Source organism: Gambusia affinis, linkage group LG11, assembly GCF_019740435.1.
Source record: "Gambusia affinis linkage group LG11, SWU_Gaff_1.0, whole genome shotgun sequence".
Taxonomy (NCBI): domain Eukaryota; kingdom Metazoa; phylum Chordata; class Actinopteri; order Cyprinodontiformes; family Poeciliidae; genus Gambusia; species Gambusia affinis.
In genome coordinates, this window is record NC_057878.1 from 4,002,548 (window position 1) to 4,242,809 (window position 240,262).

Here is a 240,262-nt window from a genome sequence, read left to right on the forward strand (position 1 = left end):
AAAGTGGCAGGAGACTGGCCCTCGAGGCCTGGAGTTGCCCACCCCTGGCCTAGGCCATCATTCTGGCATGAACAAGATGAAGCGGTGCAGGCAAAGGGCACATCCCAACCCCTTTCGAAATGTTATTTGAATCAAAAGTAGACCTCTTGTCACAACACATCAATATTCATCTGGATGGCTAGTATTCAAATGTTGCTCCCTCAGGGAATAACATAAAATAAATGACTGCACAAGTTGATTGAAATAGCCCCACTCCTTTTGTCTGGTTTGCTGAAAGCCCCTGTTGTTTGGATAAATACAGTTCAGTCAGCAATCAGGTGTCCAGGCTTGAAACAGAAGAAGCACTTTCTCTCTGCTTTTGGGAGGGATGAAGATGGAGGAGAGCAAGAAGTTGGTGCACTGTCAGCCTTTTGAGGGAAACGATGATGTGCAGAAGGATCACACTTACTAAAGGTCAACTTGTGTGTCACAGAGAACTCACTGGCCAGAATGGCACTGTGCTGTAAGGTGTAAATTTTTTTGTGCATTAAGGTAAACTGCAACCTTTTCATTTATATGGTTTTTAAACTCTTCAAGCACGATTAGTTCTGAGGGAAGCTGGATCTTTAATTTTACATGCTGCACACCATCGATCAAAATACAACCTTTTTTCCTGTGCAAAGTTAACACAAGTTTGGCTCCTGGTCTTACGAAGTGCACAAAAACGCTGCCTATAAGCCTCTGGCACAAACTCATATGCCCGCAAGACTGCAGCTTTAAGAGTCTTGTATGATAAGCCTTACTCCATGGAAAGCAAAGCACAGGGTTCATGAGCGTTACCTGTTACCTTACACTGCTCAAGTAAGGCCTACATCTCTTGTGGCCAGTTTAATGTCTGGCCATTAAATTGGCCAAGAGCTATTTCGGAGCTGTCAAAAGCACTGAAATAGCTTTCAACTTCAGATAAACAAAAATCAGGAACCTTTTGCCAGCTGAAGGCAAGCAAGACAAACCCTCACCCTGGCCTCCATTCTTGACCAAGCAAATGATTCTGCTTGGTCGTATTGTGGTAGTATAATAGGTTTTTCTTCCAACCAACTAACTTTAGGAGTCACATTATTGAATGGTGACCTCAACACCTCCTTTCTTATGGAAACCACAGTGTAATCTTCATCAGAATCCTCAACTTTCAAGAGAGAATCCTCCATTGATTCTGGAATGCTTAAGAGGCCACTGCTTATCAAACTTTCAATTATGGTGGGATAAAGCTCTTTCTTAACCTCACTCCCCCTCAAAAAATAAAAAAGAATGCTTGGACAGGCAAAATGAACAAAAGAAGGGAGGCCAGACAGACAAATCCACTCAAAGGACCGTCGGATCTGGTAAGTCTCCCTCTACCACACCAATAATCCACTTACCTTACAAAATAAATTAAACAAAGCTGTGGAAAATGGGGCAACTGAACCCACCACAAAACAAAATAAACAACAAAAGATAATAAAACAAACAAACAAACAAAATCCTCACAAGCTTTTTACTACAGCAAAAAGATCTCCCGGACGAGCCCCCAATTGCTACATCCCAAAGACAGTCTAGGAGTATGGGGGGATGAAACAAATTACCAGAAAATAAATAGGTAAAACCAGGAGGGTATAGTTAATGGTTTATTTTAAAATAATGCAGGAAGAATCTTGAGTGTGAAGGGAAATCCTAGGAGAGACCATGAACCTTGCAACTTATTAAACAAGGCCCCACTCAGCTGTAAACCTGGAACAAAAGAATAAGTGCACACACTTCAATAAACAAGCATCCATCAAACCAGTACAAATGTGGCAGCTGCATACTAATGTACGCTTGAATGATGCGCTTAACGACACTTATTGCTGATCGAGCCTTCTTGTGATAAGAAAATTCTCACACCCTTAATGTCTGTTAGCTTTACCTGTATACCCAGGCGGTCCGTACAAGCTGCCTGATTCTCCTCCCTGCCAGAGGCACTACATAGAGCTCAGTGGTAAGTGAAAAGCTAATTTCTTGTATGCTTCCAGAATCTATTTTTGACATGAATGTTTGACAGATGCTGCTATTTGTCCTTGGCCGGCTGTTTATCTGTTGTTCCTGGCTGGCGGTCTGCCTGTTACCTCGGTTATCCATTGTTGGCTGCCTACCCGTCGCCCTGGTTTTTGGCTTCATGCCCGCCTTCCTAGTCGGCGTAAAGCTGGCTCCTGTCCCTCGTCCAGTGTGGCTGATTTGGGTTGGTTTGTGACCAAGTGGGATGGCGGTCAGTGCCTCCAAATCCGAGGCAATGGTCTTGAGCCGGAAAAGGGTAGAGTGCCTTCTCCAGGTCAGGGGGTTGTCCTGCCCCAAGTATCAAGTTCAAGTATCTCGGGATCTTGTTCACAAATGGGGGAAGAAGGGAGCGGGAGCTCAACAGGCAGATTGGCGCAGTGTCTGCCGTCAAGCAGGCACTGTACCGGTCCATCGTGGTGAAGAGAGAGCTGAGCCAAAAGGCGAAGCTCTTGATTTACCGGTCGATCTACATTCCCACCCTCATCTAGGATCATGAGCTTTGGGTCATGACCGAAAGAACGAGATCGCAGATACAGGGGGCCGAAATGGGTTTTCTCCGTAGGGTGGCTGGGCTCTCCCTTAGAGATAGGGTGAGAAGCTCAGTCATCCGGGACGGACTCAGAGTAGAGCCGCTGCTCCTTCACGTCGAGAGGGGCCAGTTGAGGAGGCTCGGGCATCTGGTCAGGATGCCTCCTGGACGTCTCACTGGTGAGGTGTTCCAGGCACGTCCCACCGGGAGGAGGCCCCGGGGAAGACCCAGGACACGCTGGAGGGACTATGTCTCTCGACTGGCCTGGGAACGCCTTGGGATTCCTCCGGAGGAGCTGGAAGAAGTGGCTGGGGAGAGAGAGGTCTGGGCCTCCCTTCTGAAGCTGCTACCCCCGCGACCCGACCCCGGATAAGAGGAAGAAGATGGATGGATGGATGGATGGATGGATGGATGGATGGATGGACACCTGCGCCGCTGCAGTGGGGCATCTCCGGGAATCCCGGGCACATGACTTCAAAAACAACCAATCAGAAAAAATGCAAAACAGTAACTCAAAAGTTTAACAGAACTAAATCTAAGAAAGTGAATAACTTCAAAATATAACAAGCAATCCAAAGCAGCAACATAAGAAACATAAATTTAACTGAAAAAGGAAAACTGAGGCCACATAACAACATTAGAGTGTACTTTTGTTACATGCAGTCAGCACTGCATGTAACAAAGTAAAATAGGACAAAATAAACAACAATCAGAATGTCAAGAAAGAAACCACAGACACTCTGTTGACGTGACATTGCCAAGTGGACGTTGCTATGGATGAGGTAGGCAGGGAGGAGCTGTTGTTGTGAACTGTTTGCCAGAAAGAAATAAAGCGACATAAAGAGGAGTTACAATCACAGAGTTGTCTCGGCTCTGATCTTTCATGGTCTCTGATGATGGAGGTTCATGATGAAGAACTCTGCTTTCCTCAACTCCTCAACACCTCCTGTAGAAAACCAACAGTTCAATGGCTCAAAGTTGTGTTTCTGCAGTCTCTGCTCTCTTTCAGCTGTGTGTTTTCTGTGACTCTCAATCTACTTGTAATCATTTCAGTCTCCCATTTCAGGCAAGGAAAAGTGCAATAGGAATATATAGGAAAGCAGTCTAAACTGTGTATCATGTTTTAATTTATTCAAATTAAACATTGCATACACACTGTAGATTGATACGAGTTTTGCTTGGTCACTTTTACGTCTTTCAGTGCTTTTGTTTATTATTCTGTTTTCCTTCCCAGGCAGCTTCACAAAACCACCAACTTCCTGCTCCTGTCTCTGGCCGTATCAGATTTCATGGTGGGCCTTGTTGTTTTTCCAGGTGAAAGTAGCAGACTAACATCTTGCTGGTTTCTTGGTGATGTCATGTGTTTACTGTACATACATATTGTCAGTATGATTTCCTGTGTCTCAGTTATAAATGTCGTACTGATATCTGTTGACCGCTATGTGGCTATATGTTACCCTCTGCATTATCACAGGAGAATAACTCTGACAAGAATACGACTGTGGATCAGTCTCTGCTGGATTTATTCAGCTTTATACTGCGTTACGTTTGTGAAGGATGGTGTAAGTGCAAAAAAGGCTTCTTGTCATGGAGAGTGTTTGTTTTTCCTGGACTTTGGTCCCGCAGTTTTAGATGTTATTTTAATTTTTATGGTTCCAGTTACCATCATCATAGTTCTCTACACCAGAGTGTTTGTAGTTGCCGTGTTTCAGGCCCGAGCCATCCGCTCCTCTGTTGCTGCTGTGTCCCTGCAGCGTTCAGTAAAAGTACAGAGATCTGAGCTGAAAGCAGCCAGGACTCTTGGTATTTTAGTTGTTGTGTTTCTAATATGTTTCTGTCCATTTTATTGTGCTGCTCTAGGAGGTGATGTGTCGTTCAACACGTCTGCTGCTGTGCTGTGTCTTTTCTGTCTTAGTTCTTGTCTTAATCCTTTAATCTATGCCATATTTTATCCCTGGTTTAGAAAATCAATTAAACACATTGTGACACTGAAGATATTCCAGCCTGGCTCCAGTAAGGCTAATATACTGTAGATAAGATAAGTAAATACTTAACTATTGAAAACCAATCCAATAAAAAGTATTCACCCACTTATGTTTTGGACAGCTTGTTTTTTTTTATTGCCTTTACTAATAAATAATGATCAACAAAATAAATCAAAGCTACCAAGTTTGGGCACCACCTGATTATCAGGAAAATAATAACCAAATTGTTCAGTCTCAGTTATTGCTTATAAGTACCTTCCTCATGAGGCTCACATTTTTTAAATAATAGAGGAAGGTACGAGTCCAGCACTGACATTAACTGATGAATTATTCAATGATGTCACAGTTCAGTATGAATTGTAAATGGGTTTTTTCCTCTGGGGCACGTTAGTTTAAACTAATTCAGATTTCTTTACATTAAAACAGAAATATGCGACAAATAGAACATGAAATAATATTCTATAGTAAAATCACATTCCACTCTGAATGCTCAAATGATCTTACAATTGGTCTGACAGAGCATTCTACATCTGACTAAAACTGTGAGGAAGCTGGAATCGAGGTTGTTTACACTGACCCCCTACTGCTGGATGAACTCAATCGCTCTTTCTTTTTCTAAGATTAGAGGTGGGTTGGTCACAAACCCCTACAGCTCTGCCACTGTCACAGTCCTCCAGCCCCCTACCCTTCAGGAACACCAAACACGTTGGATACTCGAGAGAGCACAGCCAAAGAAATCACCTGGGCCGAAAGGATGGTACTGAAAGCTTGTGCTTATCAGCTGAAAGAGATTCTCAATGTTTCTCTGGTACAATGCATTGTCCGTCCCTGTCTTAAGTCAGCAACTATCATCTCAACAGGCAAAATCAATCAGAGATGGATAAATCATCCAACGATGCCATCAACATTGCCCTGCATATAGCACTGACTCTCCTAGAACAACATGGAGAATTATATACGAATGCTCTTTCTGGACTACTCCTCCACTTTAAACACAATAACTCGGTTGATTCTTGTTGACAAAATGTATTCTTCGAACATACCCCTATCCACCTGTGAATTGATCAGAAACTCCCTCACTGATCGTCTTTAAACCTCCTCTGCTCCTCCACACTAACAGCTCAGGACAGGTTCACCACAGGGACGTGTTACACATTATGCAGCATAACTACTCACTCCTTCAACTCCATCAGAAAATCTGCAGATGTTGCTACTGTCATTGGACTTGGTACAGGAGGAGGTGAGTCCTTCCACAGAGATGAAATGCAGAAACTGGCACAACCTGCAGTTAAACACAACCAAAACAACCAGACGGTGATAAACCTCTGGAAGAACAGACCTGAACCACCTCTTCTCTGCATGGATGGTCTGGAAAGGGTTCAGACCTTCAAGTTATTTGGTGTTAACATCTCAGAAAACTTAACCTCATCAGATAAAAATAATGTCAGAGGAGAACAAGACTCAATAACACTTCTAATAACTTTGACTAAAAAAAATTATTAAAAAACTACAGCTGTAGGTGTCTAGCTGTCACATTACTATTGAGATGGTTCTGTCACACCGACTTGTTAGTGTTGTGATTTAAGGACACCAGCAGCTGCTCTGCTCAATCTTCTTGTTGTGCTGAAAAATGGCCGTGCATTGACAATAATCTAATCTACTCTAGAATACTTAAGAACTGAGTAAATGGGGAACAGGTTGGCTCGGCTGATTGAATGTGTGTAGAATGGTTACATTCCTCAACCGGGTGGTCCTGGGTTTGATAACAGGGCTCAGGCCTCTCTGACGCACAAATGGACAAAAGCAACTGAAAAAGAAATGAAATGGTTCAATTTCTTCATTGGTGTTTCTCTTCACCTTATTTACTGTCAACTTACTGTTCAATAAAGACAGCTGGTGCTGTTGACTGAAAATCGTTTAAAATAAAATATTTTTTTAAAGGTTTTTCTCAATGATTGAGTATTTAATGATCAATGAATCATTGATGGTTCAATGATTCACTTAATCATCAACGATTAAACATTGAATCACTGAACATCTGATTCAATGTTTCAAAAGGAGACAGTTAAAAATAAAGTCAACAAGATGTGTAAATTCTGGTTTTTCTCTGTTTTATGAACTAAGAAGAATAAATACATAAAATAAACACAAAATAAATTCAAGCAGAAGAAACACTATTCCAAGTCAGCAGACAGAAAATAACACTTGATCAACAAAGTTTGTGAATAAGCAAAAAAAAAGCCTCACACAAACAAAACAAATTCAGTTAGTAATTTATTACTAGGTCATAGCAGCTGTATTAGGAGCAGCTGTACATTAATATTACTGGAGAGAAAGTAAAAAGTGCAGTGGAGTGAAACTACTCAAAAACTACATTTTATCCAAATACCATCTCTAATTATGTCTGAGCTGAACGGCTTGTTACTAATATCTACTGTCAAGTCTTGATACAAACTGTTGATGTGTTAAATATGGATGTTACTGTCATTTTAATGAACTCAGCTCATGTTAGGGCTGTGAGTGGATGAAGAAAAGTAACAAACACTGCAAGTTTGAAGCACGGGGTTAGTTTTTATTTCCACATAAGAGCACAAATGTTAAACATACAAACATGGTGCAATTTTTTTTTTAGCAACATTTATATAAAATCAACATTACAAACAATGAGAAGTGAACAAGTATTTCCCATGTTTTGAGCTGATGTAGCAGATGAAGTACATGTTAACCTACAGAAAATAACTTACACAAGGGTGAAAGACAATTGCTGTACTTGGAGTTGCAAAGTTTCCATGCATAAATCGGGTCTGTAGGTGCTTGGTTTCTGTCATTTGAGCTGAGCTTAAACTCATTCATGTAGAAAATTGCGCTTAATTTGTGAACAAAGAATTTAGAGGTTGTGTGAAAAAGTGAAAAAGGTTTTTATTTACCTCCTCAAAGTTTTATATTTATCTACAGTATATTAGCCTTACTGGAGCCAGGATGGAATATCTTCAGTGTCACAATGTGTTTAATCGCTTTTCTAAACCAGGGATAAAACATGGCATAGATTAAAGGGTTAAGACAAGAACTAATGCAGAAAAGACACAGCACAGCAGCAGACGTGTTGAACGACACATCACCTCCTAGAGCAGCACAGTAAAATGGACAGAAACATATTAGAAACACAACGACTAAAATACCAAGAGTCCTGGCTGCTTTCAGCTCAGATCTCTGTACTTTTACAGAACGCTGCAGGGACACAGCAGCAACAGAGGAGCGGATGGCTCGGGCCTGAAACACGGCAACTACAAACACTCTGGTGTAGAGAACTATGATGATGGTAACTGGAACTGTAAAAGTTAAAATAACATCTAAAACTGCGGGAACAAAGTCCAGGAAAAACAAACACTCTCCATGACAGGAAGCCTTTTTTGCACTTACACCGTCCTTCACAAACGAAACGCAGTATAAAGCTGAATAAATCTAGCAGAGACTGATCCACAGTCGTATTCTTGTCACAGTGATTCTCCTGTGATAATGCAGAGGGTAACATATAGCCACATAGCGGTCAACAGATATCAGTACGACATTTATAACTGAGACACAGGAAATCATACTGACAATATGTATGTACAGTAAACACATGACATCACCAAGAAACCAGCAAGATGTTAGTTTGACAGCTTCACCTGGACAGAGAATAAGGCCCACCATGAAATCTGATACGGCCAGAGACAGGAGCAGGAAGTTGGTGGTTTTGTGAAGCTGCCTGGGGAAAGAAAACAGAATAATTCAACAAGAAAAAACAACAGAAGTGGGGTTTTAAATGAACAAGTATAATTACTACAAGGCAACAGTTTGACAGTTTTGTATGACATGCAAAATGTTTCAAATGCAACCATCTGGCGGTGAAGGTTTTCAATGAAAGTGAGCTTTTCTTTGCCTGAAATGGGAGACTGAAATGATAACAAGCAGATTGAGTGTCGCAGTGAGAACACTGATGAAAAAGAGCAGAAACACAAGCGGGTTCCTTGACATTTTTGGCTTCCTACATGAAGTGTTGTAGAGCGTTGGAAAGCAGAGTTCTTCTACGTTATATATCTCCATCGTCAAAGACCCTGAAAGATTAATGACTCTGATCATAACTCTTTTCTGCATCCTTTTTTATCTCTGTGTGGCACACATACACAACAGGCCTCTGTGGTCCTTCGCCCTGCCCACTTCACACATCTCAACTCACACTTGGCAACCAACGTTGTTTGTCACTCGAGTCTCCTTTTGTTTTCCGCTCAGTCTTCAGTTTTACATTTCATTTTCAACTTGTTAAAAGCTGAAAATATTCAGGGAATTTTTTCCTGGTTTATACAAACTATATTTTTGTGCAAATTTACATTTAAAACTTACTTATGTTATGGTGTGAGGTTTTCTTACTGGGATTAATGATGGGGATTACAACACCAGAAATGCATATCGTATGGTCAAAAAAGGAAAAATTGAGGGAAGAGGGTGAATATGTTAATGTTGATTTTATAACTCAGGTCATCCAGAATCTCAGAAATCATTATAGGTAATCAAAAAACTACCAATTTATTTATCAGGGACTGAATGGTTAAGTTTAATCTTATCATCATACACTATAAAAAAATGTTCTTTATAATTAAAAACTGGCAGCTTTTTACAAGTTGAAACAGAAATGTAAAATTCAAGACTAACTGGAAAACAAAAGGAGACGCAAGTGAAAACAGATCATATTAACTGTTTTTATTCTCACCGCAAAACTTTGTTGTGATTGATTGGAGGAGCTCGTCTCCTTCTGAGTCTTCTCATGAAATATCAACTAAAAGGGCAAATGCTGGGGCAAAGACAGAACCAGAGATTACAGGTCATCTCTCTTCCAGCTGACTGTCACCCAGGGCCAGCAGTGGAGTCTTTTAAGTACCTGGGAATTGAATTGGACACACACTTGGATTTTAAGAGACACAAAACTGAACCTATAAAAAAAGCACAACATCTCTACCAGCTGAGAAAACTGAATGTTAAGGAGATTTTAACTCTGGGTTACAAATCATTAGAGCTATAAAACAAATCATTAACAATATATAATGCCATAGACATGAGTTCAATATGAATAACACATCTGATGGCATGTTCAGTATTCCATATATAGACTATCCACGGATCCACTATCTTGAGATGCTGGATAGTGGACAGAATCCCCTCGAAGACGTGTGGAAGTCTTTCTCCATGGCCTCTCTGAATTCCTCTCATGCCCAAGTTTTTTGCCACAGTAACCACCTGAGCCACAAGGTGCTTGGACTGCCGGTACCCATCAGCTGCTTCTGGGGTCCTACAAGCCAAGAAGATCCGATTGAACTCCTTCTTCAGTATCCCTCACCGAAGGTGTCCACCAATGGTCTTGAGGATTGCCGCCACAACAGGCACCAACAACCTTGCAGCCACAGCTTCGATATGCTGACTCGACAATGGAGGAGAGGAACATGGTCCACTCAGACTCAACGTCCTCCACCTCCCCAGGGACGTGTTTAAAGTTCAAGCTCTGTCTCACGGGAGAGGCGTCTTGGTGCCAACCGCACATATCGACACCCTTATCCCTGAACGTGGTGTTCACTACGGACAATCCATGATGAGCACAGAAGTCCAGCAACAGAACATCACTCGAGCTCAGATCGGGGGTTCGTTCCTCCCAAGCACAACTCTCAAGGTCTCACTCTCATTGCCCATGTGAGAGTTGAACTCCCTCAGCCGAACAAAGGAGTCTCCAGAAGTACTCCGCTCTCCAGTATCCCCTTTAAGGACTCCAGAATGTGTGGGCAATCTGAACTATTGCTTGGTGCATAAGCACAAACAACATTCAGACCCCGTCCCCCACTTGGAGATAGAGAAAGATTACCTTTTCATTCATCAGGTTGATCTCCGATATATAAGCAACAATCATGCACATTCCTGCCCAGCGTTTCTCACCATGGGCAGCTCCAGAGTGGACGGATGTCCAACCCCTCTCAAGAAGACTGGTTCCAGAACCAGAGACAGGAATGGAGGTTAGACCAATTATTTCTAGCAGGAATCTTTCAATCTCACATACTAGCTCTGGCTCCTGAAAGGTGACGTTCCACATCCCAAGAGTCAGCTTCTGTAACCGAGGATCAGATCGCCAAGGTCTCCGCCCTCAGCCACCACCCATCCCACATTGCACATGACCCTTTTGCCCCTCCCACAGGTGGTGGGCCCATAGGAAAAGGGACCCACGTCTCCTCTGTGGGCTGTGCCCGGCTGGCCTCCATGGGTTAAAGCCCGTCCACCAGGCGCTCGTCAACGTGCCCCACCTCCAGGCCTGGCTCCAGAGTGGGATCCCGGTGATCCACATCCAGGTGAGGGAAAACTGTTTCCAATGTTTTTGCTTGTCATAATGGGTCTTGAGACTGTGCTTTGTCTGGTTCCAACGGTTGCTGCCATGGGTGAAGCTTCATGCCCCTGCTAGAGGCATGAAGCCCCAGACAACATAGCTCCTAGGATCACCTACACACTCAAACCCCTCCACCATGATAAGGTGGAAGCCCTTGGAGAGGAGCACAAAAATGTTTCATTGAACAACAAGCTTTTTTCAATTGGTACAACCCGGGACAGCACTCTAGGTTGGATGGGTTACACCAGTTGGCTGCATTGTTCACTTTGGCATTTAAATTTTTAAAAGTGTGAGATATTGTTATTTTTTCACCAGTTGCTTGTACACACCAGTAACAGTGATAGTAAAGTATTGAGAACAAGCACCCTTTGAGCTTTCGAGTCTTCTTGGGAATTATGCAACAAGTTTTTCACACCTGGATTTTGGGATCCTCTGCCATTCTTCCTTCAGATCTTCTCCAGTTTCATGAGGTTAGTGGAGCAATTTTCATGTCTCTATGGAGATGCTCAATTAGGTTTAGGTCAGGACTTTGGCAGGGCCAGTCAAGAATGGTTTCCAAGTTGTTCCAAAACTACTCCTTTTTTATTTTAGCTGTGTGCTTCAATGCATTGTCTTGTTGGAAGTTGAACCTTCGACCAAATCTGAGGGGCTGAGCACCTGGAAGAGGTTATCTTTTGGGATGTCTCTGTAGTTGGCCACATTCATCTTTCCTTCAATTGCTATCAGTCATTCTGTACCTGCATCCCCACAGCATGATACTACCACCACTATATTTCACTGTTGGGGTTGCATTGCACAGATGATGCCTGTGTCTCAGCCTGGTCTCCTGGTCTTCTGCATACATACCGCTTAAAATGAATGCCAAAAAGTTCAAACTTCGTCTCATCAGAGGGTCTGAATTAACTATTACTATTTGTGTTCATTCATGACAAATAGTATGAACTTTTTGGATTTTAGCAAATGGCTAAAATGAAACAAAAGGTGAAAAATTGAAAGGGGTCTGAAAACTTTCCATACCCACCGGACTGAGGAAGTTTTCTGGGGGAAGCCTTGCAGTAAAACAGGTCAAACTGAATAACAAGAAGAGCCAGTGAAAAACAGCAAACATACTTTACGCACGTGACATTACCAAGTGGTCGTTGCTATGGATGAGGCAGGTAGGGAGGAGCTGTTGTTGTGAACTGTGACATAAAGAGGAGTTACAATCACAGAGTTGTCTCGGCTCTGATCTTTCATGGTCTCTGATGATGGAGGTTCATGATGAAGAACTCTGCTTTCCTCAACTCCTCAACACCTCCTGTAGAAAACCAACAGTTCAATGGCTCACCGCCATATTTCTACAGTGTCTGGTCTTCTTCAACTGTGTGGTTACTGTTGCTCTAAATCTGCTTGTTATCATTTCAGTCTCCCATTTCAGGCAAGGAAAACTTATGGTGAAACACTTTCACTACTTCTGCAGTGTTGATAATGTTATCAGCAGGAAATGTTGGCAGTAATTTTAACTCAAATTCTAGACTGCATCTAAATGCTTATTCTGTGACATTTCTGTCTTCTAGTTTATTATTCTGTTTTCTTTCCCAGGCAGCTTCACAAAACCACCAACTTCCTGCTCCTGTCTCTGGCCGTATCAGATTTCATGGTGGGCCTTGTGTTCTTTCCAGGTGCAAGCTCCAGATTAACGTCTTGCTGGTTTCTTGGTGAAATCATGTGTCTGCTTTATACGTACATTGTCAGTCTGATAGTCTGTGCCTCAATTGTAAATGTCGTACTGATATCTGTTGACCGCTATGTGGCTATATGTTACCCTCTGCATTATCACAGGAGAATCACTCTGACAAGAATACGACTGTGTATCAGTCTGGGCTGGATTTATTCAGCTTGCTACAGCGTTACGTTTGTGAAGGATGGTGTAAGTTCAAAAAACATTCCATGCAAAGGAACATGCATGATTCTTGACTATAACGCTTTTGCTATTGATCTTGCTTTAACTTTTACAGTTCCAGTTACCATCATCATATTTCTCTACACCAGAGTGTTTGTAGTTGCCGTGTTTCAGGCCCGAGCCATCCGCTCCTCTGTTGCTGCTGTGTCCCTGCAGCGTTCAGTAAAAGTACAGAGATCTGAGCTGAAAGCAGCCAGGACTCTTGGTATTTTAGTCGTTGTGTTTCTAATATGTTTCTGTCCATTTTACTGTGCTGCTCTAGGAGGTGATGTGTCGTTCAACACGTCTGCTGCTGTGCTGTGTGCTTACTGCATTAACTCTTCCCTTAACCCTTTAATCTATGCCATATTTTATCCCTGGTTTAGAAAATCAATTAAACACATTGTGACACTGAAGATATTCCATCCTGGCTCCAGTAAGGCTAATATACTGTAGATAAAAGGAAAGTAATAAAGTAATAAAGTGAGGTTTTTATAGCCTACAATGCGTTAATTAGTATAAACAGGACTTTTTCCTTGTCTTTGGATAATATTATCAAGGTTTCTTCCTTTTTTTAATATGTTGGAAATTATACATTCTTGATATTTTTAGTCAGTGATTCTTGAACCCTCAATTCATGTGATGCCAGAATTTCTAAATTATCCACAATAAACTGTAACATGACCCGGGTTTTAAATGCCCAGCTTGGATCACAGTGGCAAAGCATTTTATCGTGCTCACACACACTCACACGCACGCACACACACACACATACTCCCCTGAGTAAAGCTGAAATATTAGAACCATGAGAAAAATAAGCTGCCAGCTAATCACCACCATAGCAGTCCTGCTTTATAGAATATGCATTATTTTTAGCTACGTATGTGTAATGAAAGTCTCTTGTTGAAAAAGATTGGCCCTCTGTTTGGGTTTAATGATTGTGAAAATTAAAACAAACCTCTTCCTGTAACTGTGCTTGCTGTTTTATTTTATTTATACAAACCCACATCAAAATGGTCACACGGGTCAAACAGTTAAAAGACAATTAGACCATTGAAACAACTTTAAAAGAAAGAAAAAAATATATATTCAAGCATTTATCATAAACCTCACAAATATGACGTGAATCGATCAAAAGTATTTAGTTTGTGTGTGCTGACCAAACTAATTCACATGCAAAGTTGGTCAGTATTAACATCTTGATAAGAAAAAATAGGACCAAACATTAAAATGCATAAAACAGAACAACAATAACAGAATCATGGCTTTCTATGAACGCTAGAACCACCCAACTTACAAACTTACAAAACATCACATCGCCTTTGATTGAGGTTGCACCAACATTCGTTAATGCTAGAAATTTGCAATATTTAATCAAATTCATTTGAACAAGGGAAAAAAAGTATTTGTGTTCGACCTCCGTAGGATTAGAGCTCTGTTTGAAAATTACATGTCAAAAATGAGGTAAATATATGTCAGAATCTGAATTTTACTGCTATAGCAGTAAATGCAACATTTCAGAGAATATTTCTGACCTGCAAACCTGAGTGACAGTTCTGGCCAGCGATGTGGGCCAGCATTCTGACCCATTCCACATCGGAATGGGTCAGAACAGAAGCTTCTCACTACTATTGTGAGAAGCTTGTGGATGAAAACCTAAAACGTTTGACCAGAGTCACACAGGTTAGAAGACAATTAGTTTTGACACTCACCAAATGTACAAAGCCTTCTGAATGCAAAGAAAGTAAAAAAAATAAATTAATAAATCTTGATAACACTTTCTCACTAAGCTTTCTGGCATTTAGAAAATATAAATAATTTTGGTCATTCTAACTGATCTAAAACAGGAGATGTTGGGTCTGATTTAACTTCATTACAATGTAATGTGTGACGATCCCCTCCTGTCCAGTAGGTGTCTCTCCAGTCCACTATGCTGCTAACTGAACGCACCCGCCTGATGATCCTCTCAGGTTGACTGTGCAGGCTTCTCACAGCCATATAGTTTTTGTATAAATAAACTATTGTTTGTGGAGATTTGCTCATCTGTCTCCTATTATGTCATCGCCTTTGAGCTGGGCGTCACATTACGTAAGTTCTGCTAATATCGAAAAAAAAACTGAAGTTCACAATCGCAGTGTTTGCATTAAATGAGAAATGAAATAAAACTTTCTTGTGAATAAGCTTTTTCAGCCATTAGAAATCAATGAAGCCATGGATGTAAACTGTTACATGACATATATTCATATTTCAAACGTCAGAGCTAGCGCTCATCATCTAGCAGCCGTGGGAGGAGACGTTGTGGGAGACGTACAAGCAGCTTGTTGCTTGTACTGCTACGTTTGTGGAGTTTTGGGGAAATTATAGTCAGGGATTTTACAGAAGATATTGTAGGGATGTGGGTTTTTGTGTCTCTGTTGTCATGTCTACCCCATGATTGTCCCTAATTGTCTCCGGTTTTCTTGATTACTCCCTGTGAATTTAAACCCACCCGTGTCTCTTGTTCCTCATCAGATTCTGGTCTAATGTCCTGTCTTTACTGTCATTGTTGTGTAAAGTTGTTTCTTGTGGTGTTGTGTGATTGCTGTCTAGCTCCCTTCCAGCTGCTGCCAGTGTCTGAGCTCCTTGCCTTATTGCTCAGCTGTGCTGCCTGGACTTTGTACTCTTGCTCCTCATTAAAACCATCATTCTCACTATAACCTGGGTCTGACTGCGCCTGAATCCTCACAACCTCAGAACACATTTTGTGACAGATGTTTGGATTCAACACATGAAAATGACTCACAACGTTTTATGAGCTGTGATGCTATCCTAGCTCTGGTGGAGCCAGCTGCACATTATCTGAAACAAAAGCAAACTATCATCCTCCTACTACTTCCTGTTGTCTTCTTTGTGGTTTTTGCCAGTAGTAACATCCAGCTGGTGTCAGATTACTGGTGTGATGTGAAAAAGGTGTTCCCATTACAGTTTTAAGAAATACATTTTTTACCAATATGGCTGAAAAACCCCTTCATAGGACACAAACTTTAATGAAAAACATGAGTGTTCTCTAATTTAGCGTGTTTCCATTAAGTAAATTCATTTTCACAATGTAAATTCCTGGTGTATGTCTAAAATCTGGTTTAAGCTGCACCTGTTCCAAACTAAGAAAATTGCACGTTCTGTTAGTGGGCGAGTTATGGACGACCTACAAAGATTGCGAGTGCAAAAGTTTCATAACAAACTGTGACAAAATGGTGACAGATTTAACAGATATGTAAAGAAGTTTTTTTTTTTAAATAAAAGTTACATACTCCACCTTCAAGGAACTAATGTGGACATTGATATAATTTTTGCAGAGCTGATTTTGTTCAGAATTACATTTTGAGAAAGGACTTTGTTTATTTATTTATTTTTATTTTTTTATTGTGGCATTACAAATAAGTAACTCTGGCCAAAAGTCACCCAGTTCCCATCAAACATTTGGATGTAGAGAAAAAAAGAAGACTGCCAAAGATCCATATGGGCAGATTTATTTGAATGAGACAAAAAAACTGTTTCCGTGTGCCTCCTTGTTCTGATCCCAAATGAAAAGATATAATCACAGCAACCTTTAATGAAGAATTGACCTAAAGGTTTCTCATAAAAATTGAAAGAAGGTACAAAAAAACCCATGCCTTTGTTTTTCTCTTGTAATCTAACATTAATCGTTTAAAGTTTAATGAAACATTGCAGACACTGAAAGGCAGATGAACAAAAACCCATTGGACTTCATTACAGTACGTTGGACTCACGGGAGCCCGGCTCCAGGATCTGCAGACTGATGATGCGTTTGATGGCTTTCCTGAACCACGAGTAAAACAGCGCATAGATCACAGGGTTCAGACAGGAATTTAGATAAAACAGAAAAACCAGAAGTGTGCCATGAGACGTGCTGGACAGATTAGCTTCAATCAGAGAATAACAGCAATAGGGGCAGAAACATGCAAGGTATATAACAATAAGAATCCCGAGCGTCCTGGCTGCTCTCAGTTCGGATTTGGTCGCTGTTGAACTTTGTGGATGTTGGAGTGTGACGACTGCAACGCGAGAGCGCACGGCGCGGGCCTGAGACACGGCCACCACAAACACTCTCGTGTAGAGAACTATGATGACGGTCGAAGGAAACACAAAGTTCAAAACGACATCCAGAGTTCCAGCAACATAGTTAATGAGAAGTGCACATTCTCCAGTGCAGAAGTTACTTCTTCCCACTTGGATCATGTCGTCCTTCAAAAAGAACACGCCGTAGAGGGCATTCCACAGCCAGCACACACACACACAGCATTTGGCTTTTGCCGTGGAGAATCTGGTGGGGTAATGCAGAGGGTCGCAAATGGCAACGTAGCGGTCGACTGAAATGAGAACAATGTTCCCAGTGGAAGCACAGACTATGTGAACAACCAGGTAGCAGTACAAAACACAGACGACGTCACCAAGGAACCAGCAGGCTGTGCTTCTGTAGATTTCTAAAGGTATCAACAGGAGACCAACAAGAAAGTCTGACACAGCCAGAGAGAGGATGAGGATGTTAGTGGGTGTGTGAAGCTGCCTGGAAGGAGACACAGAAAACATCAATAATCCGTTTTACTATGTCATCAAATCTGTCAGAAATGATCACAGAGGTCCTGGAAATATAACCCCATATTTCAAAAACATTGAAATATTGGTTGATGCTAGGACGTTAATATCTGCCTGAAATGGGAGACTGAGATGATGATGAGCAGGTTGAGCGCTACGGTGATCAGTGAGACGAAAGACATTACAGAGTTCAGGAGAACAGCTTCAGACCAGTGAAGTGTGGGCTTCCTGCAGGAGCTGTTGAGGAGAAGTGGGAAACAGAGATCACTTCTGTCTTGGATCTCCATCCTCAGAGTGATCAAGTGTTCGCCACAGTCCCTGTTTTCCGCTGATATCTGTTCATTAAGTCCTCGTTGTGCATTAGTCTCAGGAGGGAATCTATCGTCACTCCTCCCTCTTTCTTTGCTCAGAGCATCTCAAACATGTTCACATGTTGTCGCGGTAAAAACACAAACGTCATTGTATTTTATTTGAATTTGTTTGAGACAGAACATTGACATACGTTTGTCTCTATGCTCCACAGATTTAAGCCAAGCTGTACCAAACTCACTATGATCCGTCCTAATCCATCTCCCTATGGGATTCCAGTCCAATATTTGGTCAGCGTGGCCTAATTTCTCCACAGCGCCCCCTAGAATTCTTAAAAGTAAAAATAAATCAGCCCCCAAACAGTCCTTTGACTCACATTCATAGAATTCAGTCATCCTGACTTCTTATGTATATAAGTTATCAAGATGTACAAAAAAGTCTCTTGGATTCAATGTCCAAACCCAACAGGAAGTCGGCCATTTTGGATGAAAGTCAACATTTTGTCCGCCCTAATGGAGGTGTGCAGGAATGGTGTTGTTATTTTGAGCAAAAGTAATTTGGCTATTTGAAGGCCTAAACATATTCTAAAAGTCACCAAATGTTGCACAAACATCAGCCGTTCATAAAACTTACATGTTGTACATCTTTCCTAGAAGTCGTACCACAAACTGCTCAAGAGCGCCCTCCACCCAGAAACTTTCAAAATACCCTTGCTTGGACCTTGTCTTATAGTAGAGGCATGAAATTTGTTACACTTGCACAATTCCTTCACTCATGATTTAACAAAAACAAGAAGTCAGCCAATTGAAGTTCGGATGTTGAATCAATTTTTGCCGTTCACAGGCAAAAATTGCAGCATTTGATCGAAATCCTCCTAGGGATTTCGATCAGTCAGTTTGAAACATGGTCAGTTAGTTCATAAGGCATGGGTGATCTAAAGTTATCAAAATGGTGAGGTTTTGCTGAAGGGAAGCTTTACTTATTTCGCCCCCTAGTGGTTGGATGCCAGAACGGTGTGAGACCAAACGACTGCAATAGGGTGGCGGTGCCAGAGCGACAGGGCCGAAGTGAGTCTGAGCTACGAGAGCAGCTCAAATCTGCCAATAGATTTAAATTTTTAGTCGTAGAGCTTTTTCTTCTAACTTGTAAAAGTTTTGTTCTTCTCATTTATTCTCAGCAAACCTTTTGAAAAACATTTGGCTCAGCGAAAGTTAGTCTCTCCATCCATCCATCCATTTTCTGGTCACCCTTCTTCCCTAATGGGGTCAGGAGGGTTGCTGGTTCCTCTCCAGCTGCGTTAAGGGCGAGAGGCGGGGTTCACCCTGGTCAGGTCGCCAGTCTGTTGCAGGGCAACACAGAGACATACAGGACAAACAACCATTCACACACACACTCACACCTAGGGAGAATTTAGAGACCAATTAACCTGACAGTCATGTTTTTGAACTGTGGGAGGAAGCCGGAGAACCCGGAGAGAACCCACCATGCACAGGGAGAACATGCAAACTCCATGCAGAAAGACCCCGGGCCGGGAATCGAACCCAGGACCTTCTTGCTGCAAGGCAACAGCTCTACCAACTGCACCACTGTGCAGCCCTAGTTAGTCTCTCCATACTTTTAAAATACACAGCCGTATTAAATCAGTTTGGCTGAACACTTTACTTTCTTTTTTAGTGATTTATGTCTAACTTGAAAATAAATTACGTTAATAAAAGTTTCTCCAAAATAAAATATTAATTACTATCAGTAGACATATTTCTTCGGCCTTCTGCTCTCAGCTTTAAAATAACGTCAAAGACTGAAAGTTGCCTGTAGCTTTTATTCCTCTGCATACAGTTTAAAAAGACATTTTTTGAATATTTTAAATAATCTTGAAGAACAAGAAAGATCAAAGATAGTATTTAGTACATTTGTTCCCAACTCCCCTAAACAACATCTAATTTTGTTTGTTGATTTATGACACAAAACAGTTCATTTAAATGTGCAAACTACTAATAGGAAATGTTTAATGATGAATCTCTGTTGTTGTTCTGATTTCAGTCAGTCAGCAGTGTATTCACAGTATGTTGGCCTCACGTGAGCCAGGCTGCAGGATCTGTAGAGTAACAATGACTTTAACAGCTTTTCTGAACCAGGGATAGAACAGAGCGTAGATCACTGGGTTCAGACAAGAGTTGGAATAAAAGAGGAAAAACAAAATTGATGCATATGAGGTACTGGTTAGATTAACATCAACTAAAGAGTAGCAGTAATATGGACAGTAACACATTAGATATACAACAACTAGAACCCCAAGAGTCCTGGCTGCTTTTAACTCTGATCTCTTTGTTCTTGATGTCGCTGAATGAAACGTGGCGACTGTAATGTGAGAGCGCATGGAACGAGCCTGAGACACAGCCACCACAAATACTCTCAAATACAGAACTATGATGATCATTACTGGAAGTATGAAATTGAAAATAAGATCAAATGTTCCTAGAATGTAGCTTATGATAAATTTACATTCTCCAATGCAGGAATTACTCCTGCCAGACTGAACCATCATATAATCATAGCTTTTTCTTCCTCCACTTTGCAGATGCATTTCATATGTATGATGTATCTCTTATTCGTCTTCTTCGTGAGAAAAAAAATCCATGACAAAAGTTAAGAAGACATTCATTATTTTCAGACAACTCCTGTTAAACTCACCATATTATCCTCTGTTGTTTTAAAATGCTAAAAATATGAAACTTAAGTTTAGAGAAATTTATGCCACAATTTGGCAGCTTGAAATTGGCCTCTGTCCCTTTAAGAAGCTCCATCACAACGTCTTTCCATTCTGCTGTTTACCATTTTCTTAACATTGTTAAAAAGTGTTTTTGGCTACAGTTCATTTTATGGACTTATTTACATTAATCTCACTTAATTCTTTTGGTTTAGTGATGAAAACTTACTTCTTTGTGTTCAATTGACTTAAAAGTTACAAATCTAACTAACTTAAATCAGCTCAAAGGAACTTTTTACTTTGACTACAATTCAATTTACTAACTCATTTCATTATGTGTTTAACATGACAAAATTAAGTCAGTCTTACTTAAAACATTTATTCTTGTCTAATAAATAATTCAAATCTTTTTGACTAATCTCTACAGAAAATCGACTCAAACGTTTAAATTGTTCCAAACAAAATATCTAAAATATCCAAAATGATATTATTGTGCACATCATACTTCGAATACAACTTGAACTTAAATCATTATAAACAGGCTTTTACATCTTATTTTAGCTTTTCACAGCTCCTGTGCGCTGAAAACAATATATAGTTTATTTAACTACATTTATTAAGTTGGTTTAAGTTCATAAACCAACTTAAGGATCTGGATGAAGCTTGCATCATGATATCAGAGGCCGGATAGAAACGCGATGTTGAACTTTATTGTTTAGCTTTTCAGTAAATAACAGCTGCTTCTCACCTCCTACCTGCCAACTATAACATACATATGTGGATGATTGTGAACGGCATTTATGTGGCTAAATGTTACTTTTCCCACCAAAAACCTACCTGTCTGCAGACGGGTCCTGTATCTGTCTGTCTGTCTGTCTGTCTATCTGTCTCTCTATCTGTCTGTCTGTCTGTCTGTCAGGTGCTGCTGCAGACAGACCGCCTGTCTATTGCTATTCTTCAGTGCTGAAGACCTGGAACCATTCTCACCACTCTAACAATTGCAAGCTCGTTAACATACACCCCACACACCCATGCACCAACACACAAATACTCCAAAGGTTCATACAAACACAGGTTAGTATTTCTGCAACTTGGTCTGTCTACTGTTAGTTTTCTACTTTATATAATTGTTAGGCACTACTGGCTTTTACTTGAAAGAAAGCTAACAAGAAGAGAGAAAGGGGCAAAGATGTGCAACAAACAGATCGAGGACATTCCTCGAAGTCAGGACAGATGTCTGTAGCCACTGTACACAGAGCTCCACTCTACCCACTGCGCCGCTGCATGATGCCCCATGTCTGCCTACATTGATACTGGATGCAGTCTTGACTTAAAGAAGTCGATTGTGCAAATAGGACTCTGTTTTGAGATGTTGATTCTGTAGAGCAGAGCTGCTTTGACACATAAAGTCAACCAGATTCTCTGTACGGTATGCCTTAAATGCCAAAAATAGAACATTCAAAACATACAGATAAATGTAACAGTATTTTCTTCTCATTTTTTTGCAAGAGCTGAGGCCCCAACATATTATAACATATTTCACTCTACAGAGTACAGAACCCCAGACCATACGTTCTTTGTGGCAAACATATTGAGACTTCGTGGCCTGTATTTGTGTGGGTCAGTTTCCTGCACCACATGCATGATGGTGTATTAAAGATGGGGTTGTGTTCGTGTGGCTCAGGTGCAGTGATGGTTTGGTGCGTACTCTCCGATAACATCATGCAGGCACCTCTGGTCATCACCATCACCCTATATGTCAATATGTCTCTCTCTGAAGTGGATAAACAAATTTCATTATTTCAAGGTTTGGATGCATTTGTGACTTTTATCTACACTTCAGGTAAAGACAGAGAACATTATCTGTGCACATCAACCCTACAAAGTCAGCAAAGGTAATTTCCTCTAACTACCAGACACTAGATATCAAAAACCCAATCAGATGTGTGATAGAGCTGTGCAAAGCTTTAGGGAACAGCTTAGAACATTTTCTCTCAATCTCTACAACAAACTTTAAAGCTGAAAGTATTTTATACATTAATCCAAATTGTTTTTGTTCCCACCTTGCCTTAACTAAGACACATACAGAAGACGGTTTAGTCATGATTTCCAGGCTAATAATGGGAAACATCAATTAGAGCTGCTGGGATTTCAGTCAGTCAGCAGTGTATTCACAGTATGTTGGCCTCACGTGAGCCAGGCTGCAGGATCTGTAGAGTAACAATGACTTTAACAGCTTTTCTGAACCAGGGATAGAACAGAGCGTAGATCACTGGGTTCAGACAAGAGTTGGAATAAAAGAGGAAAAACAAAATCGATGCATATGAGGTACTGGTTAGATTAACATCAACTAAAGAGTAGCAGTAATATGGACAGTAACACATTAGATATACAACAACTAGAACCCCCAGAGTCCTGGCTGCTTTTAACTCTGATCTCTTTGTTCTTGATGCCGCTGAATGAAACGTGACGACTGTAATGTGAGAGCGCATGGAACGAGCCTGAGACACAGCCACCACAAATACTCTCAAATACAGAACTATGATGGTTGTTATTGGAAGTACGAAATTAAAAATAAGATCAAATGTTCCTAGAATGGAGCTTATGACAAATTTACATTCTCCAATGCAGGAATTACTCCTGCCAGACTGAACCATCATATCATTTGTATAGAAAAAGCTACAGGAAGAAGCACAGAACCAACACAGACAAACACAATATTTGATTCTGGTCAATGAGATTCTGGTGGGGTAATGCAGAGGGTAACAGATAGCAATATAGCGGTCGACTGATATTAAAACAATGTTCCAAATTGAAGCACTGATGAGGTTACAAATCAAAAACCAAAACAAAACACACATGGCATCTCCAAGAAACCAGCAGAATGTAAATCTAAATATTTCTAATGGCATCAACAGGAGACCAACAAAAAAGTCTGAAACACCCAGAGAGAGGAGGAGGATGTTTGTAGGAGTGTGGAGCTGCCTGGAAGGAGACAAAATCACAATTGAACATCAATTATCATGTAAATCTGGCCTAACATTCTTAAAACTTAATCTGTAGGTTGATGTTTGCCTGAAGTGTGAGACTGAGATGATGATGAGGAGGTTGAACACTACAGTGATCAGTGAGATGAAGAGCAGCACAGAGTTCAGGAGAACGACTTCAGACCAGTGAAGTGTGGGCTTCCTGCAGGAGCTGTTGAGGAGAAGTGGGAAACAGAGATCACTTCTGTCTTGGATCTCCATCCTCAGAGTGATCAAGTGTTCGCCACAGTCCCTGTTTTCTGCTGATATCTGTTCATTAAGTCCTCGTTGTGCATTAGTCTCAGGAGGGAATCTATTGTCACGCCTCCCTCTTTCTTTGCTCAGAGCATCTCAAACATGTTCACATGTTGTTGCGACAAAAACACAAGCGTCATTGTATTTTATTTGAATTTGTTTGAGACAGAACATTGACATATGTTTGTCTCTATGCTCCACAGATTTAAGCCAAGCTGTACCAAACTCACTATGATCCGTCCTAATCCATCTCCCTACGGGATTCCAGTCCAATATTTGGTCAACGGGGCCTAATTTCTCCACAGCGCCCCCTAGAATTCTTAAAAGTAAAAATAAATCAGCCCCCAAACAGTCCTTTGACTCACATTCATAGAATTCAGTCATCTTGACTTCTTATGTATATAAGTTATCAAGATGTACAAAAAAGTCTCTTGGATTCAATGTCCAAACCCAACAGGAAGTCGGCCATTTTGGATGAAAGTCAACATTTTGTCCGCCCTAATGGAGGTGTGCAGGAATGGCGTTATTATTTTGAGCAAAAGTAATTTGGCTATTTGAAGGCCTAAACATATTCTAAAAGTCACCAAATGTTGCACAAACATCAGCCGTTCATAAAACTTACATGTTGTACATCTTTCCTAGAAGTTGTACCACAAACTGCTCAAGAGCGCCCTCCACCCAGAAACTTTCAAAATACCCTCGCTTTGACCTTGTCTTATAGTAGAGTAATGAGCTTTGTTACACTTGTGCAATTCCTTCACTCATGATTTAACAAAAACAAGAAGTCAGCCAATTGAAGTTCGGATGTTGAATCAATTTTTGCCGTTCACAGGCAAAAATTGCAGCATTTGATCGAAATCCTCCTAGGGATTTCCATCAGTCAGTTTGAAACATGGTCAGTTAGTTCATAAGGCATGGGTGATCTAAAGTTATCAAAATGGTGAGGTTTTGCTGAAGGGAAGCTTTACTTATTTCGCCCCCTAGTGGTTGGATGCCAGAACGGTGTGAGACCAAACGACTGCAATAGGGTGGCGGTGCCAGAGCGACAGGGCCGAAGTGAGTCTGAGCTACGAGAGCAGCTCAAAGCTGCCAATAGCTTTAAATTGTTACTCGTAGTACTTTTCTTCTTCTAACTTGTAAAAGTTTTGTTCTTCTCATTTATTCTCAGCAAACCTTTTGAAAAACATTTGGCTCAGCGAAAGTTAGTCTCTCCATCCATCCATCCATTTTCTGTTCACTCTTGTCCCTAATGGGGTCAGGAGGGTTGCTGGTTCCTCTCCAGCTGCGTTCTGGGCGAGAGGCGGGGTCACCCTGGACAGGTCGCCAGTCTGTCGCAGGGCAACACAGAGACATACAGGACAAACAACCATTCACACACACACTCACACACACACTCACACCTAGGGAGAATTTAGAGACCAATTAACCTGACAGTCATGTTTTTGAACTGTGGGAGGAAGCTGGAGAACCCGGAGAGAACCCACCATGCACAGGGAGAACATGCAAACTCCATGCAGAAAGACCCCGGGCCGGGAATCGAACCCAGGACCTTCTTGCTGCAAGGCATCAGCTCTACCAACTGCACCACTGTGCAGCCCTAGTTAGTCTCTCCATACTTTTAAAATACACAGCCGTATTAAATCAGTTTGGCTGAACACTTTACTTTCTTTTTAAGTGATTTATGTCTAACTTGAAAATAAATTACGTTAATAAAAGTTTCTCCAAAATAAATTTATTAGTAACTATCAGTAGACATATTTCTTCGGCCTTCTGCTCTCAACTTTAAAATAATGCCAAAGACTGAAAGTTGCCTGTAGCTTTTTTTCGTCTTAGAGACATTGTGAATTAATTTAATAAAAATACATAAAAATCTGATTAAAAGGCAGTTTGAAAAAAAAACACAAATACACTGAAGTTTTTTATCCATTTGCATTTTAAGAAACCTTGATATGTTTTAATATATCAGTTAAAAGCTGTAGCTTAAGGTGACTTTAAAAGTTAATATCAATCTCAAAGTCAGAACAAAGAATTACAGATTCAAAATAATAAATATACAATCACATGTATGATAATGCTGCTTACAGTTTAAAAAGACATTTTTTGAATATTTTAAATAATCTTGAAGAACAAGAAAGATCAAAGATAGTATTTAGTACATTTGTTCCCAACTCCCCTAAACAACATCTAATTTTGTTTGTTGATTTATGACACAAAACAGTTCATTTAAATGTGAAAACTACTAAATAGAAATGTTTAATGATGAATCTCTCTTGTTCTGATTTCAGTCAGTCAGCAGTGTATTCACAGTATGTTGGCCTCACGTGAGCCAGGCTGCAGGATCTGTAGAGTAACAATGATTTTAACAGCTTTTCTGAACCAGGGGTAGAACAGAGCGTAGATCACTGGGTTCAGACAAGAGTTGACATAACCGAGGAAAAACAAAGAAAATGAATAAGAGGTATTAGTTAAACTAATCCCAACTAAAGAGTAGCAGTAATATGGACAGTAACACATTAGATATACAACAACTAGAACCCCCAGAGTCCTGGCTGCTTTTAACTCTGATCTCTTTGTTCTTGATGTCGCTGAATGAAACGTGCCGACTGTAATGTGAGAGCGCATGGAACGAGCCTGAGACACAGCCACCACAAATACTCTCAAATACAGAACTATGATGATCATCACTGGAAGTATGAAATTAAAAATAAGATCAAATGTTCCTAGAATGTAGCTTATGATAAATTTACATTCTCCAATGCAGGAATTACTCCTGCCAGACTGAACCATCATATCATTTGAATAGACAAAGCTGCAGGAAGAAGCACAGAACCAACACAGACAAACACAATATTTGATTCTGGTCAATGAGATTCTGGTGGGATAATGCAGAGGGTAACAGATAGCAATACAGCGGTCGACTGATATTAAAACAATGTTCCAGATCGAAGCACTGATGAGGTTACAAATCAAAAAACAAAGCAAAACACACATGGCATCTCCAAGAAACCAGCAGAATGTAAATCTGTAGATTTCAAAAGGCATCAACAGGAGACCAACAAAAAAGTCTGAAACACCCAGAGAGAGGAGGAGGATGTTTGTAGGAGTGTGGAGCTGCCTGGAAGGAGACAAAATCACAATTGAACATCAATTATCATGTAAATCTGGCCTAACAGTCTTAAAACCTAATCTGTAGGTTGATGTTTGCCTGAAGTGTGAGACTGAGATGATGATGAGGAGGTTGAACACTACAGTGATCAGTGAGATGAAGAGCAGCACAGAGTTCAGGAGAACGACTTCAGACCAGTGAAGTGTGGGCTTCCTGCAGGAGCTGTTGAGGAGAAGTGGGAAACAGAGATCACTTCTGTCTTGGATCTCCATCCTCAGACGGCTGCAGCTCTGATCTGATCCTGTCCTGTAGCTCATGTTTTCCTGCCTTCCCTCCTCTCTGGTGTTTTATCTCTCTGGGGAGTTTCTACTTCTTCTGCCTTTTCTCTAATGATTTAATTTTTTTTCACATCCTCGAACTGTTTGTTTTGTTTCTGTTATTCTCACTTGGCTCTTTCTGTGACTACTGTCAGAAAAAAGAAAATCACAAATCTTTAACTAGTTCAATTAAACCATACAAAAAGCTGTTTTAGTCTGTAAGTCTCATTGAAGCCAGGTTTTATTTTCTTTTGCGCACAAGTTAACAATATGACTAAGAAAAAAACACTGTCTAGTTTATATAAGACAATCTTGTGAAACATAATTGAATATTGAAAGAAATTAAATATTTTAACCATTGTTTTGCTTTTGTCCTCCTAAATGTCCTGGGTGAGGAAACTGGAGGCACCTTGTACAGATTAATTAAAAAGCTGCCCTCACAATGTGTTGCTTTACAAAGCTACAGCTAGCTAACATCTGAGTTGAAAAATAATCAAGTCTTTGATAGTGTTTTTGGTTTTATTTGCAGCTCTTTTTTCATTAAGTTCTTTTTGAAGCTATAACAAAGCACTAAGTGAAATATGTAACAATTACAGATAATATACAGAAGGCAACTCATCTCAGCTAAGGCTCCCAATTTGGACTGGTCAGCTAATGATGTAGCTAATTGGAGATTAGCTGCCTGGAGCACGTAAAAGGAAGCTTTCCTGACAAAATGCTGTTCAATATTGAAAGAATATATAAAATGAACTTACAGACGAATTATAAACAGAGGACACAACGTTTGAGTAGGATATCCAGCGACACTGTGCCTACAGCCAGAGCAGTTCTCTACTGATAAAATTAAATATACCGAACAGTGTCCACTAGGACTCGGTCATACCGGCCAAGTCTCCCGTTTCGGCCTGGAAACCACAGTTTTTTACCCCGCGTCTCGCCGTGCTCTTTTATTAGTATTTTCCTGTAAATATTGCTATTAGGACTACCTCACCCCTCCCGCTCACGATACGTTCAGCCCAGCAACCCCACTCCCATTCCCCCGCTTTGACGTTACGTTAGTGTCACCCCCCCCCGACCTCCACTAGGTGTCAGTAAGACTCTGTTATGCAATTTATGATCCGTATAAATAAACCCAAACAGAACATTATGATGGAGTCAGCACAGTTAGCAAGTCTTTTCAGATAATCCAAATAGGCAGACCACAAAACCGAGCAGCCACCCGGTGGGGTTCAAGTGGAAAAAAGGGCCCATTGTATACCAATCCAACAACACACAATATGACCATAAGAATCACCTACACTTCTGCATGTAGCCAGAGTTAAATATCACAGGACTTACTGCCGGCAATGCACACCAAGCTCTGACACCGGTCATACAGTGACCTAACCGGCCGTTTTAAAAGACATGATACTCCATACTCCCAGAGTAACCCCATCCCCAGGATTTCCCAAGGTACACAATCGAATGCCTTTTCCAAGTTCACAAAGCACATGTAGGCTACTTGGGCAAAGTCCCATTTAGTCTGTAGGACCATACTGGGGGTGTAGAGCTGGTCCTGTGCTCCGCATTCACTCCGTTTCCATTTCATGTTATAAAACGGACAATGGTACACCCAGACACTATTGTTTTGGAATAGTGTGTTCCTGATATGCGGTGGGTTGCATCCTACTCAGGCGTCCTTGAGCCTGTTCCTCTTTAGCAGTGAGCTCATTGCTGTTCTTGTTGTGAAAATGAAAAAAGTTTGCAGTGAATAGCTTTGCCTCATATAGCGTCCGCCTTGTCCAAAGAGATGCTAACGCTCTCAGAAGATCCTGTGAGTTGGCAGGGCATGTTTTTATTGACCATTTGTGAACCATGAGCAGTCTGCTGTGTCTTTCATTTCCACATCTAGTTGTCAGAACTGGTCCAGCGATAAACTTCTTCAGTTTTAGTTTTCCATTTGTGTTCAAAAGACGAGTAAAGTAGATTTTCAGAATTTCAGATTTTTGCTTGGCCGGATCATTAGCTCCAACGTGTTTAGTTAGAGTTTCAACATTAGGCTGATCAGTAGTTAGAGAGTACTTTCTCTTTAACATCAGACACTGTGTCATTGGGGCAGCAGAGTACCGGTCTTCTGCTATCATTGCATTAGAAAGTCATCTTAAAAGACTTGTGGTTTCAAAACACTGTAGAAATGTTGTGCTCGCCAGCTATAAAGCACAACTCTGAGAAACATGGCTGATATGTCAGCACTCTCCTAGTTTTAACAAGATTTAATGAAACTCTCAAAGACACGGCTCAGTTCTCATTACAGATAGATAGATAGACAGACAGACAGACAGATAGATAGAATTCAGTCATTGAATTTCAATCTAGGACAGTGGCATCTCCCATAGAACAACTTGAAATAAGTAATAAAAAAGTAGATTCAGGTGATATTCTGAACCAGGAGTAAAAAACAGAATAATTCATGTCGCATTGTGTGAAATGTAAAAAATGAAAAAAAATAAAAAATCCAATATATGACTATTAACAGGAAGGCTCTTATCCTTCCTATCTCCCTCAATCCATGTAATTATGTTAAAACTTTTCTCTGTGTGTTAGATTGGAAGCAGCTGTTAAAGTTTTGTTCAGCTTTATTTAAGTTAAAAATTAGCAATGAAAGAAATCAGCAGTTGGAAACATTGTACTGGTAATATATTATATTGTGGTTTTATTTTCTTAATTATGTCTAATATGAAAAAATACAGCAAATCAAGATCATAAAAGGGCCTTTTGTGGAAAACGTACTAATGAAACTACCTATTAAACGTTAACGTTTTATTTTATTCAATTGTATATTTGTGGATAATATACCAATTTTAATTTTCTCTAACTACAAAGTTGTTATTTCAAAGATACATCAGTAGTATTGCTCTTTAGGGGTTATCTGATGTCACAATATATATATATTTTTTTTTTCTGCAAGAGTTGTCTACAGTACAAGGACGGACCGGGTCGGTCAGCATGCTTTTATTGTCTGTCGGCCATATTGGATTTAACAAAAATAATTTCTTGCATTTACAGCTACCTATTAAAAGTTAAACAGCCATCAACTACTGATGGCCAATAGTTGATAGTGTATTTTATGATGCATAAGTGTCCACCTCAGTGGTCTGTGTGCATTTAAAACACAAAAATCCACAAGAAGCAGAAGAAAATGGCTTTTAGATAACTGTCCACTGCAGTGACCACTATGCATGACAGAGCTAATGTGTAAAAGTTAAAGGAACATTTTTTGAATATTCAAAAGCGATAACGTCTGATCTTACAGCAGAGAAAAGTATTTTATGCTCAACTAATTTTCTTTGTACCCACCTCCCCTCAACCAGCAAATATTTTATTTATTAATTTACAAAAAATCAATTTCCTATCTGATTTCAGTCAGTCAGCAGTGTATTCACAGTATGTTGGCCTCACGTGAGCCAGGCTGCAGGATCTGTAGAGTAACAATGACTTTAACAGCTTTTCTGAACCAGGGATAGAACAGAGCGTAGATCACTGGATTCAGACAAGAGTTGACATAACCGAGGAAAAACAAAGAAAATGAATAAGAGGTATTAGTTAAACTAATCCCAACTAAAGAGTAGCAGTAATATGGACAGTAACACATTAGATATACAACAACTAGAACCCCCAGAGTCCTGGCTGCTTTTAACTCTGATCTCTTTGTTCTTGATGTCGCTGAATGAAACGTGGCGACTGTAATGTGAGAGCGCATGGAACGAGCCTGAGACACAGCCACCACAAATACTCTCAAATACAGAACTATGATGGTCATTACTGGAGCTGTGAAATTAATAATGAGGTCAAAGGTTCCTAGAATGTAGCTTATGATAAATTTACATTCTCCAATGCAGGAATTATACCTGCCAGGCTGAATCAGTTCATCTTTTGAATAGACAAAGCTGCAGGAAGAAGCACAGAACCAACACAGACAAACACAATATTTGATTCTGGTCAATGAGATTCTGTTGGGATAATGCAGAGGGTAACAGATAGCAATATAGCGGTCGACTGATATTAAAACAATGTTCCAGATCGAAACGGAAAGGATTGTATTAATCAAAAAACAAAACAAAACACACATGACATCTCCAAGAAACCAGCAGAATGTAAATCTGTAGATTTCTAAAGGCATCAACAGGAGACCAACAAAAAAGTCTGAAACACCCAGAGAGAGGAGGAGGATGTTTGTAGGAGTGTGGAGCTGCCTGGAAGGAGACAAAATCACAATTGAACATCAATTATCATGTAAATCTGGCCTAACATTCTTAAAACCTAATCTGTAGGTTGATGTTTGCCTGAAGTGTGAGACTGAGATGATGATGAGGAGGTTGAGCACTACAGTGATCAGTGAGATGAAGAGCAGCACAGAGTTCAGGAGAACGACTTCAGACCAGTGAAGTGTGGGCTTCCTGCAGGAGCTGTTGAGGAGAAGTGGGAAACAGAGATCACTTCTGTCTTGGATCTCCATCCTCAGACGGCTGCAGCTCTGATCTGATCCTGTCCTGTAGCTCATGTTTTCCTGCCTTCCCTCCTCTCTGGTGTTTTATCTCTCTGGGGAGTTTCTACTTTTTCTTCCTCCACTTTGCAGATGCATTTCATATGTATGATTTACCTCTTTTTCGTCTCCCCCATAAGAAAAAAAATTCCTGACGAAAGTTAAGAAGACATTCATTATTTTCAGACAACTCCTGTTAAACTCACCATCTTATCCTCTGTTGTTTTAAAATGCTAAAAATATGAAACTTAAGTTTAGAGAAATTTATGCCACAATTTGGCAGCTTGAAATTGGCCTCTGTCCCTTTAAGAAGCTCCATCACAACGTCTTTCCATTCTGCTGTTTACCATCGTTCTTAACATTGTTAAAAAGTGTTTTTGGCTATAGTTCATTTTATGGACTTATTTACATTAATCTCACTTAATTCTTTTGGTTTAATGATGAAAACTTACTTCTTTGTGTTCAATTGACTTAAAAGTTACAAATCTAACTAACTTAAATCAGCTTAAAGGAACTTTTTACTTTGACTACAATTCAATTTACTAACTCATTTCATTATGTGTTTAACGTGACAAAATTAAGTCAGTCTTACTTAAACCATTTATTTTTGTCTAATAAATAATTCTAATCTTTTTGACTAATCTCTACAGAAAATTGACTCAAACGTTTAAATTGTTCCAAACTCAAAATCTAAAATGTCCAAAATAATATTATTGTGCACATCATACTTTGAATACAACTTGAACTTAAATCATTTTAAACATAGGCTTTTACATCTTATTTTAGCTTTTCACAGCTCCTGTGCTCTGAAAACAATATATAGTTTATCCAACTACATTTATTAAGTTGGTTTAACTTCATAAATCAACTTAAGGATCTGGATGAAGCTTGCATCATGATATCAGAGGCCGGATAGAAATGCGATGTTGAACTTTATTGTTTAGCTTTTCAGTAAATAACAGCTGCTTCTCACCTCCTACCTGCCAACTATAACATACATATGTGGATGATTGTGAACGGCATTTATGTTGCTAAATGTTACTTTTCCCACCAAACACCTACCTGTCTGCAGGTGGGTCCTGTCTCTGTCTGTCTGTCTGTCTGTCTCTCTGTCTGTCAGGTGCTGCTGCAGACAGACCGCCTGTCTATTGCTATTCTTCAGTGCTGAAGACCTGTGACCATTCTCACCACTCTAACAATGGCAAGCTCGTTAACATACACCCCACACACCCATGCACCAACACACAAATACTCCAAAGGTTCATACAAACACAGGTTAGTATTTCTGCAACTTGGTCTGTCTACTGTTAGTTTTCTACTTTATATAATTGTTAGGCACTACTGGCTTTTACTTGAAAGAAAGCTAACAAGAAGAGAGAAAGGGGCAAAGATGTGCAACAAACAGATCGAGGACATTCCTCAAAGTCAGGACAGATGTCTGTAGCCACTGTACACAGAGCTCCACTCTACCCACTGCGCCGCTGCATGATGCCCCATGTCTGCCTACTTTGATACTGGATGCAGTCTTGACTTAAAGAAGTCGATTGTGCAAATAGGACTCTGTTTTGAGATGTTGATTCTGTAGCGCAGAGCTGCTTTGACACAAAAGTCAACCAGATTCTCTATACGGTATGCCTTAAATGCCAAAAATAGAACATTTGAAAAATACAGATAAATGTAACAGTATTTTCTTCTCTCTTTTTTTGCAAGAGCTGAGGCCCCAACATATTATAACATATTTCACTCTACAGAGTACAGAACCCCAGACCATACGATCTTTGTGGCAAACATATTGAGACTTCGTGGCCTGTATTTGTGTGGGTCAGTTTCCTGCACCACATGCATGATGGTGTATTAAAGATGTGGTTGTGTCTGTGTGGCTCAGGTGCAGTGATGGTTTGGTGCGTACTCTCCGATAACATCATGCAGGCACCTCTGGTCATCACCATCACCCTATATGTCAATATGTCTCTCTCTGAAGTGGATAAACAAATTTCATTATTTCAAGGTTTGGATGCATTTCTGACTTTTATCTACACTTCAGGTAAAGGCAGAGAACATTATCAGTACACATCAACCCTACAAAGTCAGCAAAGGTAATTCCCTCTAACTACCAGACACTAGATATCAAAAACCCAATCAGATGTGTGATAGAGCTGTGCAAAGCTTTAGGGAACAGCTTAGAAAATTTTCTCTCAATCTCTACAACAAACTTTAAAGCTGAAAGTATTTTATACATTAATCCAAATTGTTTTTGTTCCTACCTTGCCTTAACTAAGACACATACAGAAGACGGTTTAGTTTAGTCATGATTTCCAGGCTAATAATGGGAAACATCAATTAGAGCTGCTGGGATTTCAGTCAGTCAGCAGTGTATTCACAGTATGTTGGCCTCACGTGAGCCAGGCTGCAGGATCTGTAGAGTAACAATGACTTTAACAGCTTTTCTGAACCAGGGATAGAACAGAGCGTAGATCACTGGATTCAGACAAGAGTTGGAATAAAAGAGGAAAAACAAAATCGATGCATATGAGGTACTGCTTAGATTAACTTCAGCTAAAGAGTAGCAGTAATATGGACAGTAACACATTAGATATACAACAACTAGAACCCCCAGAGTCCTGGCTGCTTTTAACTCTGATCTCTTTGTTCTTGATGTCGCTGAATGAAACGTGGCGACTGTAATGTGAGAGCGCATGGAACGAGCCTGAGACACAGCCACCACAAATACTCTCAAATACAGAACTATGATGGTTGTTACTGGAAGTATGAAATTAAAAATAATATCAAATGTTCCTAGAATGTAGCTTATGACAAATTTACATTCTCCAATGCAGGAATTATACCTGCCAGGCTGAATCAGTTCATCTTTTGTATAGAAAAAGCTGCAGGAAGAAGCACAGAACCAACACAGACAAACACAATATTTGATTCTGGTCAATGAGATTCTGGTGGGATAATGCAGAGGGTAACAAATGGCTACGTATCGATCCACTGATATCAGCACAATGTTCCAGATTGAAGCAGTGATGAGGTTAGAAATCAAAAACCAAAACAAAACACACATGACATCTCCAAGAAACCAGCAGAATGTAAATCTGTAGATTTCAAAAGGCATCAACAGGAGACCAACAAAAAAGTCTGAAACACCCAGAGAGAGGAGGAGGATGTTTGTAGGAGTGTGGAGCTGCCTGGAAGGAGACAAAATCACAATTGAACATCAATTATCATGTAAATCTGGCCTAACATTCTTAAAACCTAATCTGTAGGTTGATGTTTGCCTGAAGTGTGAGACTGAGATGATGATGAGGAGGTTGAGCACTACAGTGATCAGTGAGATGAAGAGCAGCACAGAGTTCAGGAGAACGACTTCAGACCAGTGAAGTGTGGGCTTCCTGCAGGAGCTGTTGAGGAGAAGTGGGAAACAGAGATCACTTCTGTCTTGGATCTCCATCCTCAGACGGCTGCAGCTCTGATCTGATCCTGTCCTGTAGCTCATGTTTTCCTGCCTTCCCTCCTCTCTGGTGTTTTATCTCTCTGGGGAGTTTCTACTTCTTCTGCCTTTTCTCTAATGATTTAATTTTTTTTTAACATCCATGAACTGTTTGTTTTGTTTCTGTTATTCTCACTTGACTCTTTTTGTGACTACTGTCAGAAAAAATTTAATCACAAATCTTTCACTAGTTCAATTAAACCATACAAAAAAAGCTGTTTTAGTCTTTATGTCTCATTGAAGCCATGTTTTTTTACTTGTGCGCACAAGTTAACAATATGGCAAAGCACTAAGAAAGAAAACTATCTAGTTTCTATAAAACAATCCTGTGAAACATAATTGAATATTGAAAGAAGTTAAATATTTTAACCATTGTGTTACTTTTCTCCTCCTAAATATTCTGGGTGAGGAAACTGGAGGCATCTTGCATAGATTAATTAAAATGTATTGCTTCACAAAGCATTTTTCTGATTGTTGTTAAAAGGAGCAGTAATAAGAGAAAATCACTTAAAGTCAATCAGTGAATTTCAATCTAGGACAGTGGCATCTCCCATAGAACAACTTGAAACAAGTAATAAAAATGTAGATTCAGGTGATATTCTGAACCAGGAGTAAAACTCTGCATAATTCATGTTGCACTGTGGGAAATGTAAAAAAAAAAAAAAAAAAAAAAAAAAAAAAAAAAAATCCAATATATGACTATTAACAGGAAGGCTCTTATTCTTCTTATTTCCCTCAATCCATGTAATTATGTTAAAACTTTTCTCTCTGTGTGTTAGATTGGAAGCAGCTGTTAAAGTTTTGTTCAGCTTTATTTAAGTTAAACATTAGCAATGAAAGAAATCAGCAGGGCTGGAAACCTTGTAGTGGGAATATATTATATTATGGTTTTATTTTCTTAATTATGTCTAATATGAAAAAATTCGGCAAAAATCAGATTTTCTCCAACAATTACGGACTGATAAAATACAGCATTAACATCAGTGTAGGCCTGACACAGTTGGCACATTTCTATCGCCGGCTCACAAATTTGAAGCACTGTCAAATGAGTCTGATAAAAGAAGCAAAAAATAACTTTTTTAATGCCCTTGTGTGTTAAATGAAGTAGATAAGGTGATAATGGAACCACAGCAACAGTCACATCGACCTGAAAGCAGAGGCTGCCTCTTCCAAAGCTCCTTCCCCCTCAGACGGGGCTTTAACTGGGTCTTCCTCAATCAGCAGCGGCCTGAACTGAGCCAGACTTCAAACAGCCAGAGCAGGAGCGTCAAACTCATTTTCATTTTGGGCCACATCGAGATCATAAAAGGGCCATTTGTGGAAAACGTACTAATGAAACTACCTATTAAACGTTAAAATATTATAGCTTGAGTACTTCCTAAAAGGGGAAAATATTTAACATCTTTTCACATTGACGTCATTTGGCACTGTGCAAATAAATACTGATCTGACTTGACTGATAAAATCATTTTGAAACACATAACTGTTATCCGATAGTTTGAGTGATGTGGCCCTCTGAAGTGTCGACGGTCACAGAAATAACTATGGATGATCAGATGTGGCCTAAAGGGAAACTTCACATGTTAAATGGGTTTATGTCACAGATACAACATAACAAATACAAGGTTAACGTGTTAACCCTTTCATGCATGAATTATGCTCCTTTGTGTCAGGGTTTGTTTTCTTTGTTTTTTTTAAGGCACAAATAAAGGTAAGAAAAAAATTTGTAAAAAAGAAAAAAAAATTTTTTTTTCTATTCAATTGTATATTTGTGGATAATATACCAATAGTAATTTTCTCCAACTACAAAGTTATTTCAAAGATACATCAGTAGTATTGCTCTTTAGGGGTTATCTGATGTCACAATATATATATATATTTTTTTTCTGCAAGAGTCGTCTACAGTACAAGGACGGACCGGGTCGGTCAGCATGCTTTTTTTGTCTGTCGGCCATATTGGATTTAACAAAAATAATTTCTTGCATTTACAGCTACCTATTAAAAGTTAAACAGCCATCAACTACTGATGGCCAATAGTTGATAGTGTATTTTATGATGCATTAGTGTCCACCTCAGTGGTCTGTGTGCATTTAAAACACAAAAATCCACAAGAAGCAGAAGAAAATGGCTTTTAGATAACTGTCCACTGCAGTGACCACTATGCATGACAGGGCTAATGTGTAAAAGTTAAAGGAATTTATTTTGAACATTCAAAAGCGATAACTTCTGATCTTACAGCAGAGAAAAGTATTTTATGCTCAACTAATTTTCTTTGTCCCCTCCTCCCCTCAACCAGCAAACATTTTATTTATTAATTTACAAAAAAAAATCCCTGTGAATTTATGTTTTTCAGTCTACTAATTCAAAGAATCAAAACAATGAATCTCTGTTGTTGTTCTGATTTCAGTCAGTCAGCAGTGTATTCACAGTATGTTGGCCTCACGTGAGCCAGGCTGCAGGATCTGTAGAGTAACAATGACTTTAACAGCTTTTCTGAACCAGGGATAGAACAGAGCGTAGATCACTGGATTCAGACAAGAGTTGACATAACCGAGGAAAAACAAAGAAAATGAATAAGAGGTATTAGTTAAACTAATCCCAACTAAAGAGTAGCAGTAATATGGACAGTAACACATTAGATATACAACAACTAGAACCCCCAGAGTCCTGGCTGCTTTTAACTCTGATCTCTTTGTTCTTGATGCCGCTGAATGAAACGTGGCGACTGTAATGTGAGAGCGCATGGAACGAGCCTGAGACACAGCCACCACAAATACTCTCAAATACAGAACTATGATGGTTGTTACTGGAAGTATGAAATTAAAAATAAGATCAAATATTCCTAGAATGTAGCTTATGACAAATTTACATTCTCCAATGCAGGAATTATACCTGCCAGGCTGAATCAGTTCATCTTTTGAATTGAGAAAGCTGCAGGAAGAAGCACAGAACCAACACAGACAAACACAATATTTGACTCTGGTCAATGAGATTCTGCTGGGATAATGCAGAGGGAAACAAATGGCTACGTATCGATCCACTGATATCAGGACAATGTTCCAGATTGAAGCACTGATTATTGTACCAATCAAAAAACAAAGCAAAACACACATGACATCTCCAAGAAACCAGCAGAATGTAAATCTGTAGATTTCTAAAGGCATCAACAGGAGACCAACAAAAAAGTCTGAAACACCCAGAGAGAGGAGGAGGATGTTTGTAGGAGTGTGGAGCTGCCTGGAAGGAGACAAAATCACAATTGAACATCAATTATCATGTAAATCTGGCCTAACATTCTTAAAACCTAATCTGTAGGTTGATGTTTGCCTGAAGTGTGAGACTGAGATGATGATGAGGAGGTTGAGCACTACAGTGATCAGTGAGATGAAGAGCAGCACAGAGTTCAGGAGAACGACTTCAGACCAGTGAAGTGTGGGCTTCCTGCAGGAGCTGTTGAGGAGAAGTGGGAAACAGAGATCACTTCTGTCTTGGATCTCCATCCTCAGACGGCTGCAGCTCTGATCTGATCCTGTCCTGTAGCTCATGTTTTCCTGCCTTCCCTCCTCTCTGGTGTTTTATCTCTCTGGGGAGTTTCTGCTTTTTCTTCCTCCACTTTGCAGATGCATTTCATATGTATGATTTACCTCTTTTTCGTCTCCCCCATAAGAAAAAAAATTCCTGACGAAAGTTAAGAAGACATTCATTATTTTCAGACAACTCCTGTTAAACTCACCATCTTATCCTCTGTTGTTTTAAAATGCTAAAAATATGAAACTTAAGTTTAGAGAAATTTATGCCACAATTTGGCAGCTTGAAATTGGCCTCTGTCCCTTTAAGAAGCTCCATCACAACGTCTTTCCATTCTGCTGTTTACCATCGTTCTTAACATTGTTAAAAAGTGTTTTTGGCTACAGTTCATTTTATGGACTTATTTACATTAATCTCACTTAATTTTATTGGTTTAGTGATGACAAAGTTGTCATCACTAAACACATTTTTTGTGTTCAATTGACTTAAAAGTTACAAATCTAACTAACTTAAATCAGCTTAAAGGAACTTTTTACTTTGACTACAATTCAATTTACTAACTCATTTCATTATGTGTTTAATGTGACAAAATTAAGTCAGTCTTACTTAAATCATTTATTCTTGTCTAATAAATAATTCTAATTTTTTTGACTAATCTCTACAGAAAGTCGACTAAAACGTTTAAATTGTTCCAAACAAAATATCTAAAATATCCAAAATGATATTATTGTGCACATCATACTTTGAATACAACTTGAACTTAAATCATTTTAAACAGGCTTTTACATCTTATTTTAGCTTTTCACAGCTCCTGTGCTCTGAAAACAATATATAGTTTATCCAACTACATTTATTAAGTTGGTTTAACTTCATAAATCAACTTAAGGATCTGGATGAAGCTTGCATCATGATATCAGAGGCCGGATAGAAACGCGATGTTGAACTTTATTGTTTAGCCTTTCAGTAAATAACAGCTGCTTCTCACCTCCTGCCTGCCAACTATAACATACATATGTGGATGATTGTGAACAGCATTTATGTGGCTAAATGTTACTTTTCCCACCAAACACCTACCTGTCTGCAGGTGGGTCCTGTATCTGTCTGTCTGTCTGTCTCTCTGTCTGTCTGTCTGTCTGTCTGTCTGTCTGTCTGTCTGTCTGTCTGTCTGTCTGTCTGTCTGTCTGTCTGTCTGTCTGTCTGTCAGGTGCTGCTGCAGACAGACAGCCTGTCTTTTACTATTCTTCAGTGCTGAAGACCTGGAATCATTCTCACCACTCTAACAATTGCAAGCTCGTTAACATACACCCCACACACCCATGCACCAACACACAAATACTCCAAAGGTTCATACAAACACAGGTTAGTATTTCTGCAACTTGGTCTGTCTACTGTTAGTTTTCTACTTTATATAATTTTTTGGCACTACTGGCTTTTACTTGAAAGAAAGCTAACAAGAAGAGAGAAAGGGGCAAAGATGTGCAACAAACAGATCGAGGACATTCCTCAATGTCAGGACAGATGTCTGTAGCCACTGTACACAGAGCTCCACTCTACCCACTGCGCCGCTGCATGATGCCCCATGTCTGCCTACTTTGATACTGGATGCAGTCTTGACTTAAAGAAATCGATTGTGCAAATAGGACTCTGTTTTGAGATGTTGATTCTGTAGAGCAGAGCTGCTTTGACACATAAAGTCAACCAGATTCTCTATACGGTATGCCTTAAATGCCAAAAATAGAACATTTGAAAAATACAGATAAATGTAACAGTATTTTCTTCTCTCTTTTTTTGCAAGAGCTGAGGCCCCAACATATTATAACATATTTCACTCTACAGAGTTCAGAACCCCAGACCATACGTTCTTTGTGGCAAACATATTGAGACTTCGTGGCCTGTATTTGTGTGGGTCAGTTTCCTACACCACAAGCATGATGGTGTATTAAAGATGTGGTTGTGTCTGTGTGGCTCAGGTGCAGTGATGGTTTGGTGCGTACTCTCCGATAACATCATGCAGGCACCTCTGGTCATCACCATCACTCTATATGTCAATATGTCTCTCTCTGAAGTGGATAAACAAATTTCATTATTTCAAGGTTTGGATGCATTTCTGACTTTTATCTACACTTCAGGTAAAGGCAGAGAACATTATCAGTACACATCAACCCTACAAAGCCAGCAAAGGTAATTCCCTCTAACTACCAGACACTAGATATCAAAAACCCAATCAGATGTGTGATAGAGCTGTGCAAAGCTTTAGGGAACAGCTTAGAACATTTTCTCTCAATCTCTACAACAAACTTTAAAGCTGAAAGTATTTTATACATTAATCCAAATTGTTTTTGTTCCCACCTTGCCATAACTAAGACACATACAGAAGACGGTTTAGTTTAGTCATGATTTCCAGGCCAATAATGGGAAACATCAATTAGAGCTGCTGGGATTTCAGTCAGTCAGCAGTGTATTCACAGTATGTTGGCCTCATGTGAGCCAGGCTGCAGGATCTGTAGAGTAACAATGACTTTAACAGCTTTTCTGAACCAGGGATAGAACAGAGCGTAGATCACTGGGTTCAGACAAGAGTTGGAATAAAAGATGAAAAACGAAATCGATGCATATGAGGTACTGCTTAGATTAACATCAACTAAAGAGTAACAGTAATATGGACAGTAACACATTAGATATACAACAACTAGAACCCCCAGAGTCCTGGCTGCTTTTAACTCTGATCTCTTTGTTCTTGATGCCGCTGAATGAAACGTGGCGACTGTAATGTGAGAGCGCATGGAACGAGCCTGAGACACAGCCACCACAAATACTCTCAAATACAGAACTATGATGGTTGTTACTGGAAGTATGAAATTAAAAATAAGATCAAATATTCCTAGAATGTAGCTTGTGATAAATTTACATTCTCCAATGCAAAAATTACTCCTGCCGGACTGAACCCTCACATCATTTGAATAGACAAAGCTGCAGGAAGAAGCACAGAACCAACACAGACAAACACAATATTTGACTCTGGTCAATGAGATTCTGGTGGGATAATGCAGAGGGTAACAAATGGCTACGTATCGATCCACTGATATCAAAACAATGTTCCAGATTGAAGCACTGATGAGGTTACACATCAAATAAGAAAACAAAACACACATGGTATCTCCAAGAAACCAACAGAATGTAAATCTGTAGATTTCTAAAGGTATCAGCAGGAGACCAACAAAAAAGTCTGAAACACCCAGAGAGAGGAGGAGGATGTTTGTAGGAGTGTGGAGCTGCCTGGAAGGAGACAAAATCACAATTGAACATCAATTATCATGTAAATCTGGCCTAACATTCTTAAAACTTAATCTGTAGGTTGATGTTTGCCTGAAGTGTGAGACTGAGATGATGATGAGGAGGTTGAGCACTACAGTGATCAGTGAGATGAAGAGCAGCACAGAGTTCAGGAGAACGACTTCAGACCAGTGAAGTGTGGGCTTCCTGCAGGAGCTGTTGAGGAGAAGTGGGAAACAGAGATCACTTCTGTCTTGGATCTCCATCCTCAGACGGCTGCAGCTCTGATCTGATCCTGTCCTGTAGCTCATGTTTTCCTGCCTTCCCTCCTCTCTGGTGTTTTATCTCTCTGGGGAGTTTCTACTTCTTCTGCCTTTTCTCTAATGATAAAAAAAAAAGAACATCCATGAACTGTTTGTTTTGTTTCTGTTATTCTCACTTGGCTCTTTCTTTAACTACTTTCAGAAAAAAGAAAATCACCAATCGTTCACTAGTTCAATTAAACCATACAAAAAAGTTGTTTTAGTCTTTAAGTCTCATTGAAGCCATGTTTTTTTTTTCTCTTTTGCACACAAGTTAACAATATGGCAAAGCGCTAAGAAAAAAAACTATCTAGTTTAGGGTGACCATATTTTCATTTGGGAAAACCAGGACACCTTGGAGCGGGGAGGATCTCTGTTCCCATGCATGAAGGTGTCTGTAGCATGCACTCACTTAACATAGGCCTACGTAATCCTACAATATCATGGTATTTACAGTTGGTTTATTAAAAATGCTTTTCAGTAAAAGTCAACAGCAATAACTCCAATAAAAAATGATCATTTTATTCAAAATGTTTTTATTAAAAAATGTTTAACAATTCCTGTAATGAATGAATAGCACAATGAAAGAAATAATGTCTCATCTAAACATCCCTCACTTAACAATAAAAGTTAACAATAACTCTCATCTCCCAATTACACATGATACTCAGCCTCAGTAATGAACGAAATAATGTCTGTTCTGTAGGCTATTGAAAAAAATAAATTAACAAAAAATACCTCTTTTGTAGCAAAAATAACTCAAAATGTACCAAAAACGAACAAACATATCAGTAGACTATCTTTACTTTCCTGCTTAATCCTCGTCTTCCTCTTCATCTGGTTTTTCTTCCTTGTCCTTGTTTGCCCATTTATATTTTGCCGTAGAGCTGATCTCTCTCAGCAGTTTCTGATGGCTCAACACATACGTATGAAAGTCCTTGCAAGACATATTTTTGAAATTGTATTGCACAAATAGGATCCCTTTCAATGATTCAACTGAGAGCTGGTTCCTCTCCTTTTTCCACTGGCTCTGCATCAGTGAAAAAAACTCTCTCTACATTTGCATTGTGAGGAGGAAGTGCAAAGACAAACTGTGCAATCTTCAGCAGTTCTGAGTAGCATGCAATACTTTTGGCCTTCTCAAAGTATTTGGTCCACTTCTGGTGCACCTGCAGACCCATGAACTCATCATCACTGCAGCTTTCTATGAATTTCTTCAGATTGGCAACTTGGTCAAAGCATTTAACATCATCAATTGGCACCCCCTTCTCTCCAAGGTACTTGATGCAGGCCTCCACATCATTCCACTTTGGTGGCTCACTCATGTCCATCCACATGAATGGTGAGAACTCTTCCATAGGTGTCATCCACTTCTCCAGATACTCCAAACATGAACTGTACTTGCCGAACACATCAGCCATGAACTTGTCATGGCCCTCTTCAAGTCCTTCTCTGCGATTTTCGGCCAGCAGTCCCTTAATTTTGAGGGACATGAAATTGTTGTTATTCCGTTCAATAAGAATGTTGTGGATGCCGCTCAATATTTTCTTAACCTCCATGATGGAGTTGTTCTCCCTTTCCATTTCTTGAACGTGATTGTGGAAGACGGACATGAGTGAGTGCATGTGCCACAAGTATATCTCACTAAATGGGTTTTCAAAAAATACCCTGATCATCATGGGTGGCTTTTCCTGAGACAAAAAAAAGGCTTTTAAAGCAAGGAACATTTGTAGCATCCTCTCTATGCCTGGGAACAGAGAGAGCCACCTTGTCTTGCTGTGTGACAGCATCCTCTTGTATTCAATAACAAAATCGCAGTACTCTTTGAGGGACTCTGTACGAACAGTGTAAATGTGGAAGTACTGGTAGATTTCAAAAATTATATTCTCAATGTCCACATCAAGTCTGTCTGCCCCGTGATGGACACAGTTGTTAAGTATGTGTGCTGGGCAACCCATGCCAATCAATATTTTGTTTTGTAGCATTCTCTTCAAATTTGCAAATACATTATTCCCCCCTTCATCACGCCGGGTTCCACCAAAATTAGTGTTGCAATTGTCCCCGGTAAATGCGACGCATTTGGAAGCCAAGTTGTTTTTTGCCAATGTTTCCATTAGGTAATAGGCGATGGTGGTTGCAGTCTCATTTGGTGTATCTTGCACTTGAATCAACTTGCTCTGCACACCACCCTCCTTCCAATCAAAGTACTGAATAATTATGGGGAAGATTTTCACCGCACCGTGATTACTCCCATCAGTACTTACACCACAAAATGGGATGTCTTTGAGCGCTTCGTGCGCCAACAGAATGAGGTGCCAGAACACCATCAACAATAGCCTCGGTTTTAGTTCGGGCACAACTAAACTTTTTGGCAGTGTCTGAATCGGGGAGGGTCTTTTTCAACAATGAACTTGTGCAGTCCATAGATCGATAGCTGTTGTGATGTTTCTTTGTGTGGAATGACCATGCAGCCTCCGCTGCATTCACTGCATCCTCGTTCCCTGGTTTGACAAAGTACTCTGTGATCGAGCTAGCACTACTCTCACCTCGGACAGCTGTTTTGTGTTTCTCGGTGTCCAGGTGGCTTTTCAGATCCCTTGCACCTCCATTGGACACTGAGACATATGTGCCTGCTTTGCACACTGTGCACAAGGCCTCCCATTTGTCCCGACCCGGTCTTAAAGCGGGGAAACTCTTTTGTAAATCGTCGGTAAACATACATTTGCGCTTTGGCATGTTGTTGGCGTACTGACAGTCACACTATTTATCTTCTGTTAAGAAGATGGTGTTAAAAGGAAAAGTTTCTAAGTTAGCTTAAATTTGGAAAAAAGCTTGGCTCTCTCTTCCTTATGGTCCTGGGTTCTCTCAGCGAGCAGCGTGTGACAACAAGGAACAACGATGCGTGATGACGTCACAGAGTTTAATTCTCATAGCAAGCAACGTATGAATTAACAAGAAAACTGCAGAGTTACAGAGATATACATTCTTTACCTGAGACAAAAGAATTAAAAGAAAAAGGGACAAAGACGCGTCTTTGGAGAGAGCTGATGCAAAAAAGCAAAAACAAGGCAGCTATCTGAATTATTATTCCTACGCACTAACTTTTATACTGAAGGTGTGTCTTTACTTTTTAATGTATTCAATTAAGGCGTACCTATGTTTTGACCAACCAGAAGCTACCTTGGACACTCAGAAAAACTTAGACCTTCCCTTAATTTCCCGCCAAGATCAAAGGCCATTTTTGTCTCCGGTAAGACAAAGGAGCAAGAAGCTGCATCCTGGTATTATGGGCTCTAGGGCCACCTGAGCAAATAAAACCTTAAAATAAGACTTCACATATACCTGTGAATTTCGGAGTGTCTCCTTCACAAAGTTAAACTCAGTAATTTGGTTCAAGGAAAGGTTACCTTCACAAAACCCAGTTTTTGCTCATCTGCACTCAGCATCTCAAAAGATTTGAATCTTTGCCTTATCACATAAATCCTGAACAATTTTCTAATACTAAACAACACATTTTCATTCAAACAATTTTCATTTGATTCAGATATTGTCACAGATAGTACAATTTTCAAATACATTCATCATTTACTATTCTAAACTTAGATAATACACTTTGGTTAAAAACTTGCTATTAATACTTAGAAAAATGTCTATGATTAGGCCAAATGATTATTTTTAGTCCTTAATACAGTTAATCATACGCCAGGTGTAAAAGGTATATTGAACATTCTTATTTTGAACAAATTTCTTAATTTTGAACAGGTTTGTGTTAAGGATTTAAAACTAAACTATTCAATCGGTAAGTATTCAGAAACAAGAACCAAATGCAGATCAAAAGGGGATCTCTGTGAGGCTCCTGCTGGGTTATCAGAGGTCAGGAGGCCATAAAATTAGCATCTCCTGCAGGACAGAAGCCTGTTTGGTTCACAGAACATCAAAAGTTTTCCAGCCAACATCTGGGATGGTATAAAACTGAATACAACACAGAATGTTGAAAACATTAACATTTAATTTCTAAGAAATTTTTCTAAGTATTAGTAGCATGTTTTTAACCAAAGTGTATTATCTAAGTTTAGAACTATTAATCTAGTAAATGATGAATGTATTTGTACTATTGTACTATCTGTGATAATATCTGAATCAAATGGAAAATGTTTGAATGTTATGTTTTATAGGTTAAAAAGGAATTGTACCTCATTTTGTTCTATTGATTTTATGTGACAAGGCAAGGATTTAAATCTTTTGAGAATGACTGAGTGCACATGGGAAGAACTGTGTTTTCTGAAGGTAACCTTTCCTTGAACCAAATTACTGGATTTAGCTTTGTTCAGGAGATAACGGGAGACACTCCGAATTTCACAGGTATCTGTGAAGTCTTATTTCATGGTTTTATTTGCCCAGGTGGCCCGTAAGAGCCCATAAAACCAGGATGCAGCTGCTTGTTCCTTTGTCCTACCGGAGACCAAAATGGCCTTTAATCTTGGCGTGAAATCAGGGGAAGTTCTAAGTTTTTCTGAGTGTCAAAGGTAGCTTCTGGTTGGTCAAACAGAGGTACGCCTTAATTGAATACATTAACAAGGAAAGAAACGCCTTCACTATAAGAGATAGTACACGATAATAATAATTCAGATAGCTGCCCTATTTTGCCTTTTCGGTATCAGCTTTCTCCAAAGACATGTCTTTGCCTTTTCTTTCTCTATCTTTTGTCTGTCTCAGGTAATGAATCTGTCGTTAATTCATACGCTGCTTTGTATGGCATTAAACTCTGTAATTCTGTGACGTCATCACGCATTGTTGTTTCCTGTCGTCGCACGCCGCCCTCCGGGAGGACCCGGGATCCAGGAAGGAAGAAGAGAGAGTCAAACTTTTTCCAAATTAAGCTAACTTAAAATACTCTTCCTTAACAATAGATAGATAGATAGATAGATAGATAGATAGATAGATAGATAGATAGATAGATAGATAGATAGATAGATAGATAGATAGATAGATAGATAGATAGATAGATAGATAGATAGATAGATAGATAGATAGATAGATAGATAGATAGATAGATAGATAGATAGATAGATAGATAGATAGATAGATAGATAGATAGATAGATAGATAGATAGATAGATAGATAGATAGATAGATAGATAGATAGATAGATAGATAGATAGATAGATAGATAGAACATTCTTCTGATTGTTGTTAAAAAGAGCAGTAATAAAAGAAAATCACTTAAAGTCAATCAGTGAATTTCAATCTAGGACAGTGGCATCTCCCATAGAACAACTTGAAACAAGTAATAAAAATGTAGATTCAGGTGATATTCTGAACCAGGAGTAAAACTCTGCATAATTCATGTTGCACTGTGTGAAATGTAAAAAAAAAAAATCAAAAACTCCAATATATGACTATTAACAGGAAGGCTCTTATCCTTCTTATTTCCCTCAATCCATGTAATTATGTTAAAACTTTTCTCTGTGTGTTAGATTGGAAGCAGCTGTTAAAGTTTTATTCAGCTTTATTTAAGTTAAAAATTAGCAATGAAAGAAATCAGCAGGGCTGGAAACATTGTACTGGGAATATATTATATTATGGTTTTATTTTCTTAATTATGTCTAATATGAAAAAATACGGCAAATCAAGATCATAAAAGCGCCATTTGTGGAAAACGAACTAATGAAACTACCTATTAAATGTTAACGTTTTAGTTTATTTAGTTGTATATTTGTGGATAATATACCAATAGTAATTTTCTCCAACTACAAAGTTGTTATTTCAAAGATACATCAGTAGTATTGCTCTTTAGAGTTTATCTGATGTCACACTATTTGTTTGTTTTTTTTTCTGCAAGAGTCGTCTACAGTACAAGGACGGACCGGGTCGGTCAGCATGCTTTTTTTGTCTGTCGGCCATATTGGATTTAACAAAAATAATTTCTTGCATTTACAGCTACCTATTAAAAGTTAAACAGCCATCAACTACTGATGGCCAATAGTTGATAGTGTATTTTATGATGCATTAGTGTCCACCTCAGTGGTCTGTGTGCATTTAAAACACAAAAATCCACAAGAAGCAGAAGAAAATGGCTTTTAGATAACTGTCCACTGCAGTGACCACTATGCATGACAGGGCTAATGTGTAAAAGTTGAAGGAATTTATTTTGAACATTCAAAAGCAATAACGTCTGATCTTACAGCAGAGAAAAGTATTTTATGCTCAACTAATTTTCTTTGTCCCCAACTCCCCTCAACCAGCAAACATTTTATTTATTAATTTACAAAAAATGTATTTGCTATCTGGTGTTTGTCCGTCAGCAGTGTATTCACAGTATGTTGGCCTCATGTGAGCCAGGCTGCAGGATCTGTAGAGTAACAATGACTTTAACAGCTTTTCTGAACCAGGGATAGAACAGAGCGTAGATCACTGGATTCAGACAAGAGTTGGAATAAAAGAGGAAAAACAAAATCGATGCATATGAGGTACTGGTTAGATTAACATCAACTAAAGAGTAGCAGTAATATGGACAGTAACACATTAGATATACAACAACTAGAACCCCCAGAGTCCTGGCTGCTTTTAACTCTGATCTCTTTGTTCTTGATGTCGCTGAATGAAACGTGGCGACTGTAATGTGAGAGCGCATGGAACGAGCCTGAGACACAGCCACCACAAATACTCTCAAATACAGAACTATGATGATCATTACTGGAAGTATGAAATTAAGAAGAAGGTCAATTACTCCTGCAGCAAAGCTTATATAATGTATACATTCTCCAATGCAGGAATTACTCCTGCCAGGCTGAATCAGTTCATCTTTTGCATAGAAAAAGCTGCAAGAAGAAGCACAGAACCAACACAGACAAACACAATATTTGATTCTGGTCAATGAGATTCTGGTGGGATAATGCAGAGGGTAACAAATGGCTACGTATCGATCCACTGATATCAGGACAATGTTCCAGATTGAAGAACAGATTATTGTACCAATCAAAAAACAAAGCAAAACACACATGACATCTCCAAGAAACCAGCAGAATGTAAATCTAAATATTTCTAAAGGCATCAACAGGAGACCAACAAAAAAGTCAGAAACACCCAGAGAGAGGAGGAGGATGTTTGTAGGAGTGTGGAGCTGCCTGGAAGGAGACAAAATCACAATTGAACATCAATTATCATGTAAATCTGGCCTAACATTCTTAAAACCTAATCTGTAGGTTGATGTTTGCCTGAAGTGTGAGACTGAGATGATGATGAGGAGGTTGAGCACTACAGTGATCAGTGAGATGAAGAGCAGCACAGAGTTCAGGAGAACGACTTCAGACCAGTGAAGTGTGGGCTTCCTGCAGGAGCTGTTGAGGAGAAGTGGGAAACAGAGATCACTTCTGTCTTGGATCTCCATCCTCAGACGGCTGCAGCTCTGATCTGATCCTGTCCTGTAGCTCATGTTTTCCTGCCTTCCCTCCTCTCTGGTGTTTTATCTCTCTGGGGAGTTGCTGCCTTCTCCTCCCCACATAATTACATGCATTTCTCTTCTTTTTTAAGTCATACTTTACATCTTTTGTTCATGCTATCAGCTTAAAAAGTCCTAAGGACTCTGAAGGATTAGGTGGAATTGTCCTTTAGCTGTTTGCCGAATCTACAATCAGAAGTCAAACATAGCAGGAGCTTCTTAACCAGATGGAGGCCAATTTCAAGGCTTCAAATGTATTTTTATTAATTATTAACAATATGTTGATAAATATCATTCAAAGCCATTCATAGCAATACAATTATAAGAGGTTTTAAGACACAAAAAGATCCCTGAACAGCAGACATTCTCACACGAAACTAAACTGATGTAAAATAAATAATATTTGCACAAAATACAATAAAGACACTACAGATGAAAAAAAGGCCATTTGAGGTAACCCTGACAATAAAATATTTTATCACAAATAACAAGCGAAAAATTAAACACATGAAACAAAAAAGAAGGTAGGTTAGTTGGGGAGCCACTGAGAAACCAATAGCAGAAGAGTTCTCAGACAGGGGGCGCCAAACTTTATAATAAAATCTATTTTCAGAACCTCTGGGAGTAAACATCCTCTTTTCAAAGTAAAAAAGAAAAGAAAAAGTTACTTTTCTGTTGAAATTTTCATGACAATACATTATGAGATCTTGTATAAATCTAATTCCTTTGTCTTCTCCTAGTGCTCTAGAAACAACCAATCAGAGCCAGGAGGAGGGTCTTAGCGCTGTCAATCACAATCTCATGTGGTGCCGCTCATGCTCCTTCATCCTCACCTTCTTCCTCTCTGTTTCACTGCAGCTAGCTTAGCCTATTGCTAAAGCTAGCAATTAGCTTTATAATATTATAAGTCCAGTTCTGGGGTGACTCCAAAGATGACAGTGAAGGGGTTCAGCTCTCACAGTTCAAAACTTCAGCTATAGTACAGAAGACTGATTTCCAGGAATTAGTCAGAGAAGGGAAAGACCAAAACATGTGAATGAAGGCAGCAGCAACTAATACAGAACCCAAATGTCTGGTCCAAATTTATGTAAACGCACGGCAGGTTAAATTTAGAGAATAAAAGAAAGAATTAATGAATCCAGAGATTTTAAGAATTATTTTAAAGAAAATTGTTTCAGATTTAACTGTCATTATTTATATTGTTGGACTGCGTCTTTGTTGCAGAGAGACTTCATATATCCTCACAAATTCCACATTTAATAACACACCTTTATTTTTACAACACAATTAACACAAGGAACAGAGACTGCAGCCATAAATATTTCTGACAGTTTTGCATGAGACATGTTGAACTCAAACAGTTTATCCACATTCATAGTTTATTGTACAAACAAGCTGTTTTAAAACCAGAAGGACGGTGAGCCCTGAGGACCAAAACAGCAAACTCCATTCCGCCTGAAAAATTGTTTTAATAGAAAGAACTCTGGCGTATGTGAACGTCAACCGGACCTGAAACCGCTCCAAAGGCAGGAAGCTGACTGTAGGGCAGGGCATTCTGGGTACATGCAACCAAAACAAACATGAGAGTCTAATCCTAGCAGGAGAAATGGCTTTCACCAAAGACAAGAGAAATCCTACAAACACAAAAATCTGACACCACTTCTCTTTTGATTACATTTTGTGAAGAAGGAAGTTGCGTTCGGCGTCTTCTTCTGAGGTTTTCACGTTGTTTCCTTCAATAGTTATTGGTGCAGAAACACTCGCAGGCAAAGGGGGGGAAAAGGTTTTTCAATTGTTTGACACAGCAGCTGAAAATGACAAAAATGTTGCAATTTTGGTTCCCCAATAGAACCAAGACAGCAGACATTCTGGTGTGAAAGTCAGTAGTCATCTCATTATGTTTACAGATCATCTACAGTATGTTGGCCTCACGTGAGCCAGGCTGCAGGATCTGTAGAGTAACAATGACTTTAACAGCTTTTCTGAACCAGGGATAGAACAGAGCGTAGATCACTGGATTCAGACAAGAGTTGGAATAGAAGACAAAGCACAAAATCGATGCATATGAGGTACTGGTTAGATTAACATCAACTAAAGAGTAGCAGTAATATGGACAGTAACACATTAGATATACAACAACTAGAACCCCCAGAGTTCTGGCTGCTTTTAACTCTGATCTCTTTGTTCTTGATGCCGCTGAATGAAACGTGGCGACTGTAATGTGAGAGCGCATGGAACGAGCCTGAGACACAGCCACCACAAATACTCTCAAATACAGAACTATGATGATGATTACTGGAAGTATGAAATTAAGAAGAAGGTCAATTACTCCTGCAGCAAAGCTTATATAATGTATACATTCTCCAATGCAGGAATTACTCCTGCCAGGCTGAATCAGTTCATCTTTTGCATAGAAAAAGCTGCAGGAAGAAGCACAGAACCAACACAGACAAACACAATATTTGACTCTGGTCAATGAGATTCTGGTGGGATAATGCAGAGGGTAACAAATGGCTACGTATCGATCCACTGATATCAGAACAATGTTCCAAATTGAAGCAAATATGATTGTACCAATCAAATAACAAAGCAAAACACACATGGCATCTCCAAGAAACCAGCAGAATGTAAATCTGTAGATTTCTAATGGGATCAGAAGCAGACCAACAAAAAAGTCTGAAACACCCAGAGAGAGGAGGAGGATGTTTGTAGGAGTGTGGAGCTGCCTGGAAGGAGACAAAATCACAATTGAACATCAATTATCATGTAAATCTGGCCTAACATTCTTTAAACCTAATCTGCAGGTTGATGTTTGCCTGAAGTGTGAAACTGAGATGATGATGAGGAGGTTGAGCACTACAGTGATCAGTGAGACGAAAGACATTACAGAGTTCAGGAGAACGGCTTCAGACCAGTGAAGTGTGGGCTTCCTGCAGGAGCTGTTGAGGAGAAGTGGGAAACAGAGATCACTTCTGTCTTGGATCTCCATCCTCAGAGTGATCAAGTGTTCGCCACAGTCCCTGTTTTCTGCTGATATCTGTTCATTAAGTCCACGTTGTGCATTAGTCTCAGGAGGGAATCTATTGTCAGTCCTCCCTCTTTCTTTGCTCAGAGCATCACAAACATGTTCACATTTTGTCGCGGTAAAAACACAAGCGTCATTGTATTTTATTTGAATTTGTTTGAGACAGAACATTGACATACATTTGTCTCTATGCTCCACAGATTTAAGCCAAGCTGTACCAAACTCACTACGATCCGTCCTAATCCATCTCCCTACGGGATTCCAGTCCAATATTTGGTCAGCATGGCCTAATTTCTCCACAGCGCCCCCTAGAATTCTTAAAAGTAAAAATAAATCAGCCCCCAAACCATCCTTTGACTCACATTCATAGAATTCAGTCATCCTGACTTCTTATGTATATAAGTTATCAAGATGTACAAAAAAGTCTCTTGGATTCATTGGCCAAACCCAACAGGAAGTCGGCCATTTTGGATGAAAGTCAACATTTTTGTCCGCCCTAATGGAGGTGTGCGGGAATGGTGTTATTATTTTGAGCAAAAGTAATTTGGCTATTTGAAGGCCTAAACATATTCTAAAAGTCACCAAATGTTGCACAAACATCAGTCGTTCATAAAACTTACATGTTGTACATCTTTCCTAGAAGTTGTACCACAAACTGCTCAAGAGCGCCCTCCACCCAGAAACTTTCAAAATACCATTCACAGGCAAAAATTGCCGCATTTGATCAAAATCCTCCTAGGGATTTCCATCAGTCAGTTTGAAACATGGTCAGTTAGTTCATAAGGCATGGGGGATCTAAAGTTATCAAAATGGTGAGGTTTTGTGCATGCTGAAGGGGTGTGGCATGACATCTTGCCACAAAACCAAAATTATTATATCTGATCCACTATAGGTCACAGAAACACCAAACCTCCTGTGATCAATCCATGTCCAGTCTACAAAAATGCACATTTGTAACTCTGTTATACTGGTCAAATAATGATTTCAATTAAAACCCAGCCCCTTGCAACAGGAAGTCCCCTCTTTTGCTGCTGGTTGTCTTCCTTTGACTCTTTGATTCATACAGATTTAAACAGGTGTCTGGATCAATATGACGCTAAATCCTTCCCTCAAGGGGCTCTAGTGCCTTTAGCATGAGGGTGTGGCAGAATGGCGACTTCCAATCCATCGCTGTTTGAACATGGTTGGCTTTAAGTCACACATACATAATTCAATTTGCACCAAACTGGATATAAATGACCTTTGTTCATCTCTAAAGAGCCTAGTATGCTTGTGTTGAATCTTGACTCCAACAGCTACAAAGTCCCTGATACATAAACCGATCAGCACCAGAGTTTTTGTGGTGCTGATTGGTCACCAGGGACTATGGACCTTACCAAGCTCCGCCCACAACCGACCCACGTGACCGCAAGTCTCACAAGCAAAGCCTCGTAGCGCATTGTTTCTATGTAAACATGACTCCATTAGTGCATAATTTCTACCGGATTTTCACAATATATCAGCTACTACAATGGACAGAGGAAATAACAAGTTCATGTCATCATCTGGGAGGAGGTTACTGGTTTCTCAGTCACAAGCTGGTTGCAAACCTGAGGCCAGCAGGTGTCAGTCGGTCAGTTATGGTAGATCTGAAATTGGGTTTGATGACCTCAATATGAGAAGCTACAGACTGATAAGAGGAACCAAAGAGCTCTGTTACGGTAAAGAAGCCATTTGTTTGTTAAAATTTTATGAAATCTATTTGTTCTATTTGATGTTTGTTATGAATGACGTATAATCATAAACAAACAGGGTAATTAGTCCAACGTTTAGAAACTACAGCGGCTGTAATGAGCCACAGCAAATGTAAACAAAGGTAAAATAACCCGAACAGGTGATCAACTCAAAACCATTCGTACCTTTTTAGTCTAGTCTCTCTTTGTAGTTTAAGCACATTTGTTACCGTATCAACCGCCTGCGCCCCGCAAGACGAGCAAACATTACGTTAAAAACATAGCATCCAGTCCGTTACGATATCAAGTTTCCAGGCTTGATATTTATTTCTGGATTATTAATCAGCGCTTCCCTGAACACAGCGATGGTTGATTTACTAGCTGTACTTGGTGCTAGAGTGGCTAACACGAGTAACAATTTAGTCCAAAGCCTTTTCTGCTAAAATAAAATCTTTAGTGTGTGTCAGATACAGTACACATTGCATATTGAGCTGTTTAGCTAACGTAAGACTGTGTAGCAGACAGGCTTCAAGGTGTAGAAGTTGTATCAGAACTGCTATTATGCTGTACTTAGCTAACGGGAAGCTAGTGTTTGTGAGACTGCCACCCACGTGACCACGTAGAAAGAGCATCAGCCAATGAAAAGCGGCCCCTCTGGTAAGGTCCATGGCTACACACATTGGGCATCTCTTAAGCCCCGCCCACTCAAACAAGAAAGTAAGAATAATTGTGCTTCTCTTCCAGCTTTTCCGTGTGTATGATAAAAATTTAAAACCTTGCTAAGTAAATATCTACAAAAGCTTGCAGGAAGTCAGCACCATTCCTTCAACACAAAAGAGGAAGTGACATTAACTCGGCAAAGTTATCGTAGCACCGAACTCATCCTGATCTGGATTAAAGGCTATTTGAAAGCTTTAAATATTTCGCCCCCTAGTGGTTGGGTGCCTGAACGGTGTGAGACCAAACGACTGCAATAGGGTGGCGGTGCCAGAGCGACAGGTCCGAAGTGAGTCTGAGCTACGAGGGCAGTAGTGCTTTTTCTTCTTCTAACTTGTAAAAGTTTTGTTCTTATTTATTCTCAGCAAACCTTTTAAAAAACATTTGGCTCAGCGAAAGTTAGTCTCTCCATACTTTTAAAATACACAGCCGTATTAAATCAGTTTGGCTAAACACTTTGCTTTCTTTTAAGTGATTTATGTCTAACTTGAAAATAAATTATGTCGATAAAAGTTTCTCCAAAATAAAATATTAATAACTATCAGTAGACATATTTCTTCTGCCAACTGCTCTCAACTTTAAAATAACGTCAAAGACTGAAAGTTTCCTGTAGCTTTTTTCCTTCTTAGAGACATTGTGAATTAATTTAATAAAAATACATGAATCTGATTAAAAGGCAGTTTTTTACCCACCAGTAAAAAGCTGCCAATGTGACGAAGAAAACACAAATGCATTGAAGTTTCTCATGCATTTGAATTTTAAAAAACCTTGAAATGTTTTAATATATCCGTTAAAAGCTGCAGCTTAAGGTGACTTTAAAAGTTAATATCAATCTCAAAGTCAGAACACAGAATTACAGATACAACATAATAAATATACAATCAGATGTATGATAATGCTGCGTACAGTTTAGAAAGAGACTTTTTAGATATTTAAAATGTTCTTAAGGCAGATGAAAGATCAAAGATAGTATTTCGTTCTTAGTTAATTTATTTTTGTTCTCAACTCCCCTAAACAGCATCTACTTTTTGTTCATTCATTAATAAATACAAAGTAGGTCATTTAAATCTACAGATTAATTAAGAACATTAAATAATGAATCTCTCTTGTTGTTCTGATTTCAGTCAGTCAGCAGTGTATTCACAGTATGTTGGCCTCACGTGAGCCAGGCTGCAGGATCTGTAGAGTAACAATGACTTTAACAGCTTTTCTGAACCAGGGATAGAACAGAGCGTAGATCACTGGGTTCAGACAAGAGTTAACATAACCAAGGAAAAACAAAGAAAATGAATAAGAGGTATTAGTTAAACTAATCCCAACTAAAGAGTAACAGTAATATGGACAGTAACACATTAGATATACAACAACTAGAACCCCCAGAGTCCTGGCTGCTTTTAACTCTGATCTCTTTGTTCTTGATGTCGCTGAATGAAACGTGGCGACTGTAATGTGAGAGCGCATGGAACGAGCCTGAGACACAGCCACCACAAATACTCTCAAATACAGAACTATGATGATCATTACTGGAAGTATGAAATTGAAAATAAGATCAAATATTCCTGCAGCAAAGCTAATATAATTTATACATTCTCCAATGCAGGAATTACTCCTGCCAGGCTGAATCAGTTCATCTTTTGCATAGAAAAAGCTGCAGGAAGAAGCACAGAACCAACACAGACAAACACAATATTTGACTCTGGTCAATGAGATTCTGGTGGGATAATTTAGAGGGAAACAAATGGCTACGTATCGATCCACTGATATCAGAACAATGATCCAAATTGAAGCACTGATGATTGTACCAATCAAATAACAAAGCAAAACACACATGGCATCTCCAAGAAACCAGCAGAATGTAAATCTGTAGATTTCTAAAGGCATCAACAGGAGACCAACAAAAAAGTCTGAAACACCCAGAGAGAGGAGGAGGATGTTTGTAGGAGTGTGGAGCTGCCTGGAAGGAGACAAAATCACAGTTGAACATCAATTATCATGTAAATCTGGCCTAACATTCTTAAAACCTAATCTGTAGGTTGATGTTTGCCTGAAGTGTGAGACTGAGATGATGATGAGGAGGTTGAGCACTACAGTGATCAGTGAGATGAAGAGCAGCACAGAGTTCAGGAGAACGACTTCAGACCAGTGAAGTGTGGGCTTCCTGCAGGAGCTGTTGAGGAGAAGTGGGAAACAGAGATCACTTCTGTCTTGGATCTCCATCCTCAGACGGCTGCAGCTCTGATCTGATCCTGTCCTGTAGCTCATGTTTTCCTGCCTTCCCTCCTCTCTGGTGTTTTATCTCTCTGGGGAGTTTCTACTTTCGCCTCGTTCTCTTTAGACTTTTTTTGAGAACTCATTTTAACTTTAGGACTCAGTAACATTGCATTTTGTGTCATTCCCATCACTCACTGGTGGCCCCTGCTTTTGATTTCACTATGCCTGAGCGAAGGCTTACTGTACTCACATTCCCATGTCTTTACATGGTTTCGGAAGCCTCAATTTATTCAAAACTTCACCAAAATTTACCCCATATTTTTCCTCGCAGGACATTTTTAAATTTTAATGGAATCGAAAGTGGGTGTGACAAAACTGCTCTATGGTTCCCCCTTATGTGAGATAAGTCAAACCGCATGTTATAGAGATTTAAAAACTACGTATGTAGATACACCCTAAATCAAGGAAAAAAGTCTTTTGGATGTCCATCCTGTCTGCGACACACTGTGAACTTGTCCAGGGTGACCCTACCTCTTGCCTGGAACATTAGCTGGAGATAGATACCAGCAAATCCCGACCCCACTAGGAACAAGGGTGTTAGAAAATGGATGGATTCATGTCCTAAAATGCACAGGGATGCAGCCATTTTGGGTCAAAAGGCAAATTTTGGCCATTTTTCACATTTACACACTTGAAACTTTAACAAACTCCTCTTATGGATTTTGAGCAATTAGCTTCATTTTGGTCAGTGTTCAGGTTATAGATGGGTGATTAAAAGTTATCACAATCTTGAGTGTTTGAACATGTTTATGGGTTACGGCCAGGCGGCGAACATGACATTATAGCACTTTTCTTTGTGAAAGCGCTATAACTTTGACAATAAATCGTCAATTGGCACCAAACTTTGTATTAGTCATCCATGTCAGATTCCCCAACATGCAATGTGGTCAAATGCTAACATTATCGAAAGTAGCTTTTTTTGTGTAAAGTTCCTTTTCTGACCACCTTTTGTCTACTCAAGATGCTCATGTATCAGAAGACAGACAACAAGTTAGTCTCACTTGCTTTAAAGCACAAAGAGTTTTCATTGGAAGGCCTGGCCATGACAGTGTGGCGAAGTCAGACGTCACGGTGCTCTGTACCAAACTCACGATCTGTCCTATTCCATCTCCCTACAGGACTCCAGTCCAATATTTGGTCAGCATGGTCTACTTCCTCCACAGTGCCTCCTAGAATTATTTAAGAAAAATCTGCTCCAAGCCACACTTTGACTAACAAACATAAAACAAGTTGTGTTAGAAAAACAACTTAATGTCCTCAGAGTTTGTTGAAGTGACAAAGAAGTGCAGAGTCAGTGAATGGAATCAACAACCAATTTATTCCAAAAATTACAGAGAGTGACTAATGGAGATCACACTTACTCACAGCACACTTTCTCAGCTCAACCGCAGCATAATCTGATATTAGGTGGGGACATCCCACTGATAAAACACTGTTCCCCTCCCCAAGTCATGCAGCAACCAGCACATTACCTCAGAACCAGTTCAAAACAGTTGCCCCTGCCCCACCAGTGCTACTTCCTTTGACCCACAGAACGCAACAACATAGCGGATAAGCAACCAAACCCTAGCATATTTTGAAAATGACAATATAATATATTAAGTTTAAAAAGAAATTCTAATGTAAAAACTAAAATCTGCAATAAACAACATTAGCCTTTATATTGATTATGTATTTCAGAAAAGCAAAATGTTTACTGCTCATGAAAACAACTGTTTTCCATGATCTTGGATCCATGGTGCAAACCCAACAGGAAGTCGGTTATTTTGGATTAAAGTGAACATTTTGTGCGCCCTGGTGGAGGTTTGCAGGAATAGCGTTATTTGAGCAAAAATAAAATTGACTATTCAGAGCCTGAAATATATTGGAAAAGTTACCAAACTTTTCACATACATCAGTGGTTGATGAAATAACCCATGGAGTCATAATAAAGGCGTCCGCCCAAAACTATCTGTAGACACATTTCCTCTGTCTGTTGCTCACAACTTTAAAATAACGTCTCAGAAGTTGCCTGTAGTTTGATCCCCCTTATAGACTTTGTGAATTCATTTAATAAAAATATGTGAATCTGATGAAAAACAACAATTAAATTGAAGTTTCCCAAAACATTTGTTTAAAAAAACCTTGATATGTTTTAGTATATCAGTTAAAAGCTGTAGCTTAAGGTGACTTTAAAAGTTAATATCAATCTCAAAGTCAGAACACAGAATTACAGATTCAAAATAATAAATATACAATCAGATGTATGATAATGCTGCGTACAGTTTAAAAAGACATTTTTTGAATGTTTTAAATAATCTTGAAGCAGAAGAAAGATCAAAGATAGTATTTAGTACATTTGTTCCCAACTCCCCTAAACAACATCTAATTTTTTTTGTTGATTTATGACACAAAACAGTTCATTTAAATGTGCAAACTACTAAATAGAAATGTTTAATGATGAATCTCTCTTGTTGTTCTGATTTCAGTCAGTCAGCAGTGTATTCACAGTATGTTGGCCTCACGTGAGCCAGGCTGCAGGATCTGTAGAGTAACAATGACTTTAACAGCTTTTCTGAACCAGGGATAGAACAGAGCGTAGATCACTGGGTTCAGACAAGAGTTAACATAGGTGAGGAAAAACAAATAAAATGAATAAGAGGTATTAGTTAAACCTATCCCAATTAAAGCGTAACAGTAACCTGGACAGTAACACATTAGATATACAACAACTAGAACCCCCAGAGTCCTGGCTGCTTTTAACTCTGATCTCTTTGTTCTTGATGCCGCTGAATGAAACGTGACGACTGTAATGTGAGAGCGCATGGAACGAGCCTGAGACACAGCCACCACAAATACTCTCAAATACAGAATTATGATGATCATTACTGGAACTGTGAAATTAAAAATAAGATCAAATATTCCTGGAATGTAGCTCATGATAAATTTACATTCTCCAATGCAGGAATTACTCCTGCCAGGCTGAATCAGTTCATCTTTTGCATAGAAAAAGCTGCAAGAAGAAGCACAGAACCAACACAGACAAACACAATATTTGATTCTGGTCAATGAGATTCTGGTGGGATAATGCAGAGGGAAACAAATGGCTACGTATCGATCCACTGATATCAGGACAATGTTCCAAATTGAAGCAAAGATGATTGTACCAATCAAATAACAAAGCAAAACACACATGGTATCTCCAAGAAACCAGCAGAATGTAAATCTGTAGATTTCTAAAGGCATCAACAGGAGACCAACAAAAAAGTCTGAAACACCCAGAGAGAGGAGGAGGATGTTTGTAGGAGTGTGGAGCTGCCTGGAAGGAGACAAAATCACAATTGAACATCAATTATCATGTAAATCTGGCCTAACATTCTTAAAACTTAATCTGTAGGTTGATGTTTGCCTGAAGTGTGAGACTGAGATGATGATGAGGAGGTTGAGCACTACAGTGATCAGTGAGATGAAGAGCAGCACAGAGTTCAGGAGAACGACTTCAGACCAGTGAAGTGTGGGCTTCCTGCAGGAGCTGTTGAGGAGAAGTGGGAAACAGAGATCACTTCTGTCTTGGATCTCCATCCTCAGACGGCTGCAGCTCTGATCTGATCCTGTCCTGTAGCTCATGTTTTCCTGCCTTCCCTCCTCTCTGGTGTTTTATCTCTCTGGGGAGTTGCTGCCTTCTCCTCCCCACATAATTACATGCATTTCTCTTCTTTATTAAGTCATAATTTACATCTTTTGTTCATGCTATAAGCTTAAAAAGTCCTAAGGACTCTGAAGGATTAGGTGGAATTGTCCTTTAGCTGTTTGCCGAATCTACAATCAGAAGTCAAACAGAGCAGGAGCTTCTTAACCAGATGGAGGCCAATTTCAAGGCTTCAAATGTATTTTTATTGATTATTAACAATATGTTCATAAATATCATACAAAGCCATTCATAGCAATACATTTATAAGAGGTTTTAAGACTCAAAAAGATCCCTGAACAGCAGACATTCTCACACGAAACTAAACTGATATAAAATAAATAATATTTGCACAAAATACAATAAAGACACTACAGATGAAAAAAAGGCCATTTGAGGTAACCCTGACAATAAAATATTTTATCACAAATAACAAGCAAAACAATTAACACATGAAACAAAAAAGAAGGTAGGTTAGTTGGGGAGCCACTGAGAAACCAATAGCAGAAGAGTTCTCAGACAGGGGGCGCCAAACTTTATAATAAAATCTATTTTCAGAACCTCAGGGAGTAAACATCCTCTTTTCAAAGTCAAAAAGAAAAAAAAAGTTACTTTTATGTTGAAAATTTCATGACAATACATTATGAGATCTTGTATAAATCTAATTCCTTTGCCTTCTCCTAGTGCTCTAGAAACAACCAATCAGAGCCAGGAGGAGGGTCTTAGCGCTGTCAATCACAATCTCATGTGGTGCCGCTCACAAATTGGGTCCACATTTGTGTAAACGCACGGCAGGGTAACTTTAGAAAATAACAGAAAGAATTAATGAATCATTTATTCATCATAACAGGGAGGAGCTGGAATAGATAGTTACTCAGGGAGCAACAGCAATGATATAGTAGATATTATTTTTACCTACATTTGAATATTTTAAAGAAAACTGTTTCAGATTTAGTTGTCATTACGTAGTTAAGGATCGTGATAATTCTGATTAACCACAATGCCAGACAATGATTAACCTGACTGAATATTTTAATTGATGGAGAGCTCTAATTTTACTTATTTCACACCTTTGTTGCATTTTATTAAGATTTACTAAACAGAAATGTGTGACGAGACAATAATAGACAGTTCCTCTGTTGAAAAAGGGAACTTCCCTATAGTCTGTAAGATGGCTTTGACGAACTGGTTAAGGTTCAGTGGGAAACCTTGTTGGAAAATACATTTCTTGGAAAACAACTACTAAAACATCGTCCTTCCTCATTTCAAAACTATTACAACTATAATTAGACCTGCTAGGCATTTGTGTCCCAATTACAGTAGGCAGAAGATTGTCAGATTTTAGAAATCAGGGATGAGTCTCACCAGAACTGCACTTTTCTGATTGTTTCTATTGCAACAGAAGATTTTTCATCTTAAAAGTCAACTTTTCACTTTGTCTGGAGGAGGGGCATGCTAGTGAGTACCTGGTGGCTGGTCTTTCTCCCATGGAGCCCTTACGGGTGAAAGGCCCCTTCCCATGGGCTCACCACCTGTGGAAGAGTCCAAATAGATCAGGTGCAGAGAGTGATGGGTGGTGGCTGAAAGCGGGGATTTTGGCGATCTGATCCTCGGCTACAGAAGCTGTGGAACGTCTCCTCTTTGCTGAGGAAGAAACCTGAGCTAGTGGGTGAGGTTGAGAGGTTAGGGCCTGGAAATAGTCCAACTCACCTCATGACTCAACACGTGACTGGTTCTGGAACCAGTGTCGTTAAGAAGGGTTGGACACTGGTTAACTCTGGAGTTCCCCTTAGTGAGAGGCGCCAAGCAGGAGTGGGCGTCCTTGTTGCCCCCCATCTTGGTGAATGTACGTCGCGTCGGGGTTTACCCCGGGGAACAAGACAGTGGCCTGCCTCCGCCTACATGTGGGGGGGGGACGGGTTCTAACTGTTGTTGGTACAAGAGAAAAGTTTGGCACATAAGTACAAACATGGTTGGTACTTAAGACACTGCCTTGCTGCTGAAATGTGCTATACAAATAAATAAATAAGTTTGATTAAGTCGTGTCAACTGGTAAGGTCTATTCAGAGAGAGGTGAAGCCACTACCTGGTGGCCAGTGGACAGCAGGTAGCGGTGGCAAACCTCTGATTCAGGAAAAGTACTGTGGTTTTCATCCTGGAACACTGGACCCGCTCTTCACCCTCAGCAGGATCCTGGATGCTTCGTGGACATGGAGAAGGCATTCAACCATGTCTATATAATACAGTGATCTCCATTATGCCACAAATCAAAAGTAAAAGTAATTCGCAAATCAATAGCATTTTGCAGCCCTATTAATACCTGATATTGTTCACGTCAATAGTTTAGTATTAAACTATTGACCAGCTTGTGACTGAGAAACCAGTAACCTCGCCCCAGATGATGACATGAACTTCTTAGTTCCTCTGTCCATTGTAGTATCTGATATGTTGTGAAAATCCAGTAGAAATGATGCACTAATCACTGCAGAGAGTGGAAGACGTCATGTTTACATAGAAACAATGCGCCACGAGGCTTTGTTTGTGAGACTTGAGGTCATGTAGGTCGGTTGTGGCCGGAGCTTGGTAAGGTCAATTTTCTTACATGCTTATCCCTAATGAGATTGTGAGCGGCGCTGGGGCCTAAATCCAGCGGATTTGCTGGTGCAAAAACAACTCTAGCTGTTTTTTACTGGTTTAACAGCTAGAGTTGTACCGGTGGCCTGAAACAAGGGGCTGAGACTAAAATATCACAACTTTTTCATCCATCCATCCATCCATCCATCTTCTTCCGCTTATCCAGGGTCGGGTTGCGGGGGTAGCAGCTTCAGAAGGGAGGCCCAGATTTCCCTCTCCCCAGCCACTTCTTCCAGCTCCTCCAGAGGAATCCCAAGGCGTTCCCAGGCCAGCTGAGAGACATAGTCCCTCCAGCGTGTCCTGGGTCTTCCCCGGGGTCTCCTCCCGGTGGGACGTGCCCGGAACACCTCACCAGGGAGCCGTCCAGGAGGCATCCTGACCAGATGCCCGAGCCACCTCAACTGGTCCCTCTCGACGTGAAGGAGCAGCGGCTCTACTCTGAGTCCCTCCCAGATGACTGAGCTTCTCACCCTATCTCTAAGGGAGAGCCCAGCCACCCTACGGAGAAAACCCATTTCGGCCGCTTGTATCCACGATCTCATTCTTTCGGTCATGACCCAAAGCTCATGACCATAGATGAGGGTGGGAACGTAGATCGACCGGTAAATCGAGAGCTTCGCTTTTTGGCTCAGCTCTCTCTTCACCACGACGGACCAGTACAGCGCCCGCTTGACGGCAGACACTGCACCAATCCGCCTGTCGATCTCCCGCTCCATTCTTCCCCCATTCGTGAACAAGATCTTGAGATACTTGAACTCCTCCACTTGGGGCAGGAAAAGGCACTCTACCCTTTTCCAGCTCAGGACCATGGCCTCAGATTTGGAGGCACTGATCGCCATCCCAGCCGCTTCACACTCGGCTGCGAACTGCTCCAGCAAGAGCTGCAGATCACGTCCCAATGAAGCCAAAAGGACCACATCATCCGCAAAAAGCAGAGATGCAATCCTAAGGCCACCAAAACGGATCCCCTCAACACCCTGGCTGCGCCTAGAAATTCTGTCCATAAAAGTAATGAACAGAATCGGTGACAGAAAACAATTTAATTTTCTGGCATATCCGTTGTGAAAAGAATTGTTCATATTTAATTGATGAGATGCCCGAAGTCAGAAAACTTAAAGTCATAACATAGAACTTAGTCAAGAGATTGCATCATGTTGTGTATCCTGAAACATGTTAACACCTTTGATTGCAGCGACGCCTGGGAGGTCATGTGACTGATGCATAGAGGTGTGAACAAACCCGTCTAATGAGGCTCAGTGAGAAGCCATTAGGAACAAGTAATTGGCTGCAAAACATCTGTTTACAGAGAAACATTGTTAATCTCACTGGAGTTGTGTGTGTGTGAGGGGTGTGTCTGTGTTATGGAGTCGTTAATGGCCAAAGGATCATTTTGATATGTTTTTAAAGTTATTTCAAGTTAACTTCCGTTGATAGACATGGACAGTGAAAGTTTATGTTGATGGCTCATTAGGAAAGCACAACAGTTTAGTTTTAATAACCACAACTCTGAACTGTTTGTAAAATTAAAGTTTGTAATATATGTGTGCTGCAATAAAAGATTATCTGATGTGTTTTTTCTACTTTGACCTAATTATTCATCATTTACAATCTTTGACTTTTTGTGTTGAACCTCCATTTTGAAAATTAATTTGTTACAGTTCCTTGATGAGGACACAATTGTAATTGTGGGACTACACAAAACTTTCCTCGGCCTGATTCAAAATGGTTTGTTGAGTAATCAATGCGTACCTTTCCACTCTGGGCAGGTGGGCCTCAATCTTGGGCATATTTTATGATCGCAATATGACAGGGATCTGTGAAAGGTCAGAGAAAAGCAAGTATCCAAACCAACTGGATGTGTGTTTGTTAATGGCTTTGTTGACCCACATTGTGGTGGCACTGACTGCCCGGCTATTGGGAAGTGGAGATGTTCCACAGTCTCCCACCGAAGGCAACGGGATGTTACAACAGGGGTGCTCAAGTCCAGTCCTCGAGAGCTACAGTCCTGCAACTTTTAGATGTATCCTTAGTCCAGTCCTTCTCAATTCCAGTCCTCAGGGCCCCCTGCTCTGCATGTTTTAGATGCGCCTCTATTCCAGAGCAGCTGATTCAAATGATTGCATGACCATCAAGTGCTGCAGAAGCCTGTTAATCACCCACATATTCAATTCAGGTGTGTAGCAGAAGGGAAACAGCTAAAACATGCAGGGCAGGGGGCCCTGAGGACTGGAATTGAGAAACACTGCCTTAGTCCAATAGACCAGGATCAGCTCTGAACAGACCTGCTAACTAGCCATTCATTCGATTCAGGTGTGTTAGAGCAGGGAAGCATCTGAAAGTTGCAGGATGGTAGATCTCGCCGACTGGACTTGAGCACCCAGGTACTACAATGTAGCCCAGCAAGGCTCACAACTCACTTTTACAAATCCTCAGCGTAGACGAGGATTGCAAGATACTCTCAGCAATCTGAGGGGACTGCAAAGTTGAACTATTGCAGTTGATGCTTACTTGTAATGTACAGCGAGGGCCTTCCTCTGATGCTCCTGTTTACAGATGGCCTTTCTCTACTGTGTGGAGAGATGGGGAGACTGAGTGGGTAAGTCATCATAATGAGCAGGACTGTTAGCTCAAGAACACATGTGCTGGCCAAGCTGAACATCGATGCCTCAGTATGTTTACCTCAGTTAGTTTCCCCTTAACCCAGATTCATAACTGCAGTCGAATTATCTGTGCATTGTCGTTTCAGTCATTGTTCTCTGCGGTGCCACTGTGCCTGTGTGGCATTCCCATCCACCGAGTGGGAATTCCTTTGCCAGGTCTGCAAAATAAAACACTGGTTTGCCATAGTGATCTAAAAGTATCAAATTTTTCTGTTTCTGTAGGTTTGTTGTGTCTTGAAACCCCAGTCAGTTGTGACCGATGGTCACTGGCACCGGGCCACGCTCAGTTGGAGGTTTCTTCCTGTTCAAAGGGAATCGTTCTCTCCACTGTCGATACATTCATGCTCAGTTTGAGGGATGGATGCATTGTCTCCATAACAATCTACTGGTTATAATATACAGAGTCTTGAGATGATGCGTTGTGAGTTTCTGAGCTCTGAGGCAGAAAAAAAACAACATTTAATATCTCAAATGTTATTTGAAATGATGGTTTGTATATTTTTGTGTGTTTCATCTGTGATGTTCAGGCCAATACTAAAGTTTTATTTCAGCAGGTTGTGGAACAGGGAAAACGCGAACACGGCATCCTGTACAGAACGGCTAACTGGTTAAACTGGCTGGTGTCCAGAGACGTTTGGTGTTTCATCCTGTTAATGGCTGAAAATAAAGAATAAAAGCACCTTCTGTCTGGTTCTTTTTAAAATAAAAGCACTTTATTCAGAAATTTGACATTTACTTTACTACATTTTGTCTCTACATTTGAACACATTCATAGTTTACAGTTGAACAAATGATTTCCCATTGTTAACATTTCCCTTTGGGATTTATCAAATATTTTTTTTAATTGAATTAAATTTTGTTAAAGGAGTGGACAATATGAAAGGCATTACAAAGATAAAGAAAGCACTGGATCAGAGATTCAACATTAACAGAGTTTAATCTCTACTATTCTTAGAGCATAAGCGTCCATTTCTAAAGTGGAAAATAAAATAAATCAAACTTAAGCTGTGGGACAATTGAAATATAACATGATTAAAATATAACAAAGAATTCAACAATAAATATTAATATTGTGAGTTAAGACCTAAGGACAGAACGACAGTTCAGGGAATCTAACCCACAGCAATGCAGAGTTATATGGGACCTGATGTTTTGGATAAAACATTTTTTTTTTTTTTTTCATTAGAAACTTAGGACTTTGAATTAGGCTAAAAAAAGAGACTTCAGACTTAACTTCCATTTATACAACAAAATTCACATTTAGCTTTATAATTCACTCAAAATAAAATGTCATTTCTGATTTTGTGTAGCTTGACATTTGTGTACAAACATAAAATGTCACTGTTCCCATTAAGAGTCAAACTAAGAGAGAATAAAATACTTCAATAGATACAGACTATACTATGCACCTAAGGTTTATGCCAATGCCATATTGCTACTATAACATAAAATTAATATAAATCATCCTTTAACAACCACATAGGTTTATGTTTACATTTTTGTTCGTCTTTGTTCTGTTCATAAGCGAAAAATGAATAAAAATTTAAATTATGAAAAAAAAGTTGGTCCAGTAGAAAACATGCCTCCTACCGCTATAGGTAACGTGTAAGAATATTCTTATTCTTATTTAAGAGTCACAGTTTAGTGTTTTCAAGAAAGAGAAAGAAGCCAAAACTATTTTTTACTTTAATCAGTACTGAGCAAAGTTTTTTTTTCAATTTCTGTGAATAATCACATTAAACTTTCAATAACATTTCAAAAGAACTTAGTGGAGATTTGGTTTAGTCAATTTATAAAAGTGTAGGCACATACAGCGACCAAATAGATGGATTACACAATGAAACAACTTAGCAAATGGTCAAGAATTATTTTTATTTGTTGGGAGCATTTTAAAGGCCCGACCATTTACCATCATTTAATTCAGTCGTATTGAGCCAGAAACATGCAGGATGCCGGGATTTAACACCGGTGCTGTTGAATGCAATCACACAGCCATGTGACTAATTTCTCCATGTGAGAAAAATCTGAACGTTGTCACTGAAAAAAAAGCTTTTCTACAAAGGATTCAAACACATTTTACCCTGCAACTTCAGGGGAGGACTAATTTTCTTTGACTCCTTTGTATTTGATTCTTACATGAATGTGATGTGAATTTTGTAACAACAGTACACACACACAGACACACACACATATATATATATAAGGAAAACTTAAGCTTTAAAATTGTGCAGCCGTATTAAAAGATTAATGACATGTATGTTGCTTGTTGTCACTTAAAAAACAGACATGAAAAGATACATTCTCTTAAGAACCACATTAAACAAAGCATATAATTATCAGCTGTTATGTTGCTATCAAATGTGTTACAGCATTTAATTTTTTAAAAATTTTTTAGCAGTGAGCTTATAATAGAGACAGAAAAACTAAATTACTGCTTTCAGTGTCACTTTGGCGTCACTGCAGCACGTTGGCCTGACAGGATCCAGGCTGCAGGATTTGCAGCGTGACAATGAGCTTGATGGCTTTTCTGAACCAGGAGTAGAACAAGGCGTAGATCACAGGGTTAAGACAAGAGTTGAAGTAGAAGAGAAAGAACAGAAAAGGCACAGACGGTGTGTTCGGCAGGTTCACGATAACAACAACGTAACCATAAAACGGACAGTAACACATTAGATACACAAAGACAACAACTCCCAGGGTCCTGGCTGCTTTCAGCTCCGACTTCTTTGACTTCAGGCCCACAGAGACTTTAGAGCGCATGGCGCGAGCCTGGGACACGGCCACCACAAACACTCTTGTGTACAGCACAACGATGACCGTGACCGGAAATATGAAATTCAAAATTAGATCTACGGTGCCCGTTACAGCGTTGACCACAATCGCGCACTGTCCGAGGCAGGAGTTGGCCCTGCCGAGGTGAACCAGCTCGTCTTTTAGGTAGAAAACGCTGTAGAGGCCGTAGAGAAGCCAGCAGAGACAGATGCAGCACTTGGCTCTGGCTAAGGTGATTCTGGTGGGATAATGCAGAGGATCACAAATGGCCACGTAGCGGTCAGCGGATATAATGATGATATTCCCGACCGAAGCAGAGACAACGTGAGTAATCAGGTAAGTGTAGAGAACACACACGACATCCCCGAGGAACCAGCAGGTTGTGTTCCTGAAGATTTCCAAAGGCATCAGCAGGAGGCCAACCAGAAAGTCTGACACAGCCAGAGAGAGGATGAAGACGTTAGTGGGAGTGTGGAGTTGCCTGGATGAACAGAGAAAGAAAGAACCAAATCATTGGACCAAATAATCAAAGGTTTCATTTTCAGTCTACTGAAATTGAACTGTTTACTCTCTAAAAACATGTTTTTGCCTGAAATGGGAGACAGAGATGATGATGAGCAAGTTGAGCATCACAGTTAGCAGAGAGATGAATAAAGTGATGTTCAGGACGACGCCCTCAGACCAGCTTGGTCTCGGCCTTCTGCAGGAGGTGTTGACACGTTGTGGAAAGCAGAGTTCACCTCCCTCCTTGTTCTCCATCTTCACATGTCCACAGCTCCTCTGACCTGCCAGCTCTGTTGTTCTGCTAATTTAACCTTTTCTTAATCTCCCCTCCCCTTTAGGGACGGATGATTAACCTTAGTAGCAAACGTCTGAGTCCCTCCACCCCCTCACTTTGCACAACTTCTTGCTCTCCTCAAAGAAAATTACTTTGAGAAACTTTTTCAGTTCACTTGCTTGTCAGGTAGAATAAATTTTCAAACCTTTTGTCATTTGTTTTGCTCTTTAGTTATCAGCTGCTTCCTGCTTGCCAAAGAGCGTTCCTGTCAAAGTTATTGGCCAGGATTTCCTCTCGCCCTTTTGTTGGGGAGGGGGGAGGGTGAAGAAGCAAGTCTAATTTAATCCTTCTGTGGTATTACAAAAGGTCATACCTGCTTTGGATTTTAATGTTTTTATCACAAACTTTTGTGGGTATAAAAGTCAAATCTGTGTTCGAAGGATTGAATTGAGCAGCAGAAGGTTTAAAATGTCCTGAAAGTCCAATCACAGTCAGACCCCACACCCGTGCTCTGGCTAATGGGGGACATTTACATTAGCTGACCGTACCAATGTGCCAGGATCAGCAACGTGGTGGTACTGGTCCAGTGAACACTATCCTCTGTCTGGAAATCCTCAGTTAGAGCTGGAATGTGTTCCCTGTAAGTCTGAACGTGTCCGTTAAGATGATGGAGGACGGACCAGAGGAGCAGAGGATCAAAGTTGATCATTGAAATAAAGATCTTTGCCAGTGGGAATATGGTCTTCGGTACCCTGATCGTTTATGCCGTCGAACAACAGGCTCAACTTCTGTAATCGGCATTCCCCAACTGCTGTTCAGCATGTCTCCCGGGAAGCTGTCCACCCGGAGAATCCCGATGTAAAATTGTGGAAATCTGCTCACGTTGGATTCCCTGATGATGAGCCACTTCTTCCTCATGGTTAGGTATCAAGCCTGCAGTTTGTTCGCTGTTCCCACATGTTCAATGGGTCTGCTCCTGGCAGGTGTAATTGAGGGTGTCTTTGGAGTGATTTTGACGGGTTCTACAGAGAAAGGCCTGCCATCAATACCTGCTGAAGGTCTCTGAGAAACAGGGATGACAATGTCATCAGGATTGGGACCTGCCGCTCTTAATTCACCACTAGCAAGGTCACTTATTCATTTATGTTCTGCCCACCTCCTCGGCTTGGTGTTCCACGTTTTTTTCTGGCCCAGGTGGACGCTACGTTAAATGGGTTCAGCTAGTCTTTTCGGACGAGGCTGAACAGTTCTAATTCAGAAAGAGCAGGAACGTGGCGCCATGGTGGTGCAGGGGCAAAGCACGACCTGCGTGCTTTGTGTAAGATTTGAAACCTGTGTCGTGGTCTGTTCTGGAAAACCCATCTCTGGCATTTACATCATTCCTGTAGTCCCCAGGCTACAGTCGCTGAATTTTGGGGCGGCATCTTCGTTCTGCTGGTAGTTGCTCCATTCATCACTTTGGAATCCCTTGTTGTGATGCCCAAAGTATTTGTTCCTCCTGACCAGTGATGTACAGTCTCGTTGTCCATTGGCGGTCTGGTGTTGAAGTTCCCTCTGGACCACACATTGTGGCGGTTGGGTTTTGCTCGGTTCTTTCTGTGCCGGTTCACAAGCATCCATCTTTGCTCGTTGTCACTTTCCTCATAAAACATGATTAAAGCACAATTACTTCTGATTGTGGCTATAAATCACTTATTTGGATTAAATTAAAATAGGAAAAAAAAGCCAAGAATGTGTCTGTCACTAGTCAAACACACAGTCTGACAGAAGCAGCTGTAGGACACATACCTGCTCCAGCACACCTGTATCAAACGGCTGAATTCCCTCATCATCAGTCATTCTTCTTACCAGCAGCCAGCCAATCATGTAATTTAGGTGCTGAGGAAAAGATGCGTTTAAGGTCTTGTAAACATGTAGTCGGGTCTTGTTGAAAGTAAATATCTCTGTCACATTGTTTAAAAAAACTATTTTGTACACATGGGATCAGTTTCGGAATAATTTCTATCCAAACGAACCCGCAGAAGTACGCTCCCGACCGTTGTTTTAAATTGACCAAACATAGGTGTAAACTTATGTCAGCCAATCAGATCGCTTCAAAACTTCCACAACTTCCATCCATCCATCCATTGTCTATACACCCTTTGTCCCTAATGGGGTCAGGAGGGTTGCTGGTGTTTATCGCCAGCTAACGTTCCGGGCGAGAGGCGGGTACACCCTGGACAGGCCGCCAGTCTGTCGCAGGGCAACACAAAGACACACAGGACACACAACCATTCACACACACACTCACACCTAGGGAGAATTTAGAGAGACCAGTTAACCTGACAGTCATGTTTTTGGACTGTGGGAGGAAGCCGGAGAACCCGGAGAGAACCCACCATGCACAGGGAGAACATGCAAACTCCATGGCCAGGAATCGAACCCAGGACCTTCTTGCTGCAAGGCAACAGCTCTACCAACTGCGCCACTGTGCAGCCCCCTTCCACAACTTCCAGTTGGGAATTAAATTTGGCACCAGGAGTTTAGATTTTTGGACAGATATATATATAGGTTAAACTAATATTAATTATCTTATTAGAGTATGAAGTTATTAAAACACAAGGCGATGTTGAGTGGGAATCATGTGAAATCATGTACCTGGATATGCTTTCGCATTATTTGTCGACGACACTAAAAACAGTTTGTTTTCTCATTTTACACACACAAACAGAATTTTCTCAGATCTCCACTTTGGTCGGAGCTTTTATTAATAATTGTTTTTAGTGATATTAAATATATAAAACATATAAACTGAACTAGACCACAGCTCTCATAGACCGAACGTTGACAAACGTGCAGTGCAGTATGACTAATAAATATCAGTCCAACTAGAGCAGGACACGCTGTTTGAGCAGCATAATCAAAACTGATGCAGGAACGAGACACAACCCCAGGTTTATTTTTTTATGCCTAAGACATTTATCTTGTCCCTGTAGCAGTTCTGTTAATTTTGTAGTTAACTGAGCTGTAAAAAAATAAAATAAAATAAACAAAACAACAACAAAAAAAATCAAACTGGCCATGAAATTTCAGAGTAAAAGCAGTGCACAAATCTGGTGGCGGTAAAAAGTTAAGACGATTCTCTGTGGCGCTACTGATATCAACTTTTACTGAAATGTAGCTTGTTATCTGGATGATGAAACTATTAAAGTTAAGAGACATTTTCAACTCGAGTGAAAAATGTTGGCAGTAATTGCATCACACTAATGTTTGTCTGCATCCTGTCATTGCTGGCATGTTTTTTTTCACACCTTTAATTGAGTCGACATCGTCTGCCGGTAATCCATGAAGGTGTGAACAGAACTTCTATCAGGAGAGTTTCACCGGCCAGCTGCTGGAGGCTAAACGGGCTCAACAACACATAGAGGTACTTTTAACCCTTTGGGGTCTGTGTGTTTGTTTCGGTCTGTAAATAGATACATTATATCCAGCTAAACTTCTGTCAACAACATTCATCTTTAGAGAGATGCATGTTTACAACCAAATTTTAATTGGGCTAATTAAGTAAGACACAAAATAAACTTTGCTGATACTTTTGTGATGTTTTCTCTCAAAACTTAAGTAAGCGTTTTAGTTGGTATATCTATAAAAGAAGAAAAAAACTACGCTACAAAAATAAGCTACGACATCGTTTTAACAATTGCAGAATGTTTTAATTGGTGTCATCCAGTGTTGTCAAATACTTCCTGTTTGTCAGTATTGGTGAGTTTTTGACACCCATCCTGATATTATTCCCAGAGGACTTCAGAGTTTTTCTTCTCAAACAAAAAGTCAGTCTCAGAGAAGATCAGAGTGTGTTTTCACCAATTCATCAGTGTTTGACTTTACTTTTGTCATTTTCTCACAGTTTTGCTGATGCTTGTTAGGATAAAACTATTGGATGTTACAAGTCCCAACTGCTCCCAGTGAGTCAGGGGTAACACGCTTCTGCAGAAAAACAAGAACAACAAGATTGTCTCAAATGTTTAATATTAATTGAAAAAACAAATGTGACAACAATTTAGAAGAAGGAACTCATTCGTTTTAGGGTAAATAAATAAACATTAGTATTTCAACAGACATCAAATTACAGCTGTAAAGAGATTTTTGAGTGCAATGTTTCAAAGTGCAACACTGATAAAGGCGACAGCACTGTATGAGGACAACTTTCCAGAGAGGTGTAGTGGCTCCCAGCAGAGGATCTCTGTTCGTATCGCACTTCATGGCTTCGTCTGGACTTTTGTTCGGGACTGGATCCGTGTGCATTTCGGACACCTTTTCCCCAGGAAACAGTCTTTGTGAAAGCAGGCCTTGCACACTGTGAAGACAGAAAACATGCTGCACGTGAATGCACAACCAGCAGTGATTTTGATAAGTAGTTATGTCTTACACACATCTCAATGAATTGTAAAGCACTGGTAATGAAAATGTGTGGCTGATTTCCGATTTAAGGTTTTTGAACGGGTACCAATAAATCCCATGAGCATTCCCTACAGAATGTACCTTTACCTTAACTCTCAAATTTCCAAGGAAAACACAACTTCCCTAGAATTCAGATTTTAAATCTCTGTGCTTTATCTGACTTTACTTAGGGCGTTTTCACACCAGCCAGGTTTAGTCCTCTTTATCCATCACTCCTTTATCATACACGCTTATCTCTAGTGGAGTTATCAGAGGTGCTGGTGTCTACGTCCATCAGCCAACGGACTGACGACGAGAGGCTGGTCCTGTTTAATCCAACTCTGGTTTGTTTGCATAAAAAATCCGGTTCATTTGTGGAGATGTGAATGTGTATTGGAATTCCGATGCGGACCAAGAAAGTGAACTGTGGTCCGCCTAAAAGCCTTGGCGTCGGTCCGGTTGGCGTGAACTCCAGCAAGGTTCGAAGGCATATTTGAACACCAAGTGGACCGGAAACCGCTCCGAAAGCAAGAAGTGGACTATAGCGCAGAGCATTCTGGGTAAATACAACCAAAACTAACATGTGAGTCCAGCACTAGTGAGAGAAACGGTTTGTGGTTTGTTGCCAAAAGTCTAAAGAGAAAAGCTACAACTGTTAAAATCTGATAATTTCACGAAGAAGAAAGTTGTGCTCATGTCTTCTTCAGAGGTTTTTGTGCTGCTTCCTTCAGTAGTTCTTGTTGCAGCGCCACCACAGGCGAGGGGGAAAACATGTTTGGTTTGTTTGACACAATGCAGTGTGAAAGTGAACCACACCAGCTGAAAGTGAAACAAATGTTGCAATTTTGGCCCACAGTCAAACAGAGTCTACCAGATGTTCAGGTGAGAAAACACCTGTAGTCTACTCCACTCACTATCAATGTCCACATTAAAGAGTGTTGATGCCACTTTGACCTCGTAGGGGTCAGCTTCAGTGTGTAGATTAGAAAAAGATTCTAACTGCCCCGTCATGCTTCAGAACCGATGTTTTCTTAGGTTATGTTAATCATATATCAGTGATTACCTGGACATCGCTGGCATTTGTCTTTCTGAAAAGGAAAGATGATGTCCTTTGCTCGACAGAACTCGCAGATGAAGCCTCGGCCCCTACACAGCTGCAGAGAAGAGGTTAGAGAAAACATCAGAGGGGCTAGCTTCCATTCTTCAAATTCAAATCATTCTTCAAACCGAAGGCAAGAGCAACAGCGCTGGTATCCAACTGAACTGATCGGTAAGACCCACCTCACAGTTGTCGACGTGCTCCAGAGCCGAGTTGAGCAGCGCTCGGGCCTGCGCCACCAGCTGACCCTTCTTCACTCTGTAGAGGTCTTCCATGGAGAAGAGCAGAGGCTCGTCCAGCAGGTGAGCAGGAAGTGGCTCGAACTCGGCCAACACCCTGCAGCGGAAACGCAGCGTCACATCGAAGACGGTTTTGGTTTACAGGCAGCCCAGGTTTCAGCTAAAACTACACATACATTTAGTCGCTATGCTCAGGTTCTCAGTGTCACACATATGAGATTTGAATTATTTTGGTTGGAGTTTTGATGAAGTGATTCTGCTTTACGTCACTTTTGCTTCCTCAAAATAATAATACAAAAAAAGCAATAAATCAGGAAGTGCATATTCCTGAAACAAAAATAAACTCCTCCATCTGAAGTTACTCATTTAAAAAAAGTCATAAAAGAACCATAAAGTACATTTCTCCAATGAAACCACAAAAATGTGTAAAACTCCATATTTCTGTTAATTTCCTGTTAAAATAAAATTTTGACAATGATAGTAGAACTGGTATGTTTTATATCACTGAATATAACCTCTCACCAACACACACAAATGGTTTTTTGGTACATTATTTATGTTAAAATCTGTTTTAAATGAAAGCTGTTGTCTCAGTTTATCTGTGTAGAAGCCCAAAATCAGTAAAAACTAAGAAAAGATAAATTAATAACTAAATTATCATTCTTCAGTCACAACATTCTTTCCAAAAATATGAATATCTTTATAAAAAAAGAAAACTATAAATGTATTATTGTACATTCCTTTCAATTTATATATATTTCTCTAATCTTATTCCTTAGTTTAGTTTTGTTTATAATTATGAATAAGTTTGTGTGCTGAAGATTTGGAAAAGGGATGTTAAAAAAAGACTAAACTTGAAAAAGTAAAACTGTTGTGTGTCTCGTGAGCCTTTACCTACTCAAAAACAAAAGTAAAAGTTTTATTCCTTGTGCAAAGAAACCCAAGAAATGAGTAGAAACTCAAACATTTGCGATTAAGTTGACTTGAGGGAAACACGTGGCATTTTATATACATGAGGGAAAAATATCTGAAATATCAAGTCCGTGTTTACATAAAATCACAGCACCTATAGCCACTGTAGACACTTTTTTAGAGTTATATTTTAGATAGGGAAAATATATTTTAGAGAGTGAAAAAGATCATCTAAACATGAAACACCAACATGAAACAGAGTTGGTGCCCTCAGGTTGTCTCTTCACTCATCTCCCTCCTACACTCATTCTTCAGCCACTCACACCTTTGAGTCTTGAAAATCACAGACTTGCATTACGTATGTCCAGTATTCTTTACGTATGTCCAGTATTCTTTACGTATGTCCAGTATTGTACCTTTCAGATAACCTGCAGGCTTTCAGCAGCTTCCTGATTCCGGTCAGCTGCTCCCTCAGCTCCTGAGGGGGACAAAGACAGACAGCGTCTCATTTTTTTATTCAGTATTTGTGCAATACATAAATACGTGTGAATGTTTACTAACGCTGAAGTGACTCACCCTGAACCTGTCCAGGTCTTTCACTTTGCTCCACAGAGCCTTCCCCACAGAGCCGAGGTCGAACAGGGGCTGAGACCAGACCGAGTCCAGCAGCTGCTTGGAGAAGTCGCTCACAGAGTACCTGCAACGTCAATCAATCAATCAATCAATCAATCAATCAATCAATCAATCAATCAATCAATCAATCAATCAATCAATCAATCAATCAATCAATCAATCAATCAATCAAACTTTATTTGTATAGCACATTTCAGCAGCAAGGCCTTTCAAAGTGCTTTACATCAAATCAAACACAAAAACACAATGCAACATAGAATCAACAATAAAAACACAACATCAAGTCAGATTCCGTCAATAAATTTGCAATTGATAACGTTTCAAATAAAACTCTAAACAAGTGGGTTTTTAGTTGAGATTTACAGGAAGTCAGTGTTTCAGCTGTTTTACAGTTTTCTGGAAGTTTGTTCCAGATTTTTGGTGCATAGATGCTGAATGCTGCTTCTCCTCATTTGGTTCTGGTTCTGGGGATGCAGAGCAGAACCAGAACCAGAAGACCTGAGAGGTCTGGAAGATTCATACAATAACAGCAGATCTTTAATGTATTGTGGTGCTAAACCATTCAGTGATTTCATGTGATGTCATGTGACATGCGACGGTTTTTAAACCACTCTGTTCTTGAATCCAGAACATTTCAGAGAAATTTGTTCTTCACAAACAACCAAAACGACATATTTGTAAAACGCTGCTCATTCAACCACTTCTTTATATCAGACGTCTGCTATTTGGGGTGAAAAATGGATTTCATGTAGTTTCATGTTTTCATTTTAGTATTGATTGTCTACCTGCTGTTTGGGATGTTTAGAAACATCAGTCTCGTTACCTTATAAAATAAATAAGAGCTAATCGACTCAAACAGATCAGAACCTCAGTCGTTAGGAAAATGCTTTAATACAAAACATTCAGAACATAATTTGTATTCAGATGTCTTAAAATAGCAGGTCAGCAGTTTTAGCCTTTATTTTTTTTGTACTTTCTACCAAAGTTTTCTTTCTGAAAAGATTACGAAACTGGAGAGTGGTAGGAAAATGTAATCATCAGAGTCACATAACTAAAGTTTATGGGGGAAAACAATTTACATTTTCATCAAAAAGTGAAAACACCAGTGGTTTTTTGTAGCAATATTAAAATGTAATGCTTTAGGTGCAACTTTTAATTACTATTATTTTTTCAATTAGATAAAATTCAGTAATACATTCAAGCTCCACGGCACCAGCAATATTAATAAATGCTTCTTCTAGAATCACATTGAAAAAATAAAGCAAATGTCAGACATATCATCAGCAAAAGCAGTCAGTCATTTCAGTATTTTGGATGTGATGCATTGTTATTATTAATAATGTTTGTTTCTTTTTTTTTTTACCTGCTAAAGTCCCAGTTGGACAGAACTCGACCCGGAATAATTGCCTCTGATCCACTGTGGCAACAGTCACAGAAATATCTGTCCAAAAAAGAATCAGAAATAATTAACAATGACATCATCGTAATAATGACACCAAAACACTTTAATAACATCTTTTGCGTACCTTCCCAGATATTCACAGTGCCGCAGTTTCTTGATGTATCCTGGAAGCAGAAGAAGAACTCGGACTCAGTTTTCTATCAATCATCTTGAACATTTATTTCTCAGTTAGCACTGAGTCAGGTTTTGATTTTAGTTCACTGAATCTGAATTGGTGCCACACATACTGACAACCATAACGGTCCAGTTGCACTGCTGTGTTGACAGGAGGGTAATAAAGACTTTTAGTCAGGCTGGATATACAACCTTCAGTTAGAAAAAGCCCCTACTGTTAAACTATTTAGATTCAGATATTCAGCTAATAAATGACACATAAAAGACAGTTTACAAGCTAGCACCGTGTTCAGCCCTTAGCTGAGCGTTAGCTACAAACAAGGAGGAAGTTAGCTTCTTCCTCTTCCATCTGTGCTAAAGCTAAAGGCAGTATGATCAAACACCAAGTGGCTGATTCTATGGAGTGTCAAGAGATTCATGAGACCTGTGATCTATTTGTGAAAACAAGAAACTCAAGCATTTGTGATACATTAGCATTAGATTAATACCTGCAAGATATGATCTAGTCTAAGTTGGAAGTAATTAATCCTCACATTTTTTTGTGGATTGGTGAAACTAGTGTGCTATTTGTAAAAAGAAATAAATAAATAGTGAGTCTTAGTTTTCCAAAAATGGCTCAGATCTTGTTCTTGTTTAACTGGTGTCATGAATTACACACGCCTCGTGAGCTTGATGCATTGCTACAATCCGAAAACATGGGAGTATCACAGTTAATTGTTCCCTCACACATAAAAAAAAATAAAAAAAATAAAAATAAAAATCTGAATTTGTGGTCGTCGACACTCACTGGGCTCCACCTCTGTCCCGCATCCCGCACACAGGTAGTGTTGTAAGGCTACCACCTCGCTCCGTCTACAACAGGAAATAAAAAAGTTATTTAACATCCGATCACATTTCCTTTATGGGTTTTATTTGACATTTTGTGTCTGCTCAGTAGGGGTCATGACCTGTGTTGTGGCTGGACAGAGAAAATGATCTGGAAACTCGGCGGTGCCCAGTTCAGGGATCCTCTCATCCTGGTCCTGAGTCGGATCTCCTCCGTTAAACTCCCAGTCTTTACCTCCACACCCCCAGTACCTGGTAACTAGTGGTGACCAATGGGAGAGGGTTCATGGTTGTATTTATAATCCCATTATAACAATTAAGATTTTAATTGATTAGAATTATGTTAGAATGGTGTTTTTACACTTCATAGTGACTCTGTTCCATTGGGGACCAAAATTGCAACATTTGTTACATCTCCTGCTGCTGTGGTTCACTTTCACACTGCACTGGGTCAAACCAACCAGACTAACAGAACAACCTGTTCCCCTCCTGGCCTTTGGTGGCGCCGCACCAAGAACCACTGAAGGAAACGACACTCACCACTTCCTTCTTCACAAAATGTAAACAAAAATGGAGTAGCAATACATTTTAGCGGTTGTACAATTACTCTTTTGTCTTTGGTAAAAAAAAGAAATTAAAAATTAAAAAAACAAGCCATTTCTGGCGCTAGGTGTTTTTAGGTGGACCAGAGTTTGATTATGCATTCACACCTCTGCAAACAAACCGGACTTTCTAGACAAACAAACTAGAGTTTGATTAAAGCGGACTAAACAGGGCTGGTGTGTAAATCTGTATTTAGCCAAATTTTGATGCTCATGCTCAGTTTGCAAGACAAAAAAAAACAACAACTTTTTGGCTGTATGTCTGCTGAGTTTTCACCTCTTGCAGTGAACTGCGGAGGCTTTGCCGTCCTCGCCGATGCACGTGGGAAGGAAGCCACTTCCTTTTGAACTCCAGCACCAGCTGCTGGGCCAGGCACTCTGCACTGCTGGTGAAACACCATATAATACACATTCAGAAACACTTCAGTGGGTCAAATGTGTGCTGTGGATTGAGCTGAAGATAAAGAAAATGTCTTACTTTCTGATCAAATCTGGTGGCATCGTGCCGACCCCACAGTCTGAAATTGAAGCACATGATTATTTATTCATAGATCAATTTTAAAAATGAAGCGACTTCTAATACAGGAAGTTATGTTGCTTCTCTATGTTTGGTTTTATATTTAAGATGTCTGCATATTGGTTCCCTCTGAAAACTGATCATCAGATCAGATTAATTTATTGCAAATTTACATCCTGCTGCGGTTCCTGTTTCTGCTCAGAAACACGGCGGCAGTCTTCATAAATCTGTTAAGGAAATGAGAGCAACGGCATCTGATCATTTTAATATGACGGGGAACTGCGTTGTGACCTGCGACGTCATTTGGAAATAAAAAAATCAAACACTTAGAAACTGCTTGTCAGGGCCTCCGGAGCTCCAAAACTCAAAGTTATTCCAAGAAAAGGCCGGGAGTGGTTTGTTTCTGGAACACACTTCTGACTTGATTAATATATAATGTTTACTTTTTTAGCAAAAGTACAAACAAAACAACAACTAAAGCTGTCTTACTAATCTACACGTAAAGGAAAGTGTGTTTCTGTGAATCTTACAAGTTCAAAAGGTGGTCAATTATTTATTTATTTATTTTACAAAACCTCCACACCACAACAAAAACATCTCCACCACGCCCATCAGTGTGTTCTTAATTTCTTAAATTAATAGGAAGGTCTAAAAGTTACCAAAGAAATCAGAAAAATACTGAACACAAACTTTATTTGCAGATTTTAGTTCCAAGCTAAAATAAGTATATTCTAACTGTCTAAAATAAAAACTAAATTGATGGAATTTATAATTTACAAAAATAAAAAAAATCAACATAAATGCCCTCTGCTCTGCTTATTGAAGGGATGCATGAACATTTCCTACAAAACTGAGCAATCAAAACCAGTTCTGCCACGCTGAGGTCTCCCCCTGCTGGTTAATAAGCAGAATACACATTCACCGTGTTTATGAATTCCTAATGGATTCATCAAGTCTTAGAAGAATTTTGAATTAATATGAGTTACAACAACATTCAATTTCCATTTGGGATAAATGAATTATATCTGAATTAGATCTTTATATATTAGAATGCCTCTTTTCTCTGGAAATTTTAAATAATCGGTTTCTGACCCTGAGATCAAACACTTCAAGTTAAAAAAAAAAAAGTTTTTACCTTCAAACCCGCTGTCAGTAGAAAGGATCGACCGACTCTTGGTTTGATGTTCATTGTGACTAGTCTGTGGTTCCGGTGTATCCGCAGCCCAGTCCGTCCGCTGCGGCCTCGTGTCGTCACGTAGGAGCCTGCGCTTGCAGATGGAACTGCGGCCCTCAGAGCTCGGCTGCCTCTTTGTGCACACAACGCAGTGTTTATACATCACCGAGTCGAAGCTCAGAGTCCATTTGACGCCTTCCAGAACCTCCAGCATCATGTCTACCACAACAAAATGAGCGTTCTCCTGCACACACGCAATCATTTACACAAACATCAGAGACAGGTTCTTCACTATCGGAACCTCTACTTGCATATATTACCAAATTGGTTCTTCGGTGACTGTTATGTTTTTCTTCTTTTTAATATTTGTGACTTTTTCCAATATGTAGCATTTTATTTTGACATGCTGCTGCGAACGTTCGCTGAAAGTCCGCCGACAATGTTCGCCGAACATTTAATGGTTCTTCATTTTGGGAAACGTCGGCGAACGTTCATGACGACATTCAGAGGACGTCATCTGAACGTTCAATGCTAGCTGGGTAACTTAAAATCTGACTCAAAGCCTGATAATGGATGTAAGAAGAATGAATACATAAGTTATGCTCGGGTGAAAAAAAGGGGGAGGGGAGGCAAACTGCCATTATATTATTAAAACAGAAATAATAAAGAAAGACTAACTATCACACAACAGTCTTGAATAACTTTTAATATTATTATTATTATTATTATTATTATTATTATTATTATTATTATTATTATTATTATTATTATTATTATTATATAATGAGAAAGCATTGCCACAAGGTGGCGACGTTGGTTAAGGAACCTACAGAACTCTTACATTGGTGAAGACATGTTTCAAAAGAAAATGTTGGTCATTTTAAGAGTGTTTCAGGCTTTAAAGGGCTACAAATCTACATGAATGATTGTAAAAGCAGTGAAATCATAATGACAGACCTTTTCCAGCTCACAGCTGGTCTTAAAGATGTCTGGAGGTAAATCCAGGAGTTCAGAGCAGCTTCTGTCTTTGCTGTGAGGCCTTGAGGAGGAGTGGCCTGAAACAGTGGGGAAAAAATATTAAACTTAAAAATCTCGACAAGAAAAAACGCTTTTTTGTACCCCAAACATCATTAATTGGAATTCATTGTGACCATGATAAATTGAAATTCTCATGTAAAGAAATGCATCACAATAACTGATAAATGATGCTGTAAAAGCCCATTTTCCGATCATTTGAATGAAATGTTTTTATGTTTCAGTATTACCCTAATAGTTAAATATTTTCATTGTTAATACACACATTTTCTCGCAGTTATAATGTTTGTGTACACATAAGTTAAACTTTAACTCAATACGTATGAGACTTAAAATAAAAAAAAAAGGTAAATGAAATGCAATCCTCTCATGATAAGTTCTGCTGGACAATAAATTGTCCCAGAATTTATCGCGCTAAGCAATAATATTGCTGTTTTGAGGCAATTTTAAAGTAATACTATGGTAGTGGCACAATGATGCACGTATATATTTTCAAAGACCAGTAAACTTTCATTTTTGATTATTTGCTGTAGTACAGAACTGTACGGGACATCCTTCATGCCTACAGCCATCACCTTCTACAGCAACAGTCTTGAATAACCTTTTAATTTTCCTTTGGGCTCAACAAAGAATTTTTTGAATTTGAATTTAATTTCTAACATACATTTAACTCTGGAAGTGGAAGATGTTTTAAATATCCAAAATGCAACCAAAACAACAAATATAATGAATACTGAAGTCTCTGTAAACATAACTGGCCTTCATGAAACAGACTAGTTGTGACCAAAGAAAGACTAACTTATCACACAAACAGAAATTACCGATCTCTTTAAATTTATTACGCCGTGAACTGATTTATTGCTCGTTTTGGTACCTGTCCTGTTGGGGGTACTCCAGCTGTTTAGGCTACATCCCCTTTTCTCCTTCTCAGATCTCTGAGGGCTTCTGCTGGATCGGTCCTGGCTACTCAGGATGCTGATCGGGCTTGACGATAGAGGAACACGCGGCCTCTTATCCTCCACCGTGGTTTCGAACGATTGGTGACCGGAAGTCAGCCGGGGCTCCACGTCCTCCTTACCGGTAGATGTCACACACTCACGCTGGTCACATGAGCCGGGGGAACGAGGGGAAGAGTCCATGCTAGGAGGAGCACATTACAAGTCAAATTAGAATTATTATAAGAATATGATAGCTTAGAGTACAAATGTCATGAGTGCAGGTTTTTGTAGTAACTGAATTAGGTATTACATTAAGAAACTCAAAGAGCAAAACAGCTATGCAGACATACATTTCTGCCTAAAGGGAACCCAATCAAGCTAGCATGTGTGTTTTTGTTCTGGGGGAGGAAGTTGAAGTATCCAGAGATAACCGACGCTGCATTGCTTATTTCTGTTCACTGATGCAGAGATACGTGATAAGTAAGTGTAAGTGAAATGATCATAAAATCATATCAAAACTAAAAAGGAGACATGCTAGCATTACCATAGCATAGCAACACACGGAACATGCAAGGCAACAGCTATCTCACCATGTAGTCTTTGCTGAATGCAGGTTTTCATATGAAGAACATGAAAACTTGATTCTGTTTGACAGTAAAACACACATAAGTGACACATCTTCAGCTCTGCTTTTGTGGATTTTAGTTTTAGTTTGTCTTCTGTCTTTCGTTTCTTCTTTCATTTTTTGGCGGTTTCTGAACTTTAAGCTTTGAGTCCTGCCACATTGTTTCTATCTTCAAATGAGAAACATACAACTACTTTTCTGAATGCCGATTATAGTACTGAAGCTTTCAGAAGTTTTCCATTTGCTTTGCCGTTCAGGGGATTTACCCAGCTGTTTAGCAACTGAAGCTTGACTCAGAATATGTTTATAAAAGATAAAGTAAACGCCATAAACATTTGATTCTTGGGGCGAGATAAGCAAAAGAAGAGAAAGAACATGCTGTACTACTTGAGGAAGTTTATGTAGTTTTTTTTTTTTTTTTACTTCAGTGTTTGCAGCAAGATGCCCTGACCCTCTTTATGAGACTGCTTCACAACAACAGCTTCTTCAGTCAGAGGCTCCATCAGAACCGAATCAAATTGAAATATAGCATTGTTAGTTGTGTTGATTTTTAAGTGGTGATCAGAAATAAAGCTGACAATGCGAACCATCTCTCATTGCACCGCAGCGAGGGTCAACAGTAAGTTAGAAAAGTCGCATTTGACTAACTTCAAAATTAAGGGAAATATGTTAAAATATGTTTTATTGACTTGAAACTTGTTAATAATAATAATAATAATAATAATAATAATAATAATAATAATAATAATAGTAATAATAATAATAATAATAATAATAAGAAGAAGAATATTTCAAATTGTCTGTTGGCTTGTGGGAAACATTAGGCAGATATTAGCTATAAATAAGGAGTGTCAAACTCATGAGTCATATCCTGTCTTATACTGTAACTTATCATTGTGTGGGTTGAAGAGCCTACATGTACCAATGTGGGCTTGTGAGAAATAATCAAATGAACTTGTCCCATGTGAAAGAGTTACTAGTCCTAATACATATATTGTACAGCCTCTGTTGTCCAAAACTAAGATCAGCAAGTTTAAAGGTTGCATTGCAGATCTTTTCACAGGTGGAGTTTCACCAGAACATGAAAGTCTCTCTTCCTCCTCTCAATACTCAGGAATAACATCGACCTCGTTCGTTTGTTATCCCAGTTCCTGTTTTTCGTCTAACTGTGGGGAGACATAAAACTTTCAGGACTGCCAATTAATCCAAAGCCTTTTCTCAAGAATCAATGTTTCTGATTCTTCAGAAAGAATCAGAAACACTCACTAAGCTAGCAAGTATGAATAGCTTATTGTCATAGCTATTGTTGTAGCTGTGATCAGCTAAGCTAGCTCCAGTTTATCTGAGTAACTTTTCCCTTTGTCTGTTCAGCTGTTCTCTGCTTATTGGTTTTAATGTATTTCCATTTATTAGTTTTTACAAAACAGATGTCCAGGCCTGAAATAATCATTTAGTTTAGCCTTTAGCATATTTGTAAAACTCACCTGGCCAAGCTACATTTGGTTAAGTGTTGAAAAATTTAATTTTACCAAAATAACATTAAGATGTGATTGAAAGGTGAAACAATTTACATTAAGACAACAATAAATGTCTAAATGAGGTCAAGAAGCTGTTAGCGTTAGCAAATATTTAGCATGTTTGTCAATGTCTTTGATTTGGCTAAATTTTCACAGGCCATATAGATTAAGAATGTCTGATTTTTAATATTTTTTTGACCTAAATAAAAATGAGAAGTGGCTGGCCGTCTGGTCTAAACTACCTTGACTTTCTAAGAATGGCTTCTTATTAGCTATTGTTAGTTTTTTTGTTCAAAGTTATGACCTTACTTTTTTGTCTTATTGGAACTTATTTTTACCCAAGTTCATTCTCCTCTTCATTTACAGAGATTCACAGAGGCATACTCTGGCAACTAGAATTGGAAGATTTTTAGCTTGACTGGTCCTGATCGACAACTGAATTTGAAAAATGTCATCTTTTTCCACTCAGCTTCACTCAAATGTCCACCAAGTTGCGCAAACAGGAACACTTTTCAATGGGATGTTGTCGAGTGAATATGAATCAAAATCAGCTATTTTCATTACTATTCATGATGTAAGAAGAAGTGTTATAAAGCACTACAGCATATCGGGAGGTGACTGCAGTTCATTAGGGCTGCGAGAGTTTGAGAGAGAGCAAGTCTTTCAGCAGGTAGCAGGAAGGCCAAATGTACAGCAAAATTCCTAATATTTTGAAAATGTTTGCAGCATTTTTAAAGTCTCAGAGCAACTTTACACACTGGGATTAGTATCAAAAATCTCTTGTGAAACCCATAGAGACCATCTTCTTTCCAACTGATGCTAATCATTTTGTCTTTGCTTTCAAATTTGGGTAAAATCTTGTTTCATAGTCTTGTCACAGAAGGGGTAACTTGACAATGTTTTTTAATGCTGCTCTTATATTGTCTTAGGAGATGCCTAAGGAGATGTAAGTTTTCTAAAATCGGCATTGCTTTGTGTGTTTGGACAGAAGTTGCTTACGGTACCTTAATGAATCAGACGGACTGGTTGCCTTTTCCTGCCAGGAGATGGGCTTGCTGCGTCTGGAGATGACTGGACTGCTCCTGTGTAGGGGAACGTTTTCATCCTTGCAATGGGAAGGTTCCTCGTTGTTTGCCATAGCGTCTCGTGGAAGTTTGAAGTTCCTATCATGGTCTCTGAGCTTGCTGTTCCCTGGGATTTGTCTGCAATTTTTGGAGATTTTGGTGCATTTCCTCCTTGTGAGTTGTTTTCGTGGGTACGGAAGGTCAAACGGCGTATTTGTTTCTTCTCCACTGGGTTCTAGTGTTAGAACCAGAGATGGGATGCAACCTGAATTGGTCGGCTGCTGGCTCTGGTTAGAAAAAGCCTCTTTTTCTCCTAACAGGAAGCCAAAGCGGAAACAAAAGGACAAACATTCATTTCAAACTGGAGCAAGACACAAAAACTTAAGTTTCTGGGTTTTTTTTCCAAAAGACTTCAAATGAAAATGCTAATCCTTGCATAGCACTCTACTGTTATTTAGGTTTCAGTCTGGGAGTTTTGCCAAATGAAGCCTTTGCCAACCTTTCAACTTCTATGATTCTGTCTTAAGAGTATGCGGATGCTCACCTGTACCTGGTGGAGGTCCGGTTGAAGGTTGCCAGGTCTCTCCAGAGTCCACGCTCCAGCTGACGTACCCAACTCTGTTTGGAGACGATGACAAGCCGTCGCAGCTTCCCATCTGTGTGGAGGACAGAGAGAGTTTCCTAACCACAGCCGCTTTGCTGCAAGCTTCCTTTTGAAACTCTTACGTTACAACAGCCATCACTAATGAATGTCCCCACCGCCTCAGTAGCATGAAATCCTCCACTTATGTACCACTTGTGGGTGTGAAAACTTTCCTACTTCTTGCTTCCTGTTTGCCGGGAGATTTATGGCCATGGCGGCAGCAGCTGTTTGTCGATAACACAACAAACACCCTTCGGTCTCTGAACACTCTGAGTCCCAAGTCTAAAGGTTGCAGTATTGATGTCAACTTCAGTTTTTATGGAGATCATCCCACGGGAGATTTGAACGCAATTTAGTCGTCATAAATCTAATACCAGAACTCCCTGAATGGAGCAACAGGTCACTTTCTGTCATTTAGCAACAAGCATGGACATCAGCAGTGACTTGCTCTGTGGCAAGTCAAAGTGTGAATTACGTAGTTCACAAGTGATGCTGTTTACACATCTCACTTGTGAACAGGTGCTGGGGGTTTTTTTAGGCTCGTTTTTTAAGTTCTCGCATGAAAAAAATTCGGATCCGTTTTTGAAGTCGTACTTATTGGAAGTTTAGATTGATCCGTTCATGTGTCAAACAAGAGAACTTCAATTTGTTTGTTTTTTTGACATGGCAAAAAGCTAAGAATAAAATTTAAAGAAAGAATCAATTTTATCTAACACTGCCCCTATAAGGGCATTAATTGTCCATCAGCACATTTACAAATGTCGATCAAACTCTTAATGTTACTTTTGGAGGTATGACTTCGTTCTCTCTCAGTGACCTTTGAGTCCATTTTGATACAGGAACCCACTCTGTCCAATTGACTGTTAGCATAAGGAGCAAGTCAGCCAATCTCATGATAGCAAGTTGACTCATTTAGGCATCTAAATGTGTTAAAATGACTTTTTTCCATAAGAATGGGGAAAAAACTACAACTACAACTTTGTTTTTCGTGTGTATATCGGACAGTTCTAATGTATTAGGATTTTCAGATATAGTCTTTTCTCTCGTCTCCAGAGAACAGTCCGAAAAAAGAAGAGACACCCACTGAGTGGTGGTTGTGTGGATGAAAATCCTCTGTTGATATCTGAAGTCAGAGAAGAATGGGAAGACTGGTTTGTGTTGCTAGGAAGGCAATAGCTACTTGTTATAACTAAGCGATTCTGGAAGCTGCAATTCACACAGTCAAAGATATTGCCTGATCCTTTGAGTCGCTATTTCTGTTGTTATTCGGACATTGGAGACAGAATTAGGTGTGAACAATATGAAGGAACGGATCCATCCTGCCATGTCTCAGCGGTTAGAGTTTTTGTTCTTGGTGGTGTAATGGAGTCGGGAATATTTTTTGGCACACATTAGGATCATTAGCACCAACTGAACCTCGCAGACTACCTAAGTATTCCTGCTGACCAACTATATCGCTTTATGACCATATTGTACCCATCTCCTGAAGGTTAGAGTGATGCACTAAGCCAAACTTCAAATCATCTCGTACTGATTTCTCGAACACGATCACGGGTTCTCTGTACTCCAGTGTCCTCCAAAGTCACCAGATCTCAGTCCAGTTGAACTCCTTTGGGATGTGTTGCAATGGTGGACTCACATCATGAACGTGTAGCCAGCACAACTGTAGCAACTGCGTGATGCTGTCAAGTCACTGTAGACCAAGCAACTCTAAGGAATGTTCCCGTCAACTTGTTGAATCTAAGCCACAAAGAATTAAAGCGGTCCTGGAAGGAAACAATGGATCCAACTCTGCAGATATAGTGAGCGCATGTTGTTGACTTTCTTGCACCGAATGCTGACATAGCATTTCAAGCTTTAAAACTTTGAGAAATATTAAAGTTTTTTGGTGAAATTTCAGGCTTTAAGTCAAACAACAGAATGGAGAGAAAATCTAAACTTTCTTTGGTAGATTAGGGCTTCAGAGATTTGACATTAAGTCTATTTTCAGTAGCAGAAGTCGCACTTCACAGCTTCCTGTAAGACTTCAGAAGTGAATGATAACATCTTTAAAAATGTCCTTTTTCTTTTTAAAAACCAAAAAACGAAAAGAAAAGTAAAAACTACAATGCCAGCAGAGGGCAGCTGCTGCCCAGTGCACAACGCGTCTGCGGGTTACTCACCGTGCCGTGGACTCCTGACGTATAGCTGCAAAGAAACCCCGTTAGGGTCCAGCGAGACAAACCCGCGACACTGCTTATCCACCTAACGCTGCTGAAAGGAAGGCAGACGGTTGATTAGCACTTCCTGTATTCAACGCTGCTTGTGTGCCTTCTGTGGTTGAACACTTAGTAATGTCTTCCCTGACAGCACAGAGGCCAGAAAGCCTTCCACTCCGCTTTCTATTGGGGTGTTGACACTGACTACAAAATATCCCAACAGGTATTTGGGGTGATTAGAAATAAAAAATCCCCTATTTAAGATGACCTTATCTGACTCATCTTGAATCTAAATGTGTTAAAATGACAGGAAACGGCCTCGGTGACATTGAGACAGGGTTTTACTTTTGAGGTTAACGTTTTTTTTAAAACCCTCAGATCAAGTGACAGTCTTTGTTCAGCAGAAATGCTGGTCATGCAGCTCCTCGGTACTCAGTGGGCACGGCGATCCGGGCAGCCTCATCTGCTGGCAGCTGCTGCTTCTGAAAGAGGAAGCTCCGTTTATGTCGAGCATCGATGGTTTTTGATCTGCATTTTGATCGCACGAAAAAAAAATGTTTTCAAAGTAGGAACAATTCAGATTCAATTTCTCTGGGAGGAACTGTGTCTTGGTAGATCCCGCAGAGGGTTTCCATGGAGACCATCGGGTGAATTTGTGAAGATGCTTAGTAAATCTGCACACTTACGGTCAATTTTAAGAATAATGAGGTCATACGTTGTAAGGGAAATTTAGATATTTTTAAAAAGGAGAAGACAACAAGATGAAAATGTTCCCCGCAAAGTCAGGACGGTTTTGGGAAGTGAGGGAACATCCAGTCAGTAAGTCAGTAAAAAGGGAACATCCTAATCAATAGGCAACTGTTTTGGGAAATAGTTTGACAGGTTGTTCACAAGATGGAGGTCGACATTTTAGAAGAGAACTTTTTCAATTCTTAGATATTGTTTTTAGTCGTAGTATGTGTTCTCAGAAATTGCAGGTCTAAAAAAAATGCTCTTGGGGATATTTTAAGAAAAGTTATGGCAATATGCAAGACTATTATTACTTCATTCGTTTTGAAAAAATCTGTTATAATCTGTTACCTAAACACCTTCAGGAAATGTTTTATGAAAGGGCGGACGAATACTGAATTTCAAAATATGGCATCCGAACAACTATGAAAAGATTCTGGATCACTGTATCTGAGGTCAAACAATGGAGCAAACTGAATATGGAACTAAAACAATGTCCAAGCATCAATAAATACAAAGCATTGATACTCATTTTGTACACAAATATAAGTTTTTTTCCCTTCCTTTCTTCTGTGTTACTATTACTACTATTGGTAGCTTATTATTGTTATCTTACTATAATTGTTATTATTAGTTTTTTTCTCACTCTGTTTGCTTTACACTTTATTGTTACATAACACAGATTAAGAAGAATATATAGTTGTACTTTGGTAAGTAGTTGGTAATTATTCTGATGCTGTAACTCCAATTGTTATTTACAATTGTCATTATTACTGTTGTTATTATCCGTAGATTTTCTTGTCTGATGAGAGTTACTTTGTAACCATTTTGTCTATGTAGTGTGATATATGTGTTGGTTCTTTAGCCCAGTGTATTGAACAGGCACATGAATATTATGATTTTGAAATTGTAATGATTTTAATTCAAATTTTTTGATCATTATTCTTGTTTTTAAAAATCAGTTTGAAATAAATAAATCAAACCAAAAATGACAGATCTCCACATTTTGAAATGAAAATATAATATAAAATGTCTGCAGACTTTGTTTTGTGTTGCATTTTTTTTTTTTTTACATTTATTTTAAACTTTAAGAAAGTTTCCATTAATGTCCAAGAGCATAGCATAACTAAGACTGTTGTTTAACTTTACTTTTTATTTATTTGTTTGGAAAATATTTTTTTTCTGAAAAGCAGGTCAACATCAGAGTTATTGTGCAGAGAGCATAATATCAGCAGACGTCCTCACAGCTGTACAAATACAAATATGTGGCGGTAGAGAACTCAGAGATCAGCAGTGGCAACATGCTGACCTTGTCATGGAATCAGCTGACTCAGCTCTAACCCTCTCACACACACAGACACACTACTAGCATGCCCATTGGTTAGTGGTAAATAAAGGCTTTTTACCCACAAAGCAGTTTAATTTTTTTTTCGTAGAAATGCTCTTCAGCTACTTCTATACCTTTAGGTCCATCTGAAAATGTTCCTATTTTAGTTAGAAATGAAGGCATTTTTTTATACCACTGAGGAGAGGGAAATGGAAATGAGATTTTTTCCTTTGAGTTTGACGCCTACACTCAACTCTCCCACACTACAAACTCTCACAAACGGGCGATTAGAAAGCAAATAACACCTTGTTGGAATGTGATTCACTCCTTTTTTTTAACGCATGATATTTCTTTCCCATGACATCACGGTTTTGCGTTTCCTACATTAAGACCATTACAGTAAAAAAATAAAATAAAAAAACCCTGGAGGAATTCAAGGGAGTTTGGAGATTCAATGTGGGTTTTTTCTGATCAATTCAAAAATTTATCAGAGCTATAAATGTGGTTTAGACCTTTAGGGTTGAAACTACCAGTGTAATAACCTGCTTTGAACAAAGACTAATGCCAATGCGCTGAGGCAGGAGGAAGGCATTAGTGGCACAAAGACAAACATTAATGTTAACACAGTGAGTAGAAACTGAAATATGCTCAGGGAAGTCGACACAAACAAAGTTTTTTATAGCTATGGGTACAAAAACTTGAAACCATTTAAAAAATATATACATATAATTTAAAAGTATTTAAATAATTAAGCTACATTTATTTGCAAGCTGAATGGGCTACAGCTAGTTGCTGCCGTTCAACTAAGCAAAACAGGTTAGCATATAGCGCAGCTAATTCGTAATCCCTCTCTCCCCTTTTATCATATGATAGACATGCTGCCACAATCGGAAAAACACAAAAGTAGTTATTAGCTTGACAAAAGACAACAATTTCTAATGAATTGTAAATATGTCAATTATCTTTGTAAACTTTAGTAGCAGGCGAACATACCTATAAACAAATAGCAAGGTTGTTGTTCTGTAAACAGGTGCTTTTAAGTTTCATGTCAGAAAAATGAACTTTAATCCTGCATCAAGTTGGGATTTGAGCTTTAAAATTGGAAGGTTTCTCACCAACCCCAACCTCCAAATTCAATATGGCTGCCATGTACTTAAAAGATAAGAAAACATTGACATAGTAACATGTTTATTTGTATTCCTGGTGGTTTTTATACCATCCAACCTTACATAGATTGCACATTACAATATGTTTGTGAAAATTCTCTTTAATGTTTGAATAAATATGGCAGAGACATACAGTGATATTGGCCTGTTTTGCTAATAGTGGGCCCTGAACTCAACAGTTAGCAATTCCACAAGTGTAAGGTTTTTGGAACTGGATCACTGGTAAGTTGGATGTGACTTAATTTAAAGCTCTGGTAATCTTCTGCTTTTTAACATATAGTGACTGACACTGAATGACCACAATGTGTTAGAGTTGAATAAATATCTCTCTATTCAAAATCTATGGTATTCATATATTTTTGACAGCTACTATGTTCATACGTTTCAAAGTTTCATTTTGACTCCTCCAAACTTACAGCCAAATGGTTTAATCATTTCCTGCCATATCCATAAACATTTATTATGCTCTTTAATTTTAACATGAAGCTTTTATGCTGTTGTCTTGGCCAGGACTCTCTCAAAAGTGAACTTTGGAATCTCAAAGGTACTATCCATGTTAAATTAAAATGAGATAAAATGCAAAAGGAGTTGAAGATTCAAATTTTCCACTCATATGGTGATTTTGACCACTTGCAATATTGTGAGCTAAATCTTTCAAATCTTACAAAAATTAATCTGGTAAATCTGGAGCTAAAAAAAGATGCTTAGAGTCAAAAAATTTTCCAAGTATTTCTGGTAATACTTGGCTTTTGGTAATTGAACTAAAACTCTTCTGACATTAATAATTGTTATTACTGAAACACAAGAACCCAGTTTTGTTTAGGTAACTTACAATTATTTACTGAGTGTTGTACTCCTTTCTTGTTGAGATTTATAGCACTGCTTCTGGTCAAGTTTTAGAAATTTTTGTCCCAAGTTAAATATTAAAATTAAAATTAATTTGTAGCATTGAGTAATTATATTTTTATGGTACTTATTTTGTTTACTGTACAAATTTACTTTATATTATTATTTTTTATCATTATGGCAATAATATTATCATTAGTGGTGGTCATTGAGATAAAACACCACACTTATTTTACATATCAGATTCTCAGTAGCTGTCCGAAGAGCTTCATACCTTTGACCAGCAGAGGTCGCTGTTTACCAAGTAACTTCATTTGGAGCTTTAATTGTCCTGCTTTTGAGGCAATGAAAGGTCAACTGCGCAGCCGTAATGAGTAAAGCAATATAATTCCAATTTAAGCCTAAAAATAGTTTGTCTTCAAAATCGTTACTGATGTGTAAGTACATAAATATTTGGTCTGACTTTTTTTTTTTTTGCATCTTTTAAAGGTACAAGAGGAATACCAGAACTTGTCAAAATTAGGAGAAATATCAATTCTCTGACATAGAGCTGAACTTGAATGAAACAAGTCATTTTATATGTCAGTAAAACATAGACAACATTGTCAAATGTCTTGCTTTTACAGTTTTGAAACTGTTGGCCACAAATGAACAGCTTGACAGTAGAGTTTTACTTTGAAGGTCGGCACCGGATGTCGCTCTCTTCTCATATCCGCAAAACTTGACGTAACGGGCGCAGTGAGAGGAAGACGCGGCTCCGTTTGTTGGGAATCTCACCGCGCGACAGGGCACGGCACGGCAGGCTTTGGGGAAGTCGGTGTCCCGCTGAATCCGCGCTTCCCACCTGGGTATAACCGGACGCACGCGTGGCGGAGAAGCGGAAAATTATGGCGACGTTGGGACCGGAGTCGGCTCGCCCTCCCCTCGCCCAGCTCGGATCTCCCCAGTCTAACCAGCCTCACGTCGGCTGCGCGAACCTGCCTCCCAACCGGGGCTTGGAGCGCGCGCTGGAGGAGGCGGCGGCCAGCGGTGTGCTGAACCTCAGCTGCCGCAAGCTGAAGGAGTTTCCCCGGACCGCCGCCAACCACGACCTGAGCGATACGGTGGAGGCAGGTACGGTGCTCTGCGGGTTGTTGTTTCTGAAGCAAAAGGGTCCTGAGAGGTGCCACTAGTGGCAGGACTGCAGCGCTGGACTGTTTACTGCTTTACTTACTGCGGTGACATTCCCGTTATTCATAATGAACCCAGACATGTTTACACCTGAAGCTGCAAGGAGAGATCGAAGGCGTGTGTGTTTTGGTCCTATGGGCATTTGTAACTTTTGCAGTTGTGCAATGAGTCAACACGCCGATTTAAGCCACGTAATTAATGACTGAAGGTCCTGCAGGTCCTTGGTTTATGCAAAACAGCAGTGGAAGTGGGCACTGGTTGCTAACAGTGGGCCTTGAGTGGAAATCCCCTCCACTTCCTTCCTTCTGTTTTTTTTTTTTTGTGTCCATGTCCAGTTGTAAACAGGCACGGGAGGCATCAGGGACCCACACAGCGTCAGATTGTTCTGAAAACAGCAACTTCATGTGCACAAGTTCATGTGTATCAAGCAGTTCTCCCAAAAAATTATTAGTTACATCTTTTCTGCAAAGCTGCTCCCGTCGATCCTGAAATTGTATCTCCAGCTCCATATTCAGATCTACATATTTGTAGGGATGCACCGATCCACTTTTTTTTCACTTCCAATATCAATATCCGAGGTTTATCGGCTGACACCGATCTGATGCAGAAAAAAATCGGTTCTAAACTAAAACGTTTCTTCTTTTTCCCCAACAGACATACATGTGTTGAATTGCACATTCGTTTGATACCTCTGCACCAGAAAAGCACACTTAAATCCACCCATTGCTTCACAAGCTTGGTCTAACTCCCAATGTAAAACAAATAATTAGGAAACTGATTAAAACAATAGGTTGACTACTTTTGTCAAAAGTGTAAACAATAAACTGCAACAAACCTTCTTCTTTCAAATGGTTTGCTCCATTTTACGCAAATTATTTGTTTCAAATTGGGAACATTGTCACCAATATCTAATCTAGAGTTTTCTTCCGATACAGATACTAATATCGGATCGCTGCATCTCTACATATTTAGCCTGGTAAAATTTATTCACACTTTTTTGAACTCATCCATGTTATTTTTCTCATCTCTTTGTATGAATTTCAGTCTGTTGTTGTCGTGATAAATTCCATTTAATACTGCTTAAATCCCCCAAAATCATCTGCGTTGACATTTTTTAAACATATACAATTTATTTCAATGAGAATAATAATAAATACCAATAAGTCTAAAAATATGATTAAATGCAGTTACTGTGTGCAGTTTAATGTCATAAATCAGACTCTTTTGTTTTTACATGACTAAAGTAAAGTACTGCACATGGGAATGTTTTTCTGGAGCAGTGTTTGTGTTAGAGGGGTTATAATTGGTGTGACACACAGTGATAACCAGACTGTTACCAAAAAAAGGAGTAATAAATAGTTGTTATCACTTTTAGCATTTTTGCAATAGTACAGCATGTTGCAATAAAACTTTAAGTCCGTCCCACCCGATCTTATGTGTTGCTAGGCCTGTCACAATGAGCAATAAATCAACTAATCGCATGAAAAATGAAAACAAATTCCATCGTATCCATTTGCACAGTTTATTGTTTATCTTTTTTTCTCTCTTTCTGTTTCTCCTGAAGACTGGATGACAAAAGTCTTCAGTCTGGGGCTTTGGTCTCAGCTAGACCATTATTTGTATTGAAGGACAATTTTATTTAGAAGAGCTCCATATTTCATTTTATTTGTTGTTTTTGTTGTTTTTGTTTATTCATTTTGGGTATTTAAAATATCTCCCAGGCTCACTGTTAAGCATTCAATAGAATTTAAAGTTTATTAAATATTGAGACTCTCTTATTGACTCATTATGCCTTTACCTTCTTATTACTTGAAAATGGCCTGACAACAACAATACTATTGTTTATCGCGGTAACTTCTGGGACAGAATGTGGGATTGTGACAGGCCAATGTGTTGGTGAGCCGGGATTAATGTGCAAAGAAAATTTTTTCATAAAATCAAGAAAATTACACATCTCGAGTTAGAGGCTTCTGCAGATAACACTGTGATACAGACTGCTACTGGAAATCCTCCATACACTGCCATCAGCATCTATAATATTTTTATTGACTTATTTATTTTAACTGAATTTAGCTTTGTCTAGTAACTAGCAAGCAGAAATAACTTTTCTGAAGATTAACTTAACGAAGCAGGTCGTGCTTCCTCAACCTTTTTCTGCTAAGCAGAGCCTGTGAAGAATGGGGGAAGGAAAAAACCTGCAACAGCTCAGTCACAACATTGCTCTTTAAAAATCTTAGCTGCTTCAACATTTCCTGCAACATGTCCCATAATGCTAATTTGTTGCAATCCTGGTCAAAAACTCCTCACAGGAATAATAATAATAAAAAAAAGCAAAACAAAAAAACCCCCCCTCACATTCTAGTTGAATTTAAAAACAGATGTTGCTTTTCCGAGAAGCAAAACAAAATGAAATTCCTCTCCTCCCCTGGATGCGGTCCGCTCCTCTCAGAGCTGCGCAGACCGCGCCGTCATCAGCTGTGGAGCTGCTCCGACTTTATCTCAGCGCGGCTTACGTAAGACCATCACGGCTAATAACAGAAACAGGTTGGAGACTTGGGGAGCTGAAGTGAAGCGGGTGAGAACGTGTCAAACGTGTTTTCATAGCTTAACCGGGTCGTTTTCTTGGTTAGTATGTTTTAGCCAAAGAAGAACGTGTCGGCTCTGTACAGCAAATTTCCATCTGATATTTGCTTGTTTTCAGCTGCAGCAAAGAATGCATTGTTTTTTTTGTTTGTTTTTTTTTTAATTACGGAGTCTTAAATCCGGATCAGACCGCACTGTAATTACTGACCTAAGTGCTAAGATTTGCTTGCAGGAAGCTTCCCTGCAGTGAGACTTGATCCGGACCCCCCCAAGCCCCCACCCCCCCAAGCCATCGTCCAGTATTTCTCACAAACCGATGGGAAAGCTGAGCAGGGAAACGTGTCGCCAAGCAGACTTCTGCAGCCTCCAGGGCGCAGACACTCGCAGGCTTGGTGTAACTCACACCTAAACAGGAAAGAAAAGGTATGCGACTTGATGCGAGGCCTGAGAAAAACGAGTGAAAATCTCTCTGATCACATGGTAACTGAGACCAACCCCCCTCCTCTCACCCCACACACCCGCCGATGAAACAAAATTAGCAGAGAAAGAGCAGAGTGAGTCACCGTGACCGACGGACACGTGGGTTGGAGGGGACTCGTACTCGCAGACCTACAAGTATAGAGTTCAGCTTTAGTGCGCAGAGAAGAAGATGCAGCTCATGCATGCAACTCTCTGCAGCAACACAAGCCTCGGCTTGTCTGGAAACACGAAGTAGAGCTGGCAACTTTAAACGTTCCTCCCACTGAGTCCTTCTGATTAACTGAAGGTGGGTTTTTACTCTGAACAAGCTTTGTTTGGTGGCTATGTGGTCAAAACTGAAAGGAAGTGTGAAAATATGAACTGTAGAAAAAAGGAGGAGATATAACCTCTTTGTTTAGCTGCTGTTTGGCCTATTTCTTCATATAAATTATAAATATTAGGAATACGCCATATGAAAACTTGGTGTCATTATCCAGTATTGCTGGATACTCATATCGGTTATTGGGTAACCGATACCCAATAACCGATATGGGTAAATCTGTTATTGGGCTAAAGGCTAAAATGTTTTATTTTACCTTTTTACCGTTTTTAATATCAGCTCAGTTTTTAAAACATGACTGACACTGGCTGATGCTAGTGGTGCAGAAAAACCGGAATTCTATAAAGAATTAAAATTCCTAATCATGGAAACACCGAATTGATCCAGAACGCTCAAAAATCTATTTTAAAATGCATTTCAGACGTACGTCGTATTTGAGTTTACTACACATCGCATTACGCGTCCACTCGCCCACCGTGTGTATTTTAAGTAATTCTTTGATTATTATTTTTTTTATTATTATTTAAGTAAAAAAAAACATCAAAGAATTACCAATGTGGTCGTGAATGCGACCTATTTTCTCAATAGTGCAAACAAAAAAAGAGCTCATTGGAGAAAAAGTTTAAAAGTTAAGTGTCCAAAACTGAAAGTCTCCTTGTGGTTCAACGACAGACACACACGAGGCCAGCCTTATATTTCCCACAGTTTTGCTCATAAATTAAACGCCCCGTCTGGTTCCTCCGTATTACACTGATTATATTTACGGGGTTATATTTGTGCCTCCAGCCTGAGTGCTGTGAGACTGATGTGAGCTCATATATCTATGAGAAAAAACAAAACTGCTTCTCATGCTGCCACTCGGCCCAATGTCTGCGTTTACGTCTTAACAAAATATATGCAAATGGACCACTTATAAAAACGGCTCCCTGGTTCTGATGCATTTGGAAGTGAAACACTGAAAAAAACACAGCGCATCCATAAAATACATTACATGCTGACGTGAATACACTGCTCAACTGTTTCCTGTCAAAACTACAATTCCAAAAAAGTAAGAAAAAAAACAAAACAAAATTTGGCTCATTAAATTACGTTAAGCACTTTTTTAGTAAGCTACTTGTTTTGTACAGTTAAAATAAAGACCTGTATGTTTACTAGACTGTTAATCATTTACAAGTCAATACTGTTTTAATGGACAGGGTTTACAAAAAAGTGAACCTGTAAAACTGCAACATTAAATGGGATGTCTGTCAAATTTGGTTGCACCTTGCGTTTCTGCTAATGCACATAAGAAAAATGATAAACACACAATGCAACTGCTGTAAAACATTAGTCTAAAAAATTCTTGAAAACATTAATTAAAGAGACATTTTCAGATGTGATTCTCATACTGTACAGCTTGACAAAGCTTTCCTAGTGTAATTCCTTGTCTAAGTGGTTCTTTCAGCAGTGTTGGACGCTGTGCCATCAGAGGGTTCAGAGTGAGCAGAAAGGCTTTCTCCTTTGCCCTAAATGCACTGGACTTTCATCATGAAAAATTGAGGTCTTGAGATGGAGAAAACATGAAAATCCCTTCATATCTGCTGGAGGAGCATTACTTGTACTTAGAAAGCAGACGTTCTGCTCCAAACCATAACACCCGACTATATTTGGAACCTAAACGATCAAACCTCTTCAGAAACTCAGTTTTTGACATCCTGAAAACCTCAAATTGTCTGGTTTTTTTATGTCACCAAATGGGTTGGGTATGGAAATACTGGGCTTTTTTCCCAACTGATAGTCTGGTAAATTTGGTTCAGTTGTGGCGCTGCTGTGGTTCACTTTCACACTGCATTATGTCAAACAAATGAAATTCTTTGAAAACCGGTTCACCTCCTCATCTGAGGGGGCGCTGCGCCAAGAACCACTGAAGGAAATGACACAAAAACCTCAGAAAAAGACACTGAGCACAACTTCCTTCTTCACAAAATGGAAACAAAAATGGAGTGGCATCAGATTTTAGCGGCTGTAGGATTTCTCTTTTGTTGTTGTTAAAAGACCACAATCAAGCAACGTTAGACTCTTGCATTTGTTTAGCTTGTATTTACCCAGAATGCCCTTTGTGGTAGTCCGCCTGCTGCTTTTCCAGTCCGCTTAGCGTTGACATTCAAACTACTCCAGAGTTCACTTCAACTAAACTGAGACACAGACTTTTAGAGGGATCAGAAATCTGTGTTGTGGTCTGCATCAGAGTTGAATTACATTCACACCTCCCCAAATGAACCAGACTTTCTAGACAAACAAACTAGAGTTTGAATAAAATGAACCAAGCAGGGCTGGTGGGGATATACATGTAGTATCATGTCATTAGCAGATGTAAATCCAGTTTAATGACATAAAGTGCTAGTGGGTAGTCAGTCTGGAGGCCCTGAGGTTTTGGAGTTGCCAGAAACTCTTGAACTAGAATGGTATCTGTGGTCCCCAGGAACAGAGAGGTGTAGGGAGGTGATTCCCAAAAGCTACCCGACCGGTCAGTCAGCTCCCACATGTGGTGGTATCGGCGCAGGAGCAACTGCCAAGCTGCTCAAGTTATCATGTAAACAGGAGAGTTCTGGGGAAGTCCAATGATTCAGTCTGTCAGATAACCGTCTTCAGAAACGCACCACTTTATGAATTAGTCTTGTTGTCTATTTCTGCTAAGCATTCTGACACTTTGAATTTTTTTGGGAACACTAACCCAGAGCTGAAAATGATCTAGACTTCAGAGCTAGTCATTCATTCTAGCAAATCAGCTGCCGTAGGTTCCCTGGAGCTCAGTTTGACTCGTTTTACATTCCATTTGAGAGGCGGTGAGCTGTTTGTTTCCACAAAGATTACAGTCATCTCTGCGTTTCCCTCCAGATTTCACAAAATCAGCAGACTAATTTGACCAGTCGTTCCTCTGAAATGCACTTAACATCCACTTCACCTTCAAATCATTCCTTCCCAGAGCTGCTGCAGAGGAATGGAAACAGAAACTACCAGATGATTTTCAGCTAACAGGGTCGCCTGCTGTTCAGTCATATGTACGGTTATTACTGTCAGTTCCTCTGAGCAGTCAGTAGTTATTTACAGTGTTACAGTGTGTTTGTTTTTGTGTCCTTTTGGAGACCATGTGAGCGCATGGGTGTGTGTGTGTATGTGTGTGTGTTGCCATTAGCACAGCCGCCAGTCTGTTTCCCACCACATTCTCAGCCCCAGACAATACAGTACACATTTCTGCAGTGTTTGGCAGTTTTTCATTGGACACATTCTCATTACAGTGTGTGTATGTGTTGGTAGAGGCAGTATCTGTTTTGTCTGTCTATGGGACAGCTCAGTAGAGTTCACAGGCACCTAAAACACTTGAAGCATTCTCAAGTCCAGTTAAAGATTTTCTGGTCTTTTCATACTTCCGTAGTGTATTGTGTTTATTTGTGTAGTACCATTTGTCATGCTGATGCACAGAGATTACCCCAGGAACAAATGAAGGACTATTCTACTGTAAAAACGTTTGGTTTTAGGGGTGCACCAATTGTCTTGCTGATTACAGACCCTGACTTGCCAATTCCGATTTTTTTTTTTTTTTTTTTTTTTTTTTTTTTTTTATGACAAAGTTGCTAAGTTTGTAACAGTGGGGTGACTATTGCTAACGACATACTAGCAGATGTTACCCTGTTGGGTGCATCTCTCCTGGCAGAGCAAAATGGGGCAGCGACTGATTTGTAGACCTTCATAGAGGTGGGGAAGATCAGTGGATGAATTTGGTCTGGCCGATATAAGTATCTGCCAATCGTTGATCACCCAAAATTCAGGAAATCTGGGCCCATTTATCGGTGCACCACTTGCTATTTTGAGTGTGAGCATATCTGTGGCTTATACAAAAAGATCCTACAATGTAGATGACAGTCTGATCCACTGAGAATGCATTCAGAAAAGAGAGAAAAGTATTTGAAGTATATTTGACTTCTGTTTTTCTTTTAATTTTATTTAGTATCCTTTACATCTGAAAAGATATTTTCCTAGTAGGGTAGTGCATCTTCATTGGTTGAAAGTATGTTAAAGATCTTGAAGGGTGAGACAAAATAAAAAAGTGGAACTGATGCTGGTAACAATCCAGTGACAGAAGTGATTCAGTAGCATTCTGGTCCTTTTTAGTTCACTCAGTCATACGGCATCATAAACCTACGACCAGCAGTTAGTGGTGTTGGACAGAAGCAGTAAGATGTCAACACTGTGTGATTTTCATCTGTATGGACAGACGCCCAGTGCGCGCCTGAGGCGGTTAATCCTCCCATAAGTTCACCACCCTCACTTCTTCTGCCACGCCGCTCTTCCTTCCTTTCCTTTTCCCTGCACACAGACGTGCGCGGACACAGGAAGCGGTGGAGTTTAAGGAATGCGTTGGATAGAGGAGGGGCTATCCGCTTCAGAGTTCCCGCCACACCTGAATGTAATGACAGCTGGCACGGAAACGAGCACCCTTGGTAGCTCACATCCTCGTACAGCGCCGGTGAAAAGGTTAGACCCTCATTTGGAACCTGTGAGGTTGGATTTGAGCTGTTCTTTTTCCAAGTCACCAACCTCTATAATTGGAAGAATTAGGTGCACAAGACGAAGTTCATATAGATTTATAGATTAAAATGATATTTATAGGGCCAAAATCAATCAATCAATTGATTAATCAATCAATCAAGTTCATTTGTAAGGCAGTTGTTTCTTTACTTCATAAAACCACAAAAATACAAAGTCATAGAAGACACAGTCAACAATTGAACCGCTAGATTTTATCAAGTGTCATCGTTACACATCAGAATGTTGATTAATGTTTCATTGATTATGTTTCAGAAGCAACTTGATCTCGTTGTCAGGGAGCCCCTGTTGGATATTGGTATATAAATTTTGAGGGTGCAGGTGGCGTGATGAAACATTTTTAAAAATGTAAAACAGTGTAGAGCCAAAGCTACTAGGCGTTTAGCCGTTGTACGTCCATCTAAACGTTTCACCAGCCCTGTAGCTGCGCAGTAACCCAACTGCTTTGTTCTGCTTGTGGGTACAATTTATAGCCGGCAAGAAAATACAGACTGCTGGAGCTTCTCACTTAGCATGCAGTGTGAGTTGGGACGTGTTGCCTGACCTTGACCTGTGACCTCATGATGATGATCTGTAGTGGTCCCTGTTGATTTCATCGTCACCTTAAACCGCCTCCTATTGATTTGTACTCCCATGGCCTGTAAGAGGGGGGAGGGTCGGCGGCTCATGCATAGCAGATGAAGCCGCTGAAGGAGTGGCTAATGGAGCGGGTAATGGCTTTCCCTCAGAGGAGAGAACAGCTACAGAGACACCAGACAGATGTGATCTCATCTGGATGAAGAGGAGACGAAACCTGAGAAGTCCTGTCAGACCAAACGGACTAAAGTGCTGGATCCATCTAAAACATTACAGCAAATGATGACGGAAAGTTATTTTGTCGGATGGCTGAAAGTGTTTTTTCTATCTTTATGATTCGTCTTTCCAGTCAAAATTGCAGAAGGAATTTGATTAAAACCAAGAATGTTTATCTTGGATCAACCCTAATGGCACTCATGGTGATTTGGAGTGTCATAAATATGCCCTTGTCCTATTTATCACAGATGAGTAGAAAACAAAATGAGGTGAAGGCCAAGATTCTGGCCCACTCCCCCCTGTCAAGTGACAGGAAATGGCCGCTCCCCATCTCATTGTTTTCAGGAGTCTACAGCTCAGATGTCTTCCTGTCAGACACACCAAAGATCTGCAGCTCAGGCCAGCCAAGCAGGTCCGGCATCGAGATCGCAGCAGCCTCATCGTCATTTATGCGCATCGACGATGGGAACCTAAAGAGCCTCCATGTTAATCTGCTTTTAAATTTAACTGTAGCTCTGCTGCTTTAGCTAAATAGTATATTTAGCATGCCATGTTTAGTCACAGTGATAATCATTTTCTTCAGGAGTAATGTTATCCTTAGGGACTGGGAGGTACTAAATGATTCATGTTCTGACTTTCCCATGAGAGGATATTTCTCCAGTTAGACCCAGAGGAGTTATTTTCATGTGAGGTGAAATATATTTAAAAAACCTAGCAGACAGAGTGCACTTATTTGTGACCCTAAATGAACCCAGACTTGGATGGCTGTGATTTGAAAGCCACAGTTTCACACGCAAAACTCAAAAAACACTTGGCTTGAAGTGGCCTAGTGTGTTGTCTGAATTCAACTAGTTGGGTGGATGTCTTCAAGCTGAGGCGCGCAAAGTGTGGTTCTGAGTTGCAAATACAAAATATATTTTTGCCACCTCAGACACTTGATGGAGATGCACAGTAAAAAGGTGAGGCCTTTCAAAGATGTAAATTAAAATCTTCTTGAAATGAAAAGAGCACTAACACGTTATCAGCCATGTTTTGCTTTTAATTTAATAATATGTAGGACCTCAAACATCCAGTGATATTTACGAGAAAGCCAACTTTGTCAAGCCCATTAATTAAACGTGACAAAGTAAAGGTTAAGCAATATCATGCTCTAGTTGTCAAAAACAACCGTGGAGATTATCAAGCACACACACACGCGCACACACCAAAAATTAAGAATGTGGTTGATGTTTTTTGTTGTTTTTTTAGCTGGATCAACACGCAAAATGCTTATTTTTGTTTGTTTCTCATTTTTTACAGAAATTAGACTTTTTATACAGAACTTGGACTACTACTAAGGGTTTTGTAGTTTTGTTAAGAAAAAAAGTACGACCCTTCAGTACTTTCAATTAGACATTTTTGGCCCCGTCATTAAACTAATAGTTTTGATTTTGTGCAAATTACGCTCGGGTGTAACAGCACACCCAGTTCACATGATATTGGGTTTGAAAAAAATAAAACAAGATGGGATCTTAGTATTTTGTGGAAATCTGTGTGCTTTTAGAAATATAGTAAAGTTTTTGAATCTGCAGTCGGTGCAGAACGATTTGGTCCCGTTGTGTTTTTCATGTTTGCGTCAGTCTACGACGGTCTTGACTCTGTAGCGAACCCAGGGAGCTGGAGGAGCACTTTGCGCCAAAACAAAGGAGATTATTGTAGATTTCAAAAGAAACACGGTTACATCAGACACCATTTCATTCACAGGAGACGTGGAGATGGTTGAGGAGTACAAATACCTCAGTGTTCACCTGGATGAGATGCTCAACAACTCTATACCTGATAGCACATCTAGTCTTCAGGCTTCACACATTCACACCGTGACAATGATGTCATACGCAACATTACATGTTTTGAACTTTTCTGTCATTGGATCTCGGCTTTCATATTTGGCCTATGTTTACGTGTGTCATTATGGCAGCTGCAGTGATGTGGTGAAGTCAGATCCTTTGTGTTTGGGCTTAAATTAGGTCTTGCTCTTTGCAGAGTCCAGCCAGCCTCTGTGGAGCAGAAATACTGATGAACCAAAAACACATCAGACTTCTTTCACATGTATTGCTGCATTATTGGAGATAACCCACAGATGTAAAGACTGAGCCTCAGTTCACACCTGGCACAGGATCCTGTAGCATAAATCAAATGTATTGATTTATGCCAGAATCAATATATTACTTGAAAATTGTCACAAAACAATTTGGTTTATTGTGATAAGTACTGGAACAGTTTTATTGTCCAGCCAAATTTATTATCTGGCGCGGTTCGAATACATATCAGAATGCCAAGCCGATGGAAGTGGACTACAGTGCAAGGCATTATGGGTAAATACAAACTAAACAAATGTGCTTGTCTTGCGCTAGTGGGAGAAATGGCTCGTGATCTTTTGCCAATGACAAAAAAGAAATCCGACCACCGCTAAAATCTGACGTCACTTTTTTCTTGCTTACATTTTGTGAAGAAGGAAGTTGTTCTGAAGTTATCGTGTTGTTTCCTTCAGTGCTTCTTGGCACAGTGCCCCCACAGGCGAGGAGGGGAACAGATTGCTTAAAGTGTTTGGTTTTGTTTGACACAGTGCAGTATGAAAGCGAAAATGTAAGAAATGACACAATTTAGGCCCCCAATTGGATGAAGTTTAGACTGTCAGGTGTAACAGCCATAGTCTTCTCACTTGTCTGGTTCTAGCTAATAGGATTATTATTACTGGGAAAACAAATCAGCACTTTATTTCACTTTCTCTATGATTCAGTGCAACCCGGGGACTGATGGAATGTTGTGGGTTTCCTGTTGCAGCTCTTCCCTGGTGCATCCAGACGGATCTTTTTAGGTGTTTAAAGAGACAGTGGGTCATGAAATGAAAAAGAAATAAAAAAGGTGTTGATGTGTTTAGTAGTCTACATTTGTGACAAAACTGTAAAACAGGATGAAATTCCAAAATGTAGAAGTGTGCCCTCATAGATGCTGCATCCCCTTCAATAAGTAAACACAGACTGTCTCCAATCCCACCAAAGTAGGCCAGACTCCCCATCTAAACACACACACACACACGCACACACACACACACACACACACACACACACACACACGATGGGATAAATCCACGTACAGATTGATGAAAGCTGCTGCTTTAATCCTCATGGAGCACAATGTGCCCCTCTATAAACTCATCACCTGCACCCACCGACTGAGGCTGAATCCCACAGTGGGGGCGTTTTCTGAGTGTGATGGAACCGATCAGGAATATGAAAACGTTTGTTTCTGAGCGGGAAGCTGCTGCCGTGGGGTTCAGCTCACTTGTTGAGGGTGCGTTTCGTTGCGTCGTCGTACCCGGCTTGCGGATGTTACGGCGGTTGCGTTGCTGCCTCTGGTTGGAAACAGAAGCTGCTGCTGATCTGAGGGCAAACAGATGCAAATAAGCAAAGCAGGAGTTGAGCTATCGCCTTTGCAAACTGAAGCACCAAAGTGTTAGAGAGGAAGCCCGTCTGTGACCTGCAGCTGACCTTTTAGAGCACTGGTGTTTTGTTTTTCTTTTTTGTTTTTTTTGCTTTGCTTTTATCTACTACATTTGTCTTCTCTTGAAATCCATATTAGCTCTGTATTTTATAAGGATTCTACTTATTGGGCTGGTACAGCCAAAAGTATGGATAGCAGTTAAGTAGAAGGATTTTTTATTTTTTTTTTTATGTAAAAGGAAAACTAAATTGTGTATTTGTATTTATTTATATTGGCAGTTACATCTGCAAGTGTTTAAATCTGAAATTTGTGCCTTTTCAAGTTGCTAAGCCTGTCACAATATGCAATAAATCCATTAACCCCATGATAACGTCAGCCAGTTAAATTGAGCTGGATAATTTAATGATTTTAAAAAAAATATATAATTTTTTTCTTTCCTCTTTCTTGTTCTACCAAACACTGAATCACAGAAGTCTTCAGCCTGGTGTTTTGGTCTCAACCAGACCCTTTTATTTTGAAGGAAAACTTTACAGAGACTTCATAATGCGTTGCATTTGTTTTTTTTTTTTATTTCTCTGTTTATTTTGGATATTTAAAGTATTTTCCAGGTTTAAATGATGACACACTGATCTTTGAAAGGGTGTACTTGTATTATTATGCCGTGACCTTTATGTAACTTGAAATGGTCTCAAAAACAGACATATTATCGTTCATCATGATTACTTCTGGGACAATTTAGTGTCCAGAAGTCTATGAGTTGTTATGCTAAATCTGATTTTAATATCTACAACAGGCTTTTAAAAGTATTTTAAAAAAACATTTTTTGTAATTTTTCATTTTGACAGAAAGGTCTCACCTCATTTTACCTAAATTTTTTCCTTTTGGAATAGAGGACTCATTTTTTTTTTATAAAATCATAAAATTGAAATAAATTTTAGTATACTTTTGTTAGCTTTCACAGTAAGAGTTTATGTTGTACGTGCTTAAAATATCGTTTTTTGTGGTTCTCGACGAATTTTATTTTGTAGCAGCAAGGCTAAAAGTGGCTCTTTGAGCTGAAAAAACTGCTGACCCTTGGACTAGGCCATTCTAAACTCAAACTTCTTAGCTTCCCTCTCTCTAACAATTCACTTTTTTTCTTCTAGCAACATTTTTACAGCAACATTTACTCTGGGTTTCTTCCTTCTTCTGAGTGATGCTCTTCTTGCATTAAGGAAGCACATCTCCACATATAAATCACTCTTCTTATCGTGTTCGCCTTCCAGTTTCCTGTTTTTTTTTTCCTCCTCAGAGGAAATATGCTGAATTTTAAAGACGACATCCACAAGATTTACTGTAGAGCCACATTTATGTTTGTGACTCCCTATGGCAGGGCTCTGACATGTGTGTGTGTGTTGTGTTTAATAGGAATAGGGTGGTGGTTAGTTGGCATGCCATCCCCCGCAGCCATGCCAGGGACCACACACACACACACACACACACACACACACACACACACACCAGTGCAGTGAATTGCTGACAGCAGAGAGAGATGTGGGTCAGCGGTGGGGGTTTGTTGTTGCATTTGATGATGATTGTGTGTGTGTGTGAGTGTGTGTGTCATCAGTATGCTTGGTGGGTTGCCAGTTTGAGGAAACTACCCCCCTCTAATCCTGTTGATGTCTCTGCCAACCGACTTCCTTTTTTCCCTCGGTGTTTCCTTTTTTATCTTTATGGGGTTTGTTTTATCTGGTCATTATCATATCTTAGTTTGATTGAAGGTTTGTCTTCTTATTTTTCTTGGCAGAAATACAACTTTCTCCAAATCACGGCACCATAACCGTCTGTATCACATTCACACATTTTGGCCTGTTTTAAGTTTTTGAATGACCTTCTTGTTTAATCAGATTACACCTGGTTAAGAATATTACTTTTTACATTTTTTAAAATCCCATTTCTCATTATGTATTATCTCATGCGTATACAGTGGACCCTCAGCGTAATCCTGGATTCTTCTGTTAACAGATTTTACATGGAAACTTAACTGCTAATTAATTGCATAAAGTTATTGACCTTTTCATAGTGCATCTGCAAAATAGTGACCACAGTGCATTCTGGGTAAATACAACCATAACAGGCTCGAGAGATTAGTGCTATTGGTAGAAGCGGCTCATGGTATTCTACCAGTGACAACAGAAATCCTGCAACCGCTAAAATGTGACACCACTCCATTTGTGTTTATATTTCATAAAGAAGGAAGTTGAGCTCTGGTGTTGCTTCCTTCAGTGGTTCTTGGTGCAGCGCCACCACAGGCCAGGAGTGGAACAGGTTTTGATTTATTGGACACTGTGCAGTGTGAAAGAGAACCACAGCAGCTGAAACTGGAACAAATGTCTCAAGTTTTGGTCTATTCTTTCCGAGTCTACCAGACTGTCAGACTTTGAAGTCGTGAGACTGTATCTTGATGTTTGGACCTACAGTAATTGTTCAGGACACCATATTTACTGATGTGCTTCGTTTTTGGAGCTTGTATGCTCCCCTGTTAGCATTGTCAGCATTTCTAGTCCAAAGTATGGATAGGAGATGAGTGGAAGGAATTTTTTGGAGCTTTTTCCTGCTACGGGGCACTAAACCTGCCGTCTCCATTCCTTGGAAGTTGGACCCTCCAAAGACATCACATCAAACTCAGCTGTGTTATAGCTGCAAATTGAAAAACTACTGGGATTTTCTCACTGCTGTGCTTTTAGACCAGATTTAGTTGCCAAAGTGATCTGAACAACAAACTCAGGTTTTGTAGGGTCTGTTTTCCTCTGCTATAACTCTGGTAGCATAAATATTATTTTAACATCATCACTTTTATTATTTCATTTCACTTCTTGAGACGTGTTAACACAGAATCAAAATTGAAAGTGCATTGACTGCAAGGAGGGAAGGTCAGGCTACAATCTTTTAGACGTAAAAGAAATAAATATAGTAATATGGATGTCTTTTTCTCTGGATATCCAGCTTTGATTTTTGTTGCCGTTTTTGATCTGTAGATCAGTTTTTATCTGTATTACTACGCCCCCCAACAGTCATCACCCCCAACTCTGCAAATCCACTGTACTGTTAATCCGTGACTGTCTGCTGGTCACTGGGTCAGACAGGCAGTCACACCCCCACTCTTCCCTCCCATAGAGTATTATGCCCTTATACACACATGCACACACACACAGACACACCACAGCTTTTTGTTGACATGTCAGAGCAAATGAAAAACACCTGAGATCCTTACAAGCACACTATTTCAAATTACATCAGATTATAGGGATTTGAGTCTATGCTGCATAGCATACAGCAAAACAAGGAAGCATTTCTCTGAGCTAAAACACAAAGATGAGTGTATAAAATCTTTAAATTAATTACAGATAAATGTAATAATATAAGGATTTTGGCTCCGTCTTACTGATTTCTCAAAAAACAGATCAGGACAATGGTTGGATATCCAGTTTCAGGTATGGGTCAAGGTCAAAATCATCCATTATTTAGACTGTTTGTCGGTTCATCTATAGTATATAAACTGGATCCTGGTGAAGTTATCAATTCATGCAACGGTGATATTATCGGTCAACACTTTGTCACCTTAGCTTGAGCATATTTCAGATTTGGTCTCATAAATAAAACTGGGCTGATATGAACATGTTTATTTTAATCTTGTCATCACGTTGGTGGTGTGGTCTTTTTATTTATTTAGTTATTTTCTTTTTCAAATATGATGTGTAAGGGCGTGCTGTGGTGGCGTAGGGGAAAGCGCGACCCACGTTTGGAGGCCTTGAGTCCTCGACGCGGCCGTCGCAGGTTCAATTCCCGGACCCTTCGACATTTACCGCATGTCTTCCCCCCTTTCCTGTCAGCCTACTGTCATAAGGGACACTAGAGCCCAGAAAAAGTTATCAACAGAAAGTAGTTATCAACCACAGCAGTATTGTTACTATCGAATAGCGATACGAGCCCAAATTTTCGTATTGGTACATCCTTAATTCGTAATATATTGAACAGGGCTAATATAATTATACACACATTTTCTAATGAGTTTGATTTGTTTTGTTGTAAATCACTCAATGCTCGTTGATTGAGTTTGATGGAGGTTAAAGTAAAACATATTTGGAATATTACCAAGTCAAAAGGGAGAATAGGTTGATTTTGAATACAGCAGGGGTGCAACTAATGATTATTTTACTAATCGATTCATCTGTAGATTAATTCGACGATTTGAAAAATGGCTGATTATTTTTAATTTACCCACCTAGGCCATTTTTATACAATATTAGAAATATATTAAAAGTTGTACATTTAATTTGCAGATTTAATTGGAATCTTCAAGTCCAGATAAATAAATACATTTTTTAAATAAGAACATGAAACCTTTCTTCCGGAAAATACAACAACGTAGAACTCTTTCAGTAAATCTGAACCAGGTGAAGGTAAAACCGCCACCTGAGGAGTTTTGGTTGAAACATATTCGCAGAAAAATTGTGGTTTTATCGTAAATGCAGTTTTGGATTAATTAAAGCTGTAAATATGTAGTTCTGCTTTCAGGAAATGGCCTTTATTGGGTCTGTATTTATTAATTGATTACTGAATTAGTGGATGATTATTTCAGTAATTGATTAATCACGATTAATTCAAGTATCATGATTAATTCAATAATCGTAATTAATCTAATTAATCACGATTAATCTTTTCGACCATGGAATACATTTCTTGTTTGCTCTTTTGCAAAGCTGCGACCAACAGAATCATTTCTGTTTTATCTAAGCAATAATGTCTTTACGTAACCTTATGGAGCCACAGCACATTGTGTGTGAGTGAGTACTTGCACATTTGGTTTTTTTTCTGCACACACAAGTCTCAGACTGATCTTCCTGTGTGTTCTCCTCTCGTCCCACTTTTCCTCCCCAGCAGGCAGAATAGTGGGAGACGTCAGCCAGTGGAGAAGCATTCCTCCCCACTGCGTCTCATGTAAATGAAAGAACAACAAATAAAAAACTGGTTCTGTTTTGTGGCGGATGGAGAGGGAAATATTTGCTTGTGTGTGTCCGTTAGTTTTTTTCTACGTGGATCTCTATTGGTCTCTGGGTGAAGCTGATGTGGGTGGATGTTCACTTCACTCCAACCACCGTTACATAAGAGGCAGATCTTGCCGGTTGTCCTGGAGAACAAAACCCAGATATCCAGAGAGAAGGAGACGGGATGGAGGGGAAACCTAATCACAAACTATTACTACACTTTAGAATTTGATGAGGACTTTAGTGGATGTTGATAGAGTTTTATTACATGATGGTTTCTTTTAATCTTCATCCTAACATGAAGAAAAGGAAGAATACTTTAAAGGGTGTTTCATATTTTTGTCACAAATTCTTCTTTACTTGATGCATAAACTTAGAACCACAATTGTTGTATTTGTTTTTCTCAGCAAACTTTTGGTTGAGATTAGTGGTAAAAGACTAAAGATCCAAGGTTTGGTTTGTTAATGATTTTTCTTCTTTTTTTTTGTGGATATAGTTTACAAAGCAAAATCTGATTGCTCAGACAACAACACTGTTCTGTGGAAAGGAGACACAACATTATCTATTTTCATCATTATTAGGGCATTTAAAGTGAAGTCAGAGGAAGAACGTTTGCTTTTCTTTGACAGCCTGACACGTTCCAGATTAAATAGCAGCTTGACAAACTCCACTCTCACAACAACCAGCACAGCATACCTTGGGTGCAATTTGGAGGTGTGTGTCCTTCTCCCTGTTTCTGAGCTTTGCTTACTGGATTACTGATGGATGGAAGCATAAATTGTAGTAACGCTAATGCTTCCTTGAACTTAGTTAATTTACTATTTTAGATGGTACATTTTAGAAAAAAGAGAAAAAACAAAGCTTTACATTTTCTGGTCATTTCTGATAAATGGCTGCCATCCTTTTTATTTTTGCTTCAGTAAGCCATTCTGTAAGATTTTTGAAGACAGAGAAAAAACTGAAATTACCTTTTGCTCATGACGACGTTTCAGTAACACTCAGATAAATCAGAAATCTGTGTTTTGCTCTCATAACCAAACCTTATAAAGCCAATTCGAAGTGCTTTAACTTCGAATTGTATATTTTTAGCAGTGCGGTTGCAGGGTTTTGGCAGATGGACGCGAGTTAAGAAATGGGTCGCGCAGAATTCCTGTGGGGGGAACCGAGCCATTCCAACATGACACACACACACAGATAGACATGCATAATAAACACACACTGCGTCTATTTTTAGAAATGGAAACAAACTAAATCCACCGTTTTCTCAGTCCGACAGCAAAATGGAAGACGCACACATTTGGCCACATACTTGTGCAGCCGCTGAAGCATGCACAATCACACTCCGCATCCATGCAGAAAGTCTCACACGGTTGTCACGGCAACATCAGCCTGTGCCATCATGCTTGCTTTACTTTAGATTTTTTTTTTCTTTTTGGTTCTTTAGTTCTTTTCGGCTTGTTTACTTCTGATCAATCTTTTCTGCCTTTGTTCTTCCTTCCTTCCTGTTATAATAGTTTTAAACAGGCAGCAGTTGTAGGTTGGTTTAAACATTTAAACGTTTATCCAATTTATTTATGCAAAATTATATTTAAGCTACTTTAGAATGTAAGTAAAAAAAAAAAAGCTTTAATGTGGGATTTATTTGCGCAATATTTAACATTTTGCTCAAATTTCTACTTCTGTTTGTTTTTGAGGGTGAATTCAATTGAACCTGGGTTTGTACTTGAATGAGATGCATAGTGGGTTGGTTTGGGGTGTGTGTGTGTGTGGGTGTGTTTGTTGGGGGAGGGGGGCATAGCGGTGGTCTGTTTAGGACTTTGCTGTCATCAGCACTGAAAGCTGACAGCAGTGGTTACTCAGTTGGTTTCCATCATCATCCTCATCAGCAGAAAGTCAGTCTGAGTCGGCAACTTATTTTATTTTCTCCCCGTGGCTTCTTCAGCATCCTGAACCCACTGTGTGTTTCTGAGAGCTGTTTCCTGAAGAAAAAAGTAGAAAACCCTACTGCGCTAAACACACATTTATATGTCTCACTATGAAGGCCTGTTTAGGATTAAAATGCATGTTGGTTGGCAGAAAGTCATGACGGCGTTAATCAGGGTTCCTACTCCGTCTTAGAGTCAGGAAAGTTTGGAAATTTGATTCTGGTTATTCAGGATTTGCTGCCCCCCCTCCATCCCGATGCCAACATGCATAACTTTATGAATTATTAAAAACAAGCAGCTCTGGTCAATCACTATGCTGTTTGATGGCACAAAGAATTCATCCAGCCATCCGTTTTTCCATCCTTTTATCTATCTGTCCATTCAACCATCTCTCCACCCATCCATTCATCCTTTTGCCCATCCGTCTGTCCATCCAGAAATCCATCTATCCTCCAATCCAACCATCCAACTGTCAATCCATTTGAACATCTAGCCGTCTGTCCAACCGTTCATCTGACTTTCCCTCCATCTATCATCTCTCATTGATGACAGATGGATCCAAGTAATAAGTATATTGTAGTTTTTATCTGCTTTGCTGTTTGTGTCCAGAACGTCCATCTCCCTCCCCTGCACATGCCTGTTTTTCCTTTTTAGCATCCAGATGAACTCAAGGTTGATAACAAAGATACCTTTCTAATCCCTTATTCAAAATTTTTCTTTCCAGATTTCTCTCTCCTCATCCAGATGTTCAGTTCCATGAGTGCTCAGTGTTTCTTTACTGGTATTGCTCATTCTTGGGTATTATTTTTGTTACGTGTGTGTGTGTGTGTGTGTGTGTTGTGTAAAAGCAGTCATTATTGTAATGCTGGGAGGAGCCCTTCCTGCCCAATCAGAGGATGCAGCTGCAGCACACACTCTCACAGTGAGCGTATGTGTACGATTAGCTTCAAGGTCTGGTCTTTAGCCAGAGGTAGCCTGACTTTGCCGAATTGACAGAAAAAAAAGATGGTGGCTGAATATTGAAGACATCAGTGTGTATGTGAAAAATGTGCATTAGTTGAACTTTATCTCACAGGTTCTGGCAGTGATTTAATGGTGCCTTTTGCTTACAGTCTGCTATCTGGATTCTAGGTTGTTACTTTGAATAATCAACTATCTCAGCCGCTAAAGTCGGAATTTTATCTGGAACGTCCAAAGTTACTGACGTCTCAAGATCAGATGGTTTTAATGTCAAAATCAAGTTTTTATGTTTGGCAAAACTAAGAAAGTGTGATTTATTGACATTAACATCGGTATCGCCTGATGTTAGCCAAGTTTTAGCATGTGGAGTTGATATGGTAATGGAGCGACATTAATAATAATGTTCATTTTCATCTCTCTTATGTCTCAGGAAGGGGAGTGGAGGGTGTTGGTCCTGTGGTTTTTGCATGCGACAGTCTTAGTGATGCAGCACCAGGACTGTAGAGAAACGACGTCGATAGTTTGGTGATTTTTTTTCACAGTGTCAGAAGAACAGAGAAATACACGTATAAAAGTGACAAGTATCTATTGTTGACCAAACCAGCAACATCAGATATCGATACCGGAATCTGACAAATTTTGACTATCTTTGCATTGTGAGGTAAAACATGGTGTCCTGAATATGTCAACATATCCATTAAGTGTCAACTGTAGGTGACACAGGTGTTCAAATTGTGCAAATATGTTTAGAAATAGTCTTTGAGGAAGTCATGAAAGCCTAAAATCAAGTTGGTCAATTATTCAGATTTACCGTACATATTCTATTTTGTTTCTAAATGATCTGATTAACACTGTAATTGTCCTTAAAAAAACAACAACCTTATTTTTATACTATGAATTTAGCATTTTCCACCTGTCTAGTTTATAACCCTTCTTAGTTAATAACGTTTTCCGACTCATGCAGCCTTCCCTCCCTTTTGAAGGCTCAACCCATAATCTCTGTGTGGTGTTGCTTGAAAAGTCAGTTTGAATAATGATCACAGAAAGTCAGGAGGAGGAGAGGTGAAATGTTCTCTGGTGTGAATTGACTCATTTTCAGTACTAAACACCCTGTGGTACACAGTGGGTCAGAGACGCAACGGTACGTAATAACATCCAAAGACAGCAGCAGCAGCAGCTCATTCATACTGGAACATTTGGATTCTAGGCAAGACAAAGTGTTTTGTCTAGAGGTTAAAGTAATGTTGTGTGAGATTTGCTGCTCTCAGCAACTCAACTACCTGAAACTTAAGCGCTGAGTCATCCACAGGCAACTAATACAGAGAGTAACTGGAAGGGAAGTCAAAGAGACTTTTACGATTGTCTTTTGTTTAAGAGAACTGCGATTCAGTCGTCTATTTGTCCTCACAAACACTACAGTAAAATCATACTTTTACGAATATTACAACATGACATAATAAGACAAAAAACAACACTCTTCGTTTAAAGTAGAAATTCATCCTTTCCAGCAATTTGATATTATTTCTTGATCTATTATAGGATTTTATTTTAAGGTTCTTTTGAAGTTAAAAGGGAAAACATGAGGATAATATGATATTGAATTATATAATATTGTATTGCTGGAATGGATGAATTTATACTTTCAATGAAGATTGTTGTCATTTGATTTTAATCTGTGTATGAAATAGTTGAAATTGAGTTTTGTGTTTTTTAAGGTATTTCATAATGTTTTTGTTAATGTTGATAACATATTAAAACTGTTGTTCATTTGAATGTTGTATTTTTGTATTTGTAGAGAGAGAGAGTTAGTTTTGGTTTAATTACTGCTCTGAATATGTGGTTTAATTAGAATCTGTTTACTCCAGTTAATCAATTACTCAATTAGTTGACAACTATTTGAATAATTAATTCAATAATGATTAATGATTGTGATTAATCTGATTAATCGTTTCAGCCCCAGCCAACCTCAGTTATTTCTGCAGAGAGAACTACAACTGGTTTAGATTTGATTACGTTGCAGCCTGACTCCGAATGTGCAGACGGACGTATTAATAACAGTAAAAGGCCAGCAGCGTTATAATTACTCTTCCATCCAGTCTGTGCTCTCCTTGTCCTGCCTCGGTCCTGTTAGATGACTGAGCTCTGTGTTAATCAGTGGGCAGGAAGGCATTATTGCGTCTGAGCAGCTCTGCCTCCACATTCCAGCGTCCTTTGTACACCAAGCACCCACTAAGTGTGGTTTCACCGAGGTCACGAGGTGATCTGCAGGAAGACAGAGTTACAACTTCATCTCCCAACAAACCACAGATATGCTGCCGTTTCCTGTCAGCCTGCAGGCCGCAACACGCCTGGTTGAAATATCTTCTACAACTGACACAAGAAGGTGGATTACTTGGAACATCTAAACCGGAGAGTGAAGGAAAACTCATCTGCATTCCTCTCTGCTGTCGACTAATCTGCACATGTCTGGTTGTGAGCCACTCTGTTTTATTGAAGAACAAGGAGAAAGATTTGTTCTCTTTTTTTTTGGAAGTCAGTGTCATAGTTTTTAGTCTTTTGTGTGATTTTGACTCATGAGAAAATGTTCCAAGAGTCATAGAATGAAATTTGTTGCATTATGTCCCTTATGTGCAGATACTAAATGTAAAAACAGAGGCATACCATACAAACAGTGGTGTCTGATGGAGTTATCCCAATCATCTCTTTCTGCTTTTACTGAGTCTTTTCCCAAAAATCTTATTGGACAGATCCGCCAGTCATAAATCCTGCAGACGATTTTAAATTTTTTTCTACTCCTGATTTGTCTTTAGGGACAAAAAAACCATTCAACTTTGTGTCAATTCAACTCAAAGTTTATGTAAAACAATTTTCTGCAAAGGTCCAGGTCTTAGAGCTTTTTCTTTTTATCAGTAATTTATGTATTCAATTTTGAAAATTCTTCCACTTAATCGCTAAGAAGGAAAGTAAAAAAAAAAACCAACAACAATAGAATATTCTTTTCAGATGATAAATGAACTGAGCTCATGCAGCACTTACAAACATCAACCAGGACGTTAAAGCTTGGGCACAGATTGGTCTTTCAAATGGACAAGAACCCTAAGCACACAGTCAAAGTATTTACAAAGTGTCTCAAGGACAAACAACGTTAAAGTCCTGATCTCAGTCCAATACCGAATTTGTAGGCAGATTGGAAACCATCCAAGAGATGCATGTTCTCTACATGCTGCTTCCTTTTCCAGCCTGGTCTCCTTCAGCTTCAAGTGGTCTTAAGCGTTCACCTTGACGTCTCATTACCACGATAAGGCTCTTTCCTGTTTCACAGTCGAGGGGAGGGTACTGTTAATAACACAGGAAGTCCCACTCCTTACCTCATACGGGGAGGCCCTGTTTGTGTTTACATCATCACAAGTCTACTTTCACAAAAAAAACAAACAAACATAAGTTTATCTGTCTTTTATTTTTATAATTTCGGTCAACAGTGGCTGGATAAACCTACAGTCTCATGTAGACACTCGCAAACCTACCAGATTTACCAAGCTGGCCTCATTTTACTCTAGAAAACTTTGTTACTCAATCAGTTCAAAGTCTATCAAGTGCCTCCAAGGTTCTCAGTTCCTGAGGCAGCAAAACTTCCAACACTACGCCTGGAAATTGGTTAGAGAGTTTTGTGCTGATGTGCTTTGTTTGGATGTCTCCTAACATGTTGGTGCCATTATGGCCAAACATCTTTACTTTGGTCTCATCTGGCCAGATTGTGAGTAGAGAGGCATTTGCTGCTGCTAAGAGTCACATGGAGAACCCTATGCTTGATTGTAATAAAGCCAGGCCTTCCTTTTTGTGTTTTTGGTCTTAAATTTCATTCAAGGAGGCATTTAAAAAGGTCTTAAAAAGTCTTAAACCGGACTGGCTGAAACTTGAAGATACCTGCAAATTGTTGAGTGTACATTTCTTTACAGAATTCAGTCAATATTTGTTATATATACATATATATTTTCTTTTCTTTGTCTCACAACTTGAATATCTAATGAAAGAAGGAATCACTGCTGGCTATAGATTACATCAAGGAGAGAGATGTAGCTTCAACAATCACAGTTTCTAAGCTGCTTGCATGAAAACCAGATTGCTTGGCTGGTGATTTGCATGTTTGATCGCCGTGGGAACCGGAGGACCTGGGCTCTGTGTGTCTCCAGGAAGGTGTTCATTCTGTTTTTGTTTTTTTTTTATCTCTGCTGCCATCTCACCCTGCAAGTTTAAACAGGAGAACCGGAGGGAATGCCTCAGCCGTTTGGCTACAGCCAGTTGCAGCAGTGAAGAGGTGCCTGATGGGTAACTGACCCGAAGCCGGCTGACCTCCTCACGCCACGTGCAACGAAGCTTTTCCGACAGAAGTGTGTCTGGGAGATGGAAGGCCCTTAATTTGCCTGCTCTCCAGGTCACTGCAGCGTTTGTGGCGTTTGCAGACACACACTCCGACAGCGATAGCTGCATGCCGGTGTGTGTTTTACAGCAGCTTGAATGAAAACCGATCTGAAACGCTCTTTGTTCCTCATTCATCTCGTTTTAAATAGCACTTCCTGTCCCCGGACCAGCGGCCTCGCCGTTGTTGCCATAGTGTTGATTTTATAAAAGGACTCCACACACTAGCCTGCGCAGTCAGATGACCTGCAGAGAGTTTTCTTGATATTTTATTTTTGCCTCCTACATGATAACATCCAGGGGCAATTCTGGCTCCCCACCCCGCTGCCCCCCCCTGCTGGTCGGGGGAGCACCCTGCAGCGCCGATGCCCTTTCTCTTTTCCTCCTGACTCTGAAACGCCAGAACGAATAACAATCATGACTGGAAATTAATTAATGCACGGCTCAGTCTTCGTGTCAAAGTTCACGCACAATTGCACTCGGACAGTCTCTCTTAAACCCTCAACACAAACGTAAATCCCACTGCATCCACGACGGCTGCCTCCAGAGGAAATGAACTCTCATCTCTCATCTGTCTCTCTCTCTGTCTCTCTCTCTTTCTCTCTCTCAGTCTGGGAAGAAGAAAACAAAATGGGTTTGCGGAGAGGCTGAGCGCTGAACCTCGGCAGAACAATGCCGACTGACATTTCTCTGCCTTATTTGGCTCCCGCTGATAAGTAAAGTTGATACCGTCGCTGCTGAGCTGCGCAGGACGTGATGTCACTGGTCCTGGCCTGGAGCAGCTGGCTCTTGCACTTTTTTTTTTCTTTTTTTTTTTTTGACACATACTGACACATCACAGATTTGCTCTCGCTGGGGTACAACAGAAAACTCTGAAGTGCTGAATTTGATCTGATTCTTGCTTGAATTTATGAGCAATATTCATAAAGGTCTTAGAGCAGCTTTCTTGCTTTTCTTCTAGGAGCAGCCATTAATTATTTACATTGAGAACAGGCAAAAAGGTCCATAGTGCATTGAGAGAGCTGTTGGAACTAAAGGTTTTGCTAATCTCTTAAAAGCCTCTAGTCTCCAAGTCTCTTTTCAGACTTTTCTGTGGAACATGTGACTCCAAGTTATTTGCAGAAATTTGCCTATTTGATTTCTTTTCATAGAATGTTCAAGAAAAACGCTGAAATACCTAAACATGATTCTACTTGATGCAGGATGGACCTTACCAGAGGGGCCGCTTTTCATTGGCTGATGCCCTTTCTAGTTTTAGCGCGGCTACAACGTGCGTGGCCGTCTCACTAACACGCTTCCCGTTAGCTAAGTACAGCATAATGGCAGCACTGATACAACTTCTACACCTTGAAGCCTGTCTGCTACACAGTCTTATGTTAGCTAAACAGATCGATATACAATGTGTACTGTATCTGACACACACTAAAGATTTTATTTTAGCAGAAAAGGCTTTGGACTAAACTGTTCTTGATGTTAGCCACTCTAGCACCAAGTATCGTGTATCAGGCCAACGCACACTCAAACATTTGCCAACAAACCACAGGAATCATCCACTGATTTCAAAAGTAACCAACAAAACGATGAATCCTCGACTTACCAGCCTTACAAGAACAATATAGGCATCAGTGATCTTGTCCACAGCTTTATTGATGTAGAGGGTGTGTGAATCTGCCGTTTTCCTCATCGAGCGAAAGCATTTTGCTGTGACGTGCACAATGTTGGAGGCATCGCGTGGCTCTAACACCTTGATCTCATCCAAAAACAATGACATGAACTTCTTAGTTCCTCTGTCCGTTGTAGTCGCTGATATATTGTGAAAATCCGGCAGAAATGATGCACTAATGGAGTCAGAAATACACTGCAGAGAATCAGTCGAAGTGGAAGACGCCATGTTTACATAGAAACAACCATGAGGCTTTGTTTGTGACACTTGTGGCCACGTGGGATTTTCTAGGTCGGTTGTGGGCGGAGCTTGGTAAGGTCCATTGGCTGGATTTTACAATCAAACAGCAGCATTCTTTTTCCTTGGCACTGATTGGCTCTTCCCTCACAGGGGCATAAGGAAGACCGTAGATGTAGAAGACTTAAAGACTTAAAGACTTCTGCAGTAGAGCTAAGTCTGTCTCCACTGTGTGTATTAAATTATATTAGTGTATATTTGGTGTTTGAAGTATTAAAATCGGCAGTCAAGCATTGGCCTCCAATATTCATGGGTTTCAGTTATTTGCAGGCGGCTGTGGCGCCTAACTCTTGCAAATACTTTGCTCTGTCTTTTAGTTTTTAATACCTTTTCTTCAAACTTCATAATCTTTTTTTTATTTCTCTTTCACTCACCCCCCTGCTTATATTTATTATTGTTGTAAAATCAGCATGACATTTCTGGAAACGTCTGTAATTGTTCTCATAACATTTCTTGTAGGAACCCTTTTACTACCATGTTGGACTCCGTCTGTCCCACCACATACTGTTTACATCACTTTGAATTTTTATTTTTTTTGTAGAGCCCAGATTTCAGATGAATGAATGACCCCGTTTTATTTTTGTCTCTCATTAAAGCAGTCATAAAATAACTTTATTAGAGGCTGATACCAGCTGCCTTCCCTGCGGCCAACTGTGTCACACTGCAGAGCGGCGGCGACGCGACAAGCTAAGGAGGGGCAAGTTTAGAAAGCAGCAATCGATTCTGCGAACATATGGCTATCCTAGATGTCAGAGCAAAGTCCTTCAAAGCATTTCAAACATCCACACCCTGTAATTACCAACAGCAAATAGCTGGTTGTTGTTAAAGTGAGGAGAGGATCACTTCCAGGACCCAGCAGCTGTAGGCTCATACAGTAGCTGTCTGTCACTAAAGGAGATGCTATCCTGCTCCCAGGTTGTCATCACAGACTAGCTTACATGCTGTGTGAAGTGTTCAAACCACACTGACAGAGAACTTGGGGCGCTTTAGCTGAGGAATATGCAGAGAGACGACTGTGCTGCAAGCAAACCTCAGCTGCAGTTTCCTGAAAAACCGACATCTTCTGTGTAAACTCCGTCTGTTTTTAGAAGAATCCATTCAGGTCCACCTTTTAAAGTCTTGGAAAAAAAAAGACAAATTGCTGCATTGTAAAGTGACGTCACACGCACAAGATCTCGCCCCCAGTTGCCTGGTGACGTGACAGACAGCAAACAAAAACCAGGCGACAATGACTACCGTTGTTTTAAACTTTCAAATGGTCAACATAACATGTTAAATCTTAATGTCTGATCATTTATATAAGAAAAAGGGACGCAGTGCTTTTCTGCTAATAGTCAACACTATGGCAACTAGATAACAAGGTCCAAGGGTATCGCATTCAACAAGTTGATAAAAAGTTTTAATAGAAAAAAAAATAGCGAGGAAGAGGAAAGTAGGTCAATTGTTCTAGCTTGACTTTGACCACCTTAATATTTAAATGTGCTGTGATATTTGATGTCTCGGCTCAGTTGAAAACAAAAGGGGCAATCAACACAGCAACTCTCTGACAGATCATCAGTAGAGCAGATGTTAAATGAACTAATCAACCACCGCTGTATTAGAATAGCTAATAGCAGCGGTAGCTAATCTACCACAGCGCTCACTTATTAATTATCTTAAAATAGACATCAGGCCTGAAAAACATGATACTCTGACAAACTGAATGTTCTGTTCTTTGTTTGTCGAAACCTGATACTTTAGAGGCATTGTTGTCGATTGCTATGGCAACAGGTCTGTGCATAGGGTATAAAAAGAAGAAGAGTGTTTTTGAGTTATTCTTAAATTGTTTCCCTGCTTTATTTCCCCTTTTCTTTGGCGCACTGCGCTAAATTAATAATACCTGCATCTCCAGGTTTCATTTTCTTAAAGGAATTGCTCTACCGCAGGGGTGTCCAAAGTTGGTCCTGGAGGTCCGGCATCCTGCATGTTTTAGTTCTATCCCTGGTTTAACTCACCTGGATCAAATGATGGCTCTTTAGAGGCCTAAGAAGAACATTGACATGCTGAGAAGGTTGTTGGTACCACCAGGGAGAGAACGAAATCGTCCTGATGCCGGCCCTCCAGGACCGACTCTGGGCACCCCGACAGCGTGACTATAACGGACATAGCCTTTTTACCCTCCAGCGTTGTTTACATCCGTGAAATTTGTGCTTTGTAAACAATAACATGCAACGTGTCTATAGTAACAAAATTTCTAGATATCCAAATAAAACCCATCCTCTCTTGCTTTTGTTGTTTTTTCTTTCCTTTATTTAAATGTTTCCTTTTTTTTTTTTTTTGCAGACCTCTCAAAGAACCGGCTGAACGACGTCCCCTCAGAGGTCTGCCACCTGGTCGCCTTGGAGACACTAAACTTGTATCACAACTGCATCAGGACCATCCCAGACAGCATCATCACCCTTCAGTCGCTCACATCATTGAACCTCAGGTACGCACGTCCCTGTTTAAGCAGAAGCTATGCCGTTGCCTAGTTACACCGGGCTCTTGGCTCTTAGTTTTCCTCATAATATTTGAGCTCTTTACAAACATGAGGGTTGAACACGTTTTAACACCTTTCAAAGCCAAAGTTCTGCTGAACCACAGCAGTCTGTTCCATTTGTGGTACAGAGTAACAGGAAATGTTGACCTCTGGCTATTGATTTGTTAAATTGTTTTCATTCGCATCGTAATGATGTACTTTTTGGGTTAATAAATATAGTTAAAATGGTATTCAGAGAAATTGAAACAGAAAAAGTGGAATTTGGGGGGAAAAAGAACAAAGGGGCCGTGGCAGAAATTAAAACTGTGCTTGTCCGAAACACTGACAGGAAGGCTGTGTTTGACTCATTGCACTTGAGCAATGAGCACACATAGACAGACAAAAATAAAACCTACTTAGATTTTTTTTTTTTCCTTTCTAGAAATCTATATTTTTAGCATCTTTGGCTAGCAGCGCTTTACGCCAGATTAATTCATCTCAGTCTAATATCACACACTTTGATAGGAGAACAATCTGAAATGAGAAAGATGAGTGTTAAAAACGTTAAAGTGAGCGCGCTGTTGTGGACGACTGGTTTCTGAAGGGCTATTTTTCTTTTTTAGAGATGATTCATTTGAGGTTTCACAGTGTGTGGTGAAGGTGTGTGTCTGTGTGTGTCAGGATCTGCATCTCTGTGTGTACTATTGTGTAGATCATGTGTGTGGTTTTGTTTTATTTTTTGTCTCTTACACACTGTTCCACGCAGCTCTTTTACTACTAGGTATATATATATATATATATATATATATATATATATATATATATATATATATATATATATATATATACTTGGAGGATTGTTAAAGTGCTTCACATGTGGAAACCTCTGCTTGACTAACAGTGTGAGAAGAACAGAAGTAATAATGCTTTTTACTTGAACCTGTTATTTTCTATGCCTAAAACTCTTATTTTGAAGTGTGAAAGGAAGTAGTTCTTAAATTGCCCTATTTTGTTCTGTTAGTTAAAGAAGTCTTTAATTAGATGGATTTTGTGGCTGAATACTGAGTGCTGGGTAGAAAAGTGCTAGAGTTAAAGAAATAGTTGAAGGAGCAGTAACTGGTTATAAAAATAAAGTTTCTCATTTTAAGAAGATTTTGAAGTTGTTTAGAGTTTTCCCAAGATGACCTGCTTAGCTAAGGGATGCTAGGGCAGTCAACCAGCGGCTCACCGTGTTTTTGGGTTAAAAACCATCAAAAGGCCCAAAGATTTGAAGACGCACGAGTATCATAATTTGGAAATAATCGCATTTGAAGCCAGTGGGCAGGTGCAGGGATGGTGTAGTTGGTCGGTACCCCGTCACATCCAGTTCAATGAGTCAATTACTGACCTAGCTGAGTGTCACTGGTGCTTTTAAAAGACCCCATTTAAGATAATCTACACCTAGCCTGATAGGCTAAAATAAAAAAGGTCGTAGCATAATTTAACAGAATTTACTTCTTCGCTGAGCTGCCATAGAAAACAGCAAAACACTCGAAAACCAAGACTTGCTATCTGTTAGCAATGCTAATGTTTGGGTCTGATTTGGGATTTCCTACAAACAATAAACTATACAGTTTACAATGAATATCCTAAGCTAACTACACACATTTAACCCACTGATTAAACATAGCTTGTCATTTGTGAAAAACTTTGCTCTACGTGTGAAAACAAAACAAAACAATAATTCTCAGTTGTCCCCAAAATATTGTCAAAACTTTGTGTCTGGTGAGCTGCATCTGTCACCACATCCCCAATAAGTTAGCTGTTCCTTTTAGAGTTAGTTTTTTCTACAAACTATTTAAATTTTCTTTTTATACAAGCCAAATATGAATGATTTTTGATAGTCTTCCTGCGTGTCAGTGATATGTGTGTGTGTGTGTGTGTGTGTGTGTGTGTGTTTGGGTTGCAGTCGGAACCAGCTGGGCTCTCTGCCGTCGTGCCTCTGCGGTCTACCTCTGAGGGTCCTCAACGCCAGCAACAACAAACTGGTGAGCCTGCCGGAGGCCATCGGGCAGCTGCACAGCCTCATGGAGCTGGTGAGACTCACTCAGCCTCGTACCCATTTCAGTTCAGTCCTGAGATTGTTTGAGACCAGAGATGCGCTGATTAGGCTCATTTTCCTGCTCGATACTGATTCCAACGTGTTTCTAAGTTCTGACATATTCAGATGTTGATCAGTTCCCACTCAACACAACGACACATAAGAGGAAAACCCGTCCATTGGTTGACGTCTAAATACGTCAAATACTTATTTTTACTCTCACTTGAGAATTTACATCGATGTTTTCAGTCTCTTTAGTCAAATCAATATGAAAATAAAACTTGTGTTAAACTGTTCATGATATTATCTGGTATTTTAAAATATTCTACTTTAAAAAAAGAAACATTTGTCAAATCTTTGAGGATGTTGTAAAATGAATGCTGTTTTATGTGCCGCAGGACATCAGCTGTAACGAGATCACGGCCCTCCCCCAGCACATCGGCAGACTCAAAGCGCTCCGGGAACTTAACGTGCGGCGAAATCTCCTCTGCGTCCTGCCGGAAGGTGAGTCTGTTCTCTTTCTGTGTGAGGTTATGTTTTCCGCCCCGGTTGCTCTGTCTTTCTCCCTGTGTGTGTTTAAACTGCTGCTGTAACGTCGGAGGCGACGGGCTCTTTTTAGACCACAGAGTCCTCCGTGTGCTCTGCCACACCCGTCTTAGCTTCCTAAAATATTCCGAACCCCCAGCGTGACCGCAGCTCACCCTCTGGTCTTCAAAGGTCTCAATCTGCTTGGTGACACCGAGAGAACCGCACCACTCCAGAAATCATCTGGGGAAACTCAGATTAGCAGTCTGGTTGTCGAGTCTTTGACTTTAAAAAAAATGTCCCGAATTTGAGAAGACGGAAGCAGCAGACCCTCTGATAGGAGAAAACCAAAACATCTCTATTGTTTCTAAGAAACAGTGTAGAAGAAGTATCCACCAGTGATTACAAATGTCATTTTGAAGTCTCAGGCAGAACTGAGCCTATTTGGTCAAGAGAATTAGAAACATGGTTGAATTCAGCATCTATGCACCAAAAATCTGGAACAAACTTCCAGAAAACTGTAAAACAGCTGAAACACTGACTTCCTTTAAATCTCAACTAAAAACCCACTTGTTTAGAGTTGTATTTGAAACGTAATCAATTACAAATTTATTGACGGAATCTAGGCCTGTCACGATAGCAAATTTTGCTGAACGATTAATTGTCTCAAAAAACTATTGCGATAGACGATAGTATTGTTTGAAGACCTTTTTACACTGATTTAATGGAAATGACGTAATAATGCATGTGATTTCCTGCCAAAGATAGATACACTTTATTTTCTAAAGAACACCCAACACTGGAACTGATAAACAAAATAAACAAAACAACCAAAAATAAAAATAAAATTGATTCTCAGTCTCCATCAACAAAACTGTACTTGAATAAAAAAGAAATAACATAAAGCCAAAGTGTAAATAAATACTGCATTCAACCAAAAGAGTGCAGATTATGAAGTCTGTTTACCATATTGCCCTTCAGTAATCATTAGATTTAAATAGAGAAGATGGAACATCGACTACCTGATGCAATAGTTCACACTACACCTTAGTTCACACTACATGTTAGTTCACACCTACATTTTACCCTTATGACAATCTTAGAACTTTTATCTACTAAGATTGTCTCTTGTTATCATCCTGTAGTGTGTGGTGTGTTACGCTAGATCGTTGTGGCCCCTCCGATCTAAATCAGGGGTTTTTCCCCACTGGGATCGTTAACGCAGCCTGTTGAATGTGACAGGTAGCCAATCAGAAAGCCGGATTCTGCTCCTGCTTTCTGAGGGGAAATTACCGAGGGGAATCCCAAACAGCTGACACGGCGCAACCTGAAGTCCAGCGGACATTGGAGATGATATGTGAAAACAACATTAATGGTTATAAAACATTTCGCACAAAGAATATAGAAATGATGAGGGGAGGAGTTGGAGCGAAATCGCTACGCAGTTGATGAACCCGGAAACTTTTCAGCTGTTCTTCGTTAACGTGACATAAAAAGGTTCTAATGATTTTCATTCAGTCAGGACGTTACGCTGACACTAGAGCCACATGCGTTGCAGATAGATTGTAGTAAAGCATTGATTAATGCCTGGTTTTAAAATTAGTTAGCTGGACTTGAAGCCAGCCATTGGAACCGTTATACCTAGGATTTCTGTCGGCTAATGTGTGGTCTCAGATTTTGAAAATGGGCCGACAATCGACCGACAGCACTAAGATGGTGTAGTGTGAACTGGACATTACACTAAGGAAATGAGGAAGGGAGGGTCAGTGGAGAGCACAGGAGTTGAGCCTTTTTCATTTAGCGTCATCAACAGAAAGAGAAAAAGGCTGGAAGAGAAGATAACGGCGATAATTAAAATGATGTAGATAGTTTTAATTTATCGTACGATTAATCGATTTCTTGTTTATCGCGACAGGCCTAACGGAATCTGACTTAATATGTTTTGATTATTGATTCTATATTACATTGTGTTTCTGTGTTTGATTTGATGTAAAGCACTTTGAAATGCCTTGATGCTGAAATGTGCTATACAAATAAAATTTGATTGATTGATTGATTAAAATAAATATCCTTGAAAGTTTAAGTTTTAGTGGAAAAGAGACTGTTGGTATCTGAGTAGAAGGAAGAAGTGGAGCTGATTCTGTAGAGTTTGTGAACGAGAAGTTGATGTTATTGAATCAGACTTGTAAGCATTTAAAGGGGCAATATTATGTAAAATTAACTTTTTTGAGCTTTATGATGCTCTTCCCTCATCAAAGACACACCTGGAGTGTTGTCTTAATTCTTCTATGTTTGCGAAATCCTTTAATCTCTCGTGACAGCCATTCAGCTGTTCAAAACGCCTGGGTGGAGGAGCTTCATCCTTGAAGGCGCCTTCAAGGAAGAAGCTCCTCCTCAGGCCTGCAATTTCAGCTCCTGCAGACTAGCTGGCATCAATTAGCAAACACCTGGTGGAACCTCACATCTGCTAAGCTTATTATAGGAGCTAGTGCTCTGGAAAAATTGTTGGTAAAGTTCATAGAGGAGCCATGTTGTGATGACTTCAGAAAGAGCAGGAGCTTCTTAAAGAGACAGAGACCCAATTTCAAGACATTAAATTACAAAGTCAAATTGTTTTTAAATCATTTTTGCTATATATACATAAGCCTGTCTCAACAAATTTTACTGGACAATAAATTGTTCCAGAAATTCTTGCGATTTATGTTGTCGTTTTGAGACCATTTGTAAGTAATATAATGGTGATGGCAAAATAATAATGTGAGAGAACATCCTAAGAGATCAGTAAACTTTAAATTCTTCTAAACATTTAACACTGGAACCAGAAGACACTTTAAATATCCAAAACAAATGGATAATAAAAGAAGCAAAATACATTTTTGAAGTTTTACAACCAAAATCGTCCTTCAAAAAAGGGTTTAGTTGAGATCAAAGCACCAAACTGAAGACTTTTATCATCCAGTTTTTGGTAAAAAGAGACAGAAAAAAAAGAGATAAATGATAAATCATGCCAACTCAACCAAATTGAGTTTGTTTTAATTTTTCATGCGATTAATTGATTTATTGATTATTGTGACAGGCCTATATACAGCATTTTCGTAACAACTGAAAGTAAGATAGTTACTTGATTGTGCTATGAAATGTCACTAATGTGTCTGGGAAACACACAATCATGCCCCTTTTAAGTGCAGCTTACGAGCCCAGACACATGAAAGAACCTTTAAAGATAACTTAAGAGTGACGTATTCTACTTCTGAACGTCTTTTGTTTCTCATGCCACCTTTGCTGGTTGTTTCACTTCATAGAATATTTTATTGTAGCAAACAGAAAAGCAAAAGGCGTCTCAGAAGCGACGGTCTCTGTAGAGTCTTTACTAGGCACAGAAACATGAGGACGTCTTGTTCCCCGTCTGTGTTGTGGTTCCCTTACAGACAGACTGCAGATAGTCGATCAGAATGATGAATGACTCCGGCCTGTTTGCTGGATGATTCACTCTCCTCTTCTGTTTGGATTTCCTGCTCCGGTTTCCAAACCGGGCACATAATATGCGCTCGCCCCAGTGTTACGACCTGAACTCCTTCAGCAGCCCCACCCCCCGCGCGCGCTGCTGCCATCCTCATCCATCGCAGACCAGACGGGAAGTTGTTCCGGGTTTAATATCCCGCCGAGATGCGAGACCACCAGCGCTGCTCAGAACCCGGCCAAGCTCTGGGCGGCGAAAGCATAACGTTTGGGAGTGAGGCTCCCAAAGTGAGGATTAAACTGCAGTAGCGGTGGAAAAATCCTCCTCCTCCTCCTCACGGCTGGAATCTTCATCATGACACTGAGATTGTTTTGATTAGTGGCACCAACGCTGACGGTAACCATTACCGCTCTTCTCTCCGCCTTCCACTGAACCGCTTTAAACATCCTGACTGACCTCACAGCGACATGGTTGTTTACGTTGTGCGAATTTCATCATTTGTGGAATATTTTTACGTCTTTACTGCAGCAATCATTTCATTAGCTGCTTGGCTGACATTTGGACCACCAGCATGAGGTTGAATTAAAGAGAAACCCGTCAACTGGAGTCTGGAATACAAATCACGGTTTCCCCCAGTGGATAATAAGCCTGGCGGGCCGTCAGGCTTTAATAGCTGCCCATTAAGCTAAATGTTGCTTGTTTATTTTCAATATGGTTTTATTTTATGCCCTATAGTGTGTAAAAACATAAAAAAAAAAAAATACTAAAAAACTAAGTAATGGGGTGTGTTTTTTTTTACACATCCTTGTCTTTACCAGACTTTGCTAGTAACTGGAAAGACAGATTAAGCTAGGTTTATAGTTGACGCTCTGAATTGGGTGTGAGGGGATACACACCAATTGTGCTGTCTCAGCCTGTTGCTTATTATTTCCAGATTTTGATTGCTGTTCATCCACTTTTGAATTTTTATAACATTTAACATGTTCCAACACAAGAACCCAGTGGACCGCTGGTTTACTTTAACAGCGCCCCTACCATCGGGTTCAGAAGGTTTTCTGGCAGAAACTCGGAAAATGTTTCCTTCGACTGGTTTCTGTCCTCAAACGGTCATATCAGGCTGAGGTTGTTGTATACATTTAATAAATAAGATTTCAGATTGACAAAAGAAAGCGATAGTGTCAGTGTTCCCACGACGACCTCTGCGGTGTGGCGTTTGATTAGAGCGTTGAGGTCCAACTGAGCGTGGACGTTGAAATCAGTGATTTCCAGCGAGATCTAATTGGACTCTAACAAGCTGTATCTTTGAGATAAGATATAAATGCGTGAGAAATGAGAATCTCTTCCATTTGGACAACAGTCGATAAAGAGACGCTCCCCTATAATATGGATGGACAGACGGCGTTTTGAGACATTTGACACCCGTAACTAAAACAGTTGGTTTGCAAAACCTCCCACTTTTGCCTGTTTTCCACTATTTCATAATCAATTGCAATTATTGTTGCTCCGCTTGCTTTGCCTGTTTATTTTGGATACTTAAAATGAAATGTTTTACAATTCCACTTTTACATGTTCTTTATAATTTAACGTTTCTTAATCTTTAAGTGGGCATTCTCGGATAAATAAGGCATTATTATTACTACTATTAGTTGAAAATGGTCCAACAATAATATCATTTATTGCAATAATTTCTGGGGCAGTTTATTCTGACTCTTATTCTGAAGGAAGAAACCTTGACAAATAAAATGAAGGCTGTTGGTCCGGCTGCCAACTTCCAATTACAAAATCACTTGGAGTATGACGGGGCAGCGTGCCTTTTGTTTTAAATGACTGACTGTGTGAACAAACGTTTCCATTGAAAGTACAGTTGCGCAAATTAGACATCATTGACTTTGCTATTTCCACTTTCTTTTACTCTAAACTCCAACATGAGTCGAGCACAATTTGTAGGTTTGAGGGATTTAACGAGCGATGGCGTTCACCTGAGCAGTGTGACGCTCTGCTGCAGTGATTACAAGCCTCTTTGGAAACAAACAGCAGCTTTATTGTTCTCTCTGGTGGGAAACATGTTGGTGATTTGAGCTAAAAATCAGCAGAACATTTTTAGCTCTCAGTAAACGTGTTGTTTTATTGGTCTGGTATACTTTTTTACGCCGGAGCCGCCTCCAGGAAATTTTTATAGGTGCAACCGATGTTTATGATTTGCTCCCTTCCACCAGGGTTAATGCGCTCAGATTAAAGCAAATGATTCCGGCGTCGCTTTAGGAGCTAATGGTGGTCGCAAGCTTCCTCCCACCAAGCCGTCGTTTGCTTCACGTTTAGGGGAGCGTCGCTGCTTGTGGGAGAAAAATGAACCTGGAAATAAAATGATCTTGTTTCTCTGAACGCTGAGGAGTTCCCAGACTGTAGCGTTCCTCTGTGTGTTCCCTCAGACCTGGCCGACCTCCCGCTGGTGAAGTTCGACTTCTCGTGTAACAAGGTGTCCACCATCCCGGTGTGCTACAGGAAGATGAGGCAGCTGCAGTCGCTGCAGTTAGAGAACAACCCACTACAGAGTCCACCTGCACAGGTACGTTCACAGAGCGCTGAGACAAGTTCGCTGTGCTTTTTCCCAGCAACTTGGCCAGACAGGACGGTAGGTCCTGCAGCGCCAGCGGCAAATTTGATATTCCTCTCTTAATCTCTATTGTATTAGTGGAAATTTGGAGAGGTCATGATAATTTTTAAGAGACAAAAATGGAAAGCAGAAGAAACAAAGGAAAATTCTGAAAAACACAATCAAAGCATGAGATTCGAGCCAGCAGTAAAATGTATTTCATGAAAAACAAGAGTACAAAAGACAGTAAGTTGCAAAAATACCTCCTTCAATCGATTTGCCTAGGAAAGAGACAAAGTTAAACACAGAAAGATGGAAGCAAGAAGGTCTGGCTCCGTAGGAAGAAGTTACAGCTAAATGTATCGGCAGACAAGATGTAGCTTCGATGAAAAAATGAAAAAAAACAAAAAAGGAGCTTAGAGTTTCAAGCTGAAATGGCAGAAAATGCTGAATCGGAGAGCATTAGGAGAATGTAGCAGAGTGAGAAAAAGTGATTTCTGCTTGTTTTCCAGCCTTCAGGCCTTTAGCAGCAAAGCTACAGAGAACGCAGCGGATAACTTAAGGCTGTAACTGCAAGACACGCTGTCAATCACTCTTGTTTAGGTGCTGCTCAAGGTCGCCAGTTTGCTGTAGCTGTGCTAATGGCAGAGAAAAGACTTTCTGCTCCAGAAGAATTGTTTATACTCCGTCATTGATGGCCTTGCTAACCGGCCTTAGCATTCATGGCAGGCTCCGCTGTAGGGAAATAGCCATAGCATATCAGAGAGCAAAGGGAAGGGTGTGAGCAGCACATACACAAGTTTAATTGACAGCCTAAGACTCTCTTCCTACCTCTGATTAATGTTCCCAACCAATTTCTGCAGATGGCAGGGAGGAGGAGCTTGATTTTTTTTTTCACAAATTAGTCTCATATTCTACTGTCAGGACACAGGGACAGTTTTGATAGATATAAAAATCTAAAATTAATAATATTCTCCTCTATTAATAAAGAAAAATTGTGTTTGGTGAAGGGTCCTTTTATATAACAACAGAGTTTTTTTAGATGTGCCAACTTTACTCCAATTTTCTAGAGGTAGGTTAAATTTCTTTAAAGGAGAACAGAAAGCAAAATGACAAAATAAAACGACAAAAACAGAGCTCTAAATAAAGGTTTGTTACAGTTATCAGTTCAGTGAAAACACTGGATCTGATTTTGATCTCACTGCACATCGAAGAATGGTCAAAGGTCAACGCTCCTTGAAGCATAACTAACCGTCGGCTTGGATCGGTTGTCCCTCCACTCGTCCTGATCAGACTCTCTGTTCTCTGTTTCTGCAGATCTGCATCAAGGGTAAAGTTCACATATTCAAGTATCTGAGCATCGAGGCGTGTCGCAGCGAGAAGATGCCCGACTCGCTGTACCTCCCCGTCATGGAGCGACTCAGTTTCACTCGTCCCTCCGCTGGCAGGTGCGTCGCACAGGGGAATGTTTCTGCAGTATCACCCAGTTGCAAGCTGCTTCTCACATTTGTTGTTTTGTTGAGGTTTTTTTTTTTTTTTTTTTTACTGCGTGGCTCTACTGGTTATCTTCCAAACTTAATTTGTACTGTTGACAAACCATCAGAAATCGGGTTACAGAAACAGCAGTAGAAAAACATCTGTCTTACAGAGCCATGATTAGTCATACTTAAAGAGAAACAAAATGCGTCTGACGTTTTGTATCATAGTGAAACTTTCTAAACCACTCTTTCTCTTTCTTGTGTTCAGTGTCAAATTGGAACCAAACCTGTTAAAATCCCCTTTTTTTTATTGTTCTAGAAGGTAAATCTGTTTTACCTAATCCTAAACGTTTCTCTGGTTTTCACATTGCTTCTGCTCTGGTCGTTTTTGGAGAGCTTTGCTGGATAGTTGAAGCTTGTATCAACGTAACTGTAATACCACACTGTACTAAAATCTCCTTGCATTATCTGTTAATGTGCAAAAACCTACATGGAAAAGAAGAACAACCTGAATCCAAACTATTTAAATGGCATATTAACATTTTCCATTAGTTGGGATTTCAGGATAGACTGCTGAAATGTTGGTCAGACAGATTAACCCTTTAATGCTTCAGCTACATAAATATGCATGATGTTGATGACATGCCTACTAGTGATGTCATCACTGTGTCACATTGTCACTCAAAGGCCTCATTGGTAAAACAACTGTTCTTAACAGCACTCAAGATTTTTCCCTGTCAGTTTTCTGGTTTCGTAAAACCAGAAAATTGAAGATTATCTGAACTGTAATTAACGACATGCAACAACCTTGGCCAGCAGGGTGCTACTGATTGCTAACAGCTACTGATCTTAGGCAGGAGTTTGTTCACCTAACCAACTCTCTACACCCAGTGGGTGGTGCAGGTTGCTACAATTGATAGTAGCCAGACAGGCACACCCGCTAGAAGGAAACAAACGCACCCAGTACAACACTTTCATTCTATTGGCTGAGAGTTTGCCAGGCGACTGTGCCAAAAGGCGGTTCCAAAAGCAAGCAAAGAATGTTTCTTAAGCAAGCAGAGAGTTCTGCAAGAGCGCAATGAGAAAGCTTTTTGAGTACAAACATTGCGAGAAGAAAGACATGAAATCCTGCTTTCAGACTGAAAATGTGTGCTCTCAAATTATGGCAAAAGAGTTCCCTCATACTAGTCCATGTTACAAACCCTAAAGCCAGACAGGGATTCAAAAATGTCTGTGTAGAAGACGCTAATCCAGGATGCTAATGCTGAAGCTATGTAAATTAAAATATAGCATATCCTTTTCCGTATAAATAATCTTAATGAGTTTTTTTCACTTATGACAGTTTCCAAAGGGTTTTTGTTTCCAGAAGTAAAACTGTCTGTTGGATCAGAACAGCTTTCTGTGACCTAAACCTCCCCAGTTTGTAGCCAAACTCTCCATTAGTCATCTGAAACAGATTTGTCCTGCGTCTCCCTGCTGGCTCTATCAGACTATCTGCTGTCCCACAGGTTCTGTTAGAAGGAAGGCCAAAAATCCGTCGCCTGAGATATTAGCTGTGTGATTAATTGGTGAAGGAATTAGGAAGGTAAAATAGATGTGAAGTAAGAGGAGAAGGCAAAAACAGCTAAAGGTTGATACAGTAAACCTGCTGAATGATGGAAAAATAGGACAGTGAGGGAAAACTGAACATTAATTTGGGAACAATTAAAAAAAAAAAAAGAAACACAAGAGACTTGGTTGAATGTAATAAATGTAAAGACTTTTTAAAAAAAAAATCTTTCATAGAGTTTCAGGACAGGGAGCTGAGATGTTTGCTAGCTAAGCCAGTCAAGCTACCAAACTAATGTAGCTCATCATTTTTGGAGGCTTCATCAACCCTGGGGATCAAAGGTCATGAGACCTAGGCATTGATATTATAAAAGTATCTCTACAAGGACACTTTTTCACGCATTTGTACTTTATTTGCTACTTCCATAGCAAATATAAACAAAAAACTAAACAACGACATTTTGTTACCAGACTCAGTATTGTATCTTTGTGCACTGACAATGAAGTAAGTCTAGGTTTAGTTCACTTGTTAAAAAAATCAGGAAACAGATTTTATTACATTATAATTAGTTACAAATGATCTGCTTACGTCACTTTTGTGCATTAAAAAACCGTCTCGATTTAACCGCGGCCCTCAGGACTCGGCTCTTTATTGCAAAACCTGCTGGAATTAAGAATAAAATAAAGGTTATAAAGTGTGATGAAAGGTCAGGAAGAAACGAAGGGAGAAGCAAAACTAAACAACCAGAGCCAGAAGTGCTCAGGATATGAAAAGCCTGTGTCGGCTTTCTGGCCTCTCAGCTGAAAGTGAGCCCAGCTCTCAGTGGACGGTGAAGTGTCCAGCTTCATAAAACACTTGGCCAGAAGAGAAAATGTTTCTATTCTCGTGTAGGAAAGTGCCGACGTGCTCAGTGGAGCAAACACATTCTGTTTCTGTTCACGCTATCCATTATCCCCCGTCTTTTTTTGTGTTTTGGTTTATTTAGGATTAGAAGAGTTTATAGGGCGGGATAGTCTCAGATATATTCTGCCGCTGAAGACGGAGAAAGGAAGAAGAGTGTGAGGGAGTGACCCAGAAACGGTCCACATCCAGTTCTAATATAGAGCACAGAAAAAAAGAACCCTAATGTCGCCACATGTACTGTATTTTCACTCAACCTTTAAGCCCTGAGTCCAGAAGGAACAAAAGCTAAAACTCATTTTCTGAATGAGGAATCGCCTCGTTGCCCCTTGTAGACCTGTCACTGTAACACATTTTGGTGGAAAATAAATTGGAAAAACATAATTTAAGATAATATTCCTAGAGGAATTGTAAGGATCCAGGTAATCAAAAAAAAACTTTAGAATCACAAAACGAACAGGAGATTTATTAAACCACAGTTTGGGGTTTCTTATGATTCTGTTTGAAGACACAAACAAAGAGTAACCTCAACGCTTTCTGTGATTCCAGTGCATCATATCACTGTAAAAATCTTTCAAGTCTGGATGCAAGCATAAAAATTAGCACACTCACTCTTCAAGTTGTATATTATTTATAATTCCAACTGGAATCTCAGGATGAATGTCATTTTTTAAGATGGCCGCCGTTTTTTAAGTTTTTTAAACTAATTATTTCCATAAATTTTCCCCATTTTCATAAAATGTCATATCATCTGTAGCATTAGCTAAATGAACAAAGTTTAGCATTAGCTTCTGCTAAATTTTAATGTGTTTAGCGGTTTAGCAATAGCTTCTGCTAATTTTTTTGTATGTGTTTATCCACCGCGTAGCTAAGACACTTGTTTAGTGAATTAATGAGGCTAATGTTTTTTTGATTAGCTGTTCCCACCACTGGCAATGGTTGCTACAGATTTTAATTCAAACATATTTACTCCATTGCCTCAGTGGCAGCCATTTTGAAAGTGTTCCAAAGAAAAACGAAACACAAGATGTAGAAAATAGATACAATTTCACAAGTTCAGAATATGTAGAGTACAATTTGACGCCAAACACATTCATTCATTTAATCAGTGAGTTAGAGCAAAGGTTAATGTCCAACCACCACTATGGTGGCCATCTTGAAAAATCAAAGATTTCTATTATGTTTCATCTGACCAAATACCAAAAGTATTCATCAGTGATAAACATTGGCAAATTCAGTGGAAAAATGCATTCGTTGACAGCCATGGCGGCCATCTTGAATTTTTCAATGGCAAATGTTTTTATTTTTTTGTCAAAAAAGCAAGCCTCTGAAAACATCTGTGTTGAGTTTCACTTTCTTATTCACGTGTAAAATATTTTGCTGATCTATTCAACTACCTGCTGCACTATCAGAAAAAAAACTTTTATAATTAAATCATAAGAAACCTATAAAGAATTAACTAACATGCCTGGACTTCAGTGATGTCTATTGATTCCAGTGTCTTAGTGTTTGAGGTGTGTGAAACCTTTGCTAAATGGTAATCAAATATAATCATCTCTTATGAGTGTGTTGTTATATCCCAAAACATAAAATACAATAAAAAAGGAAACAGGTTTTTACAAGTTTTTATGCCCTAAGTTGTGTAAAAAAAGAATCCTGTAGGAGAGAGAGGACGAAGCGAGAGAGGGAGGGGTTGGTATCTTCCTCTGCTTCAGTGTGTCGCTCTCACTCAGTCGCACACACACTCCTGTGTGCGTGGGTGTGTGTGTGTCAGGTGTGTAACCTGTGTAATTTGTGTGCAGTGTGGAGGACATGGAGCAACAGAAGAAGCAGGACAGCGACTCAGGAGTAGGCAGCGACAACGGAGACAAGAGGCTGTCTGCCACCGAGGTATGTGATGCGTTTGTGTCGCCATGGTTTCGTCCTCACGTCTGTCTAGACTTCTGCTTTAATCAGGCTGCACCTGCTGTTCATGCTGAGGATTTAGCCACATTTCGTATTTTACAACTTTTCATGTTTTCCGGTTGTATGACGTCAGTTTTAGGGAAAAATTGATGTTTAATAATTGAAAAATTTAAATCTATGTTGATGAAATACTCGATAATGCCATAGTTTCTTAATCCGCATGGGGAAAAAAACATCTGATTTTAGACATAGTAAGAGAAAGACGTGTGTTGTAATTTGTGGTAATAATGTTCTCCTCGGTCGCGATGCTTCCTGCAGCCTTCAGACGAAGACAGTCTGAGTCTCAACGTGCCGATGAGCAACATTACAGAAGAAGAAGGAATCAGCAAAGACGACTCCAGCGAACACATCAGCTCCCTGACAGGTAGGAGTTAAACCGGCAAACACACACAGCCTACACGCAGTGGTAGCATTGTAATGCACTCCATTAAAGTTCAGCATTTGGTCTTCTTGAGTTCATATCTACCATTAATTAAAGTGACTCCAATGAAGTGGAAATAAATGTTTGTTTATTTTTTTTTTATTTTTTTTTTTTTTTACAATTTTCTGATACCTTTAGCTGAAGCTGTAGAGCACAATTAGTGTGCGGCGTATAGTTAGTTCTACGACAGTCCTCTAGTTAGAAACCGAGATTAATCTGTCACTGTTACTGATGCACGTAATAAAACCCTACTTACATTAAACAAACAACACTGAGCCTAGTGGGGAAGCAAGTAAAGCCTGGTGGCCCGCCAGGATTATAATGCACTGGGGGAAACCACGGGCTGCTGATATTCTCCTCACAAAGACAACTGAATCCTGAAATGGAAACCAAAGCATCATATTAGTTCAAGGGTGTCCAAACTTAAATTCAAAATCCAATTTTTGAGTAAGTTCATGAAGAGAAAGCTCTGGAACCCTCTGGAATCATCCTTGGCAGCAGTTTCCATCCAGCGTTTTTGAATTCTGAATTCTGGCGTGTTTCTCTATGGAACATTGACGCTTTGGAGCGTTTTCAAGCATGAACACCCTGTTCATAGTCCCACTGCAGTGTCTGGATTAAGTCTAGAGTTTGACTAGGCCACTCTATTTCTTTTCTTTATTTTAAACGGAAGCCAGTTAGATATGGACTTGCTGATCAATAGCAAGTTTGCAAGACCCCAAAGCGCTAATTGGATAACTTCATGAAAGCTGCTGTTTGGCTTACTGACAGAGACAATATGAACGAGCAGATGGGTCAGAGGACCAACTTTATCGCTTGTCTGCCTCGTTGTGTCCGGACCGCAGTGAGCTGCAGTTCATCAAGAAGCTCTTAACTGTGTAGAATGTGGTGAGAGTTCAGAGTCTCTCCATTAGTCAGGCAAAGATTCGGTGCCAACCTCGTCTTCTCTCTGAGCTGAAGTGATTGGGTGTGTGTGTGTGTGTGTTTAGAGCTTGTTGAGTTGGTTTGACATCACAGAAACACCATCCGTTTCTCCACTGACCCAACCAGAGGTCCGGCTGGCAGCATGGGTGTGTGTTGGGTGTGTGTTGCTCACATCGTAGGGACGATCCGAGCCCTAATGGAGAACAGCAGCAGCTCCCAGGACGCACAGTTTAAATAGACTTCAATCAGCCTTAATTAGGTTAAGCTGATGGAGTGTCACATTCCCTGAGCCGACGAGAGGAAGAAGTGGGCTCTCTGGGTAATTTATGTTTGCTAACAGTTTGCTAACAGAGCTTTATTGAACCACAGCACCAATCGGCTGAGCTAATTGGATGGATTCAAATGATTCCCAACGTTTAAAGATTTTTATTTCCTTCACTAAAAATAATGCAAGATTACTTTGTGATGGTCTGTCGCATAAAATTCCAGTAAATTACATTCAAACCTGGACAAGATGTGACAAGTTTTGAGGGAAATAAACTGTAAAAAGCAAAAACACAAAAGTTATTATTATTTTTTTGTCTAGTCTCCACTGTAAATATTTTAATTTTGTCTAATTTCTGGTGTATTAACTTAGAAGTAACGTTTCAGCCAGATATAGGAGCTTGTTTTAAGTCAATAATTTCTTAGTGTTGATTAAAAGAAAGTATTAGTTCCACTGGCAGATTTTCAAAATTATAATGTGGGAAAAATGTTTTGGTATAAGAGAAAAACCGCCTAATTAAAATAGTTTTTTTAAAGTCAATATTAAGGAATTATTTATCTAAAACGAGATCCTATATCTTGCTGAAAAGTTACGAAAGTTCGTTTAGTCTCACTTCAAGTGTTTCTGGTGATATCAGTGTTTCTGGTTGGTCAAAACCAGCTTTGTTTGTGTCTCACTCAGTGAAGTTTCTTAATGCTAAGCTGGTCATTTCCTCCTGTATATTCAACATCTCATAAAAAAATGATAAAACCCTTTTCTAAGACATCAACCCGTCGGTTCTGAACTCTGACATCCGTTTCATTGCAGCCGACCCGAACTCCGACTCGGTGCGCCTGATAGAAGAGAGTCCTACGGAAGCCCTGAATGACCCGCTGAGCTACAGAGACTCGTCTCTCAGCAGTCGCTTCATCAGCTACATCAAGGCAAGGCGTCCCGCCGCAGAGCTGCTGGTGCTGCTGCAGCAGCGGTGCAGGAAATGACCTCGCTCCACCAATAATGATGCTGTTCTCTGGTGGGAGCTATGTAGCGCTGTCATGGTGACTGAACGACGTGAGAGGAGCTGTATCTTGAAATGAATTATTTTATCGCCGCAGTATAATGTCACACTAGACATTTTTGAAAGATCCAACCTACTAATATAAGTAGATTTTATTCAGTGGTGGGAAAAGGCACAGCTGTTTGCATCTCTAGCAATCCATAAAAAAAAAAGAAAAGGTAACTGAAGCACTTTTTAACGTACATTTTGCTTTTTAAGTTGATCGGCTGATTATTAGTAATCTATAACTTCTGAACTTCCAGTTGGGATCTTGTTAAACAGCAATTGTGCTTTTGTTCCAGTTTTTACTGCTTCGGATCAGATTTTTCAGTGGATAAAGAAAAAAGAAGCTAAATTTCATAATTATGGCTGATAAAATATATATAAAATTTATCTCATTAACACATCCCTGAATAATTTATTTAATTTCATTTTATCTTTGTTTAATCTTCTCCATTAAGCCTTTCCATTAAATGACACCAAATCAATCAAGTATCTTAAAGAGCAGATGAAGAAAACAGACAGCTTATTGTACGGGTGAGATGGCGCTAGTGTCTCTGAATTCTGAGGAAACTGCGTGTCATGTGACGGGCGCAGCTGGCGCTGACCTGTGTGTGTATGTGTGGGTGTGTGTGTGTGTGTGTGTGTGTGCAGGGCCGAACGGCAGCGGACTTCGAAGAGCCCCTCAGGATAGAGGAAGACTCACACTGGCAGACAGAGCAGACGTAGGTTCTTCAGGGGAGAGTTTTATTTATTCTGTCCTGCAGTCGTTCCTTGCCAACTACCTCAGATATGTTCTGCTTATGTGTCGGTTTTGTGTTTTTGGACAGGTCAAAGGTCTCGGGGGGCACAGAGCTCCATATTGACATGATTAACCAGCTACAGGAAGCGGTGGAGCTGCTGCAGAACCCCAGCAGGTGAGAAAACAGGAATTAGAAACTTCCAACTCAGAAACTCTGAGATTATTTCAGTTCTTATTTCAGGACTCGTTAAACCTTTACGTTTAACGAGTCATTTAACTTCCCTTTAGCATCCAGAGGCTGTCCTCACAGCCTTAACAAGCCTTAAAGTCATGCATCTAAAATTGAGACCCTCAAATGTTTTGTATTCATTGAAAAACAACAAGGTAGCTTTCAGAACATTAATCATAGGCCTTAAATTTTGTCATGGCAGGACCATTTAATCTCACATAATCTAGGTAATTTCCTTTTTTCAAGGATGTAGCGGATACTGGTAACTAGCTGCTAATATACCACAAATGGGTATATTAGCAGCTAATTTCCCTTAACATAGATCTTAGATTTAAGACCTGTGCCTATTGGTAGCTACCTGCTAATATACCCATGATTGCTAGCAAAAATAAAGCAAGTTCAAATGAATCGCCAGTTGGCTACAGGATGTTTGCCATCTGCTCACTTCTGTTGCCTAGTCGTCCATCTTTGTATATTTCTGTCGCAGTAAAGGTCCGAAGTTCCATTCATAGTGGTCTTAGAAAGTCTTACGTTTGAGTTGCTGAAACCTGCAGGCTTCCTACAGAATTTGATTATAGTTTTTATTTTGTAAACAGCAGCAGCTACACCAGGCAGGTGTAACACGGCAGGTGTTTAACCTTTACGTTTCAGAGTGAGCGCGGAGCAGGACGATCTGTCTGAAGTCCAGCTGTACCCGGTGGAGATGGTCACCGTGGAGGAGTCCTTCAAGTAAGTTTCCACAATGTAAACAGACATCAGTCCCAGGAATGTGGAAGTTATATTTCAAGTATTTAGAAAAAATTGTCATTTGTAGACATATTGTTTTGTTTATCCCAGAACATCCTGATGTTTCCTTGTCTTATGTCTGTTTCTTTGTTTTTCGTCAGTGGACAAGACAGCGATGAGGGAAGCACAACACCAAAGGTACAGTTTGCCAAAATGTTTCTATCTTAGAGTCAGACAGGCTTTGCTACTCTACTGTCCTTCACTACCTGACAGCATAACATAATCCTACATAATAACACTAAAGTTTAGTGACAGATGATGCTTTTTAATGTAAATAGTTGTAGAAAAAATGTTCAGAACCCTCAGTTTGATTTGTTTCTTTTTAGAAATCGGTTTTAGCAGTTTGCATTTCAGAATAAAACAGTAATGCCTCAATCAGTCGCCTCCAGTGTTAAACATTCATAATATCGCTCCTGCTTTTCTTAATGAAAGTAATTTCCATAACGCAAAATTTAGAGTTATTACCCTGGTTTTAGTGTTCCAACAGTAGCCCAGAATGGACAAACCAAGTACTGACTCTAAAGGACCTAACATGTTTGTTTTCTCCTACTTCCCTGGCAGGGACACACATGGTTAGACTTTTTTTTTTGCATTCTGCAGTTTTACCACTAGATGTCACCAAAGATGCCATTATTACTGCATGTTGGAGCAGATCTCTTACGTCGGTTCTGATTTGTGCTTTTTGTAGACATTTGTTCAGGATTTCTTTGGTTGAATCAAAGAACAGAGTCATCATATCTGTGACTCCAGCGTCTCTCTGCCCCGATTTCTAACCACACGACCAGACAGAGATTTACAGAGCAGCGGCAAAAGCAGAGGAGGCGGATTAGCAGAGCTCTCTAATGTCTGAATATTTTACTGTGGAATATCATCTCTGAGCTGTTAGCATGTCATTACTGTCCTCAGTAAGAAGGTACTTCAAGCTTGTTGGAAGAGTGACTGTGACTGGAGATCCTCCCTGCATCTCCGTTGACAAAATAATTGCGCTAATTGGAGTTATGAAAATAAATTTGCTTCATGAAAACACGCCAGAAAAAAAGCTAAACATTTTTGACGTTTTCGGCCGTATCAAAATTAGTGCATTTCGTAAAAACTGCAACAGAAACACTTTTTGGTATCAAATTAGTCACGTGATCAACAACCGGACATTACTACTGGCAGAAATGACAATAAAGACGACAGGAAGTGGGAGTAGGATGACGTCTTTACGTCATCCTACTCGATTTACAAACTTATTTACTTGTGATTATTATTGTGTTTCTTCTTTAATTGAGTTTTGTTTTGTTTGTTTTTTGTTACGTTGGGGAAATATTGATAAATACATTTATAACCTGAAACGCACCCAGTAACAGTAATATCTTATATTGTTTCCAAGAAAACCGATCCTTGTGATTATATAAGTCCTTAGAACAATAATTATCTGGTTCCTGTCTCCCGTTTATTTAAAGGAGTAATAGGTAAAGCTGAACATTCTTACTACTTAGAGACGTTACCTTTCTCCATTCTACGTTTATTCACATTATCAAACTGCAGCCTCTTTTTTTTCTTTTAATCCTGGAAAAGCCAACTTTCTGTTCAGAATGTAACTTTGTTGTTGGTTATGAGTAAAGCCCCATAAGAATGTAAGAAACGTTAACGAGTTGTCGCCTGAACGTTTGGGTGCGTCCTGTGGCAGCGCATGGAGGAGGGAGGCTATGAGTTCCAGAAGAAGCGGCGGATGATTCTAGAAAAGGCCCGCTTTGAGGCCCAGCTTGCATGCCGGGACTATGAGTGGCATATGTCCCTGAAGGTAACCGTGGCAGCAGAGTCCGTTAGCTGTGTTGTTTTCGCCAGCTGAGCCACTCCCCCATCCCTCCACATGTGTCGCATTTCATCTGGCAGCTTGTTGCACATGTGAGGATTAGAAACGTGTCTGTCTCGCTGCACATCGTCACCGGTCAAAGCGATTCACTTCAGGAGGAATGAAGCTCTTTATCGAACGTGGAGAAAGCGACAGCCGGGGTGTTCCATGTTTTTTTATTTTATTTGCAGATGTGAAGAATTTTGGCTCCTGTTTGTCGTCTGACAAATATTCATTTGTCAGACGACAAGGAGTTGAATGATCTCCTATTCTGCTGACAGATTTTTTTCCCCCACTCTTTCCTAAATAATGTCAGCCTGAGTGGACATTTATGTAACAATCTGCTCATCACATGGGAAAGAACGATACAATATTAGGTTGATGAGATTGAGACGTAGTCTGGGAAACAACGTTTTCTCAGTGAAGCCCGTGAATCACTTATTCGTGGATTGTTCTGTGGAATGTAACTCCACATTATTCCTGGATTTATTTTTCTTGATGCTGATTGGCTGCACCCCCAGAGCAGAGATGAGGAAGGCCATGAGCGTTAGCTTCTGCGGTTGTGTTAATGCGATTTCCACATCATGTATTAATACATGATGTGAAGGTAGATTTGGTGTGTAAACTATTATAATAGGCAGTTAATTTAGACACAGTAAATTATCTACTGATTTTAGGTATTTGCAGATGAGTTTGGTCTCTTTATTACCACCAATCCTGGCATCTTCTATATAGCATTAGCTTAGCTATTCCATTTTTACCTTTTGAGATGTTTTTACAACAGTGTGTTAGGGTCACACTAAAAAAAGAAAATTATGAGAATAAAGTATTAGTTTTGACCAGTGAAATACTGTTGATAAAGCTTCATCGCACAACTGTATGTGTTTTGTTTTGTTTTTAGTTCATCTCTGCTGAGTCATTTAGGAGTTTATGCAAACTGCTCCCATGTGCTGGAAAACTTTATGTGTCAATTCTGTTAATTTACTGATGGTTGAATATTTTAAGCGATGATGTAATTTCTGTTGTTCCAGCAAGAACACCGATCTCCAATCATGGGACCTCCATCTCTCTCCAGTCCGCCGTTTGGGCTGAAACCTCGCTCAGGTGAGCTGTGAAAAAATGAGAAATGAATAAGAAGAAGAAGTCCTTCAGGCCAAAAGTTTGGCTGAGTAGTTACAGGTTCGGACTGATTATTGCGGGCGAGTCAAATCCAGCCTCGTGGTTCCGGTCCGTCTGCTTTTATCTGTACCGTCAGGATGAATTTGGCGCTTTGCGCCCTTTTTTTTTTTATTTTGTATTTTTTTTTACAGTTTAGTTTGCTAGCTTACGTCAGTGTGCTGCTAAGCGCTAATAAAGCTAACATGATGCTAACAGCATGTCAGAGTGATGTGTATTGTGAAATGCCACTAATCTTTATTTTTGTTTTGTGCTCTTTGTGTTTTGTGTGTCATTTTTTGTTTTTATTCCTCCTTTTGATGCTCCTCCCGCATGTCTTTGGTGTTAAACTCCCCAAAAATCCCTGACTCTGACCTGCCTGAACCTGTGAATCAATAACTCTGTCATTGATTCTGAACTGATTTTCTCTTTTTTTTCCCCCTGAACTTGGTGATTTTTATTTTATTTTATTAATTTTCGGGTGTTTTTTGACGTGGAATGAACTTGCTGTGCTCGTCTTTGGCGCCTCTCTCACTGCACACGGTCCTGCCATCACTTCCTGTTATCACTTCCCACTTCGTGGTTGTAGCCCCGCCCTCACTGCCGTGCTCACCCCCTCCTTCCTGTCTAGACCCCTCCCTCCTCTCACAGGCCTCACCCCTACATCGTAGACATGGCGACGGAGGCATGCTCAGCCCGGGTGAGACACTTTTTTCCTGTTTACTGGTCAGTTCACACACATCTAGACTGACGGATCCAATGTGCTCTTCTTCACTGAATTCAGATTTACACATTAATTTCCCCACTTTAGGACAACAAAGGTTATTTCTGTTCTATTCTAATAGCCGATATATTGTGTAGACAACTTTTATTACTAGTGTAAAAACGTGCTTGATGTTCATTTTTCCATTCCCTAACTTCACTTTTTTAGTGAATATCTCAGTAGCTTTCATAGTGCTGGGCGATATGCCTGAAAAGTAAAATCTCCCGTTATTTTAAACAAAACCCGATTTACGAGGATGGTCATTTTTAGCATATTAGCATAACAAAGAGCTCCAAAATATCCTTTGTTTGCTTGAGCGTTTTGAGTACTATTAAGTCGTGGCGATACGGTTGAAATACGTATCATGATATGAGCGTTTCATATCAGTCAATATTAGTAATTATTGATTGTTTTTGTTGTTGCTGCTGTTTTAAATGTCCAAAATACTTCCAAACTACTGTGGTGACGTGACCGTTCATCTTTTATCCACAATTTCCTCTTGAGCTGTTTTGCTCATTTTCTCCACCCTGATTTTATTTTTTTTTTAATTAAATTATTTTTAAGCAGTTATGACTCATGGTGGAAAAACATGAAACTGCTCCGTCTCACTCAGGCGTACTGTGAACACGTTCAGTGGACATCAGCAGCCCACATTCTGCAGACTGCTGAGATTTCATAGTCAGGCGTACAGATATCCTACATTTCTTTACATTCCTTAATTTCTCACATTCTGAATGGATATTAGCAAGTTTAATGATCTAGTTGGGTTCCAATTTAACATATTGACATGACTGAGCTCTATGTAGTTTTTTCTTGTGACAATTGTTTGGGGATGTACTTAAAAATGATTCTTTGACTAAATTCTGGATATTAGAGTCTGCAAAAAAAACAAACTATGAAGTGAATCGTGTGGATCTTGTGTTCTGTGAAACTGCACTCGATTTCGCCATCTTCTGTCCCCGTCCCACCCGGCGGGCTGTTTCACATTAGACGCCTCCGTGCGTGCGTGTGTGTGTACGCGCGTGTGTACGAAGCCGACTCTGATCAAAGGGCAGCTTTGCCACATCTGCTTTCATCTCCAGCTGTTCATGTTCTGCGGTAGCTGCTGACTAGTGGAGACATGTGGTAAACGTTAGGTTTGCTCTCTCTCTGTGTGTGTGGGTGTGTGTGTTAGAAACTCATGTGGTCACACACAAGTTGAGCTGAGACTCGGCTCATTAAGTGATGACAGTGAGAGTTTGTTCAGATGATGGAGAAGAAGAAACGCAGATCTTTTTATTGCCACAATAAAATGTCTGGACTTTCTATTTCTTGGTAAATGAAACTACAAGGCAAAAACATTCTGTTTATTCTACTTATTTATGCTGTGTTGTGTGTTTTATTTAAGTAAATAAAATCAAAAGCAAACTGATATTTGAGTTTGACATGAAGCTATTCAAAGGGGAAAAACGCTGCTGTAAATTCTAATCCACAGTTGAGGATTTGCAGATTTTTCCTTCGGATCGTTACTCTAGTAAGCAGGAAAATTTGCAGACTTTTTCGTTCAGCATTGTCTAGAATAGTTGAAGGAAAACACGGTTTGATATCTAAAATGCCTATTTAAGATGGCATTGACTGGTATTTGCAAAGCAGCCAATCCAGGAGCGTCCTTTAAATTTCCTTGCAGCTGATTGGTTGTACCCACAAGAGTGAAAATAAGGTAGCTGAACCTTATTCTCACCTTTTTTCCTCTACCATTATATTTATCTGGTTGAAATCAGGTTCCCAAAGGTTATTTATTATTGATTTGTATTTTATTCATTTAAAGATTTCTTTTAAAATGTCATCTTTTTCTGTCTTACCATCCAGCTACATAGTTCTCGTGTGATTTTATTGAGTCACTACGAGACTTATAGCAGTATGCCTCCTTTATCTAATGCTTATGTCTTCCCCTGACTGATACCTTTGTTCAGTGGGATCCTTTGCAACAAAGAATTCAAATCGGGGCTGAAAGTCTAGAAAATCCAGCTAAAAACATCTTGACTTCATTTCAGCATATTCATATTTACTGTAAGTAAAATATTTTTACAGGTACGTTCCTGCAGCTTTTGAAACAGTTTTTCAAGGGTTCATTTTCTATACACCACAAAACAATTTGCATTTTAATAGAGAACTGCTGGACAGACTGTATAATTTTACGCAGAATTTCCTTTAAGCCGTTTTATGACGATCTGTGAGCTGAAAGCATCGTTACGCCTCAGGATACGATCCTCTGTTGGCTTTAGAAACTATTTTTAAACTGACAGAACAAGATTTTATTTTTACTTTGAGCATTGGTTTTAAAAAAACATTTTTTTCTTTGTTTTTTATTTTATTTCTAGTACATATCAATGCAACAGAAGGAGCTGTTTTTTTTATTATAGCCTTACACATAGCAGTCATACACACACTGAGATACTGCAGGCCATATTAGGAAACTGTGACACTCCTTTAATCTTGTGTGTGTGTGCGTGTGTGTGTAACATCTGCACCATGAATGAGTGGTGTGTTTGTGTGTGCCTCTCTATTTTTAGCTGCTATATTTGAAGTGTTGGATAATGGTCCCTGAAGGAGCATCCTACTTCCACTGGAACGGGGTCCCAACATTTCAGATGGATCACAGCCGCGTTAGAGTGGCTGCTTGTGTTGTCTGTCTTTGTGAGGGCCGGTCAGAAGCTACAAGAAAAATCAGCTGATTTGGTTCAAGTCTTGAAGGGGAGAGAAGCATTTCTGCTCCTGTCCATCCCGGATTAAAGTCAGGATCCGGATTAAAAACCATCTAATAGTCTCATCAGAGTTGATAGTACCTTTTAGTGGTTTGTGGATAAGTATGCCAACTTGTCACTTGTAGGGAAGAAAACCCAGCCAGTGTTAGCAGCACAAGTTAGCAACAAGTTAGCTGCACGTTGCTCTGCTGGTCCTTAAAAGGCTCTAAATATGTGGCAGCACCTCTGAGCTGTGGAGGTGGTTGCTCACTCATTGTTGCTTCTCTCACAAACAGGCCTGAATCTATTCTGAAATGTTCACAGGCTAGTCTGCCAATAACAATTTCTAGCTGCAGATTATGGATTCTCATCATGTACTGTTTGATCCTCAGGGATAAATTAACAGATGACTTTTTACAGGGGCAGTATTATGTTTTATAGCACTATCAAGTAACTAAATTACCTTCAATTCTTATCAAAATGATGTGTACATAAAATATGACTTAAAAGAAATTTTGCTTCCTGGCTGAACACCTTGAAATTGGGCCTCTGTCTCTTTAAGAAGCTCCTGCTCCTTCTGAAACTCCGCCCTCAGAGAGTCATCCCAACATGGCTCCTCTATTAACCCTTTAACAACATTTTTACCAGCATTTCGCTGAGAAGTAGCTCCTATAATGAGCTCAGCAGAGCTGCACAGTTAGCAATTAGCAAACACCACTAAGTGGCTAGTCTGAAGGAGCTGAGTGGAGGACTCAAGTCTCTCCCACTCATGAGGGAGGGCTGCTCTGAAACTCAGAAGCTTAGAAACTGGAAGCTTGGAGGAGGAAACGGTGAACGGTTTTGTACACCTGACCGGTTGCCATGGAAGGAATGCTAATTATTAATATAAATAATTGCTTATTAATACAGTGGCTCTGAACCTTGTTGCTTTACTGTCCCTCTGATTTGTTCAGTGTGGAACTGAATCTTTCTCTCGCTCAAGTGTTGTTTTCGAACAAGCAGCTTATCTGTGTGTGTGATACGATTATGACTAACGCTCCTTACTTGCCTCCTGCCTCCGGCTGAGTGACATCATTCCGCCATCGTCTGCGCTCCTGACCTCATTAGTCCTGCATTTGGTTGTGGTAAACAGTTGCAGGTCCATGTGACCGCTCTGCCATCGGATCTGCATCGAACATGCAGAAAGAGAAAGGGAGAAAGGTCAGCAGAACCCGTGACCTTTAGCCCAGGTGGCGCTTTCTCCTGCCAGCAGGAAACTGAGCTCTCGCAGACCTCAAGGTAGAAATAAACACACACACTGTTCTCTTACTGCCGGTTGGGCGGCATTGTGCCGATCGTATCTGACCGCTGATGTGTGAAGGGAGAGAAAATGAAGGAAAGTTCAGACTTACATTGGTCTGATCTGGAAGCACACACACCGTTCTCCAAGCGTCATCTGCGTTTCCGGTCGTTCACAGCAAGCTTTTTAAAACTCACAGTGAAGCATAAACCACAGTAATGCACACATTTCAGCTGAGGGCGGCTGGATGAAGGCAGGTCAGCAGATTCCCAGAATGCCGTGCAGCGGCAGCACTGAGGGGAGAAGCAGCATGTAGCAACAGGAGAGAGCTGATGTCATCCACTCACAATGTTTTTTTTAGTAACTATTGTTACACACACTATTGCAGAGTGATTTTAACTCCAGTAGTTTTTACTGTAAGAGCTTATCTGGAGCCAATCAGAGTGGTTTTCCTGACGCTGTTCCTACTGAAAACAGAAACAGAGCAAAGTGAAGTTTCATCTTGTTTTGGATGTAAAACCTCATGGAACGTTTTGCAAAAGTTTGATGTGGTGTCCGGGACGTTTTGTTTTTTTGGTTTTTTTTTTGGGAACATCAAACCGTCCCATGATGCACTGCAAGGATACCAGGAGGTCATCTTATGGTCACCACTCGGAGGATATGTTTTTAATCTCAAACCTTTTCCTTTTGTTTTAAAAACACATCCAGTCAAAAACACTGTAGCAGTTTGTTTATTGTTTTATTTTTCAGATGAATTAATACAGATTAATCATGGGAGTTATTAAAGTAAACCCAGCAGAGGAATCTTCTTTCTTAAACTCGGCTCCACATCCTGTATCCTCCTGCCCTGCAGTGAGCCTGCGGCTCCCTCCTGTGGCCGTTCAGGGAACCTGCACGCATTTAGACTCCCCTCAGTTTCAGCAGAGCAGTGTAGAGATTTCAGCATGTAGAAAATGAGAAGGTGAATCATTCAGAGTGTGTGTGTGTGTGTGCGTGTGTGTGTGTGTGTGTTTTGATTGTGAAAAGGCCGAGTGTGTTCCACGCCTTTATTCCGCCCACACTCAGCTCAGGAACGCTCTCGCTGTTCAAGCCCATATTCATCCACATTTCTCCTTATTAACCTGAACTCAGTCACAGTCCGACCCTTTGATCGTTTTAATTCGTTGCTTTGATCATATATTGGATTTTTTTTTTCAAGCACGAATTTGGGGGAAAAAAAAGAGTTCAGTTCAATTAGAGGATTTATTTTGGTTTGTTTGCAGTAAATAAAATATATTTTTTAAAAAAGAAAGGCCTTCAGTGAGGGTACAACCAGCCAGCCTTTCTATTCAGGAAGTCATATTTGCGTTTACAGCGGTCAAGTCACATGACCAATCTGCTCTCAAAGTCCAAGCTGACGGCACTCTGAGCTCCGACTGCATGGCAGCATGTGAACGCCACGCTTATATAAGCGCTCTGCATGCTTTATGGCTGGCAGCCATTTTTAATTGTAACAGAGGTACTGCTGGGAGGAAGTGAGACCGTGTAGGCGTGTGTGAGTGTGTGTGTATGAGACCACATTGCTGGGGTGTGTGCATGCAGGCTCCGCTCTGAAAGCATCTCAGTGATGCAAGTCAAGATTAGTTTTATTTTTGTTGAGTGTTGTAATAGAAAAACATTTAGAAAGCTTCATATGAAATGAATCAACCTTTTTACCTGAATGTGACTCAAACTGCTTGAAGGATGCTGATGATGATTGTTCATAGGATCTGACATGAAAAGCTAAGTTCAGGTGAATAATGTGGAAGTCAGTCCACACCGTGACGGGCAGCAGCTCAGAGCTTCAGGTCAGAATATTTGATGAACCAGCACAGAAACATGGAAACCTGCTTTCATCAGTGGGTTTTAGAAACTTTCTATCGTCTTCCGTTCCTTCCTTCTTTCCTTCCTATCCTCTCTACTTCGCATCCTTCCTTTTGCCATTCCTCCTTCATTGTAGCTTCACTTAATATTCTTCTTTCCTTCCCTGTTTTCTTCCTTCTTTTTTTGTATCCTCCTTCCCTTTCATTCTTGTATGCTTCCTTCCTTCCTTGGTTTTTTGTATCTCTCTTCCCTTTTTTTCTTGTGTATTTTCACTTGTGTTCAAGGATTCAATGGGGTTTTTTTTATTGCCATTTTTTATTGCCTTTGCTTGTCTGTGATACAAAATTCAGGCTCCCAGATCCTATCTCCTTGTATTCTCTCTTTCTTTCTTCTTTCCTTGCTTCCTTATGTCTTCCCTTCCTTCCTTCCTACTGCTCCTTCCCCCTGAGTTGTGGTTCTGCTAACTCTTCCAATGTTCAGCGAACCACAGCAGCTCATCTAACTCCACTTTTAGGCGGCAGGATTAATCAACATGGATATTTCCACCCCTTCCTCAGACTCCTGTATCCTCTCAGCGTTGTGTCCCTTTAGCCCGGTTCCGTGTGAGCATCCTGTTTATTCTCTGTGTTCGCTGCCCTGCTGTTGTTGCTGCAGTGTTCCTGCGGAGCCACAAGAGCATGGAGTCCGTGGACCCCCAGTTCACCATGAGGAGGAAGATGGAGCAGCTGAGGGAGGAGCTGGAGCTGATGGAGCAGCTGAGAGACGTGAGACAACAATAAACTCGCCTCAGTGGGACGCACCGCCGCGTTCACATAGCAAACGGACACAAGGTTACATTTGTTAGCCCACGCGACAGGAGCCGCGTTTCTATTACAAACGTGTGCTAAACTTTGTCAATATTCCTGGTAATTAAAAAAAAAAGAAACACACAACTTCCCAATTGAGGTGTTTCCATTAAATAAGAATCTTAATTAAAACCACACGTGAATCAGTTTGTTATCATGTTTCCATCTTCTGAAGGATGGCAGGAAATGGTCCCCAGGCTGCACTTTAAAAAATAAAAAAAAGAAGGAGTGAAGCATCTGTTAAATGTTATAAAACAGTTGGAAATATCTAGAAATGTAGGTGTGGTAAAGACTGAAACATCACAATAATCAAACGTGTGTGAACCTTGACCTTTTCCAGCTCTATCCTTCCAACCTGCCTCCTCAGATCATCGAGAGCCGACTGAAGGTGGTCCTCCCTGAAGACCTGGGCTCGTCTCTGATGGACGGCGTCGTCCTCTGCCATCTGGCCAATCACATTCGCCCGCGCTCCGTCGCCAGCATCCACGTCCCCTCGCCCGCCGTGGTACGTGTCACAAACGCCGGGGCGTTTAAATCTGCCGGCCGCCGAGCCGAGCGGCTTCTCACCCGGATTGTTGTCGCTTGTCGTTCCAGCCCAAGCTCAGCATGGCGAAGTGCCGGCGGAACGTGGAGAACTTCCTGGACGCCTGCAGGAAAATAGGCGTGCCGCAGGTAAGATGGGCTTTTCTGTGAAGAGTTTCTCTGTGAGCTGGGGACGAATTTCATGTTTCCATCCAAAACGTTGTGAAGGGAAGGTTTTACGGCTCAGGAGGTATCGATATTCTGTGTAGAGATGCACCGATCCCAGATTAATATCTACGTCTGACCCAATATTGAAACATTTCTGGATCAAGTATTAAACGTTGTGAACCATTGAAAGAAGATCTGTTGCTGTTTATTTTTCCATGTTTGACCAAGGTAGTCAACCTATTGCTTTTGTCAGTTTCTTTATTATTATTTATTTTAAATTGGCTTTTATACTCATAATTCCACATTATATAAAATATGCAATTATTAACAACAACTAAAGTTGTTTTTCTGTTTGACCAGGCTTGTGAAGCTATGCTGGACTGGTGCAGAGTTACTAAATACATTTGTAATCCAGTACATTGATGCCCATGCTTTTTTAAATTTTTTATTATAAATTTTTAAGTGAATTTTTCTGTATCAGATCGGTATACTAAACCTCAGATATCAGTATTGGTATCAGAAGTGAAAAAAGTGGATCAGTGCATCCCTAATTCTGTTAGTTTGGAGTAGGACATGAAAACATCCTCAGTTCAACAGAGTACAACTTTTTTTTTTATTGAGATATAAAGGAAAATATAAAGGTGTCCTGCAAAAGAGATCTTGCTTGAAAGAAAAGCAATAGACACATTTTCCATTTAAGATGCAACACATTTGATAGATTTATCATCCAAATTAGGAGTTTTGCAGGATACTGAACCAGAAGTGGGAGGAAGGCTGATGGTTCCTTCTATGTAAAACCAGTATTTCCTCTCCTGCAATAAAAACTCACATGATTTGTGCAACAATGCCGATGACTTTCTCCAAAATACATGTTTCTGTCAATATAAAAACCTGGGAACCCCCTCAGCCGTCTCTCAGCTCTGGTTCCTCCTCACCCTCTCCCATTTTCCTCCTCTTTGTCCCGATCGCTTCAAATGGAGTCATTTAACATCAACATGTAGCGCTGACATCATCACCGCTGTCATCACTGCCTCCAGCTTCTAGCTTCCTCCATCTTGACGGGATTTGACCCAAACTGTAGTCAACTTGTGCTGACTGTGATATTTGCTTCGGCTTTACTGTGAGTCTCAGTGTAAATGTCTGTGTGTGTGTGTGTGTGTGTGTGTGTAATTACTCTAGCTGCATTCCCATTAATGTTACAATTGCGCAAATTGAAATTCTGAAAATCAATATGCTTAACAGAAACAGGCCACTTTTGAAAAAGTCAGATTTTGGTGGAAAGTTTTGGCATTGGGCTAGTTTTTTTTTTTTTTTTTTTTTTTTTTCGAGCTGTATCAAAATGTTTTATTTCACAAAAACTGCAACGGAAACACTTTTTATGCAGCACACACTCACGTGATCAACAGTCAGATGTTACTACTGGCAGAAATGACAAAGAACACGACAGGAAGTGGTAGGAGGAAGATGTTTTTAACTACGTATCCTCCGTGAACAAACTTATTCACGTTTGATTTTGATTGCGTTTCTTTTTTAATGGAAACGCCGCAATTGCAGAAAAAAATTTTTTTTGTTGTTTTCGTTATTAGCGGTAATATTGACAAAGATTTGTGCACATTTGTAACGGAAATGCAGCTACTAACACAAACACACCTCCTGCAGTATGAAGGGATCCTATTCATACTCTGATGTGCAACAAGTCTTAAAAGAACATTTTGAAATCTTTTGATATGAACTTGAATCCAGCAGCTAGCTGTTAGCTTAGCTCGGTTTATAGACAGGAAACGAAGAAAGCTACAGGAACATTTAATTAAAGAGATAAAACGTCATTCGATGTGTTTTAAGTCATAGATTAGGCTGACCACAACCTTAAAGAGGCAGGTGAATATTAATATTTAAAAATACTTTATTTACCCCAAAAGTGAAATATAATGTTGTGACTGATATTGTCCGAGTGTCTTCAAAAATTATTATGGATTATAAAGGATGTCCACCAACAGGTCAATTTCCTGACAGAAAATATGATACTTCACAGTGACATTTCCTGGATGACATCATCAATTGTTAGCATGCTCTGCTAATCCAGCTCATTTGCTTTTGCCGCTCCTCTTTAAACCTCTGTTAGTTAGAAAGTCAGGCAGAGAGATGTTGGAGTTGGGGATATGATCCTTGCCCGTTATGATTGATGGAAGCCATAGTGTGACTGTTTGGGGTCATAGGTCAGGTATTGTTACAGCTTTTGAGATGCTAATTAGCATAAATCTATTGACGATGCAGAGGGGAAAAGTTAGTGTTTCAGGTTTCTTTAGTAAGAAACCTCCTAGAGTGAAATCCTTTTTACATGTGTAAATCACCACACGGTGTATCAAATCCTAATTTTTCCCATTGGTGGCAAAACAATTTTTATATTTTGTTCAAAATCTCCTGGAATTATCGCATCGAGGAAAATTGTCCAGTTATTGAAATTTAGTTTGTTTTTTTTTGTACCTGCTTTCATATCGATGTGATTATTTTATTGTCATGTTTTTTCTCTCTCTCTCTACTCAATGATTCTCTTTTATTTGTCAGTATGTTCTACGTTTTTATTGTATATATATAAAAAACCCTTCTGGTTGTGTCTTTTGTTTTAACCTGTGTGACCTCTGACCTCCGCCGCTGCTTGCTGACAGCTTGGAGCCTCTTTGCGGATGCTGCTGAATGCTTTTTACTGCCGACGCTTTACTGCGCTCAGTGCTCTGGCCTCCCATCAGCCGCCTCCCCCTCCCCCTTACTGGGCTGCTTACTGGGAGAGAGAGGGCCAACCAGTCACCAGGATTACTTGAGCATCCTCTCAGTAAGCATCCCTGATGGTTGCCGTGGTAACCCCCTGCCTGCCTCTGCTTCCCTGCCGGCTCAGACTTGTGACTTTTGAACTCTGCGTCCATTGGTTAATCTCCTGCCTTTTCTTTTTTCTTTCTTTACCTTTCGGCTGGATCACGCCATCTTCCTGTCTTTTCTTCTTTCGTTCTTTGCTTTTTTCTTTTCCTTTTCTTCCTCCTTCTTTTTCTTTCTTTCTCACACCTTTCTTTTGCTCTTTTTCTTTCTGTTTCACTTTCTTTCTTTCCTTTTGGTTCTACTCGTTTGTGTGTGAACTACTTTCTTTCTGTCTTCATTTAACCTTTTGTCCATTTCCCTTTTTGTACTTTTTTTTTCCTTCTGTCCATTTTTACATCTTCACTTCAACCCTCATCTCCTCATGTTCTTCAATCTTTACAACCAATTTTCTTTTCTTTTTTTCTTTCACTTACTTGCTTTTGTTTCTTTCACCGTTCATCCTGTCTTCCTTCTGCCATTCCCTTCCATCTTGTTTGTTTTTTTTCCTTTCTTTTGTCTGACCCACCTTCATTGCATTGCCTCTCTCTTCCTGTCGGGGGCGCCAGTCTTCCCTTTGTTCACCCTACGACATCACCCAGTGCCGTCTGCACCAGGTCCGCACCACCATTCTGGCCCTGGTCGCCTTGGACACGACCCCTCCGGACAGGAAGCACGACAAGACAATCCCAGCCAGAAGCCCCGCCCCCTGCAGGGCCTCAGAGACTCGCTCATTGGTCTCCGTTACCACCCAAACCCCGCCTCCCGCTTGGCAGATCTGGGACGTAATTGGCTCCAGCTTGGTTCACGTCCTCTGCTTGGTTCTCTTGTTCATAGCCTACAGTTGGATGGAGCTAACGTAGCAACAAGCTCCGCCTTCCTACAGGCCAGGCTCCTCCCCTTCCCCTCTAGGCCCCTCCCTTTTTTTGGTCACTGCACAAATCCAAGCCTTGAGATCATTCCCTTTGTCTTCGATGCCTTTTTGTCACGCGTCTGAGAGTTAGAGTAAGTCTGTTGTGACTGGAATAAACAAAGCCATCCTTCAGCAGACATGAAGAAAACGGCGCAGAATGAGCCACTTCCTCTACGCTTTTCTTTTCTCTTTGCAATAAACTGGAACAGAAGCAGAACAGGACCGACTGTTGCCATAGCGTCCATCTGAAACAGTGAACCCGCCACCAAATGCACTTTAATGTGTTACAATAAGCAGATTGTTTGTACGACTTTAAAGTTGTGCGTGTTGGACCTCGTTGGTCCGTGAACGTTTCATTAAGTCGTTTTGCAATTGAGAATCAAAACTTGAAAGAATAAAAAAACACTTATTCCATTATTCATTCTCATGCAAAATTCAGAGAACTACAACATATCGATGTTATTTGTATTTTTGACTTTATCCTCACATCAAAAATTAAGCATTCATAAAACATCCCTGTGACCTGATTACATTTTAAATTCTGATTCTCTGTGAAGCTCCGCCCTCTGTCCCGCGATCGCTGAACTTTATAAGCGTTTGATTTTTGATAGAGAATTATGTAAAAAAATGCAAAAAATTTCTATATATTGTATTTTTTTTAATCTCATGTGAAAATGAATAATGAACAGGTTGTTTTTTTGTTTTGTTTTTTTCAATTTTTGATAAGAAAAACCAATTGAACAAAACCGTTGTCTATTGAAAATCCAGCAGCCGTTTAGTCATGAAGCTCTGCTGGAGACAGTTGGGGTTTTTCTCTAACAGGGTCCGTTTGTTATTTTGGCTTTAGGATCAAAATATATCAGTGTAATATGTTGTTAATTAAACTCTATCGGTTTTTAAAAAGTAAACAGTGCTGTGACCCCTGGACTTTGGAGTAGTTGGCAACTTTAGGCTTTCTTTCTTTTCTTTTTTTTTTTTTTTACTGACATTTACAACATTACAAATCAGTCAACTATATTTTGTTACCATGAAAGCATTTCAGGCATTTTTTGGTTTGGTTAAATATAGTCAGGGTTGACATTTAATCTTTGAAATATGACTTAATGCAAATTTATTTTAAGTGACGACGTGTTTAGTTATAAAACTATGTTCAGGCAGTGAGACAAGCACCCAGAAGTAGGTATGAAATTCTCACAGTATAATAATCTTCATTAAAATGTTCTACTGGTTTACAGCATGGTGTTTTTGAGGTTTTTTTTCCTTCTTCTTTTTAAGTTCACAATCATGATCTGAATAAAGTAGTATAATAAATCAGATATGTAAAACAGAAGAAGGTTCAGATTTTACTTCCTGTTTAACGCTTAACTATTTGCTGCTGATTTGAAATTTGTATTTTACGAGTGAATATTTTTTTAACAAGCACACATTCTTTGAAAGTAGACGTTTGCATGCAGTTTTGAAAAGTACAGAATTTGTTTGAGTAATTTTTTCCCAGTCTGGATAAAGTGTAGTTATTACAAGAATAAAGTCATTATGAAAATAGTCAAAAATAATAGGAGAATAAATAAAGTCAGTTTTATGAGAATCATCTTTTTCTCTTATCACTCTTGTTCTCAGTTGTTGCTATGGGGGCTCAACCAGTTACTATTTTTAGAGGACAATATCTTGTAGATACATTGTAAAAAAAATATATATATATATGGTATATATATATATGATGTGATATGAAACATTAAGTGACAAAAAAGCAAAAACATACTTTTTTATGGTACTCCATAAGACAGCAGACCAGACCCTGGAAACTTTCACACATTCTCCTCAAACATTTTATATTTACTGGCATTGTGTCTCTCTTCCTGCATCTGCTCCTGCAATTTTCCCCCCCTCCCTCTCTCTTTCTCGTCCCTCTCTCCTTCTCCTCCCTCTCTCCTTCTCGTCCCTCTCTCTCTCCGTCCCTCCCAGGACAAGCTGTGTCTGCCTCACCACATCCTGGAGGAGAAAGGCCTGGTGAAGGTGTGCGTCACGGTGCAGGCCCTGGTGGACGAGGCCTCCTCCAAACCCCCCGTGTTGGTGTGAGCAGCGGAGCAACGGGACCGACGCCACCGGTCCACGTGACGTGACGTGACGTGACATGACGTGACGTGACGTCGCGGTTCACCTCCGCATCGGTCGCAGTATCGCAGCACTTTGAATTCCCGCTCGTCAGCGTGCAGAAAGGGAACCAATTCGGTCTGGAGTGGGTTTATTTACCAACTCAGAAAGAGGAACATTGAATCGAGCGTCTTGGCTCGCTGCAGGTGTTTGTTTTTTGTTTCTTTTAAAAACCCTAAAAATCAGGAGTTTGGGATCCTTTTTTTCTTCTTTACAGTGATCAGCTAAAAGGGCGGACGTTAGAGCCCCACATTTTTTATGTTTTAAACCAAATCAAGAAAATCTTCACACCGGCTGGTCCCCATTACTTTTGTAAAAGTATTGTGACGGTTATGAAAAGGAGAAAAGAATTTCACAAAAAAACAAACAGAAATCGAGAGGATACAGTGGAGCCACGCAGCGTTTGTGGATTTTTCTGTGGAACGTAAATTCAAAGTTATTTGTGGAAAATTTGCCTCGTAGCGTTTTTTTTTTTTTTGTTTTTTTTGCAGAACATATGTAAAATATTAGATATTATCAAATATTGGAAAGAAAATGCAGCTTGAGAAGCTGAAATGTCTTAGTGCAATGCTACTTGACACGATATTGGCTGGTGTTTGCACAGCAGTGTTTTTATCAGAGCACAAATTTTAAACCCATTTTTACACCCAAATTTGCAAAACTATCCCTTCCCGTTTTTCTGTCCCATAACATGCAAGAAAAGACATTTTTCCAAGGCTATGTTTTATACTTCAGCATAGAGATGTTTATTAGCCAGAAGGATGTCGGCCAGTAGCCAATCCAGGACAACGTAATAATTGTGAGTCACATTTACAGAATATTTGTTTGGACCCTCCCAAAATCAATAACTAAATATTACTTCCCCCAATGCTGTTTCTGTTGACCCTTTGCAAGTACGTCACCTAATCATGTAAAGCCGCCATGACGGACGTCAGAAGGGAGGAATGGGAGTGTCAAAAAGCGACTGGGATTGTTTCCCAGGTTTTATTTTTTCTATATTTCTATGGCTTCCACTGGTTCCACAGAGATAATTTATCTGTGGACGTACACTTGGGGCTCATAGGCAGCAGGATTTACAGAAGTTGGAAATGAAGCTAGCTTAGAAACCAACACTTACCTTTACCTTTCTGATGTATTCGTTGATTTGATCAAATCACAGACTTTGCTTGAATTCACATACGACTTTATAAACAATGGTTTGTCTAACACCATAGAACACCTAAAAGTGTACAAAAGTCTAAATCCTTTAGACTAAAGTCCTAGACTCCAGCATGTATCTTTTTCCATATCTTTTTTTGTATATGGTAGGCTATATGATGCTCCATGGTTGTTATGGTTAGCCAAGTACCTTCTCCATAATAGAGTATTAGCTGCATTTCCATTACAAATTTGTGCAAAACGTTTATAAAACGTTTATAATGAGAACTTTTAGCACAAGTGGAAAGTGAGACTGGGGGAGGCGGAGTCTTGCTGGTACACCGTCACAAATCAGACATGATAAAAAGACGGCATAAGCCTATGCACCCCTATGGTTAATGTATCAATACTCACAGATGAAAAAAACGATACTTTCCGAGGGGGAAATAAATTTGATAAATATTGTAGAATCGATTTTATTATACAGCTCTACTTGCCAGTGCAAAAAAGCTTTGCAGGAGCTAACGTGCACATATGTTTATTTTATTTATTTTTTCCCCCACCAGGGGGTCTTTTTGTGGGCTCTAGTGTCCCTTATACAACAGTGGGTTGACAGGAAAGGGGGGAAGACATGCGGCAAATGTCGTCGGGTCCGGGAATCGAACCTGCGACGTGGACTGAAGGCCTCCAAACGCTGCCCTCTACGCCACCGGAGCACGCTCCGTGTTTATTTGACTTCCGTCATGGCGGAGTGAATAGCATGACGTCACGTGCAAAGGGCCAATTGCTTCGTGAAAGAATCCATTCCACTTGATAAACAAGAAAAATTATCATACCTCTAAAACTCCACTCCGGGTTTTCCTAGTTACCTACGACAATTCACCTCCACATGCTTCTAGCATAAACAAAAAAGTGAAGGCTGGATTTTAGCTTCTGCGGTAAAGCTAATAGAGTTTTCACTCTTTGTGTTAGATGAAGGTATATTGGATATTTGAACTATTAAAACATCCAGTCTTAATAGTTTTTGTAAATTGTTCACGTATTTCAACTATTCGTGGATAGCTGTGGTCTCTAACCCCCATGAATACCAGGGTCCACTGTACTGTTATCAACTATGCTATTTTATGAGAAAAGCCATAAAAAAATGCCAAAAATGTGGGTTTTTTTAAATTATTATTTTTGATGATAAATCCAGAAATTGGTATTGTTTTTATTGAGATATTTTTTTTTTGCCAAATGCTTTTGGTTGAAATTGCAAATTTATTTATTTATTTTTTTTCTTTCTTTTCCCTTGAGAAATCAATGTATTTAAAATTTCGCAACACTTTTTTCTCCCTCCTCCAGTTATTTTTTTAATCCTTTCTTTTGGCTTCAAACATACGGTAAGTTGCTTTAGAAGCTCTAAATTTTGTGAAGCGTTTTTGGACACATTTAGACTTTTTTGTCATTCCAGTCTGAATATTTTAGTCGCCTCAGCGATCCGGCTGTCTATGCACACATCATTTAAAACGTTTTTGGGTTTTTTTGGAGACTGTGTACAGATATATTTGGTTGTTTTTCTACTGAGCTTGTAGCTGAAATGTTTTTGCTCTCACTTCTCTGAAGAGAATCAAACCAAAATACTAAAGTCTTATGACGGAGGGAGAAGGCTTTTTATCTACTTCTATTTAAATCTGAAGATATTTATAATATAAAGAGGAGCTGAAAAAAACAGAGGCTTGAGTTTTTGTATAGAGTCAGACAGAAATAGGCCAAAGCTATTTTTCTCTAATATATTTTGGGTATAAGTGTGTATATCATCTAAAGTTTACCCGTCTCTGGTGTGTGTGTATATCTGTCACTGTCTCTCTGGACGACACTAATCTGACTTTCTCTGCGTCGTTTTCTCGTGCGCCGCTAACCGATTTGTCCAGTGGAAATGGAATAGATGGACTCGTTGATGCGTTTCCTTCAGATGCAGTTTGTTTAATGTGCCAAAACACACACGCTGTTAATAAAAAAAAAAAAAAAAAAACAGACAAAAAGTGTAACAAGACAAAACGTGGAAAAGTTCCAGCGCTGTACATTTCTGTGTCTGCCCCCCGTCATTGATTTCTTAAAACTCGGTGACTGGTGGATATCTGACGTTGGCACGCAGGTCGAGGAGTGAGCCGATCATCGTGCCTCTCGTTCAGACCTGGACTGCTGGAGTGTTTTCAGACATTTTGAAATAATTATAATTTTGAGTTTTAAAACGTCTCAGAACAAAAAGTCAGATTCTCACAGCTCTGGAGAGAAAATTTCAAGTTAATGTAGCAAAACATTCCTTTGGCCTGCTGACTGCGCTGAAGAGGCTTTTTCTGTGTGTGTGTGTGTGTGTGTGTGTGTGTGTGTGTGTGTGTGTGTGTGTGTGTGTTTCAGGCTGGAGTTGTTGCTGTGTGAGATTACAGACTGTGTGACTCAGGGTGGGCTTGGTTTACTGCACTGTTGATGCCTCATTACCCAGCGTGCTTCGTCAACAGTATTTTATAGTGTGTGTGTGTGTGTGTGTGTGTAAGTGTGTGTGTGGCCTTTGGCATCATGTTGCTCTGCAGACCTGGCGAAAATGGATGCGTTAAAGGGGCAGAAAAAAAATCTGTTGCCCTCATTGAACTCTGTAGTAAGAGAACAAAATGTTTTACCTCCTGAACTTTGAACCACATCGTTTTGAAGGACGGAGACGAAACGCCGCTCGTAACTAAAACATGAACGCAGAACCTCTCAACGTTCAGCATCATTCTTCTTGCATACAACACACGTAATGCAGGTTTCATTTTATTTCTTGAGCTTTGTTTTTTTTATTCGCTCAGCGCAGGCATCATTTTAGGACAGTTTTGTGCCGGACCGAAGACGTACTTGTAACTATCTCACCGCAGATGAAAATATGCGGACCTGTCTGCAAAAAACAGACAGGTCCGTTTAAGTTAGTTTCAAGTACAAATATCTTAGTTCACTTACAATAACTTACCTTTCAGCAAGATATGAGTCAATTTCTTAATATTAAAAGATTAAAATTCTCTGGCAGATTACTTCATTTATAGCACTGGGAAAATGTCTTATTATAAGTGAAAATGTCCTCCAGTGGAACCAGTTATTATGAATATTAAATAATTCTTCAGTTAAAACAAGCCCCTATATCTGGCTGAAAAGTTAATTGTATGTTTCTTATTTCAAGTGTAACTGAAATAAGTTGAAATCTATTGATTTATTTTTTTATTTCCATTAAAAACTAGACCAAAAATACTTGGTAAGATTTCGTGTTTACATTCCTTCACTTCCAGAAGCAGCCATCTTCTGCTTCCTGCTCAGCTGTAATATTTTTATCTTATTCACTTATTTAAAAATGTTCTTTTGAGATCCGACTCTTATCAATAGAAAGGAACGGAAACGAACAGTTTCAAAGTTTTGCAAAACTTTCACTTGCACCAATAACACCCAGCACTGGTTATTGGATAGAGTTGTAATATAAAAAAATAAAAAAAGGCCCAGAAAATATCATTTCCAGTCTCCATGCCATTTTCATTTTAAACGGGCTTTCACATCTTATATTATCGATTAGCTTGGTTAGCATTTCTGAATCACTAGCCTAGCAAAGCGGCTTTGCTGTAACATGTTCAGCGTTCATGTAATCTGCCTCCACAGGCAGGCAGCCGGTACTACAGTGGCACTAAAATGATTAAATTAGTAGAAACCTAACATCAGTTAAAAACTAGAGCTGCCCCTTTACAGCATCCGCTAAAACATGCTCTGCTTTTTGTTTCCAGCTTGTCTGGAGAGCCAGAAAGAAACTTTAACATTCTTGAACTGCAGTGTTGTTGTTGTTTTTTTCCATCTTGGTTTCCAAAGCTTTCGCCACTTCCAGATTCAGCAGTAAAATAAGGAATTTTAATTTAGAAACTAGAGACACACACAAAAAAGACTTCCACTGGATGGATTTAATAGTTGCCAAAAGAAATATCCTCTGTCATGTTAAATGTTTTTTTATTATTATTATTATTGTAGAATAACCTGTACATATTATTTATCACGATGTGCAGAGTTTAGACTTTACATACTGTATGTTCCACCTGAGAAAGGCTGGGGGTTTTTGTTGTATGAAAATGATCTCTTTTTTGCGTATTTCAACACTACGGGCAGCTCGGCTGAACACAAATCAGTATAATCCCATAAATCTGAGAGCTACCAATCGTGTTTCAAACTTCTGATATTTAACATTCCTGTCGAAAACGATTGACTTTGCCCAAACGGATCACGGCGATGTTGTGGCACCGCTGCGGGAGACAGGAGCAGGAAGTCCAGGGTGATAATAAGGGATCTGATCGTTAAAAGTCTTCGTTTTGGGTCTTCCACGGTTCGGTTCGGTTCGGTTCGGTGCACATCGAGTCTCAGCGGTTCAGGGGGCAGGAAGGGGGGGAAAAAAAGCAATAAGACCAAACCGACTGCTTCCCCCGAGAGTTTCTGCACTTTAAAGTTTTGTGTTTATACGTCTTCGTTTTTGGCCACTGAGAAAAATCTGGGCTGAGTTTAGGTTAGAATAGTGATGCCAGTGAACACAATGTGTGTGTGCCTGCTGAACGTTGGAGCAGTTTGTCTGTTTTGTTTTTCTTAAAACGTCTCTTCTTTTTGTATTAATGCTCACAGTTTTTTTGTACTTTTCTGACAGGGAGCAAATGTATTATTTTTTTGTGACTTCTCTTCAGGTTTGCTGAACTGTCGATGTAAACGTGCCCTCTTGTAACAGTTTGAACTTTTGTCAAATGTACAGAGTGCATGAAATGACCCTGTAACGTCGCCTTAACTGCTGTGAATACTGTATATACTGTACTGTATTTCTCATCACTTTATCAGTAAAGACCTCACATGTCGAAACAAAACACATCTTCTATGAGCCGGCTGCACCTTACCAACACGACACAAATACCGGATGAATTGGGAAAACGATTCGTCCGTTAAATCAAGACTTGGAAAAATTTGAAGAGGGATGAAATTTGCTTTTCAGACATGATTAAGAAAGGGAGAAACAAAAAATGATCAAATAATGTTTGATTATCTGATGTTATTCCATTTTTTTTTTTTTTTTTGGTCAATAAGAAACTCAATTTCTAAAAAAATAAGTTGCTTTTTAGGATTTAATTTATATTAAAATTTCATGGTTAAGGTCAGATTTGTCACGCCACAACTTGACGTTTTTCCTTTTCATTTTTTATTGAGTTTCTGATTGAGTTGTGTAGCAACAATAAGCCTGGGCTTCAGCCTGTTCCTCTCTGATGGTAAATTACTGGTTTGCAAAACGACGTTTTATTTTGTTTCATTCAAAAGTCTAAAAATGACTATTTCTAGAGTCTGGATAGCTCAAATGCTAAATAAAACTAGGAAGCCGCATTTATATTAAAATGGAACTGATTTGTCAGTTTACGTAGCAGAAAAGAAGTGAAATAGCCCTTTATCGTATTGGCGAATAGGAAGTTAACTTCAGAATTGGAGGTTTTTGGAACGTGCAAAAAATTAAAACCTGTTTACTGGTTGAGCATTTTCCTGAGGTTACATTAAATAAATATTTTTTTTCCAAGAATCACAGTCCTTTACATTCATTTCAAAATGTACAATAGTAAAGTTTACTTGTGATTTCTGTCAGATTTTACGACAGTTGAGGGAAAAAAGTAAAGAAAAAAGTAAAGAACATCTGGAAGGAGAAAAACGAAAGAAATAAAGGAATAAAGGAAAGGAGGGATGGAAGTAACTATATGAGGATGAAAGGAAAGATGAACTCTTAAGAGGAATTTAATATTTAGAAAATGTGATGAGGGTTGGTGAATATAACATCGTTTTTCCATAAGTAGCCAGACCTACAAAATAAATGTTTTGTACTCAAGATTTCTTGAATATTCTAAAAACTTTAGGCGTTTGTAGAAATTTGGGTCTAAAACAGAATATTTATATTCTTGAATTTACACTGCAAAAACAAATTATACCAAATATTTTTGTCCAATGTTTAGTGCAAATATCTTACACTTGGAAAAAAAAAATACCAAGACAAACTTACTTGTGACTTTTCAGATACAGGAGCTTGTTTTAAGTTATTTCTTAAAGGGGAAGGGCTTTTGGTTAGGGAGAAACATAACATGAAAAGGTAAAAAAAAAAAAAAAAAGAAGATTTTTAGATAATGCTGCCTCTTTAGTACTGGTAAAAATAAAGTAGTAATTCCACTGGCAGATTTAATTTCTAACATTTTAAAACACTTTTATTCTTTTTCTTTGTTTATTGTAGCACATGTGTAAAAAAAGTGAAATGTCGACGCTGGGCTGTAGGGTGTTTTTGTTACTAATAGCTCAAAGCTGTTAGAGGAGGCAAAAAGAAAGATCTTTAAAAAAAAAAAAAAAAAAAAAAAAAAGCAAAAAAAGAGTAATGAGTTTTTATTCCAAAGAATTCCTATTTGTTCACAGACACTTTCAGCTCTAATGAAATAAGACATGGTCTTGTCCATCACATGGTCAGGTCTGAGGGGGCTTTTAACCCAGAAGGCAACATTTCCTCAGATTGTTCCAGGACATTATTGTAGCTGGGCGTTCAGTCAGAGCAGCAGGTCACTTTGTACTGATGTTGGCGCCGCGGCGGCTCAGGCGTTCAGGTACTTGGCGTGATGCTTGATGTGGTCGTTTATAAACGAGTAGATGAAGAAGTAGCTGTGGTCGTAGCCCTGCAGGAGAATTAATCAATTAATAAAATACTTCATGACGCAAGAAATCATGTTATACAAACGTGCTCATTGATTAGAGGAAAGCGTTCATTTTGGGTTGTGTGACAGGACGACTGTCACTAATCAGGGAAGACGATCCTTGCTTCCAGAAATGCAGCAGCAGATGCCTGCTTGTAGTTTGCTGCCAGCCCTGAAGGGGGCGCAGCAACCATGGAGTGGCAACATCTACATACATGGAAAACCTGACCCTGAACATCAAGGTGAGGATGTTGCCATATCTTTTGATCACAAAAAATATGGCAACTAAATGTTGCACTAAATGTGCTGATTTGTGGCACCTTTTTCAAATTTACTAATATTTCAAGATCTATTTGAAAAAAAAAATGTTTTATTGGCTCTAGCCTTTCTTTGACAGGAAAGTGGGTAATTAGAGAAAGGGGGGAAGACATGCAGCAAAGGTTGCCAGGCTGGGAATGGAACCTGCGAGGAGTAAGGCCTCCATATGTGGGTTGTGCTAAACCCCGGTGCCACCTCAGAATCCATCTGAAGCTCTTTGTTCCCGACTCTTTGTTCTTCCTGTTGTGACAAAGATTTCTTTTAAATGCGTGGAAAGCAACACTAAGGATTGGGTTTATTCCTGGCATCAACTAAGTTGCAAGGGGTGCATAACAACAACATTAGTCTTCTTGTTGATGTACTAGCATAGATTGCAGATCGTTTAGCTAACATGATCTGCAGATGTTAGCGTTGAGCGTCATATGCTTTTATTTTGTAGCTTCGGCTTCCAACAGACATTGTGAAACAGGAAGTTAAATTAGAAGAGGGTTTGGGGGATTAGTCAACATTCAGCAGAGTTGCAGTGATTGGTCAGATTTGTAGAAAAGTTGGAATGATTGGGTGAAAATTGCAAAGTCCATGCAAATGATGACTGAATATAGCTTAACAGTTGCAATTGAGACATCTCAACCTCCTAGCCACTGATGGTGCCTGCAGCATTATGCTGTTGGGATTTAGATCAAAATTTAATTGGAAATCTGAGAGAATCTGAATGGTTGTGAAGCTCTGGGGACGGACCGGCTGCAGTCTGAAGACGACAGGGATTTTCTTCTCTGAGCAGACGGCGATCAGGTTGTCGGGCAGCAGCTGGCTGGCAGACAGAAACTGATCGTCTCGACCCTGGTCGATGAGGATGTCGAGCTGAGGGCCGGAGTAGGAAGCCGCCAACACGGTGGCGTCATACGCCTGGAAAAACAAACGCAGCGTTGTAGAAAAAGTGCATTCTCCCTTGAAACATGCTCTTATTGTGCAGCAGAAGGCCGCAGGGTTCCCACCTCCCACGTGGACCGGTCGGCTCCCAGGTAACCCGTTAAGGCCTTCTGACCCCAGGGACACTGCATGGGGTTACAGATGGGAGCGAACGCAGACACGGCCTGCGAGGGAAACATCAGGATGAATCAACGTCTTAACAGCAAACACAATCCAACTTCCTGTCTGAGCAGAAACAGGAAGTTACCTTGTATTTTCCCGGATTCTTCAGGGCGCAGATGAGCGCCCCGTGGCCCCCCATGGAGTGCCCGCTGATGGACATCCGGTCCGGGTCGGTGGAGAAGTTCGCGTTGATGAGCTTCGGGAGCTGAAACAGAAGACGGATGTTGGTTTAGATGACAGGAAGATGAAGAGGTGAGTGTTTGGTGGTGAGATGGTGGAAGGAATCCGGAGCACCTCCTCTGTGACGTACGAGTACATGCGGTAGTTGGTTTTCCAGGGATCCTGGGTGGCGTTGACATAGAAACCAGCTCCTGTCCCAAAGTCCCAGCTCTCATCTTCACCTTCGATGCTGCAGCCACCTGAGGCAGGAAGGCAGGAACGCCGTCACTTTGTTCCACAGGCTCACTTTCTGACCCACTGTGGTGTGTTTTTGAGTGTGTGGTGCGTGTCGTCTTACGTGGGCTGGTGTCCGGCGCCACGATGATGATGCCGTGTTCGGCTGCAGCCAGCTGGCTGCCTGCTTTGGTGATGAAGTTCTGCTCGGTGCACGTCAGGCCTGCAGAGAGAAAACACACCTCAGTCAGGTTTCCATCACGTTCCACAATCTGCAAAACACTCCAACGATTGGTAAAGTAAAGTTAGCACAGTTAGCAAAGTAAAGTTAGTACAGTGGTTTGTCCAACAGTACAAACCACGGAGATGAAGAACCTTTCAAAAGTACTACATTCATGTAATTAAGGCCAACTTGCATTTTTTTATTTTATTAAATAAAGACATTTTAAGGCCTTCAGTTTAGATACATGAATTTAAGACTTTCTAAGGATACAAGTGAATTTAAGACCTTCACCATACTTAGGCCTGAGACTCACCAGAGAGCCAGTAGAGTACGGGACATTTGTCTGTTTCAGCCTTGGGGGGAAGATAAATGGCAAACTTCATCTTACACTTCAGCTCAGTGCTGAGGACAGAAAACGGGCAGGAATTTAACAGACGACTGTGAAGTTCAACTTTTTAAGGCCAGTTGTTTGTCTCACCTGTCATGTTCAAACACCTTCTGCAAGCCGCCGGCACACTTGTTGGAGGACACCTGTGTGAGAGCCATCGCTGACCTGCAGACAGGGAGGTCACTCCGTGTCTTCATTTGTAGCACATCATCATATTGTTATCGTCACATAACCTCGATTTCATCACAGATCACGTTTTCCTGATATCATTCAGCTCTAAAATGTACAAACATCAGTACCGGCCGACGTTGGTACATTTGTTTTTTTTTTTACATATCAGTCTTGGTCCGATAACTAAACCTGGGCCGGTATTAATGTCGACTTAATTTAATTTAATTAGTTTATTTGATAGGGACAGACATACAGCGACAGACAAACTGAAGGAAAACAGCAGTCCCATGTTTATGTCACAGTGCAATAGCAAAAGCTAATTCGCAGCACTTGTCCCTAGAAGTACTGCGAACGGCTGGGAAATTTGCATAATAAAAAATAATAATTCAGAAAATATTGGCTGTTGGCAAAAACATCGGATATTGATATCGGCCCAAAGTTTCATATCGGTGTATCCCCAATTTAAAACGCATTCAATTATGTTATTACCTTTAACTAAACATTTGACTGGGACTCAATTTCTAATGTTCAATGATTCTGGGGCAATAAAATAAATCCTAATAAGACCATCCCTATTAATAACTGAGATTCCTCTGAATAATAATGTGACTCATCAGCAGGAAAACATTCATTACAAAGTGACAGAATGTGTCACTGGAGCACAAGAGCTGCAAAGTGATAAAGTTCATACAGATTCAGCAAAGAACATTGTTATCCAGAAGAGAGCATAAACAGTGGTCTTAATGCAGATATCCAAGATTACTTTGTGTGGTCCAGAATGGTTTTAAATTATTATTTTGATAATATTTTAGAAGTTATTGCATGTTTCATTTAATGCAGTATGAAGCATGAACATGATTTGCTAGCTGTCACTGCAAGACTTCCTGGAACAAATGACATAAGTCACTTAACGTCAGAGTGACTGCTAATGCATCTTTAAATATTTCCATGTTCATGCTGGTGAAGAGCATGAACATGGAACAGCTCCCACCTGTCTGTAACACAAGAAGGAGAGTTCTCAGGAAGGTTATCGTAATCTTTATCCACCCCATCCTGAGCAAAGACCAAATTTAGCATAATCACACAGTAACATGTCGATTTTAACAGTTGCACAACCATTAATTCTAAATAAATCAGCGTGAGTCAATACATACAATGCTACAAAAACAAACAATACAAAAATCTGTCATGCATATCACCGGTTATATAATTTCCACCGTCCCAGTCACTTTCCATTCTCTTATCCTGTGCTTAACACCAGCGCACAATAAACCAGACAAGCTTTAATTAGGGAGCGTTCTATTCAAGCCGAATTGCTTAAACTGCTGTCAAAATCTAAACGCGTTTATTATTCCCATTAATACATTTAACACAAAGGTATAAACAGGAGAAAAGAGAAAACCTATCCAAATTTAAACAGGAGTTTTGCGTGTGGTATGTAGGGGGCGTGCAGGAATTAGCAAGTAAAGTTAGCACTTAGTTATTACCTGCAGCTGCTTTTTATGAATGTCCGCCTGCAGCTAATGCAGTTAGTCACTCGGGAAACAATAAGCTCACAAATTAAACGCATAATTTTAATTTCTTTAACATACCTGAAGAAATCACTGGGTTTGCACGGAAAAGAGTGTTAGCTTTGCTAACTCCACAACTAGGAGCAGCAGAGGGCGAGGGAGCGTCAATGATTTAACGTCGTGACGTCACAGAGCCGCCCCCAAACCTCAGTTTGAGACGCGCTGAATGAGTTTATACACCAGAGGGCGCCAAATTAGAGGGGAAAAAATACATCCTGCTATTTTACTTTCCGAAAGTATAAGTAACTGTAAGATGGACCTTCTTATAAAGCTTGGAAAGAAAAAAAGACAACTGGTCGAGAGTCTGCGCAGTTATATAATACTATAGTATGAATGTGCTACAAAAAATACTGGTCAAACTAGAAAAATACAAATAGAAACAGAATGAATTGAAATAGGTACACAAAATGTAAAATTTAATTTCGCTAAAAAGGCGCAGGAAATTAAAAATATAAAAATGCATCTAAAAAAAATCAATAGCGGTTTGCCCTATTTTTTAAAGATTAGGTGTAAAGCTGGAAGAGAATTGTGCTTTAACAAAATGTTGACTAAAAGGCGCAGATGTAAGATTCTTAAATAAAAATGAGGAATTTTTATTTTAAAAAATAAATAAATAAACTCTTGGAAAACCGCATCTATTTGTCCATAAAATGTCCAGTAAAATACTTTAAAGCTTTTGGTTGTAATGTGACCACAATATGAAAATTATTAAGGTTTATAAATGCTAATGCAAAGCCGTGTTCATGTTTAAAGCAGTTTGCTCTCAGGTATGACCACGTGTTGTTACCATAGTAAAAAAAAATGGTCCGGAACGAAAAGCCCAGCATATTCAACCACTGCAAATTCATATTAGCGTAACCCTGGCGAGATGATGAAGTTGTAGAGCCTCATTTCACTCACATCAAGCCCATATTTATTTTTTTGCTCACTCCTCTTTCTCTCTCATGTCTGTTTTCACACATCTTGCGTCTTCCTGTCATATTCATATCATCTGTTTCCTCTGCAATCTTCACCCATCGATGAGCGCAATTTGGATCGTAATCGACTTATTAAATCACAGGCAGGCCGGCGGTTTGCTCTCGTCCTGCAGCTGCTTCCTAAATTAGGCCGTTTCAAATCGCCTCCCGTGTCCGCCCACTGCCCTCATAAAACAGATTAAATTCACTCAGCATCCTCACATAAACTCCTTCGTCTCGACATGATTATGGTTCCGCCTTCAGCCATGTGAGCTGGAGGACTGCATTTAAAGCAGAATTTGTCACACAAGCCTTTTTTTTTTTTTTGCCTCCGAGTCTGTTGGTGTCTGTTCTGTTCCCCATTGAGTCCACCAGAGGGCAGCAGCCGATTTAGTTTTCTTTTCTAAAACAAGACCACAACGTTGACGAATGGATATGAATACACTCACTATGTTTGGTTCTGCAGGACCCTGAATAAAAGTGTGATAAGTGTAGATGTTAATGCGTGAGTTGAAATATAAGCTTTGTGTTTCCACCCCAGTGTCAAAGATCAACTCAGATCCCAGTCACCGACACCAACTCATGCTCTCAGATTCCTGCACGTTTTGCCTAGTGTCTCACGGGAACCAATCTGCTTTTTCTCATTTTCTCTCCCAGGCACAAACCGGTGGCGGTACACAATAAATATAGCTTCACCAATGGTGGCTCCTTATCACAATTGATCGAGATGGCCCGAGTTTTCTATGCTGACAGCGCCTTGAAATCGATCTGGGAACAGAGTGAAGTTTATAGCGATTACGCCGAGGAAGGAGTTAAAAGATGAAATTTCAAAGTCTGACAATGAATTTGGAGAAGATGATGAGACTGGGGAGGAGGATAACGGAGGACATGCAGAGAGACTCATGGTTACGATTCAAAACCTGCAGCCCCAGAATGACAGTCAGTGTGTTCATCTTGCGTTCTGTAAACTGATATACATGGGTTAAATTTCTAAAAAAATCCAAATTAAGAAAAGTAAGTTATGAAGAATTTTGCTTCATTTGTAAATTCTTTTAAAATCATATCTTTATAAATATAGATTTGTTGGATTTGTATTAAATTTAATTAAGAACCAGGGTGGACTTCAATCATTAAGTGGGACCTAAGAACAGGTGAATATTAAGCTGATAGTTCGAATCAAATAAACATCTGTTGAACATTTTACAGTAAAAATTAATTACACTGAATGAAAAACCAAAAATAAAAATGCTGTGGATGCCGTCTATTTGCAGTTCAGTATTTTTTTATTTATTTTATTTTTCTGTGGAACATGACTCAGATTTTTTCATGGAATGCATCTAAAATATTTAAAACTAAACGCAGCTTAGGAAGCTGAAACTAATGCTAGATGATACGGTATTGGCTGCCGTTTGTCAAACAGCCAATCCTGGAGCACCTTTTTTTTTCTGGCCTCTGATTGGCTGTACCCCCAAGAAAGGAAATAAGGAAGGAGTATAGAGAGCTTATCAAGTAGTTCTTAGATGGTTTCCACTGTGTATTAGTGTATACTAATGTAGATTTGGGTTTGAATCATTAAAATAGGCAGCTATGAGCGTTTTAAGAGACGTGCCAAGTACATAAATATTCAAATGCCACCGTATTGCACTACTGTTTTTATGAGCCACCATGCAATTATTCTAAAGTTATTATAAACTCTATGAGTTGCTGCTGGGTCACTTCTTATTGCTTAATCCTACACGATTCTTTGACAAACGCATTTTGCTTTTGAACTCCAGTATTACAAACCGATAGCCTCTCATTCCCACAGGAATCTGTCTATATCACTGCTTGTTTCTCCCCAGCTAGAAACAGCTGGGGAGAAACAAGCAAAGTGCACAGTCATATCTGTGTAAAGAGCTTGCAGCACATTTTTAATTGGAAAACATGTCTTCTTCATCTAAGTGTCTGGGAGAGATTACATTAAATTAAATATTTGGAGCTCTGCTACCCTAGTAGCTTCCAGGGCGGCCGGTCCTCCTTACAAAGATTGATGACCAAGCAACATTGTCAGAAGAATCACCAACAGCTTTTGTGCAAATTATTCATGAATGATGTCGGTGTGTCTTTTTTTTGTCAATCACCACCAGATACATTGATCCTTTCAGTTAGAAGATCCTTCAAAGAGAGAGTTAAAAAGTTGAATGTTTGCCATGGGACTGTCTGTGAAATAAGGAAGGACTGTAGATCTTAGTAACAGTCCCATGGAAAACACGTACCATTGTTATGAAACAACTTGTCTTATGTGGAGTGAGATTGGAGTGAGATTGGAGTGAGATTGGAGTGAGATTGGAGTGAGATTGGAGTGAGGGGGAAAGCATGAGGTTCACACCATTAGATGTTCTTATGTTGAAGACACCTGTTGATGCTATGTCTCTGACAGATTTTAGATGCAGTAGCAAACATCAGTTGAATATGTCCAGTTAGCAGGGACAAGTCGATAAGTGGGATTATTAAAACTGACAAAGAGGAAGAAGTTACCCCGAACTTCCACTCAGAAGAAGAAGAAAATCTTGAAGAGAGTCGAGAAAACCTCAGAGTTTACTAATATTACAACACCAATGACAAAGGCACTATTGACATGGATTGCAGGGTGCACTGCATTTATACCAGCCCTGTGTTTCACACCAGGTTTGGTTAAGCTGAACTCTGGTGTGGTTCGAATGCAACTGTGAATGCCAAGCAGGAAATGGACTATAGTGCATGACATTCTGGAGAAATACAACCAAAACAAATGCAAGAGTCAAGCAATACCATGAGAAATGGCTCGTGGTCTTTTGCCAAAGACAAAAGAGAAATCCTACAACTGGTAAAATCTGATGCTATTCCATTTTTGCTTACATTTCATAAATAAGGAAGTTGCGCTTGGTATCTTCTTCAAAGGTTTTTGTGTCATTTCCTTCAGTAGTTCTTGGTGCAGCACTACCACTGGTGAAGTAGGAAACAGGTTTTTCAAAGGGTACAGTTCATTTGACACACTGCATTGTGAAAGCTGAAAATGGAGCAAATGTTGCAACTTTGGTCCCCAATCAAACAGAGTCTACTAAAAGTAGAAGGTCTAAAAATGCCCTTTGTCTTCTGCGTCAACTGGAACTTACTGACATTGGCCGAATGTTTTCCACCTGGCCGTGATGACCTCTTCATCCTCCATCTTCATCTCCATTAGGGCTTCAGTCCAGCTCGCTGCTGTAAGGCTGGGCGAACACGAGGGAAATGACAGCACACCCGATAAGACTGAGAGTGGAGAAAGTCATCGATCAAAGAGGATGGAGGGTTTCGGTGACATGAGAAGCTGGCCTGGGACAGGATGCATTCTGCCACCATGTTATCACAGCCATGAAGCCTTTGAAGCAGCATGCGGAGCTAATCAGATTAGAGCAAATGGTAAAGGGATTGAGACTACTGTCTGAGCGCTCAACTCAGCCTACTAATGACTTGTTCCACTACGTTAATCAAATAATATGCTATGATTTTTACAAGCAGGTACCACAGGGAGACATAGGCTCAGGACTTTGCAGTCATATTGGAAAAGTTCGTTCTCCCAACTGTAAATATAGCTGACTGAGTTTGTATACACAAACAAAGAATTTGACTTTGGTTCCACTCATAAAATTTTATATAAACATATAAATTTGGTGAGAGATAAAAGGATCTTAATTTGGAAATTACAAAAGAAAAAAAATCTCAGTTTGACTGCTAAGAGGTCGTTACTAACACATTCTGAGGGAAGAAACTGCCTTTCAGTGCCAACATGAAGGTAAAAGTTTAAACAGTTCAGAATCCAGGAAGTCAAGACACTGAATAATGGCAGAGTAGAAGATTATGAGCAGGGTGGAAAATATACTTTTGTTCTTCAAAGATTTTCTTGAGAGAATGAGTTAATCTGAAGAAAAGAAAGTTTGTTTTCTCGAGATCACAAAACGTCATCATACATTTGAAGGATCGAATCAGGTTTAACACACACATACTTGTTATTTGGAGAAGACCACTGCCAAAAATGTGGAAAGTGGGAAATTAACATTGGGAAAAAAGTACAAGTGAAAAATGTCGGCTTTAGGCTTCTGTACACAGGGAGCTGTACGTCAGATGAGACATCAGGAGAAACTAGCTTATTTGTATCTGATATTCACCATATAGAAGCTATTCAACTCTAACATGTTAACATTTGCTTCATAAATCAAGAACTTCTACTTTAGGTTGACAACAGTGTAATTTTGGTCCAATGCTACAAGACTGAAAAATGGTTAGAAAAGAAAACAAAATTGCTCTGAAACAATTCTCCTTGGAAAAGAAGTACTCACTCTGTCTGTCTGTTAATGTCAAGGATTTACCAAGTGCAAATAGTTTGGTTGAAAAGAAGTCGCATTCCGAGCCTTCGTGATAAGATAAAAACGCTCCTGCGAGCAGATGAACGGGATTCAGAAACCTTTAGCCTCCAGGTGTGTATTCTGACTGTGTTGTTGCAGAAACTAAACAACAAATCACAGTCTGACATTTTTTCTTCTCCAGTCACAAAAGGAAGAATGAAGGGCATTCTCTCTTGGCAATGTGAGTTACATATTGTCATGTTTCCCAGCACTGAGTCCTCATCTTGGTCTGCCCTTTCAGGGGAAACATCTCTGGAAGACATGCTTATACAAGCTGCTCTCTCCAGCACACTTACAAAAGCTGTCAATTTTAACTTCAATCTATATTTATAGCGTAGTTTCATTCTAGTCAACATTTAGACAAAAATGACATAATCCATGGATATAATAACAAGGTTTACCTGAAAATATAAAACATCGTCAATATAAGGATAGAAAGATAACTGTTGACTGTCACAACAATAAAATTAAAAAATACTTAATTTAATTAAAGTATTTCTGAATTGAATCACATCAGAAATCTTCTGTCATTTTTGATTGACTAGTAGCAGAGAACTAGCTTCTGTTAGCCTGTTGCACCAAAAACAAAACAAGGGTTTCCAACTATAGGGTTGCTAAATTTCACTACAAGTGAGCCAAGGCCAATGTGTTGAATTTTGATTAATTAACTTATATTCTAAAATACCACCTAAAGAGAACCTGCCCCACAAGCAACAAGAGATTTCTGTAAGCAAAATGCCTTGCCATGACCAATGAAAATTCAAAAACATACAGGAAAAGTCATTGGCATCGACCACATTTCAAGGTATTGCAACACATAGAGCAAAATTACCTCCAGGGGGCATCTCCAACTCATCAAGGAAGTGACAAAACCCAGAACAATACAAAGCACTGTAACTCTGTAAAGGTTTCAGTCTCTATTTCTAAATCCTTCTCAGATTCAACCATACGGAGGAGCTGGAGCAAAAACGGAGAGTTCCAAGGTGAAAATCACTGCTGGCCAAAACGAAGACCTGTCTGAAGGTGAAAGACATCTGGATGATTCCCTAGACCTCTCAAGCACATTGATGAGAACATAGTGACAGTGGGATGAAGTGGGACTGCTTTGCTTTTTATAGACCTGTTTGACTTGCTTCAATTGATGGAACCAGAAATTCTACTTTCAGCCTGAAAATGCTGAAGGTGAACGTCCCACAATCAGTTTGCGTCCTTAAACTCTAGGACACTTTGGCTATGAACGACAGCTACGTCATGACGGTTACCATAGCAGCAGCTTCATCTCACAGGCTGTCAGGATGCTGAACCAATGTCAACCCCAAATAACTAACAAATACACGTCACACCCCCCTTGTTTTAAATTTACCTACTTGTTTTACTAAATAACCTTTTTAATTATATAGATTTTGACTGTTGATATTTTGTTGCTTGTTTTCACAGCTTTAGATTCTGAACATGGTTAGCAGGACTGTGGCTTTCCTACTGAATTCAGCTTAATTCTCATCTCCTTTCCCTGGTCCATCTGAAATTTCTCCTATTGAAGTGGATTCTCTCCGGTAGAATTTCAACCAGGCCAATCAGCAAACATAAGGAGAAGTTGTCAACAATGACATAAATTGTTTTGCGCTGTTTCAAAATTTTTGTTTTCCTGTAGTTTCAGCAATGGCAGCAGGAGAAAGTGAATGAAGCTTTTTCAGCTCAAAAAATGTAATCAAAGCAAAAACGGTACTATAATCAATCAATTCCAGAGCCGACATGTCATCTCTGCCCACAAGTTGCATTCTGACATCTCTAAGCTTCAGTGTAATGGTTTAATGTATTTGTTTTACAAGCAGCAAACAGGCAATTATTTGTGGAGAAATGTGGCTCAGCAGCAGCCACTGTACAGTCAGCACTAATCAGCGAGGAAGCTCCAGCACTAGATCCACTCCATGCTGTCTGAGGTCAGCAGCTGGAAATTATCCTTTGAAACTCATCCGAGCTGATTACAGTTCCGCCAGCCGGCTGACAAACGGGATTAAGATGAATGACGGCGGCGTTTGAGCTGCCTCCAGATCATCCGTGGCCCTCAACATTTCTTTACACACAGATTTTCAGATGGCAGTGGATTTACATATTTCCACAGCAATTTATGCTAAGTCAACCTAAGATCTGTTAGGTTGAAAGATTTCTTGTAATGTTAAATTTATTGCATCCAGACATTTATTTATTTTTTGCTAACTTCCTACCATCCAGTGCAGTCAGATCAGCTGTGTGTCATGTTCTGTGTTTTCCTGTGTGTTTATTTTGAGTTTCCTGTGTGTCTGAGTCTCCGTGTTGTCCTGTCTCCCTTTGATTAGTTCCCAGGTGTGTCTCGTTCCCTGATTACCCTCTGTGTATTTAGTGTCACCTGTGTCTCTGTGTCCTTGTCGGGTCCTACGTCTTTCTACGTCTGTTCGCTGTAGTCCGTGTGCCCAGTCCGTCTTTTCCTGCATTGTACCGGTTGCTACCGGCGTCGAGCCCTAGTGTCCGCTCGGCCGTGCTGCCCGGCTTCTTGGATTGTTTTGGCCACATTTCATTATTAAATATCATATACTCATCTCATTCTGGGCCTGCTGCGTCTCCCTTACCGCTTCCTCAACACCACTTTATGACACTGTGAAGTCAAAATAACAGCCACCCTGTACATGTCTGTCTATGAGTGACCTACGACTACGTCATAAAGAAGTAAATGTGTCACCTGATTAATTCCCAAAATCATCAATTGGCTTTATCAGGACAAAGTCAAAAGCTGGTTTTGATCACTGCGCCCAGGTTTCTAAAAACAGTTTTCATCAGCATAATTGTGTGATGTATTCTCACCACTTTTGGTACAGATGTTCAAGACCACACCCCAAACCCATACTCTGAATATGATTATGAACAATTGGTCACAATTGACCTTTGAACTTGGTGAAAACAATAAATTTTGTTGGGGAAATCACAGACCATATGCAGAACACAGAAAAAGACACTGTCCGGATCGGCAGAATATTAAACAAAGAACATTTTGATTACTGGTGTCAAATGAAGCTCTGTTAAAAGATGTTTCAGCACGCAGGACTGACAACCAGGCACAAAGTTCAGCTCTGCCAAAGGAACCAACAGTAGAAACTAAATGAAAATGTGAGGAAAATAGACTGGGGATTGTCTTCAAGACTTCAAGCCTACATGTATTTCCAGACATCAGCTCAGAAAATGTTCTGCGAAAATACCCTCCTGTCATCCCCTGTGATGGATTGTGGCTGAAATCTATGAGCCATAGATGAGAAAACATGTGAACCTGCTAGCCAGAGTTTGGAGGAACACTTTCTGGGAAGAATGGAAAGTTCTGTGAAGAAACATTTTCTCCTTCCACTCTCTTCTCTTTACTGTGCTCTCATTTATCTCATGTTTCCTCATGTACTCTGATTTATTTCAAACCCTAAACGGGTCCAACAGGGTCCTAATGATGTACAGAGAGAAACCGGCTCCTCCACTCTACAGGGACTTGTTACAGTACGCCCCAACATACCCATCCTGACTCATTACAGCACACATCTGGCTGTTGTCAGGAACCTTTCTGTCTGGTCTTGATTAATGGCCACTGCTGTGGTACCATTAAGATAAATTTGCAGGAGAAATGGTGAGAATAATCTGGCAGTTTATACAATAAACAGAGTTGTCAAGAGATGGTGTCAGGATTTTTCTTTTGGGTAATAATTGGTGCGTCAGACGGGGAATGAATACACAAACAAGAAGTTAACTTTTTAAGTTGTTTTAAGGCTGTTAAGAAAGTTCATTTGTGTATGACAGGGGGAAAAAAGTTACAACAAAAGAGAGTCAGGCTTATTAAAAAGTAAAAAAATAAAATACATTCCTTTTCAGTAAGCCAACAAAGATGAGCGGCGGCTGCACTAAATGTGCCTATTTTTAAGAGAATATGTGCCTGTTTGCTTTCAAACGGTAGTTAATTGCAGCCAATTGGTGCCGTTTTTTCACTTTTCCTGTATTGCATGAAATTTTAAGTCAATTTTAGACTGTCACTCGACGGTGAGTTGTTTTTAATTGCTTAATAGCACTAAAATGTCTCTATTTCGGCCTATTTTTAAGAGAATATGTGCCTGTTTGCTTCCAAACGGTAGTTAATTGCAGCCAATTGGTGCCGTTTTTTCACTTTTCCTATATTTCATGCACTTAAGTGAATCTACGAGTGATTTGCACTATTTTTACATTTTAAAACAATATTTTCTGTGCTCTTAGTGCTTGTGGCTTCGTTGCTGCCATGTCGGGCATCCGGCCGGTTGTCCTCTGTGGCAGCGAGCGCCATGACGTCTTGTGCGTGCTGTGGGGGGGGGGTTGGGCTCGCCATTCCGGGCAACCGGCCGGTTGTCCTTTGTGGCGGAGATCACCGATGACGCCTTCAGAGCGCTGTGGGGGGGGGTTATGCGTGCCATTTCGGGCAACCGGCCGGGTGTCCCTTGTGCCATCTTATTTGATTTCATTTTAGCTTTCTTATTTTTTTTTTTTTTGTCATGTTATCCAAAGGAAATGACGCCACCGAAGGAGCCAGCAAAGTGCCCGCTTTGCCAGTTCACCTTTTCGTGCCTGGGCAAGCATTTAGCTGGCCGTCATTTTATAAAAAACAAAGATGAGCGGCGGCTGCTGATCAATTACGGGAGCGGTCGCGTGAATTTCCGCCACCTTCCCTGCCCGGTCCCAGGATGCGGGTTCTCCAAGACCCGTGTGGACCGGCACATCGAGGTCGGGCACCCAGAGATCGAGGACGGCGCTATCCGCAAGATAGTGGAAGATCTCAAAAAACAGGTCACACTGGAAGGTTTAAGGGCCCTCAGGGCCTCCAACCCGTCCCCGCCAGTCATCTCCGACCTGGACATTGGCACCGACCACGAGGAGCTCCTCCACGATGCGGCAGACGTGGTGGAGTCCTCGTGTGATAAATGCCAGGGCTACCAGAAGGAGATCGACATCCTCAGGAAGCAACTGATTTTCTTATTTATTTGTATTTCTATGGCTACCTCAGTGCTTACCTGGCGAGCATTTACGGCCATAGAACCGGCGTGCTAACGAACATGACCCTGGCAGAGCTGGACGAGGCCCGGGAGGACGCAAAGTCCGGTACCTCCTGCTTTGTCGTAAACGTAAGTGTAATTGTTTTTTTACTTATAGTTGAACACATCACGTTAGAGCCACCTGAGTACCTGTCATTCAGGATAATTCACATGTCACCCTCTCCTTTTGCACTACAGGTTAAGGACCACAAGACGAACAAGTCCTTCGGGCCTGCCCAGCTCTATCTGACCATGGGCGAGTTTGCGTGGCTGGAGCTCTGGTCTGAGCTGCGGACCAAGCTCAACCCCTCCACCGATCTGCTGTTCAATGAGAATGGCCAGAAGATAAACAACCTGCAGCAGCACCTGCAGAATGCGTGGAGGGAGATGGGCTTCTCCGGCTGCCCCACCTTCACTGACTTCCGGACCTCTGTGGCAACCTATGTGAGTAACGATGACTTTTTATGGTGAAAAACTCCAAAATCACCACGAAATACTGAACAATTTCCTTTGTTTTTCAAGGCACGAGATGTCCTTTCTCCGGGCTCCCGACAGAAGGTGTCCAAAGCAATGTGACAGTCGTGACCGCGGACAGGTACTACGCCATGGCCCAGGACGCCGATTCTATGGCGGAGCTCCGGAGGAAGTTCGTCCAGGCGACGGACCCACAGGTCCCTTCAGCGTCAGGCTCTCGGGTGACCGTCGTCCGCTCCAAGTCCTCTGAGTCGGAGGACGAAGGGGAGCCTGCACTGAAAAAGAGGGTAAGTGTCAACGTTGACGTGAAACGTTGTGCCACCAGGGACACGGGTGTCCTCGGTGGCACTTCCCTGATGGCACTTCCTTGAAAATGTTAATGCTGTAATTATTTCCATTTTATATTTCAGAGAGCGGGACCTGAGTCCACCCAGGAGGGGCAGTCGGAAGGCGAGTCCAGCAGCCAGTCGGGTCCGTCGTCCGCCCGGCCGGGGCCGTCTTCCGCCCAGCAGGGGCCGTCTTCCGCCCAGGAGGGTCCGTCGTCTGCCCTGCAGGGGCCGTCTTCCGCCCAGGAGGGTCCGTCGTCCCAGGAGCCGCCGTCCTCCCAGGAGCCGCCGTCCTCCCAGGAGCCGCCGTCCGCCCACGAGCCGCCGTCCGCCCACGAGGGGCCGTCGTCCGCCCACGAGGTGCCATCGTCCGCCCACGAGGGGCCCTCAGACAGCCAGTCCAGCGAGGAAGGGCCTTTGTACCGCCGCCAAAAACCAACTCATGTAAGGTTCCGGCCACAAACAAGCCCAATAGTGGCTTATAGCATGCGTCTCAGGGCACAGCAACGTGTGGCCCAAGCCAAAAAAAAGTAAATGTTAATGATTTTGTAAATAAAGGTTCAAGCATGTTTTTTTTTTGTTAATAACTTAAATATGTGTGTGTGTGATTTTGTAAATAAATGTTCACTCTTGTTTTTTTACTTTGTTAATAACTGTTGGGTGTAGTCCGCGGAGGGGTGCTTAAGTGTGGGTACGCATGTTCGAGAGGTGCCTAGGTTCCTGCCATTTCGTGGAGCTCTGTGGCGGTTCCCATATGACAAGTTCCAGTGAAACGACAAAGTGTCACTCACATGGATATTGATACCGAGATTGCATAGTCCCCATTGATGCTAATACATTTCCAGAGACCTGTTTGAAAATGCAAGATCCAAATGATAAAATATCTGTAACTCACAGTTTGGCAATATTTTGCTGGAGTTGAAACGAGATATTTGCATAACCCACATAAAGACTTTTTTTTTTCTCATTCTGAAGTTAAAGCAAACTAAACTTTTTCTTGTAGGCAAGTTGAAATACTGAAGCTATTTCCATTTGCTATATGCCAGAAAACGTATCGAGAACATTTGCTTTAAGAGGCTTTTGAGTTCAAAAGTGAATTCAAAATTTTACTTGCATTACGTCAGCATTGGGGGGTAATTGTCTTTTATACTAAAAAAAAAATTAAATAAAATGTATGTTGCATTTTATGTAACTATATTGAAGACATGAAAAGGAGCAGAGGACCATGGAAAACACAAGCTGTAAGGTTTGCCCAGTACGCCATCATTCAGTTGATATTTGGCCGACTCTTTGTCCGATCTCTTGGTTTCTGAAATGAATTCAACAGCTGCCTGAAACTGAAATGCCACACAGGGGCGCAGAGTGAGAAGAGCTAGGCTTCAAAAACAAATGATAATTTTCTCGGGTGTATAGTTGGTGTCTGACAATCAGATCTTTACAGGTGAAACTTCTGGTCAATCTGCAGGTCTGCGCTGTAGAGAGAGCGGATGCATCAAATGGCATCATCTGTACACCTCAGAACTTCTAATAGGATTGCTGACCTTTGAAGGCCTTTTACTCTCCTCCATTTGTATTCAGCTGAACTCTTTCTGGGAGCAGAAATAATAGCTCCAGATGGTAGCTGTAGTCTCTAAAGGAGAGCTGGTGGAGATTGCAAATACAGATATCCGTTGAACAGGGCTTGTCTGAGCTACATTCACGAGTAACTTGTCCCTTAAGTTTTAAACATTAGGGGTCTTCTTGCAGTCTTAAAACACCGTAGTATTTGCTCACAAAGTGTGAGGCAAGAGCAGCGTATGACTTGGTACGGTAAGTGAAGTAGGACATAAATTCGAGTTTGAAGCTCTCCACCTCATTGTGTATACATTTAAAACTCTTATTTTGAAGTCTCACTTTTTTGAGACTTCATTCCAGAGATTGAAATCTCACTCGTGTTGAAACCCATTTTCATTCCCTGCTGTCACGTCTAGTTCCTCTGTACGCGCTTGTCAGTGAGGAAAAGAGTTTCCTCAGCCTTGCCTTTAACTAAACTGTTAAAATAAATCTCTGTATTATCGCCGACCTGTTGGATGCAGCTGAAACACAGCAGCAGTTTTACCCAACTGGAGCAAAGCGAGATGAGAGAGTCCTGTCCTTCAGAGTGTCTTGCAGACTTCAGATCCCTTCGCTAGAAGAAATGTTCCCTGATTTAAACATTTTGGCCAAAGTGGTGCTTGTAATTTCAGAGTCCTGTGTAGTACAAAGCACAGATTTACACAAATCAACGATTGACTTCAAACCAGCCCACTGTTATTCACATGGGCTGAAAGTTTTACATTCCTTAACTCTGACTTAGAATCTAAATCTATACAGAATCTATCTATCTATGTCTGTATTTGCATTGCTTAGACATTCTGAGGCTAAGAGTTGCTTTTGAGACATAAATGTTTCAAAATGTTATCATTTTCTCACACAGTTAGACAAACCCACATTCAGTGAGGCGGGTGACCTTTTTTGCTGGTCACTGAGAACAGACTCCAGTTTGCTTTCTTCAATTTCCATGTTGCAGCCCATTTAGCAGTCAATCTCAGTCCATCAATATCAGTCATGAGTGGAGCAACTACAGATTGTTTCCCTGGCAGGCAAACGCAACATCAAGCTGGCCAAGATTTTGTTGAATGTGTCCGCAGTGGAGCAGCACGAGAACACGTTCCGTTGTGCAGACCATCTTATTTACTCTCTCATGCAAACAACACACAGTCTTCTATTCGTTTGACAGACAGCTTCCTGACAGTCTCTGGGCACGCTCTGTCTGCCAGAGCAGCAGGAGAGAATGAAGACATTTCATTATGTTGGGTTTTTATGCTAAATTATGCTTTCATAAATTAACGTCCAGCACAACTTTGTAGAAGTTGGTGGGCTTTCAATTCCAGATCGCTCTAAAGTGAAAATCTCCACAAAGAACTCACTGCGGTAGACGCCGTAAGCAAAGAGGAAGATATAACACAAATTAAAGCCCCAAGTGGCGGCAGGCGGCCCCTTGCAGCTCAGCGCCACTCCGGTCTATTGGCCACCGCGGGGGTTCTGGCACCGCCAGCCACCGCAAATGCTTTCACGCAGTTTCCATGCCCGTCCACCAGGCAATACGCATCGATGCGTTCAGCAATGCTTCCCAACGACGCACAAAAAAATCTGGTGCAGATTGGCTGATGGGGCGAGGAGATATAGCTGATAGATTAACCTAGGGGGCGCAGTGGAGTCAACTTATAATTTATTGCTATTTGGGCTCCTTTGAGGTTCACAAGTCAATCATAAAAAGTTACGTGGAAATCCGATGATGGATGTTTGATTTAGAGACGATCATATGCGTTTCTCCCTCAATCTCTTTGTCATTGGTGGAGTAACACTGACCCCTACTGGTGAAACACTGGTGTAGTTATTCATCATCTTTAGCCCTCTGTGATGCAAGTTATTTCTCTGAGAACTCTGTTTTCTCATTGATCCGTTTGTCACTGGTGCAGTGATATTTACCCCTATTGGCAAATTTCTAATATAGTTTCTATACAGTGACTGGTGATTTATAAAATACTATAAATTTTCATCAAAATTAACGAATCTTTGTATTGTAATGAAAGGAATACAAATAGTAAATATTGTTGAGTATTTTGTTTCACAGGTGATCTTGTTTGTATTTTTGGGAAACTGTTTATGTGTTGATGTATGTTGATATCAGATGTATTTTTTTGTGTGTATTTCAGCTCAATGTGTCAGAAATGATGTGTAATACAGGCTGTACTATTAATGGAATATATATAGTAGGAACAGTTACCTGCAAAAGTGGTGCAATACTTCTTTGTAAAAGTAAGAGCTTTTGATTTCCAATCATATATTATTAATTATTGATTTAAAATTATCTAGGTTTGTTGTTTGCGACAGACTGTCCAGGGTGACCCCGCCTCTCGCCCGGAAATCAGCTGGAGATGGACACCAGCACACCTCCTGACCCCATTAGGGACGAAGAGGAAAATGGATGGATGGATGGATATGTCGGATATGGCGAGCTAGCCAGGAGTCGAACCTAGACTCTTCTGATGCCAAGTAATGTAACCCACGTTGTATTCGAGGGCTAACAAGATTTTAAATAATCCGATTTTAAATAATCTAGCTAGGTTCGGCTACGAGAGGAGATGGCGATTTGTAAAACACAGAAACCGTAAGATGGTGCAAATTGGTGAGTTGTATTTACAATATATACATACAAATTAGTCCATAATTTGAAGAAAAAAATTATAATAGAAGAATTAAAGTCCTTATGGACGTCCACCAGTCTTTGTTAATGATGGAAAAAACCCAAAATAGTCCACTTCCTTCGATGGGGACTTGAGCTGATCCTCCAACTACTTCGGAAGAGTGTTTCCAGATGATAAGGCTTGTGTTTCTGGATCCGCTTCTTGTAGCTCGCCAGTCTGGTCAGTAAACCAGACAATCCTTGCTATGGTCGAGGTCCCTTCAGCCACTCCTTTCGTGAGGGATCTCCAAAGCACCTGGCCTGTATAAACAGGCCTAATTAATCAGTTACATGTACAGAAGTTTCATAAGTAAATATAACTTATGCAACTAATATTGTTACGCAACAAATCAATATAAAATCATAATAAGCAGGAAAACTAGCGCTAGCATACTAGCTCCCGATCCACACTCACCAGTTCCTTCTTGAGTAACTGTGATTCTGGCAACGTTTGGTTGAGTGATCATCCAGCTGCACGTCAGAGTCCCGCAGCGCTTTCTGGCTGAGCTGCGATTTGCAGCCATATCAACTGTGCTGTCCAATTTAGGACGCTGACGTGCAGCTGTCACATGACGTCAGAGTCGCGCGAGAACACTATTGTTCTCGCCTGGTTGGTGTTAAACAAATTAAAAGGTTTTAATTAAACCTTTAAATAAAAATAAATAAATAAAATTAAATCTAACAAAATGGAAAATAAAATAAACTAAATCTAACACAGAAAAATTATCCTGGTTACACAGGCAATTATTAAAAAGCTATAAATCATGGTGGAGTCGTATGGGTGATATAAATGGTGCGTTTTGATTGTCAGGCGCATGCGGTCTGTATTGAAAGTCTATGTGGATGGTGTCGAGGATTGTTGCGGTGCGTTTCGTTTAGTGTGGCCCGTTCTGAGCTGTAGGCTTTGTCCCACACTCCACATACGATTAAAACACGAAGCGTGACGTGCGTTTAATATCAACGCAGCTTTAGATATGTTTTAAGTTATCTTTAGAGGTTTTGTCAGTTTTAAACTTTTGTTCACAAACTAAGCATGTGTGACAGGAAGCATTTTATTAGTATGATTTATCATTTATGGTGCTGTTCAGTAAAATATTAGTGTTCATTGTAAAATATGTTTAAGTTAATTCTTTTTTTCGTACAGTACCATTGCACAGATCCGACGGTTTCTTGTGGAAAATATAGCCAACAGTGTGCATGAGGCTTTCCAGATAAGCCTAGAAATGTTGGGAGAAAAAGCCAGGCAGCTGAAGGCTTTGGAAAAAAAAACTGAAGTTTCTGCAGTGTGAAGTTGACAACCAGAAAAAAAATTGGTTGATGCTCACTGTAAAATTGAAATTGAATATACCTACTATCAGCCTTCTATGCTGATGGTAAGTATATTTATAGTAAATCATGTTGATAATAGGTTTTATTTCTGTTTTATATTTTAAACTTAATTAACATGATATAATGTTATATCATGAGGCGTCTGTAATGTATACAGAAAGTATTTTTTCTGGTTCTTGGATGGTTTATTATTTTTGTTGTTTATACAAATCCATTGTGAATAAAAGGAAAGAAATTCACTTTTGATAAAAGAAATAAAAAAAAATTGTTCTATATATCAAACTGAAGATTGAGCTGTAGAAAATAATGACATTCATTCAGTCATTTAGATGTGAAATAATGATTGTAGAAATATTCACTCTGTCTAGTCAACATCTTCATATTTTTATGTGTGTGTTTCTGTGAGGCTGCTCATGTCAGCGTTACAGTTTTCTGTACGTTCTTCCTGCTAAACTCTTCTATGGGAGATTTTTCTGCCACTATTTGAGAGCCAACATTTTCAATTTGAAAGCAGGATTACATTTCTTTTTTTTTTTTCTCAGAATGTGTAATGTTTCTTTGGAATTATAAAAATTTTTTGAATTGTTTAATGTGTTCTGGTAATATTTTTTATGCTAAGAGAAAATTGTTGCAACTACGCAGAACAAGGACAAAAATCATGTCCAAGAAATGAGTTGGACCACTGAACCTTAATTTTGTTTCCTTTAAGCTTCTCAGTTCTGTTTACATTTGTAAAATTTTAATTTTACTTGTTTTTGAAAATATTTATGTTAAAGAAAAGTTCTGCTTTTGTGAATGGATTTATTTTACCTTTTCTTACCGTGATAAAACAAGTTGACCCCTCTCGGGTTAAATGTATTTTAATGTGAAGTTAAGTTAAACTTTGAGGGAAGGACCAGGTGGGATATTTGATATAAATGTTGATGCCAGACAACCGTGTTGTGGTTTTGACAGAGCTCAGTTGGAAGTGAAGATTTTATTTATTTTGTTGGTTTCTACTTTTACTGTTGAACAACATGGATGGTGGCTAAAGAATGGTGTGAACAACCCAAAGAACCAACACCATGACTGGTTTTAGTAAGGAGCTGGAGGAGAGAGAGAGAGGAGGATTATGTTGCAGCAACATTCGCAGCAGGAGGGAGAGCGAGAAGAGAGAGACAAAGGATACATCCAAGATCACTTATACACACACTGTCCAGTGCAACAAAGACTGGATTTATTTATTTTATTATATTCAGTTGGAATTGCTATTCAGTGATCTGATTATTTTTATTTATTTTATTATATTCAGTTGGAATTGCTATTCAGTGATCTGATTATTTTTTTTAACGCTAAAATCTTTCAGAAAAAATTGATGCAGCCTCCGAAACGGAGGAGGAGGTGGATGTAGAGGACATGAGCTGGACGGCTGAAAATTTTTTTTCTTTTTTCTTTAAAGTGCAAAATGTTTGTGTAAATTTGTAAGTTTTTTTTTTAAATCGTTCTATTGAAGAAAACAGTTCGTTCTAGGTTTGTGAATGGATTCATTTTACATTTTTGTGAAGTTAATTTCCCAGGTGTGTCTTGTTCCCCCATTACCTCCTGTGTATTTAGTGTCACCTGTGTCTCTGTCTGGTCCTCATCGTTTGTGCGTGTCCGTCTGTCTTGCTGTCCCTTCGTTGACCTTGTTGCTACAGACATTGAGCCCTGTCTTCTGCTCAGTTGTGCTGCCAGGTTTTGTGGACTTTTTGCACGATTTTCATCATTAAAATCATTTTCATTCACCTCAACCTGGTTCCTGCCTCTCCACTCATCCACCCCACTTCATGACACCAAGTCTTTGTTCCCAGGGCAACAAAAACTTAGGAAAAATTAAGCAATCTTCATTAAATTAGAAGTTGTTGAAATAACTAATCAAATGGAGCGAACAGAATTAGTTTAGTAAAATATAAACACTGTGCTTTCTCTACTAGAGAGTCACATCAAAAAGTTAGAAATGTTGTCTTTAGTTTCTTACAGCATAGTTAAACAAAGTTAGAGATGTCATCTTTACTGCTTTTTTCCAACTCCCAAATATATTAGGGTGATTTTTTTTTTCTTACTGTACCATTGCCCTGTTATCCGAACAATGTCCATTGAAATCCACATAAATTCGACACCAAACCCAAACCAAGCACAGTAGAAAACTGTTGCCTCTTCCCATTAACAACACCTGAACAGAATCATGGTTTACCTTAAATAACCCCATCCCCCATCAGACACTCAGAATTCAAAATGAAATATGTTGCCTAGTGGCGATAAATACAAGAAAGGACAACAATATCATGTTGATTATAGGTTTTATATTTTAATCTTAATAATAATTAATAAACAAAATGAAAACAACACACCTTTGCAGCGCTTTGCTGCTCGGGCCTAACTAAGGGCGCGTTCACACCAGCCCTGTTTAGTACGCTTTAATGGGACTGCAGTCTGTTTGCCGAGAAAGTCCGGTTCGTTTGGGGAGGTATGAATGCACAATCAAACTCTGACATGGACCAAGAAACAAACTCTGGCAGGTCTCAATTCGGTTGAAGTTAACTCCAGCACTAGGGCTGAAACAATTCCTCGAGTGACTCGATTATTAAATCTTGAGGAAAATTTACCTACCTCAAATCTCCATTAAATTATATTTTTTATTCAGCGCACCGTGTTCTGGCTGAGTTATTACTTGCATTGCGCAGTGCTCTCACTTCCACCTACGAGTTGTTGACAGAAGCTAAGTGTTAGCAGCACAACGATTATTTTTCAAGTTCGGCCTGGGAGGATTTTATTGAGTGATGATAATTTCTTGGTCTTTGTCGTTTTTTTCGGGGCACCAATAAGCGTCCCTAAAATGACTAACGTTAAGTGTAGCTTTATGGACAAATCGGAACATTTATTTCATATCATCCCGGTCTCAACTAATGGGTGGCGTAGCTCATCGTGGCAACACGTAGCTGGTACTTGTGTTTCTGTGTTTGACGAACGAAGGCGTCAAATCCTGTCGCTAACATGAACACAAAAGCTATAAATGTCTGGGCAAGGTGAGAGTTCAATAAATTGACTTAAGATGAATACATAAAATAAAAACTAGAGTATAGACATTTTTTATAAGTGTGTTTGTGAGCCTACCTCTTACTAGAATATTTGTTTACAGCAGCCCTATCCGGCACGGATGTGAACGCCAAGCGAGTAAGAGACCTTTTCAGAACCAGGAAGCGGACCATAAACATCTTACCATTACAGAAAAAGACATTTATCTGCCGTCACCAGTAGCTATGCTAACTAGTCTGAGCATTCACAACAGGCTCTGCTAGCATCTATGAGCAGTGCTACATAGATGGTAATTGACAGTGCTAAAGGCAGTTTTTATTTTACCGTACTATCACGAAACAGTCAAAATATATATATATATTTTAAAAGTTATATACTGCACCTTTAACTTTACATGTTTAGTTGTCTGTACAGATTATACATGTAATAAATGTCAGATTATGTAGGTGGTTAAGGAGTGAGGATTTATATACTACCCACTCCCTTGCACATGCTTCATGCTATATATATTTTTGTACATATTCAAAAAATAAAATGTGGAAACTAGTGATGTTACGTGATGTGCCGAGGCTTCGAGGCGTGTGTCGAGTAATGGAGGGGGCGTTTCCGTAAAGCGCGTATCGAGGCTTGCTTCATTTAGGGGAGGAGCCGAAAACGATGACGTCCGAAGCCTCGCTGCCCGGCTGTACCACGTGACTGCTTCGGGAAATGGCTCAGATTTTGTCGCGGGGTTTGACAGCTATATAAACCCCACAGGCTCCATTCAAAATGTGGGTTGTTGTAGGCGAGTTGCGGTCAGTTGAGAGAGTGGATAGAGTTTGGATAGTTTGGATAGCAGAGTTTGGATAGTGGTTATTTAGTTTGAGACAGTTAGTTTGGTGTTTGGAGAGTTTAGTAGAGAGATAGATAGGAGGTTTAGGAGCGCGAGGACAGGATAGGAGTAGGATGGAGCCAGCGAGAAAGAGGAGGATTTCCCCTATGTGGGAACATTTCGATTTGATAAGCCCTAACAAGGTAAGGTGAACTGAACATTTGCAGATGCATTAGGTTTGCTTATGAGGAACTGTTTTTCACTGTTTATTATTTTCTGTAAAGGTGAGGTGTTTATTGTGCACCAAGGAGTTGGGGTACAATAATAATACCTCATCCATGTTAAGGCACTACCGTGCCTTGCATGAGAATAGCGAGGAAACTGGAGCTTCACCCAGCCAAGGTATTTCATTACTATATTTCACACTATCACAATTTTTTTGCATGCTGATGTTTGCTTGTTGTGCAAATAAAGACAGGTAACAGACACTGTATTTATTCCCTTTTAACCAGCCACCAGAAAACAAGAGCTGGATGAAGCTCTAGTCTCCATGATAGTGAAGGATACCCAGCCTTTCACTATTGTGGATGACGTTGGATTCAGGACATTTGTGTCTAAGCTGGATCCCACTTATGTTCTCCCTACAAGGCAGGTATGTGTGGGTCCATACATGAAACAAATGACTACATTATTGTATGTGTCACAATTCAGCAATATATATATATATATATTTCTTCCTTTAGGCTCTGAAGGCCATGGTGGAGGCCAAATAGGAGTCTGCTAAGGAGCACGCTAAGGCTAAAGTAGAGAAGGTGGCTGCTGTTAGCCTTACATCAGATATGTGGACATCCATCAACATGGATGCCTACCTGGCAGTGACATGCCACTTTGTGGAGGAGAATGAAAAGCTGAGCTCGGTGTTGTTGGGAGTGCTGGCATTCCCCCAGTCTCACACTGCTGAAAATATTGCTTGTGTGAAAGCCTCCCTGATGGAGGAATGGGGAATCTCAGGCAAGGTGACATGCATGGTCACCGATGGTGCTCCTAATATGGTGGCATGCGTGAGAGAGCTGAAGCTTCGCCACCACATTTGTGTTGCTCACACCCTCAATCTTGTTGTGAAGAGGGCGCTTGACCAGCACCCTGTGCTCTCTGGCCTCCGGGCCAAAGCAAGGAAGCTGGTTGGCTACTTTAGAAGCAGCACCACTGCTAAGGTATGCTCTTTTCGTATATTCCAATATATAATGTTAATAGTTTGTCTGTACTCCTACTGCAGTGACTTAATGGCCTACTCTTCTGTATCTTTAAAGGAGAAGCTTACACAAGTGCAGCTTCAGCTGGGCATGCAAGCAACCAAGCTGATGCAGGAGGTGGAAACAAGATGGAACAGCACCTATTTGATGCTGCAACGTCTGGTGGAGTTGAGGGAGCCAGTAGGAGCGGCATTGGCTGGATTACACACTGACATTCCCTTTTTCACTGCCAGTGAGTTTGACATTGTTGTAGCGTGCCTTTCTTTACTCTCTCCTTTCTATGACGCCACCACGGAGCTCTCTGCAGAAGAACACGTGTCGGCATCAAAAGTTATCCCCCTCCTGAAGATGATAGAGAATGCCCTTCAGGAGGAAGACACCAAGTCGGCACCTGCAGTAGCAGTGGAAATAGGAGAGCAGCTCATCAGACAGCTCAGGGAGAAGCTGCACATGGTCCAGTCAATGAGCATCTTGTCGCTGGCTACACTCCTGGACCCACGATTTAAACTTTTAGCATTTTTCAGCAACACAAAAGCTGCTGAAGCAGTGAAGCGCTTGACTTCAGAATGTGCCACCGTCATCCAACGGAACACAGAAGTGAACACTCACGAGATTCCCCAGGCTTCCACCTCTCAAGAATTCACTGGAGGTAATCTTTTATATTACATTTGGAGATTACTTATTCCTATTACAACACTTACTAACATGACCTGTGGTCTCCATTTAGGTAGCAGACTTTGGCAAAGATTGGACACTAGTGTCATGGAGGCAAAGAGGACTCAAAATGTGTCAGCAGATGCCACCGTAGAGGTCCAGCGCTACCTGTCAGAGGCAAACATAAGCAGGCTGGAGAACCCCCTGGAATACTGGGCTAATCATCGGTCACTGTACCCAAATCTGTACAAACTTGCACTTATTTATTTATGCACCCCGGCATCATCTGTGCCATGTGAGCGTGTCTTTTCAAAGGCTGGAGAAGTAGTGTCAAAAAAGAGAAATCGTTTGAAACCTAAAACTGTGGAGAAATTGTTGTTTCTTAATAAAAATGAATGAAATCATCCAAGTTACACAAGCATTAGCCTATTCACTACCCCCTCCCTAGTTCCACAAGCACTTTCACTGTCCTCTGCCTGATTAAGCTCATGCCATTTTTCTAGAGTCACAGAAAACATTATTACACAACATGCCATATCACATGACACTACTATTTTGGGAATAATTACACACAGAGAATACATTCAAACAATATTTTATTGTTCAAACAATATTTTATTGTACACCTTTTGTGAAGTCATTCCCAAGACCCATAATAGACAAAAATTCAATGCATCACATGTGTTTAGATACAGCGGGCTGTGATTGTACACCTGGCCAGTAGGTGGTGTCGTGTGCACATGAAGCCTCAAGAAATGAACCCTTTCTCGAACCATTTGGCTCAAGTGGTACAATGCCTCATGAGGCTTCATCTCACCATCACTAGTGGAAACTGTCTTGTGATTACACATTATTAATGTTTTGGAGAAGATAATGCTGCAGAGCTGACTTGAGGAAGGCACAAGCAAAGGTCACATGTTAACAACAAAAAGAAGAGCCACAGGGAGCCGGTTTACCACTCTGTCAAAGAACAAAACGATGCCTCCTCCAGGCTCTGATGCTCCTTTTATGCCAGTCATCTAATCAGTCTGATGTGCTGCACCTGTGTGCAACAAGCCTGACAGGAAGCCTGCAGGAAAGAAGCCTCTGAGAGCTGCACACTGAAACACACACAATCTGCAAACAGCGTGGGAGACATGACAACATATTTCTAAAACACACTTTCCAAATTCCAACAAGACCTGGAGCAGCACACGCTAAAAGGTTAGGTTAAATTTTTTTTATTATTATTTGTAATAATTCCCTTACCTGTAATTGAAAGGTGACATATGGCTGCGATCTAGTGAGCAATAGTAAAGAGCATGGAGCTTCATCTCCAGTCAGTTCACGTGTCCGTGGCTCGTTTGTTCAATAATAAGTCAACTCAAAAACTTATCTGTAATGTACGTGGCTTTCCTAACTATTACAAGGCTCGTGAATGATATTACACATCATTCTTGTTAATAGATTAAGTTTAGCCAGTTAGCCTGTAGCTCAGGGGTCGGGAACCTTTTGGACTCAGAGAGCCATGAAAGCAAAATATTTGGAAATGTATTTCAGTGAGAGCCATATAATATATTTTAAGACTGAATTCAACTAAATGTGAGCATAATAAGCCTCTGAATTTATTCTTTTAAATAATGTTGTTATAATACTCACCATTAATGCGACTTCAAAGTGCCTCCTGGTGTAGAATGCAATGGAAACTTAGGATGGATCTATTTTCATGTTCACGAAGAAGCCCTACAAATCCTTTGTTTTCCCCACCAGACACGGAGCACCATCAGTGCACACTGAGAAGTTTATCCATAGGTAGATTTTTTTCTTGAGCGAACTCCATGAAAGACTTGAATAAATCCTCACCTCTTGAGGACCCTTTTATTGGCAGAACAGCAAGACTTTCTTTGCGCAGTGTGTCACCAGCAGGATATTTTCCAATCACACTGAACTGTGACAAATGGCTTGCGTCTGTTGACTCATCCAAAGCCAGGGAAAAGAACGGCGCTGCATTTATTTCCTTCACCTGCGTTTCCTCCACTTGGTTTGACATTATGATGGTGCGATCATGAACAGTTCTTGCTGACAGAGGTATGTCTTTTATCCGTTTGATTATCTTGTCTTTGTTCAGAAGATCATCAAAAAGTTCATTGGCTACATCCAGCATGAACGTTTTAGCATACTCGCCATCTGTGAATGGTTTTCCGTTCCTCACTATTGCTAAAGATCCAGCAAAGCTAGCAGAATTATAGTCACCTTGTCGGGTCCATGGACCTTACCAGAGGGGCCGCTTTTCATTGGCTGATGCTCATTCTACGTGGTCACGTGGGTGGCAGTCTCACAAACACGAGCTTTTCGTTAGCTAAGTACAGCATAATAGTAGTTCTGATACAACTTCTACACCTTGAAGCCTGTCTGCTACACAGTCTAACGTTAGCTAAACAGATCAATATGCAACGTGTACTGTATCTGACACACACTAAAGATTTTATTTTAGCAGAAAAGGCTTTGGACTAAACTGTTCTTCATGTTAGCCACTCTAGCACCAAGTACAGCTGGTCAATCAACCATCGCTGTGTTCAGGGAAGCGCTGATTAATAATCCATAAATAAATATCAAGCCTGGAAACTTGATATCGTAACGGACTGGATGTTATGTTTTTAACGTAATCTTTGCTCGTCTTGCGGGGCGCTGGCGATTGATACGGTAACAAGTGTGCTTAAACTACAAAGAGAGACAGACTAAAAAGGTACGAATGGTTTTGAGTTGATCACCTGTTCGGGTTATTTTACCTTTGTTTACATTTGCTGTGGCTCATTACAGCCGCTGTAGTTTCTAAACGCTGGACCAATTACCCTGTTTGTTTGTGAGTATACGTCATTCATAACAAACATCAAAAAGAACAAATAGATTTCATAAAATTTTAACAAACAAATGGCTTCTTTACCGTAACAGAGCTCTTTGGTTCCTCTTATCAGTCTGTAGCTTCTCATATTGAGGTCATCAAACCAAATTTCAGATCTACCATAACTGACTGACTGACACCTGCTGGCCTCAGGTTTGCAACCAGCTTGTGACTGAGAAACCAGTAACCTCCTCCCAGTTGATGACATGAACTTATTAGTTCCTCTGTCCATTGTAGTAGCTGATATATTGTGAAAATCAGGTCGAAATTATGCACTAATGGAGTCATGTTTACATAGAAACAATGCGCTACGAGGCTTTGCTTGTGAGACTTGCGGTCACGTGGGTCGGTTGTGGGCGGAGCTTGGTAAGGTCCATACACGGAGTTGCTGCTGGCTAGCTTGCATGCTGCTTAGTAGCTCTCGGCACGCTTTCTTTCTGCTGTCTCCCGCCGGGTATTTTGACACAAAGGTAGCATGGCGTGTGTCGAAGTGACAAAATTTTGTCATTGCAAATTATACACACAGCAGAACCTGCTTTCTCCACAAAGGCAAATTCTTCGGTCCATTCGTCCTGAAATGTACGATACTCCTCGTCTTATTTTACTTTTCGCCATCTTCTTCGTCGAAGGGTTAGCTTTGAGCTAATGCCAGAGCAGACTGATTCAAAGGGGGGCATTTACCTGTTTACCCAGCAACAGCAAACGTAGATTATTGTCATCCAATTAAAATAATGGACTGATCCTGCAGCCAATAGCAGCCCCGAACAAGACATGAGCAGTGGAAAATCGATGGATAGATTAAATATGTTTTAATTTATCCAAATTAAATATTTTATGTTTTATCTGCGAGCCGCACGCAATCATCAAAAGAGCCACACCTGGCTCGCGAGCCATACGTCCCCGACCCCTGCTGTAGCTCGTAGCAGACAGTGCTAACGCTTGTTTGTGAATGTAGCATTATACTGTGTATTCCAGCTTTAAGACAGCCTTTGCACACAAGATCAGGTTTATTCTCTGTCATTTGTTACTGTAATATTTGTGTACTTTGGTTTTTTAAAAACCATGCTGTCATTTGAAGTTTTATGTAAGAGGACACTGAACAGACATGTGACTGCCATTCTCTGTCCCACACTGACAGGTGAGTTGAGGCTTCCAACATAGAGAAAAGAGGGCTAGTGTAACATAGTTAATGTTGTAGTAGAGAATTCCACTTGTCATTACTCTCAAGTTTGGGTTCATGTATAATGGGCGAAACAGCACCCCCTTCTGGTGGTTGGTATCGTTAAATGTAGTGGACACAGACAGCTCGTTGCCAGTTCATGAGAAATGGGCGCGAGGTAGGTTCACTGACTTAACGCTCTAGTGAAATGTTATGTTAGCTTGATGCTAACAAAATGCTATTCTTTGTAAGGTGCTGTACCCGCGGTGATTATCCTGATCCCTGATCAGTTCCTATCCTGTTCCACACAGAGGGATAAACAGCATTCCATCTCATCCTGTCTCCTGGCTCATTATTAACACAACGCAGACCCGATTGAAGTACCCGATCACAATTATTGAGGTTACACTAGGCGCCCAAATAGCTCATCAAACTTGCTAGTTCTCATTAGGATTGTGTGAAATAAAGGAATTTCTCAGGAGAGAATTTAGGTAATCAGTACGCTCGAATATGAAGACCCAACCATCTGCGGACAGCCGGCGCGGTTCATGAAGTGTGCACAGTACGTCAGAGTATCTGGGGCCTTTAGAAACAAAGACTGGCAGAAGTACAGACGTTAGCGAGACAATGGATCAGCAGAGGAACCGCAGAACCTGAAGAACCAGACATCAGTGTCTCGTACATTTTTCTACGATAGATTAAGTTTCCTATCGTGCTTTTAGTAGATTATTATGGTTTGATTATTTGCAGAGGATGATACGTTTTTCGTAATAGTTTTAGCCAAAATAATATACATGACCATTTAAATAACATATTAGATTAATAGTAGAAAAGTAAACATTGTTTGTTTGTTCCACATCAAATAAAGCTTGTTTAGGGCTTTCTGTGTAGAAAAATGTTGATCTTTACGCAGTGTTCAGTGGTCAATATTATTTTGGTGTTTTATTAATTTGAATAACTTGACTTCCTATCAAGCTATAAGAATGAAGGGAAAACATGCTAACCAATGCCTCAGACAGACCTCAGGCATTTTCAGTTTCCCCCATGAACTTTGCTCAAAACTTACTTTTGGCTGTATGACATGTATTAAAAAAATATTAAACCATGTGTTCTGATCAGTTTATTCAGTATTTGAGTACTTTACTTTTTACCGAATACATTTTGCATTTGCTTATTTAATGCTTAATCTACTGGAACATGAGTACGGTCTATTGGAACGGTCTATTTCATTTGATGCTATTCTTGACAACTGGGCAAGTGCATAGACACAAAATGTAAGTTTAGTTTTTAAACTGTTCAGGTTTCAAATTTTCACTACAGAGAATTTGTTGATCACTTATTGCATATTTTTATTTTATTAAACTTGTTTTGTGATTGAGATGATTGCCTACTGTAAAATGTCACACAAAATAAAAGTCCATAATAGAATGACTGTATTTTATAAGTGCATGAATAAGGAAGAGCTGTGTGGACATATTAAACCTGGGCTAGGAAGGGGCTGGGGGGCCGACGATGTGTTCGCTTTCACCTCAAAAAGTATTTAGTTGCGCCCTTCATCTGCTACTCAAAAAATAAAAATAATGTTTTATGTGGCTAAAAGTTTGGTGTAAAGTGGAGCTAATGTGCTAACAAACATAAATAATAATAAAAAAAAAAAAAACACTGATGCTACATTGTGAAAAACAAAAAGACTAATGGAACTAAAATGTCCTTCAGGAAAGAAACTATGAATCTCGTGACTCTAGAAACAAGAAATGTTACAATGAACTCATCAGGGACTCTGTCATGGACAAAAGGACTCTTTGTCTTTTCTCTATCTGTTTTATCTGCTCACATGCACATGGCTGCACGCTGACATAACCGTAACATTTAAGGCTGGCGACGCGTAAAAACTGAGTGAGGCAGGTCAACACCTTTAGAGAGGGAGCAGAACGAGGAGAAAATAAAGCTGAACTTGGGCTACAATCTTTGCTTCACTTGGTGTCGGTCCTAAGGTGAGCTGAGTGGAGCCCAGCGCTGGACGGCAAATGAAACTCTGTTCCGTTTGGACGATGTGTAACATCTGATCATTTTCAGCATTAGTTTGTTTTATATTTAACCAAATCTCACTTTTTCTCCAGGTATCGACACTGGGGTTTTAGTCGGGTCCTGGTAAATAGATCTGGGTGGTGCACAAAGGGGTTGTTGTAGTTCACAACAACTTTGTGTTGTGATATGGTGAATAATACATAATGAGGGATAATAAATAACCTCATCGGCCTCTAGAGGAATCTGATTAGGCGTGTCAAGTGTTAACAGCAAAGATATATTTTCTCCTTTAGCATAACAGTTGGATGAAAAACACAGCAGTTTCAGCATTTCATCTTCAAAAATAATTACCTCCACTTTATTCAAAACATTTTCATTTCAATCACAAAATGCTTTTCCCCCCTTAACATTTCTATATTTTTCTTGAAACGATTACAATTTTTCCATCAAGATTTCAATTCTTGAAATTAGTTTTGAGGCCTAGACAATTTACAAAAGCAATAAAATGTCCATGTTTTTGATGAATCTGCCACACACACACGTTGCAAAGCCATGATGCAGAAATCCTTCTTCTAAAGGGTTGCTTATGTAAGAAACATGAAAACATACCGTACTGTGGGAAGTCGTCCCCACTTCCCCTTCAGGATTACCCACATCTCCCGGCTGAAGAACATCTGTCCGTTCCCGTCTGATATTCTCCTCTGACCCTGATTTAAATCAACGCCCATCACATTTTCTCTGATGCCACTCAGTCGAACCGGTTCACCTGTCGGGTTTCCAACTGTGTTACCGATTATACATCAGCCACTTAAATATGTGCTAATATGACCTGTTTAGTGGAATGTTGTTTCTTTTTTCTTCTCCCACATACATACGTTGATTTAAGTTTAGATTTTTTTAAAAACACATTTTACAAAAGCAAAATCTCAACAATCTAAGGTTTAACTTCAGTTACAGTCTTTCTTCATTTCCATGTTTTTGTGTTGACAAGCGCTTTGTAAAAGAACGAAGGTTTTGTGAAGCATGCGACTGAAACAAAGAGAAGCAGAGGAGACATGACGAACAGCACGCCGCCGTCCGTTAAGATCATCGTCTGTCTCATGGCTGCTCTTTGTTTTAGATTTTAAATACGACAAGAGATATGTGAGGATTTTTAAAAACCACGTTCTAGAGAACGACGGTGGGGTAACGAGGCCTGCTTATAATTTGATGTGGTTTTTGTTACTTTTGGACAAAATACTTCACAAATTCAATATAATTTGACCAGAATAAGAGTTAAAAGGGGAAATTCCTTATTTGTTGACAAGCTACTCCATCTGAGGCGTTAAAAATGAGTAAATGCAAATATTTACTAATCTGAGCGATATTAAATTTATGAAAAGTACATATGTGTCATACTGCAGGCAATTTAAACGTGACTAGATATAGACTAAGTAAATTAACTAATAAGCATGTTAATTGGTAAATCGCAACAATCTGCATCCATGTTGGCACATGTTCCTTTCTTTTTTGTCCTTTTTTTAATAATAAAAAAAAAATTAGTAGTCATAGAAATGATAATGTTTTTTTAGCTCCAATATAATTATAAATTTATTAATTTCTCTATGTTATACAAATCTGGGTCATTGGTGTAAAATTAGTGTAGAGTTGCTGAGGAGGTGATACAAGAGAGTATCAACTTTTCACAAATCTTCAAAGGATACATAAAATTATAATTATTTCAGCAACATTTGCTGAAATAATTTTACTCAACTGTTTAGTCGTGTGTTGTAGTTCAGCGCCGTTTGAGGAAAATCATATTCATCCAGTTTAAGATATTAAAAACAGCTTCTACGTCAGACCTTGATTTATTCTGCATTCGCTGCATCGTGGCTCAGACTGAACGTAAAGACAGCAAAGAAATTCACAGATTTTATTCCCAATATATTATGCACAACATCAGCAGAGGGTCCCAACTCTGCTTCCTGCTGAAAAACCATGTGGGAATCAATGGTAAAATTATAAGCTTGTTTCATTATTTTTTTTTATGCCCAGCATACTGGTACTTTTAAAATTAATTCTTAAAAAATCTTAAAAACACAAATTAAAATGCTTCTGCCTGTTCTGAACAGTTAATGAAAGGAACATTTCTGGTTTGGAACCACGGCACATTTGGTTTTATCACTATTAATCAGTGATTCAAGTCAAATTTGAACTATTTCTGTTTGGCCAAAGTCCCAGCAGCATTCCACACATTTCACATGACAGCATCTGTCTGGTTATCTAATCCATAAAGATTAGCGCCTCAAATTGATCTGTCACGCAGATTACAGGAACACAAGCTGGGTTTTCATGAACCATAAAGTTGCACAAATTGAAGCTACAAGAATAAATTTGCTGAATGGAGACGCTCCAATTTTGAAAAAAAACTCATGTTTTTTTTATATTTAATTTTTTGCTAGTATGAGTTTTTTTCAGCCATAGTGAAAAACTAATGGAAATTTTTTTTTTTTTTTTTTTCAAATCACGTGATCAATATCCAGATGTTACTACTGGTGCAAACCACAAAGAAGATGATAGAAAGTGGCAGAATGATGTGGTGTGTGTGTGTTTTTGTCAATGTACTTGTTGTTAGCCAGCGCTATCACAGCATCACAGTTCGTATGACTCAATGTAATGACTCATAACTTGTGCCCAATAAGTCACATGATGTCCAATCCAGTAATGTTTACCTCCATCCATTTCTTTTAGGTTTACACCTCGGACTTTAGCAAATTGTTAGATGTTTAAACTTGATTGAAAAAAATATTAATGAATATTTAAAAAGTTACAAATTGAGGTCTTCTGTGTCTCAGTTCTTCTTTTTGGTGACATCGGTCTCAAACGTGTCTTTTCTTTCCATACCTGTGTTGGCGTGTGGCAGGTGTTGTTTATGGAGGCTGATGGTGAATTCACGTTACAATCTCCTGACGCTCCTAAAACTGATATCCAGTCACTGTGGTCAGTCCGTCTGTCCTCTTTTCCTTCCACTTTCCGGATTTCCCTCAGATCTCGGCTTCAGTCTGTCTCGTTTCTTGTCTCTGTCCCACTTTTCTCGGCTCACATCGTCTTGACTTTGGAAACTCATTAGGCCGTTTTCTTCCCTCGTATGTGTGTGGGCCAGATTAGGCAGAATTAGTTTCTGGTGGGTTTAAGGCCTCATGTCTGAATCATTCTGGTTTTTGTTTTTTTTACTTTTGCTAGTCACAACTGTGTCTTTTTATGTTTCTGTTCCAAATGTAATACATCTATTATTTTAATGCTTGAGTGTCTCATAGAAATGCCTTCTTTTGTCTGTCACCAGTTATGTTCTCAAATCGGGTGACGATTCATAATTGGAAACCACTTTTGCAGATTTCTGGAACAATCCAAATAGTTTTCATGTACACTTTTTTACAAAGCAATTTAAAGGCTTATGTGGTGAGGAAACTTTCTAACAAGTTTTTGAAATAAAAAGCTGCATAAATGTCATTGCTGGAACGGATTTATGTATAAGTTTGAGTTTTACATGATGACGCATTAGGATCATTGTAGACGGAAGGAAAAAATAAGAGTAAATTCCCACCAAAAAACTCACAGCTTGAAAAATTGACCGTTTGCTAGAGAATACTTAAATTTAGAGATGAATCTCAGACATTTTCTGGGGAAAAAAACATTTCTGAGTTTCAAAAGTAAAATTTTTAAACTTTTTTTTAAAAATTATTTTTTAAAAGTTTAAATATTTCAAGCTCTGAAACTCAGTCCTTTTTCTTTTTTAGAAAATTTGTGATCTCAAAGCCAATCCATTTTTTTCTGACAAATCTTAAGAAATTTTAAGAAAACAAGAAATTTTCTGAGCTTCAAAAGTCAAAGATTAATCTAAAAGTGTTTGGCAGAACTTTACTCCTCTTCTTTTCTATATGCAACGGCCCCGACGCGCCAGGACGGCACATAATTTGATGAACTCCAGCTGGAATCAAACCTGCCATTTTAAGTCACATGTCCAGACCTGATTGAATTAAAAATTTTACTTGAAAATAGATGATAGATGATAGATAGATCAACCAGTTTGAGCATGAGCTGTTTTTCAAAGAATTTGCCAAAAAAAAAAAAAAAATCCACTGTTGTACGCAGCAACAAATTATCCACATATTTTGCCAGTTATCTTGCAAATATATGAAAGGATACCACCGAGTTGGGGAATCACATTAATAAGCAGTGAGATGAGGGGTCAAGTTAAGCCTTATCTGTTCGTTTCTCGTACGATCTGCTCACACTCAGATGGCGCTAATCGCGCGTGAGCGGTTTCCCGATTCGGCTCCCCCTCGGCGTTGCCAGTTTGTGCTGCATATTAAAAAGTTTGTTACATTTTCTTAATTAAACTATCGCGAAGACGGTGCCAGTCTCAGACAGACTTGCTTCCAGTTCGGTAAAAACCCTGTAAATTAACATGCACTCAGACATGCTTAGTCACACTTGTGCTGTCCTCATGTGAAGTCTTCAATTATCTTCGAAAAAAACGTCTCATTAGGGCGCTCGCCGTGAAAGCGTGGAGCTGAAATGTTGCTAATTGTTGACTTATTAAATATGAGCATTAGCATGCCGCCACGTGTCTCGGTGCGTTTGGGTCAGCGTTGTTAACGGCGTGTGTTTTGTGATTCATCGCCTCCCGTCCTTTACGCTGACCGCTGCACATATCCTCCCCCCGCCCTCCCTGGGTGGCCCTTCCAAATGCCATCTGTCAGTCAGGCTGTATTACATCGGGCCCTTCAGGTGGCTCAACGGGGGCCTTTCAACACACGTCTGTGTTGTGTAAACAGGAGATGGTGAGAGGAGAGTTATTAACCTCTTCCCTTTAGCACAAGTGGCGACTCAGGCGGCGGCGGTAATGATTCCGCAAGACACAAACCGAGAGGCGTACATGAGGTCAGGCGGTCCAGACGCAGAGTCAAAACACTGACTGTCCACCACCTGGTACCTCAGGGAAAAGTCAGCAGCGTCGTGTCATTTTGAGTTTCCTCAGAACATCAGCTGGAGGTGAGGTGACTCTTTATGTGTTCATTTCTGGCACAAAATGAAAAGATAAAATAAAAATTAGGACACAATCCACAAAAAATGTATTTTAGGCAACAGGGAAAATAAATGTTGATCCTTTTTATGTTTTCTGCCTTCTGCTTTGGTTTATATACAATTATGCTAAGAGATGAGTCAATTATGTTTTATAGTCTAAAGTGGAGCGTGTACAGAATATGCATATTTAGTGTGCAAGTTAGCTTAGTAATGCATAATTAGACTTCAGCAAGTTACTTCCAACTGGATTCTTGGTATGTGTTGAATATTAATCAACCGTCAGAAGTTGTGTGTTTGAAGCAGAACGAAAACACAGGATAGGACTGAGGAGACATGGAGGCTAGAACAGGACATGACACAATGGAAGAGACCAGGAGTGAACTATGGAGACCAGTGAGCTTCAATACAGAGACATGTTTTCAATAAACGGCTACGAGAGATGAATGAGCAGGAGAACTGAGGGAACGAGGCTGATTACCACTGAAAACACAAAGGGAGGTTAAAGGTAGTCCAACACTAGAGAATTAAAATACACAACTAGAACGTGATGTTTTAGAATAAGAAACAGGAAACTGAGCACAAACGAACGAATGCTTTAGCATTTAGCATCTATGCTAAATGGTGCATAGATGCAGCATTTAGCATCTATGCACCACAAATCTGGAACAAACTTCCAGAAAACTGTAAAACAGCTGAAACACTGACTTCCTTTAAATCTCAACTAAAAACCCACTTGTTTAGAGTTGTATTTGAAACGTAACCAATTGCAGATTTATTGACGGAATCTGACTTGATATTGTGTTTTTATTGTTGATTCTATGCTGCATTGTGTTTTTGTGTTTGATTTGATGTAAAGCACTTTGAAATGCCTTGCTGCTGAAATGTGCTATACAAATAAAATTTGATTGATTGAACTGGAAAGGAAAAACCTAATCATAAGAAAACAAACATGTGAAAACCATGTTTGTTTACTTATGATTAGGTTTTCTTATGCATTAGTGCCACTCATTCACCACTTTGGTTTTATGTAAATTTGTGACAATAATCCACAAGGGATTAAAAATCCCTCTGGTTTATTGAACCAAACATCAATGTAGAGGAAAAAAATCAGTAAATTCAAATCCACTGAGGTTTTCTGTTAGACATTTAACTTAAAGTTAAACACAACAATTAAAGTTCCTTTTTTTTTGTATTCCTAAATTTCTCTGACATGTCAAACAACTCACAATTTATGACACTTGTTCACACACAGCTTGTCCCTCAAACAGAAATCTGAGGACACTGTAGTTGCAAAACAAAGTCTCTGGCATCAATCAGTCTGGTGAAATGTTGCAAAACCCAAAACCTTTGGGAACCAAGTGGATCAACGTTGGGACTATTTTCCATGAAAGGAGAAAGCATTGAAAGATCTGAACCTTCACAGAAGTCGCCGTCCTATAAGAATTACTCCAAGAGTGTAATTGTTAGCAATTTGCACAATTATGCAATCAAGGGAAAAGCATCTTCCAACACTTTGACATTTTGCTGCCTCTGGTGTTTAAGAGAAGCACTGGTAAATCAAGACTATTGAACTTCTCTCCCATCTGCTCCTCATCCTGCTGATGGAGAACACCATCTGTGTTCCAGCGCTAGCAGTGTTAGCTCCCACAAATAAACATCTGGTTTGTTTACCGCTGCCTGCAGAGTGTACTGTACTTCAGCGCGACGAGCGCGAACGCATCTAGGTCAAATACGCCAAATGCGTGGCTGAGTGGGGGACAGTGGCGACGACGAAGTGAGGAGAAGCGAAGAGGGGGAAAAAAATAAAAAGATCTGGAGGAGAGCAAGAGCAGCACTTCAAAGTGAAGGAACGGATGAGTGATGGTGAACACGATAATTAGGGAGAACCGTGAACAGATCTGCCTGTGGGGAGCCAGGAGAGAGTTGCATGTGCAGTGCTGCACATTTGCTTTCGAATTAAATCCGATTCCGTGTTTGTACTCATGTTTACATATTTCTCACACCAAGCTGCATTTATCTATGTGTTTTTATTTATTTTAAATAGATAATCCTGCGATCTAAATGCACACATTCTGTTGTTCCTCTACGTCTACTTGAACTATATATGTTTTAAAAGAAACATTTATACACAAATGCAGCTGAAGTCAAAACGGCTGCAAGCAGACAGTTTGTAATGATGCCAAGCATGTCTTGAAATGCCTTTTTATCTTGGTCCTAACATGAAGAAATGAATCATATTTTGTGAAATATCAACTTCTGGTATGAATATGATACATTTCCTGTTATGCTCCATTACAGCTCCAGGTTAATTTGCATATTCAGATCCTTGTTGTTTACCCATTACTTGCTTTTTCATCCATACCAGCTTCTACCTAAGAACTTATTATATATATTTATTTTTTCCTCATCACAAAGTGTTTTATTTAAAAATATATATATATTTTTACAAGGCGTTATCCATTTAATTCCTACAACCCATAATGCAGTCTGTTAATTCTACCTGCATCTTCAGCACCGGTATTTGTTTTCACATGGAAACAGCTCCCTAATGCAGCAAACACAGATTAAAACATGTCGAAGTATCAACTTTAATACTTTAGGTGGATTGATATAATCACAAACTACGTTTACAAGAGACCGCTGCCTGCAAACTGCCGGCACTTTTGGATGCTGATTGAAAACAAGTTTTCAAGGAAGAGACTCAAAGGTGTTAAACAGCTGGGAGGAAGACCAGCCACTGTCCATACAGACCACAGAGGAGGCTGAGATTGTTTTCTCTGAGGTACCAAGTAGATAGTTTTATTCACAGTAACTTTTTGGGGAAAATGATTTTTTCTAGGAGTATTTTTACTAGACCATACTTTTATTTGAGTAATGTTATTGTAAATTATCACCACTCTCATTTCTTCTTGAATTTATTTTGTTATATTTTTTTAATGCTAGTTTTTTAAAATTCCAGACTTGGGACATAACTTTATAATTTAGTCTATGTTTATAGTAGACGTATATATTTGATCAGACATTATAATTAGTCAATACTTTAGTAGCGTTTTTAAAAAACCGTTTTCCACTGTTGAGTAATTTCTTGAATGGCGACATAAAAAGTCTGGGCCCAGACTTTAACGTGTTAATTTAAACTAATTACATCGATTGAATTTAAACATTAAATGTTTCAGTGTAATTCTTTTGCATGTGAAACTGTTGTATTTTGTGTGTTTCTTTGTAAATCTGACGCACTGAGTGACATCTGTAAACAAATCCAATGAACGAAGCTGCTTCTCTTCTTCTCATTAATTCCCTTTTCTTTGTTTCTTAGAAAAAATATCCGCTCCTCTAACATTTTTAAACCACAGACAGTTTTTTCCCCCTAATTCTAAGTTCCCTTGGACATGATTAGCATGTAATTTATTTAGTCACTGGGTATTGTATTAAACTTTAGGTGAAAAATGACTGGCAATAATAAATGTTAATGAGCTAATCCAGGAAGTTTAATTAATAAAACAAAAACCCATTTAATGTTGGATGGATCCGACATACATTAATCATGAGCTAAAGCTGAGGGGCTATTTTTGCTCTGGCGTGATCGATTTTTCCAAAATCATCTCCAGCTTTTCCCAAGACAGTGATCCTGTGTTTTTTTTTTTATGTTATGTCACAAAAGTGAAATAAAACACAACATACAGACTCCTGTAAAGAAATATACAGGTGGCTCTGCAGTTGGGTTTAGACAAAAGCAAAAAAAAACAAACAAACAACCTGGACGAGTTTAGGACACCCAAACTCTTTGCACCCACCAACAATGGAGTAAGTGTTACATAAACCAAACAGAAGCAGCAATATTTGTTTGACATTTAATGTTACAGGATTGAAACCTGAGGAGAAAATTCTAACATTTTAGATTAGAATCAACGGAAAACTAGCTGGATTACACAACATTTCATTGTTGTTATTTTTAAGCTTTGAGACTCTTTATTCCACAGATTATGTACAATCTGGAAAGTATCCTCTTAGCGACGCTAACGATGCTTTTGATTTACACTGAAAAATTATCTCCATCATAAGGTTTTGGCTTTGTTTGAGTAAAATTGTCAAGTCTAAATGCATTTTTGAATTTTTAAGATCAAGGCATGATGTGTTGCTTTTTGATTTGTCTTCTATTTCAGTGATTTCTTGGTTTGTTCCTGTGAAACGGAACAAAACTCTTCAGAATGTGTGCTACATCGTCGTAAAGTCAGAATTTAACAAAGTGGGGAATCATATTTTAACACAGTTTCATCCTTTACTAAATGAGATCCTTTGAAAAATCTGTTTTGTATTTGGCCAAATTGTCGGATATTAAAATTGGTTTATTTTTGGTTCCCGTTACCTGATTGTTTTCTGTTTCTGCAACAGAAACCCAATGCAGAGTGAAAGTTTAAAGCTTTCAGCTCTCTTCAGAACAAAGTTCACTGACTTGTTGTCACCTTCAAATATTAATGTGATGTTGGCTTGGGGTTTAATGAACGAGACTCCTGTAGAGTTTTGCTGCGGCTCTCCGAAGAAAAGAGAGAGAAAATCCAATCTAAGCCATTGTCAGACTTTCGGTGTTTGGGTGAAACATTTCAAGTGCTGCTCTAAATGTCTCAAGACGAAGCTGCATTTCTGAAGCTTCTTTTACCATCTAAGCCCGCTAGGACCCGCAGGCTATCGGGTTACACGAGTATTGAGCTACTGAGTAGAAAGGAGCTGCAGAAAACCTCCACTGAGTATTTGACAATCCATCCCAAAAATGCTCCATGTTGCTATACTGGTCCTGATTCAGCCATATATCATCCTGACGTTTTATTTTTCTAAGCCGTTACCAACATGTTCATTCCTTACACTTCTGCAATTTTTTCGAAAATTACTTTCTGACAAGGTCTGTACCTAACCATGAAAAAAGTCTGGCCCTCCCACTTGAGGCTCTGTTCAATATGAGGAATTTTTTTATGAATTAATTTTTTATTTTTTTTTGTCTCAAACTGCAGTTTGCTGACTCTGTTTGTCCGAATCCCCATTCAAAAGGGATTATTTTAACAAACAGTTTTACTTGCATCTCAAACATAACATTCAATATAAATGTTGATAAACATTGTGCTTTAGAAAAAGAAAAATGTAAATGGCCTGCACTTGGTCAAGTCAGAGGACTCTAAAATCCAAAGCCTGCATTACATATCAGTCATTCAGCCATTCATACACTGATGGTAGTAAACTATGCTGTTGCCACAGCAACCCTGAGGCAGACTGACAGCAGCAAGGATCCAAACCAGCCTTTAACCGGCCAGGCTGAGACTTGACAGTGGAGAAGAGGCTTTAGTTTGTTGGTTCTGGGGTCTTTCTGCGTGACGTTTGCATGCTCTCTAAGTAATCTGGTTTCTGCCCACAGTCCAAAAACACGACCATTATGCTGATTCATCTGTCTACATTTCCCTTGGCTGTGTCTTGCGTGTGTTTGATTGTATATTCTCTGTAGCTTCATTTCGATTGCAAATGTGTGCAAAAATTTGATATTCCGCTAATGTTGGAAAAACATAATTTTGCTATTGTGTTTCTGTTAACAAAGAAACACAATTAAAGTCACATGAGAATAAGTTAGTTATTACAATAAGTCAATAAAAACACGCCACACTAGGATCCTCCAACTACTTCCTGTTGACGTCTTCCTTTTGGTTTCCTGCAGTAGCAGCATCCAGTTGTTGATCATGTGACTCGTGTGATGAGAGCAAATTGTTTCCATTGCCAAATAAACCAATTTTGATATGGTTAAAAAAAACACACCTCATCCTAGTGCAAAAACATGATGTTTATTGGAAAACATGATTTCTCTTTTTTGTTTTTTTCACAATTGGCATGTTTCAATTAAGCAAATTTATTTACAAAATGTCAAATTGTGCTGCACCGTAACGGGTTGGCGACCCGCCCAGGACGTACCCTAGAACTCTGCCTCTTGCCTGATGACCACTGCTGTAGCGGTGTGGCACAGGTCCAGATGGAAACGGACAAGATTTGTCACAGAAATGAAAAGTTAAAGCGTGCAACACTGCAGGCTTCATCTGCAGAGTCAGAGCAGTGGCAGTGACTCATCCCTGTTCTTTCAGGACTGCCTGCAGGCCTTGGGTGGTCTTTTTCTCCCTGACACGTTTCTGGGACATAACATGAGTGTCAGTGTTGCAGCTTCTTAGCTCCCTCAGATATTTTCTGCTTGTGTCTTGATCTGTGAACAATGGCTAATAGAAAAGCCTAAATTCTAAACTTTATGGTTGTGGGTAACGTCAAAGTTGAAAACAGGAAATCCTTGTAGTTTGCAAATTCGACCTCCATTCATCATCAACTTATAGACATACACAAGTTGATCCAAAGCTGTACTCTTCCAAGGTCAATAGTCCCAAAAGAACTATCGAGATTTCTATGTTTTATACGTTCTCTTAATAATACAAGTCTCATTCAGCAGTGTGCATATGTGCAGATAATGCGTTAGTTGCAAAATGTGACAGATTTATATTAATTCCATACTTGTCTCCCATTAGCTGGTTAAGTTGCTGTATATACAAACTTGGCCTATCATGGAAAACGTGTTGTTGATGTTTTCTTATGTATCCATGTCCTAATAAAGTCCTCATAGTTTTCCCAGTATCATAGGCCTCAAGGATTGTAAGTTAAACAAGATATCTTACAAGGAGCACATGTTGCATATTCTCTACAGCATATTCCTACTCTTAAAGAAATAATGGATTTTATTTGAACAGGATTAAAACACTCTTTAGATGCCACAGAACCTCTCACTGATGTCCCACAGCTTCTTTGAGGCGGCATCGTCCCTGGCCTTGGCGAAGACGTTACTTGCGGTGCAGTTGGAGAAGTAGTGCCCACTGAGGTGTTCGATGCCCTCCTGCAGGGCGCAGTGCAGAGTGGTTTGGCTTCCCTGGAGCGGAGTCTTGAAGAAAAGCTTTCCAAGGTTCGAAAAAATCACGTGAATGGTCCCATCTGTGTTCCTGCCCAGCTCAGTCTGGATGGCCCCTGTGAGAACACAAAGTCTTTTGTGGTTACCTGGTCTTTCAACGTAAACAACTGAGGCTGCTCTTTGTTGATTCCTGTGTGGCTAGAAGTTGTATGGTCATGTTCTACAGATTATAATTTGAAGCACTTTTGTTTCTTACTACTGGGAAGCAGTAAAAAATAAGTGAAAATCGATTAACCTGAGGCCAGACAAAATCTGCAAACTACTCTAGGGAATTGGTGCACTGAGAACGTCTCTTATCAAATATACAACAGTCGAGTCGGGGAAGTAGACCCATCGGTAAGCTGATGCTGCTGGTATTGTTATTCTGGATGAGTTTATCTGCATTCCACATCCTTCATGTCTACAAGCCAGGACATGGCTTCTGGACGTGTGTGATTCTTCTTTTGGATTTAGTTTAGTTTCTCCTGTTTTTTTTATTTTATATTCTTCAACTTTCTCCAATGCTGCCAAATGAATTCCCTTTTCAGCTTTCTAGCCTTCAACACTGACTGACATTTGGAATGATTAACTTTATTCACTTCGACAGGAAAAAAAAAAAAAAAGTCCTGAGAGTTCAACTTAGTTTCATTAGACTGAAAAACATTCTTAACCAAAGTTTGAGGAGATTTTAATCTGGCCTGGATGATTTTCTTGATGTAAAAACGATTCTGTCCTATAACTTTATTTGTCCAGACGTGTGAAAATGACAACCGACTGCTTTTGCATGTTGAACATAATTTCTGCAGCTCCCTCATGGTTGCTTTTCAGGTCTTGACAATCTCACTGCCCAGTTTCTATCTTGTCCTCTTAACAATCCCAGATTTCCTTTTTTTAATTAACGTCACCAATTTACCACACCGTCCCAAATTATTACTTTCTGTTCCGAGGCATCTCTTAACTAATCTTTCTCCAGATTGATAACTTTTGTACAGTGAGATACTTTCAGTCCTTCGTAATCTCTTCGCAACCTGTGGCATTTCCAATGGCAAACATTAGCTGGATTTTATTTATAAATGTTTTGAAATGTGCATTTTTTACATTCTGCTAATATAAGAAAAAAAAAACATACACAATTTCGCAATTAGTTTTTCCATTAAATAAAAAATGAAATTAAAATAATAAAATTGTTGGATCTTTTCAAATATCTGTACGTTTAGGTCTCATTCATCTGACCTGAACATCAGTGACACTCAACAAATGTCCATGTTCTGCACACTAATACGCCCAAAAGGAAGAAAACAACAACCATGGCGTACGATGACGAACATTAAGTTAACATGCTGGCTCCGGTCGGACGACAAACTTCAAAATCGCAAGGTATCCTGAACCATTAGTATCTACATTTACTTCCACAAACACTGAGCACTACTTCTTCTGTCTTATTGCAGTTGGCAAAATGCTGAGCACGCTCTCTGTGTGTGACGTTATTGCGCCCTCTACTGTGCATGCGGGACACTTTCAGGTCGTTTGGAGTTCACACTGGAGATCATTTACAAATCGCATATATTTTGAAATATGAACGACCACCCCAAACAAATCCGATTTCACAAAATATCGGATTTGGGTCACTTCAGGCTGCAGTGTGGACATGACCTTGTGGTAAGCACAAACCACTTGCATTGGTTCTTACCTGGATGGAGGGAGTAGCAAGTGACCTTGGTTCCCTTCAGTCTCTTGGCAAGCTCGTGGGTGAAGAGAACGTTGCACAGCTTACTGTCGCCGTAAACTCTGAAGCAGTCTAACCCTGATGTTCCTACTCCCAGATCTCTGTGCGTGTTGAGACAGTCAAAGTCGACTCTTCCCCAGTTGTGGGCCGCAGACGACACATTCACCACCCTGCTTGGTCCGCACTCCTTCAGCCGGTCCAGTAACAGGTTGGTTAACAGGAAGTGACCAAGATGGTTGACGCCAAACATCAAACCAAATCCGTCCTCTGTTCGACCTATCAGGAGGACACCTGGGACAAACCATGGAGATCAAGAGTCTTTCTGAGTTACGTCTTAACCACAGTAAGAGATGACTTACTGAATCTCCCTACTGAAACTATCTGGCTACTAGGATTCACTTCATGTGTAACTTAACAGCTTTAAACACTTGAACACTCTGTTAAGAAGCTAAAGTCAGATTTGTAGAATATATGGCACAAAGTTCACCCATCAAACGATTCTCCTATCTGAGCTGTGGATACTTGTAGGTCTTCCAGAGATGCCACAGGACTCTTGGCTACATCCACATTAGAATCATTAGAATCATTGACTTAATTGATAATTGGCTAAATACTGGAGTTAGTGTGTAGTCTGGTGTATACCAAGATCTCCCAATTTGCATTTACTGGGTCTTGTGCACAGTATATCATTTAAAAAAAAAAACATAATTGACATGTGTAAGTTGTGACCAAGTGTGATAAAATCTTGATTTTATTCAAACTTTTTAATAAAAATGTAAGATGCTGAAACGAGAGCTCCTACCTGCATTGTTGATCAGGATGTCCAGTCTGGGTTCTGTCTTCAGGAAGTTCTCTGCAAAGCTGCGGACCGACTTGAGACTAGCCAGGTCCAGCTGCATGAACACCACCTGACCACTGCCACTCTCCTGAAACGGACATTCACTAGTTAGCTAATATCTGCCAACAACTTTTACTTCTCTGTCTGCATACCAGGAAAACAGAGAGAGAGAGTTGAGTTTAAAATGGCCTTTATTTCACACTCCAAGTGTCAGACAACAAAACAAACGTTAATACAAAATCAGAAAGGAAAAACTAAAGATGCCATATCAACCGAACACAAAACATCCTTGATACTCCACTTGCTTACAAAGACATCATTGTACTGTGTCAATTTAAAAAACTCAAACTCCAGACGAATTCGATCAATTACCAGCCTCTGAAATAAAACACAAGCATCATCCGTTTGATGACCGTTCTTTTTGGGGGGGTTTTCTCCACAACTATACTGCCAGTTTTGCAGTTACAGAAATAAAATTTAGAAGAACAAGAATAGATTTCTTTTTTTGCACAATACAGTAAATAAAAATACAGTTAGAAAACTTCTCACTAACCCCACCAAACAAATGACCTAAAAGAACAAGAAGAGGATTCAATCTTCATCCTGAGAACGATAACAATAGTAACTCACGCCAGGATGAAGGTGTCAGATACCCGTATGTATCTATGGCCCCACCCACAATCCTCCACCGGAGGTCACCCACCCGTTTCTCAATGGGGGCTTTAAACAGGGACCACCAACATCCTCTCAGAGTAGAGCTGCAGTCAAAAGACACAAGCCACTTTGACACCCTCACTTCTGCCAGAGAGTGTAAACTCAGCACCTTCACACAGACTTTATACTAAACTTTCTTCCCCTTCAAAACAACCTGAAGGTGTATTTTGAAGAGACGGCAACATTTCTGGCTCATCCTGCCACTGATCCACTGCAGGAGAGACGATTAGGGAAGGAAACATACAATCATAATCATCATCCTGGACAGAGTACTATTAACAACAAACGCTCTGATGGCAGAGAGGCCCAGGTTTCTTCTTTCAACCTTAACGTGAGTCTGTTGGATGGTATCTGTAGACTCTCCACTAGACTGGCCACAGACATCTGCATCAGATGACCCAGTTTCACACAGACTGCTTCACTCATCCTAGATCTAAGAGAACCAGATGAGAGGATCCGTGACGGGACGAATCTGTTTTCTAACAGAGGCTCTTCAAAAGCCCACATTCATGATGTGGACTCAGTCTTTCTCTCTCAAAGGTGAGAAAGTGTATTTTATAAAACCTTTTCAATGAATGTTGTAGTGGCTGCTTGTTTGTTCTGGTGTAAAACCACTATATTGTTCAATTAGCTTCAGTTTTCTTTCTTTGTTGATGTTTGTTTTTTTAGCTCTTAGCATCGTTTCTGTCCGACGTTATGCTCTTGTGCATTAAAAAAGTACTTACTAGTCCACACAAAGTCTGCTGAACGACAAACTTTACTTTTCTTTGACATTACATAACGATTCTTCAATCTTGCACAGCATTCCACATTTTAATGGTCAAAAACTGTGTAGTGTTTACTTGACCACACCACATCCCGTTTTCTTTCTGAAGTAAGTGACACAGCACTTTCCATATATTTTCAATTATGTCCATTAGGTGACGTTTTTCTACAAAACACTTACTAAAATAACACCGTATTGTAGAGAAAATATCTAAATATGCAAAAGTCATACACTTTAATAAACAATTTTCAAGCTGACATTTTTGGCTCTTACAAATGTTTTAAAAACTTTCTCCCAAAAAATCAAAATTTTGAAATTATAGTTTTTTCTAATAAATTTCTGACTTTTCATATTTTTTAATTTAAAAAAAAAAAGTACAGCATAATCTCAATTTCAACAGCTTTAGGAGAAACTTACAATTTTTTTTCCCTTTTTTCCCCACATCTACATTGGCCCTAATACGCTCTTGTACAGACCAGTACTGACGTCATTTAAACTCTCCCTCTATTTTCAGTCTAATCCTGCCTCGTTGTTCAGCGTCGTGCTGCTTTTCTTCCTACTTTCACTGAGAAACAAAGACATGACCAGCAGACTCTCACCCTCTTGACGTCCTGCAGAGCAGCTTCTCCTCTCTGCTTGCTGCGACAGGCCAGGATCACTCTGGCTCCTCTTTTGGCCAGCTCTATGGCCGTGGCCTTCCCTATGCCAGTGTTGCTGCCTGCAGGTGGAAAGCAGTCAAAAACCAAAAGCACATCATCGCTACAAACCAGAAACTTTACCTACCAGTAACTATCACAGTTTTCCCATGCAGCTTTGCGTTGCTCTTGCAGCTCCTTCCTATTAGCACAACTTGACGGAAAATGTAAGCGAGGACGACGAGACCCAGAACCAGGAGAATCCAGAACATTGTTGCTGCCTTTGAGCTGCACTGAGGGAGCAGAGGGAGCCGTTGCAGAGTTCACTGGCTCTTACTCCAACAAACAGCCACTTCCTGAATGGGCTGGACTGATTTTCATGTAATCAGATTGCAGCAGAGCACAAAACCGGAAATTCTTAAGAGCTGGCCCGGCCCACGAAGCTGCTTGTTGACACAATGCCGGGTGTGTTTTGGTGAATCATGCCAGAACTCTATAGTTGAACTCTGCTCCAGTTGTCTGGGGCTATAAAAAAAATGCCAACACTGGAAGAAGTTGGGAGTGAAATTACAGCAATATTTAATTTCATCCTATTGTTATAATATTCAAGTATTTTTTTTTCTGTTTGTTTTAGCTCCAAGCCAAAGCATTGAATAGAAATGTGACACAAAGTTCACATTTCAGCTATGAAGGAGATAAAAAACATTGTTACTGCTTATCTGTGGAGAGCTGCCATTAAATCATTCAGGAGTCGATGTCTGAATGAGACAAAGGTTTTCAAACTTCTTTCATTTCAAATCTCAGCATTTTTTATTAGAACTCTGACAGACCAACACAAGTCCACAAGTGTGAAATGGAAGAAACATTATGCTTATTTTGAATTTATTTTTCTTAAATGCAAATCTGAATTGGACTTAGGTATGGACTTTGAAGTGACCATTGTAAAACTACTAAGTTAATTACATCGAGTTTTTAGGGAAATTGCTGCAACTGAAATGAAATATATCTTATTTTTTATCAGCATTATTATTTTATTTGGTATTTTATTGTATTTGCTACTGAACTGAAAACATTTCTTATCAACTTATGGTGAAGTGCATTGATTGAGTAGAGTGCTGTATTATTACAAAGATACTTTGTCTTTTTTTTTAGATATAAACACTTCCTGTTTTGTCTTTAAAGTTCATCCACACGACTGGTTGGTTGATGCATAGTTGCTTTTAGAATTGCAAATTCACCTTTGAGTGAGGAGAGGCTAAATGTACAAATTATACATTATTCAAAACATTTTTACAGATGAAAAAAAAACTGTCTTTAAACTGTAAATGAATGAAATAAACAAATAATTATAAAAACTATATAAATGCCAGAATAGTGGAGATAATGACTACTACTGAGATTATCTAATCAGATTTTATAGTCATGAGTTTTTTGTGAATGACGTCACTAATTTTAGCTAGTTTAACAGTTTATTATTAAAGTTATCTAATAGAAAAGACAAGCTGGTATCTTTCAGCTTAAAGAATCTGCTGCTGGTTGTTGGCGGTGTTGTTCAATCTCCCAAAAGCAGCATAAAGGTTAGTTTACTCATTGGTGAACCACGTACATGGTAATAATTCATGTTCATGGCTGAACTACGTGCATGACAATTATTTATTAGCTGAACTGTGTACACAGTGCTAATTCATGTTCAGAAGTTGAAAAGGTGCTAAAAAGAGACTCCCGTTCTAAAAATATGAAACGCAACACGACCACTTCATGCACCTGATCGCATCTACTGCTTCGACTTTTAGCATTTCCAAACAAATTTCTGATCAACGGCAGATTATTTATAGCTTTTTAGCATCGATTATCTCTGTTCTTCTGCTCTGTAGCCCAATATGGAGAATTTTTCAAAACTTTTGCTAGTTTTTGTTGTCAGGAATCAGGTTTATGCATCTACAGTTTCAGCACATTCAACCCCTACCCAGATAAAATGAGAACCTCACCTCTCCTCTCATTCATACCAAAGACAATGACAAATGCAGCAATGACTGAAAGACCTTTTTTCTAGTTTCCCACAATGCACTTTCCTCCACTGTGCCATGTCATGTTTGAAGTTAAATTAGCACACCTGAGCTGATAACAATAGCTGTGTTTATTTAGGCAGGCATAATGCTTCAACTTTGCGCTGTTATTTTTTCCACATCAGCCACAAAAGTTTTTCATACAAAACGGAAGTAGCTCTTAAGTTAAGAGCTATTGACAAGATTCGTACAAAGTTGTCTTTACAATCTCTCGGTAAAACACACACTTAACAGTGCAAACAGAAATGCAGATAATAAAAGCGATGCTGGTTTGACCTCTAAATGTGAGAGGTTTACAGTCATGTCATTCAAGAACTCCTCTCTGTAGAAACAAAACACTCGTGGAGAGCTTGGTTTAAAGTCTGCTTAAAATAAATCTCACGTAAAATGTGTGGTTTTAGTTAAAGAGGATTAAAACACTCTTTAGATGCCACAGAACCTCTCACTGATGTCCCACAGCTTCTTTGAGGCGGCATCGTCCCTGGCCTTGGCGAAGACGTTTCTTGCGGTGCAGTTGGAGAAGTAGCGCCCACTGAGGTGTTCGATTCCCTCCTGCAGGGCGCAGTGCAGAGTGGTTTGGCTTCCCTGGAGCGGAGTCTTGAAGATAAATCTTTCAATGTTCTTCAGTATCGATTGAACAGTTGTGCTCTGGTTCCTTTGCAGTTCAGTCAAGATGCTTCCTGTGAGAACAGAAAGTCTTTTGGTTACCTGGTCTTACAGTCAAGGCAAACAATAAGCTTAACTTATTTTATTGCCATAATGGGAAAGCTAGTACGCAGCTTTCCCTGTCCAACACATAATGTGAAACTGTGACTTTCTAAAATGTAATAGACAATATGTCCTTTAAATGAAAGTGACATGGTGTTGTCTTCCAACCGGAAAGTTGTAGGTTCAATTCCATCTCTCTTCTCTCGTATATCAATGTTCCACTAGGCAAGCCACTTGACCCTCAAGCTACCTATCAGCCTGCGTCCCACTGAATAAATGTCTGCACACTTGTGAGTGAATCTGGCTCTAGTATAAAGTGCTTTGTGTCTTTCTCCTAATCGTACAATTAGATATTTTTGAGCTTTTCCAGTTTATGTGCAAACAATGACTTTAGCCAAAAGACTAAACTGTGTCAATATCCAGATAGTCCTACCAGGACAAAGGAGGTTTATCAAGTTAGACAAACTGACTGAAAGATAAAGGCCTCATTGGTTGTGGAAAAGGTTTTTATATGCCTTGTTATGGTCTAATTTTTGAAGTTGCAAAAACTTGCATTTTAAAAAAGTTGCACACAATTTAAAAATTGACTGTTTGGGGTAAACTCAGTTGGCTTACCAACGCTTGATTGGTTCTTACCTGGATGGAGGGAGTAGCAAGTGACCTTGGTTCCCTTCAGTCTCTTGGCAAGCTCGTGGGTGAAGAGAACGTTGCACAGCTTACTGTCGCCGTAAACTCTGAAGCAGTCTAACCCTGATGTTCCTACTCCCAGATCTCTGTGCGTGTTGAGACAGTCAAAGTCGACTCTTCCCCAGTTGTGGGCTGCAGACGACACATTCACCACCCTGCTTGGTCCGCACTCCTTCAGCCGGTCCAGTAACAGGTTGGTTAACAGGAAGTGACCGAGATGGTTGACGCCAAACATCAAACCAAATCCGTCCTCTGTTCGACCTATCAGGAGGACACCTGGGACAAACCATGGAGATCAAGAGTCTTTCTGAGTTACGTCTTAACCACAGTAAGAGATGACTTACTGAATCTCCCTACTGAAACTATCTGGCTACTAGGATTCACTTCATGTGTAACTTAACAGCTTTAAACACTTGAACACTCTGTTAAGAAGCTAAAGTCAGATTTGTAGAATATATGGCACAAAGTTCACCCATCAAATGATTCTCCTATCTGAGCTGTGGATACTTGTAGGTCTTCCAGAGATACCACAGAACTCTTGGCTACATCCACATTAGAATCATTAGAATCATTGACTTAATTGATAATTGGCTAAATACTGGAGTTAGTGTGTAGTCTGGTGTATACCAAGATCTCCCAATTTGCATTTACTGGGTCTTGAGCACAGTATATCAATTAAAAAAATAAATAAAACATAAACTGACATGTGTAACTTGTGACCAAGTGTGATAAAATCTTCATTTTATTCAAACTTTTTCATGAAAATGTAAGATGCTGGATGTGCTGTGGTGGCATAGGGGTTAACCACAACCCACATAAGGAGGCCTTAGTCCTCGATGCGGCTGTCGCAGGTTCGATTCCCGACCTGGCGACCTTTGCCGCATGTCTTCCTCCTTCTCTCATCACCCACTTTCCTATCAATTAACTATCAAATAAAGACCACTAGAGCCAATAAAACCTTTAAAAATAAAAGAAAAGAAAATGTAAGATGCTGAAACGAGAACTCCTACCTGCATTGTTGATCAGGATGTCCAGTCTGGGTTCTGTCTTCAGGAAGTTCTCTGCAAAGCTGCGGACCGACTTGAGACTAGCCAGGTCCAGCTGCATGAACACCACCTGACTACTGCCACTCTCCTGAAACGGACATTGAACACTGATGGGTCAACTGTTAAACTATAGGCAAAGAAATAAGTATTCAATCTGATTCACTGTTATATGAGACTGCTTTTGCAGCTCCTGGAAAAATTGCATTAGAACAGTGCAAAATTCCCTGCAGTCAAAATGACCTCCAGTTTAGGTTGAAATACGTAGAAATAACCATATTTAATTTGTTCTTTGCATCCTAAATACTAATTAAATGTTTTTATGGAAGTTTACATAGTTTCAAGAAAACCATATTCTGGCCCCACATGGACCTGTTTGTCCGCAAGTGATCATGATAAATATAATTAACATTAAATGGAATAATCTCCCATAAGCTCTTTCTTTGGTGACTTCCAGTATCTTGGCTATCGCTACATACTAAAACAACAACTGTATAAGTTAAATATGTGAGCTTCATGAGGGAATGTCCTTCAAAATAAGTCATGATCTGACCATGTCAAATGATTCAATATGCCTGAATCTGCGTTTACCAATTTTAAGTGGGAATAATATTTTGTTGTCCTATAGAGGCGGACATATTTTATGGTACTATTGTGACAAAGATAAAAATGATGTTAAACTGTTTTTTGCATTGCTGTGACTCCCTGGAACAGGAGTTATAGCGCCACAAATATCACTCTTGAAAACATTTCTGTTTGCAATGGGCTCCTTGAGGATGCCGGTTAGTTTTATGAAGTGCAATTTGTATCACTAAGCTGCAAACATTAAGATCATGAATTGAAATATATTGATGAATCAGATTCTTTTCAAGACAATATTTTTTCCTCCCCCAGAGGAATTGTATATTTTGCTGTTTTCTGATTATTAGAATTTTTTGGTGGTGTTAAAATATTTTGGAAAAGGGTGTGCTATTTCTATCACTTGACAACCTTTAGTAAACTCTCCCTCTATTTTCAGTCTAATCCTGCCTCGTTGTTCAGCGTCGTGCTGCTTTTCTTCCTACTTTCACTGAGAAACAAAGTCATGACCAGCAGACTCTCACCCTCTTGACGTCCTGCAGAGCAGCTTCTCCTCTCTGCTTGCTGCGACAGGCCAGGATCACTCTGGCTCCTCTTTTGGCCAGCTCTATGGCCGTGGCCTTCCCTATGCCAGTGTTGCTGCCTGCAGGTGGAAAGCAGTCAAAAACCAAAAGCACATCATCGCTACACACCAGAAACTTTACCTACCAGTAACTATCACAGTTTTCCCATGCAGCTTTGCGTTGCTCTTGCAGCTCTTTCCTATTACCGCAACCTGACGGAAAATGTAAGCGAGGACGACGAGACCCAGAACCAGGAGAATCCAGAACATTGTTGCTGCCTTTGAGCTGCACTGAGGGAGCAGAGGGAGCCGTTGCAGAGTTCACTGGCTCTTACTCCAACAAACAGCCACTTCCTGAATGGGCTGGACTGATTTTCATGTAGTCAGTTTGCAGCAGAGCACAAAACCGGAAATTCTTAAGAAAGCCAGGCCAGCCCATGTAGCCGGTGTTGACAGATCAAACAAGCCTGATATTCATAATGACATGTGTGGTAAAGTTCAGCTTTGGTCAATTTTAAGTGGCCAGATTATGCAAGATTTACATTTTGCACATTCAGGTACTTCCATTTGGGTTTCTACTGCTTCTAAAAACAGCACCAGCTGGTCTCTGGCAATAAGTTAATGTTTTATGGTGTGTGATAAAATGAGTCGTTTCAAGAACTTAAGCCAAGCAAAGTCCAGCCAGTTACGTAACAGCACAAGCAGAGCGCCAGCACCTTCCTTTGGTAAGGAGAACCAGATCTGACCGGATCACTGATTAAACCCAGGATGCAACAGAAGTATCCTTTGTTGTCCTGCAGTAGGAAATGTCTGTGCAACAGCAGCAAAGTGAAGGGCAACAACAAGAAAAAGACTCAGAATATAAAATTATCCACAGGAACAGAATAAAAAATAAAAATACTGCATAGTAAGGGCAACATTTCAATGTAAATACCATATAGTTATAGAAAATACAACATAAAAGCTCAATAAAACATATTGAACATGAAAACATACTTCTGATTGTAACATGACAAAAAAATGACAGAACTTTATTATATTTGGCTGTATGGATATTTAGAATTACCTAATAAAGAAAAGACAAACCTGTTGACCTCACCTTAAAGAGGCTGGCGGTGGTTGACTGACTTCACCATGGTAATGTTGTGCAATCCTAAAAAGTGGCTTAAAGGTTAGTTCACACACAGGTGAACCAGGTACATGTTAAATCATGTTCAGAGTTGAACTATGTCATGATAATGTTTACAGTGTTCATTCGTGTTAATAGTTTATCTGGAAAGTGATGAAAGGTGTTCGAAAAAATAAAAATGCAGCACACTGACTTCATGCAACAGATCACATTAATTGCACGATTCTTTTTACTATATTAATATTTTAAATGTCTATTAAGAGAAAAGTGGAACCAAAGTCAGATTCATTGTTGGTGAACACCAACGTGGATTTTTTATTTTTCTCCCCCACCAGGGGGTCTTTTGTGAGCTCTAGTGTCCCTTATACAACAGTAGGCTGACAGGAACGGGGGAAGAAGAGGGGGGAAGACATGCGACAACTGTCGTTGGGTCCGGGAATCAAACCCGCGACGGCCACGTCGAGGACTGAACGCCTCCAAACATGGGGCGCGCTACCCTCTACGCCACCGGAGCACGCCCCACCAATGTGGATTATATATATGTATATATACATATATATAATATATATATACATATATATGTATGTATATATATACATACATATATATATATTATGTATATATACATATATATATATTATGTATATATACATATATACATATGTATATATGTATATATACATACGTATATATACATATATACGTATGTACATCCATCCATCCATTTTCTTACACCCTTCTTCCCTAATGGGGTCAGGAGGGTTGCTGGTTCCTCTCCAGCTACGTTCCGGGCGAGAGGCGGGGTCACCCTGGACAGGTCGCCAGTCTGTCGCAGGGCAACACAAAGACATACAAGACAAACAACCATTCACACACACACTCACACCTAGGGAGAATTTAGAGACCAATTAACCTGACAGTCATGTTTTTGGACTGTGGGAGGAAGCCAGAGAACCCAGAGAGAACCCACCATGCACAGGGAGAACATGCAAACTCCATGCAGAAAGACCCCGGCCGGGAATCGAACCCAGGACCTTCTTCAAGGCAACAGCTCTACCAACTGCACCACTGTGCAGCCTACATATGTACATATGTATATATACAGACAAAGAGAGAGAGAGAAAATATATATATTATTTTATTTTCTTTCTCTCTCTCTGTTTTTTTTTTCTCTCTCTCTCTTTTTCTGTCTGTATGTATCTATCTCTTTCTCTCTGTCTCTCTGTATATATCTATTTTTTATTTTTCTGTTTATCTCTAGATCTATATATTTTTCTCTATCTTTTTTTCTCCCTCTTTCTGTATCTGTGTCTCTGTCTCTTTTTTCTGTCTCTCTCTCTCTCTCTCTCTCTATATATATATATATATATATATATTCTCCCTACCTGTCTCAAACTAAATAACCACAATCCAAACTATCTAAACTCTATCCACTCTCTCAACTGACCGCAACTCACCTACAAAAACCCACATTTTGAATGGAGCCTGTGTGGTTTCTAAACCCCGCGCCAAAATCTGAGCCACTTCCCGAAGCAGTCACGTGGTACAGCCGGGCAACGAGGCTTCGGACGTTTTGGCTCCTCCCCTAAATGAAGCAAGCTTCGATACACGCTTTACGGAAACGCCCCCTCCATTACTCAACACGCCTCGAAGCCTCGCTACATCACGTAACATCACTACATCCCGGAGACCGGCAGGACTCGCCATGAAGCCCTGGAGGCAGTCAGGCCTGGAGGCAGTCAGTCCTGGAGGCAGTCAGTCCTGGAGGCAGTCAGTCCTGGAGGCAGTCCTGGAACAGTCCTGGAGGCAGTCAGTCCTGGAGGCAGTCAGTCCTGGAGGCAGTCCTGGAGGCAGTCAGTCCTGGAGGCAGTCAGTCCTGGAGGCAGTCCTGGAGGCAGTCAGTCCTGGAGGCAGTCAGTCCTGGAGGCAGTCCTGGAGGCAGTCAGTCCTGGAGGCAGTCAGTCCTGGAGGCAGTCCTGGAGGCAGTCAGTCCTGGAGGCAGTCCTGGAGGCAGTCAGTCCTGGAGGCAGTCAGTCCTGGAGGCAGTCCTGGAGGCAGTCAGTCCTGGAGGCAGTCCTGGAGGCAGTCAGTCCTGGAGGCAGTCCTGGAGGCAGTCAGTCCTGGAGGCAGTCCTGGAACAGTCCTGGAGGCAGTCAGTCCTGGAGGCAGTCAGTCCTGGAGGCAGTCCTGGAGGCAGTCAGTCCTGGAGGCAGTCCTGGAGGGAGGCAGTCCTGGAGGCAGTCAGTCCTGGAGGCAGTCCTGGAGGCAGTCAGTCCTGGAGGCAGTCCTGGAGGCAGTCAGTCCTGGAGGCAGTCCTGGAGGGAGGCAGTCCTGGAGGCAGTCCTGGAGGGAGGCAGTCCTGGAGGCAGTCCTGGAGGCAGTCAGTCCTGGAGGCAGTCCTGGAGGCAGTCAGTCCTGGAGGCAGTCCTGGAGGCAGTCAGTCCTGGAGGCAGTCCTGGAGGCAGTCAGTCCTGGAGGCAGTCCTGGAGGGAGGCAGTCCTGGAGGCAGTCAGTCCTGGAGGCAGTCCTGGAGGGAGGCAGTCCTGGAGGCAGTCAGTCCTGGAGGCAGTCCTGGAGGCAGTCAGTCCTGGAGGCAATCCTGGATGGCACCGATAATCAAGCATAAAGCTTGGAGCCCTCATGTTATGTTTTTCTTTATAAATCAATCCAGTACCTCAGAGTTCCTGTTTGGTGCATTTTCAGAAGTATGTTGGAGACGCCTCCAATCACACTTCTGAAAACATTTGGCTGATTCTGGGGCTGGTCTGAGTCCGACTGGCTGTGTGTTTCCTCTCCAGATGGCTGCTGGTTCTGCTGTTCCTCTCTGTCCCTCAACCTTTCGCTCAGCTGTTCCATTTCAACCTGCAGGTTGGTGTTTACCTGCTCAAACACAGTATTTATAACCTCCAGAGAGATGCTTTTCAGCTCCAGAGAGCTGTTCTCCTGCTCCAGGAAGGCCTTTTTCAGCTCCAAACTCTTGTTTTCATGGTCCAAGTTGGTTATCCTCTGCTTCAGGGCAGCACTTTTTTGCTCCAGGGCAGTCTTTTCCTCCTGCAGGGCGGTCTTTTCCTCCTGCAGGGCAGTCTTTTCCTCCTGCAGGGCGGTCTTTTCCTCCTGCAGGGCGGTCTTTTCCTCCTGCAGGGCAGTCTTTTCCTTCTCCAGGGCAGTGACTATAGTCAGCTGGTTCTGTTGTTCCACTTTGTCCCTCAACCTTTTGTTCAGCTGTTCCATTTCAAGCTGCAGGTTACTATTTACTTTCTCAAAGACCTTGTTTACAAGTTCCAGAGCTGTGTTTTTCTTTTCTAGAGCGGTCTTTTCCTCCTCCAGGTTAATGTTTTTCTGCCCCAGCTCAATGCATGTCACCTCCAGAGCACTGACCGTTACCATCCAGGTGTTTCTTTCTCCCTCCCGTTCCCGTCTTCTCAAATTTAGAATGTAATGAAGATCTCTGTTCTCGCGGTCAAGAGTAACATTATCCGGTTCCAAAACATCTATCCTGTGCTGCAGGAGGCCATTTACCCTCACTGCTTCAGAAATTCTCTCCCTCAGAGCCATGTTTTGATTTTCCATTGTGTATATTGTTTCTATCCTATCTCTGACTTCGTGTTCTAATTCGGATATTCTTTCTCTCTGTGCTGTGTTTTCATTTTCTAATCTGGACGTTCTCTGTTCCAAGGCAGTCTTTTCTCTTTGCAGTCCCTCACTTGTCTGCTCGAAGGACAGGTTTTCCTCCTCCAAGAAGGTATTTATCTCTTTAAAAAGGATGTTTTCATTCTCCAGGTTGGTGTTTTTCTGCTCTAGGGCACTTTTTTCTTCTTCCAGGGTGGTATTACGTTCTTTTAAATGTTTGTTTTCATCAAACAGTTTTTTTAATTGCTCATCTTTTTCTTGTGAAGCCTTTTCCGTTTCTGTAACTTTAATTTTCAGTTCCTCGATTGTTCTGATTAGCGACTGTCTTTCAATGGTCATTGTGTTTACTTGTTCCAATATTTCATCAATATCCTGTGTCTCTCTTGCCAAGGTCCATACAGTTGTCTCATCCTCTGAATCGGAAAAGGATGCTGTGTTGCTGTTACTCATTGTTGATACTCTGACGATGAATCTTTATGGCGCTGAAAATCTTTCTCTTGGAGTCAATCGTTTCACGTCCTCTCTCTCTCTCTTCTGCTGCGGTTATGACTAGAATTCAGGAGTGCAGCTTTGTGACACACCCTGGCCCTTTGTGACATCAATTTGTGACATCAATTTGCGTGATGTCACAAACTGATGTCACTTCGTCAGCAGAACAACTAGAAAACTCCTGTAGTTTGGGAAGACAGGAACAACTGTGACGAGCATCTGTTGAGTTTTTTAAAAATTATTATTACAAACAAATAACATGAACATACATACAGATGTTAACTCAAAGACAAATATTAAAATATTCTAATAATAAAAACAAATAAATAATATTTACAGATATTGAAGAAGTTGATGTTAAAGTCTAGAAAGACTTAAAAGTTATATATATATATATATATATATATAGGTAGAAAAATTAAATGATGTGAACTTTTTCAGTTAGGTGTCAAAAATATATTCAAATACATATGAAGAAGGATAAATTATAGCAAGAAGAACAAAGCAAAGAAAAAAATAACAGAAGGATCTGCTTATGAGTTAATGTTTTGAGTTAAAGTTTTGGAGAAGAGTTAAAGTTTTTACCTGTTTCTTATTATTAAAGTAAATTTTTTCAACAGAGGCAATATACATTTTTAAGTCAGTTTTTTGAAAATTATTAAAAGAGGGGATTTTTTTCACTGTATTTCATCTTGTGGACATAATATTTTACTAGGATTATAAGATTCACTATATGTATTTAATGTAACAAAAGAGTTGAATCATTAAAGATGAGTAAGATATGTACATTTGATAAAATAATATTTTTTCCATTTTTTTCTGTTTTTGCAAGCCTGACTAAAATATTTTAGTGTGAGAACATTTCACATATAAATGTTCAATACTTTCACCTTCACACTGACAAAAAGAGCAGCTGTTGCTGACATCTGGAGAGAAGAGACAAATATTTTTAACTGGATAATATCTATGCAAAATCATAAATAAAAATTATTTGATCCTATCCTCGAGTGGCAAACGAACAGACAGAATGACCCGACGAGGAACAAAGAACAGGTGGGGTTAAATACACAGAGGGTAATCACAGAACGAGACACACCTGGGAAACAATCAAGGGGAGACGGGACCACACAGAAATATACAGACACACAGACAGGAAACAAAATAAATTCAATCTGTAGAGACTCAGACAGACAAAGGGTAACCATTAGAAAAGTTTAATGACAATATGATTTAAATCTTTGGCGCCTGGGCCCCGGCTAAGGACATTGATCATCGCAAACTTTGCGATGGGCTTGGATGAGCATTCCGTATGCTGAGAGGAACGTCATCCCCCCGGGACCCGGCACTGGTGGTGGAGGCGATGAAGGATGTGGCCTGATGCTGAGCGAGTGGAGGTGAAGGGGTGGAGGTGGGTTGAGCTCTGCAGGAAAGCGCACGACGCCATGGATGGCTGTCCTTATCAGCTGGGGCTTGGACGGTGATTGGACGTGACGAGTCTTTGACCGGCGTTGAGCAATCAACGGTGATGAGCCGGAAGTTCCGGCTGGATGATGCAGGAGGGGCTAAAAGAGTCTTCCAGCTTGAATTTACGCCTAGGCTTCATTTCAATCTGTAGAGACTCAGACAGACAAAGGGTAACCATTAGAAAAGTTTAATGACAATATGATTTAAATCTTTGGCGCCTGGGCCCCGGCTAAGGACATTGATCATCGCAAACTTTGCGATGGGCTTGGATGAGCATTCCGTATGCTGAGAGGAACGTCATCCCCCCAAAAAGAGGACGAGGCCGGGGCCGAGGCCGGAGAATCGGAGACGGAAATCGCTAAGAGAGTGGAGGTGCGCTTGCTTAGCTTGCAAAGTTAAGACTGAAGGAGGTTATGTGACAGTGATGGGCTCATTCTAATTGCTGCAACGAACGACATTCCCCCAAAATGAGGCTGAGGCCAGGCCGAAGCTGGAGGACAGGTGATGTAGATGTAAAGAGGAGAGGAGTTGCTCTGACTTAGCTAGCGAAGCTAGAGTCAGGCAGAAGGAGGAGGCTTGACGGTGACAGGAGGGAAGAGTGGAAAAGGAAGCCAAAGATTGATGGGGACGTAGCGGGCCAAGGGAAGGTAGGATGTGCAGAGCGCATGGCAGAAGGAGCACTAAACTCAGGGCAAGGGGAGCACTAAACTCAGGGCAAGGGGAGCACTAAACTCAGGGCAAGGGGAGCACTAAACTCAGGGCAAGGGGAGCACTAAACTCAGGTCAAGGGGAGCACTAAACTCAGGGCAAGGGGAGCACTAAACTCAGGGCAAGGGGAGCACTAAACTCAGGGCAAGGGGAGCACTAAACTCAGGGCAAGGGGAGCACTAAACTCAGGGCAAGGGGAGCACTAAACTCAGGGCAAGGGGAGCACTAAACTCAGGGCAAGGGGAGCACTAAACTCAGGGCAAAGGGAGCACTAAACTCAGGGCAAAGAGAGCACTAAACTCAGAGCAAGGGGAGCACTAAACTCAGAGCAAGGGGAGCACTAAACTCAGAGCAAGGGGAGCACTAAACTCAGAGCGAGGGGAGCACTAAACTCAGAGCGAGGGGAGCACTAAACTCAGAGCGAGGGGAGCACTAAACTCAGAGCGAGGGGAGCACAAAACACGGGGCATGGGGAGCATGGGGAGCACAGAACGCAGGGCATGGGGAGCATGGGGAGCACAGAACGCAGGGCATGGGGAGCATGGGGAGCACAGAACGCAGGGCATGGGGAGCACAAAATGCCAGGGCGCAAAAATGCCGGGCATGGGGAGCACAAACGGGAAGAAGACGGCGCAGGTCTTGGGGAGCACAAATGCAAGGCATGGGGAGCACCAAACACAGGGCATGGGGAGCACAAAATGCCGGGCATGGGGAGCACAAAACACAGGGCATGGGGAGCATGGGGAGCACAGAACGCAGGGCATGGGGAGCATGGGGAGCACAGAACGCAGGGCATGGGGAGCACAAAATGCCGGAGCACAAAAAAGCCAGGCATGGGGGAGCACAAAATGCAGGGCATGGGGAGCACAAGATGCAGGGCATGGGGCTTTTTCCAGCGGAGATGGGCGAGGTGTGAAATGCTCTGATATGGGGTATATGGCGGCCAAAATAAGGGCCGACAAGGGATGTGGAGGGAAGAGGAGGACAGGGCAGCTGGTGAAAAGGCCAGCTGAAGACAGGGCAGGGCGTGATAAGAAGGGATGAACGTGTCGAGGGTTACAGGATTCGGGCTAATAATTACAAGCAGGAGATGCTGAGGGATCGGGATTAAAGTACGGCTGGTTTAAAGGCCAGCTAAGAGCTCAGGATGATCTGGGCATGAGGTGGTGAGCTGCCAAAGAAGGGCTAGTAGGAGCTGGAGAGTAGTAAAGTGGTGAAAGGGAGAGAGGAATTAAGTATTATTAGGTTAAATAAGATAGAGAAAGGAAATTAGAGAGGAGAGGAATGGGCCACTTCTTCTGAACGAGATGCTGGCGTAGGGATTGGACCTATGATGATGGGTTGAAATACGGGTGTCAAATGAAATACTCCTATGAAAATAAATATGTGGAGTGGGCAAAAGTGAGGACATGGCATGGGGCAGGAGCACTAGCTTCTATAAAGTAGACCAACCACCACCAGTGAATTGAGCAGTGCTTATTAGGCACTGAAGGAGCTTGAATACAGGTTAAACGTGATCTAAAAAGTTAAATGATATATATAGATTCTAGTATCAAATTTGCGAGAATGCAGGGCCTTGGAGTAAAGGATGAGCGTAAAGAGAGAGCTAAGACTGGAAATGAGGATGAGAAACTGAGGAACTATAGGGAAAAAGATTAAGGTGCAAGACGTGGAGAAAAGGATGATTTGTCTAGAAGCTGGAATGGACTGAACGAAGGCTGGGAGAGCCAGCTTATCAGCGAGGGTGTTAGAATGACCAGATCTTTATTAAGCAGAGGTGATTAAATTGATTAATGGCAATCTAGCACTTGTTAAAACGTGCCTTGCAAACTAACTTGGCTTGAATCTGGCATTGATGTTGGAGGTTCTGTTCCTCCGGACGGGGCCGTGGCTTCAGTACAGCTTGGGAGTACTGGTAGTTTGGCTGACAGACCTGTAATGATGGCTTGCAGGTGCTTTATAGCAATGCCTCAGAAGCGGGACTGGAACGAAGCATGAAACCTGGGAAGTTAACAGATAGGCAGCATAAACTTAGAAGTGACTGGATGGCCTGGGAAATGATGGCGTGCGAATTTGGACAAACTTGGATGAGAGATTAAGCCTAGAAGTGCTAGATGGGACATGAGCTTGAAATGTAAAAATATGGGACAGTTCGCTGTTGGTGATGAACAGCCCCGGATATAGCAAGTTCCCGGGGGCATAGACTTACTCAGGGGGCAAAAATGAATCTATCAAGCTGAATGTAGGTAGCGACTCAGTAACCACGGGTTTCTTATTAACAGACTTAAGGTGCTGTAAATTAGCTGGGCATCTTTTAGCTGACGTTACCTGCAGCCGACAGCATTACTCTACTCAGTCAGTTACTTTGGGGGAAAACACAGCGAAGTTCTGTGTTGCTGGCATGATTATGCAGGTACGCCGCTCTGCGTAGCAGGGGCGATCTCCTTCACTGCTGGATGAGGTGACCCAGCAAGCGTCTCGCGTTCGAGTTGCGTTTGGGGCAGCTCAGGTACACGTTTTAACAGATTAGTCAGCTGAACGTGATGGAGACATAGCTTTGTGCAGTGCGGGAGCCCCTATAGTACCAAATCAATATAAGAATAACAGAAAATGGCCGTTCTAAGATGGAAACTGACAGGTTCCGGTTCAAAGGGTGTGGAGGGGCGCTGCTGACTCTGGGCAGGCAATACCCTTCGGAGCTCAATGAAACTCTTGGGTTGTGTTTAAAGGAAGGGAGAAGGCGCAGACTCATCAGGACAAACCAAAACTCGCAACCACACTAATTCTGGGAATTCTACGGTGTTGTCCTTTAATAAATGCTCTCTTAACCAACCTTACGAAGCCCAGTTGAACGGCTGCTAAATATCAGACATGACAATGAGCAGAATCCAAACAACCTGTAACATTAGGAAAAAAAAAAAAAAAAAAAGTTAGGGAGCAAACATGCCCGTCTGGTTCATGTGTCGATCTGTAGCACTTTTCTCACAAGCAGTGGCACATAGTTGTGACGTCATTAGCGATACTAGAGTATCTTAAAGAGACGCGTGCAATTACAGCTGATGCATTACCCATCCCGCCGGGCCTGGCGGGGAAGCAGGTAAACTTCTGAGACCAAGGATATAACCAGAAACGACTTAGACAATTCTTAAACTTAAGCTAAGAAAATAGGTCTTAAAATAGGTGTTAAAGGTCTGGCGAGAAACCGCCGCCACATCACTGGGTCTTTTAGTTTACTTGGTATTGCACATCTGGGATGAAACAGCAATTAGCCTTTGCGTGAAAAAACGGGGAAAATTACTGGAGGTCAAACGCCAATCGTTTATCTTTTTTTTTTTTTTTTTTTTTTAAATTGACGCTATATCCCCTTCTATGTAAAGTTACCTTAGATGGGTAGTGAACGGGACACCAACTGAATTTGATGAGAAATGAGGATGGGATGATAGCCCTGGCATAATGATTTGGTTACCAATAGGTGAAAGCACGGAGCTGACTTGACCGGTGTGACCTGGGGGGATTATTAGCCAGCTTCACGTTCTATGGCACATGTCGGTTAACTACTGGGACTGGGGGCACAATTAGGCAGGAGATGTACTTTACTGCTCGAGTCAATACGGTCGCCTCTCTTTAACCAGTCGGCTGCCATGAACTGCAGAGGTGGTTGATGAGGCAGGCAGATGGAACCAAGTAGCAGTGAAAATGATTTTATTTAAAGATGACTAACAGTATGATAATCCAACACGATCCCAGGCAGCAATGCTGAGTGGAAACCAGGGCTCAATGTGGGTAGCAGCAGGGTGACGAATGGACCAAGAATGCATAATTAGTGACTACGAACAGAGGACAAGAACCTGACAGGGACCTGAAACGCAGGTAGCATTAAATGCATAGGAGGTATTCGGGGAAGGAGATGCTCCTGGGCTAATCAAGAGGAGAGAGACGACGCACATGTTGAATCAGAGAAATGAATACGATAACCATGACGACCCATGAACTGGACTACGTAGCTGGGTATGCATCTGCCGTTTTTTCCATGGATGAAAAACCCTCAGTGGGAATACAAACATACTGGCGGAAGTGCGGTGCGGACATGATAAAGTTTAAGGAGCTGCTAATAATTACGAGCCAGAAGCTGCTACTGGGTGCGAGACGCTGTAGAAAAGAGGTCGGTGATCTACTTTGGGTCACCGCTGGGAGGGATGCTACTATTTTTCATTTATTTATGCATTCATTCAGTTGAAAGCTCTTAAGCATTTAAAACGCAGCCTGGGTGGCGCGTGCTAATAGGCCTGCATGTTCGGAAAGGGGATGGACTAAGATAAGGTTCTACTTTCCTAGCATTGCTAAACATGAATGAGACATGTGAGGCTACGTCTTACCCCGAAAGCCCGAGGCGGGCGTGGCGTGGAAAATCCGACAGGAGGAGCTGATGACCGGGCAGACAGCGGCTAGGCGGAAGTGAGTGAAGCTGTTTGTGTAGCTGGACCAGAACGGGACTGATGGAAAGGTGATTTGGTAATCGGCGGTGGAGAGATGATTGGACGACCAGCTGGGAGGGCGACAGACATCGGTGCGGCGAGACCTTGGCGGCCGGCCAGGGTCTGAGTCGGAGAAAGACGGCCCAGATGAAGACAGTGGGATTATGTTACCGCTTGCCAAAGACAGGCCATGGAGTGGGTAGCGCAGGAGCGAGGAACGGTGGATCCCAGTCAGGCAAGAGAGCGGCGGGAGAAGCTGCTTGGAATGAATGAGGGCGGGGCAGGAAGTCTTTTTTCATCTGGGGAGCGTCTGAGGGAGAGAAGCGGCCGAGCACACGGCTAATCGTCTTTAATGGTGGACATTAGCGGTGGAAGGGCGAGCAATCGCAAAGAAAGGATCTGGTGAGATAGCTGACTGAGATCTGAGGCATGCGGCTGAACAGGTTGAGCTCTGCAGGAAAGCGCACGACGCCATGGATGGCTGTCCTTATCAGCTGGGGCTTGGACGGTGATTGGACGTGACGAGTCTTTGACCGGCGTTGAGCAATCAACGGTGATGAGCCGGAAGTTCCGGCTGGATGATGCAGGAGGGGCTAAAAGAGTCTTCCAGCTTGAATTTACGCCTAGGCTTCATTACACAGAAAAACACAGATCGTCACATCTTTATAATCAACTAAATCTAGTACTAATCGAATATTATCAGAAATGTTCCATCCAGGCATGAAGCCGTTTTGAGATTCGTGGATAATATCATTTAAACCATTTTTCAGTCTTTTAAGTTAAATCAGGCCATACTGTTCTTGTTCTAGGTGAATAAGAGTTAACATTTTTTCTTATTTGCTAAATGTCAGAAAACTTAATGAGAAAATTTCCTTAGAGATTTTATTGTAACTTGCTTTGAATTCAGGTGTTTACATGCAGAATGAACATTGTGTCTTTAAAAAATAGCAAAAGCCTGGATGATGATGTTATGGCTTTAGAAACCTTTGATGGGTTAACTGACTATGGAGGTAAATATGTGCTGTCAGGATTTGATTAAAAATGCCTCTGAAATTTGAATGTATGCTTACTTTTTCAGTGTTAAAATAAATTGAGAATATATTTTTAACCTAAAAAAAAAATTCAGCGTCATTATTTGTACATGGTTGAAATTTTTATTTATTAAAAAGAAATCACATTCCTATTTCAAAGTGATCAAATTTTCATATACATATTTTTTCAGTTTAAATTAAAAAAAAAAAATTCAATTATTTTTTTGTAAATAAAGTTAAAAAAAGACCATGGACCATGCTTTCATATTTCTGTAGTATATTTTATTTTACGCAGTTTGATACATTATCTTAAAGCCTGATTTAAAACACGGGTTTGGGCCGTTGTTAATCTTACACCGTGTAGTGCCGGCATATTACATCTCGCTACCTCCTAGCACCCCCAGCCCCTCCCCGTTGTCCCACGCCCAATTTCCCCCGTTTTATTTCAAAAAGAAATACCACTCGCATCAAGTCTAGAATCTTTAAAGAGAACTGATGGGTGGCGACTTTCTGGGTTGTTTGTATGTTGTCTTAGGTGAGACTGAGACAGACAGTCTTAGTAAAGTCGTAATTTTTCAGGAGATGCTACTGCTAATGTACTAAGCTAATATGGCTGCCTTGTATGCTCCAAAGAGGGACTGTGTTTTGTTGTGCTGCTTAACTCCCGCTCTCTGGTTAAACTCAACCGACGCTCGGAGGAAAGGCGGAGAGACGGGTTTCTGCTGAATATTACAGTGTTTGCAGTGATTCTTCTGTTCAGTGTTAGAGAAAATTCATCAGAGATCCTCTGACTGTTGCTGCTGGAGAAATATTCAACATCATCTATTAGGAGAAAAAGGAAAAAAGATCGACCATCAAGCTAAGAAAACCGAGATCACAGAGCGGTTGGCAGTTGGGAACCGTTGGTTGCTAACGGTCTCACCTCACTGCGAGGAAAGGGACAACTTAACAGTCAAAATAAGTTGTTTCTGAGTAGGATGTTTGGCCATGACAATAACAGACGGCAGGATTCTGGATTGAACGAAGTGTTGGATTTTAATTTGGTGATTGTTGCTATAATTGCCAGCGACAAGCAGCGGGGGGAATTCTGGAAAGAACCAACCGTTAAACATTGTATCAAAGTGAGGACGCTTGAGAGCGGTTACCCAGACAAAGCAAAAATAAAAAGAAACATAGTTATTCATTGCAAGAAATACGGACGAGACGGAGAAAAGTAAAAAACCAATAGTTGAGAACAAAAAAGAGAGAAAAACAGGTGGAGTGAAAGAAAGAACCCAGGTGGGGAGCCAGGAAAATGGCTTTTTAAAACGTCTCTATTTAAACGGGACTCCAGCCTGAACAACTTCTGAGAAGCCAAAATATACAGACTTTCGCAAACCTTATGCAACTGAGAAGCCATAAAAAATACTTTCAACAGGATATTCTCTCTTCTGAGTAAACTACCGGTAGCTTGCAAAGAAAAGATGAGCGACAAAGGAATAAAAAAAGAAAATAAGCGGAAGACCAGGACACCAGTCACCCATGTCAAAAAAGTCAGCAAATAGTCTCAGTGGTTAGTGCTTCGTTTGTGCAGCACCACTGGGACTGAGACAACTGCTCAGTCCCAGTGGTACAAATGCTATCAGAAAGGCATTATACTAATGCAGTTGCAACATGGCTGACAGAATGGCTTTGTGCAGGCGCAGCTGTACCAAGGGAAGCTGTGAGTGACTTTTCCCTGGCTATTCTTGGTGCTCTAGTGAAGGCCTTCACTCCTCTTTCTAACCTGAAGTCATACCTTGATGAATGTTTCCATGTGCTACTTGGGAACTAGTCTGCAAAACTTCCTCCCTGTTACATCAGGGTTGATGTTGTGTAACAGAGTTATAAATGTGCTTTTTGTTAAATTATTATTTCTTATTCATTTTATATTGAGAATTTGTGAATTTTATCTTATTCAGTTATTTTTATGTATTTTGTTGTTTTTTGCCTGTGTGGCACACAGGCCATTTTGATGGAATAGTCGAGGTAAATTGATACTGTTTTGTGTTTCGTTGTGTGTGTTATTTACTAGTGGTGTCGCAGTTTGACGTGGTTGCGGAGGGGGGTGAATATCACTCCGCCGTTGCTAGGAAACGAAGGTTGTGGAACGGAAGTGGATGTGTTCTTTTTTTTTTCTGTTCTAACGGCTGTTAAAAAAAAACGATACCGCTAACCGTTACTTTGTAACAATCATTAAATTAAATGTTGCGGACTCAATCTCCATCTCTCTTTTGATTGTTTGCCACCGTTACATTTTTGGCGAGCCAGCCCCAGGAGGAGTTCAGCTAAAAGTAACTAATCCAAACGAGACGAACCGAAGACGGAGGAGAAACTACCGATGGAGCAGCTTCAAGACGAAGTGAGCAGAACGCTGCTAATGTTAGCGAAGTCAGAGCTAATTTTAGTTTGTAAACACCTCAAGAGTGATGAACCTTCAGGAGGGTTTACTGGCCAAACTCGGCGTTCCCTCATCAGACTAGCAGAGACAACACTGGACAATATCGGAAATGAGGAAGAATCTGAATCGTTTCAACAGTTTCTCCAGAATTTAATCACCTTAATGGAATCTTGGACGTTGGATGATCCCAGAACACCAGAACAGACACAAGCTGACGAAGGTGAATTAAACTCACTAAAAGCCAAGTACAAGGAATTCCAGGAAGAACATAACAAAGCCCGACAGCGTATAGAGGAGGAAATTGGGGTTTTAGAGAAGAAACTGAGCATGACAGTGCATATGGAGGAGACTGAACCACACTGTGCTCCATCACCTCACATACCAGAAGTGACCCTCAGGCGGGAGTTTCGGATTTGTGGGCAGATTGGAGAAGCTGGTCAGAGGGATAAATTGTCCTATACGAGCCTGATCAACCAAATTGAATCTGGGCAGAGGAAAGGATATTCAGAGACTGAGATCCTGGAAGCAGTCATACGGGCCATAAGCCCAGGGCTTCACCTGAGAGAGATGCTGGAAATCAAAAAAGGACTGACACTGTCCACTCTGAAAATTATTCTAAAAAGCCATTTTAAAGTGGACTCTGCCTCTGACCTCCTTCATCAGCTGATGAACATCTCACAAGATCCAAAAGAATCTGCACAGAATTTCTTATTTAGAGCTATAGAACTGAAAGAAAAAATGCTCTGGAAATCAAAAGAAGAGGATGAAAGCGAACAATTCAGCCCAGAACTGATACAAAGGAAATTTCTGCGTTCCATAGATACAGGACTGCTAAGCGATGCAGTAAAATTCCAACTAAAACCTTACCTGACTAATCCTGCAGTATCAGATGAGGTCCTAATTGAGCGGGTGAGTGAAGCTGCAAACTTAGAGCAAGAAAGACAAAAAAAACTGAGAAAAAGTGCAGTGAGTAGGTTCCCAAAAATAAATGAACTGAGAGCTGAAGGAGGCATACATGAGTTTCAACCTCCTTCCATGGAAGAAGCTGCAACCAGAGGTGAGATAGGGGACACAGTAATGACCAAGGATGTACTGAGAGGGGCCAAGAAAAATCGAAACACAGAACAGGAAGCAGGAACAACTAAACTCATCGAAGGACTGAAGGCTGAAATGTTAGAACTAAAGAAACTGGTGTTGGAAACAGTGGAGATTACTAAGAAACATCAGACAGAGAGAGCTACCACATGCAGCTACAGCAGACCCAGAGGTTGCCCAGCCTGTCTAGAAGCACAGTCAGGGGAGATGTGCACTCACTGTTATAAGTGTGGTCAAGGAGGACACCTTGCCAGAGGCTGCCGTCAGAACAGGGGACAGCAGGGAAACGGGACAGGGCTGCTGGGCCGGGACCCTCAGTAGCCCCACACAAAACACTCAGTCCCACCACAAACAAACCAGGCTCACATACAGAACTTTCATCTAACCCAACAGCTCACTACATGAATCCACGGAGCAGACAGAAACTTCTGAACCTCATAGGTAAGAGATGCATTGTTCATTGTTGGATGGATGCCACGCCAGTAGAAGCGTTATGGGACACT

The 240,262-nt window shown here is 40.2% G+C and overlaps 19 protein-coding genes, 2 long non-coding RNA genes and 1 pseudogene across 30 annotated transcripts; 3 read left to right on the top strand and 19 right to left on the bottom strand.

The window, feature by feature from the left end:
• Nucleotides 1-7,512: 7,512 nt before the first annotated feature.
• LOC122840218 lies at nt 7,513-8,580 on the bottom strand (annotated as a pseudogene).
• Nucleotides 8,581-16,637: 8,057 nt separating this feature from the next.
• LOC122840054 (trace amine-associated receptor 13c-like) lies at nt 16,638-17,770 on the bottom strand. Its single transcript, XM_044132175.1, has 2 exons — nt 17,598-17,770; nt 16,638-17,454 (listed from the first exon to the last, which is right to left on the bottom strand). Exons 1-2 carry the CDS (start codon nt 17,768-17,770, stop codon nt 16,638-16,640), a joined length of 990 nt encoding a protein of 329 aa, XP_043988110.1.
• A 4,900-nt stretch (nt 17,771-22,670) lies between these two features.
• Nucleotides 22,671-23,747, bottom strand: LOC122840223 (trace amine-associated receptor 13c-like). Its single transcript, XM_044132470.1, has 2 exons — nt 23,575-23,747; nt 22,671-23,484 (listed from the first exon to the last, which is right to left on the bottom strand). The coding sequence occupies exons 1-2, from the start codon at nt 23,745-23,747 to the stop codon at nt 22,671-22,673; spliced, it is 987 nt and encodes a 328-aa protein (XP_043988405.1).
• A 2,122-nt stretch (nt 23,748-25,869) lies between these two features.
• On the bottom strand, nt 25,870-29,326 carry LOC122840224 (trace amine-associated receptor 13c-like). The gene is made up of 4 exons (XM_044132471.1): nt 29,310-29,326; nt 28,087-28,164; nt 26,986-27,108; nt 25,870-26,895 (listed from the first exon to the last, which is right to left on the bottom strand). Exons 1-4 carry the CDS (start codon nt 29,324-29,326, stop codon nt 26,082-26,084), a joined length of 1,032 nt encoding a protein of 343 aa, XP_043988406.1. The 3' UTR covers nt 25,870-26,081.
• Nucleotides 29,327-30,621: 1,295 nt separating this feature from the next.
• On the bottom strand, nt 30,622-31,698 carry LOC122839875 (trace amine-associated receptor 13c-like). Its single transcript, XM_044131881.1, has 2 exons — nt 31,526-31,698; nt 30,622-31,435 (listed from the first exon to the last, which is right to left on the bottom strand). The coding sequence occupies exons 1-2, from the start codon at nt 31,696-31,698 to the stop codon at nt 30,622-30,624; spliced, it is 987 nt and encodes a 328-aa protein (XP_043987816.1).
• A 2,404-nt stretch (nt 31,699-34,102) lies between these two features.
• On the bottom strand, nt 34,103-35,179 carry LOC122839807 (trace amine-associated receptor 13c-like). The gene is made up of 2 exons (XM_044131776.1): nt 35,007-35,179; nt 34,103-34,916 (listed from the first exon to the last, which is right to left on the bottom strand). Exons 1-2 carry the CDS (start codon nt 35,177-35,179, stop codon nt 34,103-34,105), a joined length of 987 nt encoding a protein of 328 aa, XP_043987711.1.
• A 2,442-nt stretch (nt 35,180-37,621) lies between these two features.
• On the bottom strand, nt 37,622-38,718 carry LOC122839810 (trace amine-associated receptor 13c-like). The gene is made up of 2 exons (XM_044131779.1): nt 38,546-38,718; nt 37,622-38,455 (listed from the first exon to the last, which is right to left on the bottom strand). The coding sequence occupies exons 1-2, from the start codon at nt 38,716-38,718 to the stop codon at nt 37,642-37,644; spliced, it is 987 nt and encodes a 328-aa protein (XP_043987714.1). The 3' UTR covers nt 37,622-37,641.
• A 2,490-nt stretch (nt 38,719-41,208) lies between these two features.
• On the bottom strand, nt 41,209-42,330 carry LOC122840226 (trace amine-associated receptor 13c-like). The gene is made up of 2 exons (XM_044132473.1): nt 42,113-42,330; nt 41,209-42,022 (listed from the first exon to the last, which is right to left on the bottom strand). The coding sequence occupies exons 1-2, from the start codon at nt 42,328-42,330 to the stop codon at nt 41,209-41,211; spliced, it is 1,032 nt and encodes a 343-aa protein (XP_043988408.1).
• A 6,304-nt stretch (nt 42,331-48,634) lies between these two features.
• Nucleotides 48,635-49,711, bottom strand: LOC122839886 (trace amine-associated receptor 13c-like). The gene is made up of 2 exons (XM_044131893.1): nt 49,539-49,711; nt 48,635-49,448 (listed from the first exon to the last, which is right to left on the bottom strand). Exons 1-2 carry the CDS (start codon nt 49,709-49,711, stop codon nt 48,635-48,637), a joined length of 987 nt encoding a protein of 328 aa, XP_043987828.1.
• A 1,963-nt stretch (nt 49,712-51,674) lies between these two features.
• LOC122839882 (trace amine-associated receptor 13c-like) lies at nt 51,675-52,751 on the bottom strand. The gene is made up of 2 exons (XM_044131889.1): nt 52,579-52,751; nt 51,675-52,488 (listed from the first exon to the last, which is right to left on the bottom strand). Exons 1-2 carry the CDS (start codon nt 52,749-52,751, stop codon nt 51,675-51,677), a joined length of 987 nt encoding a protein of 328 aa, XP_043987824.1.
• A 3,590-nt stretch (nt 52,752-56,341) lies between these two features.
• LOC122839918 (trace amine-associated receptor 13c-like) lies at nt 56,342-57,433 on the bottom strand. The gene is made up of 2 exons (XM_044131944.1): nt 57,261-57,433; nt 56,342-57,170 (listed from the first exon to the last, which is right to left on the bottom strand). Exons 1-2 carry the CDS (start codon nt 57,431-57,433, stop codon nt 56,357-56,359), a joined length of 987 nt encoding a protein of 328 aa, XP_043987879.1. The 3' UTR covers nt 56,342-56,356.
• Nucleotides 57,434-59,956: 2,523 nt separating this feature from the next.
• LOC122839873 (trace amine-associated receptor 13c-like) lies at nt 59,957-61,048 on the bottom strand. Its single transcript, XM_044131879.1, has 2 exons — nt 60,876-61,048; nt 59,957-60,785 (listed from the first exon to the last, which is right to left on the bottom strand). Exons 1-2 carry the CDS (start codon nt 61,046-61,048, stop codon nt 59,972-59,974), a joined length of 987 nt encoding a protein of 328 aa, XP_043987814.1. The 3' UTR covers nt 59,957-59,971.
• Nucleotides 61,049-66,030: 4,982 nt separating this feature from the next.
• LOC122839885 lies at nt 66,031-67,122 on the top strand. 2 transcript variants are annotated; one of them, XR_006372131.1, is made up of 4 exons: nt 66,031-66,169; nt 66,310-66,384; nt 66,535-66,604; nt 67,003-67,122. It is a non-coding gene; the product is annotated as an uncharacterized LOC122839885 (long non-coding RNA). The 2 variants fall into 2 exon arrangements; XR_006372130.1 differs by having other exon boundaries at nt 66,342-66,384.
• Nucleotides 67,123-68,884: 1,762 nt separating this feature from the next.
• On the bottom strand, nt 68,885-69,979 carry LOC122839878 (trace amine-associated receptor 13c-like). Its single transcript, XM_044131884.1, has 2 exons — nt 69,810-69,979; nt 68,885-69,701 (listed from the first exon to the last, which is right to left on the bottom strand). The coding sequence occupies exons 1-2, from the start codon at nt 69,977-69,979 to the stop codon at nt 68,903-68,905; spliced, it is 969 nt and encodes a 322-aa protein (XP_043987819.1). The 3' UTR covers nt 68,885-68,902.
• A 4,010-nt stretch (nt 69,980-73,989) lies between these two features.
• rubcnl (rubicon like autophagy enhancer) lies at nt 73,990-90,241 on the bottom strand. Of its 3 annotated transcripts, none has more exons than XM_044131334.1 (17): nt 89,979-90,241; nt 87,718-87,829; nt 87,114-87,486; nt 83,904-84,169; nt 82,952-83,049; nt 81,956-82,238; nt 80,782-80,821; nt 80,581-80,686; nt 79,824-79,960; nt 79,664-79,728; nt 78,827-78,866; nt 78,664-78,741; nt 77,244-77,364; nt 77,084-77,145; nt 75,699-75,852; nt 75,481-75,571; nt 73,990-74,334 (listed from the first exon to the last, which is right to left on the bottom strand). In XM_044131334.1, exons 2-17 carry the CDS (start codon nt 87,827-87,829, stop codon nt 74,237-74,239), a joined length of 2,124 nt encoding a protein of 707 aa, XP_043987269.1. In that variant the 5' UTR covers nt 89,979-90,241; the 3' UTR covers nt 73,990-74,236. The 3 variants fall into 3 exon arrangements, with proteins under 3 accessions (XP_043987269.1, XP_043987270.1, XP_043987268.1); XM_044131335.1 differs by having other exon boundaries at nt 80,581-80,689; nt 87,724-87,829; nt 89,979-90,239; XM_044131333.1 differs by having other exon boundaries at nt 80,581-80,689; nt 89,979-90,239.
• A 4,549-nt stretch (nt 90,242-94,790) lies between these two features.
• lrch1 (leucine-rich repeats and calponin homology (CH) domain containing 1) lies at nt 94,791-166,313 on the top strand. Of its 5 annotated transcripts, none has more exons than XM_044131266.1 (19): nt 94,791-95,195; nt 124,107-124,251; nt 126,230-126,356; nt 126,760-126,865; nt 132,776-132,912; nt 134,257-134,387; nt 138,669-138,756; nt 139,090-139,195; nt 141,249-141,364; nt 142,132-142,202; nt 142,308-142,394; nt 143,100-143,177; nt 143,336-143,372; nt 146,106-146,178; nt 146,819-146,929; nt 153,491-153,600; nt 154,049-154,186; nt 154,276-154,353; nt 160,094-166,313. In XM_044131266.1, the coding sequence occupies exons 1-19, from the start codon at nt 94,970-94,972 to the stop codon at nt 160,205-160,207; spliced, it is 2,079 nt and encodes a 692-aa protein (XP_043987201.1). In that variant the 5' UTR covers nt 94,791-94,969; the 3' UTR covers nt 160,208-166,313. The 5 variants fall into 5 exon arrangements, with proteins under 5 accessions (XP_043987201.1, XP_043987198.1, XP_043987199.1 ...); XM_044131263.1 differs by lacking the exon at nt 160,094-166,313 and adding an exon at nt 157,788-159,365 and having other exon boundaries at nt 94,804-95,195; XM_044131264.1 differs by lacking the exon at nt 160,094-166,313 and adding an exon at nt 157,788-159,365 and having other exon boundaries at nt 94,804-95,195; nt 146,861-146,929.
• LOC122839562 lies at nt 145,358-153,477 on the bottom strand. The gene is made up of 3 exons (XR_006372061.1): nt 151,107-153,477; nt 150,760-150,880; nt 145,358-146,183 (listed from the first exon to the last, which is right to left on the bottom strand). It is a non-coding gene; the product is annotated as an uncharacterized LOC122839562 (long non-coding RNA).
• Nucleotides 163,768-172,437, bottom strand: esd (esterase D/formylglutathione hydrolase). 3 transcript variants are annotated; one of them, XM_044131268.1, is made up of 9 exons: nt 172,331-172,437; nt 170,658-170,732; nt 170,493-170,581; nt 170,081-170,179; nt 169,858-169,982; nt 169,649-169,768; nt 169,467-169,565; nt 169,210-169,377; nt 163,768-168,135 (listed from the first exon to the last, which is right to left on the bottom strand). In XM_044131268.1, the coding sequence occupies exons 2-9, from the start codon at nt 170,723-170,725 to the stop codon at nt 168,055-168,057; spliced, it is 849 nt and encodes a 282-aa protein (XP_043987203.1). In that variant the 5' UTR covers nt 170,726-170,732; nt 172,331-172,437; the 3' UTR covers nt 163,768-168,054. The 3 variants fall into 3 exon arrangements, with proteins under 3 accessions (XP_043987203.1, XP_043987204.1, XP_043987205.1); XM_044131269.1 differs by having other exon boundaries at nt 172,226-172,410; XM_044131270.1 differs by lacking the exon at nt 172,331-172,437 and having other exon boundaries at nt 170,658-170,753.
• Nucleotides 172,438-211,837: 39,400 nt separating this feature from the next.
• LOC122839378 (dehydrogenase/reductase SDR family member 13-like) lies at nt 211,838-218,037 on the bottom strand. The gene is made up of 5 exons (XM_044130888.1): nt 217,823-218,037; nt 217,639-217,757; nt 215,524-215,647; nt 214,686-215,012; nt 211,838-213,072 (listed from the first exon to the last, which is right to left on the bottom strand). The coding sequence occupies exons 1-5, from the start codon at nt 217,944-217,946 to the stop codon at nt 212,816-212,818; spliced, it is 951 nt and encodes a 316-aa protein (XP_043986823.1). The 5' UTR covers nt 217,947-218,037; the 3' UTR covers nt 211,838-212,815.
• Nucleotides 218,038-219,793: 1,756 nt separating this feature from the next.
• LOC122839379 (dehydrogenase/reductase SDR family member 13-like) lies at nt 219,794-223,693 on the bottom strand. The gene is made up of 5 exons (XM_044130889.1): nt 223,466-223,693; nt 223,282-223,400; nt 222,146-222,269; nt 221,085-221,411; nt 219,794-220,420 (listed from the first exon to the last, which is right to left on the bottom strand). Exons 1-5 carry the CDS (start codon nt 223,587-223,589, stop codon nt 220,164-220,166), a joined length of 951 nt encoding a protein of 316 aa, XP_043986824.1. The 5' UTR covers nt 223,590-223,693; the 3' UTR covers nt 219,794-220,163.
• Nucleotides 223,694-226,947: 3,254 nt separating this feature from the next.
• Nucleotides 226,948-228,748, bottom strand: LOC122839380 (girdin-like). The gene is made up of 2 exons (XM_044130891.1): nt 227,123-228,748; nt 226,948-226,991 (listed from the first exon to the last, which is right to left on the bottom strand). The coding sequence occupies exons 1-2, from the start codon at nt 228,526-228,528 to the stop codon at nt 226,958-226,960; spliced, it is 1,440 nt and encodes a 479-aa protein (XP_043986826.1). The 5' UTR covers nt 228,529-228,748; the 3' UTR covers nt 226,948-226,957.
• A 1,904-nt stretch (nt 228,749-230,652) lies between these two features.
• On the top strand, nt 230,653-232,725 carry LOC122840225 (hornerin-like). Its single transcript, XM_044132472.1, has 2 exons — nt 230,653-230,704; nt 231,137-232,725. Exon 2 carries the CDS (start codon nt 231,208-231,210, stop codon nt 231,781-231,783), a length of 576 nt encoding a protein of 191 aa, XP_043988407.1. The 5' UTR covers nt 230,653-230,704; nt 231,137-231,207; the 3' UTR covers nt 231,784-232,725.
• The last annotated feature ends 7,537 nt before the right edge of the window (nt 232,726-240,262 follow it).

Excerpts from the sequence above, each read along its gene's own strand:
- LOC122839918 (XM_044131944.1), bottom strand. The coding sequence starts at position 57,433 with ATGGAGATCCAAGACAGAAGTGATCTCTGTTTCCCACTTCTCCTCAAC. Across the intron at positions 57,171-57,260 it reads ATCTCAGTCTCACACTTCAG|GCAGCTCCACACTCCTACAA; the intron begins GCAAACATCAAC and ends GTCTCCTTCCAG.
- LOC122840223 (XM_044132470.1), bottom strand. The coding sequence starts at position 23,747 with ATGGAGATCCAAGACAGAAGTGATCTCTGTTTCCCACTTCTCCTCAAC. Across the intron at positions 23,485-23,574 it reads ATCTCAGTCTCACACTTCAG|GCAGCTCCACACTCCTACAA; the intron begins GCAAACATCAAC and ends GTCTCCTTCCAG.
- LOC122839882 (XM_044131889.1), bottom strand. The coding sequence starts at position 52,751 with ATGGAGATCCAAGACAGAAGTGATCTCTGTTTCCCACTTCTCCTCAAC. Across the intron at positions 52,489-52,578 it reads ATCTCAGTTTCACACTTCAG|GCAGCTCCACACTCCTACAA; the intron begins GCAAACATCAAC and ends GTCTCCTTCCAG.
- LOC122839886 (XM_044131893.1), bottom strand. The coding sequence starts at position 49,711 with ATGGAGATCCAAGACAGAAGTGATCTCTGTTTCCCACTTCTCCTCAAC. Across the intron at positions 49,449-49,538 it reads ATCTCAGTCTCACACTTCAG|GCAGCTCCACACTCCTACAA; the intron begins GCAAACATCAAC and ends GTCTCCTTCCAG.
- LOC122840226 (XM_044132473.1), bottom strand. The coding sequence starts at position 42,330 with ATGAGCTACAGGACAGGATCAGATCAGAGCTGCAGCCGTCTGAGGATG. Across the intron at positions 42,023-42,112 it reads ATCTCAGTCTCACACTTCAG|GCAGCTCCACACTCCTACAA; the intron begins GCAAACATCAAC and ends GTCTCCTTCCAG.
- LOC122840224 (XM_044132471.1), bottom strand. Across the intron at positions 27,109-28,086 it reads CGAAACGGGAGACTTGGCCG|CTCCTGCAGGAAGCCCACAC; the intron begins GTATGACCGAGT and ends TCTCCTCAACAG. Across the intron at positions 26,896-26,985 it reads ATCTCAGTCTCACACTTCAG|GCAGCTCCACACTCCTACAA; the intron begins GCAAACATCAAC and ends GTCTCCTTCCAG.
- LOC122839873 (XM_044131879.1), bottom strand. The coding sequence starts at position 61,048 with ATGGAGATCCAAGACAGAAGTGATCTCTGTTTCCCACTTCTCCTCAAC. Across the intron at positions 60,786-60,875 it reads ATCTCAGTCTCACACTTCAG|GCAGCTCCACACTCCTACAA; the intron begins GCAAACATCAAC and ends GTCTCCTTCCAG.
- esd (XM_044131269.1), bottom strand. The coding sequence starts at position 172,308 with ATGCGTTTAATTTGTGAGCTTATTGTTTCCCGAGTGACTAACTGCATT. Across the intron at positions 170,180-170,492 it reads CGTACTCTACTGGCTCTCTG|GCCTGACGTGCACCGAGCAG; the intron begins GTGAGTCTCAGG and ends TTCTCTCTGCAG. Across the intron at positions 168,136-169,209 it reads TCGTCTTCAGACTGCAGCCG|GGCTACGACCACAGCTACTT; the intron begins GTCCGTCCCCAG and ends ATTCTCCTGCAG.
- LOC122839380 (XM_044130891.1), bottom strand. The coding sequence starts at position 228,528 with ATGAGTAACAGCAACACAGCATCCTTTTCCGATTCAGAGGATGAGACA. Across the intron at positions 226,992-227,122 it reads CACCAAACAGGAACTCTGAG|GACTGCCTCCCTCCAGGACT; the intron begins GTACTGGATTGA and ends GACTGCCTCCAG.
- lrch1 (XM_044131263.1), top strand. The coding sequence starts at position 94,970 with ATGGCGACGTTGGGACCGGAGTCGGCTCGCCCTCCCCTCGCCCAGCTC. Across the intron at positions 134,388-138,668 it reads ACTCGTCCCTCCGCTGGCAG|TGTGGAGGACATGGAGCAAC; the intron begins GTGCGTCGCACA and ends ATTTGTGTGCAG. Across the intron at positions 146,930-153,490 it reads CGGAGGCATGCTCAGCCCGG|TGTTCCTGCGGAGCCACAAG; the intron begins GTGAGACACTTT and ends TTGTTGCTGCAG.
- LOC122839810 (XM_044131779.1), bottom strand. The coding sequence starts at position 38,718 with ATGGAGATCCAAGACAGAAGTGATCTCTGTTTCCCACTTCTCCTCAAC. Across the intron at positions 38,456-38,545 it reads ATCTCAGTCTCACACTTCAG|GCAGCTCCACACTCCTACAA; the intron begins GCAAACATCAAC and ends GTCTCCTTCCAG.
- rubcnl (XM_044131333.1), bottom strand. The coding sequence starts at position 87,829 with ATGGGAAGCTGCGACGGCTTGTCATCGTCTCCAAACAGAGTTGGGTAC. Across the intron at positions 82,239-82,951 it reads CCAGCTGTGAGCTGGAAAAG|GAGAACGCTCATTTTGTTGT; the intron begins GTCTGTCATTAT and ends GCGTGTGTGCAG. Across the intron at positions 79,729-79,823 it reads TCTGTCCAGCCACAACACAG|ACGGAGCGAGGTGGTAGCCT; the intron begins GTCATGACCCCT and ends TTCCTGTTGTAG.
- LOC122840054 (XM_044132175.1), bottom strand. The coding sequence starts at position 17,770 with ATGGAGATCCAAGACAGAAGTGATCTCTGTTTCCCACTTCTCCTCAAC. Across the intron at positions 17,455-17,597 it reads ATCTCAGTCTCCCATTTCAG|GCAGCTTCACACACCCACTA; the intron begins GCAGATATTAAC and ends GTCTCCTTCCAG.
- LOC122839807 (XM_044131776.1), bottom strand. The coding sequence starts at position 35,179 with ATGGAGATCCAAGACAGAAGTGATCTCTGTTTCCCACTTCTCCTCAAC. Across the intron at positions 34,917-35,006 it reads ATCTCAGTCTCACACTTCAG|GCAGCTCCACACTCCTACAA; the intron begins GCAAACATCAAC and ends GTCTCCTTCCAG.
- LOC122839378 (XM_044130888.1), bottom strand. The coding sequence starts at position 217,946 with ATGTTCTGGATTCTCCTGGTTCTGGGTCTCGTCGTCCTCGCTTACATT. Across the intron at positions 217,758-217,822 it reads GAAAACTGTGATAGTTACTG|GCAGCAACACTGGCATAGGG; the intron begins GTAGGTAAAGTT and ends TTCCACCTGCAG. Across the intron at positions 213,073-214,685 it reads TTGCTACTCCCTCCATCCAG|GGGCCATCCAGACTGAGCTG; the intron begins GTAAGAACCAAT and ends GTGTTCTCACAG.
- LOC122839379 (XM_044130889.1), bottom strand. The coding sequence starts at position 223,589 with ATGTTCTGGATTCTCCTGGTTCTGGGTCTCGTCGTCCTCGCTTACATT. Across the intron at positions 223,401-223,465 it reads GAAAACTGTGATAGTTACTG|GCAGCAACACTGGCATAGGG; the intron begins GTAGGTAAAGTT and ends TTCCACCTGCAG. Across the intron at positions 220,421-221,084 it reads TTGCTACTCCCTCCATCCAG|GAAGCATCTTGACTGAACTG; the intron begins GTAAGAACCAAT and ends CTGTTCTCACAG.
- LOC122840225 (XM_044132472.1), top strand. The coding sequence starts at position 231,208 with ATGGGGAGCATGGGGAGCACAGAACGCAGGGCATGGGGAGCATGGGGA.
- LOC122839875 (XM_044131881.1), bottom strand. The coding sequence starts at position 31,698 with ATGGAGATCCAAGACAGAAGTGATCTCTGTTTCCCACTTCTCCTCAAC. Across the intron at positions 31,436-31,525 it reads ATCTCAGTCTCACACTTCAG|GCAGCTCCACACTCCTACAA; the intron begins GCAAACATCAAC and ends GTCTCCTTCCAG.
- LOC122839878 (XM_044131884.1), bottom strand. The coding sequence starts at position 69,979 with ATGGAGAACAAGGAGGGAGGTGAACTCTGCTTTCCACAACGTGTCAAC. Across the intron at positions 69,702-69,809 it reads ATCTCTGTCTCCCATTTCAG|GCAACTCCACACTCCCACTA; the intron begins GCAAAAACATGT and ends CTGTTCATCCAG.